The 235,504-nt window shown below is 51.5% G+C and overlaps 1 protein-coding gene across 5 annotated transcripts; it reads right to left on the reverse strand.

Annotated features, from left to right (window-relative positions):
* Positions 1-37,996: 37,996 nt before the first annotated feature.
* On the reverse strand, positions 37,997-180,659 carry KCNN3 (potassium calcium-activated channel subfamily N member 3). Of its 5 annotated transcripts, XM_036015778.1 has the most exons (10): positions 179,444-180,659; positions 138,922-139,017; positions 98,292-98,710; positions 64,611-64,752; positions 57,463-57,573; positions 48,468-48,595; positions 47,848-47,917; positions 42,923-43,168; positions 42,574-42,676; positions 37,997-38,287 (listed from the first exon to the last, which is right to left on the reverse strand). In XM_036015778.1, the coding sequence occupies exons 1-9, from the start codon at positions 180,353-180,355 to the stop codon at positions 42,644-42,646; spliced, it is 2,157 nt and encodes a 718-aa protein (XP_035871671.1). In that variant the 5' UTR covers positions 180,356-180,659; the 3' UTR covers positions 37,997-38,287; positions 42,574-42,643. The 5 variants fall into 5 exon arrangements, with proteins under 5 accessions (XP_035871671.1, XP_035871672.1, XP_028359048.1 ...); XM_036015779.1 differs by lacking the exon at positions 42,574-42,676; XM_028503247.2 differs by lacking the exons at positions 37,997-38,287; positions 42,574-42,676 and having other exon boundaries at positions 42,845-43,168; positions 179,444-180,355.
* Positions 180,660-235,504: the final 54,845 nt, after the last annotated feature.

A 235,504-nucleotide genomic window follows, 5' to 3' on the forward strand; every position in this document is an offset into this window, starting at 1 on the left:
TGAAGCAACAAATGAAAGCTACATGAAGTGAAATAAGGCAAAATATTAGGGACCCAACAGTGATGGGAAGGAAACCCAGTATCAAATCAATGATTTGGAACAAAAGGAAGAAATAAATATCTAACCAGAACAGAATGAAGAAACAAGAATTCAAAAAAAAAAAAAAATAAAATGAGGAGAGTCTTAGGAACCTCTGGAATAACTTTAAATGTTGCAACATCTGAATCATAGGGGTGGCAAAAGGAGAAAAAGAAGAGCAAGAAATTGAAAACTTATTTGAAAAAATAATGAAGGAAAACTTCCCCAATCTGGCAAAGGAAATAGACTTCCAGAAAGTCGAGGAAGCCCAGCATGTCCCAAAGAAGTTGGACCCAAGGAGGAACACACCAAGGTACATCATTATTACATTACTCAAGATTAAAGATAAGGAGAGAATCTTAAAAGCAGCAAGAGAAAAGGAGAGAGTTACTGACAAAGGAGTTCCCATAAGACCATCAGCTGATTTCTCAAAAGAAACCTTGCAGCAAGATGGGGCTGGAAAGAAGTATTTGAAGTCACGAAAGGGAAGGAGCTACATCCAAGATTGCTCTACCCAACAAAACTTTCATTTAAAATGGAAGGGCAGATAAAGTGCTTCCCAGATAAGGTCAGGTTAAAGGAGTTCATCATCACCAAGCCCTTATTATATGAAATATTAAAGAGACTTATCAAAGAAATTGAAGAAGATAAAAAATATGAACAGTAAAATGACAACAAACCCACAACTATCAACTGAACTTAAAAAACAAAAACAAACTAAGCAAACAACTGGAGCAGGAACAGAATCAGAGAAATGGAGATCATGTGAAGGGTTACCAGTGGGACAGCCGGGGGCAGGGTAAGAATAAGCAGGGAAGGTACAGGGAATAAGAAGCATAATTGGTAGGTACAAAAGGGATGGGGAGAGGTTAAGAATGGTATAGGAAACAGAGAATTCAAAGAACTCATACGTACAACCCATGGACATGAACTAAGGCGGGGGAAATGCTGGAGGGTTGGGGGTGCAGGGTAGAGGGGGGATAAAAGGGGGGAAATGGGAAAACTGTAATAGCATAATTAAAATATACTAAAATTTTTATTTTTAGTAGTTTATTTTTATTTATTTTTCTTTTTAAAAAATTGATTCTAGAGAGAGGGGAAGGAAGGGAGAAGGAGGGGGAGAGAAACATCAATACGAGAGAGAAACATTGATTGGCTGCCTCTAGTAGGCCCCGCCCCTGGCCGGAATAGGCCCTGCAACTCAGGCACATGCCCTGACTGAGAATAAACCTGTGACCTCTGGGTCTGCAGGACAACGTCCGATCACTGGACCAACTGAGCCACACCAGCCAGGGCTAATAGTTTGTTTTTTATTGTATTTTTTTCCATTACCATTTACCCCCCTTATACCCTCTTCTGCCTTCAACCCCCATCCCTGTCCCCTCCCCCCACCATAATCACTGCACTGTTGTCCGTGTCCATGGGTTTTTTCTTTTTGCTTGATCCCTCCACCCTCCAAAGCCCACCCCCCAGCTGCTGGCCTGCTCTCCATCTATGAGTCTGTTTCCACTTTGCTTGTTAGTTCAGTTTTCCATTAAATTCCACATACGAATGAGATCATACGGTATTTGTCCTTCTCTGACTGGCTTATCTCACTTAGTATCATGCTCTCAAGGCCCATCTGTGCTGTTGCAAAGGGTAAAGTTTTCTTTTCATTTTTTATGACCAAGTAGTACTCCATTGTGTAAATGTCCCATAGTTGTTCTATCCACTCATCCACTGACGGCACTTGGGCTGCTTCCAAATCCTGGCTGTTGTAAATAACGCTGCAATGAAAAAAAATACATATATTCTTTTGAATTAGTGTTTTGGGTTTCTTCAGATAAATTCCCAGCAGTGGAATCACTGGGTGTATGGCAGTTCCATTTTGAATTTTTTGAGGTAACTCTATTCTGCTTTCCACAGTGGCTGCAACATCTGCATTCCCACCAAGGATGCAGAAGCACTCACCTTTCTACAGGTCCTCGCCGGCACTTTTTTGTTGATTTATTGATGACAGCCATTCTGGCAGGTGTGAGGCGATAACTCATTGTGGTTTTAATTTGCATTTCTCTGATGATTAGTGATGTTGAGCATCTTTTAATATGTCTGTTGGCCATCTGTATGTCCTCTTTGGACATACAGATTCTTCAGATCCTTTGCCCATATTTTAATTGGATTGTTTGTTTTTTTAGTGTTGAGGTTTTAAAAAATATTTTATTTATTTATTTATTTTTAGAGAGGAAGGAGAGAGAAAGAGATCAAGAGAAACATCAGTTGGCTGCCTCTCGCATGCCCCCATCTGGGGACCTGGCCCAAAATCCAGGCAGGTGCCCTGATTGGGAGTCGAACTGGTAACCTTTTGGTCCACAGGCCACCACTCAGTCCACTGAGCCACACCAGCCAGGGCTGGTGTTCAGTGTCATAAGTTCTTTATAAATTTTGAATATTAACCCCTTATCAGATATATTGGCAAAGACATTCGCCCATTCAATGTGTTGTCTTTTCATTTTGTTGGTGTTTTCCTTTACTTTAGTGAATGCATTTATCAGTTCTACTATTTTGTTGGTGGAATCTTTAGGGTTCTCTCTGTACAGCATCATGTCATCTACAGACAATGAGTTTTACTTCTCCCTATCCAATTTGCATGCCTTTTATTCTTCCTCTTACCTGATTGCTAGGACTTCCAGTACTATGTTGAATGTGGACATCCCTGTCTTGTTCCTGATCTTAATGGGAACGCTTGTAGTTTTTCTGAACTTTTAATGCCAGCAAAAAACAGCCCGTATTTCTGCATCCCGCCCTAAAGCACTTAGTCGCAATACAATAGTCACTGCATAAAACCAAAGTGAAGGCAGAGACTGTCAGTAGCTTCATTCTGAGACGGAGTGGGGGACGTAGCTGTAGTCTTGGCAGGAGTGGGCCAGAGTGTACTGATCTGACCCAGAACTGTGACAGACGGACTTGGGAGACGGACTTCCTTCAGGACAGACATTGGCCTTCCATTTTTGCTTCTTTTCTGAACACATCTGATTTGGCCATTTTGGAGTGGCATGGTATCTGCTAAAGAAATCCCAAAGGACACCCGAGGAATCTGCCCGATGGTGTGTCTGTGCGTGTGCTCCTGCATGTGTGTGCATTTGTGCGTCTTTCCATCTGCAGCTCCCCTGCCCTGAACCATGGAGCAGCCGGGGGCGGCCCGGTTTCCTGCCTGGATGGTGCCCCCCTGTGCTCCCGACTCTCTCAACGCTGCTCTCCATCCCGGATGACATTCAGGAGCTACTGAAAGGCTGGGAAGCTATAGGACCAGTTTAACATCGACACACTGGTTTTAGGTAGTATTTTCTCCTGAACGCAAACAACGGTGAATCTTCAATTTCTTTGCTTGTCAGTTCCAGGCTGAGGTGGAATGGAGTAGCAAATTAGCTTAATGGAAAACCAATATGTATCTTTTAAAGCAGCTTTTCAGTTAGAATATGCTAAATACAGCCTTTAAAAATATATATACATATATATTGCAAATGTTAAGATGCTTACAGACGGGGCAGTGGGAGACCATACATTTGTGAATTCCCCAATATGATGGATATATCACTACAGTTAACTTGTAACGAAGGAGGAAAACATAAAAAAATAACACAAGACAACTGGATGTGTAAAAATTTGAGTGGTATTGGCAGGCTTTTGGCCACACAGGCCCAGCCTACTGTGAAGAAATGAAGAACCTAGAGGGTGCTGGATGGAGGCCGTCCGTGACCTCTGCCCATTTTTTTAGTGGCTTGGCAAGTTCTTTATACTCTCTGAACATTAAATTTTTGTCATTTAGCTGTGTTGCAAATTTCTCCTATATGTACATAACTTGTCTTTTCACTTTCTATTTTAATAAATGGATGTTCTTAACTTCGAACTGTAAAATTGATTGTTTTTCTTCCTACTCTAATATATATTAACTTACTCTTCTAAAATTATTTAGTTTTGCTTTTGACATTTAAACCTTTTTGTTCTCTCTGGAATTTACTTTTGTCTATGGCGTGAAGTAGGGGTCCAATTTTACCTTTTACATACAAAGGACTTTTTCCGGATTTGTCTGTCGACCAGCCCCCTTCCCAGCTGCTCTGTCCTGCCGCTCGGCCGCACACCAACGCTCCTTCACGTGCGGGTCTGTTTCTGCTGTCTGTTCTGTCCTGCGGGACAATTGGTCTGTCTTGGTGCCAACACCGCACTGTTTGATCACTACAGCTTTATAAAAGTCTGGATTATTTAATAGGGCAAGTTGTTCTTATTTTTCTTCATCTTGTGTCTTGGCTATTCTGGGTCCTTTGTGTTTTCATACATATTTTAGAACAAGCGTCTCAAACTGCAGGCCAGCGTGCACGCGCACACACAACCTGCTGGGATTTTAACTGGCATTGCATGAGTGTGTAGATCAGTTTGAAGAAGATGAACATTTTTATGGTTCTGAGTCTTCCAATTCAGGAACAGGAAACACTCTTTTTCTTAGGTTTTCATTGATGTCTTTAAGTAAAGGTTTATTATTTTCTGTGTTCGAATCTTGCACATCTTTTGCCGGGTTTATCCCTAGATACTTTGTAGTTTTGTTTCCATTGGGAATTACATCCTTTAAAGTTATGCTTTGTAATTATTTGTTGCTATTGAAGAAATAAATTAGACTTTTGTATACTGATATTGTATCCAGTCAACTTGCTGGATACAATCATTTGTCTTTCATTTTAATAACTTGCCTATTGCAAATGACGAATTATCTAAAAATAATACGGGCTTTCACAGGCCTGGCCCCAGGTCTGACCAGCACTGCTGGCAACAGCTCAGCCCTGGAGTTATCAAGATTTTCCCAAAGTGCAAACATCTGAGAGTTACACTTTGGAATTGTGTTTCCTTCTAATTCTTTATTATTGTTTTTTCATTGCCTTGGGAAAGCAGTAACACACAAGATCCTCTTACAGCTTTTGACTCAAAACAGAGAATCCAAGAGGGCTTTGTCTAATGAAGTTCACGAAGGAAAATCTGTAGCTGATCAGTGTTCATCCTACCAGGAAAAGCCCAATTACAGCCAACAAGTTCATTCATTTGAGCTTATAAACTCAAGGAAATGATTTAAAATTATGAAGAAAATGCCTAGATTTTCACCCATTTCAATCTTATAAAGAAATCATGATCACTGTGGAAACTATAATTTCTTTTTCTTTCATTATATAAAGTAGATTTTTATTGTGCAGGGAAGTTTCCCCCTCTCACCCCCTGTATTTACAGTGCACTTTTCAGCTTAATTTCAAACTCTGTCCAAGTTCCAGTGCTAGGAACTACTTTTAAAAGGGCTGATTCTAACATTGGAATCATGCAAAAATAAAAAAATAAATAAAATAACAACAACGCCAGTTTTTCTCTCCCATTCAGCCCTCCTGCTTTCATTTTTCTTCGCACGTCACACTGGTCGGGACCTCCACAACAGTGTTCATAGAGATGTGATATTTTCTCTTGATGTGGACACTCTTGAGCCTGAGTTTTGAAAAGAAATTTAGAATTACTTTTCTGTCTATTTTTGTAAATAAATTTAGAATGAGATTTTGTTAGGCTTTCTGTAAATCCCCTTTGTCAGGTTAAAGAAGGTTTCACTTACTCCTAGTTTACTGAAGATTTAAAAAATCTTGAATGGATATTGAATTTAATCAAAGTGTTTTACAGCCATTTAGATGATCATATATTTTTTTATCTCCCGTTAATATGTTAATATGATAAATAACATTTATAGGTTTCCTAATATTAAATTATCCTTGTGTTCTTAGGTAAACAACCTTGACCATAAAGTACTGTTTGTGTATGCCGTTGGACCCAGCTATATTTTGTGTGGGAGTTTTGCATTTGTTTTAATAGCAACATGGGCTTGTGGTTTTCCTTTCTCATTCCATCTTTATCTATTTGGATTTAAGGCCTCCTAGAAAGATACAAGGCACATTCTCTCTATTTATATATCCTTTGGAAGAATTTGATTTTTTAAAATCTTCACCTGAGTACATGTTTATTTTTTTAATTTTTAAAAGATTTTATTTATTGTTAGAGAGAGGGGAAGGGAGGAGAAAGAGAGGGAGAGAAAGATCGATGTGAGAGAGAAAACATTGATTGGTTGCCTCTTGCACATGCCCAGGGACAGAATTTGCAACCCAGACACATGCCCTGCTGAGGAATTGAACCAGCGACCTTCCTCATTGTGGACCAATGCCCAATCAACTGAGCCACCAGTTGTCAGGGCCTGAGGATATGTTCATCGACTTTAGAGAGAGGGAAGAAGAGAGAGAGAGAAACATCAACGAGAGAAACATCGATTGGTTGCCTCTTGTATGCCCCGAACAAGGATCAAACTGCAGCCTAGGCCCGTGCCCTTAGCAGGGAGCGAACCACAAACCTCTGGTATGCGCTCCGACCGACTGAGCTCCCACTCAGGGCTCTTTCTTCCTTTTGTTTTACAGATTAATTTAGTTCTTATTGAACTCTTTTTCCTATCTATATTTTCCTTTTTAAAGATTTTGGAATTATGCTCTCTTTTTTTGGTGGTTAACCTTGAAATTTATCGTGCATTTTAATTTAATAAGGCCCAACGTTTAAACACAATGTTGGCGTTCTCTTCTGGACAGTACAGGAGCTCTAGAATATTTTAGTTCTTTTCTTACCCTTTTTGACGATTATAGCTACTGCTGTCTAATTTTTTAGTCCTATCTTTTTTTTTAACTCCATAGATTTAGTCATTGTAATTTTATTCCACACAGACACTGTTTATCGGGTTCACATACACGGAAAGAAGGGGAGCCCGTGCGAGAACACACGTGCAGACGAGCTGCGGCTCACTGTGCATGGAGCGGCTCCCGCTTACGGGACTGTCCTCCAAGGAGCCATCTGAAGTGTCTCAGGAAAGTCTGTCTAGGGGAATATTTTAAAGGGATTTTCAATCATTCAATAAACTGTCTTGGGGAAAGAAGGGCAGAACTCCTCTCCCGACCCTTGTTTCCCTTTATCACGAGGGTCAGCTTCCCTGTCCTTCTCCCAGGGCGCACGTGGCCCCTGGTGTCTGAGCACCAGCTGAGTCGTAACCCCGGGCAGGAAGGAGGACAGGGTATGCGGTGCTGTGCTGTGCAGGGGTGGGGCGTGTCGGGGCCTGCCCGAAGGTGGCTGGAGTCTGCAGAGTTAGTCTCTACGGTGGTGGCTATGGCTGAAATGAAAGGTCCTGGAGACAGGGAAGGCCGCGAGAAGCTGAAGTGGAGCATGGGATGAGAAATAAAGATGGAAAATGTTCTCAAAAGAACGAACAGCATTTTAGAGGCACAGGTATGGAAGAAAGCACTCTTCCTCCAGGGAGACGCAAGCCCAGCACTTTTTCTCAAACTGAAGATTCTCTTCCTGCGAAGTCTTGTACGAGTAAATGTATTTTTACTGCTGTGAGTGTTTTCTGTAATCTCAAGGAATTCAGGTTGGACATACATGCATTTGATTTTCTAACATTGAGAGTAATTAAAAATAGGGGAAACAGGCTACTGGGAGGACGAGTAGGAGGTTTGTGGGTGTAGATGTTTTCTGCGACACCGTGAGAGAAGTAAAGAAAGCCAAAGCAAAGAAGAACCTTTGGACTGGGCCAGCCCAGCAGCCCTGCCAGGAACAGAGCCGCATGTGGGGGGCTGTCCCGGAGACCCAATCAGAATATCCTGTTATGTTCAGATCGGTTCTGGAAGTTATTACTGGCAGGATTTCACACTTGACAAAAAGTTTGAGCAATACTTCTGGGTGCTATTCAGGGCTTCCCTTTTCAGACTGAACTAGGTAGAATAAATAATATCATCCAAAGACATTTCAAACAAGATTGTGTCAGCCCAAACCTCCCATCAAGAATACTTCGAAAAGCTAGATGAAATATTTAAAACCCGTCTGAAAGCTTTGGAGAACAACTGAGACAGGAAAGGACTTGGTGGTCCAGATGCTGGAGGAAAAGGGGTCTCACTGGGGTGAGACCAATGCTCGGCCCTGCCTCAGGCGCTCGCCAGTTCTGAAGTGGATTGTGAGTAGGTGAGGAACCTGAGCAGGGCTTTTTGAAGCTTCTCAGGGGACACGACACCGGAAATCCAGGGCTCACCAATGAGGAGGGTCCTGGTAAGCACCCCAGGCTCACAGCTGGGGCCCCAGAAGGGCTGCATCCTAGAGCAAAGATGAAACTAAACCCCTTAGGTCTCACCACGATGGCAATCCAGCTTCAATCAACTCTATGTTATATGTATTACAGGTGGTCTACCCTTCTGCTGGCCTGCCTGATGAGCAAGAACAAATCTTCTCTGGTGAAGACAGTATTTTCCAGTACTTTTAATTATCTGTATAATTTTTCATGCACAATGTTTAGAATTTAATGAAAAATAGGCATGCAAAAAAGATAAGACTGCCAAAAATTCAGAGACAAGGTAGATAGTAGAAGTGACTTATAGGAGATCCAGATGTTAGAGTTATCATACACAGACTTTAAGATACTGTGATTAGCCCTGGCTGGTGTGGCTCAGTGGATTGAGTACAGGCCTGTGAACCAAAGAGTCACCAGTTCGATTCCCAGTCAGGGCACATGCCTGGGTTGCAAGCCAGGTCCCCAGCTGGGGGCACGTGATAGGCAACCACACATTGGTGTTTCTTGCCCTCTCTTTCTCCTTCTCTTCCCCTCTCTCTAAATTAAATAAATAAAATCTAAAAAAAAAAGATACTGTGATTAACGTGTTCTATGACAAGATGGACAGTTTCAGGAGAGAACAGGAGACTATAAAAAAGGAACCAACTGGAAATTCTAGAACTGAGAAATGCCATGACTAATATTAATAACTCAGTAGATGGGTCAAACAGCTAATTAGCAAATCCAAAGCAAAAGAACAGATATAGTAATACTAACATTACACAAAAAAGACTTTAATGTAAGAAGCAAGATAGAGGAATATTTCATAATGACAATGGAGAAAGTTCACCAAGAAGATATAATAATAAGATAACAGAACGTCAGACTATAAAGAGCAAAAAGTGACATAACTAGAATAATAGAAAAATGCTCAATTATAGTATCATAGATTTCAACATACCACTCTCATTAATTAGTAGACTATGCAGACAAAAAAAATTCAGTAGAGATGTAAAATATTTGAATAATGAAATAAAATTTAACATTAGGTAAATGTTTTTCTACAATAATTGTGGAATATATATTTTTCAAGTGTACATGGAACATTTATCAACATTAACTACATATTAGGCCATTAAGCAACTTGACAATTTCCACAGGAGTGAAATCAAACACAGCAGGTTCTCCAGCCACAGTGGAAGTATTTGGAAATCAGTACAAAAAAGATAACTATAATATTGCCCAAATATTTGAAAATGAAACACCTAATGGAGCCTAAACACCTAATGGATTAATGAAAAGATATTTTGAACAAAATATATTGAAAATATCTAAGCTTATAGAATGCGGAAAAAGCCATGCTTAGGAGAAAATTTACAACCTTAAAATTGATAATATATTAACTAGAATAAAAAATATAGAGAGAAATAACAAATACAATATAGAAAAAAAGAAAGGCTGAAAATCAGCGATGTAAACATCTATCTCAAGAAGTTAGAACAAGACCAGCAAATTGAACACAGAGAAAGTAGAAGAAAGGAAAGAGTACAGATATGAGTGGAGACGAACAAAATAGACTGCAAGTTTGCAAGAGAGACTCAATAAAGGCACAAGCTGGTTCTTTGATGATTGATAAAATAGAAAAAAAATAAAAAATAAAACAAAACCTTGGTAAGACGTCAAGAATAAAATAAAGGCAGCACAAACAGCCAGGACAGGATCCCCTCATCCCTAACTCCTGGCAACCACTCATCTCTATTTCTGTAGTTTTGTTATTTAAAGAGAGTTAGATAAATGAAATAATATAGTAGGTAGCCTTTTGAGAGTGGCTTCCCCCACCCCATTTAGTATAATTCCCTTGAGATCCATCCAGGTTGTTGTATCTATCAATAGTCCCATCCTTTTTATTGCTGAGATTTTTTTTTTATTCTCACCTGAGGATGGAGATAAATATTTCATTTTAGAAAGAGGGGAAGCGAGAAAGGAAGAGAGAGAGAGAGACACTGATGCGAGAGAGAAGCATCGATTGGTTGCTTCCCGTCATGCCCCTACCAGGAATGGAGCTGAAACTGGAAAGGACACTGGAGTTCAGGCTGCTTGTCACTACCAAACCCAATAAGCAGAGTCAGGGATTGAATCTTTACCGGCGCTTTATTCAGATGGCTGGCGATCTGAGAAGATGGCCTATTCATACCCTAACAGACCATCTTGTGTTCTCTTTCCAGACCAAGGTTTTTATAGGAGGGAATAAACAAGGTGTGGTGAGGGGTTTTGAAATTCAGGGAAAAGTTAATTGGGTTAAAAAAAAAACAACAACTTCAGCATTCTTGTCCTGGGCGGTGGTCTTAAGCTGTGCTCCAGGCAGCAGCTCTTTAGCTGTGTCCTGGGCGGTGGTCACCTCACCCTGGAGTACCAGGGCTCAGATATCAGCTTGAGTTGCTTGCAGTCCTCCTGAGGCACAAAGGTGGAACTGCTTATGGTCTCCTGGGGTCAGGGTGGGTCATACCTTCAGTTCCCGGAACAAAAGCTTTTACATTCATTGATTACTAAGCTTATTAGCTATCACTTAAACTAAAATTTTCCAACTCTTAACCCCCTATCAGAACCCACAATTTTTTGGTGCACAGGATAACACACCACCCAACTGAATCACCTGGCCAGGGCTCATTGCTGTAGTTCTTAATGAGATCTTTTTGGAAGTCCATTTTCTAGCCATTTATTAATTACATGTAACAAGGCAACAGACTTTTGTGTATTTATTTTACATTCAGCCTCTTTTTAATTCTAATAATTTGTTTATTGAGTCTTTTGTGATTTCCATTAAATAATCCGTCCTGTGAGTAATAACAGATTTGACTTTTCCTCTGTAATCTGTACACATTTTATTTATTTATTTATTTATTTTGTCCTACTCTTCTGGGTAGAAACTGTAACATAGCAAGCAGTAGTTTTAAACATGTCTGAAAATTCTTTGACACTCCTCCTGCAAAGACAGAATACGGGTTGCCTTAGTAACTTGCTCCTAATGAGTAAAATTTGGTAGAACTGATGCTGTGGGACTTCCCGTGTCATGACATGCAAGGCACTGTTGCTCTGCCCCTCCCCCTCCCTTCCCCTCCCTCCCCCTCCCTGAGATTTCTTTCTCCTCTCTTCTTCCCCTCCGCCCTAATCTACATCTATCTCTGTTCATCTTAAACTTAATCAATTTTGCCAGAGGTTTGCTAATTTTCAATCAACTTTAGCTTTGTCGATCCTGTTTTCCATTTCATTATTTTCCCTACTTATCATTATTTTCTTCCTTTTATTTTCTCATGTTTATTCTGTTATTTTCCCCCTAATTTCTCTGAAGCAGAAGGCCCAGTTAAGCCACACCTAAATTCCTGACCCATAGAAACTGTGAGATAATAAACGTGTTGTTTTTAGCCACCAAGTGAAAGACAGTTTGCTATAGCAACAGATAACTAATATGCCAACATGTACTGATTATTCCTTTACACTCAAAGTATTTATTGTCCATACTGTTGTTTTTTTACTATAAAAGATGTACATATGTGTGATGAAAAAACTCAGACAGTACAAACGGTATAAAGTGAAAAGGAGAAGGCTTCCCCGAGCGATTCCTGCGACCCTTCAGTGGAGATGGGACCGTCCATCTGCAGCTCCTTTGGAACTCCGTGTCCACCCAGACCGGGTCGGACGGGAGACACTGTCCCACGACTTCTCTCTTCTCACTGGCAATCCATCTTTCCGTAGAGATCCGTAACACTTTTAGAAATATACAGTACATTCATTGCTTTCTTCTGTTTATGAAAACAAACATGGTCTTAGTTGAAAGTCGCATATACATAAAGAAAAACAAGAAGATTAATTTGCCTCTACCCATTATCAACCAGATAATCTTCAGAAGTGTAGAACACAACATCTGCTTTTGGTTTGTCCCGTGTCCTCTTCTTGTGGCGGAACACTTTTTTTCTTGTTAAGAAACTATCTGATTGGTCAGTCTGGGCTGACCCTCCCCTCTCCAGGGGTGGTTTCATGACCTAGTTCTAGCCAATCAGAATTCTCCTCCACTCTTCTGCCACTCAGATTAGTCGATGGCTGGGCATACAGCTCAACATGCAGGGGGGCAATCAGAGGCTTTCCTAGCCTTTGCAGGGGGAGCCAATGAGAAAGATGGCTTTTTCATCTAGTGGTTAAACAGGATGTGTAAGAGGAGGCCGTCCTGAGGCCATCTCTGCACCACCTGGGGAGTGGATGTCTGGAGAATGAAATCAAGGAGGGATGAATAAACCTGAAAGATGAAGTGAGCGGAACCCTGAGGACATCTCCAACCCACACCTAGGATCCAAAGGTACCCTTGGCCTTCTCGATTTGGGGAGTCAGCAAACTCCTTTTTTAATGCTCATGTTTCTGTCATCTGTGTCTAAAAGACACTCATCTAATATCAACCGCTATATTGACCTTTATTTGAATTGAATAGAAACAAAGCGAAATTGAAATGAAGATGGAAGAAATGCTGAATTTGAGATAAAGCTTTTTTGGGAAACATGAAGTAATTTCTAAAAGGTCTTTTAAAGTTAAATGAAACATGAAAACATTTCAAGGTTGAGATAATTGTGTTTCATAGTTTAACTTGAGGTTTCTTAATAAACATAAGTTTAAATTCCCAGAACAACTCAGTCAATTGTCTCATAAACTAAAAGCCACCTCTGATGTCTAACCAGTCAACCAACCAACCAACCAAATATAACTTCTTAACTGTTTTTTAGGCAGAACAAACATCTTTTAAAATGTAAGGTCATTTTTTAAATTAGTAGGGGAAGGAATTCATATGGAAGTAACTGGTCTATAAACAAAATATTCTTTTATGTAAAAAAAAAAACACTTCAGGAAAAATAGAAACAACCAAAAGAGGACAGCTATTGCCTCTAACAGGTTTGAGGTGAACTCACTTAATCCAAATTGTTCCAGTGCATCATTCGGATGGCTCCCTCCTCACTCTCTTGCATTCAGCCCGCGTGGATTAAAGCCTGTTGTTATCATGTTCATAGCATCCAATTTCTCTTAATGTCCCAAGAAGTAAGGAGTAAAACACAGTTCTTCTTAGAGAAGCTTCAGAATTTTTTGGAAAAGATTTAAGCTAATTTGGCTGTTGGCACCAAATATTCTCCTGTGCATTTTATTCCAGCAAGAGCCATGCAGTCACACGGAAGTACGTGGTTGTCACAAGGAAGAACCTCTGTGGTGTAATGGAATATTTAATAAAACTAAAACAGACTTTGTATAGCTGTCTTCTCATCTGGGAGCAAAGGACAATCTGCAGGGGAAGTGTCATCCATTCGTGGTTCCACCGGCTCAGAGGAGACTGACCCAAACCCAGGCAGTTGTGTGTGGCTTCAGGGGGCCAGCTGAGAGTCCAGCTCAGGGAGGGCTCTTGGTCAACGATGATCAACAGTGAGGGAAGATCTCTCGTGTAGATGTCTCTTGTAGAGGTCAGCTATTTCTGAGAATCTCTTTTACCATAAGCTTTCCCATGACTTCATAATAAATGGGGTAAAACACCTTACTAGCTTAGTGTAAAAATTGTATTGCCAGCCCTGGCTGGCATAGCTCAGTGGATTGAGCGCGGACTGGGAACCAAAGTGTCCCAGGTTCGATTCCCAGCCAGGGTACATTCCTGGGTTGCAGGCCATAATCCCCAGCAACCGCACATTGATGTTTCTCTCTCTCTCTCTCTCTCTCTCTCTCTCCCCCTCTCCCCCAGGTGGCCCCCCTCCCTTCTCTCCCTAAAAATAAATAAAATCTTTGAGAAAAAAAAATTTAAAAAAAAATTGTATTGCCTTTTAGTTTATTCCTGTCCTGTACCTCAGAAAGTACTCATGTTTTCAGGCTGGCTAATAGGGTTCCATACAACAGGCAAAGCTAAAAGGTTACATGGTGCTGCCAAGCTGAAGGTCAGATCTTTGAGTCCCGGCTCTCCTGGGTGCCAGCGCTGTGACCCTCCTTGGCCAAGTCCTGAAATGGCCAGAGCCTCTGCCTTTACATCTATGAAACTTGGACGGTAGGCCCTGGCTGGTGTGGCTCAGTGGATTGAGTGCCACCCTGTGAAGCAAGGGGTTGTTGGTTCAAGTCCTAGTCAGGGCACATCCCTGGGTTGCCGGCCAGGTCCCTGGCAGAGAGTGTGCGAGAGGCAACCACACATTGATGTTTCTCTCCCTCTTCTTCTCCCTTCCCCTCTAAAAATAAATAAAATAAAATCTTTTTAAAAAGTAACTTGGATAATAATATAATAATGGGTAGAAAAGGGCTTTGGAAATGATAAGGGGCTAGATAAAAATGTTGCTTATTACCCACATAGCATTCTGAACTGTTCCTGAAAAACTCCTTCATTTGTTAGAATTTATATACCTAATTACCAAAATACCATTTGTACAAGGCTATCACTTCTATGCAACTTTAATACAGCAGCTTCCTTACTTAGTTCCTAAGAAAACCACCACTAGAACAGACCTGGTCAGTGGACTGTAGAAACCTGGTCTAAGACATCCATGGGTAATGCATTTCCCTTATGCATTTGGAACCAGGTGTAAGCCAAAGGCCTTCCTATTGCCTACTGCTAATAAGCTACATGTTAACAAATAGCCCTCCGTTTCCTGGAAAGAAATCTTTCAAGGATCTGTCTTTTCCGAGCGCGGGCAGTTTTTCTCACCCACCCTGAATTGTGATCGGGGCTCCCCCTGCAGGTGGTGACAGCCCTGGCACCCGTGAGAGGGCTGGGGCTGCGGACCTGCGGCCTCAGCACGGGAGCCAAGGGGACCGCTCCGTTTGCTGTTTGGCCTCCAGGCTGCCTCCCCCGATGGTGTGGTTCTTTCAATGCTGGCGTCCCAAAGTGGCTGGGCATTTGGCCCAGCGATAAAACAGGCCATTTTGCTAATAGCTGCCTTTTAGCCCATCAGCTTGGGAAGAATTGAGGCTTTAAGATACCATTTTAAATAACAGGACAATATTAGTTATACACAGGAATAAACAAAAGAAATGTAAGCCCTCTTTGAAGAAAATTGTAAAACATTACTGAATGGCAATTAAAAAGGAAAAAATATAACATTCATGGGCAGGATGACTCACTCTCATGTCGGCTGAAATTCCAATGAATTAATTGCTTGGCTCCCTCCGCTTGGCTGCTCAAAACACCTAGTCCTATTGGTTCTGCTTCCTTCTCTTCCCTCTGCCCACTCCTCTCTCCCACCGACTCTACTTTATTCCAGGCCCCCTTGTTTCTCTCCTGAATTACTGAAACAGCCTCTTAACTGTTGCTACCTTCCAAAACATCTTTCCACAATTGCAGCTAAGTTTAGCTTTACAGAACTTGTCTAAGCATGCCATTCCTGCTCACCACCCTCCAATGACTCGGCATCACCTCGGGGCAGACCCGGATCTGGACAGCCAGGCATCCCAGGGCTCCTCCCTCCTCCCACTCCGGCTTCGCTGGCAGAACTAGTGGGTCTCCAGGTGGGCACACTTCTTCCTGCCCTGCCCCCATCTCATCCTCCCTCCCCTTTGTCTCCTAATGAGCTCCTGCTAATTATTCTGAGCTGAACCTGACTCCAATCTCCTCAGAAAGTTTTCCTTGGTTTTCAAGGCTCAAGGAGCTGCCCTTCCTAATGTGCACGATGCTGTACTTTAGATCTCCAGAATTTACTCATCCTGCATAACTGAAATGTCACGCCCTTTGATCGTCTCATTTCCCCCACCCCTGCCCCTGGCAACTCTCTGCTTCTGTGAGTCCTGCTTTTAGATTCTACGTATAAGCGAGATTATGAAGTATTTGTCCTTCTATGTCTGGCTTATTTCATTCAGCATTATGTCCTCCATGTTCATCTCTATTGTCATAAACAGCAGGATTTCCTTCTTCCTTTTCCTTAACACTAATTAACATTCCAGTGTGTGTGCATGTGTGTGTGAGTGTGTGTGCGTCGCTTTTTCTTTATGCGTTCATTTGTCAACAGACAACTTAGGTAATTTCCATAGCCTGGCTATTATAAATCATGCTGCAATAAACACATGAGTACAGATATTTCTTCAAGATATTGGTCTCATTTCCTTTGGATATAAAGGAAGTGTGGTGGCTGGATGGTAGTTCTGTTTAATTATTTTAGGAACCTCCGTATACAGGGCGGGGGGGGGGCAAAAGTGGGCTTACAGTTGTTCATATGGGAAATATTATAGTAATTCATTAAGTAATAATCCAAGACTAAACTCTGTGTTTCGTGTACTCACAACCGTACATCTACTTTGGCCCCACCCTGTATTTTCTGTAATGCTTTTACCAATTAACATTCTCTGTGGCGATAATTTAAAATTATGTAGAAAAACAGTATGGATGTTCCTCAGAAAATTAAAAATAGAACTACCATGTGACCTAGCAATTTTACTTCTGGGTATTTAACCAGAGAAAATGAAAACACTAACTTGAAAAGATAGATGCAGCTCCAAGTTCATTGCAGCATTATCTACAACAGCGAAGATATAGAAACAACCTAAGTGCTCACAGACTGGTGAGCGAGTGAAGAAAATGTGGTTTGTACATATTGGAATATTATTCAGCCACAAGAATGAAATCTTGGTGTTTGCGACAACATGGATGAACCTTGAGGGCACTATGGCTAAGTGAAATACATTATAGAAAGAAAAATACCATATAATTTCTCTTATGCGGAATCTTAAAAAACAACAAGAGCCCCCCCCAAAACAAACTCAAAGGTACAAAGAACAGACTGGTGATGGCCAGAGACGGGGTGGGGGGGTTAGGAAGGACAAAGTGTGTGAGGGGGTGCTCCTCCAGCAGCAGGTGCACTAACACTGGGAGGATACAGAGGAGGTTAGCATGGCCCTGCACAAACTGGGCGGAAGGAGTCAGGAGGTACAAACTCGCAGTTACAAAATAAACAAGTCGGGGGGACGTGATGCACAGTGTGGCACCTGCAGCTAACAATACTGTGTTGCATATTTGACAGTTGCTAAGAGAGTTAATCTTAAAGGTTCTCATCACAAGAAAAAATTCTATAATTATGTATGAAGACAGACGTTAACTAGACCTAGGGTAGTGATCATTTTGTAGTAGCTACAAATATTGAATCATAATGTTGTACACCTGAAACTGATATAATGTATTTTGATTATAGCTCAATAAAAAATTAATTAAAACTATCCTATTCTTCATCAAACTTTCTATTTATTTAATTTGATCAGTATATAGACTCACATTCCTATTTTATTCAATGAGTTATAATCCTTATTTGGATGCCTTAATTTTTTTAGGTTTGGCCATTGGGAGTGTCTTCAAGCTGCCTTCCAGACCTTTCTGACATGCTCCACCATTCTTTTCACCATTTTTTTTTGTTCTGGTGGATAGATAAGTATTTCTGATTTTTCTGAGAGACTGAATTAAGTATACATAAAATTTAAGTTAGTTACCTTTGTTCAAAGGCAGCATTATGTGCTAAAATAAAATATCCTCCCAGAACTTTAAATCATGCGGGGGGGAACAGATGTAAATGAGGCCCCAGTTCATCAATGAGAGCTCACAGCGCTTCCGCTGTAGGAGGAGAAATGAATCCATTCCACATTTTCTCCATTAGGAGACTATAATTAGAAACAGCCTTTGAATAGCACTCTTTTAGTCACTCTTAATTTTCAGTTTCTCATTAAAAACTCTGTATATTTATTGTTCTGTGAAAAGTTATTAATATTTCTACAAATTCCCTGCTGCCCTTCGGGAACAGATTGTGTGTTAAAATAGTCTCTTCAGGCACTTGAGAGTGAGGACCTCCTTCCTCGGGCCGTGCGCTGGGTCCTGCCGGTCTGTGTACCAGCTCCTCAGGCCGGGGTGAGGAGCTTCAGGGCTACACCTCCGGACGGGCCTGGACCCAGACTGGGGCCCAGCGTTGCTGGTTGGATGGCCAGGTGGCCAGGCACTGTGTCTTGCTTCTGCCCACTGGATGGCAGCATTTAGTCAAGGCTTCAGCCCCACCAGTGGCCCGCTGTTTGGGAACTGGAAATTACCTGGCTTCTTCCTGAAAGGAAGAAACCTCCTGCTATGAGGGAACCACGCACCATGTTATCTGCCCACCCCCTTTTCAACGTGCTCCCCGGAAGGTGACTTCTTTGAGGTGATTTACAGGACTAGGGGCGTCCACCCTGGCAGGACTGTCTAGGGTAGAGTTTGTGTTAGCTGCAACCGACAAGGAGGCTGAGATCTAGCTCATTCCATGTACCACTCCTTAAGTGCAAAGAATTGTTGTTGCTATTTACAGAGAAAGGAGGAAAACAAGTTTTTTTTTGTTTGTTTTCAAGCATCTGCTGCATGTCACGCTCTTCAAACCAGGCACTCTCACGTGTGAGTGGACCTCAGAATCTCCCGGAGGACCGGTTTAGACAGACTGCTGGGCCCCACCCCCAGAGCTTCCATTCAGCAGGTCTGCGGCGGGTCCTGAGGTTTGGCGTCTAATAAGTTCCCAAGTGCTCCCGGTGCTGACCCAGGGAATCACTGCTGTCAAACAATTACATCGAATCCTCAGCAACCCTTTCACATAAGGATTATTGTCTTCATTTTGCAGATGAGAAAACCAAGATTCAGAAGCTTAAATAAATTGCCTAATGATGACATACCCAGTGCGTAGAGGACTGGCAGGGGAGCCCTGGCCAGCCTGACTCCAAGCCCCGGCTCCGTCCACGGCATCATTCTGTAAGAAAGATGAGTGAATCTGTCCTAGTGGGGGTTCTGTAAATCAAATGACTCTGAAAAACATGAAACAATGCCCGATGCCAGTGTGGTGCTTTTAACTTCTAAGAGTATAGAAAATAACAATTTGTCTTTGCAGTTCTTCTGGTATGAAAATAATGAAGAAAACTGCCAAACTGGAATAAACAGATGCGCTTGTGTATGAAGGGACACGATGCTTTGCACCACTCGTTTAGAATTAAAATGCCAAAATAAAATAAAATAAAAATGTCTTTGGAAATAAAATATTGATGTTAGAGGTATTTTAATGTCCAAACTCTAGCTTTGAAACTAGAATAGGATGTGAAAATAAGGCAGAAGTAATTAATTATAAAATCCATTAACTTGCTCTGTGGAGAGGAAGGACCCAGTTTGTCTATGGAAGTAAACGAGGAAATCAAAGCCGGTGGGCTCATTCTGGGAGTGAACCAGCAGACTAATGAGTCGGCTGCGGGTTCCAGCAATCGCCGAGTCCCTGACGCGCAGGCCCCTGATGTACTGAGACTCTGTTCTGCATTTATGACTCAGGTACGATTTGCCTCCAACTTTCTTCCCCCACTTTTATATAAAAAAATCAAACCTGATCTTTCAGACACAGACATGGGTTTTATTCCAAATGTCTGTGGAGAAGGGGTGGGACGTGGAGAACAGGATATGAAGGGGGAGACGACCTCGGCTGAAACCGAGGTTTCCAGTCTGGCAGAGTGGACAGGCCTCTCTGTTTAATGGCCCCTGTTCGTCCTTTGCAAGTCAGGTCTCACCGGTCTGGTCTGAACTGAACAGGTATGTTCATGCTGGGCTTTTAAATGCAGCAAAGCCCTGACTGGTGTGGCTCAGTTGGTTGGGCATCATCTCCCAAATCAGAGGGTTGCCGGTTCGATTCCTGGTCAAGGCACATGCCTGGGTTGTGTGTTTTGTCCTTGGTAGGGGTGCATGTGAGAGGCAACCATCGATGATTCTCTCCCTCTCTTTCTCCCTCCCTTCCCCTCTCTCTAAAAAATAAATAAACAAAATTTTAAAAATAAGAAAATGCAGCCAAAGAGGACTTAGTAGTAGTTCGTGGAGGGGCAGAGGTGGGCAAACAGGAGGCCCCTGTACTTAGGGAGAATACTTACCACCACGCTGCCTACCTCCAGTCACCTCCAGGTGAGTCTCACCTGCTGCCTGAAGTAGCTTCTTTGTTATGACCTGAACTTCCAGAGCCTGCCCCAGACCTGAATATTTCCTCCTACTTCCTCCCCCCAAATGGGTTATAAACAAACACCTGGAAGAAAGAAGTGCTTCTGCTTGGGGACCCAGTGGTTCTCTGAGAAGCGGGGTCACCTGGTAGGGCGCTGGGAACAGGGAGTGTGGAGACAGCCTGTACGCCCCGCGGAGCATCGCTTACCCTCCCGGCCTGGCCCAGCTGCCCCAGCAGGGTCCCACGTCAAGGGCCGGGCTTCTGTCCCTTCCCCTGACACAATGCCCTTATCTGAGAGTGTTGCTCACAGGGCAAAACAGAAGCTTTTGAGGAACAGAATGCTATAAAATAAACACTATAAACTGAAAAGCTTATACCACACAAAGCAAAAGGAATACTTGAAGATATTCCTTGGTGGCCTGCTGGTTGGGAACCGCAGCTTTCCCTGGCTCTGACTCCCCCATCTTGCCCCCTGGTCCTCATTCTTTCCCCTCCGCTGAGCTCTCACGCGGGTCCCCGAGGCAACGGATGGATGCCCTGCGCTGCCGGGCTAGGCTCTGTTTCCAGGTTCGATATGGGCTACTGCCTCTCGTCCAGCCCTAGCGAGCTGCAGCCACCTAACTTCTGCCCACCAGAGTATGGTTCCTCGTCACTGAATCCAGTTTTCACTGCTGCTGCCTTGACCAGTTGCTCCTTGAGGCCCCCTGGGTGAGTGAGGTCCCCACAACTCACCCACACGCCTCCTCCACTTGGCACATGTGCTTAAAAAAAGTCAGACAGATGTTCTCCAAGCCTCCCAACAAATAGGCCCCATGGCCGATGCAGCGCAGATATTTGCATTTCTTTTTCAAATATTTGCATTTCTACTAACTTGAGAACATTGGCAAATAGGAACGTCAGCTTCCTACCCCTTACCTTAAGGAGGTAAATCTGGGTAAAAATAACATCAACAAAACTTTGTTAATTGATTTATATACGATCTGTGAAAATACACAGAAAACAACGGTGAGATATCGTTTCACACCTGTTAGAGTGACTAACAGCAAAAGCACGAGAGATAACAAGTGCTGGTGAGGATCTGGAGAGAAGGCAACCCTCGTGTCTGTTGGTGGGACTGTAAACCGGTGCAACCATTGCAGAGAACAGTATGGAGGTTTCGCAAAAAGTTAAAAATAAAACTATTGTAGGATCCAGCAACTCTACTTCTGTGCATTTAATACAAAGAAAAGAAAAACATTACCTCAAACAAATTTATGTACCCCAAAGCCTATCGCAGCATTATTTATAATAGCCAAAACATGGAAACAACCTAAGTATCCATTGAGGGCTAAGTGGATAATAAGAATGTGGTACATCCAGAAAATGGAATATCGTTCAACAGTAAAGAAGGAGGCCCTGTCATTTGCGACAATACAAAAGAACCTAAAGGGCATGGTACTGAGTAAAGTAAGTCAGATGGAGAAAGACAAACACTGAATGATCTCACTTATATACGGAACCTAAAACAAACACACAAACGAAAACCACGCCACAGACACAGAACAGACTGGCGGCTGCCAGAGGCGGGCGGTGGGGTGCAGACTGAGTGGAGGGATCAGAAGGGACACACTTCCAGTCAGAAAGCCAGTCAGTCTGGGGATGTAATGTGCAGCATGGTGGCTGCAGTTAATAATATTTAATGTATTAAATATTATTTCTAGGTATCAAATCTTATTATTTAATGTATTAAATTTAATGCACTGAAGTTAATGTATTGCATATCTGGAAGGTGGTAAGAGAGTAGATCTTTCAAGTTCTCATCACAAGAAAAAAATGTTGTCACTGTGTGGTGACGAAACTTAGCTAGACTTCCCGAGGTGACCATCCCACAGCGTGTGCAGACATCGAATCACGACGTAGCACACCTGGAACTAACACAGCATGGCATGTCAATTATACCGTAACAAAAAATAAAAATAAAAAATACATACAGAATAGAGTATATAAAATAAAGATAAGAAATCAAGTGATTCAGGAACCAGAGCTGTTCCCTGCTCCCATTTTCTTATCTTTCCCACAGGGGTGATGACATCCTGGTCTTGGGGTCCCGCCGGGGTGCGCAGGGATGGCATCTGTGAAGGCCTCCTCCGAAGGGCAGCGCGTGGCGCCAGTCCAGCCTCCGGGCCGCTCAAAGGCTCGCACCACTGCTGCTTGACTGATTCTCTCCCTCCTCCTTTCCTTCTTTTCTTTACTAGTTCGTACTTCAGTCTCTAGTTACTGAGGCCTATTATACGGCATTTACTGTGCCAGGTGTTGGGGATACAAAGATGCCCAAGGCATGGGTCCGACTTAAAAGGAACTTGACATCATTGTCACATGGCCCACCCAAAGGCAAGGCCCTGTCAACGTGGCACCTGTCACGAACATAAAGCGTAATGTGGTTAACTGGACCAGACATGTGCTTTCTCTCTGAGCCTCAGACCCCTCGTTGTAAACTATGATTAATAACAATTATCTTTCAGGGTTATTGTGAAGATGGCCTGAAATGTGTGCCAGAGAGACACGGCAGTAGTTAACACTTTCTCTGTGCTGGGCATTTTCTTAAAAACTCACAGCAATCTTATGAGGTAGATACTATTATCGTTGTCAGGCCTATTTGGTTGACTCACGTGCCCAAGGTCGGGCCGCCAGTGAGCCGCAGAGGTAGGTTTCAAACCCAGAGTCTTTGTTTTTTGGGGCCCTTGGCTGATGTAGCTGAGCAGCACACCTCCTCGGCCGTGGCCGTGCATCAGAATCGCGGGGGGACGCTGGGAACAGACGAGTGCTTTGCTCCCACCCTGAGAGATGCCCACGCAGTAGGTCTGGGATGAGGCCCAGGAATATGTACTGTTAGAGGGTTCTCAGGTGATCCTGGTGTGCGGGCTGGGAACCAATGGCGCTTAGATAAATGGCAGCTGTTATCATCAGAGTGAGGAAGACGGAGAGGGCTTCAGAGAAGTGGGTCTTGAACAGTGGGGTAGAGTTTTCTCGGCAAAATGAAGGTGAGGGCTCTCTAGGCAGGAGGAAGAGCACGTGCAAACCCATAGGGAATACAAGTTTATGAAGCCTGTTATGTGTGTAAGTGTGAGCCAGGGTAACTGAAGAGGGAGGGAGGGAGGATCACGGTTGGTGGGGAGGAGGTTAGGAAGGTGGGTCGGGGCCACCCTGAGACAGGACTAGCAATCTGGCTGAGGGACGTGGACGTTATCTTACAGACAGGGAGACAGCCCGAATGCTCATGCAGGGCTGGCCATTTGATCTCTAGATGATCTTTATTTCAAAGCTCCTCTTTTTGATTCCAGGAATTTCGATGTATTGAAGGAAATGAACCTATGCAGGAAAGGGAAGATCGATTTTTGTAATTCATTTAGCCAGAAGCATCATAGCGCTTTTGGCGAGAGAAGGGAGTAGATTGTTGGAAATTGAATGCACTGTGAAGTGGCTATTATTTCACTGACTTACCTCATTTTGGAAGAAAAGGGAGGAAGAAGGAGTATTTTCACAGCACAGGATGTGGAGACACAATTGCGGGGAAATCAATCTCTGCCAGGCCTTACCCTGCAGAAGGCAGCAAAGGGACCCTAACTAAGGGGGTGACCCACGGGCGGAGCTGGGAGCCGCAGGGAGGAGCTCAGCGCCTGCTGCTGGCTGGGAACAGGAGTGCGTGGTGGCTCTGCTGGGTGACAGGGAATGAGATGCAGCAGCAACAGTTCCCTGGCGTTCTCTGCAGGAATGAGGGGCTGCTGCCTCCCCAGGCCCCCTGGTTTTCCTGAATGTTCTGTGCCTCCCTTGGAATGCTCATAAGAAATGCATACTTTTGTAAAACTAGATTGGAAGGAGATATTTGTCAATTCTCATCTCTTGATGATTGGGAGGATTGTCACGATTGTGCTTTTGAGGCAGTAAAGCCTCTTTGTAATCATGCTGCCTGATGTGCTTTAGACCAGGGTGTGAGAGGAGCTGTGTGAGCTGCATTCTTGATTTGCAGCCCGAGGGGATGGCGTGTTGGGATTCCAGCCTCTTTATTTTATGCGGAGAGAGTCCGTTGAAACTCGGCATGGCAGAGACTAGAAAGCACCATCCTTACATGAAAAGAAGCAACGGTTGAGTGAATCAGCTCCCTCTGTAAACACAAAGCTTGGAAATAAGCCACTGTATCAGCAGCAGAGCCCCCAGCCCTGGCTCTGTGGGAGGTGACCTCATGTGTGACTGCATTTTGTCTTCACAGCAACCCTCCAGCAGCAGGGCTGTATTTCCATCTCACAGATGGGGAAGCTGAGGCTCAGGAGTTCTTCTTTCTCGGAGAAGGTAGCTAGCTGGTAAGCACCTATGACAGCAAGGGAACCCTGGTGCTAGCTGATTAAACCCAGGCACTGGGTACTTAAGTTGGTTTTGACTAAAGGACATCCTTGGCAGGGCTCTTCCTGTTCCCTTCTCAGTGGTCGGGAGGTTCTGCCATGTACTCAAGGTGAAAGGCTCTGCTCCTAACTGAAGATGTATGGATGCCATTCATGGGCATCTCTGCTGTTTTCCGAAGTCCACAGCAGCATGGTAAGCTTCTGGAGGTGCACCTATAGCTGTGCTCTGCTTTCCAGGATGTTGGGGCATTCCCCCTACTTGCCTTGGATGCTACTGTTACATTTTATGCCAACCAGCTGGCCTGGAGCAGAGGAAAAACCTTGTACATTTTGGGTGCTGCTTTATTAACAATGTTTTAAAAACTATAAAGTATAAAGCAGGCATACAAAAGAGTGTTTAAATACATCCTTCTGCAGGTTAAAGAACAAGAATAAAGAAATGTCTGTGTCTTATCTACCCAGATGGAAATCTAGAAAATGTGCAGGAGCTTAGAAATCCTGACACACCTCCTCAGTCACATCCCCCCTTCTTCCCCACAACACGCTAATGTCTGTGTCTTTAAGCAGGATACTGTTCAGTTCTGCCTGCTTCTGAACATCATACTGTGGGCACGTACGACGTGTATTCTTCCTCGGCTTGCTTCTCCCCTCAGCGTTATACGACGGAGAGTCACTCCTGCTGATGCACCTGGCTGTACTTCATGGGTTTCATTTTCATCGCTGCATGATATTCTGTTGCATACCTATCCATAATGTGTCCACTCATTCTGTTCTTAATTTGGGTTGATCGTAGTGGTATTTTGTTTGTTTCTTTGTTTCACAAATAATACCGGGTTGTTGGATATGTACCTGCTCAACTTTCCTAAATAATGCCAAATTGCTTTCCAAAGTGGCCGTACCAAATCACACACCCACTAGCAGTGGCTGACAGTTTAAGCAGCACCACTTTAAGCAGTGCCGCATACTCACGACACTTGGTATTACCTGATTTTTAAGGGTTTTCTGTCACTCTAATGAGTGTGAAGCAGTAACATGTGATTTGTTTGCATTTCCTTGATCACTAATGAAGCTGACCACCTCATGTTTATGGACATTTGGGCTTCCTTTTCTGTGAAATTCCTGTTTCTGTCTTTTGCCTGCTTCCTGCCATCTCACCCCTGACCCCCAATTGTCAAATGGCGTGCTTGACTTTGTAAGTATAGGAGTTGTAACTCACTCTCCACTTTTTAAAAATACAGAATAAAAGGTCTTAATCTTAATATACTCAAATTTGTCAATCATTCTCCCAGGGTTTAAGCATTTGCAGTCTCATTTAAGAAATGTTTTCTATTGTCTTCTGAAAGTGTCACAATTTTCCTGTCTTTTTAAAAAAAAGAGTTTATTTATTTATTTTCAGAGAGGGGAAGGGAAGGAGAAAGAGAGGGAGAGAAACATCAATGTGTGGTCACCTCTTGTGCTACCCCTACTGAGGACCTGGCCCATAACCCAGGCACATGTCCTCACTGGGGATCGAACCTGTGACCCTTTGGTTCGCAGGCCAGCACTCAATTCACCGAGCCACACCAGCCAGGGTAGCAATTTTTCTTTACATTTATGTTTTGAACCCAATCAGAATTAATTTTGTATATGAATTTAGGTAATCAGTAAATAGTCCATTTTTTTTTCCAACTGATTTGTAAGGCCAGCTGTATAGCAAATCAAGTTTCCATAAACATGTGAGTCTGTCAGCTCTTGGTGGTATTCCATTGTCTGGTTGTCTACCCCTCCCTGCACAAGAGGGCATTGTCTTAGTTACTAGAGCTTTCTGGGGGAAAAAAAAAGACTCATGGAAGGGTAGGTCCTTCTCCCTTTTTCTGCTTCAGGGATGTCAAGGCCTCTTTGGTTTTCGTGCACTTTATAGTCAGCGTGTCGTGTTCCACAAAATACCTATTTGGGTTCTGATTGGCATTGATTAAATTTAAAGATTAATTTGAAGGAGAATAAACCATTTAAAATCCTGAATGTGACTATTTTCCCATTTATTTATGTTTTATTTATTTTCCTTTAATAATATTTTATAATTTTCTCTGTAAAACTTTAACACCTCCTCTTAGTTTATTGCTTGATTTTAATATTTTGCATGCTATTATAAGTGGTTTCATATTTAAAATTTCATTTTCTAGCTTCTTATCAATAGGGTAGAGAAATATAATTAATTTTTATCTATTGAATTTGTATTCAGCAACTATAGTCTCATTAATTCTAATGATTTATCTTTAGATGCTTTTGGGTAAACAAGTGGACATCATATCAGTTGCAAATAATAACAAAATTTTCTTCCTTTCTGATGCTTTTTTTCCTGTTTTTCTACCCATATTTCACTGCAGAGACCTCCACTGCAAGGTGGTAACAGCAAGCATTTTGATTTCACCGGTAAGTATGATGTATGCTTTAGGAAGGGATCGTTTTGTAAATACCATTTACTGGGTTAAGGAAGTTCCGTTTTGCACTAATTTTCTATTACTGCCCAACAGATTACCACAAATTTAATGGCTCAAGATGGCACACATCTATTATCTCGATTTCCATGGGTCAGGAGCATGGGCACAGCTTCGCCGGGTCGCTCGCTCAGCCTGACAAGGATGCGATCAGATCACAGTGCTGGCCAGGCTGAGGTCTCGTGCAGAGGCTCGACCAGGGAAGGATCTTTTTCCCAAGCTCGTTCAACTGTTGACAGAACTCATTTCCTGGCAGCTGCGAGTGAGGGCCCTGACCTCTTGCTGGCTACTGGCTGCCCTCAGCTCCCAAAGGCCACCCACCACTCTCTGCCCCAGGACTCCCTGCCCCAGGACCCCCTGCATGGGGGTTCACAATGCATCTATTTGCTTCTTCAGAGTCAGCACAGGACACTCTCTGGTCCACTAGATAGAATCTTCCATAACAGAACCTAGTGGTGGCAATGACATCCTGTCACCTTTGCCACGTTCGGTTGGCCCGCAGCACGACGCAGGCTCCGCACACACTCGAGGGAGAAGAGCGCATCCCACGCTGCGGCGCCGGGTGACTCCGGCCGCCGGCTCTGCCTTCGCTCACTACTTTTTCAAGTTAACCAATATGAATTAATTAATCTTTTAAAGGCTCCATTACTATTAAATGATGTTTCCCCCTTGATCTGTTAGCATGATGAATTTCATTATTTTCCTGTTATTAGACAACTGTGTCTTGGGGTTCAACCACGCTGAATCACCATGTATTTCCCCATCTGTTTCTAGATGCGGCTCAGTAACAGTGCACTCGGGGTGTTCGCAGCTACAGCCGTAAGTGAGCCGGTCTGCGGTTCTCCTGTCCTGCACTGCCCTTGTCAGGTTCGCTACCAGCTCCGTGCTGCCCTGTGGCGGGGGCAGGGGAGTGGCCCCCTTCCTTCTTGTGCTGTGGGCGAAGTGTGTAGACTGGCACTGCTCTGCTCCTTGAACATTCAGTACAATTTGCTGGTAAAATCTTCTCAGCCAGGTGTTTCTGTGTGGAAAAACATTTGTCTATTTATTTATTTACTTATTTATTTTTTAATGATTTTTATGATTGGTACATTTTTTAAAATTTTTGAGTCATTCTTGGTAAGTATTCTTTTTCTAGAAATCTGTCTTTTTCTTTTATTTCCTCATATTCTCCTATTTTTTTAGTGATTGTAGCATCATTCCTAATATTATTTTGTGTTTTCTCTGTCTCTCCTTTTCCCACTTTCCCTTCGTCTGCCTCCTTTCATTTAATCCGGCCAGGAGCTTATCAATTTTATTAGTATTTTCAGAGTCTCAACTTCTGGCTTTTCATAAAATCTTATCTAGTGTGTGTTTGTTTTCTATTTAATTAATTTCTGTTCTTATCTCTAGTTGTCCATTCTGCTTTCTTTAAAGTTACAGTCAACTCATTTATTCAAGTTCTGTTTTATATATTAAAATTTTCCTTTATTATTTATTCATGAATTATTTACATTTTTTGATTTCCGAAGGGATTGTTATAATTTTTTGTTTTACTGATATTTAGTACACATTGCACTGCAGCTGGAGAATGTTGCGTGGGTGGTACCAGTCCTCTAAAGTTCCTTGAACTGGCTTTATGGCCCCGTAAGTGGTCAATTTTCATTCATGTTCTGTGTACTTAGAAAAAGTGTGTACTATAGATTTTCTGATTATTAATTATGTCATTCAAATATTCTGTTTTTTGGTATTTTTTGTGTTTGAATCAGAGGGATGTGTTAAAATTTCCTACTACGATTGTGGGTTTGTCTGTGTTTCGTTGTGGTTTCATAAACGTTTGCTTCATGGATTTTGAGGCTAAATGATGAAATGTATTATGTGGACTTGTTTTATTTTCTTGGTAAACTCAGTGTTTTTTTACCTTAAAGTCTGTTTCCCCCTGATATTTACATAGCTACACTCACTTTTTTATTTCCATTTTTCTTCACTTTTATGACGTAGATGTCTCTTATAATTAGCATTTATTTGGCTAATTTAAAGCACTTGGTCTGACAGTCGTTTTCTGTTGCTTGGAGCATTTAGTGCCTTGTTGTCATTGCAATTACAAAAACATTTCCTTTGGATATAATTATTCTATTTTGTTTTGTTCTTTCACTTCATTCCATCTTTTCTGTGTTTTTTTTCTCCTTTGGATGGGTTTTTTTCCTTCAGTTTTTCAACTTCTACTGGTTTGGAAGTTATGGACTCTTCCAACTGTGTTATTGATTACTTTGCAATTATAATGATAAAACTCTAACATTATCAGTGTTTACCTTCCTCCCGAACAATAGCTGGATCACTCTTACTCCGCTCACCACTCCCACCTGACTGGTAGGTGATTGCCTCTTTAATCTCTTTTTAAAATTTTTATATTTTTATTTTCTTAAAGTTTTTAAAATGTATTTACTTTTAGAGATAGGGGAAGGGAGGGAGAAAAAGGGGGAGAGAAACATCAGTGTGCGAGAGATACATGGGCTGCCTCTTGAACGCCCCCAACGAGGGACCTGGCCTGCAACCCGGGCATGTGCACTGACTGGGAACTGAACTGGGAACTTTTGGTTCACAAACCAGTGCTTAATCTACTGAGCCCTACCAGCCAGGGCTCATTTTTATTTTTGATTTTGGAGAGAGGGAGAAAGACAGGGAGAGAAACATCGATGTGAGAGAAAAGCATTGACTGGTTGCCTTCCGTGTGTGCTGGTACACGCCTCCACCTAGGACCTGTGCCGCAGCCCAGGCTTGTGTCTCAGCTGGGAATCAAACCAGCGATCTTTCCCTTTGTGGGACGATGCCCAGCCAACTGAGCCACACTGGCCTGGGCACCTTTTTATTTTCTTCTTGTAAGAACTGTTTGGTTCATTTAATAGAACCTCATTCTGTAGCTCTCCCTGCCTCCATCACCCTCCCACCCCGGTGATCAAGATGTGCTCTAGAGTTGATTTCGGCATTCCCTATTTTCTTGTTATTCTATTTATTTTTTTGCATTTTAAACCTTTAATATCAGAACTACTGAAGAAGCATGTCCCTTTAATTTTCATGCTGGCTACTCCTCTAGGAAATCAGACACAGGTACAGAAGTTTGGTTCTTCTCCATCAGAACTCGGTGCTGAATGTGGCAGAAAATCCACCGCCAAATGGCTTCACTATAAAGCAAAGTTACTGGCTTAGGTAATCAGAAAATTCACTGGCTCAAAGGGTGTCACCAAGGTCCTCGCTTCTCTCTCCTTTCCCCCTCCGTTTTCTGTGGTCTTGGCTTCATCCTCATGTTCTGCATGGTGGCCCCCTGTCAACTCTACCCTCTCCTCTCACGAAACTTCACAGTCACATCGGTTCCTGACAAATCCTTATACCACACCTTCCTCGGGAAGACCATCTTTTCCGGTAGCCGCTGCCCACGCTCTGGACTCCAGGGGTCGTTTGCCCATGTTGGCCTGAACTGGGCCATGTGTCCACTGTGTGGCGAGGGTTAACAAGTTTCTCTAACTGGCTTAAGCCTGTCAGGGCCCACCGTGGGTCTGCAAGAAGGGTGGATCCCACCCAAATGCATGGTGGAGATGCCGGGAGGGGAACCACCAACTGCTGGCTGGGAGCTGGAGGAGAGGACGCTGTGGAGGTGACAAGCCAACATCCTCTGTGGCTCTCTCTCACCGTCTTCCCGAAGCAAGACCGAGGATGTCAGTTCCTCTTGTTGATGTTCAGACAAGGCTGGGTGATCATTTTCTCACGTAAGCCCAAACTAAACAGGGCCCTAGGTCCCCAAATTCGCATTGTCATTCCTAGAAAAAATCCTCTAGGAAATCCCAAGTATTAATCAGAATCCCTAAATTCCGCAGCTCTGACTGCGCCATGCATCTACCCTCTCCTTCCAAGAGGTGGGAGGGGAGAGGGTGTTCAGAGAAAGGGCAACTGAGTCACAGGCGTGCAGGCGCTCGCAGGAGGCCTGACATCTCCCCGATGAGTGACTGGGGTGTGGGTGCCCCACTGCGGCACGTATTCTTTCTCGAGAAACACTTGATTGCTTTAAGTGATGCCCCACTGTTGGAAGTAGGAGGCAGAACAGATTTGGAAAGAAGCTTTACCTAAGCGGAGAGGAAATTGCCTGTAGGCAGCAGGAACACACTGCATTTGTGTGTTCCACCTTTGGTTTTCCAGGGGACGGGACTGCATCTTCAGAGACGCTATTAGGTGTGACTTGTCCCCAGAAAAAATAAAGTGAAAATTTCAAATTCATGCTACAAAAAATAGATTAAGCTAATTTTGGCTAATCTTCATGTCCTATTTGCAGTAGTGACTGAAATAAAGATTAATAACCTTGACCAGCATTAGCATAATCCTCTTTAATGCTGGATATAAAATTATGTTATTTTAATAATTTAATTTAATGTTTCCTAACCAGTGGGGGGTGCTGGTAGATTTGCAAGTGTTAGCTCTAAATTCTTAAACTAAAGGCAGATACATCTGAAAACGATCAGTGCGTCTGGAATATAAAGTACCTGAATTAGCTTAGCCCGTCACCACATGCGCACCTCTGTTTCCAGTGAGAGACCGATCATGCGGCACGCGGGTGGGGGTGGGGTGTGTGCGGTGTATGTGTCTCTGTGTGTAGGTGAACGTGCGTGTGTTGGGGGGAGGCAGCGACCTTTTATTTTTATCTAACATTTGCAAAATTGATGAATCTAGGAAGAACAGGGCAAGACTGTGGACAGGCCTCCGCTTTCCACACGGCACAGAAGGCCTCTCAACACGGCGCGACAACGCTCCGTCCAGTTTCTGCCCTGATTCTCCGCTTGGTTTCGGGCCGATCACTCTCCTTGGCCCTCCATCTGCTCTGTGTAAGGTGAGGGTCACGGCGTACAAAAGGGCTTTCCCCCAGGCGCTGGAGGAGTTTCCGAGTTTGCTGAGTGGCTGCATTTCCGTCTGAACTGCAGGCAGTGGACTTCATCAGAGGCCCTGAATTGAGAACTGAATTCGGTTCAGAGACCCGGACCCGCCTGAGTCCTAACGTCCTGTTTTTGCAGCTTTCACAGCCAGAGATAATGTAATAATGGGTCAAGTTTCCTTTAAGACAGAAGGCAACATTTTATTCAATGGTTAAATATAGTTAGGAAAAGACCAATGTGCGTAGCCTGGCAGGTTACCTAACTATTTTAGTGTTAGGTTTAGTCAGACACCTGCTAGCAAAGACATTTTCAATCTCAACGTTTTTAGTCTAATGGAAAATGTCGGGATGGCCTTCCCCATCCTTGCCCAGAGCAGAGGCCAAAGAAAGACATTAAGCCCGGGCGGACTGCATGCCGGGTGAAAGCAGAAGGCTGCAGCAGCGAGGCGGAGAAGTCCTGAATGAATAATGATCTGGCAGCACTGTTTGCCAATACCTGTGGAGCCTGAATGCAAATTAGCACAGGTTCACGTATCCAGAACTAGAGCTGCAAGCAAATCGCCATCTTTATACAAATCTTGCCCCCCTCACCTTTAGTTCCCCTCCCCCACCACTACTCGCCAACTCAGGGGAGGGTAGACATTTTGGGGAGCACTTGCCGGGCTGGGAGCTGGAGGGGCGAGGGCAATGCCCAGCAGCCAGGCAGACTCCGCCTCCTGAACTTCCGGGGGCTGAGGGCTGGGGCTGAGGGCTGGGGCTGGGGTGTTTTCAAAAGCTTCCGAGATGGTTCTGGTGTGAAGCAAAGGCTCAGCACCTCTACTCAGATACATGCAATGACTGTGGTGTTTAACCACCTGATCCTTTATGCGAACATAGCTGCAAGCCTGCCTTATCACACACCGGCGTGTAGGCGGCCAGCGGCTCACCTGAGGTGCGGTTCTCACTTTCTCTCTAGGTTGTTAGAGCGGAGTTAGGTATCAAAGCTGTTCGTATGTCTGCATGTTGACAGGGCCAGGCTCCTGACCCAACTGCCATCGACACCAGGGTGATCCGGCCTTGCTAAAGAGGGGACTGGTTCCAGGGGCCCTGTTTCCAGCCCCAGCGAAGATTTCCTCCTTAAAAGTTCCCGTTTTCACAACTGAAGATATAGGGAAGGAAGACGATCAAAGTAAGGGAGATTAGCTGTTTGCATTTTTGGGTTTTGGTTTGAGTCAGTTCCCTTCTTTTCTTTATTTAACGCCATCACATTGCATCAGCATTTGCTAGAACACGTTTTAAGTGCCCTTTCTCTCCACTGCAGTTCGAGGGACTCGGCCCGCCCTCGAGGGCGTCCTCCCGCCCTTTGCACAGAGAAGATGCAGCTTCCCACCCCACCCGCCACCCACACTCCAGACACCCCAGGCCTGGGTCTCGACCCCCAGGGGCAACACACAGCCTCGTTCTGACTCACCCAAAGGTGGCCAGCAATAGCACTTGAGCCACCAAGTTTCTGTTCACTCCCAAAATGTGTTGAGAACATAGATTGAATTTTCTGCTCAGTTTCCTCCAGCTCAATTCTCCCATTTGAATAACTGGGATAATGTTGTCGTCCACCTTACAGGGTGACAACTAACTTTTTGATAGTTGAAGTCCTTGGATGAAAAGTATTATTTATAAGTACAAAGTATTATTATTTAGTAATCACTGAGTTGGTAGATGTATCCATCATAAGGAATTTTTGGAAGAGGGCTTTAAGGAATGAATAGCAGCAGAAATGTAGCTACATGTATTTTTGAAAATATTTTTGGGTCTACTAACTTAGAAAAAATCCCAAATATTAGATATTGTTTCTAAAGGCACCTAAATTGCATCATCATCATCATCATTATTATTATCATTATTATTTTGGCTTAGAGCTACAGAAAAATTCTTGGGAAAAGTGAGGGTGTGGGGCTTTATTTGTGTGGTGGGGGGGCTTGATTTCCCTTCTCCTGGCCCGGAGTGTGGCTGCAGCTGTGGAGACAGCTGGAGAGACCTGTTGTCTTTCTAGTCCCCTCCCACGTGTTGAAGTGGGAGCGGGTGTGGTCACCGCTTGGGCAGGGAGCTAGAAAGATTTAGTTGGCTCAAAAGAAAAATTGCCTCCTTGCACTCATGAGCAGGGCAATGAAAACCTTGTGACTCCTCTGGAGTTCTGGGGAGCTTCTAACCAGAGAGGATGGTCCCTTGCGAGCTGTCACACCATAGAAAGAGAAGATCTTTGGCTAACACAGAGCCTGACTGATACAGGGCATTGTGTGATCATAGAAAGGCAGGGTGCAGGAGCCCTAGAAAGTTCACTAGGGTGCCCCTGCCAAAAGGAAGGAACTTCTGCTTGTCTTTCTGTGTGCGCTGCTGGAGAGAAGCTATACGGAGAGCTGGTCCAATCCCTGCTCTTGTGACTTTAGTCTCCCTCGTGTTGGCAAAACCACACACAGCATGTAAGGGCAAAGCCCTTCTGATGCTGATGCATGAAAAGACGTGGCCACTCGACTGAACAAAATCTCTCCTGTTGCATTATGAGGACCACAAAAATGGATTATAATGAAATTACCAAATCACTTTAACCACTCTTGTTTATGCAATCCCGCCAAGGGAAAACAAAGTTGCTGAAACAGAAAAATGTTTCCCAAAGGAAAAACAATTTCCTCTTTTGTGACCTGAGAAAGTTTACCACAGCTCCACTCAAAGCCTTCAGGCATGCCCTGACCCATGTGGCTCAGTGGGTTCAGCGTCGTCCTGCAAACTGAAAGGTCGCCAGTTTGATTCTCGGTCAGGACACATGCCTGGGTTGCAGGGGGCCCAGTGCCTGGTTGGGGCACGTGTGAGAGGCAACCGATCAATGTTTCTCTCCCTCTCTTTCTCCCTCCCTTCCCTCCTCTCTAAAAATAAACAAATAAAATCTTTAAAAAAAACCTTCAGGCACTTGACTTTTTTTTAATTATCCTTTACCTTTTTAATAAAAAGTAAAAAACAAACAAAAAAAATACATCGATGTCCTGAATAGAACCTCTCTATGTAAAGATCTCACTGAACAAATAAACATAGGACCAGACAAAAGAAATGGAGCTGCAAATAGCAATATATTATGAAGCGTCTATATATGTATGTATATATTATATATGAATGTGCGGGTATATGTGTGTGCACCTATGTATGTATACATATGTAAATATTTGCCTACATACGTCACACACACACATATATTTATACTGACCTCTTTAGATTGAAGTCCAAGGCACTTTTTACAATGAACAGGTTAAAGCCATTAATTTAGAACATAACTGTTTCTGGGTACATATCAATTTTGGTGCTAATATCACAGTTCCTATCCTTCCTTGCTCACCTTGGAGTGTCTCTGGTTGCTGTAATGAATGAGGGAATTGGTTTAAGAGGAGATCAGGAATGTTTCTGGGTGGTTAGACTAACTCCCCTTGCTAGTTTCCTCCAGGGAGGCGAGTTCCCGCTGCTGGGAGGAGGGTTTCCCAAGGAAGGGGCCCCGAATGTGCACTGGGCTGAGCAGACCTTCCCGGGCACCTGGCCCAAGGGGCCACCTCACACTGATGGCCCTGCCAGCACTGGCCACAATGAAAACCCTAACTGGGGGCTTTGAAGTGGCTCAAAGCTATGAACTGAGCTTTATAAAATCAGACTGGAGAAAGACGCTCTCTTTTTGCATGCCACCCAAGCTATATGGCCTCAAGTAGAATTTTAAGGTGTGTTTGTTTTTATCCTTATGACCACACAGGACAATTTACTTCATCAAATAATTCTGCAAAAGGAAGAAATGGTTCAATTTTCTGATTACTGAGGAGGTTGAATGCCACTGCTGTGTGGGAAGGCCAGTGCTTCTCAGTATTTAGTGTGGGCACAGACCACCGGAGACCCTGTTAAAGTGCTGCACTCGACTATGTTGGTCTGGTGTGCGGCCGGAGGCTCTGCATTTCTAACAAGCAGAGCCAGGTGGTGCGGATGCGGCTGGCCCATGGGCCAGTCCTCGAGTAGCAATGGCCAGCGTGCAGCCGCACACCTGAATCATTGGCAAGAGGTCTGCTTTCCTCAAGTCAGGAATGTCCATTGGTTTTCTCGACCTAGACTGAATAATAACCTTGAGGGGAAAATCAGAATACATTCCCTTTCTAGAAACGTAAGAGCTTTAGTCCAAGAAGCACTTGAAGGAAAAGCAAAAAGGACAGTTCAGTTCTATTTAGTAGCAGAAAAATATAAAGAGACAAATAAATCACCACCAGTACATTCATCAGTCAGTTATAAAACTGAAAATAAACTAATTTCCATTGCCCAGGGAGCGAGAACCCTGCTAGAAGCAGGTGCCCTGGAGTTCTCATGGCTTTGGTAGAGCTCAGCCTACGTGCAGCTGAGGAGCAGTGCAGACCCCAAGAGAATGCGGTTCAGTCAGAGTGAGTCTGGGCCACGTGCGTGCAAGGCAGGTCTCAGCTGCACGTGCAGGTTGAAGCTGGGCACTTCGATATTTGTCCTTTGGATGACATGAATAACTAATATCATCGAGGCCCAAGCCTTGTCTACATTTCGGCTCAAATAGATGGAAGTTTAAGAGGATTCCAGCCTTTTCCCCAGGAGAAAACCTGTTGTTTTGCACTGTCAGTACACCTGTGTGAGTTTTCAGGGTTTGTGAAAGGAAGAGATAAGCACGCTCAGTTAACTCTACTCTGATGCTGCGTGGTTTGCACCTGTGTACCGTTACCCCAAAGTGATGACAATGAGCGAGGGCCCTCCTCGGGAGGAGGCCCAAAGCTTCTAGGAAATCTTTGCTCCATAATAACCTCCACATCTGGTTTTCATCTAGCCCCTCCGTCACTCAAAGGAAGGAAGTGAGAAATTCTGTGTGTGTCTCGAATGACCAGAGAAGAAGGGTAATGAACTTCATAGTTGCCTAAGTAGAGAATTTCCCCCCAATTTTGCCAATAAAGGAAAACATCTAGATTGAGCTCTTTCTTCCCTCCTAGCTAGAGTAAACTAGTAGAAAAGGAAGCCTTTGTTGGATCTTGGTGTGCTGTCCTGCCCCCTCCTTCATTCCCTCAGGAGCCGTGCTCCACGCTGTGGGCGAAGAGCGCAACCCTCGCTCCCTCCGCGGTGCTGCCATTCAGAAAAGCGCACGCGCACAGGGGCTCCCGCTGGGCCCAGTGCCACGGAATGCCAGTGCAGCGTCTACTCTGACACAAAGAAAATCTGTGATGATGCCTAGAATTGTGAGCCTTTAGTGTCACCGGAGAACAAGACTCTTCCTCATGCCCAAACCTGACACTGCCAAAGGAAAGACCGGTCGGCTGAGTTCGAGACATATAATTCATGCAACGAGGGCCTTGGCCTCACATAGAAGGAGCCTGCACTTTGATTACACTGGCTTTGCACGGCTACTACAGGAGTGATGGCTTTTAAAACTCCCTTCTGGAATGGCTTGATAGAATTTAGGATAGAATTATCCTTCTAAGCTCGGGATAATGTTCTTTTGTCTCTAATAGTCAGGTCTCGGGGAGTTAGGATATGGCAGTTCTGCAGGCTGAGGACCCTGTTCTGGGGTCGGGCGCCCCTAGCGGTGATGTGTACTCAGAAACAGTCGTTGGGGGAGCAGGCGCACACTTGGCCCGCCAAAGACTAGTTTGATACAAAACGTTAATTGAAAGTTACAATATATTTTGTAATATAGCAATATATTTCATATTTAAAATAAACTGATATGCTTTCTCCTATCATTAAAAAATAGCAAGCGGTACAGAGGCAAGATGCAAATTCATGTTGAAGCTCATCTGGTTCTGAATATAAACACTTCAGTTTCTGAGTTTGCCATGAAAACATTTCCTCTGTCAACACCCCGGCATTCCCTTCCGTTGTTCGCGCTTGCCCAGTGCAGAGAGGGAGTCGGGGGCCAAGACCAAGCTGCTGGGCCATTGCCAATGGTGTCCGTGAAGGTGAACTGGTCCTGATTGAGATTCAAAAACCGAAATAATGTGACACAGCTAGAGAATGTCATTTATTCCCTGTCCTTCTTCCGTGGATCTGGATGTCAGCTGTTCTAATTGGGCTCGTATTTGATTTGTCGTTGATTTTTTTTTTTTTTGCTATAAATTCAGCATCTCTTTGGGATCCTAACTTCAGGTTGATGTTGAATTTGTGCTTTTGCTCCATCAGCTCGGTTGGTCACAATGTCCCTTTTGTTTGTTTCATGGTTCAGGTCCAAGATTACAGCTTCCACAATGCATTTCTCGGGTGTGTAAGTAAGTAAGTGTCACAGAGCGCTTGGCACCTAGATTAGAGGTCATACGTTGAAGATTTGATAATGGTTTTGTTCAGAGGGAACTCCAGTTCATGTTTGGGTGCTTCCAGTAATGGTGTAAAAAAAAAAAAGATCACAGTTATTTTTTCTCTAGTCTGTATATATTTATCTACCATTGCACTGAATACGTTTTAATAAGCTTCAGTCTATTTCAGTAAAAATCTACATATTACTTGTCCACAGGAGTTTAATGTTAATTTCTACTCATGCAACCTGGCATTAGCTTTCAGGATGAAGAGCACTCACCTACTAATATATTCTATACCAGAGGCAGACAGTTCATATTGCTATCCCCGGGACACGCCTTTCTCAGTGGTATCAATAATCCCACTGTTGTAATGATTACTTTGGCTGCAGTAGAGAAGGAAGGGATGTTGTCTAGGGCATCATCGAGCTGCAGGGCAAGGGGAGGGGCTGCTCTGTGCCTACTAGGAGACCACCCGATAGCTACGGTATGGGAACCGAACACTGTGGAGTCCATAGAGACAGCAGAATGACCGCTAACGGGTCCCTAATCTGCTGGTCAGCCACTTCCAGGGAAGTAGAATGACCGTATAGAACTAGGGATGTGTTTTAGGATTTGAAAGCAGTAACTTTAAAAGAGTAGTAACCTACTGGTAGTGCAATGCTTTCACGGTGTCCCAGTTGTGGTGCTGTGATGGAGTAACACCCCTGATCTGGGTTGAAACACTGATTCTTAATTTGGGGTGCACTGTTTGTCAAGGTACATTCTGAAGAGGGGAGAGGTCCTGGAGCTCTCCCATACTTCTCCCTGTTCATCCCATTACCTAGTTGATATATAATAATTACTTTTTGGTAACTACTGATTGCCTTCAGACGTAACATCAAAGTGTGGACGAGATACAGTCAGTCCAGTTTGCTGCTGATGACAACAGCGATTCCACTTTTTAAAATCTATTGAATATTTTGTACTTAAGAATATTCACTATTATCTTCTTTTTAAGTACAAATAAATGGAGGTATGAGGTGGTAATATTTACCAGCCAAAGATGTGGATGCGATGTTAGGATGTTATTTATTATGATTCTGACTAATTTTCTTCTTTTCCATCATTTACAAGGAAATTACTGCCAATCTAAGGGGGAAGTCCTTGAGTATATGAAGGCATTGCTTCTCCCATGCTGTCCCTTCTCGCCCTTACATGAACGGCAGTGGCTGGCACCTGCTCAGCACTTCAGCACTGGCTTGCACACGCACTCCCTGCACCTCCAGTTACAAGACTGCACCGCTGGTGCCTGCTGCCGCCACTAGGTAGTGATGACTCAGGGCCTCACCCCTCTTGCTCTTTTGGATTGTATTAAGCATTTCTGGAGACGTGAATTCATGAAGTTATATTATAAGGATGGCAAGAGCAGTTTGTAGATACTTTGTGACAATTTATTCATGATGGTTCATATATAGGTGGCCTTTGAGCCAAAGGTGACTTTTATTTGGACTTCAATCTAAGGAGGAGCGAGCCCCTAGTCTGGTATGATTTACCAACTGATGCTATGTCCTGAAATTCCACTGAGATTAGTGGTCTTAAAGTATCACAGTACATCCCTGACTTTACAGTACGTGGAGCTATAATATGGCTTAAGCAATGAGGGGGTGGCCCTGTATTTTTAATTCAAGTATCTTGATATTTTAGGGGACATTAGGGTACTTTGACCTGTAACTAAGTTATCAGAAAGGTCATAGTAGGGGCCCTGACACTGGGTCAGCTTTCCAGGAGTGGGCAGAACTCAACCGGTTCAGTATTGGAGTGAGGTTATTATAACGCACAGTTTTTACACATAGCCAATTCTTCAGTAGGTAATGAAACCTCCGCCGCCATCAAACTTGGAAATAAGGAACAAGAAGGCATGGTATGAGATCCACCCGGCCCCTCTTCCCATCTGACTGCGATGCTGAAGCACAGTGGAATCAGCCAAAAGACTGGCTGTGGGAGGAACACCTGGGTGAGCTATGCCCTGGATAATCGATAGCTAAGTCGCCAAGGGTTGATTGTACTTGCAGGAGAGTGGGTGGCTTCCCGCATAAAGCTGAATTACTAGTGCAGAGAAGCAGCCTTCTTCCATTTACCACTTCAGGATCAACATGCAAACTCGACCACGTTTTGGGGAAACAGTAAGTATCCTTTTGCCAACAATACATAGCTATTGCACTACCAATAGGTCAAGTCATGCCCCAAATGCCCGTGTGTTTCTAGGATGCCAGTGGCTACCGGTACTGGAAATGAATCCAGCCACGCCCTTTACTAGTGTTGCTAGCTCGGTCTTTGGGGGTTAACTAAGTGTACGGCATTCATGATGGATCAAAGCATCATCCCCAGATTGGGGTGGGTCAGTGACAGTCTGCGCACACTTTTGGGGAGGGGAGTGGCAGTGGGATCTTGCGTGGAACTCATGGGAAATGCGGACTGAATCGCCGTGTGTGTGTGCATGCGCAGCCGACTGGAAAGCGCAAAGGGAAACTGACGTTTAAACTACAGCCCCTGTAGCTTAAACGACCAGAACCGGCACTCCCAGCCTGACCTGTCAGTGGTCTTCACCTTGTGAAATGAAACACATGCCACAAAGAAACTGCATGGTTATTTCATCTGTTTACACATCTGCTGATCTGATCAGCTGAGCTGTCGCTGAAAACAGGGGCACCGTTCTTGGGACATAAAAGAGGGGGATCTTTCAGGTAGTCAATAGTTAAAAGAACAAGTGAAAAAAATAAAAAGCCAACAGCAAGTGTGGCATCTGCGGTAGGCAAAACAACCAATGAAAATGTTCAAAGGGATTATCAAAATAAACATGAGACCATTAACGGAACAGCAACAGCAATAAAAATAGATAAAAGTTTAGCGAGAGCCCCGATCTTCTAGAAAGAGTGGCCTTAGTCCTGGGGTCATCTACCTTTGCCTGATTCCCTGTTCTTTGAAGACCAGGCCCAGCCTGCCGGACAGGCTGCACAGCCGGACACGGCCTTCAGAATGGTGACGGCGTCCCTGCACAAAGTGAAACCCGGCAGGGAACCGCACACACACAGCAGTCTTGTTTTGCCCCAAACAGATAAAATATTCCATGCAGTCCATGTAACTCCCCACAAACAGAAGTTGAAGACCTTGGAATGAAAAAGCAACGAACGACACGCTGGCTTTCACACCACACGCACGATGTGCAGGCAGGTTCGGGAGCAATGCAACTCCTTTGCTTCCACAGGCCCCTCCCTGCACGGCCTGTCCCTACACTGGGTCTTAATGCTTCTTAAGTCTCTCGGAGTTTGAGAGACGTTAGAAGAGTTCACACCAAGGTTAACACGGCACAGCAGGGACAGGCCGCTGACAAATCCACGCGTCTGTGTCAACCTGCCTGACCCACAGGTCCCTACGGGCTCCCAATTCTCAGAGCCTCTCACTCTGAGGTGATTTCAAGTCAGGTGGAAGGGACCACATGAGGCGCCGACCCCCCGCACTCTTAACATCTGGATCTGGAAACCTGTCGCTAGGTAAACCTAGCTGAGCAAACCCCCAGGCAGTGCTCAGGTGTCACTGGGCTGCACTTGTCAGCGCGTGGCAGGCACACGCATGCACAGGTCCTGTCCGTCCCTCACACGCACACACCTGGCTGTGTGCTCCACAGGAACACAGCTTGTTGGGCTATAAGAAGAAAGCTCTGCAAAGCTGCTGTTTTTAGAAGGCCGCTTATCCGTCCAGAATGCCAACAGCCTTAGCTCAGCATCACCTCAAACCGAGCAAACACAGCGCACGCCCAGGACGGAGCGGCCTGCATTGTGTTTGAAGGACCTGCGCCTTCCACGAAGCTCAGAACGCGGCCAGCACCAGCACACAACCTGAACCGAAAGCTCTCACATTCGGATTCAAACCAACTCAGCACACATTTAGGGAGTGCCTTGACCCAAACCAGTCCTACTGTGTGCAAGGTAAGGTGCCAGGTCCCTTTTCATTTGGGTCAAGTTCAAACAAGAGTAGACCTGGGTTGACTGTGGGGCATGTGTGTGTGTGCACACACTCGCAAACACACAGGTTTATGTGGGTATTGATATTGGATGGAAAACCTGACTCTTTATTTTTCTGTCTAAATTGAGATTTACGATTGTATAAGATATGGAAGGAAAGAATGCCTGTTTGGGCAACATGTGGGCAGCTTTCTTTTCCTTTTGTCATCTAGCAGTTTCCTCAGACAAAAGAAAAAGAGAGAGGTGTGCTGGAGGACCCCAGTGGCGAGGAGCCCACTCCCCACGCCTGACGTGCCCCTCTTCCGGGCGGTTCACTGTCGGCCGCGTCAGTGCATCTGACCCCCGCCCCCGTGTGAACACCTGAGATTGAGCGTGGATTTCTGTTCTCCACCAACTGCAGCAAGGGCCCTGCCAGAGGCGTCGCTTCCTGTCATCTCAGCTTCCTGCTCCCAAGTAGAGGCACCTAAACAGAGATTAGATTTCTGGTTTCAAGGCATATCGAACCAAGCACGCCGAATGAACACGAGTTAGTTAATGAGCTCAGTCTCTCTTCCTTACATCCCCTGGTCTCAGTGTTCCTTGATGGCAAAGTGACCAGGAGAGAGTTGATTTGCATCTTAAGACCTATGGGTAATGCTTCTGGAATGGGGAGGTTTATTTAGCAACTGCTCGAACTTGTGTACGGGGTTGGGAAGGAGGTGGAGCTGACCCCGATCGGGCTGTCGGAGAGCGGGGTGTGAGTGGTGCCCACCGCCACGCTGACACCCCGGGCCTCGATGATGGCAGACAGCAGCTGCTGCTGCTGTTGGCGCAGTGTGTCCGCGATGAGCAAGGGCAGGGAGTTGAAGCTGGTGGTGAGATGCTCCAGCTTGGACTCCAGGCTCCCAATCTGCTTCTCCAGGTCTTCGCTCCGATCATTGAGCTCTGTGATTAAGTCATACATGACATTCTGCATCTGTACAGAGAGGCAGAGAGGCCAGACAGGAGATGACAGGTCATCACAGGGAAATTTGCAATGGGGAAAGTGAAAAACTCCTCCAGATTATGACAGGAGCAACTTCCATGCCAGCCATACCTCATGCGGCCAAGGAGGAGGCAGCAGCTTACTATCCTGGAGACACGGAGGCTCAAGGAGAAAAATGGCTTTTTTCCCCCTCATTACAAAAGTCATGCATATTAATTATAACAAAATATTAGAGAATGCGTAACATGGAAAAGAAGCAGCACTTTTTTTCTTAAATGGAGTGAGTCTCTAAACTGTTCTCATGTTCTCATTGTACCCAACCTCTCAGCTCATATGGTACTGGCGCTGCTGATGAGAGACAGGCACTGTGGTGGAAAGCGGATAAGGCAACAGACTTACAGCTGGTAGGTCAGGGTTCAGGGTTCAAGGCCAAGTCTGCACTTCACTAATGGTGTGCCCTCCCTTAGGCCCCTTAACCTCTCTGGACCTTGGTTTCTCCTGCCACATCCCACGTCTGACAGCCTTACCCTAATAGGCACCCCTTAAAAATCACCTTCTCAGTGACACCCCCCTGACATGCTGCTCAGTGCCACACCTTGTCCCGCCCCACTGCTGGTCCCACTGACACTGTGCAACTCTCTCTGTCTTCCACACCACCTTCTGGTGCGCGAACGGATTCGCTGTTTCTTCGGGTTATTGCTGCTGTCCTCCAGGCAGGGACGTTTGCCTGCTGGGCCCACTGGTGTGTCCCAGGGAACCAACAGTGTCTGGTACACAGGAGATGCTCCACTAACAATGGACAAATATGTATAAGGCAGGGGGGTCTGGTGCACACAGTTGTCACTGAAAGTTGTTGGAGGAGCCAGTGAATGAATGGAGTACTGGCTCAAGTAAAATATCACCGCCCCCACCACCCTGTAGCAAGGCAGCAGTGTCACTGATGGGGAGACACCCTTTGTACCCCAATTATTTCCATACACCAAGGAGGTTTCTCAGAGTTTCCCACCAAGACCTGTATGTGAAGGAGAGCAGGCGCCCAGGGCCCAGCTCTGCAGCAGGTGCTCAGCGAGCGTCTGTGAGTGGGTGGGAGAGGGGTCATGCGGGCAGGAGAGCAAGGCTGGGGTGCCCCAGGGAACCGAAAATAAAACAAAATTTAAAAGTAATAAAATAAACTGGACTTCAAGAGTTGAGTCCTAAAAGCAGGTCAGAGCAGAGCTAAACAAAGGGAGCTCACGCCAAGGGTGCCATGCTCCCCCCCAAACCTGCCCTTTGCTGGAGCTCCGTCTCCTTGGGGGGGGGGAGGGGGCTGTCCATCAAGGTGTCCCAACCAGAGACCTGGGTGTCACCCTCTGCCCCACCCTTCACATCCCACCAGGCCGAAGTACCACCCACCCCTCCCATAAATATTCCTCCATTTCAATTCCTTCAACTGAACCAAACCACTGTAGTCCAGCTAGGACCACCCCGCATTCTGCGACGCACTCAGTCGAGCTCTGACTCCGCTCTTATCTGGCAACTTTCTGATTATAACTTGGCTTCCCGGGTTGGTGTGTAGAGCCTTCCTCTATGTGACAGCCACATCTCCCCCTGAAAGTAACACGTGATACCAGACTTGGGAGCAAAGTTCACGGGCATCCCCACACTCCCGGGTGCTCCTCTGGCTGCAGTGGCAGAGGGCCAAGTTGCCATTGCTTTGTGCCCCGCCCCTCCCCCCAGGCTCTTGCGGCTTCTGGTCATCTGCCAGTGATACTCTAATCCTATTTCATCTGAAGTTTCAAATTATTCTAGAAGATGGGAAACACTGGTGCCCTCAGGGGCCCAGGGAGTAGGGAATGAGGTGAGAGAGGAAGAAGAGGAGAAAAGGAAGGCGCCAAACATGAGGAACCAGAGAGAAGATGGGGAAGCGGGATTGAAGATGGGGCAACGCCTTCCCGGCTGAGACTTGGCCCACAGGAAACTGCCTCGGGCCCAAAAGCGGCCACCGCAGAGTGGAACCAAGGCAGGACTGCCCTCGGGGGAGCAGAACACCCGTATGGACGCCTTTAGAGGAGAGGGTGGCTCTGGAAGCGAGAGTGCTTCCTTCATTAACATTCAAGAACCTCCTCAAGGGGCCCAGTTCTTCCTAGAATACACAAAACCACCAGTACACCTGACACAGCGGCACCCTGAGGAGCACCAGACTGAGGGGGGTGGGGGGCCTGGGTCTCTGGCCCCAGTGCTGACACCCGCCAACTGCTTGACTTGGGACAGTCATTTTGTTCCTTGTGATCTTGGTTTCCTCACCTATGTTCATAATCAGAACTATCATCTGCAAACCCTTTGTGAGTTACAACGCATTTTCACACAGAGCATCTCATTGGCTCACTTAAGCCTCAGATGTTAGGAATTGTTCTTGCCTTTCAGTTTCGGGAACTGAAGGTAGCAGATAAGGAGCCCAAGCGAGCCCAAGCCCTCCCAGCCCTGCCACCATGCATTCAATACAGCAATGAGCACTTCGAGGCCACGTGATGTTTTCTTCATCGAGAGGGGACCAAAGGGCAGGGCTGGGAAGGTGGGGAGCTGGGAGGACGGAGCACAGAAAGAGAGAGCACGGCACTATCGGCTCCCCCGTTCTGTTGCTTGGTGACAGGAGGCCAGGGGACTGTGGATCAATGGGAAGCACGCTAAGCTGCTGCCAGAGCCTGGGAGGAAGAGACAAAGCCTAGATGGACGGAGGGACTGGGCTTCATCTCCTCGCCCGCCCGGTCTCACAGCACACTGCCCTGCAGTCTGGCGTTAACCCTCTCCCTTCCTCACCCTTGCTTTCCAGGGAGCTGGCTCCCAGATTACTGATGTTCGCTTCCCCCACCCCATTCACAGGAGCCTCTTTCCCGCTCCCTGCGGTTTTTGCCTCACCCAGTCCGACCTGCGCTGAGCCCCACCTCTGTGAAAGGCTGCGGGTGGCACTGAAGAGACGCAGGCTTGAAAGTCTGGTTTGCCTGATCGTCCCGGGAGAACTCCCTGCCAGCTGAGAGGTGAGGCAGGAAACGTTGCTCCTTGTAGAAGAAAAATCTTGAGGCATGTTGTTGGGCCGTTGCCGCATCTTACAGGGTGTGAGCCCTACCTGACCCTCTTCCTGGCCATGGCCGATTGGTCTAAGGGTGGACACACGATCCAAAGCGGCCCGTCATCTCACCTGTTCTGAGATTCAGAGTGAAGAGCAACAGGCAGCCCATCGCCTCTGCCTGCGGCCGGCACCAGAACACTTACTCTCTGACAGGGGCCTGCTGCGGCCCGCTGTGGGGACAGGGGCACAGAAGGCTGTCCAAGGTGAGGGGAGGGTGAGAGAGAGAGAGAGAACTGAAGCAGGCACTTGAACAGAAGGAGAGAGTTGAGAGAATATTTCCTGGGTGCGAGGGCTCCCTCAGGCCCGGGTCTAGTTAGTTCCTTCCTGAAGTCTGACCGGGAAGCCTGCTGTGAGGTTCTGCCTGGAAGGAGACTTCCTGGCATCCTTACAACAAATGCCTCCACTTTAACACTGAGTCCCAGTGGGCTTCTGATACAGAACACACCCAAGACTCCGGGGGTTCCCTCCTCCAGGCTCTCCGGAGCCCGCACTCCACCTCAGCACCCCCTCCAAAGGCACACAGGCCCGTGGCTCCTCCCCTGTACAAGCCATGCATTCCCTGGTGGGAGTCCCCACACCCCTGGGGATTGGGAGGCTCCCTTTCTGGCTTCCTCCCTTCCCTGAAAGTGTGCCTGCACGTGGCCCAACAACCAGCAATTTCTCTGATTGCACCCTCTTTTCAAAGGGTGTTTAATTTGCCTGAGGGAGTTTCTCTTGCTTACCAGGGAACGAACGTGTGCCACTGTGATAATTGGCATCTGCCAGAATGTTCTGCCTGCCTGGCCCTGGGCTGTACACTTGATACACAATTTCTATCAGGAGTCAATGAGGAGAAGGGGCTGGGTGGGAGGCCTCACTTCAGTGGCTCCTACACTCCGCTCCACCAGCAGGGCAGCCTTAGGTCCCCTCACTTCAGTGATTTGCAAAGAAGAACAAGCTTCTTTACAGTATTTACAGCAGCTCAGTGCCAGAAACGCAGAATGAGAGTGTGATATCCAACCCTGGGGCCCTCAAAGGAGGACTCTCATTTTTGGCATCTCTATATTCATCATGGGCCATTTGCCTCTTGAGAAGTAAAGAAATGCACCCCACCCCCAATGTGGGGCCGTAACAGCTGGGTTATAAAGACTGAAGGATGCTAGAGCATGAATGTCCGATTATAACAGCAAGGTAGAAGGGTTTTCCCGGGTATGACCTCAGCAGCATCGTGGCCATCATCACCAGGCAGTTCTCTCCAGTGTGCTTTGCTCTGTGCAAACTCGAGCTCATCCTAATGCAGCCTGCTGAAATGCTTTGGGAGGGCAGCTAATTAATTCCATGCAAAGACAAACCCGAACAATTGAATTTAAGAAACAAATGCCAGACTTTAAAAGGCAAGACACATGAGTAGACTGCAAATGTTAATAACTTGAACCTAGATAGTTTTTTAACTGAAGAGGAATTGTTCTTTGCTGTCCCCGTCCTGGCCCGTGCGGGTTGGACATGGCCCGTCTTCACAGGCACGCCCGAGCAGCAGGCCAGCATCTGAGACCTCTTCAGCACGTCCTCAGACTTGGCCACTCACCTTGGAGAGGTCCACCAGGGTGTTGGCTTGGTCACTCAGCTTCCTCTGCTCCATCTTGACACTCCGCAGTCTGTGGGAGAGAGTTGCAACAGCCACAGCCTTCGAGTGCCTATTAGGGTCAGTCCCACAAGCAGTCTCCACATTCACGTCACTTTGTCTGGTTGTGGAACCCAGTGTGGGGACCTCGAACATGGGTGACGCCTGACCAGCACCAAGGGCTTGTCAGGTCCCCCAGAGAGCAGGCTCTTGTCTCCATGCACGCTTGCCTCCCGTCACTCCGGTTTCCTCCCAGGCCATTTGCTGGCTTCTCTGTCTCTAAGCTGTGCCTTCCACCTTGGACGCTGTACTCTTGGCCTTTCAGGGTTTTCCCAAACCCTCCAGGTCAGAACAACTGTTTTCGTCCTCTACTTTATCCCTACACTTCTTCCTCAGCAGCCTGCCCAGGGCGTGGCAGGGGCAGGCGCGCCAGGTGGACAGACAGACCAACCTGTGTTCCGTTCACTGTGCCCCGTGCTCACTGAGTGGGAGAGGATGCACCTCTCCCGTGCCTCGGAGTGTACGAGGAGACGCTGTGGGGTCCCAGCCCCCCTCTTTGGGGCCCGGCTTCCCCGAATACTCACTGGTGGATGGCCTGCAGGAACTTCCTCTGGTGCTTCCTGACCTTGGCGTGGTCGATCTTCTTGAGCAGCTTCGTGTGCTTGTAGATGAGCCACGTCTCCCGCAGGACATTGGCCGCGGCATTCTTGATCTAAGGGAAAGTGCGCGAAGCAGGTGCTCTCAGGCTGGTTTCCCCAGTTTCACATGTTTTTCTGTTTGCTGATACAGTCTACTTTATCAGGAAACAATTCTGCAGTGATCTAATTCCTTAATCAAATCATGAACTCTTAGAATGGATAATTAAAATTCATCTCCTACTAATCCGGTATTAGACGCAGTACACCGGAGCCTGAAGTTCAGGGGTGTTTCCTGTTCCTTTTTAATTATTTCAGGACTGCCTCCCGACTGCTGCTGCTGCTGCTATATTTAGACAAGCCGCGTTAACAAGACCTGGGGGCCCCAGGCTCCCTTTGAACAGATAAATATATACCACTGCTGCCCTCGCATGCAGAGTTCCGGCTCTACCTGAGACTTCCACTTCATGCACACAGCACTTTCTCGCACTCAGAGAGTAAACAGATTTCCTATCAGCTGGAGATCTTTCCAGCCCTCTTTGAGGAAAAGCCTTTTCCACCAAACGGAACTATAGGTGTCAATGAGACTGTTGTTTCTTTCCCCAAATGGCCAAAAACACTTACACTGCAGTTTTACATGGAACTGTGCATAGCACTGAATGGGAATAATGTAAACCAGTATCTGAGAATCAGTGCAGATATCTGGTGTGAAAAGAGAGCTGCCTCTCGCCCAAGGCCGGCTCCTTCGCTGTGCGCTGCAATCACACGTCTCGACATATGACGCTGTCATCTGTTGGCATGGAAACCGCTGATATCACCCGGCCCGAGACTGAGATGAGACATATCAGTGGCATCCAGATGGCTGGGGACAAAGTTTCAGTCCAAACACAGACATCTTCAGCAATTAGTAACAAGAGCAAAAGGAAACATTTCTTATTAAGCACAAGCTAAACAGATTTTTGGTTAACCATCCCCACTTCCGTCAGCCACACACACTGGCACAGGCCCACAGGCCCGGGGCCTGGAAGTAAGTAGGCCAGCCTCGCAGAAATCAAGTTACTAGCCAGCAAGGATTTTTAATAAAACTGGGGAGCACAGGCCTGCTTCTTCAGACTGACAGCAACAGATGGGACGTCATTAAAACACTGAGACATGTGGGGAGGCCTAGGAAACATCGTTTTGCAGACTGATGACTTTTGTGTGTGTATGTTTTAAAAATTTATTACTAAGGTTGGATTACATTTTTTACTGGCGCAGAAGTGATGTTTTTAAAAGAACAGCTAAGTCTTCTCAGAAACGTCTAAGTGACATGAATATATTGCTTTTTTTGTTCAGTAAAAATCCACTGTGAAAATGGTTTTAAGGACTTAATTGCCCATCCCTATTAATTTCTTGCTCAAAGGGAAGCAGGTAACGGTGAGTATAAGCTAGAAATAGTAAGTGTGCAGGTGAGAAGTGGGGAGGTGGAGGAAGGGGTGGTCTGGGGTTCTTCCCAGGGCCCAGAGTGGACAGCGGCCAAGCCACACAGAGGGGAATCCCTTCTCTCTGCATAGCATGTACCCCTGTCTTTGGGGGGGGCAGTTGGACATGTGACCTCTTCAGTCCCCTGGGTGCTTAGCCTCCCAGGGAAGCCTCACAGAGAAGCAGCAGGGAACATCCGCCCCGCATTTAGGGCAGCCAGCAGGGCCCCAGCTCCAGGTCTCCTCTGCGGACGGACAGAAGGACGGATGGATGGGGAAGGAGTGTGGGCGCTGATGGGCCTTTGACGATTGTCTCTGTGTGGTGTGGGACAAGCATTTGCAATTGAAAAGCCTGCAAGTGAGTTCCTGCTCCAGCAGTTATTAAGCAGTTGAGGACTAAATGCTTAATTATCTGTAAGATGGGAGAAATGAATCCCGACTTCAAGGGTTGTTATGAGGCCCACGTGAGGCAGTGACAATGGTGCCAATGGTGAGGCCAACAGCTAGCGTTGCCAGGTGCAGGCCTGCGGACCTCACGTGCGCGAACTCAGGTGGTCTGCACAAGCCTGTCGGGCAGGTGCTGACATTATCCCCATTTTAGAGATGAAGAAACCGAGACACAGACCGAGACCGTCAAGTTCAAAATGACAAACTGAGTCGACATGGACTAAAGAGTTACAACCTGTAAACATACTGACATTGGTTACTATCATCTGGCCTAAACCCGCTTTAAAAGGAAATAGCTTCAGAGACGGGACATGAGGGCCAGACTCACACAGCCAGCCAACAGCAAGGTCAAAACAGAACCAGGTCCAAGAAGAGCAGAAGGTTTTCGTGAGGTCTGAAGAAAGACCTGGCTAGGTTTCATCTCTACACAAACAAAATTATTTCCTGTTTTCCAGGATCAAGGCATTGGAAAGGACATTAGAAACTTTTGCATCGTCTTGGCCTCCACTCCCCGACGACAGGACAGGGCGTCTACGTCCCGCACGTAGCGTCAGCCCAGAGGCGAGTTGCTGAGGCCCCAGCACAGCCCGGGTGGCTCACAGAGGCAGCCACATCCTCTTTATCGGCGTGAACAGGACACCCCTGAGTATTCGGGGAAAGTGATGTTAAATGCGATCCTTGGTGCTGACGCTGAAATTAATTGCCAGCGAACAGCCTGGCACAAAGCTAAGCGGATCAATATCTGCTAGAGGAGAAGAAACAGGCTTTTAACAGCGCTGGGCCTTCCCAGGATGACAGTAACCACTGCTGTGACCAGGGTCTCCCTTCAGTTCACCTGGCTGACGAGCATCGCTAGGATGGGGAGCAGCTGAGGTTGTGTGCCTTCCCTGGGATTCGCTGAGCCCTGGATGGGAGCCTGGAGACCCTCTGAGCTCTCCTGGCGGGAGGGACCACCAGGGCTTAAAGGCGGTCCTGGGGGTGGGGTGGGTCAGGGCACGGGGCAAACCTGAGCGAGGCTGGCCACCAGCAGATGGGTTCAGGGGTGGTTAGAAGAGGGCCTTTGTGCGTGGAAGCTGGCCATCCAGTTCCTCAAGCCCATAAGCCCAAGAGCTGATTGTTTCCTCTCCATATGTTCTCTACCAAAAAAAAAAAAAAAAAAAATGTATGTTTCCGTCCCGGTGAAGGCCAGGGACGGGGCTCAGTGACCTACGTAATTTAGGAGGGGCTCTAAGATGAAAGGGGTTGAGTAAGGGAGCCATCCAAATGCGGTCTTGCAAATAATAGCGAGAGCTGACATTTACTGAGCACTTACTGTGTGCCAGGCTCTGCAAAACACTTGGTGTTTATGGTGTTTTATCAGCTCTCGGAAAACCCTCACAAGTAGATGCAATTATTATCTCCTCCTTGGACTTGTTACGAAACCTCTCTGAGACTCAATTTTCTTACTAATGAATGAGAAAAACTTTTCCTGATCCCCTACAACGGGGCAGACACTGTTCTGGGCAGTGAGGATACCAGGATGTACAAACCAGTAACGTTCAAGCCCTCGTGGAGTGTACCAGCTTGTGGAGACCACATGCAGTTTATAACACTGCATCAGGCAATAAATGCTTCAAGAGAAGGTTTCAGCAGGAAGGTGTCTGGAGATGATGCAAGTGCTACAGGTCTGTAAAATGGGATTGTAGAGTCGATTAAATAAGAATACACTTCAGACACAGCAGTCTGGCCACAGTGGTTTTCAACACATGGTACCTTCATTAATATTCTCCCCCACACCAAATAAACGTCAGCCTCTTTCTCTTCCTTCCTTGCTAACGAGAGAGAACATTAAACAGAACACACGAGCCTGCTCCTTGAGCCCGTGGCCACCTCGCCCACGTGAGGGCTTGCTCTGGCCCCTCTGCCAGGGTAACGTGCCACTGGGCACCAGAAGGGACTGAGAGCTGCAGGCGGAACACAGGACGGGATGACACAGGCACCCGTGCTGGACTCCCCATGCCTCCAGAAGCCACGGGGAGACCTGGGGAATAATCGCAGGAGCCCCACTGGAAGACATCGCCAGTACACCCACTGCACTGCCAGGAGTCCTGCCCGGGGAAAGGGTGTTCCCGGGGAGGCTAGAGAAGGGGGCGGGAGGGAACGTGAGACTGCAGGTTAAGTGTGACTTGACTTGAAGGACTTCCACAGCCTGCATTTAGGTTAACTGAGAGCTTGTGGGCATCACAACCTGAGAACCTAAAGCCAGCTCCGTCTGTCTGCAGACTCCTGACGGAAGGTGTCCGTCGGACACACAGCTGGGAAGCAAGGCTGGCCCGCCTTCCCCTCTGCCAGCCCCGCCCCACCTCACCCTCACCGCCCCACCTTACCCTCACCGCCTCACCCTCACCGCCCCAACTCCCTGCAGCTGCCATCTCTTCCATCTCCCTTCTGACACCCTCTCCCCTTCCTGTCCCATCCTTTCCACACTCCCTCCCCAGGCTTCTCTGCCCACGTCACCTAGTAGCCAGCCCTGAAGGGAGGCTCCAGCCCCGTGATCAGTGGGAAATTAGGGCAGGGAGCGAGAAGAGATGAATTTCCATGGTCCAAAATTGGAGTCTGAAGCTCTTTCCCCACCGCAGCATGGTAATGCACAGTGGCTGATTCTATAATGGTATTTACACGATCTCAGTGAGGTTGGAGCTAAACTGGCTCCTCTCTGCAGCAGGCCTGGGAGCCTAACCCCATGCCGTTTCAGGGAACTGACTGCTCTGGAGAACTCACTGGGTGGCGGCCGGAGAGCTGCCTGCAGGCCTGAGACCAAACTGCTGCCCCGGCCAGGACCTCGCTGGCTGGGCACGGCCACCCCCACTCCTCACTGGGCCGGCAGGCACAGCCCTAAGGGTCCTCCCAGCTCAAAAGCTCAGTTTCTCTGACGACTGCCCCGACCTGTGTGGGACAAAGCCCTCATCAGTAACAGAATTTCCAATCCCCCTCTGAGGAGAATTAGCATTCCCGGTACCTGCTCCATCGACTATCTGGTGAACTGTAAAGACGTTCAGACCTATTCTGGGAATCCACTCTGGGGACCAACCAGCGTCAGCCCTGAGTCCAGTGTCCCTTCGCCAGCCCTTCTGCACTGGGTGCAACCACGCGCCTGTCTTTTCCTATACAATGTCCTGCCGTGAGCAGGCCTTTGAGTTGGTCTGCTGGACAAAAATTTCTGCTTTTCCAGCAGGATTGTGATAAAACTCTGACATGTGCTCATAATTAAAAAGAAGTTTTCTCTAGCACTGTCCAGTGGGTGCAGAGGGGTTACTGAAGGCTTCTGAACAGAGTGCTGATTCGTTCAGAGCTAAGCCTTAGAGTCTAAGGAGGTCCTCAGGGAGGCGAAGGGGAGGACAACTGGGGGGAGGAGGCCCAGCAGGGGCAGAAGAGACAGCAAGCAGCCGCGATGGGGCAAGACTGGGTGGGGCTGAGGGCCTGGGGAGCCCCACGTCCGAGGATGGCCGCGGCCTCGGCAAGGTCGAATCAGGCCCATAAACCACTTGTGCCCCCGTGGGTCCAGATGGTGCTAAGTTTCCAGGCCCGAGGAACACACTGCCGATGTCTTTAGCTGAAGTCAGGAGAAGGAACTAATTTAGGAAGGATATGGGTTTGGTTTTGGTCTCCCTCATTGATTTCACAGGGAGATGTGCTTGGATGAAGTATTTGGAGCAAGAGCCCCTGTGACAAGGATAAAGAGACGCATCGGCAGCCAGTGGCACACACCAGCTGCTGCTGGGAAACAGCGCCTCCTGACCATGGCGCCTCTCAGGCCCCGGGCGTCCCTGGGCAGCCCGTCCTGCCTTTAGAAAAGGGAGGTGCTCTCTGAGGGCAGGCGGTAAGGATGAGGGGAGGAACCACCCCTTACCCATCTTGATGTCCCGAGTGGGTGACCCTGTGACTGATGTGTTTAGTTACATAAAACAGAGAGATGGGGACATGTAGTGTCAAGCGGGAGAAAAGATGGGGAACTAACATCTTTTTTACAGTCTCTCTGCGTGTCATTTATATACATATTATCTAACGGCCCAGAGGTTACCAATAAATTATAATTATAGAGTAACAATGGTAGTAAAACCACAAAGTCAGTGCGAGAAAGTCTAATGGCATTAAATACAGACATGATGTTGTCACCAGGGTTGACAAGTTAAACAAGTGAAAGGAGAAAAGCTTTGGGGTTCAAGAAAACCAGAAACTGAGTTCTTACCCTGTGCCCCCAGAGCCCCCGTCCTCCCCCAGCAAACACAGAAACACCGTGTGACTCTCGTAGTAAAGGCTGGGCCGAAGCTGTCACAGCAAGACAGACAGGATGATTATACACGAGAACAATTTGAATATTTTTATGATGAGTAGGTTTCAGTTCCCCGTGGTGTTTTTGCTTAGCTGTCTGAAGGACGAAGTTTGCACACCCTGGTGAGAGACTGCTTCTAACTGTGCAAATGGACTGTCCGCTAGTGAGAGGGCGGGAACCACATCACGACCAGCCCCTCCCACAACCAGACCCTTCTCTGCAACCACACGATCAGACTGAGCCTGGCCGCACTTGGACCCATGAGCCACCTCAGGTGGACGCGCCGGGCCACATGGAAAGCACAGGGGGTGGATAAGGCATCCCTGGGGAAGGAAGGTGGGATTCTCCGAGCAGACCATGTTTGCAGCCAGTTTCCTTCAATCAAGATTATGTCACAGGCCCTGGCTGGTGTAGCTTAGTGGATTGAGCATGGGCTGCAAACCAGGCATTGCAGGTTCGATTCCCAGTCAGGGAACATGCCTGGGTTGCAGGCCATGGCCCCCAGCAACCGCACATTGATATTTCTCTCTCTTTCTCTCTCCCTTGCCTCTCTAAAAATAAATAACTAAAATCTAAAAATGAACAAAATATTTTTTAAAAAAGATTATGTCACAGAACCTTTGGGTGTCCCGGTCCCACCAGCCTTGAAGCCCCCCACCGCCAGAACCATCCCCTTCACGTTATTTGGTTCTCTGGGAAAAGGCAGTAGACATTAAAGGGACATTTCGACAGATTTACATGTTCTCAGGAAAGTGAGATGTGATTTGATTTAAAGGGAGCCGTGCACCCATGAGTGGGAAACAAATATTTGTTGATTTGATTTTCAGTTCTGCTTTGGAAGGAGTTAAGTGGACTGAGTTGAGGAGGATTTGAGAGAATTATTCCTGAAAGACCGAAATTAGCAACCACAATCTCATCTCCTTTGCAATTGTGTTGCAGAAAAATTGATTATTTTCCTGTCATTGGAGGGAGCTGGCTTCCCTCGGCTTATTCCCCTTTGCAGTCTGATTTACACAGTGAAACACAGGGAGGACAAAACAAACAGCATGAAATACAAGTACATCCTTGGTTTCCAAAAGCAAACCAGAACAGAGAAACCGTGGACGTCTCTGCTCTAAACAAACAGCTTCTGAGAAGGTTTTGGAGGCAGAACTCTGTTGCCCTTCGCTCCTGCACTAAATCATTTCAGGAGAGCAGATACAAGTATATTTGCATTTAGGCGTTGCAACCACTTCTGTGATTCTCTCAGTACCGGCCATAACTTCCGCTCGCGTCTTGCGGGCCCGAACGAGGGCAGCGGGGTCACAGGGTTGCGGGCAGAAGCCTGCTGGCCTGCTGCTGGGGGCAGGTCTGCCATAGCCGATAGCACAGGCTGTTCGCTTTTGCCGGTGGACAGCTCGGGTCTACTATGTACTGCACACAGTGGGTCTTCACTTAACATTGTCAACAGGTTCTCAGACCTGAGACGAAAAGATGTGTAAGGAGACCAGTGTTGCCGCAGGCTACCACAAACAGAACCGAGTTCCGGTGGCATTGCTTGAACGTGGTAATACAGCATCGCCGTTTGAGGAGCTGCTGTGCAAACACCCGCGTGCCAACAGCGTAAGAAGGGCTGCCTGTGCTCTCGCCCTGTGACACCTGTGGAGGCTCTTCAGAGAATCCAATACAGGTCATCAAAGACCAAACAATCACGTACCATGAATAATTCTGCTGAGACACTGGAGAGGCCTTGGCAACCACACGCTCTCCCCTGCCTTCTCCGAGAGCTCGCGCGCCCTCTGCCATTGTCCTCTCTCTTTCCGCTCTCCCTTCTGCCTTTGTCTCTAACACGCTCTTCACTGCGCTGCAACATCGATCACTGAATATGCGCTCTAGCTTTCAAAAACCCAAATCAAAACTGAGTCACTACAGGCCTTCTACCCACTCCAGTCCTGCACGAGAAGCACTTGCTGGGGCGGCCACGACCCCAGCACAGGGTTTGGACCCTCGCCCATCTCAGAAAGGGGGGTTTTCCCAGGAAATCCTGTGAGGACCTTCGTTCAGCCTGCACCTCTAAAAGAATGGTCCACCATTCCTTTCGCTGCCATGAAACAGTCACTCTGCCTGCTGGTCTCTGCCTCTGCTAGACGGGCCCTTCTCCCCGGGCAGCCCGGTGGGGTGCCAGACTCTCTGCTCTGAGTGCCCTCTCCACCCCTGCCTGCGTTCAGTGTGCGTCCTTCTCAGCCACTTTCATTAAGGGGGCACGTGAGGACCATTAACTGGAAAACCCAAAAGGGAAAGTTGGAAAATGACATTGTTTGGGAATGCGGGCCCCACAGCAATGGTTGTCTGTAATGATTCTTTAAAGGCCTGGATTTGGGTATATTTCCAGTACTATTCTTAAGAGTCTCCACTGCCCTTCCTCTTGAGAATCGTGAAAATATTTGAGCATAAACAAAACCATTGCTTTGTGCGGGGTGATATATTCAATCACCATTAGGCAAGGGGGCAGGTTACACCACCGTATGCTTTAGACTAGACTATCAGGAAAACGATTCGGTTGCCTGAACTGGCACGGACGTGTGAGAGAAGACAGGACCCGGAACGCCGAGGCGTGTGCCTGTTTTGTGGAGGCAGGTGGCCAGTGTCCGGGGTCCCCAGCCTGCACCACATGACTACGGCCTTTCTGATTGGCTCCCACGCCGGTCTGAAGTCCCCCATTAAGATGTGAACGGCGGTGCTTTACCCGTTTGGTGAGCTGAGTGTCCATCATGAAGTTGTGAACATGCTTCTCTGCTTTGGTGAGCTCCAGCTTCCGGGCCACCACGGCCACCACGAGGGCAGTGCAGCCCGCACCCTGCGGGAGGACAGCAAGAGGATGGAGAGAAAGCACATCATTCACGGCAAGATTTGGGCAGAAGACTCAGCGTGCCCCGTGACCACTGCGAGGGTCCTGGGGCTGCAGTGGGAGCCTGAGCTCTCTGGCTGGCCAAAGCCACAAAACCTGTCCGGGCCCCGATTCCTGTACCCGGGGAGGGGTCTGCAATGCTCTTGGCCTAGCGGCGGAGCTGACTTCTGGGAGGCTGAGTCTTCACAGGACTTGCCAGTTCCTAATAGAGCTGGACACTGAACGTGGCTGAAGCTTTGGGGAATTTACAACAACAAACAATCATCTGGTCACCTGCCAGGCTGTGCGGGGATTACAGAGGGGCTGGCGCACACTCAGGCCCACTCTCCTACGGGTACCTCTCACCCCTGCTGCCAGCTCCAGACTGGGGGGCCCAGGAGGAAAGAAGGCCACACGTACACTGGAGTATCGGCCAGAACACCTGCTGGTGGGGAAGAGTTTTCCTGAAAATAATCTAATAAAGAAGCAACACATTCTCCCCCAGATCGCTTGCCAGGGGAACGAACACTGGTGGCAGGAGTCTGTTTGCTGGACTCTGTTCGCTGCTCAGCTGAGCCTCTCTACCTGGAGATCTGGCTGTGACTCAGCACAGGAAGTGATCCTGCCTTGCTTCACCGGGAGGCTCATGAATTCACCGGCATGCAGAGATTTTACAGATGGCAACAATCTTGCCTCAAACAGGGACTCTAAGAGAACCCGCAGGGGGCCTCGGTATTTTCCAGAGCAGCGTTCCTATTCTGCTGGGGTAGGTCCATTCCAGGGGGGCACGGGGGAGGCGGGCGGTAAAAGAAGCAGGGTTCCCCAGGGCTCTCTCTCTCTGAATCCTCTGGGCACATGCTTCGCCGTGTGGGAATGAGCAGCAAAGGAAAAGTGGCTCATTCCAACACTCTCCCGACGGATTTTCAAGTCCCCTCCACTGTGCTTCTTCACTGGCCTGCGAGCACTGGGGAGTGAGAGAACCACTCCTCCCCTGCTTCTTCCGTCTCAGCAGAAGCCAGACCCGCCCTTGCCGGGTTCTTGGAAGAGAGCACACTCTCCTCGGGGCCATCACCCTCTTCTGCCCCCGCGGCCTGGACCATCCTGACCCGCCACTCAAGGAAAGAGGCGATAAGATCAGCAGCGTCAACAGTCATCCTGAGCTGCCACAGCAATTAGAGTGGCTGCAGAGCCTCACGCAGCAGTTGAGGTTCCAGGACCAAAGGACTCAACCAGTAACAGCTTGGCCCATCGGGTCTAAAAGCGTGTGTTAGGGGTGGTAAAGAACGGTCTCAAAGGTACGCCGCCTACACCAAGTGGGCAGATCAGTGCCCTCCTACCTCCTCCATAGTCTCTCTTTCCTTCTCCCCAGGCTGGCAAAGGCTAGTCCGTGTACGGTTTAGCATGGCTGAAGTTGGCTTTCACAAGGGTTCTCATTCAAATAATCTCATGTTTCTTGGTACACTTGGTCATTTGGTCAGCTGCCGATGGGCCACCCATTTCTAGCCCAACAAAATGGAAGGAACTTAGTCTCTGTGCATCTCCCTTTCCCGACCTCATTTTCCTTTCTTGTTCAGGGATGGCTGCATTTTCTCGCCGTCTGTGACTTGCAGGAGACGCAGTGCCCAGTTTTCAAAAGGTAAGTATGGGAGGCCGGGCAGCCTGGTCTGTAGCTGTAATCAATTTAGCCAGGCCTCCAACGGCAAAAAATAACTTAAAAGAAGCTGTCCTAGAGGGCAGATGTGTGCTCAATTCTGCTCAGCCAGACCAAGTATAACCACTCTCCTTTGAATGGCATTCCAAAGGTGCTTTGGGCCGAAAGCCCAAGAAGAGGGATATATCACAGCGGTGAAAACGGAACGTCAGTGGAGAGGGTTCTCCTCAGGCTCCATGTTCGCCCACCTCCAGGGGTCCAGGCAGAACCCCACTTATATCACCCCGGAAAGCTGGGGGCATAACCAGCCTGAAGAGGGAGCCGCCCTGCTCACCATACACGCCACTCAGGGAATTTCATCAAAACAGTCTCTCATCCACCTTCCCAAATGTCCAGAGTCAGGAAGAGTGCTCCGTGGCCTCCCCACAGCTCACAGCACAGCAACTTGAATGCAGGAGGCTTCTGATCAGAAGCTAGAGTGTTTTAACCAAGGAGCCATCTATCTTCTACGATCAAGACAAGTGTCTGCATGGGGGCAGCGGGGTGGACTAGATGACCTTTCCCAGTTCCTTTCTACTCAAACACAGCAAGACTCTCTGGAGGATGCTGGGCTCTTAATCCCTAATTCTAACTTGAATAGAAACCAATGGATACTCCCACCTTTACTTTTCTTTTAGAAAATCCATCATATGGATGTAGTTAGGGAAGTTGCCAATAAGTAAGCCTAACTCCATCATTTCCATTAAGAAGTGACCTTACAAAGATGGGAGTCTGATCTCGCAACCTTCAGAAAGTGGTGGGCAGGGTGCTGAAATCCAGACTGTGGTCCTCTCCAGGGTGTGTGTGTGTGTGTGTGTGAGAGGGAGACAGAGAGAGAGAGAGAGAGAGAGAGAGAGGGAAAGGAGAGGGGAGGGGAGGGGAAGGGAAGGGAAGGGAAAGGATGAAGGGAAGAGAGAGAGGACACAGAGAGGGAGCTGGAGTGGAGACCGAGACAGGGAATGCTGTGCTCCATCCTCAACAGCATGGAACAGAACAGGGAAAGAGGAAGAGAAGAAGCCGAGGCCTAAGAAAAAAAGATGGGTCAATGGGATTGAGAGAGGAATGCAGGAAGAACAAGGAGCCCAAGTCAAAAAGTTAACAGTCAACTTTCGCTCTTGAGAGGAAATGAAGGCAGTGTTACAGGATCCCTCACCCTCCCGTTGTGTTCACCTCTAAGTGATGTGATGATCACCTGTGTTCCTTTCGGGATCATGAGCCTTCTACTTTACCATTTACAGTCTGGTGTTCCCAGGGTGGCAGCCTGGGAAAACCTGTGGGATGTGGCAGAGATGCAGGCTGGTTTTTTTGTTTGTTTGTTTGTTTTTTAAAAGATTTTATTTACTTATTTTTAGAGAGGGAAGGGAGGGAGAGAGAGAGAGAGAGAGAAACATCAATGTGTGGTTGCTGGGGGTTATGGCCTGCAACCCAGGCATGTACCCTGGCTGGGAATCGAACCTGGGACACTTTGGTTCCCAGCCCACGCTCAATCCACTGAGCTACGCCAGCCAGGGCAAGCAGGCTGGTTTTAAGAGACAAATTGCTGAGGACTTGGCGGATTTTGGGGTGTGAGAGTGCACGCTGTCCTGGCGTGGGATCTGAGAAGTGGCTGGTGGGCAGAGAGGGCATGTGAGGAGAGGAGGGGTGGGGCATACCAGGGTCAGCAGCTGCTGGCACGGCTTCCCTGGGTCCGACTCTGGAAATAATCCGTGACTCAGACTTTTGCCTTCAGATGCACCAAGCCCTGAATCCCAGCTGACACCACCTGGGTTCCCTGGACCTTCTCCGCTCAACCCCCATTTCCACAGGAGGGTGGCAGGAGGAGGCAGGGTCCACCTCTCATGAGCTCCTACCATCCAAGGTGCATGGTGAGCAGGAGCAGCAGTGAGCAGCAGGAGAGTGGCTGCCATGGGGCGGCGGGGAGTGGACACACGCCTAACTCCTCTGAGGATTCAGACCCAAACCAGACACCCAGGCTCCTCCACACTGCTCCTTCCTCTTCTTATTTCTGAAACACATTTCCAGCTGGAAAACCTTAGACTCTGGAAAAACAAGTATCCCAAGGGGAAAAGTATGAGGTGTTCTTAACCAAAGGAGCACAAAATAAAATAAAACATAAATGAAAGTGACAAATGGAGGAGAAAAGCCTGGAGGATTTACAGTTGGATTCTGTTTCTGCAACAGATTCCATGTAACAACTAAAATAACATCAATTGGTTTGAAACCAAGGTGTTCTAGGGAGAGGCTCATCCTCCAAAACTGACAGTAGGCAGACCTCTTGCTGAGACTTCCCTTCCCTCCTCCCGAAATGACTCAGTCTGTGCTGCCTTCCACTTCATCATCACTTTCCTTTTGCAGTTCAAAGAAGCATCGCTCATGGAGCCTTGGGGAAAAGCTCAGTGTCCCCAGCAGACAACCTGGAAGCTTTTGTCTATTTGTCTGTAATTTGTCCACAAGTGAGTCTGGTTTAGAAAATGGCTCTTTTGAAAAGGGTTGTCACGGGGGTCCCAAAGGCCCCCCGTGTGCCTGCAGAACCAAAAAAGCTCCGAAGGCATCTCTGTAGGCTTCGCTGTCATTTCCAATTCTGGACTAAGTATCGAGAGCTTTCTCTCTGCATTGTACTTGTTATCATAAAATTCTTTGTGGAGATACGCCGGACTTTGATATACCAGCTTTTGCAGGTGAAATCTCACACACGCCAGGTCTGCGCCAACAATGTCAAGTTGTTCAGGCAATTATATACCCTGTTTAATGGTTGGTAATTACACCGTTACTGCGATTGCCAAGAGAAAACAATGATTAAGACTATTTACAGCCCGCACATACAAATCTTTCCTTTCCCTCCCCAGCAGGCCTTGTCTTGGCCTGCATGGTGTCCATGGTAACCAAAGAGGAAGCTGTACCTTTAGTTCAGGCACTTGCAGTAATATTCAAGAGATGAATGCAGTGCCGGAAAGCTGGGGGAGGGGACCAGAGGATTTTCAGCAACCCAAAACCCTGGAAAGGAGTGACTCAGCTACAAAAGTCACACTTGTTAGAGAAATGCCACTGGTATTCCTCACTGTGGCTGACCCGGGAGGGAGGCAACCGACTTTAATTTGCATAAAAACACTGAGATGAATGGAGGAAACCTCCCTCTCCTGTGTTGGGGGGGGGGGGGGGGCGTGCAGGTTTGTGCAACAGGGTTCATGCAAAAGGAGAAGACGGAAGTTGTGTTTTCACTGTGGGAGGTGCCTCGGCTCCTCCTCATCCACTTGTTCTTCCCCCTTTGACCACAACTCTCTCTTCAAGGAACGAACACTCCCTTCCAAGAAGCTGCTACAGAACAGGGGCAAAAAGGGTGCTGAGGACCACACTCCAAGAAGGCCAAGAGGCCAGGGGCCCTGCCTGCCCCACTCACTTCCTCCGAGAAGCCAGGAGGTGCTCGCCAGGGAGAAGGCATCAGGGAAATCGTGGCCAGGAGGCTGCTCCCTGGTTGGGGCACAGCTCCTTACTGAGAGGGTGAACGGCTGATACTTAAAAATAACAGGCTCCCAGCGGGCTCCTCCACCTAGTGCCCCCCCAACCCTGCCACTGCCTGCCCACGGGCTCTGTGGCACGAAGCCCACCACCCAGGAGCTGCTCTAAGACAGGAAAGCGCTGGCCTTCAGGCGGGTGGCATTTCGTTCCTTTCTGGAAGGAAGACTCATCCCCTGGTTTCCTGGTGACAGCTGGAGCTGTGCCAGACGGACTCCTACTAACCAACGGGAGATGTTTGTTCTGAGGCCTTACACTCACCCAATATTTATCCCAACCCCGGGCGCTAAACCTTTTGTCACTAACTGCTGTGCGGGAGGACCTGCCTGCTAGTGTGCCCCTGCCTGGACTTCAGTGGAGAAGGACAGAGGACTGTGCTCCATGGTGCAATGACAGTGCTGGCCCCTCCTGTGGGCAGGGCCCCTGGCCCCAGGCCCCTGTTCTGAGCCCCGAGGCCTGGTCACCGAGACCAGTCCTCGTAGGCCACCCAGGAGGCCACCAGGCTGTGGTAGGATGGGAGTGGGCAGCAGCCCCCATCCCTGGTGAGGAGTTAATCCCCTTTCTGCTGCAGAAAGAAATCCCTCTCGTTTCTAAAGGCAGCCTTTCTTCCTCCCGGGAGAATGAGTGAAAGCCGAGGGGCCCTTGAGAGGAAGGGTCTCCATGGGTTGAGTGCGATGAGGGTGTAGAGAAGCCCCCTGGGGAGGCCTGGGACAAGCTGCAGACACCCTGTGCACCCTCACACCCCGCCGTGACCGCAGTGGTGCCCGGGCTGCGATGGGGCTTTCCTCTCCGCAGCCTGTGTTCCAGGATTCTAGGAAGGAGGGCAGAGAGCAGTGGCCGCCTGTCCTGGACCTAAAGCTCAAGAGGCCAAGGCACCTCATCACCTGGCCAGGGAAGGAGGGGCGGAGGTCGGGGACGCTGAGGACTGCCCCAACCCTGATGGCGTGTGCAGTTCCTGCTGCTGGAGAAGCACGTGAACACCAAGTGTCGCCATGCATCCCCCTCACCGGCCAGTGGGTGCCCTGCCCAGCGTCCACAGGGCGGCCGGCAGTGGGAATTCCAACTCTAGTTCTGAGCCCCCACCCAGGCCCCTCCCATACACAGTGCGGTGACAGCCAGGGGACGGGCAGCAGTGTGTGTCAGCTCAAGTGGCAGGACAACGGGCAGGAAAGACACGCCTGGAGAGGACGCAGCCCGGCTGGGGAAGGAGGGGCGGGAGTCACAGCCTAGCCGACGCCAGAGCTGGGCAGGGCCTGGTGCTTGGAGCCCAGCACCCCAACACGCAGATGTGAATGCCAAAGTCTAGGGGGCTTAAGGGCTGGTGCAGAGCCAAGGAACCAAACCAGGGGCCCGCCCAGTGCGGGACACAGCTTGGGGCTGCTGCCCCAGTCCCTGCCTCCGTGAGCTCACAGGTGTGGTGCCGAGGTCCGTGCGGCCCAGGGGCAGGAAGGGTGGCAAGCCCAGATGCTCGCTGGGGGCGAGCACACTGGGCAGTGGGGAGGTGTGGGCGGGGGGAGGGTCGGACCCACAACCGGCTTTGCCCAGCCCGTTTCTGGCAGGGCTGTGAAGAGACCATTCACTGTCAGGAACCAGGGCCTATTCCTATCTTGGAAAAAGAAATGAAAAAGTAAGAAACCATTGCAGATTTCACATCTGCCTTTCTGTGTACAGAGACATGCATGCTGGCCTGCAAACTGACTACTGGCCCCGGCCCCTGACCAGGAAGGCCCCCTGAGCTCACTCCACAAGAAAGAGCTCTCATTCGGAGGGCGGTGAGGAGTCGTGCGCAGCGGCAGGTACTCACCATGATGCCGGTGAGAAGACAGACACCTTTCCCACAGTACGTGTGGGGCACCATGTCCCCGTAACCAATGGAAAGGAATGTGATGGAGATGAGCCACATGGCACCCAGAAAGTTACTGGTTACGTCCTGCTGGTCGTGGTACCTGCCAAGGGGAGGACAGGAGTTAGTCCGCGGAACTGCCGTCCCGAGAGCAAGGCCGGGGCAAATCTGGGCGGGGAAGGACATGAGACCGTTTGCTGGGGCGCAGAGACCTCTCTGGGAGACAGGAGGCGCCACGGCTCTGCCCCCGCGGCTCCCGCCCGCAGCCTCCCCGGCCCCGCGTGCTTGGTCCCAGAGGTCAAATGCTGTGTCATTTGCACCATGTGGTAGATGTCTCTCTGGGGCTGGTAAAATAGCTTTGGATGAAATCATGCGGTAATAAAATTTAGATCTTCCTTTCAAGCTGACAGTCTAAATGTATGTAGATGTGATTAATCTGAAATCACAAGCTCCCGAACAGGGAAAATGTCAAAAAAAAAGAAATCACCGAATGCGTTTAGCAATTTCCTCAAGGTTGATGGATCCCCAAGACTGGCACCTCCCAGCGTCTGGAGCGGGGCCAGGCAGGTTCTCGTGGAGCTGTTTCCAGGGGCGGTTCCAGGCTCTCCACAGAGGGGCCGTCTACACCTCTGAGGCCTTGTGGCTGCCACGCCCCGGGAGGAGCCCAGTGAAAACGTACCACCACCGTTCTCTCTGCCGATGCCCATTCCACCCCATCCTTTCCCCGCCCCCCTCCATCCCCGAACACCAAGGCCCTCCAGGTGCTGTGTGCCGGGCTCCGTGCTGGTACTGAGAGACGCCCTGCTTCAGGGTGCTCAGCCCAGGTGCCCATGGAGGCCCAGGCCCATGGAGGAGGCAGACATTTGCAGAAAGGCCAGTTAATGAATTGATGAGGCACCTTGGGAACAGTAAGAAAAGGACAGTGACCTTTGTCCCAAACATAGGAGGGTCAGCCAGAGGGGGCTGTTGTGCAGGCAGGCCCAGGAAGGGTGCTCCGGGCCGAGGCAACGCCCGATGAAAGCCCGGACCCTGCCTGAGCGCAGCAGCGGCTGCTGGCTGCAGGGGGCGGCAGGGCAGAGGGCATTTCCTGGAATGTTCTCTAACCGGATCAGCCTGGATGACGTGAAAGGGACTTGGCGTTTTATCCTGCATTAACATCACCCCTTGATAAAGTCTCCCCGTCAGCCTCTGGGAATCATGGGTGGGAAAGTCACCGGGGGTCTGGGAGACCAAACCACCCTGGCTGGACAGAGCAGAAAGCCCCTGGGGAACCCTCACCTGCAGACCCAGTCACTAAGAAGCTTCCACGACTCAGTGCGGGTGAAGTGCCGGGGGTGGGGTGGGCCCCCAGAGAGTGTTGGCTACTATCATCAGTGCTCTCCCCGCCCCCACAGGGTCTGGGGCCCAGTGGGCAGCTGACAGATGTTGCTTTTCCTCCCCTCTCCCCTAGTCAGGTGCGTGGGGACAGCTGCAGGTACGGGGGCCTCTGCAGATGGGCCCGGAGGCGACAGAAGCTCTCCTGCTCGGGAAGAAGACGGCGGGCACAAGGGCGCAGAGTGACGGACACCCTTTATCGATTCCCACTGTCCTAGTGGGGGTCACACGGCACAGCTCGCCGTGAGGCTGGCACGCTGTACACAGAAATTCTAATTCCCCCAGCGTTCTGTGAAGTGTTTCCACGGGCAGCTGGAGGCACAGGGACACCTGCCCAAGAGCACACAGGAAGTGCTCCACTCAACATCAGAGAGGCGGACGCCACTGCTGTGTGCCTTGGGGAATGATGAGCAAGTATAGCAAGAGGAGGGCACCTGGGCTCCAGTATCAGGTAATGAAGTGGCTTCGGAGACCGGGGGCCGAATTTGGAAGGCCTGGAATTCCAGGATGAGAGGTTTGGATTTGGTCTTAGAGCTTTGGTCCTGAGCAGGTGAATGACAAAATGACATGGCCTGCTGGAAGCCTGGTCTGCAGCTGGTGAGCAGGATGTTTAAAAATGTGGAACACACAGGTGGGGCAGCCAGATGGAAAGCAGGTGTGCAACACCAGGAGGGAGGTGCAGGTGCAGCCTTCATTGCCCTCGTGAGCCCGGCCCGGAGGATGCCAGTGAGCATGTCTTCGGCGGGCTGTCCAGCCCCAACCTGAGTCCACTACCAGCAACCAGAGGGGGTGGCATTAGCCTTACCATAGGACTCGCATGCCAGGGCTCGCTGGCTAGACACCTTACCTGCCCTCTCCTACCTGCTGCTCTCACTCCCCATCCGTGCTCTACTGCTGCCCTGCGGGCACCCCGGCTGGCTGCTCTTGCCTGTTGCCTCACTTCCCTGGGGCCAGGGCTGGGCCCATGTCTCCTCGTGCAGTCGCATTGGAGCAATGTAGACAGGTGGTGCCCAACTTTGACTCGCAAGATAAAGTGCACCCTTCCCCTGACCCAGTGCGCCAGCCCCACCCCAGCTTTGGCATAGTTTTGGAGGGGCAGCTGCCATTCCCCACGGCCCAGGACTCTGCCAGGTCCTCTGGCCACCTTACCTCCCCCTATTCCCGGCATGCTCTTGGCTGGGAGGGAGGGCAGCTGACGCTGGCTCCCAAGGCCGGTGCTGAGGGGGTGATAGAGAATCCTTCCCCAGGGGGATGGACTTTGGAGCCTGTGAAACAACAAGACTCAGTACAGCTGAGTGTGTGGGCCCCGAAGGGGGAGATTTAAAGAAAGCTCCATGCTACAAGTCAGCACCATGGAAACACACGTTATAGAGTCAGGGTCAGACATGGGTCCATCGGAACGCATTTCTTGGAGGACATCTTAGTAGAGGGTGGTGAGGTTGGGGCAGCGGGCAGGGAACAAGTGAGCCGGTGGTCTAGGGCTTGGCTCGCCTGGCTTCAAGCCCGGCTCCACCTTAAGGCTGTGGGCATGGGACTTAACCTCTCTGTGACCCACTTTCCTTATCTGCTGATGCGAGATAAAGAAAAATAATGCACAGTGCTCGGCCCAGAGTAGATGCACCAAATGTCAGCAGTGCCGTGTTGAGAGGGGCAGGCGCTCTCGGCCTGAGAAATAGTCTACAGAAAAACACAGGGTGGGGATTTACAGTGCAGTGGGGAGGGGGTCCCCACAGGAGGTGATGAAGGTGTCTCGAAGTTCAGGCTGGAGAACTACTCTATATAGGGGTGAGAGGAACCTATTCTAAGTTGGTGGACAAAGAAGGGACACAAGACACTTGGTATCTGAGATGATTCTTCCAGCAGGCGCATGCAAGACTGAATAGAGAGAGCATGCCCCAGAGGGTGAGAACTGCTAGAGAGCTTGCAGGTGCCCAAGGAGAAGCAATGGCGAGCCTTGAATGCCGAACCGTGGGGTTTGGATATAGTTTGCAGCCTCTCTTCCGTGGACCTCATTGACTGTGCCCTGCCCATGTGTTCCACAGTCCTCCCCTTGCAAACCCCGAGGCTTAAGCGATTGTTTCCTGGCTGCTTGGCTGCCTGCAGGACTGTGGGCCACTCTATTCATACATGGAGGTTAGAGCTCAAAGCGGAACTAAGCATGCAGCCGCAAGTAATCGGTCTCCTTTTAAAGTTGATGTTTAACTTACTGCTGTATTTTTCTCTAAATTCCCTTCATGTTCTTTTGGGTTTCTTTTTTCATATAAAATCCTGAACTGGTGCTAACTCTGCGTGCCGAGGAGAGGACAAGCAGATCTTCAGGATGTCACTCATTCATCATTTGTCAAACTCCAACAATCTGTCCTCTGGCAGGGGCTCTAGAAGATGCCAGGATGAATCGGACAGACGCCCTACACTCCTGTGGCTCGGGGCATCGTCATAGAGATGAGACACGCATGCAGCTCCCCACGCAGGAAGTGATGAGCGCGAGAGCGGGCCTGGTGACTCACACTGGGAGTGGGGGGAGGTGGAAATTACATCCAAACCTATTCACAATTTTTTTAGAGTGGTTTATACTTGTCACAAACTCACATATGAATTGCATGCTATTTTTTACAATTGAGAATTTTGGAAAAGAAATAGTTCCCTCCTTTTCTTTAAGGGCTAAGAAGAAAAAGATGTAGTTTTGGGATTGGTTATTAAACTTATTCATTTTTCATTAGGGTGTGGATTTATACCATAGTGCTTTTTTAATTTTTTAATATTATGAAATAAATGCATAGCTGGGTGAAGGTGGCGGGTTAAACACACGCGGGGCTTTTGCTCCCTTCTCAAATCCCTCTACAACTAAGAGTTTTAGTCGCCTGCTTTTAAAAATAAGCAGGCAGCCAGAAGTCCCCAGATAGCTGAGGAACGTCTCTAGCATTCAAGACACCGACCAAATCAGTCAATCAACAAAGAAACAGAACTCTGGATCAAATACAGACCATTTGTAGAGAAAAACTCTTGAAAAAACATCCTATAATTAACACCATAAGAGAGATAAAACAAGATATTGGACCCACGAGACAGGAATGGCGTGCTGCACCAAAAACGTCTCCCTGCAGGGCTGGGAGGCAAACTGAGGAAGGTTCCCAACAGGCAGGAAAAGGCAGAGAGAGAAACAGAAATAGGAGAGAAAGTAGAAAATCAGTCTACCAATTCAAATAATAATCGTTTCAGAAAGAGAGAACTAAAGAAAAAAGAAGGAGGAGGAAAGGGAGACAGAAAGTGAAGGAAAAGAAGTTATCATTAAGAAATCAGTTAAAAAATTCCCCACAACTGACGGACACAAGTTTCTAGATCATGGGCCCACTGTCCCTAGCGAAGTGGCTGAAAACAGACTTGCGGCCAGGCGCGTTACGGTGAAATTTCAGAACACCCCGGGCAGGAGGTGATTCTGTGGAGCTTCCAGAGAGTGAGAAAGAGGTCAAATACAAAACAATCAGAAATCTGAGTGACTTTGGACTTTTTCACAGAAACATTGGAAGCTAGAGGGCCATGGAATAGACTTCAAAATTCTAAAGAAAAATGATCTCCGGATGAGAATTCTAAAGCAGAGAGACCAGAATCCCACACCAGACAGAGTATCAGTTAAGTCTGAGAATGAAACGAAGACATTTTTGGTTATGCAAGGCTCTCGGAAACGTGCCCCCTCTGTGCCCCTTCTCAGGAAGCCACTGGAAGGTGTGCGGCACCAAAACACAGGAGTCAACCGAACAGAAGGAACCCCGGGGTGGATGGCAGCAGAGACAGGCGGAGGAGAGAGGCCCAGGGTGGAGGCCATGCACTAGGCCCAGAGGGCCGCCAGTCCAGACTGGAGCAGGTCAGAGGCTCAGGGAGACATTTCTCCGAGAAGATAAAATTGATAGAAAACCGGATGGGCCTGAACATCTAGAGAAGAGACTTACACAACCGCCAGAATCTGGAGTTGCATTAGTGGTAAATACATACAAAACTAAGCAAATGAACAAGCATGATAATTAACCAGAAAAAAAAACAAACAAAACTTCTGCAGGAAAGAAGTTATTGTCCTTTACTACAAAGACAAAACTATGATTAGAGTCAAATCAGTGATGAGTGAGTAATGCAAACACTGATTCCTTATCTAACCAAAATTATAATACAATTACAATAAAAGGAGGATGAGGGACAGGAAGAGCTCAAGGGGTGGAAAGGGAGCTAACTGCCCATCTTCCGGGAAGGGAGGGAATAGATAATGGTGAAGCCCTCACATCAAGGAGTAGCAACGCAAGCCTGTTGTTTACAGACTTGGAGGTAAACACTAAAATCAATGAGCAAAAGGAGGTCAAAGTATCAGTTCCCTGTTGCTGCATAACCAGCTGCCCCATGACTCGGCAGCTTAGAACAACACTAGCTGTCTCACCAACGCTGTGGGACAGGGAGTCGGGCAGCTTCCCTGGGCGCCTCCGGCTCAGGGTCTCTCATGAGATGGCGGTCCCTGCCATACAGAATGTACGTGGAAGTGATGCTATTTCTGGGTCCTCTGTTCTGCTCCACTGGCCCATTTGTCTAATGCTAGAGTTACATTACAGTCCCAAGTACCATCTCAGAGCCTAACGCATAAAAGTTGCTCAGTAAACTGTGCAGTGAGTGCAGCTCGCTCATCGCTTTTCCTACTGTCCTGTGAAAGTAACTCAGTGGAGCACATTAGGTGACTGCAGCTGTTCTCTCTGGCAGATAAACTTTGGTCAAAGCAGCCGCCAAACAGCTTGGACTTGGAGTCAGTTCGCACTATTAATAAGAACTCAGCTTCTTGACAGTAGCCGTGACCTAACTCTTTTCACATGAATCTTAGTGATTTGATGTCTCCAGCTGTTTGTTCTGGGTCTGGTTTGTTTGTTGGAAACTTGCAGGAATCAAGCCAGGACCCTTCTCTTTTGCAGAACTCCAGCCAAGTGGATTGCTTGTCTTCACCATCCAGCCATTCCCCAGCTTCACACGGTCAAACCCTGGCCCTCAAAGAGCTGTGGGCCCTGTGCTTGCCATGTTCTCCAGGGAAACACCCGACAACACACACTTGACCTGGCCCGCGGTGGCCTCGGTGGCCTCTGACTGTGTTGGTGCCTCCCTCCTCAGAACACCGCCGTCCTTCGGCATCTTCAGTCGCTTGCTGGTCTCCTGGTTCCTTCCTGCTCTCAGTGGCCTTGGCTTCTTCCTCCGGCCTCCTCTTCAGTGTGGCTGTGCTCCAAGCTTCCCTTGCACATACATCTTTCTTGCTCCTGTCATGCCGGCCATTGTCCTTGCGGATCCCTTCTAACCGGTCCCTTCAAGACCCAGCTCAACTCCGACCCTGACCTGCCCGGCCAAAGTGAGCTCTTCGCAGGTCTCAACTCCCGCAGGTCTCAGCCTCCACTGTCTTGGGTGGAGGCCGCCAGGCTGTTTGGCGTCACAGGTGAACGCACACAGGCTCTAGGGCCAGGCTACCGATGTTCGAGTCCAGGTTCTGCCCCTTAGTATCTACATGACTTTGTTACAGTTTTCCCACCTGTAACAGGGGGTAAGACTTGTACCAGCTCACATGGAGTCGAGGGTTAAATAAGCGGATGTTTCTAAAACAGAACAGTGCCTAACACATTAGTCACACTAAAAAATGTTGGCTATCGTGTTGTGTGTGTGTGTGTGTGTGTGTGGCCTTGGCATAGCAGAAAGACTGGCTTTCATGCCCATAATGGCTTTGTGACCTTGAACAAATTCACTGTCAGGGTCTGTTTTCTCTTCAGGGAGTCATGGTGTAATAACATCCCCTCCCTATCTCAGGAGGCTTTGGCAGGGGTGAATGTGGAAAGGCTCAGTCAACCTTGAACTTGCAACACAGAGAGAGGCTTGTGACTGTCTCTCCGAGAGCCTCCCACCTGGGCCGCCTCCCATCTGAGACTCCCTCCTAGTGACAGAGCCACCACACGGGACACGGAGGAGGAGCAGACAGCAGACATCGCCATGCAAGGAAATGGTGATTTGTGCCAGGCTCTCCTTCTGCTGGTCCTTGTCCCACGTTCTGGGTTGGCCACAGCCCCTCTCCTGTGCAGGATTTGTGGTGTGAACCTCTTCTATCAAATCCCGTCTGTTTCACCTTCAGAGTCTGTCCAGAGTCTGGCCGCTCCCCGCACCTTGGCTGCTACCACCTGGGCCACTGCTTCCGCTTGTACAGCCCCATCTACTGCCCACTAACAGCTGCCAAGTGGTCCTGTCAAAAAGTCAGACAGACGACATCACCTCTCTGCTCAAAACTTCCTGTATCCCTGAGAACAAAAGCCAAAGTCCTCACGGGGGCATACAAGGGCCTAAAGAATGCCCCCCAACCCCAGTGGCTTCTCTGGCCCCATCTTCCCAGAGCTGCCTGCTCACCAGCTGCAGTCCTGCCACCCAGGGTCTGCACAGCTCCCTCCACAGCCAGCCGGACCCGGTGGAGTGTGGGCACGTACTACTCCTTCTCCCGGAAGGCCCTCAGCCCTGTGATTTCCGGCCTTTGCTCAAACGCCAGCTCCCCAGGAAGACACTCCAAGACCACCCTGCTGGCCACTGCCCCGGGCCCCACCCCACTGGGCCCCCTCTGCCCCTGGGTCGCTCTCCTCCATGAGCACGTCACTGCCGGACATAATACACGTGTGGCTGCTTTTTGCGTTATTGACTGTCCACTCCCATTAGAATATAAACTTCATGAAGAAAGGACTTTTCTTCCTTGTTTACTGCTGTATCTCTAGTGATCAATAAACATTTGTCAAATGAATGGATGATTCCGCTTGTCTTTATCACAAGCTAGCAGGACCAGGTCAGCAGATAAGGGCTGTTACTGTGAAGCAATGAGAAGCTCAAGAGAGTTATTAACGAACTTCTCACAGCAAGTAAATGAAAAAGCTGGGACCGCATCCCCTGATTTTGCATATTCTTGGTGCCGTAGCAGCAGCGCACAGGGTGTGGGGTGGGGGTTGGGGGCAGTACCTGCGTGCTGGGCGGGGGCCAGCCCGGCCCAGCTCAGCAGAGCTCCTGCTCAGGCCTAGCCGGAAGGACGATGGCCAGGAGTGCGGCTGGCCAGTGCTGGCCTGTGCAGGCAGCCCGAGACGCCCTCAGCAAAGCGGGACATTGCCAGGGAGCCCTGGGTTTGACTCCCGCTCCTACCTCTGCCTTCGCACCTTTAATACGATCAGCTCCTAGTTATCAGGTGCCCTCAGCATGCTAGCTGGGGTGTGTGAGTCCAGCTCGGGGAGGAAATGGCCTTTTCGGAAGGGTTATGAACCTCAGTTTAGGAGGATTTCAGCAACACACGAGGTCTGTGAAAGAACCACCGGAATGCAAAGTTGGCTGAGGAATAACTGACCTGTGGTGACTTCGGAGCCACTGCTGCTCATTCCAGCGACAGCAAGACAAACAAAAAGTACTTTTTTCCCTTAAAGGCAGTTTTCTTTATAGACATTTTAAAATGTGAAATAATCGACTTTGAAGACTCAGGGCTGACTGCAAGCCTGCTGGCCCCCAGGCCGGCGCTGACACATGCATCCAGAAAGTCGCTCCTTGTCACTTCATCCCCACGGCTAGCGTCCTATTTTTTGAGATGGCTTTGTTCGAATTTAGAAAATAAGGACATTTCCCTCCCCAGGTAATTCAAGGCAACAGCCCTGGATCTTTCCAACGCAAATCTAAATCTAGTCTTTTATTTCTAGCCCAAGAGCTAACAGCACAGGTACAAGGCCTCCGCCAGTTTCAAATGCCGAGAAAACCTCCACCACCAAAACACGCGAGTTCCGACGAACAGGCTGCCACGCGCCAGGGACAGACACAGCCGCTGCTCGCGGTGTGAGCGCGGACGCCGCGGCTCTTCCTCACCGAGGCGGTGGCGTGTGTGCGTCGTCCCGCGGGGAAGAGCCAGGGCGTCTGCCTGGTGTCACGCATCCGGATGCAGTGTCTCTCCAGTCCTTGGTGGCGAGTCTACACCAGGGCACCAGCCTGGCTTTCCTTCGCATGTGCTTCTCTTCTCTGATTCAGCCAAGATGTTTCCTTCGAAGTCTCCGCCCCACCAATGGACACGCCCTTGGAGGGAAGCCAGCTGCCATTCCCGCCACAGTCCATTCTTCATAAAGGGGGCGCTGTCGACCTCTTCGAGTGGTGGTGAAGCCAGAGACCAGATGGCTCACCTGGCAAATCCTTCCGAGTCAGTTTCTCTATTTGCAATATTTCTTTTTCCTTATTAAAAATATCTCCATGTTTCCGGATTTGGGAGCAATTAATATAAATGCATGGAAATGGAGAAAAACAGTATGTTTGGAAGAAACACTGCTCCCAGGGGAGGCGAGACTTCCACGGTGCTGGAGGAGGTGCGGTGGCAGCGCGGTGGGCGCTCGGGTGGGCGTGGCTTCAGTCAGGACTTACCTCTCCACAGCCGCGGGCTTTCCTCCTGTAAAACGAAGCTGGAGAAACCTGCCTCATGATATCCTGTTGACGGTTCACTGAGATGACAAACAGAAGACCAGGCATGGCACCAGGCACGGATTTGGGGCTTAACACATGAGTCCCTACTATGCGCCAGACTTCACAGACCTCACGGGGCCATGAAGAGGGTCAGCACTGAGCATCACAGAAGCGAAACCAAAAAAAGGCCAAGTTACAGTTGAGGTGAGTGCCTGGGGGCCTTCTCTGAGGGTGCGACATTCACATGACCCAGGACAAATGGGGGGGTTGGGGTTGGGGGCGCTCCAGCTGGAGCACTAGCTCTGACCACGGAGGGGAAGGAACCACCAAGGGAAAGGGGTGTCCTCAAAGTCCCCGGCGCTGGGCTTCGATGATTGGGGCTGCCCGAACACACTGGCACCCCCAGGCCCTCCCTCCCCTCCTTTCCTCCGCTACTGTCCCGTCTGCAGCCTCTCTGTTCTTCTCTGCCATCCTTCTCTCTGTCTTTCCCTCCCTCAGAGCCCTGCCCTCGCCTCTCCTGACCTCTCTCTCTCCTCGTTTCCCTTTCTCTGGCTCAGCGCCTTTCTCATTTCCTCCTGCGAGGACCCACACTGGGAGCCCACCGGAAGGGGGTTGGCAGTCTCTGCGGAGACTCGGCCTTTGCTGCTGGTTGGCTCTGCGAATGCGAGAAGCCTGCACGCCGCACCCGCCGGGGTCAGGCATCAACGGCAAGGACAGGGCCCGGGTGGAGGCAGATCCTCGGCGTGAAGCTGGAGGGCGGCGTGGAGAAGGAACACGAGTCCCTGTCTTCCCAGGGCCACACGGCGCCCTGTGCTCCTGGTGACCACGGGTGCCTCGTGGATTCATGTCCCGCCCAGACCTGCCCTCTGAGCCTCAGAGCCAGGAGTCCGTCTGCCCACGGGGAGCACCCCTGGGGGAGAGCAGGTCGGTTGGGCTCAGCTTATCCTGAACTCTGCTCATTACCTGCCCCTGCCCCAACGTTCAGGTCCCCTCCACACCCACCCCTCTTCCTCCTGCATCTCTGTTCTGGGGACAATACCACCACCTAGCCATGCCAGGACGCTGGGCATTGTTCTCGAACTTCCTCCACCTCCACCCCCCACCCAGTGAGGCAGTCCCGAGAGTCTGGCCTCTACTAGTTCTTTCAAACCTGCCCCTGGCTCTCCGTCCCAGCTGCCTCCTCCCCGGGGGAAATGGCATCCTGTACCATGTATATCGCTACAGCAGTGTCCCCAGCTGGCCTCCTTGTCTTGTGGTCATCCTAGTGTCCCCCTCAAACCTCTCTTCTCACTGCAGCCGGGGAAATCTTTCCCCCAAAAAGACCCTCCCCTGGTCGAAACTGGCCAATGGCTCCCACTGGCCTAGGGTAGGGGTGGGGACAGGGGCGCTCTCAGCTTCAGTGTGGAGACACAGTGAGGCTCACAAGCCCCCCATCTAGGACAAACAGTAGTGGGAAAATTGATGATGGTGACCAATCTGCTATTTCGTGTCACGGTGGCTCAAGGCTGCCCTGGGATAGCATCACCCTGCTCTCTCGTATTCGGATTTGCTTTCCCCAGTGGCAAGGAAGGGGTGGCAATCCAGCTACCCTGGTGGAACTGACTCATAACTGGGGCAAACCCACAGCACACGGCAGGTGTCTGAGTATCATCTCTCCTGCATCACTGCATTAAAAGAAACAAGTAAATAAATAAGGTTAGGGACCATTGGCTTGATAGAGGATTACGCTACAACTCTTTAAACTGGTAAAGGAGGCCTGGCGGCTGCCTGCCTCTCTCACGCTGACTGCAGCTGACCCCGTGGCCAATACCTGCTGATTCTCTCTCCCACCCCATTCTTCCCCCGCCTCTGAGCTCCGCTCCTGCTGGTCCCTCTGCCTGGAGTCCCCTCGGGCCCTCAAAATCACCTCTTCCAGAAAGCCTTCCCAGATCAGGTGTCCTCTGCAGAGCTCTGTTAGCCCCCTTCCCCCCGCGACCCCCTCTGTCCCCTCCCACCGCAGGACCTACAGGGGCTTCTTCCTGGGGCTCTCACTCCTCCTGCACGGCGGGGCAGCCCAGGCGGCCAGGCACTCAGAGGAAGCTCCGCAGATGTGCTGAAGGAGACAGTGAGTGAGGGACGGCTCCGAGGGGGAGACATTTAAGCCTGGTCTCATCTCAGGCCCCTCTGTGGGCCTCGCTCTCATGGCTGCTGTCTTCGGTTTGCCTCCAGCCCCACCTGACAGGGGCCCGAGTCTGCCGCCCGTGAGCTTTTCTCTCCTGGTTGAGCTTTCTCCATCATCTGTTGTCAGTCACAGAGCGTGACTCAGAAGCACAGGGGCATCACAGTTCTTAGTTTTTCATATACAGGGAGAAGGATGGCAGTGGTTGGAGCTCTTGCAAACTATTTCCTCAGAGACCTTAGAGAGATCTCTTTCTCATCTCATTTTATTTCGGGGCCCATCTCTGTGCGGTGGCTGGGACTAGGCGTTCAGCCCTCTTGTAGGAGAGAATAATCATTGTCATTTGTCAAGCATCAGCCACACGCCACATGGGCCATGTTCTTGAGCTGAAAACTCAGGCTCAGCCAGACTAGGGAGCTTGCACGGAATAAAACATCCACCGAGTGTGAGAGCCTGCGTGTGAGCTTGGGCTTGGCTGACGGCACGGCCCCGTCTTTGATCATCTTGTGCCACTGAGGGAGTGGAGGCCCACGCAGGCTGAGTGCAGAGGTTACTGGGGCTTCTCCCTTTCTCAGGCATCTGGTCTGGGGCCCTGGGTCTGTATGCAGTGAGCCGGCCTCACAGGGGCCTTAGCCAGAGCCAGGGATGCCCCGCTCAGCAGCTCAGCAGCTCAGCAGCTCAGCAGCGTAGGTTGTGCGCTGGGCAGCCCCAGGAGTGCCATTCACTGAGACTTCAATGTGAATGGCACTCCCTGGAGGTCAGTGCTGCGGAGGCAGTGGTCCTGGTGGAGCCTCAAAGGAAAGGAGGGTGTTGTCCTCCTCTCAGTGGTGCCTTCCCAGGAGAATTAAAGGCAGGCAGTCCCCGGGTGAGCAAATGTTACGGAGGGCATGGAACCGCAGTCTCACCTGGGTAGTGTTAGCGTGGGAGAGGGGGCGGTGGGGACCGTCCTGTGACCAGGAACAAAGAGAAACTGGTTGGGAGAAACTCCCTGGGAAGGAGTTTTCTTGTTACTGCTTCGAAGAGCAGCAGGGCCTCCAGGGTGGGACATGGGAGCCCTGGTTGGATGGCTTCCCCTGCCGCCGAGAAGAGGGGTTGCTGGAGAGGGGTCCAGCCCGACACAGGGTGGGTGGGCAGGATTCGGAATGGGCGGAGGCCACCCCCCGATCTGGGGACATGGCTGCAGGGCTCTGGGGGGAGCCGCAGGATGCTCCTAGTCACACGCAGCCTGCACGTGGAGTGTGCTTGCCTCTAACTTCTAGCCTCTCTCCACAGGCTGAGCATCCAGGCAGCACATGACCTTGGCTCTGTGGGGTGGGCCTTGGCCATGTGAAGGGTGACAAAGTCTGAGGTGGGCAGGGTCTCAGGGGCTGGTCCAGGCTCGCCAGCCACACAGCCAAGCCACCCAGACCTTGGTTTATGTGATTAACCGGAAAGTGTCGTACACATCAGAAATAATGCAATTTCTAAAGCTAAGTACTAGAAGGAGACAAGAATGGAGACAGCCAGCACACATCCAGCTGTCCTCCCAGGGGGCTTTTCGCCAAAGGAACTTCTAAACCTCCGGAGCTGGCATGCCCCAAGATCTCTGAGAGCGGCAGCTGGGAGGAAAGGCTCATGTACGGGGGTTCAGGCCAGGAGCCCCCGCACCCCTCCTGCTCACCTCCACAGCCCCGGAGCAGAAGGAAGGGATACAGCTGCAGCCAGACTGCCTCCAGCATCTGCATTGCTTTTTTTCTGCCTCTTGAAATGAGAGAGTCTTGCTGGGGGAGAAGAAGGAGCAAGACAAAGAGATGACCCATCTGGAGATTCCTCCTCCTGCTCGCCTGAGAAATGAGGAGACCTGGGCCACGGAACTTCCGGGCCCTCTAGCTCTGAGCAGCTGGAAGTCTCCGAGCACTTTTTCTCACCCATTGTCCACACAGGGCGGAGACTGGTGAGGTCGGGGGCAGGAGGCTGCAGGTCCCATCTTGAGGCTTTGAAGGGCCATGTTTGGAAAGACACATATATCCAAAAGGCTTGCCCCATGCTGAGAGTCTCTTCCTGCACAATGGGGTTCTTCTAGGGAACATCAGCCCAGAGACCCAGGAGCCGCCCCCTCCCCCCTGCAACTTCTGGGACTTTCTGGGGGAGGAAGAGAACAGCATGCACATGTGGTCAAAGACCCGGGCAGGAGGTGCGTTGCCTGTTGGGTCAGCTTGGTCTCTGGGAGTTGCTGAGTCTTGGGCCACCCCTACACTGACAAACCTTATTCTTTCAGGTAAGGAAATGGAAACCAGAGCAGAACTTGGCTGGGCCCAGGTTCACTGTGCTTCTCACTTCTGTGTATCTCTTTACACCCCAGGAGGCACCAGCCATGCCAGTCCGGGATGCTCGGCCCCAGGAGAAAGACCCTCGACTAGGGGCTCAGACTCTCTCCAACTTGCTGTGTGACCCCAGACAAGTTGCTTCCCTTCTCTGGGCCTCAGTTTCCTTATCCGTAAAATGTGAGGATTTGGTTAAATAAGCTCTACAGCCCCTTCCAGTTCTCAGGGCAGCGTTTCTTTGCTCGCGCTCTCCCACCTGCCGCCACTGCTGCCCCTGCACCCGGCCTCTGGGGAGCCTGCGGCCAGGCTGACTGCCAGGCAGGCGTCTCAGGCTGCAGGCCTCCGGCACCCCAGGGGAAGAAGATAAAGGGGAGTTCAGCTTAGCAGCTGTCACCCAAGGCCAGCCACGCCTTGGGGAGCCACTGCAGGTGACCACCAAGTTACACTGAACCTCGGATGGACCCTAACCAAGACTTCTGACCCAGAACCCCTGTGATCCCTGAATCAGGACAGGAAAGGGTGAGCCGGTGCCTCGGCCACGGTGAAACGACCAACACAGCTACTCTCAGAGTCACCGTACCAGCCAATCTGTCTGCCGGTCCGCCTCTCTCCTCCCTTCTTCCTGCCACGGCCCCAGAGAAGCCCCTGGAGGCTTCTCCATCCCCGCGTCCCCAGCCCTGGCTCTGTTTTACAGGAAGCAGCCATCACAGAAGACACTTGTTATATGTTGCCAGGCAACAAAATGCTGCCTGAAAACTGCAACCCACCTCTGACACTTCATAGGCCTGGAACCCGCAGATGAGAGGAGGCTGCCAGAACAAAGGAGAAGCATCGGGGTGCTGGGGGGGAGACGTCGGAAAGCAGAATGAAAGAGCCCAGACAGTTGCATTGAGTGCCAAAAAGCAAACAGATGGGAGAAAAACTGACTCACTGAAATGAGGGAGACAGGGAAGGAGACATGGAGGAAAGTCTTAGGGTGTCAAGTCCTCAAAAGGCCTTGTTGTTTTTTTGGTTTTTTTGGTCAAACCTGTCATGATTAGAGTGGAGTTGTTGATAAGATGATGGTCAGGAGAATGATGATGATAGTTCCTTAGCTAAACACTTGTCTGTGGGCTTCTGCTTCTATCCAATGAGTGATTTTATTGTAAACATCCTCAAGCAATGGCACAATTCTCCACAGACTTTCCAGGAAACACAATTATTCTCAAAACAAAGATCGCCACTGCCATCGTCATCATTCATTCAGCCAAGCACAGGGTCATTCATTCTCGTGTTAGCTCAAGTGACCTCGGGCTCTGGAATTTGCAAGCACTGAGCGGATCAGAGGGAGCCAGAGCCAGTCCCCAGGGAAGCTCAGGCTAGCCGACACCCCAGCTGCCAAGGGGACCTCGGCAGGAGGTTTGGGGACAGCAGGGGAGTGCCGCCAGTGGAGGACTCTCCCTCTCCGGGCGGGAGCCCTGGGTCAGCAGTGAGGTTCTGCCTCACTTACCTCTCAAAGCCTCCATTCCCTGATTTCTAAAACGGGAAAATTACTCCTGCCCTGTCTGCTTCAGAGTGCTGGGCCACGGACGAGAAGCTGCTGCACAGATCGTCAAGCTGTGGACTACAAGGTAGCGCTCCTCACTTATTAAAAAATCATCACGAACCCCCTGCAGGTGCTAGGCACGCCAGAAGACATTCCCTTACAGACCCACCCCCTGCAGGGGCACAGGCCAGTAAACAGCAACCTCGCACAACGGCGGGCGCACCACCCCACTGTCCTCGGCCTCAGCTCTTCCACCAGTGAATGGAGATGGTGCTGCCAAAGCTTCTTGCAAGGGTTCACTGGGACAAGGTGTGCAAGGAGCACTGAAATGCACTCATTAAATGATGGCTCTCGTTCCTCTGGCTTGAGGTCATCGTCACCAGGCTCCCGAGCCCAGGCTCGGTCTCCCCAGCGCTCAGGCTTTGCCAGATGTGGCCGCAGTGACAGCCTGGCAACCCTCAGGAGAGCACAGTCTAATTTCTAAATTAATGAAAAGCCTCAAGACACATTTATTCCCTAACTAAAATGCACAGTTTAAATGATACATAAGAACAAAACAAATTAAGAATGCTGGTAACTAAGTGGGAGCAATTTCATGTGTTAAACTTGACAAAATAATTATAAAGCTATTGCCCAGTTAACTACATTCACATTTACTTAACTCTGAAAGATGGAAAATATAGCTGATTACTTTATTAATTTTGACATATACTTTCTCAGAACACGTCCAGCCAGTCTCCAACCCCGTCTACCCCCCAAAAACCGATATGGCGTTCAAGGACACTGGGCTGCTGCTACCTGGACCCACTACAGGAAGTGGCCCCCCATTACAAGTTACTGGCTTTCTACACCGCCGATCACGGTTTCTGTCTAGGTACCAGGCAGCATGCCCTCAAACAACTTATAAAATGGCATCTGCCCTGGCTGGTGTGGCTCTGGGGATTGAGCGCTCGCCTGGAAACCAAAGGGTTCAACCCCCAATCAGGGCACGTGCCTGGGTCTCAGGTCAGGTCCCCAGTAGGGGGTGTGTGAGAGACAACCACACACTGATGTTTTTCTCCGTCTCTTTCTCCCTCCCTTCCCCTCTAAAAATAAATAAAATCTTTTAAAAAAATGACATCATAGCCCAAAACTAAAGAAAAACTTATTTTACTTTGTACATTATGCTTTCTCCTTTGACCCCTACACAAGTCAAATAAGACAGCCCCCTGGTTTAACAAACGCCCCAAGGACCTGGTGGCAGGTTTGGGTTCCCGGGGGGCCCAGGCCTCCACCGCCTGTGAGGCAGGGGCAGAGCAGCTCACCGAGCCTCTTGCTGACTCCGGACTCCATCCTGCCTGCTCGCTGCCAGAGGAGCATGGTCTTGTATTTTATGGCTTCCCTGCCTTTCCTTTCTTTCTTTTAAATTATATCTTATTGATTATGCTATTACAGTTGTCCCATTTTTTCTCCTCTTTATCCCCCTCCACTCTGCACCTCCCCACTGACAAGCATTCCCACGCCCCCCCCCCCCCCCCCGCCCAGTCCCTGTCCATGGGTTGTACATATAAGGTATTTGGCTTCTACATTTCCTATACTATTCTTACCTCCCCCCCCCATCTATTTTGTACCTACCATTTATGCTTCTTATTCTCTGTACCTTTTCCCCCATTCTCCCCCCTCCCACTCCCTGCCCCTCCATGTGATCTCCATTTCTGTGATTCTGTTCCTGTTCTGGTTGTTTGCTTAATTTGTTTTTGTTTTTTTTTTAGGTTGATAGTTGTGAATCTGTTGTCATTTCACTGTCCATAGTTTTGATCTTCTTTTTCTAACTCCCTTTAACATTTCATATAATAAGGGCTTGGTAATGATGAACTCCTTTAACTTGACTGTATCTGGGAAGCACTTTATCTGCCCTTCCATTCTAAATTATAGCTTTGCAGAATAGAGTAATCTTGGATGTAGGTCCTTGCCTTTCATGACTTTGAATACTTCTTTCCAGCCTCTTCTTGCCTGCAAGGTTTCTTATGAGAAATCAGCTTATAGTCTTATGGGAACTCCTTTGTAGGTGACTGTCTCCTTTTCTCTTGCTGCTTTTAAGATTCTCTCCTTATCTTTAATCTTGGGTGATGTAGTTATGATATATCTTGGTGTGTTTCTCCTTGGGTCCAATTTCTTTGGGACTCTGAGCTTCCTGGACTTCCTGGAAGTCTATCTCCTTTGCCAGATTGGGGAAGTTTTTCAAATGTTTTCAATTTCTTACTCTTCTTATTCTCCCCCTGGTACCCCTATGATTCCGATGCTGGAATGTTTAAAGTTGTCTCAGAAGTCCCTCAGCCTCTCCTAATTTTTTTGAATTCTTGTTTCTTCACTCTGTTCTAGTCGAATGTTTATCTCTTCCTTCTGTTCCAAATAGTTGATTTGAGTCCGGGTTTCCTTCCCTTCACTGTTGGTTCTCTGTATATTTTTCTTTACTTCACTTTTCATGGCCTTCACTTCCTCCTGTATTTTGCAACCATACTCAGCCATTTCCATGAGCATCCCGACTACCAGTGTTTTGAACTCTGCATCTCATAGGTTGGCAACTTCTTCATCCTCCTTAGTTCTTTTTCTGGAGTTTTGATCTGTTCTTTCACTTGGGCCATACTTCTTTGTCTCAGCACACCTGTTACATTGTAAGGTATGGGCCTTATGTATTCACCAGGGCAGGGCAACCAACTTTACTGCTAGTGGTGCTGTATGTGGGGGAGGGGTCAGGGAGGGAACAATTCCACTTGCTCAGCTTTTGCCCTGCTTTCGCTCACTTTCCCCGCTACCCACAAGTGAATTGGGCCCTTCTGGACGGATTCCCAGGTGGGGGGGGGGGGCAGGTTGTGTAGGTTCTAGGACCCTGTGGGTCTCTCCAATGGACTCTCCTGTGAGGTTGGAAGTTTCTCCCATTGTCACAACCCCCACAGGTTTTTATAGCCAGAGGTTTTGAGGCTTTAGTTTCTGCACTGAAACCCTGGGTTGTACGGTGTGTCTCGCTCCCCAGTTGTTCCTCCCAGCTTATCAGCATGAGAATGTGGGACCCACCAACCTGGTCCTCCATCCACTGCCTTGCTACGTATCCTCTCCACCCTGGCTGCTTGTCTCTGTCCCTCCTACCAATCTGGATGAACACTTCTTCTTTAACTCCCTGGTTGCTGGACTTCCATACAGTCTGATTTTCTGGCAATTCTGATTGTTTTTGTTTCTAAATTTGTTGTCCTTTTGGTTGTGAGAGGAAGCAAAACGTATTTACCTATGTCTCCATGTTGGCCAGAAGTCAAGTTTTCCCTGGGTTTTCAGCCTTCTCTTGTCTGAACTTTATACCCACCTAGGAAGCATGTAAGACAGGCTTTACTGCCAACCTACAGACCAAAAGAATGAGGCCCAGGGAAGGAAAAGATCCAGTGTTCATCAAGAACTAGCTATAGTTACATAGCCTAACCACATAAGGCAGCTGTCTTATCTAACACAGGGTAAGTGACTTGCCAAGGTCATGTGGCTAGTCCACTAAGCTAGACAGTTAGCGTGGGCTTTCTGACTTCAGGTTCCACTGCTTTCAATTTTGTAGGCAATAAAATCTTACGTTTATAAATTTGAAGTGTTATTATTACTGTGGGGGGTTCAGAACAGGCCTCCCCAAGAACTACCACTTGGGCATGTGAATTATTTTGAGCTGAAGGCAATCGAGACCCTGTGGGCTCATGAGAAAATTTTACGTCTCCCTTAAAGGATTTAAATGAATAAGTTATCACCAGAAATAACTTTTTGACCTACCTGTATAGCAGTGAAAACATGTAATTACCGAACATCTGCTCTTCTCACTGGCCAGTGACGGGCCCGCCTCCCCACTGAAGCCCCAGGCTCCCGACCGCAGCCTTAGCCCAGAAAGTCACGTAGCTCATTCTAACTTTCTGACTCTGAACGGTTCATGCATGTGTGGTTCGCATATGTACATATGTAATTAAACTTGGCCATTTTATCTTGTTCATTTTTTTCATATATATCTAATTACTAGACCTTAGGCCACAGAACTTGGAAGTGTAGAGGACAGTGTCTTCCTCCCCCACGTTACCATCACTGCCGAAGTTACTGAAACCGAACCGACAGGGTTTATCGTGGGCTGGCTGGGGTCGGACTGCAGAGCAGCTCGGACACGAAAGCAAGGAACGTGGACCTCATCTTCCGAAGGAGGATACCGAAGGTGTCTAGGGGTGATGGCGTGTGTGCCGTGGGAGTGTAATTTGAAGCCAGAGAGTGACTTCTGCAGTAAGACGACAGGACTCTGTACCTTGTGAAGGGAGCAGGAAGGGATGACTCTGACAGACTTTACAGGATAAGAATCGCAGGGCTTGCTGCCTGAGTGGAAGGCTGAATGGAGCTGGGTGAGGGTACAGGAAGGTGAATGGTTTTGAGCCTAAGAGATATCTGTGGCCCTATGGCCCTCCGCCCTTTCTTCGCTGGTAAAAGAACCCAGGAATGAGCAATGGTCACCGATTTAAAAAGACTACATGTCTCCAGGCAGGTGAATGACCAACGGATGTGAATGAAAACGACATGTGCCACTTTCAGAAAATGTCGTTAAAGAGAAAGAGCACATCTTATTTTGTCCCTACCTCCCTCCTTCTGGCTAGAAGGTAGATGGAATGACCGGGACTCCAGCAGCCTTCTTTAACCATGAAGGAGAAGCCATGTGCCACGGCTGGCAGGGCCACGAGGGAGAAGGAACCTGGGTCCCTGAAGCTGTCAGGGCCCCACAGCAGCTTTGCACTGACCCCTTTCCAGTCCTCTTTTGCATAACAAAGAAACTTCTGTTTTGTTTAAGCAACTGCTGACTGCTATTTCAGGTTTCCTGCCACTTGCAACCAACAACTAATACTAACTGATAAAATTCCTGCGAAAAAGAAGACAAAAACAGAGAAGCAGAGAGAAATTAGGGCAGCATGACCAGTATGAACACAGACTCGGCGCCCGGGATACTTGGTGCGTGAGAACACGCATGTAAGACTTAGCCTGGTACGGGGGATGCACTGGAGAACCCGACACTGCCACCACCACCTTCTGAGTCACCTCTGTCTCTTGCTGGGCCTGCTGTGATGGCATCCACTCGCCCTCCTCGTAGGTTTCTTACTCCTAACTCACTCCCCACAAAGGTCCAGCTCTTCTGTAGCTCAGGTCCGGCCACACCCACATGCCTGTCCATCCTTGGTGACCCCACACCCCGTGCTCTCCGCCAGCTCAGGGCCTTCGGACATGCTGGTCCCTCTCCCTGGACGGCCCTCCCTCTCTTTCTCTGAAAGGCTCAGCTCTTCTTGTCCTTCGGGTCTCGGCTGGAACATAACCTCCGAAGAGACCTTCCGAGCAGGTCCCAGCTGAGTAGAATTCCTCTCCGACCCCACTACTTTTTTAAAAAAATCATTGCAACCTTGCTTTTTAATTCCTTCACAGATTTTAAATTACATGCTGATTTGTTTCTTGACTTGTTTCTTCCCTGGTGGACGATAAGCCCCATGAGGGAAAAAATCATAGGTAGTTTATTCTCTAAGGCATATTTAATTTCTAATGATACTGCCTGGCAAATCGTAGGGATCAACAGCTATCGATAACAGTATTATTCTTCTTTAGCAAGCTATTCATAATTGAGCATTACAGCCCAGGGAGGAGACTTGGCTCAACATTTTGCCTGTGGGGGGTGGGCATCCTTGGGAGAGTGGATGCATTCTCTGAGAGCAGGTATGACGGAGGGAAATGGCAGAGAACTTCCAGCTGAAGAAGGCAGATTCCCTCGGAGCAGAAGGTGATGGGGAGGGACCAGCCGGAGAGGGGTCCTGAGGAGCAGGGCAGGCCCCCTCGACACCCGGTGCTCTGGCGATCCTATTGAAGATCCTCGAGGGGCTGATAACCGCTGCTTTCAGCAGCAGGAAAACCAAGGCAGAGAAATGGACCCTCCAGGCCAGAACCCCCCCCACCCCCACCACAGCCCCTTCCTCTCACAAAAGCTGGAAGCAGGACATGAATCTCTTGGCAGTTAGAGTCCCATCTGTTCCCCACATTGCCTACTACCCTTCTGTCCTTGACTCAGCGGCGCTCCTGTCGGGCAGTGGGCCATGTGGGGTGGGGGTGCCGGTCACCCCCACAGGGCTCAGGCCACGCAGGGCCTTCGCACTTGTATAGGGGAAAAGTTAACGACAGAGTTCGCGGCTAGAGGCTCAGGGTTGTCAAAAGTGCCCCGGTCTCCCCAGCGCCCAGTGCCTCTTCTGGGGGCCCAGACCCTTCCTGTGGGCTGCCCTCAAGCTACATTAAAAGGAGAACAACGCAGAGAAAATGGGCAGTTGGCTCACACTTGGGCACTGTGTGCACTTTGTGGGGACACTGATGACCAGGGGGGCGGGTGGGCAGGACTTGTTGAAGGACCAGAGACCATTCATTTGGAGGAGATAAAACATGTTCTCGTGTATGTGAGGGACGTCCAGTGGAAGAGGGAGTGCCAGCCCACTTCGCTGGCACTAAATGCTAAATGCTTTCCCCTGTACTAAGGGCTTTTTATGAATTACCCTATCTCCTGACGTCCTAAGGATAGCTTGCCCAAGGTCACCAACTAGTATGAGCATGAGCAAGACCCCACGTCCTCCTGTTGCTTGATTTTTTTGTGTGTGGATACAGAAAACAAAGGTAGGCCCCAAGACAGAAACCACACGAGTTACATTTTAACCAATACTAGAAAGATATTTCTAAGTCAAAGTTGTCCGCACATGGATTGAATGGCTTTTTAAAGAGATGAGTTCCCTGTCTCAGAGGGTAGTTGATAGAAAAGTAACATGACTCTGGTCAGGTTAAGTACACTTACCTGTGTGCAAGGTAAATGGTGGAACCAGAAGCCAAACTGTGCTTTTACCCTGAGCTCAGGCTGTATGCATCACGGGGCTCAGCCTCTGGTGCATGACGCGGCTGCTCGCATGCACTGGCTCAGTTGAAACATACTTACATTTGTCGAAAGGAGTTTTACTAACTAGACATTGTGACCCCCTCTGTGCTGGGAGTGGCAGAGCCCATCCGATCTGTCTCAGCATGTCTGCCCAGCCTGCAGGGACTTTCATAGTGGGCTGTTCCCAAGAGCCTCTTGGGAGGACAAAGAGACCAGGTGTGTTAGGGTTGGTAGGTTTGCGGGGCCACTACTCCCAAGCCACCAAGAGACTATGGTTGTGCCTAAAATCCTGGGCAGTGCAGCAAGGGGGGCAGTAGGCATCCAGGTAGATGAGAGTGTGGGGGGTACTCAGGGAGGTGCCATTTGTGGTAGAGCATGCTCTCACCCATACTCCCAGCTCAGGCTCTGGGGGACTGGGACAAGTTTTGAAATGAGGGAATCTGTAGTAAACAGAGGGGGGAAACTTGTGAAAAAATCTCTCAGTGGCTGGGCTGTGAGAAGTGGAAAGGCGGGGGCCCCACACCAGCCGGAGCGGCGGAAAGAACAGGGTGGCAAAGAGAGCCCACTGAGACCGTCTCGGCCACCACTGAACACGGAGAAGGCCTGTGGGTGGGTGAGGGGCCGGCCCCTCGCTGCAGATGCCCACATGGGACATGCAGGGCACAACAGGATGACCGGGGCAAACAAAACAACCCAGACTTGACATAGTTTGGATTTCCTGTCTTGACTAATGCCAGCCTGTAAATAGATGTGGCTGGCAAGGCGACAGGAACCCCTCCCTTTTCCTTACCTTCACTCTCTCCAAGGACTCCCACCCTTATAGGATTTGCGGCACTGTCTCCTGCCAGTGGTGCAGCCCTTTATTCTGGCCCTAGGGATGAGGACTCCACCCAGATCCTCAGGCATCCACTGTGAGAGAGAAGCAACTTCCCTGCAGTACATCTAGCATGGTACTTGGCTGTGCACTGTCCTTGGCAGAATGGGAAGATGGTCATCCCAGCCCATTTTTGTAGGGCTTCATTCTCTCTCGGATCCCTGGTGGGGAAAGGCTGGGTAATCCTTCCCGCCTGGAGAAAGGACCAGCACTCAGAACCTAGTGCTAAGCTGCATCTACCTAAGGCAAAGATCTGGGAAGCAGAAAGCTGTCATCGATCACTTCCCAGCACAGAGTGGAGCGAAACCCCGACTGGAGCGTGGTACAGGCTGGAGCAGGTTGGGGATTGACCCGATTGGAAAATGAAAGAGTTTCACAGTGTGATATGGAGTTCACTTTGTACCCACACTGTCCTTAGTGCTTTAGAATGGTAACTGGATGGTAATTTCCCTCATTTCTCCAGTTCTTGATTCTCCTAAGAGGTGTCATTCATTAATTAAAATATAATATATAAGTAATATGTTATTCTTTAATATAAATAAAAGTACAGAAAAACTTGTCACAAATTGACTGTTTCCATGTTTAAGTGTCAAAGAGCACAAAATTACTGCAAATGAGAAAGGAGAGAACTGTTGAGTCAGAAACAGCAGAGAGTGTGGGCTGTGAAGGAGCAGGGACGGGAAGAAACGCGAAGCCTGCACAGGAAATGAGAACGGCAGTGCTACTGGAGAATGGCATGAGAAGCTGCCCTGGAGCAGAGCACCCAACCCCGCAGCCCCTCCCGGCTGCACGCAGGCGCCCGCACCACAGTAGGATTGAACGTGAACCCCCGCGCTGCCTGCCCCTGCCGGTGGAGACCCTGCCCATCCGCCTGCGGCCGGCGTTGGTGCTTCGCCCCCCACCCCCCCGCCCCCGCCCGGCGCGGCGCCCCCTGGCGGAGCGAGCCTCGCTCCAGCCCCTCACCAGCCGTCTCTGGGCCTTGGCGGTGCGGGAACCACCTGCTGACACGGGGTTTATTCCGACCCCCGAACCCCCAGAGCCTGGCCGGCCCAGACGGTGCTGAAGAGCTAATGCAGCCGTGCCTCGGATCACCTTTCGCCAGCAGAATTCCACCTGCCTGGACACTGGTCCTCCCATGAACGTCCTGCCGCCACAGAGGGCTCTAAGTGACACACGGCCCCGCCGTGGGGGTGGGGGGAACTCCGCGCCCCGCTCTTCCAAGGCCGCGCTAGCTGCTAGGTCAGAAGCGGACCCCTCAGCAGGGAGCTTTCTTTCACTGCGTTTTTCTGAGAGGATTGTTGGTGAAAACTGAGCCACTGAACATCACCTGCCAAGCCCCGTTGAAGCAAACACTGGGTTTCCGTGGAAGCTGAAAAGAGGGGTTGTGTGGAGGAAGAAAACCACCAATGCTACCCCTTTCCGTAAAACAAACGGGCGTATACTGACATGCGTTCTCACTGTAGAAAACACAATACAGTGTAACGAAAAACCCCATGTACCAGCCACAGAGAAACAACCTACTATAATAATATTTACACACATGTTCCAAGAGTTTTCTATGCATATTATAAATATCTATATATTTTAAATGGATAACATCCCATATAAGACTAATTTGTACGCTCCTTTTTCAAATATCGCATCACTATATTCCTACCTTCCGATTTTTTAAACTGTTGCCTAACGACCCATCATAAGGACGCGCTACAATAAATCACAATAAATTATAGCACGCTGAACCATTTTACAGCCTGGGCAGCTGCTTGGTTTCCGATTCTCCGCTGCTGGAGACATTTTATGCTTACCGGTTCTTTACCATCTCAGAATTGATTAAATATTCACCTCGTTTTCTAGAGCTTGTTCATAGCCCTTCTTCTCCACCTGCTTTTACACAGTTCTCTACCTGTAATTTCTTTTGGTGGCTGGTGAGAGATGGGGTTCTAATTTGACTTGTCATCCAAATAGCCAATCTCCCCATTAACATTTATTAAATAATCTATTTCTTCCTAATTGGTTTTCTTTCTCATATGCTGTGCTCTTACATATCAGGGTTTACTTCAGGGTTTTCCGTTAGGTTGCATTGATCCGCCAGTACTGATTTTTCAGTGGCGCTACAGGGGCTTCATTACTTGAATTTTATTCGACATTTTAGTATCGAGTAGAGTTATGTTTCCCTCAATGACCTTCTCTGTATTTTTTTTAACTTAAGCTAGTCTCATTAATTAAAACATCCTCAGAATCAGTAGTTATCCCCATTAAAGTTTCTAATTTTGTGAGTTTCCTAACTTTTTTCTTAATTAGACTGATTAGGCAACGATAACTTTTTGATTTATAAATTCTGTTTTTTTAAATCCATTAATTCCTGTCTTTGTTATAAACTGAATCTGTTCTCCAGAAGGTTTTTTTTTTGTTCTTTTAATGAATTCAATTTATTTTCATGCTTCATTTTTTAATGGAAAAACACTCGGGAGGGATACTTTTCATCTGAGTACAACTTTGGTCCTACCCTGAGTTTTGACATATAGAGCCGTCATTGTAATCTTTTAAATAGTAGTTGGAGTAATTCTCTTTTGACCACATTGCAATGAAGATTGCCTTAAAAAAAACCCAAAACGTGGCTTTTTTGTTGAAGATTTATGGGATTATGGCCTTGTAGTTAGAGCATATATCTGAACTTTATTTTTCAGATGTTTTGAAATGTGTGGCTAAGAAGTCATCTGACTTTCGTAAATGTTCTGTGAATACTTAAAATAGAGATGTATTATTTGTTTATAGGCTACAAAGTTCAATATGTATCAGTTAATTAAAACATTTTATAATTCAGATTCTCAACCACCTCATTTACGTATTTTTGCATAAAAGTTCACAGTTTTACTATGGTTAGGCTTTTTATTTCTATTAAAATGCTTTCTTTGAACCATTTAATAGTTTTGGCTTTGAATTCAACTTGGTTGAAGATAGTGGTTCCTATTCAGCCACCCTTTTGTTCACACTCACCTAATAAATCTCTGTTTTCATCTAGTTTTCTTCCTGTTTAGGGTACCTCTTTTGTAAACTGCATGAATTAAATTTTGCTTTTAAATCCTCGCTACATAAGACACATTGTCTTCTAACAGGGGAGGTAAACTCAGTTTTGTTGGTTGCTGTAAATTAGAAGCCTGGTTTTCTCCCACCTTGTTTCATGCATTCTGTTTTTAAATTCTTCCTTCCCACTTCCTTTATTTTTCTGTCTGAGGTACAAACACCCAGTGAGTGGAAAGTACAAAGTCTCGGGGTGGGGGGAGTGAGACTTTCAGGGAGGGTGTCAGGGCCTCGGGTCTGCTGTACCCTGTGTGACCCGAAGCACGTTGCTTGACCTCTCTGTGCCTCAATTTCCTCGCATGTGGGATGGAGATAATAATAACCCCGTACCTCAGAGAGCTGTGGTACGGATTAAGTGAAATGGTACCTGGCTGATGGTATTGCTATACTTTAAAAAGCCTACCTGTGGTTATCTTTAGGTTTAAAATGATTTAAACTCTTTCTCTAATTACTAAAATCGAGTGATAAGAATTTTAAATTCTCTTCTACCTAAAACAATGAGTTTAGCATGCTTTAACTGATCCTTTCTAGCCTTCTCTCTCAACTTTTTAATCTGAGGATTTGCAGCCCTCTAATTATTATGGGACTATTGTTTTTATTTCATACAGTTACTCTTTCCAGAATCTACTTGTTCTAGAGTTTGGTTTTACAACCATGCTTAAATGTCATCCAGATTTCTTGTTACCTGATTTCGATGCTGCTCACCTGTCTTTCCCTCACATTGTCCCGCTGTGGAGACCCGAACTGTGGTTCATCCCTTCGTCAACTGGCAGGCACGCTCCCCCAAAAGTGTAGGTTGTTCCCTTCCGGGTCTGCAAAACTCCAGGAATGACTTCTGTTTTTCTTGTTTCCTCATGCAAATGGCAGTAATGCCCAACATCTCCTGGGATTTGGGATTTCTGAGGAAAAATCTGCACTGCGTTGCCTGCGTACTTCTGGGATTACTTAACCTTATGATTCAGTAAATTTTCCAGAAAAAAAAAATTTCCTCCCAGTTCTAACAGGAAAACAGAAAGCCTTATGAGCTGCCTAATCTTAACCTCCCCAGGATCCCTCAACTGGCCAATTCTGGAGAAGTTTTCTTCACGCATGTTCTTGATTATGCTTTTATCCAAGTCATTCTGGTTCCTCCCTCTAAAAGTAACTCTCACTTTTGGAGTTGGTTCTGATTCCATAGACTGAAGTTTGTTCCCGTTTGCCCTCTTCTCTCAGGTCTTTGTTCCCGTTCCTGCTGTCTACATTCAGAGAGAACTTCTAAGTTTGTTCTGTGCATTCCACACTTTCAAAAAACTCAGTGCCCCCAGTGTGGCGGGGGGTTTTGTGTGTTTGTTTTGCTACAACAATTTTAGTTCCTGGAACTCTATGCTTACGTGAAACATACACTTTCATTTCACACCTGGCAGCTCCTGCCCATCACAGAGACCACAGCTTCCTGCACCCTGGGAGGGATGCCCAAGGATCTTCTGAGGCTGCTTATGGTTCCTTATAATCAAACATTCTTCTGTGTCTCCAAGATTATCTTCCTCTTTCTTAATGCTGCAGATTTGTTTCAAAGGCCTCAGGTAGGATCCCCTTCCCTCCCCTCATATCTGGTCTCCCACCCTACCACCCCCCACCCCCACCCTGACCCAGACCTGGCACCAGGTCGCCTGAGGCAGTTCCTCCACCCCGCCCATGAGGCACTAAGCTAACTTCTTTCTCTAACCAGAGGGCGGGATTCCTGGGTCTAGCAGGCTTCATCTAATGTGGCAGGATACGATCCCCACTGACTAGTCCTCTGATACTGTAAACCCATGGCTTACAAACCTTTAGAATCGTGAGCTCATACTAGGAAAAAACTTTTGAGCAGGCACTCTCTCCCCGCTACATGTATGCTCATCATACATTCTGTCCACATATTATTGTCTACCTACATACCAAAATATTAGCACAGCTAAGTTTTTAGATAAAAATAACTATGCCTAGAAGTTCTGACCATTTCTTCCCATTGCTCTGTGGATCCCCACATGTGGTCCATCCACACTGGAGGTTGTGCCTCAGACCCAAGGGGCCATCAGAGACCACAGTCCTCAGCCATGGTTCTCAAGGCTCTTCCTAGCTGAGCCCACCACACAAGCCCTACTTGGGGGCTCGCATCCATAATGCAGTGCGCCTCATCTCGTAGACGGCCTCCCTACTGTGGTTGAAGGCCCTGGCAGGGGTGGGCAGGACCTGTGGGGGGAGGGAGGTTCTTACTCCCTGGCTGCTGGCTGGTTCAGAGCTGTGTGTCTGAGGTGGAGACAGAAGAGAGTGGAGGAAGGAAGCCTCTTGTTATGTCCCTTACGATGGGGATGGCTCTGTTTCAATGAGAGAAAGAATGAGTGGGTTGTCTTTTTTCTTCATTTCCAGGGGCCAGGTGTCCAGAATAAAATTTCTCATTTTGAGACAATAGCCAGAAAAAGATGAAACTTTGTAACAACATCACCAGAGCACCTGTTGGCAGGCTAGAGATACAGAACCAGCCGGTGTGTACGACCGCAAGCCTCACGACGGAAGAGCCCAAAGGGAATCCATTCAAGAGGCCATGAGGTCATTTACAGAACCTGGCCCGCTCACAAGACTCAGCCCACTGTATCGGTGTTATAGGAGGCCCTGTACCCCTCCAGTGGAGACAGACACACGGGTGAGCTGGCGGACTGCTCAGGGTGCGCCGGGAAGGCCCGCTTCCCCCACCTGCCACCCCAGCACTGGGGCTGTGAAGGCCCCTCCGCCGGCGCCGGCAAGGCTGCTCGGCCTGTGACGTGTTTCATGAGGAGCTTCCCCAGATGAGCTCTGGGCGGCCTGTGGGAGGCAGGCAAGAGGCCAGGAGAATCCCAGAGAGTGCCGCGTGCTGCAGCTGCCAGGCCTCGGGCCCCCGGAGATGCAATCAATGCCTCACTGGGGTCCTCGGAAAACAAGCCCGCTGCTGTCAGCACCATCCCAGCGACCTGCGGCTGCCTGCCCCACAGCGGGCTGTTCTGAGTGATTACCGACCCCTCCCTGCTTGGAAGGAGGAAATGGGAAAAACCTTTAGCGTCACATAAAAGCCAGCCCAAGACATGAGAAATGTCTTTCAAACTGCGTCTTGCTGAAGCAGGATTTCCATGGCAACTTCAGAAGACTGTGTGCACCACTGGAGATACGTCCAGGCTGACGGAAGCCGCCTGGAATGTGACCAGCCCTGCTCCAGGCGGCGGCCCGCAGGCCTTTTCCCAGAACCCGTGCTGCTGCTACATGACCTTGGGCAAGTCGTTTACTCTCTCTGCTCCTTTACTCTCTCTGCTGAGATGGCAGGGTCGTTAGCAGATCAGGCTGAGAGGGATCAAGGTCATCTTGCCCACACCACCCTCCCAGCCTGGTCTGCTGCGTCAGTCCCCCAAAGCAGCCCCTCTTCCAGTCTCAGGTTGATAAATTCCTGCCTCAAGGTCTCTGCCAATCTTGCTTAATGGCAATTTAAGCTTGATTCTGAAAGAAATTGCTTAGTCTTTTTAAAGATGAGTGTGTTGCCTGATTAAGAAAAAAGTATACTTATACATACACGTGTCCACAGTTCTATAGGTCAGGTTCCTGGGAAAGAGTCTCCAAGATGCTGAGATTGAGGTGCAAGACGTTTGCTGGGGCCGAGCTGAGGGCTCCCACCAGTGGGGGTGAGGGAACTAGGACCGGGTGGAGGGAGAAGAGGAAGGGCTGTGAACACACAACGGGGGCCTCCAGAGACCCCCTCCGGGAGCCTGGAGCTGGGTGGCCCTGCTGGGGGTGACAGGACTGAGGCTTTGAAGCCCTGTACTGATAAGTCACCAGATGCTTGCTGCCCTGGGCAGAGGCCTTGCCCTTGGCTGAGGCCACTCCGTTCAGGACAGGACAGTCACATTCAGGACAGTTCCGGGAGAGGGCTGGGCCACGGCCAACAGCCCCGGTGGAGGGCATGAGAGCCTGGGCCTGGAGGAGGCAAGTGGGTGGTGCACCACGGTAGCCACCATACTCGGACCCGTTTGAATTGAACATGAAGTCAGCCCTGAAGCCAGTGCAAGGAAACGGGAGAGCGTACAGAAGACATCGAGGCAGACAAAACGGCAAGACTGGGATTTAAGTGCAGTGTCTGTGGCCGGGAGACTTTCGGAGGGGGAGTCGCCAGGAGAGTCTAGGCCCCGGTTTCCCTGTAAGTGCAGGATTCCGCCTTGGGTAGTGGGATGAATACAAAGTTCAGAATCAGAATCAAGGTCAAGTCTTGGCTTTGCGTTACTGGCTGTGACCTTGGGTTGGTGCCTTTCCATCCATTTCCTCGACTCTACAATGCGGACGGTCACGCTACCTGCAGCACAGGCCTATTGAGGGGCAGACGGAGATAACATAGGAGGCAACTCACACAGAACAGGCGCGGGCTGAATCCCCGACAAACGGGGCAATGAGAATGCCCACCGTGGTGTTCACACGCTCGAGTTCGAGCCCAGTGGAAGAAGGCTGTTGGTCGCAGGGCCTTTTCATGGGAGAAAGGGAAAGTTGGGGCGACCGTCTGAATTGTGCATTGTTTCTCTGTGCCTTCGCCTCGGACTTCAGCTGGGGCCTGCAGGTCACATCTGGGGACAGAGGCCTTACAGGGCCACTCAAGGCCAAATAGAGTGCAACAGAGGACTTCTCAAACTATGCACTTTGAAACATGCTTATTCTCCAGTAAAAAATAGTCACTCGTGTCTGTTTCACGTTCAATGAACAGGAAACTCTCACTTGCAGGGACCGTGCCCAGGCTCACCCACTGGCTCGTCTGATGCTCCAGACACCCTGACGGGCCGCGCAGACGCAGTGATTGCTCCCGTCACTTGGAAAGGAAAGCGGGGAGAGACTAGGCCTCCATGCGGTAGGAACTGGCTCGTTCTAACCTTAAAAAGGCCCCCCAAAATTCCCAAGTTAGCGAAGTATCTCCGTTATCATGATTAATTTTCATTATATTGCATTTCAGTGTTTGGTTCACACCCACTGTCCTGTTTAACTCTGACAGCGCATTCTGTAGAGCAGGTGTTATCAGCCCCAGCGTGCAGGTGAGAGGACCGAGGACCAGCCAGGTAATGTGACGGGCGCAATGCCGCTCGGCTGAGCACACAATGAGGACTGGGGGCGGAGCCTGAGCACACGCATTCCCCGTTGCAGGAAGAGTGTCTGCTCACCGGAGAAGGTCTGTGCAGCTTTGAAGCACCTCGAAGTGCGGCCTTGAGCAGTGCAGATGTCGCCAGGTCAGCCACCAAGTGATGGCGGAGGGTGCCGTGTGTCTCTGGGGATCTGTGTGTGAGAAATGTCTCCCAACTCTGCACTGGCTCTCAAAGGCTTAAGGGCCCTGGTCCTGCTGCAGAAAAATGCCCTCAGCCTGACTGTGTGTCTGCTGGCCAAAGGCCTAAAAGAAACGTCTGTGAACAGAGCCTCTCAAACTGGCCGGGAGACCCAGCTCAGCTACCCGCTCTGGATGTTTGCAGGCTGACTCTGCTCCAGGTTCCCTTTGCCATCTCTGCTGGGACAGACTCCGGCGCAAGGAAGACTCAGCGATACAAGTGCACGTGTGAATGAGTTAAGGGTGCCTACCAGGATGCGTGTGAATCGAAGCTCCCACCCCCGGGCCGTGGACCAGCACCAGCTGATGTGGCCTGTCAGGACCCGGGCCGCACAGCATAAGGTGAGCGGCCGGCAAGCGAGCAAGCGAATCTTCTCTGGCATCGCTGCCTGGGCTACACCTCCTATCCCACCCCACACACCCCCAGCCCCCGTCCGTGGAAAAGCTGTCTTCCAGGAAATTAGTCTCTGGTGCCAAAAGGGTTGGGGGCTGCTGATGCAAATTACACAAGGTGCCTGGCCAAGCCTCCAGATGTAATAAAAGTAACCTCTCAGGTGGACATACATTCCTTTGATCTCAAGAGATCCTTATTTTAAGATGAGGACACTGAGGCCAGAGAGGTTAAGTGACTTTTCCAAGGTCTTGTGGCTACTCAGGAACAGAATCCCGGTTTCTAACCTGGGTGTTCAGACTCTACATGTGACATCAAATTAAAGTGCATATCCGGGATTGGCCAGAAAGGGAGAGGAGTCACCAAGGGCAGCTTGAGGGTGGCGGTGGAGGGAGAGAGTCCTACCCTTGAGCTCGGTGGTGGCAGTTCCAAGGGCTGGCAGTTCTGTTAGAGCCCCGGGTCTACTGGGCTCTATCGCCGACTCACCCACCAGCTGCCCTCGGAGACACCACCAACCACCAGCCTCCTAAAACAGTGTCTCCCGAAGGGTGTTTGGTCAGCAGTGCTTCTCCAGCTTTAGAGAGCACGCAGATCACCTGGTGAGCTTGTTAGAACTCGAATTCCATTCGGGAGTCCTGGGGAGGCCTGAGGTCCTGCATTTCTACCCAGCGCCTAGGGATGCTGACGCAGCTGGTCCGGGGCCAGACTGAGCAGAGAGGCCTCAGAAATGTTATGCATTGAAAGGGTCCATGGGTGGAGTTTTTGAGAACATCTGGACTAAATGAAACCAAACCAGTTTCATCACTGCAGGACTTCTCAGAGCCTTTACGCTGTTGGTGAGCACAGTCGGTCTCCAACGGGAACAGACAATGCAAACGTGTGGTGTTATAACCAGAGAAAGGCTACCGACGTAACTAGGGTGCATTGTTACACTTTGGTTTACAAAGAGGGAACAAACCATGAGTAATATTATACATGCATTCCCCCAGCTTACCGTGGTTGCAGTGTTCCCACGTGGCAGTGCATGCTCAGCCTGACTGGGCCCTCCCCTTTCCCACATTCTCCCGTGAGCTGTGTGGGCACCGCCTGTCTCCTCCAACAGGCGTGCACCTCTGGGCACCCCGCTCCTCTGCCCTCCCCTGCTCTGCGCGGCTCCGTGCTCAGAAGACAAGGGCTGGGTGGAGGACGCGACCCGCAGGAATACCTTTCGCAGACGCGGACAGTCCAGGCAGCGATGATCCACAGCGAGATGCTGAACACCAGCAGCACGGTGCCGGGGCAGATGGTCATGAGGGTCTTCATGACGAAGCGGGTGTTGAAGTTGATCTTGTTGAGCGCCCCGATGCTGCGGGACGAGGCGTCCGTGAAGAGCTTGCTGTGCAGCAGCATGACACGCGCGATCAGGTACAGACGCAGGAACATGGGGATGGACAGGATGATGTCCACGTCGGCCTCCGCCCGTGAGGGTGTGTAGGAGAAGGCCAGGCGAGCCGTCCAGAAGAACTTGTACTCGCCGGGGATGGGGTGGATGGCGCACACCAACATCTCCAGACTGATGTAGAGGATGCGCTCATAGGTCATTGCTATCCGCCAGTCATCCGCACCATTGTCGATCACGAAGAGCTAGTGAGAGCAGAGAGCCCATTAGTGTGGCCAAGGTGGAGCCCACGCTGCAGGAGGCGGGACAGGGCAGCTGGCCCACCTCAGGGCCCTCTCTGGGGCCCTGCTTGTACGGTGAGCACCCTGGAAGGGGAGCAGGGAGGCCTGGCTGAGACAGTCACTCTGGGGGCTTCCATTTCTGCACATTGCTTCCCAAGGTCCCTTGCTGCTGCAAGGTGCCCTCAAACTGGCTGTTTCATGAGGGGGAGGGAGAACAGCTCACTCATATTAAAAGCAGTTTCCTGAGCTCCTACCAGGCCCTGAGCTAAGCCCTGGAGGGGAACCCAGAGATAAAAAGTCACACTCTTTTGTGAGTGAGCTGACACGGGCTGGCACAGACTCTCCCCATTTGGAGAAGGGAACCACTGTGTTCGCTGTCAGCACCCTGCTCTCAGAGCAGCGTGGCGCTCGTGGTGTGGGCCCTGGGGAGGAGCTGCCTGGGTCTGGACGGGATCCTAACACTAACTAGCTCTGTGAACCTCTCTGCACCTTGGTTTGCTTCCCTGGGGACAGTGAGAACACCCGCAGCGCACGGCGGTCACAGTGAGCCGGCAGGGGGCCAGTGTGCACAGAGTGCGGAGGGCCCTGCCCAGCACCCGGTGATGTTCCGTAAGTATTAGCTATTATTGTCTTTAGCATTATTAATGCACGGGGTCTCTGACTGTTATAAAATAAGGGCTGGACCCCGTGATGTCTAATTCCCCTTCCAGCTCTAACTTCTGTGAAGCTGAGACTCCTGCTGTCACGCCAGGAGGAAGGGCAATGCTACTGAAACCAGCACCAACTGAGCACCTGCTGTATCCCTGACCCAGACTTGGGGTGTTGAGGTTCACGTGCAGAGAAGGTCCCAGGCTTTGCTCTCAAGGAGGTTCCACCCGAGGACTCAGGGTTGAACCAAACAGGTCTGAGCATGAGGCACAGGGAGGGGAACCACAGGGGGCACTACAGGAGCAGCTGGCTGAGGGGCCGACCTCGGCCCGGGTGGCTCTCATTAGGAACGTGCGATCTCTAAGCGATCTCTAACAGGAGAGGGCACCCAGCGCGGCACCCGGCCCAGACTTCCCCAGTGTCCCCAAGCCCGGCCGTGTCTAGACACAGTGTCCACCATCTGTGGAAACAGGAAAGACCTAATGGCTGCTCAAGTGTTCCCTCGTCTCCTAAGAGTCACCAACAGGCCAAGCCTTGGCAACATGACTGGCTAGCCAAACTCTTCAAATACAAAATGAAAACCATCCACCCTATCCATAAGAAAGACCTGCATCAGGTTACTATAGTAACTGGGTTCACTCTGGGCAGGCACTGAAGCCACAAGTCACAGATCCCTTTGAGTCCTTGGTGGGGAACAAGATGGCACGTCAGCCCAGGTAAAGAGAGGGCGCATTGTACTGCCCACCCTGACTCAGGGGGCGGGTCCGGACAGGGCAGTACCGCCACTGCCTCTCTGGCGCCTGGCTTCTGTTCCGGTTTCCTGGTGCAGTGTGGGTGGGGCAACCTGCAGAGCAGAACTGGAGGCCCGTGAGCCAGGCTGAAGTCTCACACATCCGTTTACTAGCTGTGTGACCTCAGGTGGGTCACACCACCTCTCTGAGCCTGTTTCCACATCTCTATGACGGGATTATTAACCTTGACCCTGCCCCCTCATGGGATTAGTGTCAGGATCCAATATTATAGATAATGAGACAGAATGTGCTTTACTAACTACTATAATAATGTGAGGGATTATTAAGCCACAGCCCCGGGGAGCATTCATAGTGTCGGGGCAGAGGGGGGTGTTGAGTGCGGGCTGGGGGTGTATGAATGGCGGCAGCCACTTCATGCTGTGGACTGAGACGCTCTGCTCCTTAGGGCTCCGAGGCAGGGATCTGTGGACATGCAGGGTGAGCAGCGTGGCCCAGAAAATTCCATTGCTCTTCCTCATGAGAACACCCTGTGCCTGCTCCCATCTGACCCTGAGAAGCACAGCTCTCTAAGCGTATCAGATATCAGACACCCACCCTGCTGTGTCCTCACTCAGCATCCTGCTCATTCCTCACAGATCGCAAATCTCTGCTGTGAACGTATCCGTGTTTACTCGGTTTTTGTCTGTCTTCCCCTAGGGCAGTGGTTCTCAGCCCGGCTGCATATTAGCATAGCTTGGAGACCTTGCTTGAAATACCCATGCCTGGGCCACCCAGACCAAGCAAACCTAGATGTCTAAACTCCCTCTCTGGGGCTCAGTTTCCTCCTTTGAGGAAGGAGGGCTGGAACAGACGAGTGTCTTCTGCCCTGAGGGGCCGTAATTCTGTTGTCGCATGCGGCCGCTCTGGCTTGGTGCTTCCTGCCTTGTGTTCTCAGGGCACATGAGCTCTCTGGACACAGGACCCGTGCCTGGCTCATCTGGCCTCTTGCCAATGCCTGAGACTGCGCCTGGCCGTCAGTAGAACTATAGTGAAGAAAGTAGGTGGATGGCTATGTCATACAAAGAAAAGGGGATTGCCAGTGGTCCTTGCTAACCACTCAGAATGGAGATTCCTGTAGAAAACTCATTCCTAAGCCTGCAACTAGTGGAGTCCCTGACCATTCAGCTTCTGCTGTGGGAAAGACACCTGCCTATTCCCAAATAGCGGTCCCATCTGGAATAAATTGTCCCAGGTGATCTTCAAGCCTCAGGAAGTTCTGGAGTCAACCTAGAACCAGGATTGTGAGTAGCACTGGACCAGGGGAGTGAGGGGGGCTATGCAAGCAACTCTAAAAAGGGGCTGTCCTCCCGCACACTTGGTCTCAGCCAGCCACCCAGCCCTGGCTCTAGAGCAGCCCGGCTGTCTGCCCCTATGAATTCTGAAAGAGCACCAGGGTGATGTGGTCAGAACCTGGCATGGTCGCCTCGGGCCTGCCACGAAGCAGAAGCCTCAGAAGCCTGGGGCTGACAGACGAGTTTCCTCCTGGCCTAGCCTGGGTTTGCCCCTTGCGTGCTGGCTCCCCTGGGTGGGGAGGAAAGCCACATCCTCCAAGTTGCCGAGTCTTTCTGCCTCCTAAGCCTAAAATGGAGGTTTCACTCATGTGGGGCATGGCCAGCCTGAAGATGCTTCCGTGCCAAGGCTGTGGTCTCCTGCAAGTCCCACACTCCCCCAGATAGCGGCCTGAACGGAGCTGGCTCCAGACCTAATCCTTCCGCCACTTCACCGAGAGCCTGTGGGATCTCAGCCTGTGGTATCTATCATTCTGAGAGCTTTGAGAGCTTTGGGAAGATGTTATGTAACAGGGCAATCCCAAACTTGCCTTCAAGGAGCTTGCACTTACAAAGGAAAACCATCTCAGTGTGATTCAACTCAACTCAATTCAATAAAAACAATGAGTAGGAACCAAATGCTACTTGAAATTTGCTAAGAGAGTGCATCTCGAGTGTCCTCACACACACAAAGAGGTAATGACGTGAGGTCACGGATGTGCTCGCTAGCTGGATCGTGGTGACCATTTCACAATGTATATGTGTATGACATGATCACATTGTACACTTTAAATATACACAATCTTATCTGTCAATCGTACCTCATTAAAAAGAATCAACTAGGTGAGGACCCTGTGGAGATATAAATATGAATTGCACTCATATCCCACAGATCAGCTCACAATCTCATGTGGCTCTGCCAAGGGAGGCACCATTAGGCTCACTGTAAAAAGCTTCCGGGACAGGATGGGGTTTAGCGGTGCCTGGCAGGCCTGTGTCGGACGGACCTCCTGTGGCAGCTCATCCAAATGGCCACAGGCTCCTCCCATCCCATTCACTTGCTTCTTCACATGTGACTTTGCCTCTCCTAGCAAGACGTGCAGTGTATTTCTCAACCCCTTGAATCTGAACTTGGCCATGTGCCTACTATGGCCAATGAGACATGAGAAAATGTAATGCAGCAGAGATTTGAAAAATGTCACTGACGTGGAGCTTGCTTTTGGCAGCCAGGCATACGAGTGAGGCCGTCGTCAACCAGCTGCATGACGGGGGCACCCCCAGTGAGGCCAGCAGAAGGACAGCTGCACTGAGCCCAGCCTGGGTTGCTGACACACACAACCATGAGCTAAATGATTATTGTTTTAAGCCATTAATTTGGGGGGTACTTTGTTGTGCAACAAATCTAGTAAATGATAAAACTAGCTCATGCACTTACTTAGCACATGTATTAGAAGAGGTGAGTAATTTGTCCAACGTTTCCGTTTTAGCTTGTCATGCCTCTGCCCCAGAAGGAACTCCGCCCCCACACAGCTGAGCTGTCAGGGCTGGCCAGTCTTTTCAAGTCACTGGGTAACTGGGCGGAGAGGGCTCATGATCAAGGGGCACGGCCGCTTCTCCACCCACTGGCCGCATCATTTACTCTATCAGAGAACAACTCAAAGTATTCTAAAAGTTGTTTTGCCAGACATTAATGATTTTGCATACAAAGTGTTTCTCACGTGTGAAGAAGTCAGCTGGCAAACTGAACCAAGACGTAAAGGCAAACAGAACTTCCTGGGTGTGAGGGAGAGAAAACTGCAGGGAGTCTGGGAACCGTGAGTCTGGTCAGGAAAGTTTGGTGGTAAAATGGTTTTCCTGGCAGCTAGCAAAGAGGTCCATGTGGGTATTCAACCTTTGAATCAAAGGTATCAGAGAAAACAGTTCTGTTATGTATGGATTCTTCAGAAACTGTGGCATTTTAGCCGTGGCACACGGGTGCATAACAGGCTCTCTCTCTCTCTCTCTCTCTCTCTCTCTCTCTCTCAAGTCCTCTGAGCTCTTCTGTCTGCACCACCACCTCAGCCAGACCAGGTCTGCCTGCTTCCCTTTTAGAGTTTCTCAGTTCCCCACGGAGGTGTCAATTCTGACAGGCCATCTGGTCACCTCCAGACAAGCCGGTTCAAGTGGAATTTCTGGAGCTTCAGGGCCCGGGACAGGCTCTCTCGACAGGGAGACAATGACCCTAGAGCCTCCAGCGTCAGCCTACGGGGCTCGGTTCCAGGCCCGAAGCGCCCGGCCTCTGCCCTGGGAGCACACGGGAAGCCTGCCTTTTTCTTTCCCGGTAAATAAGTTTGAAGTTGATTCATTGGATTCACTAGTTTCCCTGTTCTATTTTGAAAGCCCGAGGCCTTTCAGGTTCTTTATTTAAGGAGCATCTTTCATTCAAATGTTCTCAGCTGTTAGGGGAGATCCTGCTTAGACATTCTGACCAATTTGAAAAACTTTCATTCTTGTGCAGCTACGAATTTCCTTAAATTACAGGAGAGAAAATGGAAAAGGCCTTTTGTGTCTCTATTGTTCGCTCTCTGTGAAAGAAGAACTCCAGGGAAAATTCCCGTCATTAAAAATATATATAGATATGCAGGAAAAAAAGTAAAAGGAAAAAATGAAAGATTTTCTTAAAATCCAGTAATAATATATTTATTTTTTCCAACTCCCTGGAGCATGTATTCGGCATGTACACCATTACTATGGGGGTTTCCATGGAAACGACATCAAAAGTCCTGTAATACCTAATTAGGTTTCCCCGAGGACAAGAGCTGATTGCCAGTGATGAAACGAACTCCTAGATTTTGCAGTAATGGTTATCATAAAATTTCCAGTCAGCAAATGCACCACGGAACTAGCTGAAGAACAGGAGGAAGGGAAAAAAAGAAAAGAAAAGGTGGGAAGAGGAACCTCTACAAGAGGCCAGCAAGTAGGTGAGCTGTCAGAAAAACATCTCTGGTTGGACCACGAAGACTCTCAGAGGGCTGGGGTCCGAGCTAGGCAGCGCTGTCTTTCTAAGAAGGAATCCTCCCCCTCTGAAACTGAGGGGATTTGCTGGGCCAGATGGCACTCGGCCACGTGTGCTCTCCCGCGGTGGCTCTCCAGCCGGCCGGGCCGGGCTCTCCTGAGTGCCCCTGAGGAGCTCACCCTCGGCCTCCTGCAGTGTGCGTGAGGACCGATGAGGACTCTCGAGCCTGAAGTTCTTTGGGACAGCCAGAGCCCAGGGAGGACCACAGATCCTTTCCTGTCCCCAGTCCTTAGAGAGTGAAAGCCAAGTCACAACATTTGAGGAAGCCAGAGTTTTTCTCTCCCATAACAAGGGAGTTTCTTGATCCCTGACCACGGCACTCCTGGGGACACCGCATTCTGCCACTGATTCATGGGCAGGTCCCTTTCCCCGTCTGGTCCTCTGATTGGTCATCTGTAACGTGAAGGGTTGGATCCAGACTGTGGTTTTCCACTTTCTCTGAGCTGTGGAGCCACTTCTCCTAATGAGGTTTTTCATGTAAGCCCGATATGGAAACGGAGGAACGCAGAGCAGTGCTCACTGAAAGGGCAGAGACAGCATGTGAAGGCCAACTCGCTCTCCGCCTCCGCCAGCCCAGCTCTCTGTGCTGGCCCCACACCTCTCCCCAGAACCGTTGGACGGCCCAGCTAGCCTCTCGCTGGAATGAGGGATAAGGTGTGGTGCTGGAAATAAAGGTGCTCTGGGTCTAGTTCAAGAAATGCTGGATACACAGGCATGCAGCTTACCTAGATCGGTCGGTTCATTCATTCACTCACTCATTCATTCACTTATTGTCTCATTCATGCAGCATAGACTGAGTCCATATCATGTGAGCATCACTGTGCTAAGCTCTAGGGATATAACAGGAACAAGCAGACAAGCTTCTGTCCTCATGGAGCTTAGATTCTAGTGAAAAAAAAACAGATAATAAATGGGTAAACCATTTAATGTCATCGAGCGATGCCTGCCAGGAAGACTCAGACAGGGCAAGGAAACGAGAGCAGTCGGGGCAGAGGGAGCGCTGTCCGAGGCAGGCACCCCAGGCAGGCTCTCCGAGGAGCAAATCTCCGAGGGAAAGGGAAGGCCTACATAGGCATGTGTCACGAGCAGCAGGACAGCACGTACCCAGGCCCCAGGCAGGACGGAACTCGGAGAGTCTGAAAGGTGGAAGAAAGAAGGCTGATGTAGTCAATAAATGAGGGTGGCACCAGACAAGGCCAGGAAGGCAGCAGGGCCCAGCTCACTGGGGCCGTGGGGGCCATGAAAGGAGCCACATGGAGGGACAGGGAGACCACGGGCCCACGCCCACCGGGGGATGTGCACTTTGTCACCACTTTCTGAACACAGACGGTCGCAGGTTAAAGATAGGACTGCACCAGCCTGCTTGGTCTGCCATAACCAAGCACCACACAGATTGAGTGGCTTAAACAACAGAACTCTGTTTTCTCACAGTTCTGGAGGCTGAAGTGTGAGGTGCAGGCGCCATTAAGGTCGGGCCGGGGTCCTGGCTTGCACACAGCTGCCTTCTCACCACGTCCTCGCGTGGCAGAGACCTCACTCTCTCTCTCTCTCTCTCTCCCTGTAAGTCCGCAGTCCTAACAGGCCACTCTTGGGGTGTCACTGCATCTTAATTACCTCTTGGAGACCCCTTCTCCAAACATGTCACATGGGGGTCAGGCCTTCCATGTATGAATCTGGGGGGGAACGATTCAGTCCATAGTAGTGTCCTTATATGTCAGAATTACCCTGCAGCCCAGCTGCAGGCCAAGCCAGGTGACTTTGCACATGCTGTTTCACCAAAACCGTAAGACCTTCCTGCCAGGAAGTGATATTAGGCCCATTGTGCAAATGAAGAAACTAAAACTCGGGGAGGCTGAGTCAATTTCCCAGGGCCCCATGGCCCCCTGTGCGCCCCGGACCCCAGGCCCTTCCATTGCCGAGCAGGACCATCTGTTGGGGATGGGCCAGTGTGGGCTTTACTTGGTTTTACTCTAAAAAAACCAAAACACACACAAAACTCAAGCTCACTCTTCAAAATGTTCATTTCTCAAAAAAGTCTTCAGTGGCCACAGAATCAATATCCAATTAGAAGAGGCCTGGTCTGCACCCACACTTGATTAGCGACCCAGATCGGTCTGTTCGTGAAACTAAGGCAGCTGCTTTCATTTCCACAGACAGACTATCCACGTATCTACGTTCCCGTCCTCCTCGGGGGAGATCTGTGGTGGAGTTCCCACTGGCGGAGGGCCCCATCTTTGCTTAGGAGCCACCTACATACCCAAGCATATTTGCTAATGAAAAAGATTTCTTTTGGGCAAAGTTGGGGTGGGGTCGGAGGAGACCAACACAGGGCTTCATTTATCTGCCCTAGAAATGAACAGGAACATCAGAGGTTGGGGATTGTGGGGCGAGGGCCCAGGAGGAGAGGGGAAATGGCTGAGGAGCACCTGGGGCCACTCAGGAGCAGGGACGGAGCCCACTCAGGAGCAGCAGGAACAGTTATGAGACTTTCAAGAACAAGAATATGCCAAGTTCAATGCCATGTTATTTGTTGTGCCACCAGCAACATCACCCCTTCCGGTTGCTCTCAACCCACAGGAAAGTCAGCTAACACCAAGGCCTCGATCAGGGATCCTTTAGGTATGAAGGGACCAGGAGGGGAGCCAGTGCCTGCAGAGGTCGCCTTGTGCAGAACAGAGCTGGAGAATTCAGCAGAAGCCACATCAGAGGAGCTGCCGAAAGAGAAATGGAAGTTCCCAAAAATGCCCAGAGACCGTGAGGAGACACAGGTCCCCACCTTGTGTGGGGGTGAGAGTTCAAGCCCAATTCTATTTGAGGCAGTAAGAGCAAGGTGACACTGTCCAATGCTTGGTGACAGTGGCCACACCCAGGTATCACAATGTACTCCACCCCATCCATCTCCCACCCTGCTGCAAGAACACAAATGTTCTAAAATACAAACCAAACTGTTACTTCCCTTCTGAGAGCCTTTCATGACTCCCCAGACCTTTTAGAACCAAGTCCCATCTCTTAATTGTACTTCTCTAAACAGCCCCCGCCCCAACTTGGCATCTCATTCCAGCCAAACCAAGTTACTCATGATTCCTGCATGTGTGTCCATTGGAGTTCGTACAGGCTGTTCCTCCTTCTCAATTTCTTCACCAGGGAGCTCCTTCTCTCTCTGGAAGATCCAGATTAAGCATCTCCTTTGCACACATCTTGGCGGGCCTCTTCCCAACCCCAGACCGGGTTAAGTGTCATCCCTAGAGGTTCCCCGGTCCCTGTGCCATCACAGAGAAAACCCCCAAATAGCAGCTGGATAGCCTGAGGGTATGGAGTGCTAGCCCCAATTTCAGGGGAGGAGGGGAGGGAGCAGGACAACCTCCCTGTCATCCCATCACCCACCTTGGACTGCAGTCTCGCAGGGCCCTGGGCCCTGTGCTGCACGCTTTGCAGCATCGTCTCATTTAGCCCTAACCAGGGCTGAGAGAGAGGTGTTCTTATTCCCATTATACAGATAGGGAAACTGGGGCTCAGAGAAACTAAGTAAAGACCATACAGTTAATAAGGGGCAGGCCTAGGCTCTAAGGCCAGGGGGACATGTTCCAAAGCCCACAGTCCTGACCACTGTGCTCTGGTCTCACGGTGCAAGGTGGGCTTGTCCCCCTGGGTGTTTTCCCACCTCAGGCCAGGCCAGTGGGTGTTTCTGGGTCTCCATGTACCTTGGCAGATCAGGGAGTTACACAGTTTCTGAGCACCTGCTAAGTCTGGGGTGAGAAGAATCGTTTTTCTCAACACAGGAAGTTTTTGGTAAGTTTCTATTTCGTTTTGACACATGAAGGATCCTGCTGAATGTTTGTGGAATAACAGTGTGACCACTGGGGCTGCTGGAACCCCTGATCCACCGCAACTCGAACCTATGGCCGCTGCGGGGGGCGGGGGGGGTGCTTCTGAACCCTGGCTCAGAGGGTGTTTTTGCAACTAAAAACAAGGAGGTTTCAGGATCGTACAACAACTCGGGGTGCTGAAGAACCCGGTCAGGCCAGGTGGCAGTGGTGGGTGGCAACTGTTTGCCTTTCCCCAGCTGGCTAATGCCCTTCAGTTCATGCTCAGTGACTAGCTGACACCGCTCACACGAGTTTCCTGAACCCCAGGGGAGGGGGCCCTGCAAACAGCAGCCCAGCATCCATTCTGACTTGCTAGCCTGGTCCCAAGTGACTTTCTTTACATTAACCCTCCCAGTTCTCACAACAACCCGAGAAAAGTGCTGTGATTATCGCGGCTTTATAGATGAGCCCACGTCCCCAAGACTGCACAGCAAGTGAGTGGTGGTGACGGGACTTGAATCCAGAGTCCGCACTCTCAGCTACTAAGCCTCTTGCACTCCCGGCTGACGCAGGCGGGTGCCTGTTCGTGGGTGCCCGGTGCCCTCGCTCCCACAGGGCTCCTTCCACGGAGACAGAGCTTCCGCTGGGCACTGTGTTCCAGAAACACGGGCTGCCCAAATGAACGGGCAAATGGTGGCAAACGGTCTGAAACTCGAACAGGTTAAGGCGACAAAACTGTGTCCGTGTGACTATAAAAAAAAACACATTTTAATTGTTCGCCATTTCTATAATTCTCCCCAGGCAAAATAGCCTTTTGTAGCATATGCACAAGATACAGAAGGAAGCCAAAGAATATTTAAAAGAGAACTGCTAATAATAAAACAAAACACGGCACACCAAACCGGGAACAATCCGAACGCACCTCAGCAGGGAAACAGCTGGATCAGCAATGGCGGGACCTACTGTACAGACTCAGAAGACGCTCATGACGAGTAGTAAAGACAAAGAGAAAACTGCAGCATCATGGGCATAGTATGATTCCTCTTTTCAAAAAAAAAACACAAAAAAAATCCCTACATAGGTTGATACATTTTTTATGTGGACACCCACACACAAAATGTGGTAAAGCATCTGTTTAATCACCAAATGGTTAATGCCAGTCCCTCTGGGGAGGTGGGCGTTGGGAATCTGGGAAAGTATTGATTGTTTTCTTTAATAATTTGAACATACCTCTATGTTAAAACAAGCCCATGTTGCTTTTGTAATTTTGAAAACCCAATAAAGTATTTCTTAAAATAATTGCCCTGGGGAAAGCCTCTAGTTGAGCTTAATGGGGATGTTGTAAGCACGGCCGTTCTTGGAGGGATGATGGTCTCTGCGTCCTTTCCCTGCGCTGTAATTTTCTGGGCAGAGCTTCAAAGCCCCCAGGAGGCCCCACCCCAGGATTCTGTGAGCAAAGCCAGGCTGGAAGGCGTTAATAGCTGGGCTCATCTCACAAGGCTCCGTCCCCCACCCTACCAAGGCCAATTTCATTGCCTGTTCCTTAGCCCTTCTGACTAAAACACCCTGTGAATATAGCTCGAATGTACAGAAATTGAACAAAGACCCACCTTGAACCCTGTTCAAGGCCCACCTCTCATGCACATTTGCACTGCAGGTGCTGAAAGCTGCATTCATCAGCAGAGGCTCACCGGGGCTTGGCCACAGTCTGCCATGTACCGTGCCAGGCTCTGTGCTCTCAGCAGAGATTAGGATGCAAGTTTCTGCCCGACTGAGAGCTCAGAAGTCAACAGAAGTAAACAAAGATAAGGCCGTGAAAGTGACCGGCTTGGCTTGGCGATGAGGGGCAAAGGAAAGATGGTCACTATTTGCAATTCGGGGTCCTGTGACTGCATTGTTGGTGCCCACACCTGGTGCTGCCCTGGACCCAGGCACGGGGACTCCTGTACTGCCCCCGCCCCACTAGAGGGCCATGCTCCATCTCTCTGAGAGGGGATAGTGAGAAGCTAGGAAATCCCTTGGCATGTAGAATAGGGAAACTGAGACACAGAGGGGAACACAATGGCTGAGCAATTTACAGCCAGGTGCAGATGGCCGTGTGATTGCCTGGCAGGGGGCAAAACTGGGAAAACAAGAATCTTGCCCCCAGGGTAATCTTTCCTCCTCTGGCCTTTCCTCCCTGGAAATAACATCTAGGCCTCAGCTGTGTTTCAGCCCCAGGCCCAGAAAAGCAGCAAACCCAGGTGGGCCACACCAGAACCAACTGCAGTGGCTGAAGGCCCCCCCCCGCCCCGCCCTGCTGAGACCGTGACCCTGAGAGGGCATGTCTGGGGAACTGAGGAACATTCTACTGAAACCTCCCCTGAGACCTCCCCTCAGATGCCTGCAGGAGAGAGAGAGAGAGAGAGAGAGAGAGAGAGAGAGAGAGAGATAAAAGCCTCAAGGCAAAGGCCCCAGGGGTGCTGTGTGCTCTCCCTCTGGGGAGTGTCATTGCCCTTTGCTTCTCCCGCCCCCACTTCTCTCTTCACAGGCAGGAGTCCCCTAAACTCCAAGGCAATGGGCATCCGGCAGCTTGTCCCAGGCTAATCCTGTGAACCTGTCCCCAAAGCCCCTCCTCTCTGACCTCCCAGGGGGCTAAGGCAGGCCAGGCAAGGCTCTCCTGTTGCTTCTTCTGTGTGCAGCCCTTCCTCGTCTCACTGTCCCCAGCTTCAGTGAACATACCCTCACAGTCACCTGGACTCGTGTTGTCAAACCTTTCCTACATAAAGTCAAGAACACACACACTACTGACTGGCCCTAGGCAGACCACGTAGGGCCAGACTCCTGTCCGGTAACACCTCCTCCGGCCACGCCTCTCCCCAGGAGCTAGCTGATGGGGGACTCAAGAGTGGGAAAATTTAGCTTAAGGTATGGTTAATAAGCCTAGTAGTTAATGCATATTAGAAAGCTATTGTTTCAGGAACTGCAGTGCAGCCCACCCTGACTCCAGGGAGACCACCAGTAATTGACCTTCGTGCTCCTGAAGGGACCACAGCAATCAGGGTGGCATCCGAGCCGCTGTGTTCCAGGGAGAGACAGTCCGCTGCCCAAGACAAAGGACATAGGACACAGATAACGAAAATGACCAGACAGCGGATGAAAGGATGTTAGGGAAACTGCCGGACTGCAGCTTTATCTGATTTACCTCTTTCCTGGATTCCAAATCCCTTGCCTACACTTTTGCTCCCTTATAAAAAGGCAGGCTTGAAAGGAAAGGAAAGACGGTCTGTTAGGGTGCAAACCCTCTGTCTTCTCAGATTCGCTGACCATGTGAATAAAGCACCATAAAGATTCAATCCCTGTCTCTGCTTATTGGGTCTGGTAGCATGAACACCAACTTTTCTGGATTCAGAGCGCAGAGCCCATAGTCAAGGAGCCCTTGCAACCCACGCTTTGAATATCCAGGGACTGTCCAAGTTCACTGCCTGAGCCTGCTTCCAGGGCTCTGCATCCAGGACTCATGCCGCCTCTTCGCCCACCTGTCCTGCAGGCAGACCGTGGTGGCTGGCAGGTGTCACCTTAAGCCTGAAGGCGGCCAAAGGGCAGCTGGGCCGGGGATGGGGGCCCGGAAGGCATTGGATAGACCTTGGGCCTGAGGGCTGATCAGTCCACAAGAATCCTCGGGGTATAGGATGAGCCAGAACAAAAGAGCAAGGGCACACGAGGGGCTGAGAGCTGGAGGCTTGGGTACACCCCTCTGAGGCTGCCCCCAGGGCCCTGGAGATACCAGAGGTGCATCTGTCTGTAGCCCTTTCTTGCTGTCTGGGGTATGTATGTATTGCAGCAGCAGCTGTATTTTCTAGACGGCCCCAAGGTCAGACAAACAGGACCGTGGCATTCCCTCTCAGATAGCCTCCTCTCCCTCCTTCCTCCCTCCTGTGCAGACCTGGGCTTCCAGACTCGCTCTGAAGTGGGTTCTGCAGAACTCCTGTCTTGCAGGAAGTGCCAAAAAAAGGGGATCCAGTGGTCAGCATTTGGGAAATGTCTCTGGGAGGTGCACAAGGTTCATTTACATATTAAAGCCTTGAGAAATCGTCAAGAAAAAAGAAAATGGGTCAGCTTTGAAACGCAGTCTCTCAAACCTATCTGACCATGACGCTTATTTTGGAATAACAGCTACTAATGTTTCCGGGGAAACTCGAGAGCAGTGAGTGTGGGGCACTCGCTGTACCAGATAGTGAAGTTCATACTTTGGTCATCTGGGCTTCATTAGAACCACGCGGTCTTCCTGAAAGGCACCAGCTACTCCCCTGCTGAGCAGCCCAAAGCCACCAAACCAGTCGGTGTCAACCAGCGCTCTCCACGGCCTCCCATGGCCAGGCACATCCACGTGCCTGGTAGGCGTTTCCTGTAACAAGGATATTAAACCTTCCCAGGTTCCAGTCACTGTTCTCAGTGCTTCACAAATGTTACCTCTTAACAACGCTGTGTGGTGGGCCTTACTCTATTCCCCCACTCAAAGAGGAGGAACCGAGGCATGCTGAGGGTAAGTGACTTGCCCAAGGTCACGCAGCTGGTATGTGGTAAAGCCTGGATCAAACCCAGACAGTCCGGCTCCGGGGTCTGTGTGTATTAGTTTCCTGTTGTTGCTACAACAAATCAGCACTAGATCAGTGACCCGAGAAAATACAGACTCATTCTCCTCCAGCTCTGGGGGCCGGAAGTCTGAAATCAGTCTCATGGGACCATGTCCAGGCTGTCAAGGGGTTCTGGCTCTTTCGGAGGTTCTGGGGGGCATTTGTTCCCCTGTCCTTCCCAGCTGCCGGAGGCTGGCCACCTTCCTTGTCCCCAGCCCTTCCTCCCATCGCTCCAGCCTCTGGCTTTACCTGCCGCATCTCCGACTTCCTCTTCTGTAGTCCAATCTCTCTTTGCCCCACTTTTATAAGGACACCTGTGGTTACATTTAGAGCCCACCCAGAAAATCCAGGGTTGTCTCTCCATCTCCAGATGCTGAATTTGACCACATCTGCAAAGTTCCTTTTGCCATATAAGGTAGAAGTCACAGAGTTCAGGGATTGGGACCTGGATATTTGGGGGCCATTATTCACCCTATTACACTCTGCTTTTAACCACTGTGCTATGTAAATTTAATTTTCCCAACAATTCTGGGAGGACATTGTCATTATCCCTATCTTAGAAATTAGAAGAATAAGACTCCAAAAAGTCACATGAGCTACAAGGGCCACCCTGGTGATAAGCAGCTCAGCCAAGATAGATGGGGGCGACTTTCTCCTGTCCCTCTGCATCTGCTGCTGGAGAGGACACAGGACAGGGGGGGCCTAGGGGGCTTCTTGCGCAGGTGCTGCTCTTGTTACCCTCCAGAGGAAACACGCTGTTCCGTGCGAATCCTGCTCCCACTGGAAGCCTCACGAGAGCCATGGATTTGCTTTCCTGGGAACAAGGTACACGAACACACCACATTTTACAGATGGTTTCTGGGAGGTAACAGACCCCAGGTTACAAATGCTTGCTCTAGAAAGAAGGATCTTAAAGCGGTATTTGCACACCTGTGTTCACAGCAGTGTTATTCATAATCGCCAAAAGGTGGAAGCAACCCAAGTGTCCACCAATGAATGAATGAATAAGCAAAAAGTGGTATACACATACAATGGAATATTATTCAGCCTTTAAAAAAGGGAGAATCTTACATAGGCCACAACATGGATGAGCCTCAGGGACATTGCGCTAAGTAAAACAAACCAGTCACGGAAGATGAACACTGCAGGACCCCCTTAGGTGAGGTGCCCAGGGCAGGCAGACGCACAGTGACAGGAGGCAGAGGGGATTGCCAGGGGCTGAGAGGAGGGTGTGGGCGGAGTTTCAGCTGTGCAAGGTGACGGGAGTTCCGGAGACCGGCGGCACCGCGACACGAATGTGCCCAGCACTGCTGAGCTGTAACACTTGAACATGGTTACGATGGTACATTTTATGTTATGTGTATTTTACCACAATTTTTACAAGACAACACTGGCTTTAAACTCAGAGCCCTCACAGGGCAGAGGTCAGTCTCGTCCCTTCTTATGGCGGCTGCCAAGCCGGGCCCCAGCAGACACCTGCCTGGGACAGGTGAGGGGTTCCCCTGCTGCCCCAGCCGAGGGCCAGCACCTCCAGAAGCCCTGCACACTCGCAGTTAAAGAGCTGCCTCGGGCTTCGTTCTAAACAAAAACAACGAAAGCACGGAGAGCTGAGAGCAGGTGAGACGACGGGGTGAGAGTGAGTGCGGGCACCGCCGTGGTGAACAGGCGGCTGTCACCCGGTCTGGAAAGGGATTCGAAAGGGAACAAGGGGCCCTGACGCAAGGGTTACGCGCAACTTGAGGCCCTCCAACTTGAGATCGACTCCATGCCTCTCCTGTGGCTACAGGTGGACAGGAGAGGAAGAAGCGGGGAAATTCCTTGGCAAGTGGAATGGGGAAACTGAGACATGGAGCTGAACACAGTGGCCGAGCAATTCACAGCCCGTACGAAAGGCTCCACCTCCCGTGTAATAACATCCGGGCCTCAGTCGTGTTTCGGCTCCAGGCCCAAGGAGCAGCGAGACCAGGTGGGCCACACCAGAACCAAGGACAATGGCTGAAGGCCCCTGCCCTGCCGCCGACCAATCGGGGGACCGTGACCCTGAGAGGGCACACCTGGGGAACTGATGAACAGCCCACCGAAACCCTCCCGGGCGACCTCCCCTCCGATGCCCACCTGCAAGAGACAGATGAAAGCCTCAGGACAAAGGACTCCTCCGGGGAGCAGCCCCCCTTTCCCGTTCTCTTCATCTCCCCCCACTTCTTCCCCACAGGCAGGCGCCTCCCAGACTCCCAGGCAATGGGCGTCCTGCAGCTTGTCCTAGGCTGATCCCCGAAGCCGCCCCAAGGCCCCTCTTCCCTGACCTCCCAGTGGGCTAAGGCAGCCCCCCCACCGCCCGCCCCCCCGGCCCGGGCCCTCCTGTTGCTTCCTCCGCACTGAGCCCCTCCTTGTGTCACTGTCCCCAGCATCAGCGAATGGTCCTGTGTGAAGTCAAGACGCACACACTGCAGCTGGCCCCAGGCAGACCCGCTCAGGGCCAGGCCCCTGTCCCATACCAAAGTGACAGTTGTGCCCCTCAGTTGCTAAATGAGTGAAGTTATAGGACTTTTTAAAACTTCTCTGCTGTTTGCATGAGCTCGGGAGGAAGAACCAAACCTCATCGGAGAGCTGACCTGCGCTCCTTCCGGAGTCGTGCCAGCCCCTCGGCCATCACCTGGCCTGCCAGCCTGGCTGCAGTGCCCCGCCTAGAGGAGCGCCCTTCCTCTGAGCCGGAGGGAGGGCGAGGGAAACAACGTACTGCAATACAGTCCTGGCCACGGCGGCGGCACCTGCGTCGTAACCAATGGAGAGTGACGCCATTGAGGGTTCTGAATTGAGAGCGGGTGGAGGCAGACAGCCAGAGAGTAAATGCCGTGGTAAACGGGGTGCCGCTCAGTGCGGGAGTCCCGACGGGAACAGAGGGCCCTTGTGTTGCTGACGGGTGTCCCTTTGCAAATGCAGCACCCGGGGTGGGTCACTCCCTCCGTGTCCCTCTCTCTGCCACGTTTCTGCAGCCATGCTGTCCTCCTCCTTTAACCAGGGCTGTGTTACACCGCCTTTCGACCAACAGCCAGAGGAGGTGGGCTCTCAGTGGGGCCCAGTCTGCAAATACAGGGTAGCAACAGGACCCAGAATGTTCTTCAGGAAGCTGCTGGGATTCGTCCTCCCGTACGGAGAACGGGAGATTTTCCCAGGATTCCTGTGACAGTTGTCACCCCGGTTGTCACCCCAGAATGGCAATAACAAACTGAGGAGTTTATTCATGTAATAGCACAAGACACAATTGTCTTTAAAAGGAGAGGGAATTTGCATGTTTTGTTATCTTCGCCCTTAATTCCAGTTTAGGGACCAACTGGTCCCTAAGAGGCTTTAACTGTAGCAAGAGGGATTCTGGTTACAGAGAGTATCAGACCTTGGAGGGAAAGGGGGTGGGCGGGGAGAGAGAGAGAGATTGGAGAAATACCCCAGAGGGAAGTCTGGACCCATTCATCTGGGAAAATCTGTATAGTGGATCCTGAAGGCCTGTTTGGATGAACTACCTTCCCTTGCCTGTGACCCAGGTGGAAACCCACGTTTTTCTGCCCCCGAAGGTAATGGCAGAACTAGAAGGAGGTTTCTCTGCACACACTCCCTGGCTCCTATGACTTCCGGTGAGTTCCTCCCATCACTTACTGACAGCAGGAAGCCCCTCATTCCAAACCATTACACTGAGGACCCTTCTTACCACAAACACCTACAAGCCGACCTCCCCATTCTAAATGGACTGGGACAGTCAATCCAGAAAGAACAGGTTATTTAAAAGCTGCAATAAATCATGTGCCAAGTGAGGTGTCAGACATGCAAGCCAGCGAAGGAACAGTCACGGATTTGCAAATAAAGCAGTATGTTGAACAGCTCACAGCTGTCAGGCTCTTTCCGCCTGCACAGCGCCGGCCCTGCCCCTCGGCCAGGGGTGCAGGGTACCCAAATGTCTGCTCCTTGGCAAGAGGCGGACACTGAAAACTTCACACCTAGGCCCTGACAGGGCAGCTCAGTTGGCGGGAGCACCAAGGTTGTGGGTTCGGCTGCTTGGTGGGTGCACCAAGACTCACCTTTTAGCCTTGAGCTTGGTTTGAAAATCAGGAAGGGAGGGAGGGGCAGAGGAAGGAAGGAAGGGGGACTGGGGGGCACGGGCATGTGCCAGGCCCCATGCAGGTGCTCTGGTGGGTACTAGCTTCTCTGGACCCCACAGCCTGGGTGACACCATCCTCCTCACCCGCGGGCCAGGAGGATGAGCCAGCAATGCCCACGGAAGCACCAAGTGACGAAGCAGGAACAGAAGCAGAGCCTTTGACCCAAAGTCTCCCACTCTGAAGAAGCTGGGGTTCAGACTTGGGGCGTCTCATCCACGGCTGTTAATCAGGATACACCCCAGTGGAATTCAGAGCGAGAAGACACTGTGAATTCAGGGGCAGCCTCTACAGGTAGCACTGCTCACGCGAAGGGGATGAGATGACAGGAGCCGTGAGAAGTGCTAACACTTCCGGCGTGTCTCCCAGGGGTGATGTCGGCACAGCGCCAAGCCCTTCGGAAGGAGCACTCTCCGCTTCCACCCGCCCCACCGGGAGCAGGCACTGGTGCCCGCCGCTCTGCAGATGAGGAGCCTGGCACTCAGGCAAAGTAACTTAAGTGGCTGAGGCCATGCAGCTAGGACGTGACGGAGCCCAAACCAAACCCCGGTCTCTCTGACTCTGGTGGCCAGCCCCACAGCCTCACCACGCCCTGGGCAGACTGCCGAGACTGTCAGGATGGACTTAATTATAAGAAACTAACAATGACTGTACTTGTGTTATATTAATATAATATTTGCCACGTACACACACGCAAAGCATACTATGTATAATGAATTATACCAGTACAGTACTTAAACTGCGATCAAATCAAGATGCGAAGAGGTGAGTGCTCTCCAAGTCAGTTAGCACTGACACCAGATGGATTAGGTCACTCACTCTCTGGGGTTAGGTCAAAGGCTCAAGGCCACTGTCACTCACTGGCAACTGCACAGTGGTGTAGGTATCTGCACGTGCCAGCCAGGGAGCCTGCAAAGGCTGCCCGTGCGAACTGTCCAGCATGGCCAGAGTCTCCAAGGAGCGTGAGCAGGTTGACCTGCTTCCGGAGCGCAGGCACGACAAGCCCACAAAGCGAAGGTGCCAGGGGTCACGCCCCCTCCCCACAGAGGGTTTTGCAAGGATTCAGCTGTACGTGCCCTGAAGGGTGGCAAGTGAAAGGGCTTCGCCCCTGAAGGAAGAGCACCTCCACCGCCTTCCCGGGGACACACAAGTGCCCTGGGCACGGGGAGACTCGTGGCTGATGTCTCGGCCACAGCTGCCTGGTCAGCGGGTGGCCTCACCCCTACAGGGATCGGGCGGCACAACCCAGGACCTGGGAAAGGTCCCCGAGATTACTTCTACAGCTGGACTGGAAACAGCTCTGAGTGCTTGGGCATCTGGGGCTCTGCACCCCAGACTGGAGACAGCCACCCCACCTTGCTGTCTGGACAATTCTGGTCACGTCCCCTCACCTGTCAGCCCCTCGACTGCCTCGTCCGTGAACAGAGGCTAACTACCCGTGTAGTCGCGTGAGAAACAGCCGCGCAGCACCAGGCAGGGGCCTGCGCAGAGGGAAGGGACTTCGACTTATTAGTTTGCCCCAAATCATTACTGTCACTGCGCTGTTTCGGGTGGTTTATTGGCTGTGTCCTCACATAATGGGCCCTATCAGTGGCTCAGTGAAAAGGAGGGCCTCTCCCTCCCTGTCCCCTGCCCAGCCCGTGGGAGACCACAGCCGCACCCACACCCCGTGGAGGAAGGTGCTGCGGAGCCTCCCCGTGTCCACCCGTTCCACAGCCGGTGGGTGTTTCCCGAGGCCCCTGCTGGTGTTGACACCTCCCTCTGTCCTCACAGAGCTGCCGCACTACCTGCCACAGGGGGCGGAGTCAGCTCAGGGGGCATTCTGACTCACCGTCACCCAGGACGTGAGTGCTCGGGGCTGGGGTGAGTGCTCGGGGGCTGGGGTTCGCCGTGAGGCCCAGGGCAGAGCTCTGTGCTGGGCACCAGTGGGACGACAGCCAGTCTAGGGATTGCGTCCCCAGACTCTCGGCTTCACCAGGAGGTATCTGCCCGTCAGGAGGAGACAGGTTAGGACTCTACCCACAAAGCTGTCCAGGGCCCCAGCTGGCCAGTGGAGTCCAGCCTCCAGCCTCCTTTCTCTGCGACTCTGGGGAAGACCAGGAGGAGGGAGACGGGAAGACCGGGGCCCCACACAGGGGAGGCCCTTCAGTTTCACACGGAAAGCCCTGCTTCTTTGCTGAGTCCCTCTGACTACAGAGAACCATTTACCTCAGCAAAATGAGAAAAGGCCCTTTACCTTCCAAAAGGAAGTGTCAGCGAGCAGTGACAGTGAAGGCTCCAAGTCGCCCCCAGAGTCACTTTTCATTCCTTTCCATCCACGACCATTAGGAGAAAATCTCAGCCGCCTCTGCGGCTCCCATTCCCTCAAAGGAAACAGATCAAGGAGGAAGCCCAGTCCGGAGAGGCTGTGCTGACGGCTCTGCAACGAGCACGTTCTTTTTCCCCGGCGGAGCCCAGGCCCAGAGGACGCACACTCCCCTCCTGAAAGCAGAGCTGGCCAGAAATGTTCTTTAACTAGAGATCTCGTTCTTATCTGTTATACAGTAAGAACAAAATCTCTTTCTGAGAGTTACATCTCTTACACTTCAAACAAGTGCAACTTTTGCAGCTTATTTTTAAGTGCACTTGCCTGCCAAAGTGACAGCGAAAAATCCAGGAGGGAAAGGCAAGATGGCGGCGTCTCCGGCCGCAGCTGCAGGGCCTGGAGACGGTTCCGAGAAGAGCCTGGAGAGCTGACACCCAAGAGGATGTGCAATCCAAGCGCGAAAAATTCCACCTCCAGTGCTCTGTTGGTCACATCGGCTCCCGGGGCTCTGGGAATGCTCCCGGCGGCTGCGGGAGAGGGGTGCGCAGGGGGCCCCAAAAGAGGAAGGGGTCACCTCCATAAATGGGGGATAAGACCACAGTGTTTGTCGACTCTGCAGTCACTAGCACGTGCTGTGTGCCAGGCATGGGCAGCGAGGGTGGGTTGAAATAAAAACAGCGACAAACAGGTAACGGCCACTGTGCCGAACTCACACCCTGGCGCTGTCACTCTGCCAAGAGCCTTCTGTGCGTTCTTTCATCTGACGGCCACAGCAACCCCTGAAGGCAGGCACTAACACGATTCTGCTTTACAGATGAGGAAACTGAGGCTGACACATTCAAGCCAGTAGCCCAAGGTCATATGGCTAAATGAGAGGCCAAGCTGGGGCCGTACAAGGTCCTCTTGACGGCCAGCTGGAGACAGGCACGCTGCCCCCATGCGCCTTCCGCGCTGGCGGGCAGGGCAGGCACTGTGTTTACGTGCCGGAGAGAAGGGCACGCGCCTTCCTGCATCCAGCACTCGTTCTGCAGCTGGGAGGGAGAGTTCACATAAATGCAGGGAGGGGGCGGGTAAGATCTGGTCCGTGTTCAGTGACCACAGGGCAGCTGGCCTGGGCCAGCCCTGGACAGCGTGGAGCCCAGTCCTGGGCTCAGGGGTTCGGTTTTATCCAGAGGTCACCGACAGGGGAGAGTGTGTGAAGAGAGGATGGCCTATTCGAAGCCATGTTCCTGGAGGACTACCAGCTGCAGATGAATATTTATGACCTTACGAGGCAAAGCATAGCATCTAGAATGCAACAGGAAAAAAAATAGGATCCATTTGCCAAAACCCTGCAGCCAGACTCAACCCCAGGACTTGGGTTTGCCCGAGGCCCCACCTGCTGATGCAGGCGTGCAGGGCCCTGGCATAGGGGCCTGAGGGTGCCAGTCTCCCCTGCAGGGTCCCCGTGGCTGCGCCTCGGAGTTCCCTCCTTGGCCTCCTTCTCCAGAAGCACTCACAGAGTCTCCTGCCCCGTGGGAAGGGAGAGCCTGCCCTCCCTGGGAGCGCCCTTGGTGTGCCTCCCTCACGGCTCGCCAAGGCCAGAAAGCGCCTCTTGTTGGAGACAAAGCTCTTCTGACAAATGACATCCGCTCCCACTGTGAAACAGCTCAGAAATTCCCTGCCCCACGTGTCGGGAAGGCTGAGGCTCACCTTCCTTGCTCAGATTCCTAGGGACTCCAGTGGTTTAGGGACAAGAAGGGACGTTTGTGAGCACCAGCAAGGCGCACAGAGGGATTACCAGGGCATCCACGCAGGCCCCAGGTGACAGTACACATTTTGCCATAATCGTCTGGGGGCTGTGGCTGAAGGTCAGGCCGCTCCTGCAGAGGCGGGGCCTGAACCAGGCTCCCAACAGCAAACCCTGAGCCGTAGGTCAGAATTGACGCCTGTCGTTTTGGTGACCATCAGTATCATTACTGGCTCACAGTGGGACCCTTATAAACTTACTCATCAACATCTGTCCGCCCTGACACAGGTGAATTTTGTCAAAACAAGAAAACCTGAGGCTATCAAGCGCTCACCCCACAGCCGTCCGCAGGCAGACAGCAGCGAGTTTTTGTCCTCTGAGTGTAAATTGTACGTTTCGAACCCAAGGAGTGTCGAGTCCAGTTTTGCAGTGTGCTCAACCGAGCGGGGCCCAGGAAACGAGATGGGGGTAACACGCCCAGAGGCAGAGCACAGCTGTTCCCACAGCTGGCAGATTGGCCACAGCTGCCAGCAACGAGCAAGGGATCTGCTGAGCCAAGGGGGAGGCCTGGGGGTGGGGCCGCCAGCCATCTGGCTGGAGGGGGTGGGCAGACACACTCTGCCAGGGCTCAAACCAAGGACGGCCCCTCCCCTTCCCCTCCGCCCCCTTGGCTACTTTCCCATCGGGCGTGTCTGGCCCTGTCCTTGGGGGTCCCGAGCAACTGCACATGAGTTGCTCCACCGTCCCCTCTTGTGCGGGACAGGTTCTCCTCCATCCCACTCCCAGTGGACTCCCGCCGCTGTCTGGGGTGTGTCTGCAGGGGACTGTGAGCCTGTCCCTGCAGGGACCCAACCCTTCTTCAGTGGCAGGCCTTCCCGGCCAGGGGCAGTGTCGGCAGGAACGGGTACCACTCACGCCTTGCAGAGAGACACGTGGCTCAGGCACCAACAAACGTTTTTCCAGTCGGAGTTTCAGAGGTGTACACGGTAGGGACAAACCCATTAAGACTTTGGTAGAGGTTAGAATGAGCAACACACTTGCACATCCCTGGCCCCAGCGAGTCCGTGCGTCACGGATGTGCCCGTGTTTATCACCCCGGCCAATCTGGCTCCAACTCTTAGCACTTCAAATCAGCTGCCCACCTGTCTGACTCACCCAGTCTTGCTCGTTCAGATCCCTTTCTGTAGATAAAACCATGAATACCCACACTGGCCCTAGGTAAGTACTAGTATTACCCCCATTTCACAGATGAGGAAACTGAGCACAGAGAGCAGGACAACCTGCCCCGAGCTCAGTCGGGAACTGGCAGGGCTGGGATCAGAACCCAGGCAGCCTCGCTCCACAGCCTGGCCTCCAGTCCTCTCGGGCTGAACTGATACGAACTCCCTAAAAAACAGATCACTAGATTTTTTAGAACAGACCCTTTTATAGAAATATAACGTGTACAAGGGATAAATTAATAAAATTCAATTCTATAGACACGCAAAAGGGGAATATTCCCCGATCGCAAAGGGGAGGGTCCTCTGTGCACATCGGATGCTGCTGTGCACACAGCCGGGCTCGAGGGAGCCGGTGAGGACGAGACAAGGGAGGCAGCCCCGAGGGGCAGGGCCTGAGCATACGGTCCCAGGGGTGGGGGAGCCGTGTCCTGGCTCGGTCAGAGGGTCAGAGGAGACTGCACACACCGTGGGGGCAGGGGGTGGTGCGGGGAGCATGGCTGGGGCCGGGCAGTAGCTCAGAGCTGACTCCCACACTCTCCTGTGCTTCAGAGCCCCAGGGGGCTCGGCAGAACCCCTGCGCCCAGTGCCTCCCACAGTGACTGCACCGCGGGCTCCAGGGGAGGAACTCCAACATGGGCACTATGATAATGCTCCCTCAGTGCACAGCCAAATCTGAGGTCCACGGGTTCAGCATCTTGCACTGTTATTCACCAGAGAAGTCTGCTCTTTCGCTGTGGAGTAAGATGGTATGTGGGGAGCCAGCCTGGGGGAGCCCCTTCCGTCTTCCCTTCCCCCACTGTGGTGGGCTGTTTGGGGGCCATTCCAGGGGGATGTGTTTTCTCTGGTTTTCTAGGGAGCCCCATAGAGCGGTGGTGGCTTTAGATCATGCGACTCTAATTCAAGTTCCAGCCTTGCCACTTGCCAGCTGCACAGCCTCGGGCATGCTACCTAATACCCAAACCTCACTTTCCTCATCTGCAAATGTGGGACTGCGCAGGCTGAACAATGGCCCCTCAAAATGTCCACATCTGACTCCTCAGAGCCTGCAGATATGTCGTCTGATATGGCAACGAGGACTTAAGGATGCAGGTGGGATTACGGTGTCTAATAAACTGGCTTCAACACAGGGAGGTTATTCTGGGTTATTCAGGGGCAGAGCGCACTCACAGCGGTTCTTTAAGGTGGAAGGAAGAGGCAGAAGAGCCAGTGTTAGAGGGATGAGGAGGGACCGGGGCTTGACCGTCTGGCTGTTGCCAGCTTTGAAGACGGAAGGGCAGGCAGCTTCTGGAAGCGAAATGGCAAGGACCTGTATTCTCCCCTCGAGCCTCCAGAAAGGAATGCAGCTCTGCTAATACTTTGATTTTAGCTTCGTAAGACTAATTTTAGACTTCTGATCTCTGGATGGAAAGAAAATGCATTTGTGTCGTTTGAAGCCACCAAGTTTGTGGCACTTTGTTACAGCAGCGGTAGGCAACAAACACAGGATGCAAGGGAATAAATCGGGGGTGGTGTGAAGGTTAAACGGGATACATTTTGTAAAGCATGTAGCACTCCTCTTAGTACTTGGTTGCTATTATTATTTGTACTATCACCCTCCTGTCAGGGCAGGGAACTGCCATGTCCCATGGCTCGCACCCCAGCCCACTCTCTGCCCACCCTCCCCAGATCCACTCCGGGCTCCTGCGGTGGCTGAGTGGTCCCAGACCCCAAGCATCAGCAATAAGCCTCCTTTTGTGACCAGGGCCTGAGCTGGTAGGAACCAGTCAGCCTTTCCTGAACACGCCAACCGGCTCCCTGGAGCCCCGCGATGCCAATTAGCATGGCACGCACCAGAGTTCCTGCTTCCTGACTCTGTTCATGAGAAACAACAGGAAGTGGGGCTATGGGTGGGCGGAGGGGAGGGGGCTGGGAAGGGTGGCCCCCGGGGAGTGTTCCTGACCACCAGCTAAGAAAGGGCGGAGGGAATGATCCGCAAGGGCCTCAGAAACCTCATCTAAAGGGGCTACAGGCGGCCAATAATTGCCTCCAGCAGCCAAGAGCCGGAGCGCTGCACCAGGAACAGAGGGCTCGGGTTTGCAAGAGTGATTGGCCTGGCAAGGAGGGTCCCTGGTTAAATCCTGTGAAGCCCCTAGTGTGCCGGGCTCCCCCGGGCCCGTTGCCCAGCCCCTGCAGCCGACGCACACAGCACTCCTGTGTAGCCGTGGGACCCGCCACAGGGAGCGGGAGACAGAACCTGGGACATGCAGTGGTTTGCCTGAGTCACCTGTCAGCAGCAGAGCTGAATTCAAACTCTTGATTCTGAATCTAAAATGCTGCAGTCTGTACCATATTTCATTTTCTTCTCAGAAAGCCCCAATTAATATTTTAATCCTCATTGATTTAATCCTAAGAACATGAGAACACAGCTGGTACAGCCATTCATCTGGGTTTCCACCTTGAAATGTGCCAGCCATGGAAATGTAGACGCCTTGAGAGCTACAAACTGGAAAGGGGCGTCCAGGGAATTCGGTGCCAGAAGAATAAATCTCGTGTCAGATCAGGGTTGCCGAAATTGCACTTCAGCATAACAGTCATAAACCTTGGGCTCTCTGCGGCCTGGGCCAGTGAGGGAAGACGTGTCCACTCCCCGCCATGGGTGCCCAAGGGCTCCCACCAAATTAGAATACTGCACCAGCTCTGGGAACTAAATTTATCCCGCAGGCTCACCCAGATCAGAATGTTCCCTGCTACTGGAGATCCTGTCCCTCATTGTCCTCCTCTTTCTCTTTTTCCAGAGCCACGCAGTATTGGCTGTAAAATTCAGCCCTGTCAGTTCAGCTTGAAAGCCACACACACACACACACACACACACACACACACAGGGCAGCAGGCACCGGCGGTTTAGATAGGAGGGACGGGAAAGATTGAGGAGAGCTGGGAAGGAGAGCCGGGTGGGACAGGGCAGGTCTAGACGATGCTCATGAGAGCGCTGCAAAGACACCGAGGGGAGGAAGGCCCGTCTCCGGGTGGCTGCTGGCGAGCTCTCCCGCCAGAGCCAACAACAGCATGAGCCACAGACGGACAGACGCTGCTGTGCGAGGTCAGCTGCTCCTTTATGAGCCACAGGCAGCTCATCACCTGCCCCTCCCCTGCATGTGCACCTGTCAACCCACTACAAACCAAGGAGCCCCCCAGCCCCGGGCTCCGGGATAGTGCTGCTGCCTCAGGCAACAGTCAGGCCGGGAGCCCATCCTACCAGCAGGCCCCCCCACCCACACACGTGCAGGCAGTGTGCTGCCGGCAAAGGGAGGACCAAACTCCCTGCTCGAGGGGCTCAGTCTCCCTGACCACTTGGGAGCGGAGTATTTTTAGGTGGAGGCTGGATCTGGGAACAATAAGAAAAGAGCAAAATTGTAAAATCCTGAGGTTCTTGTAAAATCTCAGGGCAGTTCCTTGCTAAACATCTAGAAACATCCAACAGAGCAAGACAAACGTGGCTCCTTGTGGCCCTGGTCCCGGTGGCTCACGTTCTGCCCACGAGACCACCGGGCCTGGGTTCCGGGGCGAGGATGGGGGTCTTCCATTACTCTCACTCTTGGACAATGCACCAGGTGGCCGCCATCTTCAGTACTAAAGATCCTCCAAGGACGGAGATCTCCTTCCCCATCTCCTGCAGCTCGCACAGTCCTGGGCTCCGAAGTCAATGCAGAGGCCAGGACTGGGGAGGGGGCCGGGCCCCCGCCATCATCCCCACCAGCCTCCCACCCCAGCCCACCCCTCGGTCTTACTGCTGACCAGTGATGCGTCCTCAGTCCTACATAAAATGCTTTACTAACACAGCTTGGGGATCAGTCTCCTGACATCCCTGTCCCCCATCTGATCACCACCCGAGCCCCTCGTAACTGCCAGTGTGGCTGCTACCACTGTGCCCACGGGCCCCTCGCTATCTGGCTCCGACTGGCCGGGACCCGACTCCAGCCTTCCTCTTCCCTCGCACTCCTCACCGCTGCCTTCGTGGCCAACTGCCCCCTTCCCACCACCCCGAAGCCCTGAGCTTTCCCTCCCTCTCCCCATTTGCTCCAGCAGGTCCCTTCCCCGAAGCACCTGTGCCTGCGAGAGCTCTGCCCAGCCACCAGGGCCCACCCCGAACCCCTGGGCGGGAGCCTCGTTCCCCTCCGAGCCGAGCTCCCCTGTGCCCACCGCACCTGCCCCACAGCTCGGCACTCCCCACTTGGCGGCCGAGGCGGGAACACGGGCGCTTATCTCCTTGTCAGATCGAAAGCCCGTTTGGGGCAGGGACCTTGCCGTCCCCGAGGTGCCCAGCTCAGAACAGGCCTCCGATGGCTCTGTGTCAAATGCATTAATCATCCTTTGTCCAGTCCTCGGGGGAGGGCACACAGCTGCTATTTCTAACAGCAGCAGGAAGACAAATATTGCCCTGCCCGCCCTCCCAGACCCGATTCCACACACACACACCCAGCGGCGGTCACTTCTCTTTGCTCTGAAATCAGTACGGTTTCTAGCGCTCCGTAGCAGGGGCCCCAGAGGGAGCCTTGGAGGGCGCTCAGCCCCCAGCCCAGGCTGCACGAACGAGGGAACCGACAGCGGCAGGGGCCCCGCGTGCCTGCCGCGTGGCGCTGAGTTCAGAGGCTGCTCTGCACCTGGCGGGTGGCTCCACTGTGGCTGGTTACTCATCTCTGGTGTGTGGCAGTGGCCAGTGGTGCCACAAGCCAGCAGTCGCAGCCAGACCCAGCAGCGTCTGGGAGCAGCTTTGGGAAGTTTGCTGGCGCCACAGGGACACGTGGCCGTGCAGGGACACCCTCCTGAGATAGCCTGTGGGGCCACGCTGCGTCGACCCAGTCCTGCCAGGCGGCCAGCGCCCTCTACCCCCTGCACTTCCCAGACGGGAGAGGCACAGAGACAGGGTCCGCTCCGCTCCCTGTCCTGCACCGGAGCTCGGGAGGAAGGGAGCGGCCGCAGCATGTTTAGAATGAGAAAGATTTGCAAATCCTTCACTGTCTTCCTCCATTCTCCTGTCTCTAATCCAGCAAAAGGAAGTCACCTTCCCCAGATTCCATTTCTGGTTCCACATTTGTAGCAAATACGGGTGAACCTGCCGCAGCCAGGCTCCCCCAGCATGGGAGGGTGGGAAGCTGGGGGCCCAGCCACGTGTTGCTGAATGAGAGGCTGACAGACCCCGTCAGGCCGGAGCGAACGAAGGGCTGACATGAATGCTCGGGACCAACAGGGACACACAGGTGGGGCAGCTCCTGCCCCCAAAAGCCAACTGTACCAGCCAGGGTGGGAGAGGCTGGGGGAGCCTGTGGTTTAGCAGCTCTGTGAAGAATGCAGAGGGTTTTAGTAAACATCTGACTCAAAGTGAACTCGCAGGCTGCTATGCAAGTCAAACAGCACCGCTGCCTTCCGCTGCAGCGAGGGAATGAAAACGCAGGCAGGTGGCCCTCCGCAGTGGCTGGCTCACACCCCCGGGGGGAGCAGCAGGGCCAGGCAGAGGCAGGGCTCCTCATTATGCCAGGCAAGTTGCAGTGTTTCATCTGGGGAGGGACCTTGGGAAATCCTGTGTCCGACCCACGGGGACTTGAGTGTGCGGTTGCTGGTCTCTGACCACAGGGATAGTCAGAACAGGGAGGAAATGAGGGCGGGGAAGCGGAGGGAGCTGCTGAAGCCTGGCTCGCCCAGGCCACCTGCAGCCCAAGGCTCAAGGTCTAAGGGGAAGGGCGGGAGCAGCCCAGGCAGCCATGGCTTGCAGGTGGAGTCAGGTGTGGTCCCGAGGGCCACGTGGCCGGCAGGGACACAATGGCCCTGGGTGAGCAGTGAGTGGGCACAGGATGCAGAAGCCAACCCCTCAGAGAGCGGGGGAAGAAGGAACAGGACAGCGTGAGGCCAGCCAGGCAGCCAGGGCTCACAGGATCGGGGTGAAGGAGGGAAACCAGAGCCGCGCCCCAGTGCTGCTGCCCGAGAGTGGTACCTGTGGCGGGGCCCTCCAATCCCTGCAGTGCTGGACCCCATTTTGGGGGCTGGCCTGGGCCCCATGGGGTGGACAGTGGGCAACCAGGATAAGAAAGGGCTTTGGAATAGGCAGACGGGTCTGGAGGCGTGGCTGGGGCAGGTGCACAGGTGCTGCTTGGCAAGAGACCCGCAGCGTCTGGCCGGCTCTTCAGCCCTCGTTTTGTCACAGTCACGTTTCTCGCCTGTTTTGGAGAGGAGTCCCCGAGGCTCAGCCCAGCTTTCGGGCATGCCCAGGATCCGCAGGAACCGGGGTGGGGAGAGAGCGCACCCGCCCAAGCAGCAAAGCCTGATAGCCTGGAGACCGTCGGCCTGGCTAGAGCCAGCCCTGCCTCCTGCCGGCCGCGAGACCTTGGACACGTTACACAGAATCACGGGGCTGTTGTGACCGTCCACGGAGGGAGGTCATAGAGTCAAGAGACCAACAAATGGAGACCGTCGTTCACACCGTTTGTGGGGTTCCAAGCCGTCTTCCAAACCGGAGCTTGGGATCAGAACCCAGGCCTGTGGTGTGTGGGCGTGAGGCAAAGGCACAGGTGAGTTCACAGGCTGAGCCGTGGGGCTGCTGGCAGGACGTCAGTGTGTGCAGAAGGTGCACCGTGGCCTCGGCAGGGCCCCCACACCCAGGAGCTACCAGAGGACAGTTCACATAAAGAATGACAGAGTCCGTCTGGACACGGGCAGTGGTGACGATCCCACAGCAGCGTGGGTGCGCTCCCTGCCACTGAAAAGATGGTCAAAATGGTAAACAGAATGTTACGTGTATTTTACCACAATTTTTAAAAAATCGCTAATGACAAAGTCGCAGCACGGCCCACGCGCCCCCCGCCCCCGACAGGTCCGTAGCAGTGATGTGGTCAGAGGAAAGGAAACTCCGTTTGAACCGCAATGAATTCTCCACGTCCAAGATAAACTGAGCACCGTTCACATCTTTCCCAATTACTGGGTTTTGGAGATGTTGAGCAGTGGCGAGTTTGCTGCCTTTCATCTTAAAAACAGGAAAATGTGTGTTAACCAGATTCCAGGTGAACACACTAGAGCCATCAAACTTTTCCTGGTGGCACAATGCAACGAGGGTTGTCAAGAAGCCTCCGAACACTGAATGCCCTGCAACGCCTTCCAGCCTCCAGAATCCTCAGGGAGCCCTCATCTTCAGGCCAGATGCAGAATCGCCGAGCTCCTACCACGTACGAGACCCTTTACAGGCATGGAGGCCGTGGCCACAGCGGAGAGAGCTGGGGGAGGAGGGGGCCCTCACTGAGTGCATGAGGGAGCTCGATGCTTCCTCAGCGGGTGTGCGCACCGGGGTGTCCCCAATCGGTGAGCTTCCGGCCTGCGCCGACCCACACAGGGACGCGAGGCCCGTCCCTGATTGAGAACTGCTGCCATGGAAGGCGAGATCACCATTTAAAAACAGTGACAACAACGATACAAAACAGAACAAATTCACTGAAAAAGCCGTGGGCGGCCCACAGCGGCTCTCGCGGGCAGAGGGAGTGCTCTGCTGGGCTGGCACTTGTCCCCCCCGCGACTCGGGAGGGGCGGAGCCCGGATTCATGGAAGGAGGCTGGAACCCGGCACTGAGGAGGGGAACGCGGTCGCTGACTTTAATTATCCTAAAAGCTTTAAGATGTCTGGCCAGTTACATTTGCAAGAGTCTTAAAAGGAGTCACCTTTAAACATTAAGATGTTGGAGCCTAAGAACTCTCTTTTCAATTATTTACTGTTTCAAGTTCAAGGTTATATTAAGGGGACAGTCCACTCTTACTGGGCAGAGAGGCCAGGCCGTCAGGGAAGGGACGAGGTTACTGGGACAGGCCCCCACAAGGGCCTCCTGAATACGAACTACATTGGTCACCGTTAGCAAGAAACATTCACAGCTACTCTCCCTGCATTTTCTCTCCTTACAACTGAGCATCCTTCAGGCACGGAATCCCGGACACAGCCAGAGACCCCAGAGAGCGCCCGGTCCAAACTGCCCTCATTACTGATGGCAAAACTGAGGCTGGGAGAGAAGTAACGCATCCACGCTCCCACAGTGATTGGTATCCCAGACAGACAGGCCGCAGGCCCCTTGGACCAGGTGAAGGTGGCAGAGGCCCCAGGGGCGGGACAGGCACTGGGCTGTTTCTTCGCAGAGCCCTCTCACTCACCTACCTGCGCGTGCTGGGAGGGTGATTTCCTGTGTCTGAATCACAGAGAAGCTTCCTGAGATGTGTGCCAGCCCCCTCATTTCACAGGGCTCTGGGTGAGGCCACCAGTGTGGTTTCCAAGGCAACACACAGATGCGTGCATTCGGCATCTCAGCACCACTTCGGAGCCAGCAGGGAGGAGAGTGGGAAGTGAGGTAACACCAACTTCCCATTCACAAACACTGACTCTGAAACCGCGTCCCCTCTGCCCCCGGCCAGGGCTCAGGGGTGGAGGGCACTCTAACACCCTGGACTTCTGGAGCCAAGGAAGCTTCTGGAGCACTTGGCAAGAGGCATTCATGTGCCTGGAAGTCAGTAACACCCAGCGGGCTGACCGCAGAGTTCCCGGACTGTCCCTCCTGGCTGGGGCAAGTCTGGACCTGCCCGGGGTGGTGGCCTTCACTCCTGATAACAGACGCCACACACGCCCCACAGAGAAGCATGACACAGGGTGACATTTCCAAGTGACAAAACAGAAAGCCAGTGTGAGCGGCCGAGGAGCCTGGCACTGCTACAGCACCTGGCTCCGGGGCCCAGCAGCCCGGGGGACCTGGGGCAGGGGGCGATGCCAAGTGATAGCAGCAGGAGGTTGTCACATCTACACCAGGGGCAGGAGGCAGCACGCCCTCTTTGACGAGGAAAGGGCTGGGTTAAACCCACATGTCTAAGTATTTAGCAAATAAATCCCAAATGTCACACTGAGATCACCAGGGCTGGTGTGGTCACCATGGCAAACCACGGCCAGCAGCCCACCCACAAGCGAAGAGGTGCTGGGACAGAGGCTGGTGGACAAGAGGGGACAGGGGGCTGTGGGGAGGGCCGCCAATGGCATGGCCGGCCTGCAGGGGCCGCCCGCAGAGGCCAGAGACCCCCGATGAGGCAGAAGCGCAGGCCGGAAGCCAGGCCTCCTCAGACCACCTCTCAGCCGTCAGGGACTCAGTTTCTGCTCTGCAGGCGAGGGGAGAATCAGCCGGGCATGCTCCGCCCCTCCGTCCCCGCCCCACGCACACACGCACGCATAGCCAGGGAGCGGGCATGCGCAAGACACGGAGCCTGCGCTTCCACCCGAGACACGCGACGTCGGGGGCCAGCGCCGGCACTAGGGCCGCCCCTAGCAGGGGGCTCCGGGAAGAGAAGTACCTGTGCCGAAGCCTGGAAGTCTGGGAGGTGATGTCAGGCAGGCAAAAGGTCTGACACTACGTGCGAGAACACTCCGAAAACCACGAAGCACCAGACAAGATGAGGTGACATCGTCATCACTGACGCAGCTGCGAATGTGCCAGCCTCTCGGCTTCCTGCCTCCGAAGGCCCCCAGAACACCCTCCCCGTCTCCAGTCTCCCCTGTGCGCAGAGATCGACCCAGGGAGCATTCGTCAGAGGGGAGCAGGAGGCAAGCGGGAGCTTGCAGAGGAGACCGCCATCCGGAATTCTCCTGTGGAGCTCCACACCCCTCTGCCCTGGGGCCACCCAGGGTGCTCGGAGCCCCCTCCTCACCTCTGGGCAGCAGGCCTCAGGGGAGGAGCCCATGTCCTTACACCAAGCAGACCGAGAGGGCCGTCTGCCCGAGGCCTTGAGATCTCAGGGGTCCCGGATCTGTCAGCTCAAAAGGAGTGCCTCGGCCACTGGGCCATCTCTGAGCCCTGTGAGGGCAGTTCAAATGCGTCAGCCAGCTAGCCAGAGACACCGTCAGGAAGTGTCTTCCAGGGGCCTGCCGGGATGGAGACCCCTGCCCCACGGGGATCAGGCAGCAGCCATCTCCCCTGGAGGACAAACACAGCTTCCTTCTGTCCTCTCTCCGCCCCCCTAAACTACTACAGGCCAGCCTCACCCCAAACACGCACACCTTACATCACGGACTTCTTAGCCTGGGTTGCAGTGGGTCAAGGTCTAGGACAAGCAGTTTCCAAAGGCAGGGACTAGGTCTGAGTGACTCCTGAATCCTCAGGGCCTGACACAAAGTAGTCCTCACGCTCCAGGCGCGCTGGGAGTGTGTCTCAAGCCCACTTCCTTCCCGGGGAGGAGGGGGGCAGCGACGCAGAGTGAGACCGGCTGGAACCGCCCTGCCCACTCCCAGCTCATTCAGCCGTGAAACCCCCCCGAGTGTCTGAGAAAGGGGCACCTCCTGCATCCCCAATGCCCACGCCCCTGTGACGGTGGGTTGTGTGTGCCCAGGAGGGCGCTCAGCCCGTGGGGCATCAGGCCACAGGCGAGCCTTTCTGCAGCGTGAGCTGTCTCTTGAATATAATTTATGTCCTATAATTTGAAGTAATTTCACTGTCAGCTGAGAACACTATTAGTATTTAATAAAAATATCCACTTTTACATACCCAATAAATTAAAAGCATCCCCTTCTACTGGTCCCCTGTGTTTCCGGCCGATGAGGCTGAGAGCCCACATCTCGTCACTATCACGGTTCCCTGGCGCTGGAGGTGGACTGACGGGCGCCAGCGGCCCGTGCCAGATCTTGAGGGGATTGATGCGTCCAGACAAGAGTGGACACCCACCTTTTGATCTGATTGCTACTTCTGCTTTGGATGTGGCCCATAACCACAAACTGAGATTATCTTTAAATTTCCCATCCACGCACGGAACACGTGGAATTTCCCACTGAACCACGTCCTGTCCTGGGCTCACAGCAGCCCCCAGTGTGACTCCACAAACACTGGCCAAGCCCCTGCGGTGCTCCGGGGGCTGAACTGCCACTCCCTGCCCCAGGGCTTCATCGGGAACAGCCAGGCTCCTCTCCCAGCTCCTCTCCAGAGGTGGGTCTGGCTGGGCCGCCCACCTTGTCCCTTCCCCCACCCGTCCTCAGGCTCCGAGGAGGAGCACTTCCTGCCTGGGGCACTTGGTCCCTTCTCCTCCTGCGTGCTCCTGGAGCAGAACCTGGTTACTGCTTCTCCCTCTTGGCCGGCCCCTTTCCAACAGCCGAGGGACCCACGCGGTCTCTCCAGGCTGCACAAACCGACCACGCGTCCCTCCCTCACACTGCGTCCTCGCCGGCTCCCACTCTGGTGTCCCTCCGTCCACAGCCACCCCTCTTAGCAGACTGGCAGGGGTTCACCGTCTCCACCCTCTCATCCACTGCCCACTTAGGTCCCCTTCCCCACCACGGCCCGGTGACGGCCACTCCCAGGGACTGTGCTAAGAAGGGGCACAACGACCTCCCCAGGGCCTAATGCAACTCCTCGACCTCCCCGTGGCACACCCTACATCCCTTCTCTGCCCTTGGCTCTGTGACTCACGCCTCCTGAGCCTCCTCTGACCCCCCCACTGCTCCTTTTCCAGACCCTCTGTGGACCCCTCTTCCTCCTCCCACTTCCCACCTCACCAGCACCCCTCCAGGGATCCGTCCTGGGCCTTCCTACACCCCACTGCCCCTGCTGATGCGGCCCTGGCCTCTGTGTCACTGCCCAGGAGGCAACTGCATGCCCACCCGCCCGCCCCCCCAAACCTCAAACTCAACATGCCTAAAACTGACCTGCTTATCATTCCCCACCCGACTTCCTTCTGTGGTTTCAATTTTAATAAATGGTGCTCCCAGCGGCTGCATTACCCAAGCAACTCCAGCTGCCTCCTCTTCCTACAGACAGAACCTCCATCCTAACTGGTGACCAGGTCTGGTCAATTCCACCTGCTCAACGTTTCTCAAGTCCAGCTCTTGTCTTGCCTGGTTCAAAACATGACCATCCCCCACCTGGACAATGGTAACATGCTTCCAACTCACCTTTCTCCCTCAGAAATTGGCCCTTTCAACATTTGACATGCTGCAGCTAAAATGCAAATCTGATCATCACTCCCCCCAGCTTGAACCCCTTCCATGGTGTCTACTGCTGCCTGCAGGACATTTCTAAAACCCTTCCATGAGACAGACCAGGACCTCCTGGTCCTGCCCACACCCCACAGCGGATCTGCCCACTGCTCAGGCCCTCGTCCCAGAGGCGTTCCAAGGGCGTGCTGCAGTTTCCCAGCTCGGGGCCTTTGTTTATTTGGAGACCTCTGCATGGTGTGTTCTTTTCACCCTGTTTGCCAGGCAAACACGTCCTCATTTAAGCGAAGGTGTTTTGCATATATTATCTAATTCAATCTGCACAACAACCCTTTGTGGTGGGTACTATTATTAGTCCCATTTTGCAGGAAGGAAATAGACTAAGAGGGATTAAGTAACTTCCTAAAGGTCACCATACACACTACAATGTGTCAAAAGGCAGGATTTGAACCCACGCCAAGCTACTCTAAAGTCCATGTTCTCAGCCACCTGCCACCCTCCCCTCCAGGGTGGCACTGGAGACAGGGGTCAGACATAGATTTCCTGAAGGTTGACAACCCCTTGGAGAAGCAAAGGTTCTTGCAGGGTTTCGAGCACCGAGAACCGGACTCCAGCCCCAGCTCTGCACAGAGGAGATCTTGTACATAAATGCTGAATGAATGAGCCAAATGGGTGGTCAAGAGTAGGGGAGGGAGGAGGCCGGGGCCGGAGAGAGTCCCATGTCTTGCGTGTGGAGCCAGGGACGTGCCAGTGGCATCGAAAACGAGAGCCCGCAGCCTGGGAAGCTGCTGCTGCCTGTCTGGGAGCGGGCGATCCCCAAACCACAAGGGCGAGAGGACTCTCCAAGGGAGAGGAAGGCTTTCAGTGTGTTGGTGAGTAAACATAATGCTGGTTTTCTGTGTTTTCATTTCTTTCCAGGACACACTGGCCTGAGGACTACAGACGCCTGAGCCTTTGAAAGCTGTGCGCTCCACACCAGCGAGACAGGCAGGACGAGCAGAGCCGGAGGCCATCTCCCAGCTCCAGCGGCCGCCTGGCGGGTAACCTCTTCCTCCCTGCTCCCGAGCCAGGCGGAGTGGAGGTGCCGGGGAAGCCCGCTTCCTCCCAGCGGGAGGGCAGATCCTCTGAAACCTTGTGCTGCCCATTGAGGGACACCCTCCCTCAAGGAGCAGAGACCCCCAGGCCTGGGCAGGCCCACAGAGGTAGAAGGGGTTCACGCCCTGGGGAGGGAGGGGTGCACCAGCCACCTCTGAGAACCCTTCCAGCCAGAGGCTCTCTGACTTAAAGCCCGAGTTTGACTGAGAGTTACCCAATAATGTTCCAGAATTCTTCTTCCTCAAAACACAAGTTGTCCAAACTGACAGACAGGAACACTAGTGTAGAAGGTGCCCCAGCAGCATGTATGGGCGGGGCCGGGGCCTGGAGCCTGGAGGTGAGTGTCGGCGGCAGGGCTGGGGGACGTGGAGGCCGGGTCATCTGGCCCCTGCTAAAACTTAGCCAAGTGACCAGCAACTGGTATGCATGACAGAAGTGACAAGCAGATCCTGACCACAGCCCCTGACATCACCCTGTGGAGCAATGAGCCACACATTGCGTGTCACTTGACCCTGGCCAACTTCACGACAGGTGAGCAGCAGCTGGCCATTCTGACCGACGGTGCTGTCCAAGAGCTCTGCTCTGGACAAGTGCTGGCAGTCCGCACCCCTCAGGAAGCAGGTCCCCCGCTGGCTGCCCACCACACCTCGATAGGAGAATCACAGAATTGGGGGGCTTGCCCTGGCCAGCACGGCTCAGTTGGTCGGGTGTCATCGACCATTGGTTGGTTGGTCACGAAGCAACAGGTCACCAGTCCGATTCCCGGTCAGGGCACGTGCCCGGCTTGCGGGTTGGGGCGTGTGCAAGAGGCAACTGATCGATGTTTCTCTCCCTCTCTTTCTCCCTACCTCACCCTTTCTCTAAATAAGAAATAAATAAAATCTTTAAAAAAATTGCAGGCTTAGGATCCCCAATTAACAGATGAGGAAACTGAAGTGAAATCCACAGAGCTAAGCAATGGTCCAAATTACTTTTGAAACCAGATACACCGAATCCAGCACCCTTTCCCCTTTCATTCAAAACATGCACGACAAACACCTCTTTGTTGACACTTCGAGTCCCTGAAATGCAAAGATTAATGACATCGTTGTCCCTGACGACGTAGGGATGTAGGATGGAACAAAAAATTACAGTGTGATCCATACGAGGGGTGTAGGCATAGGAACAAGCCCTCCCCATCCCCCCACCCCCCCACCCCCCACGACAATCTGGGCCCAAACCACCCCTATTCCCCTCTGGCAGGAGAAGGCCCATCTACGTGCAGAAAGAACTTTGCTGGAAAGGTAAGAGGCACAGAGGGAGCCAGACACCAGTGACTCCTCGGGTCAAGTAGGATAAAGGGCTGGGCGATGAGCTGAGCATGCAGGCAGGGCCGGGCCAGAGTGGAGAGGACGCCCAGGCACCTGCCAGTACCAGGCGGCCGTGACAGTGGCCATCTGGTGGGCCCAGCTTGTACACGAACGAGGCCCAGCTGGAAACAGTGGGACAGTAAAGGGACTGAAGTTTTCATTTTGCGAAAGCCGACTCGGCACTCTCTGCTGTTATCACCTCTCAAGAGCTCAACGAGGTGGTCGTGCGACAGCCACACTTCAGACGGGAAACTGTGGCCCAGAGACCTGTCACTGGCCCGAGGTCACATAGGCTGAAGTGTCCGAACCAGGATTCCAACCACTGACTCCACTTCCTTTCTCTAAACTGTGAGGCCAGGCCAAGAGAAGTGACTGGAACAGCATCTTCTACGGCCCACAATTAGGACAAAGCAAAGATTAGCCATGAGCTGAGGATGAGACAAAAGGTGCCTATCTAGGCGCTGGCCTGTCAGCAACATGGCCCTGCCACCAGGCCAGAGCCAAGGTCACAGCTGCAGCCAGGCCAGGCCACACGTGAGAGCGAAGGCTGCAGGCCCTGAGCTGGGGATGAGCCCCGGGAGAGTCAGAGGGAGGGCAGCGCCAGTCCCAGCCTGGGGGAGGGGGGGGAGAGGAAGCCGTGAGGCCGAGAGGGCCCCCGTGCGGGCCGTGGCTGGGAACTGCTCTTCTGTCCCTCCCCCCAAAGCCTGCATCGTGGCTGGACTTGGTGATTCTGCCATCTTCTCTGCCCACGGGTCAGGGTGATCTGCAGCAACACGGACACCCGACAGGCGAGGACACGGGGGCTGAGAGGGGCTGAGGGGCTCCCTTGTGTGTGACTGGTTTGGGAAGCTGAAGCCTGGCCTGAGGCTCAGAGTGGCTCCAGGCCCCATCTTGGTTCCTGCCCCTCTGCCCACACTCCTGCCCCTTTCCTGGGCTGACTGGACAGTGGTCTAGGTTGGAAGCCACACACTTTGTCCAGTCCGAGCTCCGTGATGGCATCTGGGACCGTCAACCCTTGGAGCACATCTCTCTGAGCATCCACAACTCCAGAGACTCAACAGTCCCAGCCAGATGGACTAGTGTCATCTGGTCGTCGGCAGACTGGGGCCCTGCCAAGGGGGCCCGAGGCCAGAGCCGCGCCCTGACACTCAGCAGGAAAGCCGGCCCGCTCTCTCGCGGGAGCTGCGCACACCACGTCTGTCTGTGCGGCCAATCCGCCCCAAAAACGGTGAGTAACAAGGGATGACTCGGTTCGCCAAGCATTCTCTCACACGCCCCTCACTCCACCCTCACAACGACCGGTGAAGTGTGGAATCAAACTGTCATATTCCAGATGAAAAAGGTTTGCATGTTCCAGGCCAGAAAGGTCACAGGACTGGCCAGACACACTGTGGGAAGAGGTCATGGCTGAGGCATGACCCGCGAGGTCCCGACTCTGAGTTCTGGTCTTTGTCACTCTCTCGCCACTGCCCAGATGGGAATCTATCTGTGCTCCTCCAGCCAAAGGACTAGGAGTACATCCAGATTCACAAGTGTGAGAAAGAACACCTGGACACCCAGGTCCCTGGCACGGCAGGGCAGCTGGGAGGGCCAGTGATGGCGGAAACCCACCGCCAGGAGAAGACGCCACAGGCCTGCTCACTCCCACCTGCCCTCTCCAGGCCAGGCCTGGCATCTCCCCTCCGCCAGCCATCCAGAAGCGCCCCCCAAGCACCCGCCAGTATTTCCCGGGATGGTGTCCAGAGGCAGTAGAGCCCACACCACACGGAAACACAGACTCCTGGTGGTGTTCGGTGCAGTGCGTGTGCATGGGAGCACGCGCACACACAGGAGGACACGCACGGGTCTATGTCACTGGGGGTATTTGTGGCTCCAGTTCAGAAAGGATCCAGTGAGGGAGAAAAGTCAAAGCAACTCGTGGGGGCTCCCACAGTACCCCTAAACCATTCACCTCTGTATTCCCCCAGTAAAAATAACGTCACAGTTGTTCCTAGGCCACAGGGCGGCTTCACAGTGCCTCTCCCTCGAGGGTCCAGACCCTGAGAAGGGCCACAGTCTTTGGATGCCATCTTATGAAATCAACGGAGTAGCTGCTTAGAAGGTGATTTTGGGGGTCGGGACGGGCTCAGCCTGGCGAGAGAAAACGGCCACTGCACAAGAGGTCAGGGCCAGGACACCTACCTGGACTTCACGTGTGTGATAGGCGATGATCAAGCCCAAGAGGATGATGGTGGACAAACTGATAAGGCATTTCAGGGCCAACGAAAACATGGAATCCTGCAGGAGAAATGGAGAGAGAATTAGGGAGGGCCGGGAACGGGGCGTCTCATTTTGCTCTGAGGCCACGTAAAGGTGGAGGCCTGGGGGCAAAGGAGGGACTGTCACCAGCAAGTGCCTCAGCCCAGGCCCTGGGCTGGTGCCAGCCCAGCAGCGGCCCCCCACCCCAGCCTCTGTGCTCTCTCTCGGGCTAAAGCACGACCGCCTTTCTGGGATGAGCTCTACTTGGGCGTGATACATTAGGTTTGTTCTCCATGGCCAGATCCAGTTTGCTGATGCGGTTGTTTAGGATTTTTGCCTCTCTGCTCATAAGTCACCCAAACACAATTCTTTCTTCGTGCTGCTATTAAATGGTTTGGGCATCAATCTGTGCGAGCACAGGCCTTTCTTTTCTCTTCACAATCCTAACCCAGAGGATTCCTGAGGTCCTTCCATCCTTGACCACGCAGAACTGTTTCAGGAATGAATTAGAATGTCCTGGCAGCTGCTCTCATTTCCTGTTTTAGGTCAAGGGCAGGGAGGGAAGCGAGGGTGACAGCGGAGCTACCGGAGAGAGAAAGGGGCTGAGCACAGGAGCCAAGAGGGGTCCTGGGCGGGAGACAGCCCCTGAGGGACCCTCCGTGGAGAGGGGGAGGGGATGCAGGTGGGCTACCTGGCCTACGCTGCAGGCTTCCAGCCCCGGGGCAGCTTGAAGACCCACACGTTGGGGAGCTCGAGCTTGGAGGCCAACCCAGGGGTCCACACCCTCCTGATATGGCCACTGGCTGCGTGACCTCGGGCTGCTCACTCCTCATCTCCGTGCTTTGCTGCCTCCGGGGTCACGTGGGGATAACCTACCTCATGGGTCTGCTGCGGAAAAGAAAGGAAATTGGTGCACGTGAGCGCACGGCCCAGTGCCTGGCCACGGAAGGGTCAGCTACCACCGGCATCTGCTTTGCCTCCTCTACAAACTCAGGGTGACTGTGCCTTCCTGGGCGTTCGAAAGCCAACGAGTAGAGATGGCTCCCAACCCCTCAGGAAGGCAGGAACCCAGCTTTCAGCAAAGGTAGCAGATGAAAGGCCGGTGACCTGGATGTCCTGAGAGATGGATGTCGCGTAAGAAACAGCCCCTGGGCTCCCAGAGCTGGGGTCATAATGGCACCCCATTTCAGTAAAGCACCTTGCAGTTTACGAGGTGCTTTCACACACCGGGTCTCATCCCCCCTCACAGCAGCCCTTGGCCTCGCTCCCAGCTTTATAGCATCACAGGCAAGGGCTCAGAGAGGTAAGTGGCTTGTGAAAGAGTTCAAAGCTAAGGCCTCCGACTCCCAGATTACAGCACTGCCCACAAGCCCTCAGGCCCACTCTCCAATGGGAAACAGAGTAGAAAAGTGAGAAGAGTCCATTAACCAGACCCAAATGACAGCTTAGGACAATAATGGAAGGTATTTCAGAGGTAGGATATGATTAACAGCCTGCCGAAATCTATAATAAAGCTGGGACAGGGGTCGGGGGAATCAAGAGAGAAGACAATCACTGTCGAGAAAGCTTTGAGCCCTGGCCAGGTGGCTCAGCCGGTCGGGCCCTTGCCCCACACACTGAAAGGCTGCGGGTTTGATCCCCGGCCAGGGCATGCGCGAGCAGGAGGCAGCTCACCAGCGTCTCTCTCATGTCAGTGTCTCTCTCATGTCAGTGTCTCTCTCTCTCTCTCTCTCTCTCTCCTCCTCCTCCTCTCCCCCCTCCCTTCCTCTCTCTCGCAAATCAATAAAACATATCCTAGGGTAAAGATTAAATAGAAAAGAGAGAGTTTTCAGAGACAGAGTGTGCCCAACCACTCTCTGCAGGCTGAGAGGGGACAGAGCGGCTCTCCCTGGTGTCTGCTGACCCACTGTGTATTCGCTGGACACAGTTCCTGGGCCCGCTTTATGCTGGGCATGAGCTAGCACCGGGGTCCAAGAACAAACTAAGGAAGTAGCTCGTTCATTCGTTGTTCTGTTCGTTCATGACAATTCCAACCACTTCTCATGTCTCGAGCGCCTACTACATGCCTGACAGTGACTGGGTGCCCTGAGATGTCTGCAGAGAGCCCCTGCCCAACGGGAGCTGCCCAAGGGCTCACACAGCAACTCCGACTTCCTGCACTGCGGGGTCGTCCCCGTGGGGGAAGCTCTCCGCTCTGTGCTGCCCGGACGGTGATCTGCACGCAAGCGACTTTCCTCTGGCCTCTGCCACAGTCTGCAGTTCGCTGGCGAGCAGCCTGCGTTCGTTCACTCGCACGGACACACGGGGACTGGTGGCGTGCTGCTCCAGTTATGGGCACAGCGAGAAGCAGATCACAGTTCCAGGCCTCGAGAAGGTTCTGGTCTGCAAAAGCACTACTCGACGCCTGAAACGTGACCCAAATCACGGGCCTAGATGGGGCTGCGAGAGCAGGCAGTGAGTCCAGGGACACTCAGGCTGTCTCAGGACGAGACAAACCTCCCCACAGGAGCCAACTGAAAACAGCCCACACTGTTTGGGGGCCAGAAATGACCATAACTTTCTCCTCGAAGGGGTCTGCGGGCATCTGGGGAGCATCACGCCTCCCCTGGGAAGGAGGGGCTGCACATTTCGACCTCTAATTTATTGCTTTTGGCAGAAATTAACTGAAATCACTAGCCAAGTCTATTTCCATCATTTTTAGAGGAAGAGGTGAAGGGACGGGGGCCAGGGGCTGTCTCCTCTCCTTTCAGCCTCTTCCTTTGTTCTAGAACCCAGAGCCTTGACATAAGAGGCGACTCCCGCCGGCTCCATGGTTCGGGCTGGTGCGCGCCCTGGCGAGCTCCGGCCCCGCGGGGAGATGAGTGGCGCCTGGGACCAGCAGGAACACTCGCTGCTTCACAGATCTCCTCGCTTCTCTCTCACACGTCAATAAAAAATGAACTATCAACTATCAACCATTTTTAATAGCTGGAAAACATGTCAACAGATTCTGGCTGGACTAGAAATGTTGTCTATCTGGTAAAATGGTTAATTATCATCTTTTCTTTGCTGCCTGGACTCCAATGAAGCTTGAAATCGATACAGTTCTTGGGTGATGACAGCGACTCAGAGCTGGCTAATTAGCTGCCACACACCATGGGCTGGGGCGCCTGCCACACCTGCTCTCCCTACTCACGCCACCCGAGGGCCCATGGGATCCCCCGGGCTCGAAGGGAGTCCTGTGGTCATCTGGTCAATCCTTCTCCCCTGCAACTCAGAACTTTTCAACAACAGAGTAATAATCCTTAACACACAGGAATGCTTAGGAATTACGTCCCAACAGATAGGAGTTGTTTTTAGCCTTGATTGGTGTGGCTCAGTGGACTGAGTGCCAGCCTGTGAACCAAAGGGTCGCCGGTTCAATTCCCAGTCAGGGTACATGCCTGGGCTGCGGGCCAGGTCCCCAGTAGCAGGCACACGAGAGGCAACCAACCACACATAGATGTTTCTCTCCCTTCCTTTCCCCTCTCTCTAAAAATAAATAAAATCTTTTAAAAAATGAGTTGTTTGAAAACCATTTATTCATCAATGCCCCAAAATATTGGGGTGGCCAAGTGAACCTGAGAACAGCCAGAAGTGGAACACTGTGTAGTCACTTCAGACCCTTGCCATGCAGAATATTTGACGACGTGAGGAAAGATTCAGGATGTACCGTGTTTTTCGGACCATAAGACACACCTAGGTTTTAGAGGAAAATAGAAAAAAAAATTTTGAAGCAAAAAATGTGGTAAAATATTTAATAACATAAATAACATAATATTTCACCAGTGTAAGTGTAAACAGAACCCAACAGCAGCATTAACAACTATTGTTCCTCCCAAACTGGGAGGAGGCGGTGCATCTTATAGTCCAAAAAACACGGTAATATCAAGTGAAAAACCCAGCCTCCAAAACTGTGCATATGGTACATTTCCAATTATGTTTAGATCTGTTGCTTTTTAATGTAAAAAAAGACTGAAAATACAGAATCGTGCGGTGAAGCGGCAGGCAGGGCGCTCCACTCACAGCCACACGCCCCTCGCAGGGAGAGACTGCGGCAGACTCGGGACACGCTGCACTGACACCGACCGTCTCGGGTGCTCGGAGCACAATGGGTGCTTAATAAGTACTTCCTGGAACTACTTAGCGATGGTACTTTTACTTTTACCCGACATTTATTGAGGCTGACTGTGTACCAGGTCTCAGACTGGGCCTGTACACAACTTAACTCACACCCTTAGCCTGCGGACGAGGTACTAATGTCTCCATTTCACTAGCAAAGAAACTCAGGGTCGGAGAGGTGAAGCAGCTTTCCCAGGGCCACACACTAGCCCAGGTTTTAGTTGTTTGCCAGATCTGTTTACGTACCACATTCCCCCCTTCCTGCACGCAAACCCGGCTTCCGTGTGAGATGGGGTGCCTCTCTTTCTAGCGGAGGCTGGCTACAGCCATGCGGTGCCACGGAGTCGAAGGGTGACTCACAGGACACCCGCACCCATGTGGTCTCCGCTCTGCTCCGGGCCCCCAGCCCGCCCTCCACAGGCCTGTGGTTTCTCGGGGAGGACGACACCTGTAGGAAAGCGCTGCAGTAGGGCCTGCAGGCAAGGTGGGCATCGCCAGCTCACTTTCACAGGGGAGGAAACACAGGCCCCGAGAGATTACTTAATTTGTCCAGGGATGTGCCAACAAATGGCGAAGTCAGGACTGAAGAAGTGGGGATTTACTCCTGACCTGCCCGCCTCCAGGTCGAGTGCTGCCCACCGACTCCCCTGCCTGCCCCAGGGGGGCCGGCCCGAGCCTCTGGTGTCCGCAGGGAGGCTCTCAGACCCCTCCAGGCCCTCCTCCCCGAAGCTCCGCAGTGTGGTGGGGAGCGCTCCCAGTTTCTGAGCCGGCCAAGGAAATTGCTCTCTGCCTGACTTGTGGCTTCCAAAGACAGGCCGGAACTGTGATGATCGCACTGGATCTTCCCAGGGACACTGAAGCTCTAAGTGTGTTTTGGTGTTTGGGACGTTTGAAAGGAACAGAAAACCATGCTTGCAGGCAGAGTCCTGGAGGCACTCGGGCAGAAGTGAAATACCAGCTTCACCGAGGTGAACGTGTGCAGGTGCCTTCCCCAGCCAAGCTGATGCCCAGAGTCATGTGTGTGCATGCATGTGCGTGTGCGTGTGCAGACATGTGGTCCATTCATGATTTTTGTCACTGACTGGAACCCCGAAAGGGAAGAGGTGATACCATCTAAAGTCTGTATTTGCTGAATTAAGATCTATGTTTTGTGCTTTCAATTTGGGAAATAATTGATTTAAAAGTCTTTTATGTTTAATAAGGTCAACTTTTCCTTCAATTTCATGGAGAGGCTCCAAAACTGATTGAGATTCAGCATCAGCTTAATACTGTGACTCCGTCATGGTTGTCCTAATTCGACACTCTGGCTAATTAATGCTATGCAAATTAAAACCTCACCCACGGGCAGGTAAGACCGCAGTCCTGGTCGCTGCTGTCCGCAGAGGTGAGGCTTCGGTCCTCAGCCTTCGGCTCCACAGCGACCTTAGGCCCTGCCTTTGTCTGTCCCCTGCTCGCACGCTGCCCCTCCCCCAACCGCTTCTCCTCACACCCTCTCTGCGTCTTCCACCTTCACGCTCACGTCTCAGCGCAGCCTCTCCCTCCCAGGCTGAGCTGCCTGATTAAAGTATAATCACGGCACCTCCTGGCAACCTCAGAGGGACAGCCCAGCCTGGCTCCCACCGGAAGTCAGCCACCAGAACCGTGTTAGGGCCACTCGTGGTCCAGAGTGGAATCGCTCCAACCCTCTGCATCCTTTGGAATGTCCACCTGGAGCACACGGCGAACAGATCTCTTACATGCTAGGAAGGGACACACTTCAAGCACCTGGGATGCTTCATAACCAACCGAGAGGGCTCCGGAGCTGGGCCCTGGGCATGGATCTGAGGGCCCTCCTCGGAGAATGCCTGGCTCTGGATAAGGCGCTCCACCCTTTTGGCCTCGGGTCCCCAGGAAAACTCAACTCTGGGACAAATGGTCCCTGAAGTTCGGCTAAGCTGAACGGCCAGGAGCACCAAAGCACACTGGCCACGACACACACCCAGCTCACAGGGACACCCCAAACCTTCCCTTTCTCTTCCCAAGTGTTTCTGTACACAACGAAACTGTGAGTGTGAACTCACTCGCGCCACCTTCTCCTCGGACAGGACGAGGCAGCCCACAGAGAAGATCATCGTTGTCTCTCTCTCTCTCTGAATGACATGGGATTTTCAATCAAATCACCAAAACCGAAGTCATATCTTCGCTGTCCACTGACTGTGTGACACTGGACCTGACCCTTAACCTCTCTGGGCCTCTGCTCCTTCCCCTGCGAGCCAGGTCTAACAGGCCTCCGCTCACCTTCCCCGCGGTGCCGGAGGATGAAACAAAACAATGCACATGAAGAAACGGATTCTCTTCTCACACAGAGAAAAACTCGCATTCTGCTGTCAGTGCAGACGGACTCAGTCGGGGACGCTGACCGCCCCTCCAGCACCAGCACTTCGGGGTTGCGACAGCTGACAAAGGTGCTCCCCGTGTTTCAGAGACACCTTTGGCGACTGCAGGGGACCAGACGCCCGTTCCTGCGTCCATTCGCACGTACACACTTACTGAGCACTCGCTCCGCCCAGGCTCTTTGCTGAGCACTCGCAAAATGTCAGGGGTTCCTCCCCACCCTACGCCGCCCGAATCCCACCAGGCAGACGAAGGGGCAGGTGAGCAGGGCCTGGGATAGTCAGACATGGACGGGAAGCCCAGGTGGACAGAGAAGACCTGCAAGTGGCTCCTGAATGGCCAGCACATGACCAGAGGAGGTGACCACAGAGAGGCAGCTGAAGCTGAACTTCACTCTCTGTCCTGAGTGTGAGGTGAGAGTGCAGACGAACCCAAGATGCTGCCCACTGAGGGCACGGGCTCTCTGCACGTGCTGTGCAGGTGAGGGGTCACATCTCCTGCACAGCACCTGCCAGAGCTGAGCGCCGAGTCTGGATACTCCAAGCCCCCTGGGTGGGCGGGGGCATGTCTTTACCAGGCCCCAGGGGCTGGATGTGGGGCTGAATATCCCTGTGGCCTTTCCTGCCTCTGAGTTACCTTGCAGGGAGCTTCTGCTCCGGCTTGCTTCCCCTGCCCCCAACGCCTGGGGAATGCCTGAGGCAGATTCCCGGTGAGGAAAAGCCAAGGTGAAATCACTCACACTGTCCACTCTGTCCAACACCTGGGCTGGGACATTCTGAGCCAGCTGACCAGGACAAGGAGGGGGTGGCCTGCCCTGTGCCCATGGGAAGAGGGCCTTTTGGAACCCCGTGCTCAGTCCTTGGGTCCGTAGACCCACCGTCGAACGTGGCAGTCTATTCCTGGACTAGATGCCATGCAGGGTAACCTCTGCACCAAGAACCCACTGTCCCGGCCTGGGCCTCGCAACTTTCCGGAACAGACCCCACCTGGTGCCACCCTGTCAGCCGCGCTCTCTGCTGCGGCGACCAGAGCCCCTGTCACCGTCAAGCCCCATCTACCTGCTGATGTTCGCTGTCTCCACCTACCGGCGTGGAGGCCCCAGAAGGGCAGGAATTTTAGCCTTCATTTGTCTGCCTCTATGCCTCTGGGCCTAAAACATTGTCCAGCACACAGTAGGTCAAAAAATATTGGATATTGACTATTTGAATGAAGGCAGCAAAATGCTAAGATGTGTCAAGCATATAGGCACTTCTATCCTGAAACTCCAAATGTTTGAAAACCAAAGGGACACGATAAAAATAGCAGCTAACATTTAACATGTGCTTCCAGGGGCCAGGTGCTGGTGTGCTTGTTTCAGGTCCTCAGAACAACCCCATCAGAGGCCCGGGAGCTTCGGTCACTTGCCCACTGTCCCCGAGCAAGAACGAAGTGACAGCCAGATTCGAACCCAGGAGAGTCAGACCCGAAGCGTGAGTCTCACGACAGGTGGGGCAGCGGTCATCGGAACGTCTCCCTCCCAGGTCCAGCTTCCCAGGCTTGGCTAACCCCCCACTGCACCTGCGCTCCGAGGGGTCCCAGCTGTGTCACCGCTAAGCCCGAGGTCAGCCTGGGGGTCCGCATCATCCCTGCAACTGCGGCCGGACCAGCGCCCTGAGGGGGAAAGGCAGGAAGTGCTTGTAGAGTGAAGGAGGCCAATGGTCTCAAAATAAAACTCAGCAAGTCAAGCTGGCCTGGGGCACTTCTCTGTGGCCCTCCACTGTCACTCCCGGGAGGAGATGGAACCTGATGTCTGGGGGACATCGTGCAGTTAATAACAAGGGCGCCCGGGTCTGAGCAGAGGGTGGCCTGGTAATGTTCAGTGCAGTCAGCACGGTGACTAGGGCACCAATGAAGAGAAAACGATCCTCCCCAGGCCCTGGCTCTCCCACTGTGTGATGCCCCGAGGAAGGAGAAAAGGTCATTTGGGAGATCATGCCACCAAAATATCAAGTCAGACAGGTCACCCCTATGGCCACAAACATGACTCCAATTAAGGAGAGGGTTTCCTTTCCAAGGTCTGAGCGGAGGGGAACTGGCACATCGAGGATCCCCTGCTGCATGCTTGCGTGTGATGGATTTTTCTGCCTCGCTTACGACATGGGCAAAGACCCCATGCAATTCGATTGAATTAAATTTTGCATTATATGCTTGCCACGTGCCAGGCACTGTGCTCCGTGTGGCACAGAGAAATCAACACAGCGAGGTCTTTCTAAGGGCAGTGTGGTGCTCGCTGCAGCGGAGGCAGCCAAGCCGGCCTCCGAAGGCTCTTCCAGACCCAGAGTATGTGCTCGCAAATGTCAGCTGGGTGAATGAACGAGGGAGGGTAAACGCAGCCTCAGACCCTTGAGCCCTATGCCAGGACAGAACGACACCAGAAGGGGCTGTCTCTCTTCCCCAGCAGGGGGTCCGGGGGAGAGCAGAAGCCGGCCAGGCCCCAGCAGCCCAGGCCACCCCAGAACCGAGGGGCGTTGGCTCCATCCCGGAGCAATTAAATCAGAATCCCTGCAGGTGAGGCCTGGACACTGACATTTAAAACAATATTTCAGCCCTGACCGCTGTGACTCCATTGGCTGGCTGTTGTCCCACAGATCAAAAGGTCGCTGGTTCAACTCTCAGGGTGCGCGCCTGGGGTGTGGGTTCAGGCTCCACTGGGGTGCGAACAAGAGGCAACCAATCCAAGTCTCTCACATCAGTGTCTCTCTCCCTTTCTCTCTTCTCCTCTCTCTAAAAACCAGATAAATACAATCTTTTAAAATTTCTTTAAAAAACTAAAATAAAAAAATATTTCAGTGATCCTAATATGCAGGCCAGGCATGAGAATTGCTGCTTCATGGGCACAGTGCAGGCGCCCGGAAGGCCAGGGCCGCCGTCCACCATCACGGCCTGGACGAGGTACCCCGAACAGGCCGTCGTACACGTCGGTGGTGACGCCCCAGAACCTTGGAGGTAAGAGGAAACTAAAGCCATCTAGTTACATGGCCCACGACTCGCCTCTCTAAGATTCCCGGCATGTGGTCACCCAGTCTCTGCCTGATTACCTGCAGGGACAGAGAACTCCCTTCCCTCGAGGCAGTCCATCTCTACTTTGGAAGGCTCTTTTTCAAAGATCTGGCTTCAGCTTTCTTAGGTGTTGGGCCCCTACTTAAAGCTAAACAAACCGATGCCTCTGTGAAGCTTCAGTCGGATGTCCTCGGATAGAGAGCTCCTCCCGGCACAAACACCCATAAATACACAGAATGCCAGGCCTGAATGTGCCCTTGGAGCTCAGCTAGTCCCTCGCCCTTTGTTCTGCACAAGGATGCTGAGGCCCAGTGTGGCTGGCTCGACCCCTCGCATACAGCAGTCTATGCTGAAGCAAAGCTTGGAACCCAAATATTGGGGCCCCCAGGAGTATGCTCACAGGGTCAGCAGCCCTGTTTATGCAAATAACAGCCCTACATTTACCTGTTTTCCAAAAGCCTACATCCCATGCTGGAAGTCCCCTCCAAATGCCCTGCCTGGCTCTCTAGTTCCTTCGCCAATAAGCAGTCTGCTCCCGGCTGCCTTTCATCCTCTCCTCCTCGTAGAGTGAGTGCCCCTGGCCAGTCAGCAGCTCCGTTCCTCTGCAGTGTCAGAAAGCCCCCGCCGCCCTCCCCAGCTGGGATGAGTGCCCCCGCCACACCGTGCATCTCATTCCAAAGGCCCGACTCACACCCGCCTCCAGGAGAAGCACACTGGAGGCCTCCGCCCCAGCCCCAGTCACCATCCTGGCCGCCGGCCCCCAAGTCACAGGGAGCCACAGAGGCCTGTCATCACCATGAGGGGTGCTCCTTACACACAGCCATTGCTTCCCTCGCCACGACCATGGCCCCCATAGTTCCTGCAGCTGACAGAAGCCTCCATTCTCTCCAATGTTCTAGAATGAAACGAGTACGTGTGCTTTCTGGATGGCTTGCTCTGAAGTCATTTTATTTCCTCTTATTGAAACCTACCTGGCCCCCAAACCAATAAAATAGCAAGAAATCACTTCGCTCTGCAAAAAACTGTGGTGCTCACTGGGCTTCTGGCTAGAGCTGAACCAGCCCAGTCCTGAGCTCCTCTCTCCCTGTCCCGGCCATGACATACACCAGACCCTGGCTTCCCTGCAGGAGCTGTGGCCAAGCAACCGCAGTGGACGGGGTAAATTCACCTTCAGATGGATGTAACTTGAAATAAGAGTGCTGACTCGAATCGCCTGACAGGGAAGCGTGTGTAGGTTTTAAAGACACAAAGCCAGGCCGACAGACCACCCCGCCACACCCGCATCTCAGCCGCATCATGCCTCCAGTTCGGCTTCCCCCTCTCCTCCCTGCAGCCCCTGCCTCTGGCTGCACAGGAGGCCGCACTGCGGCCTCACCTGTACCTTCCAGCCTCATCAGAGAATTCCACAGTGGACCCCTCAGTCTGCTGGCCAGAGGCAAACCCACCTTCACCCCCACAATGGGCAAAACCACCCCCTGAGCCTGTCAGTGTTTGGGTCCAGTGAAAATTTTAAGTTGTCCAGAATACCATATGGTGAGACAAACAGTCGCTGGGGCAGCCCCACAGACACCTCTGAAGGCTGCTCGGGAGCCTCCCAGATAGAGAACAGCCCGTCTGTGTTTCCCCTGCCACATTCTGCGGGCAGCCTCCCTTCCTTCCACTTCCACGCCCACGCTCTCGCCAGTAAACGTGAGACAGCGAGCGCTGCACCCAGCACTCAGGCTGCGCTGGAAGGGGTCTTCTAGTCCGACTCCCCCATTCCGCAGGCAGGGAAACTCGGGGCCAGAGGGAGAGGCTCTGCCTTACCCAAGGCTGTCTGCCAGGGGCAGAGAGGGCCGACCTTACCCTAGGTCAGCAGAGGGCGGGGCCGGCGTCTTCCCCATGTCCCCATTCTGCCTGTTCATCGGCCCAGAGGTCAGGAAGGGGCAGGACTCTGTCTGACTGCTCCCCCACCCCTTTGCAAATGCTCACTTCAGGTTTGGAGAACGAATATTTCTTGAACAGCTCATTCAAGGGCAAATCAGAAATGATAGTTACCTGCTCTAGGTTCTCCATCTGCTTTTAGCTTAAAACTATAAAAGCTGAAACATAAATAAAAGGAAATGGTCTGGAAAAATAACCAGTTGTCGCAAAACAACTGGCATTCCAGAGCTGCAAGAGAAGTAGAAATACGGTTTTTCAGAAACTCGGCCCAGCCTGAGTTGTTAACTCCGAGCCGCTTGGCACTGGCTGTTCAATTGTTTGGATGTGATGGATGGTGTTGACAGAGGTGGTAGAGCCCAAACACAGCTATTAATAGGGTGGACGTGGCACTTTTATAAGTCTCTCCTTTCCTCACCAGCTCTCTGGCATCAAACCATTGCCAATCTACCTGCCTTTTGCTCTGAGGTGCCGTCAGTCCAGCAGGGGGGCACCGCGCAAGCCCTGTCTCCTGCCCACGTCCAGGCAAGCTCACCCCAGAGCCCGGAAGGAGGCCGAGGCCCCAGGCCGGCTCAGGCTGCCTGCCTATGCGGAGCTTCGAGGAGTCTCAGGGCCTGGAGGTGCCTCGCACAGTGCCTGCAGTCGCTTGTCCACGGCCTTGGGGGGTCGGGGACCTCTCATTGTCTCCAAGTATTGGTTTTATCCGTGTCCTTCCTCCGAGAAGCCGAGGCAGTCCTGATCTAAGGCAGGAGCTCAAGTCAGAACTATTTTAGGACACAAGGACACTAGCGGTTCCCTGCAGGGGACACTTCTGGGAATTCTCTCCCGATTCAAAGTCTACCAGCATTTACTGAGGACCTGGCATGTCGCACCCTGAGCCTACCCGTTTTCACCTGGGATCTCACTTGATCCCCACAGCAAGGGATTCTGGTCACCAGCGGACGAATGAGGAAACGGAGGCAGGGAGCGATGGAAGGGTTTGCTGAGATCGCATGGCCAGTGTGTGCGGGAGGCTTCCGATTCCAAGCCCAGGGCCGAGGCTGCTCGGGCCAGTCCCTGCTGGACCTACGCCCCGTGCCCCCTGCGGCTGTGGTCCCTCTGCTTCCACTGAAGCTGCAGGTCCTCCCCCTCGGAGTCCCCCTTCTCTCCCTAGACACAGAGCTTCCTGACCCCGGCCAGCTGTCCTCTGCCCGCATGGGGTCAGCCACCGGGCAAGCCAGGCCAAAGACCACAGCTGGACTGGTTTGGCTCCATTAGATGAGAATAAAAATCCTTCCTTCCTTCCTTCCAGAGTTATCAGGAGGAGGACCAGATAATGAATGTGGAGATGCTCTACTGCCAAGGGTTCCCATGAGCTTAAAACAGTCTCTGCGTGGGGTGGCCATATACCCTGGTTCACCCGGGGGAGTCCACTGACGCTTGTTGTCTGGTGTAATTCTGGACTTGAGCAGTAATTATTAACGTTATACTCTCAAAAGTATCCCAGTTTAGGCAATAAATCATATGATCACCCTGTATACACAGCATTTGCTGCCACAGGGTGAGAGAATTAGGGCCCTTCCCTGACCTTCTGTCCCCAGGTCTCCCAGCTGCCACACCCACTGTGTACAGCTGTGTACAGGTTCCATGCAGCCACAAGCAGACCCTTTGCCAGGTGCCTGCCCCCAGACTCACGGACGGGCATCGTTTTGCTAGATCAAAGCAATTATTAGTAGACACTATTTTTAGCAGGGCAGTGTCACAGTGCCTGGATTAATTACAATTATACTTCACTCCTCTAAGGTTTATTCCATCAATTACAGACGATCTCCGTCGCCTGCCTAGCCCGCCTTAACCCTTTGTGGCTTCAGTTTCTCAGCACAGAGGAGGCTGTAACTGTGGAGAGAACTGCATGTCAGAATATTTTGATACTGAATCCTTGTGTCCTGCATGTCAGTTTCAGGCCTCCCTGTTTAGGAAGCATTTTCTCATGTAGTTTCCTATTGGATCCCTGGGAGATCAGGAGAGCCACTCCCATTTGGCAGATGAGAAAACTGAGGCTCAACATATTTAAGCAATTACCTGAAGTCACAGTTAGGAACCCCAATTCTTCTAACATTGTGTTGACAAAATACTGCCTTCTTTATAGATCGGTAAGTATGAGTTGCCTGGGAGCCCTTTGGGACGTGAGCCTCGGCTCCAGCGGTCGGACACAGCCGCGCCAGGCCTGGGGGGCGGCGCCTGAGGGGAGGGACGCAGGCCTGCCAGTGCGGCCCGACGCCCCAGGGGTGCAAGTGTGCCAGTCCTGCACCTCAACATTTCAAGTGGTCTTACTGATAGAAAGAAAAAGAAAAGAAACTTCCACAAGGGTGTGCCCCCATCCGAAAGTATGGCCACAAACATGGCGACCCTGAACTTTCCTTCCCTGTTCAGCTGGGAGAGCTGCGGAAGGCACCTCTCACTAGTGAGGAGATGGTGAGACCCCCACAGGCCTCACCTGGGTGTCTCCTCGTTGCAATGGGAGGAGCCAGAGGAAGTGTGTCTTCCACCTGCAGGGCCTTTGTTTGGGCTCCTGCCCCGCACCTGCTGTGCCCCGCACTGGCCACAGAATGCTCGTTCAACGCAGATCTCTGAGATCCCCCCTGTCCGAAGCCTCATTTTACAGATGTGGAAACTGAGGCACAAGAGGGAGTAGCCAGTCTATGACCCAGCTTGCCAGGGCAGAGCTGAGAGGGAAAAGGGCCTTCCCTCCACGGGGCCTCGCTAGGTAGCTGCGGGCGGCAGCACAGACCTGGGGGGCTGTCTGGAGGGCCCCCCTCCCGGGAAAGTTTGCTGCTTCCTTTCTCCCATTGTTCCTCCTCTCCTCCACCCTCTCTCACTCTTTTTGCACACATTCCTTCCCCCTTACGCTGTTTCTACTTCCCTGTTTTCTGGAAACAGGGGTTAGGATTATTAGCTAAAGCTTCTGGGTCTAAATGAAACTCACCGTGTGGGAGCCCCTGAGATCACACAGCACCTGGGGGGTCACCCCGACTCTGGGCTGCTTGGTGGCAGGGGCTCATCCTGTTCGTCTCTGTCCTGCTACCTCACACAGGGCCTGGCGCAGAGTAGCAGGTACTCAACAAATACTTGGTGGACGAATGAGTGGGTGAATGAATGAATGAATGAATGAAATACCATACCACATTCTCAAGGAGAGGAGAATCAACCAAAGTTACTCCTGTTCAGGTCTGATCACTCAGGTAGTAAACAGCACTTAGAATAAGAGGGGAAATCTGAGTCACTTTTAATTTCCTCATTTCACTGACTAAATAGATACTTATTTGTTTAGAATCCATTGTTTGAGTATTTAAATATACCAGCTGTTTTCCTCAAAGACAAGGAAAACAGAAACCCCAGACCACCCCTCCTCCCGGCCCCTCAGCCTGGAGCAGCCTCTAGGACCTCGGGCCAGCGCTGAAAAGGGAGCAGAATGAACCTGCTTCCACCCACCGCCACCTTCGAGGGCTCCTGCAGAAGTGGCTTCCAGGGTCCCTGGGCAGGAAGAGCGAATGCCAGGCGTCCCAGGCCACCACTGCAGATGACGACACACCAAGCCCTTAAAACCCAGGTCAGAGCTAAGGAAAAAGACTGCTCAGGCCAAAGACACTGACATCTCTCCACACAGATGCCCCTGGCTTCCAGGCAGCGATTCCAAATCAGCTGCCCCCTTTCACTTGGGCCCAGGGCAACGAACCGTTTCACTGAAGAAACCCAGCCGGGCCAGGGCCACAAGCTGTGGGGAGCCAGGTGAGCTGGGGCCAGGGGAAAGGTATTCCCGCAGGGCCGGAAAAGGCCAAACAGTCCGTGAGCTACAGGGAGCTAGGAGTGCACATTCTTCCTGGAGGACTCACCCCTCTCCCTCCAGCTGCCACCAGCTGCTGAGTGTGGCGGGACGGCCAGGAGACAGGGGCCAGGCAGCCAGAGGTGGGTGGACAAGTGCAGAACGAAGGGCGTGGGGGCCCAAAAGAGAGGCAGCTGTGGGTGTGGAGAATGTCAGAGCCGAAACAGGCCTGAGAGTCTTCACAGGCCAGGACACTGAGGCCTAGACTTGGCCAAGGTCACCCAGCTGCTAGGGCCAGACTTAGAATGTAGAGCTGGAGCTGAGTACCCGCAACCCCTGCTCCAGTGCCTTCTGCCGTCCCGCGTAGATGCCACAGCGGTAAATACAGAGCACGGACTGTGCCGCCCCTCGGCCTGAAGGCTCTGCATGGCTTCTGCGGCCTCTAGGAGGAGGTGGACCCCTAAGCAAGGCACCTGCATGATCTGACCCCTGCCCACCTCTCCGGCGCCCCTCACACCACACACTCCACACAATGAGTGACATCCACGTGCCTCCAAAATGCACTGCACTCTGACATCTCTGGGAAGGAGTGGCCTTCCTCTCTGGGCATGTCACATTCAAGACCCAAATGTGCTCTCGCTGTTCCCACCCCCGTTGCCTCCTCTGTGCCTCCTCCGCCAGGGACACCTGGTGTCTCTGGAAGACACTCCAACGGCATTAAGTGTCCGTTCGCCAGCCCGTGAGCTCTTTCAGGGTGGGAACCAGCTCTTTTTCATCTTTAGTTTTTCGCCCACCCCCACACCCAACATAGTGCAAAAAAGCCATTAATGTTCATGGAATTAATTATCAAATTAAAAAGTGAGTGGGCCCCTGGGCAGCACTGACAGCGCCTGCTTATGTTCCTGGCAGTGCTGCTGAGCCTGAGGAAGGCGAGCCGCGCCGGGATGCGCTCCGACCTTTGTTTTCCCTCCCGTCTCTGCCCCCATGTGGGAGCGTGGTGGGTCTCAAGCCACCACCACGAGTCCTGTGAGGTGCGAGTCACGTCTCTGGTGGGAGGACAGCAGCTGAGACCCAGGGGACCTGAGTACCACCTCCGGGGGACGTGAACGCAGGTCACTGAGTGTTGATGGCGAAGCAGCCGGGCTGGTAACTGAGCTCACTTACCCATGAAGTGAGCCTGTTGATGTGTGGCCACTGCCATCTAGTAAATCGCAGTTAACAGGCTCCAGGAAGCAGGCACCAGCCCCTCACTGCTCCTAGTCTCCGGGGCCTGCCCTGAACGGGAAGCAGCGAGTCCCCAGAAGACCCCTCAGGGACTCTAAGTCATATGATTGTACAGACCACTTGCCTTCCAGATTGTTTTTCCTACACAAAGTATGAACAGCCTGTCGCACCTGGTTGATATCCCCTGCACAGCACCAACTAGTAGGGAGGGAAGGTGCCTAATGCAGCGAGACTTCTGAGGGGACGTGACCTGGCTGGGGTGAGAGTGGTAACCGAGGGCTGGCCCAGACACGAAGAACACTCCCCAGGGAGGGGCCCTGGGCTCGAGCCCCAGTGTGGCCGGGGACTCCCTGTCTCTGCCAGCAGAGCATCTGGGCCTGGCCAAAGCAGCCCCAGACACCCCCAAGGGCAATCCGGTGGCTCTGGCCACTAGCAGGAGTGTTTTGAACAATGAAGTGCAGAGACAAACACAGATAGGACAAGGTGCCAGAAGCCACATACCAGAGCTGCCTCTCCCAGCTGCGAGTGGCTCTCGGAAGGCACCCGGGCTACCAACTCCTGCAGGCAGGGAACCAGGGGGTCCTTCGGGGCGGGGCGGTTGCAGGGCTGGGGCGGTCGCAGGGCTGGGGAGGGGCAGACGGGGAGACGGGATTTCAAAGACTCAGCCTGAGAACCGAGCAGGAAAGGCGTTGAAAATTAGACTTCTCAGTTTGGTTTGTCTATTTGTCTCTTGCAATTTATCTAGTATTTCCCGAAAGGTCACTGGGTGGTGATTTCAATATTGTAAAATTTGTAGAGATGCTCTAAAAGAAATGTACAAATTTCACAGGTTTACGCTGGCTTAAAGATAATATATTTTATTTAAAGCATCTATTCTGAGTGCACTTTGGAGAGGATTTGGCAACTGATTGATTAGAGATCCGAAAGGCCTTGTGCTATTAAAAGATTCATTCTGTTTGGGGCCAGGAAAAGAAGCAGAAATCAAAGGCACTCACGAAGGTGTGGTCTGGCGGTGGAGGAGAAAGCAGCGCCTGAGACCACAGAAAGCGTGGTCGCCTTCCATTCCCCCAAAGCTGGCAGCGGGGTAAGGAAGACGCTGATGGAAAGCAGAAGGCTTCCCACCTCCTGAAATCTCACAGGACCCTCTCGCCTCCCTCTCACTGCTCCTCATTAGTAAAATTCGATCTTTGTCATTCCAAGGAAAACAAACAGGGAGCAGCCGCCTGAGGGGAGCAGGAGTCCCGTGTGGACAAGCGGCCTCTGCAAGCAAATGCCTCTCCCCTCCACACAGTGTTGGTCTCTCCAAAAGGCAGAGCTGCTTCCTTCCTGTCGGCCCAGTGATGCACAGCTTCCTGTCAGGACGGCCAGGGGATCTGAGGACACGTGTCTTCCCTCACAGCCTCCACCCCAGGTTTGCCTCCACCCGTGCCAAAGAAGGAGCCCCTCCCTACTCTGTCCCGCCAGCACCCTCCCGAGCCCCCCAAAATCAGACCACCAAACCCAGGCTGGGCGCAGCACGGGCCAGCAGCACGGGCCTCTGACTCCCCAAGGCCTTTGTAGAGACCAGCCCTTCGGTCCCCAAAGCCGCCAAGAGGAGACTCGGAGGTCTGGTCATGGGCTCCCCTCTCGGGAACCCCACCTAATCATGCATCTCTGGGGCCTGCCAGGGACACTGAGGCTGTCCTGGGCTGCAGAGGCAGTGAGAGCATCGGGAAGAGGCTTTTCTATAAAGATGGGCACTGACCACCTCTTCAGGGGCAGAGCCCAGAGCGAACCGACCGTGGAGTCATGGGAATGCCCCACTGCTACCCTCCCCCACAGGAAGCGGGGGGAGAGACAGGGAGACGGATAAAATGCCATCACCTCCATGCGCTGAGTCCTCCCAGGTGTCTGCACGGCCCCTGTACTGCCCCTCGGGCCCCATGCCAGTGGGTCCTGCCTCTGCTTCTCATTAGTATCACCTGGGGAGTTTTTAAAGCTCCTAATACCCAGGTTGCCTCCCAGGCCAGTGAGATAGAAGGTCACAAGCTAGAAGCCAGTAGTCAGCATTTTTTTAAAGATCCCAGGTATTTCTAAAATGTAGCAAAGTTTGGGAACCACTGAGGTAGGTATTATTATTATCCCCATTTTATTCATGAGGAAATTGGCACTCAGCGAAGTTAAGTCATTTGCTTAAAATCACACAGCTTAGAAGCAATAGAGGCAGGATTTCGGTTCACACCTCTGTGGCTCTACCATGGAGCCCCCTCTCTCCAAACGGCCTGCACAAGGACGGTCTGCCGCATACGGCTCTCCTGCTCCACCCCGCTCCCCAGTCTCCAGAAAGCAGCCTGGGCCTCATCTTAGGCTAATCTTCCCAGATAGCCTGCGAGGTTGGCCAGGTGTGAGGAAAACACAGCAAGAGTGTGCCTGTGATGAGAACCTAAGAGACACCAGCGGGGTCAGGTGAGGGGTTCTCTCCGCCCGCTGACAGTTCACCCTCACTTCCCATCAGCCAGGCAGCACTTAACGAAGTCCACTGTCTCGGTGAGACGGACATTTAGAGCAATAATGGCCTGGGGGACTTCTCAGGGGAAGCTGCCTGTACACAGAGGGGCAGCTGGAGCTTTAATGAAGCCAGTTCCACCTGAGAGTGCTGACGGAGGGTGCTGGGGGAAGCGAGCAGGTGTGACTTGGGGCAAGTCCTTCCCTTCTCTGAACCTCTGACCCCTCCCCTTCCAGCCCTGTGGTCCACGATGCAAAGAATTCCCAGGGCTGCTCCAATGGCGGTCCCATTCCCGGGTCTGGAAGGGTGTGAGTGTGGGAACGGCTGTGGTCTCACTCAGGCGTCAGAGTCCACACGCAGTTCAGGCACCCACAGCCCCCTTCTCTCAGGGCTGCCTGGCTGGGCCAGGGCGGCCAGTGCACCTGCCGGACACATGGGCCAAGGAGAGCTGCCCCTGGAGCAGCACCCCAGCCTGCCCTGCCTGCCTGTCCCTGCCAGGATCTCCTGAGCGGGGCTGGAGCTGAATCCCGTCAGCTCCGCCTCACCCAATCCCCACCCCCACGGTGAACTGGGCAGGAATTACCCTGCTCACCTGAAAGTCCCCACCCGCTGACCTGCAGCCGCACTGGCCTTTTGCCTGAGTGCCAGACAGAACCCGGCTGCCCTTCTGTGCGTTATTGAGGGCCACCCCCTCTGCAAACCGTCCCCGGCCCTCCCTGACATAAGTAAATGCTCCGTGCTACTTCGGATCCCGGTTCAAACTCTCCTTGCAGGCATCACACTGAGCCACACCCCCCTCTGCTTACTCCTCTGACCTGGAGACACTCAAGAGAAGGGTCTGGCTGGAGTCAACAGCGACGCACTGGGGGTGGGAAAATGCGCTCTGGAGCTAGAAGACCTGGCATATGCCCTGCTTTGTGACCACCGTCAACTTACCCATCTACAGAAGAGAGAAACAGTGACTTCATAAAGTTGCCGTAAACATGGAGGTGACTCGTTTAAACAAGCGGCACAGGGCAGGCCTGACACCGGGGGTGGGACCTCAGCAAACGGGAGCTCTGAGGGCTTCTTCATCCCCGTGGTCCCAGCACCTGGAACGAGCTGCGGCCCACAGAGCTAAGCGCTTAGAAAGTGCATCGAACTGAGCTGAACCGCAGACTGTCAAGGCCGCACACAGGCTATGCAGAAGCTAGACATCCCTCTCCACGCTCCACCAGGGCCGGTCCCTGCATCCGCCAGGCAGAATGCCCCCCCCACCAGAACAAGAGTTTGCTGGGGAAGCCAGCTGCTGCGCCCCCACACATGCCGGGGACCAGCCACCTCCACGGCTGCACCCCTTCAGTCGGAGCCTCACCTGCCCAGGCTTCCAGGCAGCACCCACCGGGTCAGGCCTCAGTCGCCCTCTTCGAATTCAGTCCTAAGGTTAGCAAGGGCCCTGGGAGACAGGGAGGGACAGGCAGAGGTGGAGCCCACTTGGTGGCCTGAATCAAAGCAACGATGGAAACTGACAGAGAGACAGCGGCAAGGTCAGGTAGGGAGCTCCCTCCTCCCCGCCATCTTCTCACCCTCCTTCCCTTAAGCCAGAGAAAAAGGCACTTGGCAATAGTTACAACTCCAGACGGCACTTAACGAAGTCCACCATCTCAGCGAGACAGACGTTTGGAAAAATAATGACCCAGGGGACTTCTCAGGAGAGGCTGCCTGTGCACAGAGGCGCGGCTGGGAGACTTAATGAAGCCAGTTCCACATGAGAGGTGAGCACAGGGTGGTGAGCCCCCACCTCGGTGACCACCCCTGGCAGGGGGTGGGGGGGAGGGGGGGACACAGAGAGAAACCAGGTGGCAGAGAGACAGACACGGGGCCAGCAGGGAGGGCTGAGGGGTGGGCCACCTTCAAGACCAGGAGGGGTGGGGAAGGAGAAGAGAATGGTGTCCCCCATCACGCCGATCTGGGCAGACATCCTCACCCCCACTCTTTCCCCTCCCCAACTCTGCTCCAGCCCCTTCATTATGCAAATTAAGTGACTATACAGATTTCCATAATTCATGCATTATTAGCATGTGCTCTTGTCAGGCTTTCAGACTTTATAAAGTAATTTTGCTACCTCTAATAGAGAGTAAGAGTCAGTGGGAGAGGTTTTCTGTCCCTTTCTCATTAAACACAAAAACAGTCTCTAAATCTTAAGCTGGGGAGAGGGTCATGAGAGAAGCAAAGTGACTCTGGGCTGGCCACGCTGGCCACGGGCCTCCGAAGGGCCTGGGCGCCTGGCCCTGCAGGCGCCACGCCGTGTCAGCCGTGCCTTTGGGCACACAGACCGTGGGGTGGTCTGGTCCTCGGTGAGGCAGAGGACGTAGAGACTACAGACGTCATTTTTCGGTCATTTTGGGTTCCCGAGTGATTCAACAACAAAGAGCCCCACTGTGCACCTGTGTTGCTTTTCGGACTCACGAAGTGCCTTCATTCCACTCTCTCAGGCCCCACCTAAGCCTGTCAGGCTGGAAAAGCAACACTTTTGCCCCCATTTTAGAGCAGGAAGTCAGGTCCCAGAGAGGTACAGGCTACTCACCCGAGATCAAACACAGGCTCTAGCCCTGGCTGGCGTAGCTCAGTGGATTGAGCACGGGCTGGGAACCAAAGTGTTCCAGGTTCGATTCCCAGCCAGGGTACATTCCTGGGTTGCAGGCCATAACCCCCAGCAACCGCACATTGATATTTCTCTCCCTCTCTCTCTCTCTCTCTCTCTCTCCCCCCTCCCTCCCTTCCCTCTCTAAAAATAAATAAAATCTTAAAAAAAAAAAAAAAAAAAAAAAACACAGGCTCTCCTAATTCTTTTCACTACACCAAGGATGGCCCTAGCCACTCCTCCACCCTGCCTTGCCCAAAAGAGACATCACAAGCCAGGCACAGCACTCTCCCCAGCAAGCTCAGACCAGGCCTCAGAATCCTGCTCAACACAGCCCTCCCAGAAGCTCCTGCCAGTTGTTCAGAACTGACACCCAGATAAAACCTGTCTGCTGTCCCTGCGCTGCACCCTGCCAGCTCCTCACAGCCTGCCAGCACTGCGACGACGCCACCGGTTTCTGGGAAGAGCTGGAGGGCGAAGCGCAGCCCGCTGCTCGGCCCTGGAGCCCCAGGCAGCCACGCGGCTCCCACTCCCCGGCTCCCAGGGGGCTCCAAACAGAACCAGGCGCACCTGCTTCTGGGAGCAGATCCAGAGGAGTCCTCCATCCCCCCAAGTCCCAAAGGTCTCTGCTCTCCCCACAGTCGGGGCCCCGCCACTGAGGCCTGTCCTCACTAAACCCCGTCTGCCCCAGAGACAGCAGGCGTCCAGGTGTCTGACTCCAGAAGAGATCCAGGCTGGCTGCTCCCTGGCAAGGAACGCTCCAAGGGGTTCAGGCAGAAAAGGGGCCAAACACCACCGGATGCCCACCCCACATGGTCCCAGCGCCCAGCGCCCCAGCCAGTCCCAGGGACACACCCTCCTCCCCTGCACCCGCTCAGCCTCTCCAGCCCAGAGAGGCTCCCCCACAGCCCGTCCACATGCGCCCGTCCCGCCGCCCTGCAAGGAAACCTCTCTAAGTCACGGGGGATCAGCGTGGCTTGATCCCCACGCACATCCTAGTCACCGGGGTGGAGCAGTGTCTGCTGCCACAGACCCCCGGCCTTCCCCGCCCACCAGCTCTGGGGCCCCAGGGCAGCCTGGCTCCTTTCCCCAGGCTGGGGGAGCAGGGCAGCCCAGCACCCACACCAGCTGGCACCAGCACCCTGCCCGGGGGGCTTTCATTCTGGAACCCACAGGGCTCAGCACTGGCCTCCTGCCAAGCCCAAGGAAATGGAATACACCCTCCTCCTGCCCATGTCCAGAGAGTCTGGGCAGCGCCCCCCAGCCTTAGCTTGCAGCCCTCACCCCCGCTGCCTGCAGCAGCTCCACCCACACCGCCTGGGGGTCTCTGGGGCCCCAGACTCACGCTCCCACTGCAGCCATAAATGGCTCACTCTCCACATCACCTCTCGTCCTCGGCAGGGCCCAGCGAGTGTCCCTCCGGGGCCCCTTCCTGGACGGCTGTGAGGCAGGGCGACACCAAGGGCCAGGAGCAGCATGTCTGTCCCCAGAGGAGGAGGTCCTACCACTGGCCTTGTTTCTACGAGGCGGCGAACAGTGATAAGAAAAAGCAGACCGACTGTTCGTCAGTTTTACTTATTTTTTTTTTCACTTTCCAGACAGTGTGCCCTTACTGTCCACACAGGAGCAGCCTGCCCCCTGGCCCGAGGGGCACCCTGTCCTGAGGTCACCGCAACCATTTCCGAAGGGAAGGGTTGCATCTCCAGGGAGGAGAGGGCAAAGGGGTGCGGAATGGGCAGCCAGGGCAGAGGGAAGGTGTGGCCTTAGAAGCACCACCTCCCCGCATGCCCGCAGTTGGGAAGCCCAGCTGCCCACTGCACTTGCTGAGGCAGGGTGCACGTGTGTTAAGTGCTCGGCGTGGCCCGGATGCTGCTCGGCCCCAACACCGTGCTGTGAGAGCCCACACGTCTGGGGGGGGAAGAGGCCAAGCCCATGCGAGGTCAAGTCCCTGATCCAGGACCCTTTGTCCTCTGGAGCCTGAGTGGCACCAGCCAGAGCCCAGGGCAGAGGCCATCCGGGCTCCAGGATGGAGGCACTGCGGACCAAGGCTGGGCCGGCCAGGAGAACCAGCTCCCGGGCACCGCCCTGGGGTCGCCGGCAGTGAGGCTGGTGTTGTGAAAAGTTCGTTCCCAGGTGGCTAGGAAGGGTTGTTCATGGAGCCGGGTGCCCAGGAGAACCCAGCGCTGCCCGACACCTCGGATATCCTCCTGGGACGCCCCAGGCCCCTCAAACCTGGGCCAGAACTTGCCACCTCACCGGTCCCCAGGCCTCCACCCCCTTCGAAGACAGCACAGTCCTGTCTCTCCCCACCCTGGCAGGGCCAGTCTGTGCCCATGTCTTGTCAATTAAACGTAGCGGCCACTGGTTGAACCAAGAACATCACACTGTGTTCTTATTTAATCCTCTCTCACAACCACCCCGTGGGCTCGGCATCATTACCCCATGTTAAGTACACAGACACTGAGGCCCGGGGGGCCAGGCGGCCTGCCCGACCGCACAGCCCGCCGGCACCGGAGCTAGGATGCGAGCCCAAGCGCGGCTGGCTCCAACCCTCAGCTGCCACTCCCCCCATATCTTTGAAAACGAGCAGGAAGAGGGTGTATTCCATCTCCTCAGGCCTGGCAGGGGGCCAGAACTGAGCCCTGTGGGTTCCAGAAGGAAAGCCCTCCAGCCGGGGTGGCTGGCGTGGGCGCTGTGCCACCCGCCCCCTGGGACCAGCAAGCTGGTAAGTGCTCACAGCCCCCCATCCTCCCAGCAAGGCTGTGTTTGTTTGTTTGTTTGTTTGTTTGTCGGGCAGTGCGGGGTTCAGTCCATAGCGCTCACTCCCACCTTCACACACAACCCAGTTATCCAGCTGGGGAGGCGTGAGGCCTGGCACATCACCTGCCTTCCCAAAGCCCCCACCTGCTCCCACATCTTCCCTCCCCTCTGCCTCTAGCCTGGTTCGAGCCTTGACTTCTTCTCTAGAACTATTGCAACAACCTCCTGACCGGCCTCCCCAGGTGGAGCTTCCGCCTGTTACGGCCCCTCTTCTGCTGGGCCCACCGCCGTCTCCAGCCTCTCCTTCCCCACACTTCCAGGAAAACTTAGCTCCTTTGCCCCTTCCGGAGAACACTTGGCACTCTCCAACTTTGGGCGTCTGCCCAGACTGTGCCTTCAGCTTGGAATCCTCCTTCCCTCTCGCCTCATGAAGCCCCACCGTCCTTCAAGGCCCAGCCCAGTTCCTCTCAGAAGGCTCTAGACACGAAAGGTCACAGACGTGCCCTGAGCATGGTGCTGCACCACATCAGCACACTTGTCACGGCCCGCCTCCCCACTGAGTAGTGGCAGCCAGGTGACCCTCTCAACACGTTCTGTCCATCTCTGGGCCCCCCAACATTGCCGAGGCCAGTGCCTGGCACAGAATGGGTGTCCGTGACGGCCTGCCTGCAGAGTGTCCTTGGCACTCCAGCACATGGGTGCAGACCCTTCCCCTCCGGCAAGTCCTGGCTTTCCCTGAGGCTAGTCTTGAGCTCAGAACGAATATTTACTCTTCCTGAGGTGGCCACTGGGGAACCCTGGACCACTCGCCCTGAAAGGATGCTAGCAATGCCCAGGCTGGCACGCTCAGCCCTCCCTCCCCTGCCAGGAAATCTGCCACTCTGCCGCTTTGTCTCCCACTCACACAGCACAGAAATAATAGCCCTGCATTCTCCTGCCTGTTCCATCTCCCCCAAATGGAGACTCATCTCCACCTGATCGAGGAAACACAAAACCAGAAGCAGGATGGAGCAGGCCTGGGAACAGCCACACGGCCCCAGGCAAGCAGAGGACCCCGGGCTCCCCCACTCCGACAGCTGTCCCTCAGTGTCGGGCAGAACGTCCACCACCCCAGCCACCTCCTGTGCACCAGCAAATCGCAGCTGATGAAGCGCCCTCTCCGCACAGGCTCCCGCTTGGTCCCACCGCGGCCCCTTTCCCGAGGAGACCTGCCAGGGTGAGAGACTCGGAGACCAGAGCGAGGAGACCCTCCCCTGAGCAGACCTGCACTCAGGCCTTCTGACTCCTGCCCAGAGCCCTGGGTGACCCAGGGCTGCCCCTGAGCAATGGGTGGGGAAGGAAGGGGTTAGAACACACAGGGAGGCTGATAACCAGTGATAACCAGCCTCATCTGCACTCGCTTTCGTCCTCGCAACCAGCCTGCGAGAGTGAGTCATCTCCAGCAGGGTTTCCCAACCTCGGTGCTAACGGCATTTGGGGACGGTTAATTCTTTGTTGTGGGGACTGTCCCGTGAGTTGTAAAATGTTAAACAGCACCCCTGGAAACTACCCTCACTAGCTACCTGGGAACGAACTTTTCAAAACGGCAGCCTCACTGCAGGTGGGCTCAGCATGGCCCTTCAGCCTTGGTCCTCCGTTCCTCCCACCCGGGGCTGGCCGACCTCTGCCCAGCATCTATCCACTTGATGCCGGCAACATCCTTCCCCCAGCCACAACCACCAAAAATGTCTGCAGACACTGCTACGTGTCCCCCTGGGGGTCAGCATGGCCCCAGGTGAGGCCCTGGTCAAAAGCACCGTTAGACCCCAGGCACCCTGAAAGGCGGGAGGGACCTCCCACTGTTCTCCCTCTCCCCCAGTCAGGGGGAGCTTCTTCCTCTTCTCTTCCTCTTCTACTCCCGCTACGCACTGGGCACCCTCACCCAACACAGCTTAGATGCTGCCTTCTGCACCGTCTCCTCCGCTCTGGGCAGAACCGCCCACCCACGGGCATTCCCTGCTTTCGCCCCGGGAGGCAGAAGGGAAGCAGCATTTGCTAAGTGTTGTGTCACGGTGCTGAGGTTGACACTGGCTTCGCTTCACAAACCTCCTGCAAGGCAGGCACCATCACCCCCACCCCCTTCGGCAGATGGGCAAATGGACTCAGAGATTAGATCACCGAGCCCCACAGCCAGGCAGGGTCAGGGTTCAGATCTGGACCCAAGCCAGAAGGCCCAGGCTGCCAAAGCAGGGTGGCCTTGGTCGACAGGTCCCACCCTCCAGGCCCAGGACCCAGCACCGGACACTGGTAGGGTCGGGAGAAGACCTTAAAGGCTGTTCTTGCACCCTTGCCCCACTCCCCTCCCAACCACAAAGAAAACGGGTACGGAGGCTCCCCACATGGTCCCCGAGAGCCCTGGGCTGGGGGACATGAGGCCGGGGATCCCCAGTGGCTGGTCCTCCCCTGCTCCCCACTGTGAGGCCTGGAGGAGGAGGTCACTCCAACCTCTCTGCACTGTGGCATTAACCCCTTCCCCCACACCCCTGGTGAGCTGAAGCGTGGGAAATTCAGAATGCATGTCTTGAGACTTTTGTATTGTTTCGGTAACTTCCCATAAGATCAGGCTCCCCAGCCATGCTTGGGGAGCTTCTGACCACGTCTGACTCTTCCTAGCCATCAGGCTGCTCTGAGGTCAGCCTCCCAGTGACCTCTGGAAAGGGAACACCTTTGGTGCAAGAGACACAAAGAACTTATTTGAATGTTTTTTAAGAACACGGCCAGCTATGCTGTGACTGTCCTCTGCAACATGAAGGGAGCCATCCCCCATGGCCCAGGGACCCAGGCAGAAGCTCTCGGTGCCCGAGGCCTGTGACCCCCCCAGGATCTCTGGGGCAGGTGCTACTTGCAGTATGTTAAAACTGACACCCCCACACCTGGCCAGTCCAACCCCAATCTCCCATTTTCTCCCCCAAAACTGCCTTTCCCAGTCTTCTCCATCCCAGTGAACTCCATCCTCGCACTTGCTGGGCCAGAATCTTGGCCTCATCCGTGACTTCCCCTTTCTCTCCTCCCGCCGGCAACGCCACCACAGCCCCACATTCACTTTATCGGGAACACCTTCCTTCCAAACAGCCCAGGGCGCCAGCCGCCTCTCGCCACCTCGCCAGGCCCACCCATCCGTTTCACCAACTCCAGACACAGGCCGGTATTTCCGACGGAGACGTCCTGTATGGTGCATGCCGCGCTGCAGAGGCTCAGTATGAAAGCCAGAATGTGAGCTACCTCCGTAATTTCTTACGCTGATTACATGCCGAAATGGTAATATTTGTATTATTTTAGGTTAAATTAAAGATATTAACATCAATTTCACATTTCGACTTTTACTCTCTTCAATGTGACTGCTGGGCAGCGTAAAACCCCCGCACACAGCTCACCTCTGTCTCTACCGCGTAGGGCTGGGGGGGGGGGGGGGCTTGCTGGGCATGGCCCTGGCTGGCTCCGGCCTCAGCGCCCCACCCTGCCCCACCCTGCCCCCTCTCCCTGGGTGCCGCTCCAGCCCACACAGAGACCTCCCCTCGGCTGTCCCCTCCTCAGCGAGGCCTTCCCTGAACATCATCGGCCTTTTCTCCGAATTCTCTGCCTGTCCAGGCTTCGTTTTCACCACATTTATCACCATCTGACATAATAAATAACTAACGTATATCGCTTACTATCAGCATTACCTACTAAAATGTAAGTTCCCAGAGGCCACAGATTTTTATCTTTTGTGGGTTTTTCTGCTGATCTGTGGTGCTTGGAACAGTCCTCACACAGAAGAGGCGCTCAGTAACCATTTGCTGAATGAACAAAGTCATCCGTTTCCTGCCTGGGCTCCCCAAGTGGTAAACACTTCCTCAAGGGCAGTGCCAGGCACACAGTAGGTGCTCGCTGCATGGCTGTGGAGTGGCAGCATGACCTGTCACCAGGATCGCTGGGGAAACAGAGGCAGCTAAGTCGTCCCGTGGAAGGCCAAGGCAATTGCCAGGGCCCCTGAGTTGTCACTGGGCCCCCTCCCCACCATGCTGTCTCCTCTGCCCCCACCCCCAGGAAGGCCACCCGCAGCCCCACAGCCGAGAGTGCTTCAGGGGAAGGTACATTTTCTTTCCTTCCCATCAGTTTTTATTCTCCCAGTGAGAAGACAAATGTTCCCCCTCTGCCAGAAGGCCCTGAGCCACGCTCCTTACATTATAGTAATTAAATCCCCGCTGATAGGAGGGTTCAGGAGCGGACAGGCCTCATGCCAAGGGCTGGCCTGCAGGGAGGAGGCCGTGGGCGGGGAGGCCGGCCAGAAGGGCTGTCTCCGGCGTCTCCTGATAGTGAGAAAATCCCCTTAGCTATGATGCTCGTGCAGGCCGGTTCCACTCACCTGCCCCAGCCCACCCCTCGGAAACACACCCCGAACAGCAAAGCCGCTTCGGCCCACGCATCACAGCTCCCTTTCTTGTCACTCCTGAGCTCCGCTGATGCCCACCGCCCTCCCATGCGACGGCCAGCGGAGGAATTACCATCACCCCACCTTCACTTTTCCGATTTTCCAGATGACAAAGCAGAGGCCCAGAAACCACATCTCCCACCCCCACTCCACGGCCTTGCTCTTCACCATGGTCTTCACTGGTGCCCAGCAGGGGCCCAAAACTACGCTGAGGCTTTACATACGTGGTGTTTCATTTAACCCCCACAGCTGCCCTCAAAAGAGGGTGGTGATTACCTCCCAAGAAAATGGAATCCAAACGTGGAAGCAACTCGCCCAAAGCCTCACAGGCAGCAAACCCAGACGTGTTGTGTTAAAGTCTCTTCTCCTAACGCCAGACTATGTTGCACGTATATAGGGGGCAGAGGGCAGTTGGGAGAGATTCAAGAGATATGAAAAGAAGTGAAGGCGAGGTGGACCTGCCGGGAGCCAAGGGCAGGGGACAGGCAGAAGAAACGGGAGACCGTCTCAGGTTTGTGGGTTGAATCCAGGCCCCGTGCAGGCGGTTCTGTCTGCCATTCAGTACAGCATGCCTGTCATTACTTGTTCAACGCCTGCCTCCCCACCAGCCCGTGAGCTCCATGTCTTGCATGTCTTGCTCAGTGTTGAACCCCAGAGCCAACCAGAACACCTGGCACCTGCTGGGAAACACAGGTGAGCTGAGGTGGGGGGGGTCCAGGGATGGACATGGAAAGGGACCAACAGAGCAGAGGGGACAGTGAGGCACTGGAGTTTGCATGAAACCAGACGAGGGGCAGGCGTGCGGGCCCTGTGCCCAGGGAGACGCCTGCTGGCCAGGTCAGCAAACAGATGGTCGGAGAGCTCAATCTAGCCTTGTGGGTACGGAGTTTACGGAGTCGGACAACGAGAAAATGAACGATAAAAACAGCCAGCATTAACCAAGCCTTTCACCATGAGCACGGGTCTGGAGACCGAGGCTCATGGACCCAGTTTTCTCGTCAAGGCTGCAAGGATCCCGGAAGCCACAGAGCTGGACGAGAACACCGAAGCGCAAGCCCCTGACTGCTCAGCCGACCCCTGCAGAGCCCACGGGAGCTGTCCTCAGCCCCAGGGCCCGTCCTCTCTGAAAACATACTCAGGGCTCCGGGAGGGTCAACAACCCCCTGCGCCTAAACTGACGTCCTGCCCCTCCTGCCCTCCAGAGCTCCGGAGGCTCTGGGTGAGGCTGGCGGCCCAGTGAGGGCAGCACAGTCAAGTGGGTGGGGCAGCCAAGGTGCAGAGCTCCCAGAGAGCTAGAGCAGCCTTTTGGCTCAGAAGAGCCCGGGTCAGGAGATGATCTGCAAACGCATGTCTGTCACCCGGGGCTCAGGGCTTTGAGGATGCTCCTGGGTCCTACTCCCAGCTCTGCTGTGTCCTGGCTGTGAGACCGGGGCCAGGGAAAGGCAGCCTGCTGTGAGAATTCAAATGAGACGAGGAGTGTGAAAGCACAGAGCAGGCCCTTAGTGAATGTCCACGTTCTTCTCTTCCCCTGCGTATCCCTCTTTTCAGTCCTGAATGAGAGACTTGGTGTTGCCTTGGAGTCACTTTTATGGAAAGGGAAAGAAGTTTCCATTTTATGAGAGCGGCACGTTCTGCCAAGCTGCTGGGGACAGAAGCGTCACACACGATCCCAGCCACCCGCAAGGAAACCCTCGTGAATCAACCTCCAACCCGGACTTATTCTTGGCTCAAATTAACTTCACTGCACCCCTGGGAGACCTTCCCATTGCCGGCACACAGCGGGGACCCCATCTGGCATCTCGTGCCAAAATGCCCTCCCACCCAGCCCAGCACCGTCGCTCCCCGGGAGCGGGGGAGCGCCAGGTCCAGCCTGCAGCAGGAGAGGCAGGGAATCATGGGTCCAACTACGGGGCATCTCCTGTGATCCCACGACTGCCAAGCTCTCAGAAGAAGCCACCAAGGCAAAGCCTGCTACAGGCAGCCCGGACCCAAGAGCCCGAGAGCCCTGTCAGTGCCATGATGAACCCTTGAAACCCCACTTGCCTGCTAAAAAGGCCACTGTCAAGGCCACACAGCTAAGCCGTGTACAGCCAGGATTTGAGCCCAGGCCCATGTTGGAAGCCCGGGCTCTCTGAGGAAGCGTGGGTGGAGAGCAACACATTTCACTGGGGACAGACCCCCTACAGATGACTTGAGTCCTCAAAGGCTCAGGCCTTTGCGTTGCTGTGACACAGGGTGGGGCCACCACCGGTGTTCAGGGGACTGACACCTGGAATGCCTGGATTCCAGCTGCTCCTCATCACTTACAATGCTGAGTGGCCTCAGACAAGCCACATAACTTCTCTGGGCCTTGGGGTCCCATAAAGAGGAGAATGGTTCCTGCCCTGTCTTCCTCCAGGGAAGGGAGGCATATACAGGGGCCCTGCCCACCCGAGCTGGCACACCTGATGGGCCTTTCGAGTCTGGCCATTCAGAGAGGTACGGCACCACACCTGGCCAGATAGGCTACCAGCTTCCCAGAGGAGGCCTCCTCTGGGTCATCCCACCAAGGCCATCCAGCGCTGAGCCCCTCCAAAGGCAGTGTAAGAAGCCAGCACACTCGCCCCGAGCCCTCATCCTGGAGGAAGTGCCATCACCTGTCGGGCGGCTGTGTGCGCTCCCACATGTGGGAGCTGTTCAGGGACTGGCTGAGCAAGCCAGCATCCTTCCCAGTGGAAGCCAGAAGAGAGAAAATGGCCAAGCCCCAATCTGAGGAAGCAGACATCTTCTGAAAAAGAAGAAAAGGGTCTGCAAAAATCCTCGCTGGAGGAAACTTGCGAGGGTGCAGACAGATGCAAACTCAGCAAAGGTGCGAGGAAGAGCTGCCATTTATTGGCAGTCTGGGATATGCCAGACACTGGGCTGGCCCCTCGCCCAACCATTAGCACGTCTAATTCTCACCAGACTGGTGAATGCCGCCATCTCCATTTACAAATGGGGGAAACTGAGGCTCGGAGAGTTTGAGACACTGACCTTACGGTCACCTGGCATCAAGAGGCCGGGCCAGGATTACCCAAGTGCAGTCTCTTCCTCCAGCAGATCACCTGCCTCGAGCTAAACACCAAACAACAGCTCCTGCAGAGGCCCCAGGACGGTGCCCTGGCTCCCAGCAGCGGGTGCAGCCCACTCAGCCCCTGTGGGAGTGTCCTTTAGGGCAGCTTTCCCATTCATTTGACACTGAGCACCCTGCCTGTCCCTTAAGAAAAACGCCAAACAAGCTGACTCTAAAATAACAGATGCCAATTTGCATCTTATTTCACACATCATTTGCATGTTGTTCACTTAGTGTCACCAAGGCTCTGCTCAGAATACGACTCCGGTTACCTTGCCATCAGGCTTTGTGAAAAAAACACGGCCTCCACGCAGGCCAGCCCTAATCCCCTGGCACGTGCCTCCCCTGCCCACGGCCCTTTGTGCCCCTTAGCACCAGATGGGAAGTTGCCACCTGTCACAGCAGGAAGGGTACAAAGAAGCTGGATTCACAAGCCCCCACAACCCTTTGAGTTCAAGGAGGTGCCCTTCTGCAAGCCTTGAAGGCGGGAGAAAGTCCTAGCATTGCTTTTCCTCCCTGGTCTGTCCTGGGACCGCCTCTGGTGGCCCTTTCCCATTGTCCCATGCTCCCAGCCCCTCTGCCTGGTCGTCATTTGTCCCCTGACCGTCCTCAAGGTCTCACTGCCTCTGGACTGGCTTCATGGGCTCATTTCTGTTCCCCGCCCACCTGTCCTGTTCTCACATCCACACCTGATAAGCAGTGCCGAGGCCGCAGAGCGCTGACTTTGAGTGTAGAATAACTGGGTCTCCGGAGGTAAGAAGGCTCCAGAAGCCCAGGCCAGACACCCACCCCCCTTCCAGGGCACACCCTGCCTCTCTCTCAGTGTGCTGACTCACCCCCAGGGACCCATCCAGAAACATGGCGGGGCGCCTCGCCACCACCCAAGGTGAGGCCATTTGCTTTTGTGAGAAAGGGGGCACACTCCTCATGTGCTCGCCTCTTCCAGAGCTGCTCCCACGCCACCTGTGTGGGGCGGTGGCCCGTGCGTCTGTGCCCCTCTCTGGTCCTCAGGGTGGCTGTGGGTTAGCCGGTGCATCTTCTAAGCACTGGCTTCATAAAAGCAAAAACTGGCAGACATCAAGGGTCACCGTGTGTCCAGCTTTGTGGTAGGTGCTACGCCATAGGCAGGGGCTATGATTCTCCCTGGGAAACAGGCTTCAAATTCAGTAACCCCCTCAGGACCCACCACTGGCATGTCACCATATATGAGGCCAGAGCCCAAGCCCTCAGCCACCACCACAGGCCACCGGCTGTGCCAACTAACATCACGTGTTAGAGGAAAACAGCATCAGGCCTGCAGGGCCCAAGGGTGCAGAACTCCGAGCCCCTGGCAATTACAGGTATCAGTTAGCTATTAAATCACCCCCGTGCCCTCACCTGGGCGTAAGTGTTTCGTTCTCCACTCAGACCCCCCCGGGACAAGACCAGCCCCAGCAACTACCCAGGTGCCTCCTCCCTCCCACCCTGCCCTGCACACGCCACATGCCCAGAAAACCCAGCCCCACTCCCTGCCCACTCCGCCCCCTGCCCAGGCTGCCCGCAGTCCCACAGTCAGTAAGGCCCCCAGCCCATGACCCTCTCGTCTCGGTCTGGCTGATCCTTCAGGGGCCACCTGCCGCCTACAGGGAGCCTTCCCAATGTTTTGAATCATGGACTCCTTCCTCAGTGCTCCCAACACTCTCACCAGAAACCGCAGCCCAGCCTGGGTGGATGGGTCCCAGCTGCAGGCCTGACTCCCCTCAAGAACATGAGTTTGAGGACGACGCTCCTGTCTCCGCAACGGAGCAGGACACATGCACGCTGAGGGGAGTCAGAAGCTTTGGGGCAGGAAGGGAGTTCAGCATCTGAGCCTGGCCTCCCTGTTCAGCTAGAGGAACAGAGGCCCAGTGAGGTGAAGGGACTCGAGAAAGGCCCGCAACAAGTTGGAAGCAAGAGGTAGAAGCACCTCCTCAGGGCTCCTTCAAAGCAGAGACAGGCTTTCCTTTAACACTGATGCTGGTGACAGAGCTAAACAAGCCTCATACCAGGGAAGTGGGAAACTGGGGCTCAAGGACAAGGAGAAAATTCTAGAACGAGGATGGAGAAGCCCTTGGAGATTCCCGTACTCAAACCCTAGCAGAAAGACAAGCCCTGTACTGGAGACTGGGGCTCTGGTTCCAGAACCATCTCTCCTAAGATGGACACCGGGAGCAAGCGACTCAACTCCCCTGTGGCTCAGTTTCCTCATCGGTGAGATACTGCTGCCTGTACCAGCTCCTGGGGCCGTGGCGGGTCCTGAGGGACAACAGCATGGAAATCCCTGGTGGGATGTCAATGCTGGGCTGGAGAAAGAGAGGACCCCGGAGCTGTGTGCGAAAGCATCCCCTCGATCTGGGGCCTGCTGGCTCGCCAGGGCTGGGGCTGTGGGGCACCCCACGCTAGTCCTCTGAAGGACGGACTCTCACGCTCCCTGTGATGCCGACACCTGCCCCCTTGCAGCTGTGCCAGCACCGCCCGGGGCAGGCAGCCTCCCCAGACCTCCTGAGCTCTGACTGTGGGCCTGTCCACCGTCTCACCCTGGACCCCAGCTGTCCCCAGAGCCCCCTTGCCTTGACCACCCCCTCGGGACATTGTCTTTTCTGGGGGCCTGCACTGGCCTCTCCCAGCCTCCATCAAGCCCTATCTCTCGGTCAAGTTCCCTGTGTCCCAACGTCTCACGTCACTGGTCTCCAGCCCATGAACCCTGAGCGTCTCTTTGAAGGATGGTGAGCGACCTGTGCAGCAGCAGCAGCAGCAGCAGCAGGGAGGCAAAGGCCTGCACTGGGCGTCAAGCGAGCCTGGGCTCTCAGCCCCGGCCGTCACCCACCAGCAGTATCAGCGGGACCCAGCGACTTCATCTGCAAGGGAGGGTTACCTCCTTCCAGAACCCTCTGGTGCAGAGCTGCTCCAGGCTTCACCAACGGCCCCTGCCTCCCCTCTCCTGCAGCCTTTACAGGCCCAACGCGAGCGGTCCCTGCCCCCACCCCTCCTCCCCTCCTTCCTCCGAGGAGCTCCTGGGGGTGGAGTGACAGGGTGGCAGAGGGGCACCTGAAAACCCATTAGCCTCCTCCGGACTTTCCTCACCAGAAAAAAGGTACAAGAATTTCCCTCCCCACGGCTCCTGAGAACAGCATGGTCTCAGAATTCTCCACCCTCATTATTTAAAGAGAAATAGGTGGCTTTCTTCTTTTGCTCTCTCTCCCTTTGGGGTTTTGAAAGAAAGAAGAAAAACAGCTACCAATGAGCACGTCGGTCTGCCTGCCACCGAGCTGAGTGCGCCAGGGCTCCTCGGGTGCAGCCGCCCCCCACAGCCCCTTCTCCCACTGCCTCTCACCCGCTCTCACACACTCATTTTCTCCTCCCAACGCGCCTCACGGGTAACTGCAACCAGACCGAAGCTTTCTGTTCTGATTTCACATTTCCCTCTGGGCCTCAGCTTCACTACAGAGGTTACTCAAATCTCCATTCATTTTATCTTTCTTTACCTCATGCGATCTAGAGCAGGTCTCTGGACCACGGCCTCACAAGAAGGCGCACTGAGGGACCTAGAAGGCCATGGCCAGCTTCCTCATTAGCCTGCACAGCAGATAAATGCCCCGATGATGATGCCAGAGCCCAAGCAGGCGGGCGACACTGCCTGTGGGGAAGGGAAGTCCGGGCGCGCTGTGCGGTCTTTCCCGGGGACAGTTATAAATAGTGTGATGACCCTCAAAGGGGAAGCATATATAAAAGTTAGCTGTCCCCTCTGTGGGTTACAAACGGTTGACTCATGGCAGACTGTCCACAAGGTTATAAATAAAGTTGCCACCACCCCGGGTAGGAGAAGGGCCTCGTTTTCACTGCCCCAGAGCCACACTTGCCCTCCCTGGGCCAAGACCCCCAGTGTGACCTGTGAAGATCAAACGTACACCTGGGGGCCCTTGGCACCCGGCTCGCAGGCCCCTGCCTATAGCCACTGGCTTGTGAAGAGTCTCCTGCCTTCTGCCACCCTGTCCTGCAGGCCACCCCACAGGGAGGGCCCACGAATAGGGGTCTGCCCTCTCCCTGCTTTCCCTACATGCCCGCAAGTACCTTGAGGCATCTCCTCCCAAATGTCGGAACGTTCCCGACAGCCTCCCACTTACCCTGCGCTGGCTCCTGGGCTAGCAGGAGGCGAGACCATTCGCCCGGCCAAGCCCCGCTGCTGCCCTGCCTTTCTGCGGCCAAGACGTCTCTGAGCAGCAGGGCAGGAGTCAAAGGAGCTGGGACCGGGCCGGAGGCTGGGATGGACTCACTGACCTCTGTGAGCTGGCCCTAAGGGAGCCCATTCCTCTTTGCAGAGTGAATGGCTGGGGGGCCACGCTCCCTGGGCATGCAGAGAAGCCAGCCCTCTCCAGGGCAGCTTCCCGTAAGGTGGTCTGAAAACAGAAGAGGAACTAGAGATGGGAAAGGAAGCCATGCATGGGATAGAGAGGACAGCCAGGTAAGACTGTCACCCCAGCTCCTCTGCCCACGGCCTGGGTGACCCCAGCACCAAGGCCAGGCAGGAGGAGCGGGCGGAGCAGAGGGGCAAGAAGGTGGTGGGGCAGGCAGGGGAGGGCACAGGGCAGGGCAGAGGACCCGCTCTGCCTGGGAAGTGAAGCTCGGATGGACTGTGAGAACAGGGATGGGAGAGTGGTTCGAGGTTGTGCAAAACTGGAAACAGAGAGCTGCCTGCTGGCCCAGCACCCCAGCCTCCTCTGAGATGACTCCACGCCCTGGCCTCTGAGAAACAAGGTCCACCCTTGACTGGCCACCTGGACAGACTGAAGAGAGGTACCAGCTCAGCAGCCAGCGGGGGAGCAGGGTGGGGTCCAGGAGTCCACGCCCGGGGAGGACAAGGAGGACCCACAGGGCCCTGCCCAGCCCCAGCTCTCTCCCCATCCGCTGGAGAGAACACAGCAGGCAGGGTAAGGCAACGGAGCAGGTGTGCCTCAAACCGGCTCTCGGAGAAAATAAAGAATGCCAAGAAGGACCCTAAGTCCCCACTGCCCCACTCCCGACTAGCACCAACGCAGCAGAGACAATGTCACCAGGATTTCTTAGCAGGCTCTCTCGACCTGGCCACGTCAGGATGTCTTAGCCCTCAGAGTAAACTCAGCTATTGGAAACACACGGACAAATCTGGAGTCCTCATTCAGTCCAGGGTCAGTCCTGAACCTCCAGGAGCCCGCTGGGGCCATCTCTGGCACCTCCGTGCAGCGCAGCCTCACGGGCCTGGGTACGAAAGAGAACAGCTCTCCTGCTACCTGAGCCCCCCTTGGCCCATCTTCCTGCCCCTGTCACCACCTACAGCTCGTGAAGGGGAAGCCAGGACGGCTCTGTCCCAATTTCTTACCTCCCCTCGCTGGCTTCTGTTTGCATTAACTTTGGATGCACTCAGGGACATGCTATATTCCTCTCAAGAGAGCCAGCCAGGCCTCGTGGTGAATCCCTTCCCCAGCAACAGACGCCAGTCAATGGCAGGCAAACGGGCAGGCCACAGCTCCGTGGGAAACGGCAGAGAGCTTCAGAAAGCAGCAGCTCAGGCACAAGGTTAGCCGTCTTCCATCGTGGCAGGGGGGTGGAGGGAAGTGTGTCCCTGTTCCCACAGGCCTTTGAGTGGGAGCTGCCACCAGAATCTGACTGGGGGGCCCGCGGCCACCCTGTCCATCTTCCGCTTCCAGACACAGAAAGTTCTCCAGCGAAAGAAACTGTCACCCATCCCACCCCCGGGCCTGCTAGTGACTCCAAGTGCTCCCAGTTGGTGGTTCTTCGTCCTCACCCCAACCCTCCTGTTTCCTCCACAAAGCTGGGAACAGACGCTCGCCCTCACCACCACGGACCCTGTGGAAGGACGGCTGCCTGCGAGAACACTGGCCCCTTCTCAGAGCTTGTCCCTCCATCAGCAAATCTGAGTTCCCAGTCTGTTCAGGCCCCAACCAATGCGGGAGCCAGAGTCAGATAACAGGGAAAAGACATTTCTTTTTCTCTCGCCAACATCATCATTACTAATAACAATATCAAGAGTCCCGTTTACTAGTCCAGCTCCCTTCTCCCCACTTGCCGGCCGGAGACACAGGCTCACAGAAGCTCCATGGCTTGTGCAAGACCACATGGCCGGGAGTGGCAGAGCTGGAACTCAAACTTCAGTCTGATGCTTTGGAATGATCCTGTTTGCCTCCAGAAGAGAGGGCTGGCTGGCTACCTTCCCCCTCCTGGATCCACAGGGCCTGACACAGAAGACACGCAGAGAGGGCTCGTTTCGGAATGCCTCGGTGTGTGGATGGACAGACAGAAGGGGTAGCGAGCGGGAGAGCAGGTGAAAGTGAGTCCTGCTGACCACGACCAGTACCGGCCCCGAGACGCACAGGAAGCAGCCGCCTCACCAGCTGAGGCAAACAGGACCTTCCCAGGTGCTGCCCTGTCCAAGCTGCCATCAGCCAGAGGGTCAGCAATTTAGAAACGGGTGACGCCTGGCCCCTTGGGTCACTTCACCCGTCCTTCACATCAGGGCCTGCTCTCTCCGACTCTCCCCGAATGCTCCCGCAGCACGGCACCTGCTCCGGCCCCTTCCTCCCTGGCAGTAGCACCCCCACCCCCCATTGCAGGAAGACAAATGTGCACAGACCGATGGCACCGGGAGCTGTCTCTAGGAAGAGCTCTGGCCACGGGGATCCCTGGAAGAGGAGGTGCTGTCCCACCCCTTCCCCTCACACCCAGCACTTGGGCCATCAGTGGCTTCCCAGCAAGAGCTTGGTGCTGAGGGCGGCGGCCACGCCTGCCGAGGGGGCAGCCCCTCTCCCTGAGTGCCCGGAGGGGGAGGCGGTTCTGAGAAGGCAGCGAGCAGAAGGACCTGCAGACTCAGAGGCTCATTACTGGGGATGACTAAGTGAGCTGTGCTTCCAGGGGAAACCCCACTCGCTTCTGCACGCTTGAGGGGTTCAAATCCTTGAGCTATTTCGACGAAGGCTGCTTCTAGGAGCTGCTCCCCTGGGCAGCCCCCTCCGAGAGCAACGTGGCTCCTAGCAGAGACCCCCCACCTAGAAGTCCTGGCCCTGGCTAGCAGGTCACCTGACAGGCCCGTCCCAGCCGTTTCCAGAACGACCGAGTTTGCCCATCCCCTGCTAGAACTCGAGGCTGGGAATGGGGGAAATCCGATCAGCACCTCCCAGGTTTTAGCGGCTGGATTTCAACAAGGAATGTGACCGTCTCGCAGCAGCTGTGCCCAGCCTGAAACAAGCTCTATTTGAAACCTCCAACAGCTGAACCCCTCCCAGCTACCGGCGGCCAGCCCAGCCACCCCCTGCCCAAAATGACAAATAAGAGAGAAATGCAAGCAACAAGGAAGCACCCATACACACACACACACGCAATCACACGTGCACACATATACACACCCCAACAAACTGGGGGTGAAAGGTAGACGGGAACAACCTACTTGTCCCAAGACTCCCCCAGTCTCCAAGCCTTAGAGCCCACAGCACGCAGAGCAGGAACAGAAACCCACCTTCCTCAAGCCCCACTGCCCTGGAGGACGCGACTTCCAAGGCCCCTCTGGGAGGGAACCCCGTCCTCCGCCCGGGACCGGACTGAGAGACGGGAGCAGCGGGGCCAGCTCCCCCGCCACAGCGGGCGCTGCCGGTCTCCATTGGCGCGCGCTCACACACTCGCGCACACACTCTCAGCCTTATTTATCCCGAGAGAAGGCGCTGGGGTGGGAGGGGAGAACCGGGCCGAGCTCGGGAGCGGCTCTCGGGAAGCCCGGGAAGCCTTGCCATCCCATCCGAAGGAGAGGCCCTACCCCCGCCCCCCAGGCTGGTGCCAAGGCGGCGCCCATCTGCTCTACCCGGGGAACACCTGTAGCCATTTTTACAGGGGGATGTTTATGAGGCAGCAGCAGCGGGTTTATTCCGAGTCCTCTTTCCCCAGGGAGAGGACCGCTGGTTTCCTCCACCTGTATTTTTACCCCAGGCCCCAGGAGACTCGGGCCATTGGTGCTTTTTTGATTTCACCTTAAGTCTCTCAAAGACAAGGAGGGAAACAGAAACTTGGGAAGAGAGGGAGCAGAGAGAGGAGAGACTGGCATGGAATCCCCACCCCCCACCCAGACATTTATTTCTGTTTTATCCTCGGGAAAATGGAGTGGAGCGAGGAGGGGAGGAGAGGAGGGGAAGTCACAGGAACCGGCAAGCACATCGAGGCGGAGAGAGTGTAATTAATTGGTGCGTTAAGCTCCTGGGTTATGCTTTAGTATGGGTGAGCCAGGAGGAAAAATGATTTCTCAGAAGGGATTCTTGAATCCTCCCTAACACGGAGTCTGCAAATTAGGCACGGTGCATGGGGATGTCCCCCACCAAGAAAGCGAGGAATGAATTCTCCCAGGATTAAGGAGGAAAACCATGGGAAGTTCGAGTGTCCAATATAATTGAGCAACCGCCTCTCCCCTCCACCACCTTTCTCCCCAATCTCTCTCTCCCTCTCTCTCTCTGTACCTGTATATTCCTTTTGTTCAAGGTATAAAGAGAAACCGCAACTCCTACCTTTGAGTACAAACCCCAAGAGAGCTCGGTCTCTATCACCATAACAACAATTCCAAACATCCCAAAAATCAGAGCATAGTCACTCAGTCGCTTTCTCTTTTCAAACAGGGCCCTCCTGTGTCCCAGCTTATAGCCAATGTTTTGGTTTTTCCGCTTGTTGGCTTTGGGGAAGGTGGTGCTGCTGGGGGTGGTGCCGGCGTGCTGGTGGTTGTGGGTGGCATTGGGGTGATGGAGCAGGGTCTGGTGGGCATGGTTGTCCTCCCGGGAAGAGATGACGATCTCTGGGGGGTTGCTGGGGCTGAAGAGCTGAAGGGGTTGGCCCTCAGGCTCAGCCTCGATGAGGTTCCTCCGGGAGGCGCTGAGGCGGCTGAGGGGCTTCATGACCCCACCACTGTACTTGCAGGAGCTCATGGCAATCTCTGTGAAGGGGTTGCTGTCCCGCCGGTGCACCAGGGGGCTGGCCTGCCTGTGCCGGCCGCCTCCACCAGGCCCACTTGTGGCTGTGGAACTTGGAGAGTGGCCAAGCAAGTGGTCATTGAGATTGAGCTGGCTGCCTTGCCTGGAGGAAGGGTGGAGGATCGCGGTGGAGTTGGACAAAGGGGGGGCCCTGAAAGCAGTGGGAGAGGAGTGCAGCAGGCCAGGGTGGACAGGCTGGCTCTGGAGTTGGGCGAGCTGAGACAAGGGATGCGGTGGCTGCTGCTGCTGTTGCTGCTGCTGCTGAGGCTGCTGCTGCTGCTGCTGAGGCTGCAACGGGGGTCCTGGGGGCTGCTGGGGGGCTGCTGGTGGTGCTGGCAGTGGTGGCGGCGGCTGCTGCTGCTGTTGCTGCTCATCCCCGGAGGACGGACAGGGGCACTTGGGGTCTTCATCCAGGTCCCCCACCCCCGAGTCATGGAAGTGCCCAGAAGTGTCCATCTTGGGGCCTGGCTGGATTCCCTGCAGCGCAACCCCCAACCCCAAAGCCACACTTGCTCCAGAGATGTCCTCAAAGAGAGCCAGGCATCCAAGCTCCCCACCAGAGTGTCTTGGCTCCAGTCCTCTCTCTGTGGCTTGCTCCGGCTCTCTGGGGCTGCTTGGAGTCCAGATGCTTCCAGTCAAGAATGCATTGTACTGGGCAGGAAGGGAGGGCAGGAGGGGAGCTTGGAGAAAGAAGAGGGGAGAAAGAACTGTCTCAGGAGGTGGTCCTCTAGGAGCTTGCGAGGCCAGGCTCAGCTTCACTCCTCGCTGGCTCAATAGCTTTGCTCTCCTCCTCCTGCCACTGTTATATTGTAAGCCCAGCCCACTTATTAGCAGCTGGTCTCATTGGCTTGGCTTAACTCTCCCACCACCTCCTAACTCCGCCCTCCCCATAGGCTCCTCCCCGGAGGAGGGGCCTGCCGCCCTCAGCTCCAGCCCCGCGACCGCAGAGGGAGGGCTGGGAACTGTAGTTTCCGCTCCCCACATAGGAGCTGAGCAACTGCCCCCTTCCTCCGACAGGTAGAAACCGGGAGCCCACGACTATAAGCGATGTACGCGGCACGCGAGCAGTAGGGAGGAGGGGTAGAGGGCCTCCTGAGGAGGAAAGCTGTGCGCCCTGATATGAGGGCAGGAAGCGAGGAAGACAGTTACTAATGGCCAAGGTCTACGATAGGCTGTTTCACACATATTATCCAGTTAACATCCTCCAGACACCCAAGGAGGTGGGCATTATGTTCCTGTTCTACAAACTGATGCTCAAAGATGTTGAGCAACAACTACAAGGTAATAGAAGCAGAGGGGATCCACGTCCTCTTGAATCCGGGTGGATAAGCTCACCCACGGAAACCCTGCAACTTGTGTGCAGGCGCCTCCCAGGTACTTCTAACCCTCACATCGACCCTATGAAAATGTCATCATTCGCCTTTTACAGACGAAAACAAGGGAGAGAGGAAGGAAGGAAGGAAATCACTGGAGCACAGGTAAGTAATTTACCAGGTATCACCCAGCTTGTAATTAAGGGTGCTAGGACTTGAATCCAGGTCAGTCTGACCGCACGCTGCCTGTCCCCTCTTCCAGGATGCCTCCCCCTACGGTGTTCAGCACAAAGTAGTTGTTGCTCCGTAAGTGTTGCTGGAATGATGGGGTGGGGGGCGCGGGCCAGAGCCAGGGAGAAGCTGTGGAGGAGGAACCAATCTCCCCAGGACAGGATGTGTGAAGTGGACCATGGCTCCTGCTGGGCACCAGAGGGTCTGACAGGAAGACTGAAGACCCCCGTGGTCACTCCCCACCTGGTCTGCCCTATGGGGCTCTGAGAGTCAGAGTTGGGAACAGCTGCTGGCTTCCCAGGTTCAGAACCATCATCAAGTATTTATTAAGCTTCCACTGTGTGCAAAGGGGTTCGAAAGAGATGGGACCAGAGCTGAATTCCCTTCCATTTCTGTCTGCAGCAGCTCTGCTTCCCCGTCACCCCTTGGCCTCCGTCCAGCTCCTCCCTGGACAGGAAAGGAGAAGCCATGCACACACACACACACACACACACACAGATGCATGCATGTGGGTGTGTACATGTACGCATGTGTGCACACACTGACCCTCAAACATGCATTAGCCCATACACATGCATACACACACACATGCACAGGAAAGCACACACTTCACGAGTTTCTAAAACAGCTCTCCTGAGTGGTGACCGGCAAGTGGCCAGGCCAGGAAGGGGCACAGCTCCCATTGAATCAGCCCTGCTGCTCTCCGTGTGCCAGCTTCACCTCTCAGCCCTGCAGCCCTGGTGACAGCGAGGTAAGCATTACCTGTGATATAAGCACAACCCCAGAAACCTGAATAAACTACAATTAGCCACACATAATAATCTTTTTTTAAGCCTCACCTGAGGATATGTTTATTGATATTAGAGAGAGAGGAAGGGAGACAGAGAAACATCAATGTGAGAGAGAAACGTTGAGCAGCTGCCGCACCTTGCCCAGGGATGAACCCACAGCCTAGGTATGTGCCCCGACCAGGGATCGAACTCACAAATTTTTGGTGTATGGGACAATGCTACAACTAACTGACCAGGGCACAGATAATAATCTTGACTGTTGTTATTATTGTCAGTGATATCGTTTCTTTTCCCCTCTCCCCCACCACTACAAGTCATAGCACTGGGGCTCAGACACAAGCCTGGGGGTCCCATGTGTCTTCCAATGACCACACAGGCCCTCTACTGTCCTTGCATGCACGCACATACACACACACACACACACACACACACACACGCACACCCTCCAGCATGCCCTGCCTTTCCTCCCCTTCCCCTTAGTCTTCTTGGTCTCCCTCCCTCCATTCCCAAACAGCCACCGGTTTGGTTCAGTGTTCCAGATCACATACTCAGACTTCATTATTTCCTAATAAATGATCATTACTATGTGGTTAGTAGCAGACGTGTGCTGTTAGTATTGGTTCTGAGTGCCAGTAAGCATCTGGGCTGTGACAGACTCCAGGCCTGAACATCTCTGTGCCCCCCGCCGCCACCATAACCTGCGTCTGGCTCCACGGGCCTTGCTGGGCCAGCCTCTACCTCCAGTTCTGCTGGCTGTGCCATCTGGATCCCAGTGGGGAATGTGAGAGTAAGCCCTGCTATCATGGATGGGGATGAAAAATAGCTGGGGGCAGGAAGAGAGGAACCAAACTATGCCAGGGCCAAAGGTCAACTGGAGATTCATCTGGAAATAGGCTGGGACTTGACAGCTAATGCCACTAAGCAGCTCATGCTTAGTTAGAGTCCGTCGTGGTGAGGGCTCTAGAGCCGGACTGCCCAACTGGAGCCCCTCTCTTCCACATGGTGGCTGTGTGACCACAGACAGGCAGGATCCTCAGCTTCCCTCTCCATGAAATGGGAGCACTAGGGTCCCAACCTTGAGAGGTCTGGGACGATTAGATGCAAGTCAGTATAAGTGGGCTCCCCCATGGGCCCATCCACGGTGACCTTGAAGCCCTCAGTGGTATGCTGGAGCTGGCTGGTACTGGCTCAGAAAAGCCAACTGTTGTGCTTATCTCTTCCAGATCCCAGATCCAGTGATGTCACATTGAGAGCCTGTCAAATTGATAGCTCATGTAGAGACATGATGGTGGAAGTATTGACACCACAGGAATTGGCAAACACTTCACAGCAGGGTTGACCTTTCTTTTTTTTTTTTAAGATTTTATTTTTAGAGAGAGGGGAAAGGAGGGAGAAAGAGACGGAGAGAAACATCAATGTGTGGCTGCGTCTCATACACCCCCAACTGGGGACGTGGCCTGCAATGCAGGCATGAGCCCTGACCAGGAATTGAACCGGTGACCCTTTAGTTCACAAGCTGACACTCAATCCACTGATCCACACCAGCCAGGGCGGGGTTGACCTTTCTTGGTGAGCCAGTTGTTAAATACTTACTGGCTGTTATACGTTTACCAGCACACTTCTGTCCCTTACCCCAGTATTGTTACGTACAAAATGTGCACTTCACCCTCCTCTAACCACTGTCCGAGCACTCCCCCTCTTCCCTCCCTCTCACCCACACAAGCTTCACCACTCGCTTGCTGTGTGGCCTTGGGCACATTGTTTAACCTCCTTAGCTCCAACGAGGTAGCACAGACCAAGTACTTTGTCATCATAAAGTACCTAATGGATTAGTAAATCATCTGGGGCAGCTGCTCAGCCACAGGGCCTGACCATAGCAGGTTTTCCATCTGCCCTAGAGATGCACTGCTCTCAAGCCTCCGCCCAGCATGGCTGCAGGTTCCAATCCTCACTGTGGGGAAGTCTCTGGTGCTGCCCTAGCCCCCAGCTAAAACCCTGTCTTCCAAACCACCCATGAGTTGAAGCCATCACCCATTTTATAGGTGAGGAAACCGAGACATTAGATAGATTAAAATACTTGCCCACAGAAACTAACTAGTAAGTGGTGGCCTCGTAGGAATCAAACCCAGATCTGTCTGACCTGCAAGCCCAAGCACCTTTCTGAGATGCAGATCAACAGGACTCAGTTTTATTGGGGTTTCTTAAACATTGTCATGTGACTCACATAGCCAGCCCTCAGGAACTTATGGTCTCACATAGAAACTAGCTGTAGTCACATGGGATGGTAACACACACACACACACACACACACACACACACACCCCAGAGCCCTGACTGGTGTGGCTCAGTGGATTGCGCACCAGCCTGCAAACCAAAGGGTTGCTAGTTCAATTCCCAGTCAGGGCACATGCCTGGGTTGTGGGCCAGACGATAGAGTACATTAAAGGCAGTGAAGGCTTCAAGGAGGTGGTGAGATTGGAGCCACACCTTGAAGAATGGGCTCTTCCTTCACACAAATTAGGCCTACTCAGTCTATAAATTCCCCTGTGAGGGGATTTGGTGGAGTTTCATATCTCAGAGAGTACAGCAAAAAGTGAGCAAGGACATGCTCACCAGACCCAGTAAGACAAAGGCAGCCTTTGACCGTACCAGCTCCGTGTCAGCCATGCTTAGCCCCTACCCTCCTTCCCACACTCACTCCTCCCCCTTTAAGCTCCAACAACACCAGCCTCTGAGAGTTCCTCCGGTAAACCATGTGGTCTCACACCTCCATGCCTTCACTCAGGCCGTTCCTCTGCCTGGCACGCCCTTCCCTACACCCTCACCGACACACTTCTTTTTCTCCCATCAGGATAAGGCTGATGGGTTTTCTTTCTTGGGAAGCCTCCCTCAGATTTCCCAAGTCCAAATCAGGGGCGCTCCTCCTGTATTTTCAGGGCCTGGTGCTCACCCCTATTCCTATTAACGAACGGTGCGGCTGCTGCCTCTGTGTGTCCTTTTTCCCCAGACTGTGACCGACTGGAGGGCAGGAGTGATGCTGCTCCATCGCTGTATCTGCAGCTCTTGTAGAGAGCCTGGCATCTGGTAGACTCTTAATAAAAACTACTTGAACTGAAGTGAACTTGAAACCCGGGATAAGTCATTTAGAGGCAAACAAGAGGAAGTAGTAGTAGTTTCTACAACAAATAATAAGCACAATTTCTCTATCAGTAAAATGAATGCAATAGAAGAGGTGATTCTTGGATCACTCAGCTTTAAAATTCCACCATCTATGATCTATGTGATTGGTTTCCCTCGAAGGTAGAACTGACTGAAAACAGGCCTAAGATAAGTGATGACCTGTGGTTTCTATGGCTGTCTTTCCCGCTAGACTATGAAGTCCTTGAGCACAGAGGTCTAATTTTCTTCTATATCCTAAGCACTGTCCAGGGTGCCTGGTCATATAAACACTCACTAAAGGTTTACTGGGTGGGTGGATGGATGGATGGATCAGTAGATGAGTGTGTGGGTGTATAAGTGAGTGGGTGTATGGGTGAGCAGATGGGTAAGTGGGTGGGTGGGTGGATGGATGGATGGGTGGGTGGGTAGATGGATGGATGGATGGACGGACGGATGGGTGGGTGGGTGGGTGGATAGGTGGATAGATGAACTGACAGGCAAATGGGTGGATGAATGGATGGGTGGATAAATAGGTGCTGGGTGATGGAGGGAGGGATGAGTAGATGCGGGAAGTGTGGGTGGATGAGTGGATGGGTGGATGAGTGGGTGGATCAGGGGATGGGTGGGTGAAGAGGTAGGTGGATGGACAGATAGATGGATGGATATGGGGATAGATGACATTTAGATACCATAACAGATAATAGTGGGTTTTTTTAGGAAAACCAGTTGTGTTTAAGGAATACCCTTAACCTTGCAGGATAGTGTCATAAAGATCAGCCATACCCTCCCTCAGACCCTGGGTGGTTGGGTCCGAGCTCTGGGCTGAGGAGCTCACAGCCCATCCAGGTTCAGTCATTACCATGTTCTGACCTGGGAGCTTTGCTACTAGATCAATCAATGCTTTAATAATAAAAACAACTCCCTGTGTTTGTATAGCACTTTATAGTTTTTCAACTATTTTCACATAAAATGCTCCACTTAGACTTCCTGGCAGTCCATGCTTCTTTTGTCTGCATCCCTGAATGTCCAGACCCTGGGCGAGGCCTCCTAACTGGAGTCTGCCCCCCTCTCCCGAACCACGGCGGAAAGAGTAGGGCAGGAGTACAGCACCTTTGACCTGCCCCCAGGCCAACCACCAGCAACCCTTCGCTGCCACCTCTGAGTGCTGAGGCTTCTTTAGCCACCACCAGTAGCCTGCCTGTTGGAGAGAAACTGAGATTCCTGTATGTTATCTGGTCTTTCCATAAAGGGGACACACAGCCCAGTGCCCCGCGCCCTAGCGCCTGCACTGCGGGGCCGCTCTGGGCACGCATCGTTCCAGCAGGCCCGTGGGCTGGGGTCAGTGCCCTCATTCTACAGAGGGGGAAACCGAGTTAGGTTCCAGAGAAGATAACTGGGGTATTTCTGCTGTCAGAGGAGGTAAGAGGCCACGCCAGACAGGTCTGTCCACTCACAGGCCAGTCACCCTCTCCACTCAGCCTCCACCCCTGGGCTTCCTCCCCTTCTAGAGAAAGTACGCTTCTGCCCTCCATCCTGCTCCAGGTGCTCCATAGAACACCCGCCAGCGAAAGGAGTAAGGGAGATTTCATAAGGACAGCTCTACGGAGAAGAAGGGTGGCAATGCTGCCCCTGAAACTCTGAGGCCGCCCAGGCTGGGGAGCGGAGGAGTGGAGCGGCCAGGTGGGGGTGCTGGGTGCCTGGGGTTGGGGGGCTGGCCCAGGCGGTTGAGAGCTGCCATTTCCCTGTCGGCGACCACACGAGCAAGGAGTACCCATCTGAGCCTATAAAGCCGGACCCTCTCATACTGTTTATGAAAATCAAGATATGTTTTGAAATGCTTCTCCTGACCCCTTCTTCATGGCTTCTGTGGGGTGAGAACTTGCTGTTCTAGCCCGCTGAGTCAGTCTGGCTGGGAACGTTCACTCACTGGAGGAGTCAAGGGTTAAACGGAAAGTGCTGACCCCATGACTCAGAAGAAGGCTCGGGAAATGGGCACAAGGTGTCAACACTCTGGGAGCTGCGTAGGTGCGCACACTGTGCAGACTGGAAAGTGCCGTCCGTGTCACCTGGGCAAGCACAACTGGAACCCGGCGGATGAAGGAGAGCCTGCAGACCCCTGCTTGGCCAGAGCTCAGCACCTGAGCCTCGCCCACTGCCCAGGGCTGAGGCGGTGGGTGGAGGCCATCGCCTGGCCGTGTTGGGGCAGGGGTGTGTCCACACAGCAGTGTAGATGATGGCACCATTCCCCCACCAGAGGCTGTGCCTGACACACAGCACACTCTCAATTCAGACTTACTGAATAAATCAGCTTCCTGGCCCCACTCAGAGGAAAAAAAGACCTCTAACAGTTCCTCAAACCCAGAGCCAGCACCTGAGCTGCCCAAGGGAGGGCTTGGAAGTAGGGCAGCCAGGGGGTCTAGCACAGAGGGAAGGAGCAGGCACTCTGTGGCCCCAGAAGACCCACGCTTCAGACAGTGGGGGTAGCACACGACTGACAGAGTCCCAGGGCCTGGCTGGGGACTTGGGCCCAAGCCCTCTGAGCCAGCCAGGCACTGCCAGCCCTTCCCCGGATGCAATTGGCCAATGACAGCTCCAGCAGGGAGCTCCTGGTGGCTCCTGCCCAGCTTGGCATCTGAGATGGAGACCCCAGCTGGCTGAGGCCCACCCACCTGAGGCAGCAATCTGTGGTGGGTTTGTGAGGAGTGTGGCGACCTCTGCTGGTGGCATGTGCACATAGCTCTGCACTCCAGGCAACTTGGGGTGGGCACCGAGGAAGGTCCCAAACAGAGCTTTCACCCAGCCTTAACTTGCCGCCTCCTTCTGTGGAGCCCAGGGACTGCATCTGGGGCCGAGACGCCTTTGTTAACATTTTGCAAGAGTAGCTCCTATTTGGCAGCTTCCTTGAGATTTTTCTCCATTGGGAAGGAAGCTATTATCCCTGTCCTCTGTCCTAGCTTAGGGAGCCTGGAATGAGAGGGCTCAAAGGGACCACAGAGATGCCTAGGGCCCATTCTTATTAGCAAGGGGAGAAGACCTCCCAGAGATGGCGGGTGAACTGCTTAAGCTCACATGCAAGTTAAGAACAAAGCCAGGGGACCCAAACCAGGGTCCCGTTTCAAGGGGCCTGTCACCTCTCATTCGCTGTTGTATAACCAACAGCACAGCTCACCACAGCCTCTCCTGCCTGTCTCCCCAGGTTCATCCCAAACCAAAACTCCCAGCGACATGTGCTCTCCACTTGGCTGCTAAATGAGAACACGCCCCTCCCTCTCGCACACGGCATTCACAGGCAGAGCCAGCGGCGAGGCCCTCACACCCAGCACTTTGATGTCCATAATGTAAAAGGGCAGGCGTCCGCTCACCTCCCTTTCTTTCTTCGCCTTCCTTCTCTCCCGGTAAAGGTGGAAGCCGGAGGGTTGCTATGGACACTGCACTGGGGCTCTCCCTCCTCGGTGATAATCTGTAGCGGCCCTCCCTGCTGGAGTCCCTTCTCTGATTGCCAAGCCTTGGGGGCAGCGGGATGCCGCACAGGAGGCACCAGGCAGCCAGAGAACCTGGGGATTCGATGGGCTAAGGGGAAGGGGAGAGCGACAAGATGGAAATCACACAAAATTGGAAGCAGCCAGCCTGACCTATGTAGGTAGATTGACAAAACCCATGTCGATTTAGCCAGAATTAGAAAAGCAATAGCATCTTCACAGGCTCGCCATCAAATCAGACACTTGAGGGCTGTGGCCGGCACCTCCCCGCAGGCTGCTGGAAGGAGGGCAGGCGGGGTGCCCGCGGCAGTGTGTGGGAGCAGGGCCCGCAGGAAAGACCTGGCAGCCCTTTGCTGTTATGTAAGAACAACCCCAGGGGTCCAGGAACTTTTCTGAGCTGGACTCCTGGCCGCTCCGCTGCCTGTGGGCGGAAGCACCCCAACTCCCCACTGTGACACAGCCCCTCATCCGTCCTCACCAGGAGATTAGGTCACGGTCACCACTACTAGAGCCCCCCACATGAAAACAGCGTGCTCCCCACCCCTTAGGCTCCCACCACATGACCAGAGAACGATCACCTCTAACCCTAACCCTTTCATGGGGACCCAAGCGTATGGCCTCTGCCCACGTGCCCTCCAGGAGACCAGTGAGGCCACAGCTTTTTCTCTGACTCTGGGCTCTCCGCCATGAAGTCAGAACACTGTCACCTCTGGAATGTCCCATAGCTGCCCTCCTACACACCAGACCCGGTCCCCAAGACCATGAGACTCCACACAGCCACGGACTCGGGTCCCTATGACAGGGAGGTCCAGTGTGAGCCTCCTTGCTCTGCTTCCTTTGGGAAGGACACTCCAGAGTCCCCAGTGGCCATGAGGAACCTTTAAAGAGAGGATGCATAGGAAAGCATGTTGGACCTTAGAAGTCACCGAGCCTATGCATGGCGCCTGCCTGAGCACGCCCATGGGGAGGACGGGGCTGGCTTCGCTCTGCCCCGACCACACCACCACCACCCTGCCCACAGGCACTCATCCTGGAGGGAGAGTGTGACTGGACAGGGAGGCTCATCTCCAGCCCAGAAGACCCTTGAGACGGACACAGAGATGTAGATGTAGGTGTGGACACACGCACGTATACACGCCAACGTGCATATACGTGTGTGTGTGTGTGTGTGTGTATTTCTGTGTGTGGGCATGTATTTATGTAAAAAGAGGTTGGGAAAGAGGTAGAGGGAGGTGACCAAATCCCCACATTTACCAGCATCTTTCTCACTTTTAATTTCTACCATGAAATGCAATGAAGCAGAAGGGAAATCGTTCCTGCCCAGGCCCTACTGTGGAAACGCCAAGGCTCACTTTGGGGAGAGGGCCCCAACGTCGGCCCAGGACGTGGGCACAGGGCGGGCAGCTGAGCTCGCTCCCACATCAACTTTACAGCAGGCAGAGCTGCAGCCCACGCCTCAGGGAACCACCATTCACTCCTCGCCCTGGACCACGGGGGCGCTCACGGACAGCCCTCGTCACAGACGTCGTGGTGCAGGCCGAGGGTCTGCCAGACCAGACAGGGGGCTTCCAGGTCACTGCTGGCCTGGTATATGTAGCAGCGAAAAAACCCCTTCAGGCAGAGCCTCACTCCAGGCCAGGCGCCCACCTTCCCACTGCAGAGCCCCTGGCAAGTTCTCCTAATGAAGGAGAGGCACGGAAGAAGCCGGGGGTGGGGGAGGTTCCTCTTCGGACTTGCCACGAGCAGCAGCTCGGAGGACGTGGCACCTCCACAAGACCAGGTGGGGTCGCCACTCCAGGCCTTCCTGGCTTGGCCTCCGCCCTCTCCTGTGGGAACTTCTCTTCCCGTGGGTGAGCTCAGGAGGGAGAGCCTGTGGAGGGTTAAGAGGAGAGAGAACGTTCTGGGTTTCCAGGCTGCCTGTCACTGGTGGGGTGAAGAACGCTGTCCCTGCTGCCCTACCAGCAGCTGGAGCCGGAGCTCAGAATCAGACTCAGCCAGGTTCCAGAGCGCCTGTCAAGCTCCAGGCATCGGGAACTGCTTCCCATTAACCTGTGACACTGGGAGGCGGTTATGTTGTCCCCATTTTACAAAGAGAAACTGGGGCCCAGAGAGGCCTGGAGACTTGCCCCAGATTAACTGAGTGAGTTTCAGACCCAAGGGCCCAGCAGCCTCACCTTGGCTGTTTCCCGTCTGGCGCTCGGAGCCACACGTCAGAGTGGAAAGCAGTGAGGAAGAGAGAACATGTATCCCAGAAAGACGTGTCCCAGACCTCTCAGAAGGAACTCGGCCGAAAGGAAGCCATTATTCTCACCGGGGAGTTGTCCCACAATGTTGGGAACCTTGCCTCCTCTGACTGTCTCTGAAACCGTGTCCCCAGAGTTGACTGCATGACAGATCGTGGCTCCAGCAACCCCTGTGGCCCATTGTGTGAGCTCCTGGGCGGCCTGGTGGGTGCTAATCCTCTTTTCTTAACACAACACATTTTTCCTCCTGCAAACCCAGTGACGTGACGAAGCCTCCTGAAGGCCCCAGGAACTGGCCAGTGTGAGCCCCAGAGAGTAGAAGAGACCAGTGGCTTCCTATTTCCTTCTTGTCACTATTATTACAGAAGCTTCTGAACCAGCTGGGAGGGCCAGAGAATGAACAGCAAAAAGACAAAGAAAAGGGACCAGAGCCTGCCCTGGCCACCCCCAGATCTCGTCACAGCTGCTCCTGGCACCGTGATCCTTTGCCACGGGCACGTCCGCGTCTCCCAACAAAGCCCGAGAGCACTGCCAGCGCCCCCTCGCCCAGCGTCCAGCACTCCCAGCCCATAGAGCTTGGCTGCTGGAGCCTCCAGGGCAGAAAGAAAGGACAGGACAGCAAGACATTCTCAGAGACCCGGACCCTGGGTCTAGGACGGTAGGAAATTAATTCGAGTCATTGGTACCAAGGCAGGAATTTTCCAGAAGAATAGATCGCCAGAGATGAGCAAGCAGCCAGTGTTCTCCTAATTCAGGCCAGGCAGGTTCTAACTAGAAAAATCCAGTCTCTCCCTGAAATAACAGAGGGAGGCGCTCAGCACGGTGCTGGCGTGTGGTGGGTGCTCGGTAAACATCTGTTTCCTTCTCTCCTCGTCTCTCGTCCCTCTCCTGCGACGACGTTCTTCCGCAGACTGAAAGGGGAGCTTTGGCAAATAAGGAGGACCTGTCACCTGCATCAGCAGTCCAGCAGCTCTCAATTCAACGAACACAATTAATTTCAGTCCTCGCTGTTGCTCAGGAGAGGGAAGTGGGTAGACACCCCTGGCCCCAGGCAACGTGTGCCGTTCGGGAAGGAGCAGTGAGCACAGAAGCTAGCTCTGCCCTAGGCCCTGGGCAGGGTCCAGCCGAGGGAAGGCGCTGGTGCTCATCTCCACCTGTGGGATCCTCGTACGTTTTTGCCTTTGACCTCCTAAAGAGCTTGGAGAAGCTGAAGTCCAACTAGCCCAAGGGATAGACAGAGCCCAACTCCAAGGCCAAGTTCAGTCATGCAGCTCCCAGGCTGTTCTTGGCTGGGCGGTGGTGTTAGCCCCCTTGCTTCTCCTCCACGGCCCTGACCTTGGCCGTGTTTTGAAGCATCTCGGCCAAGTGATGCCCCAGAAGAGAGAAGGGAGAGACGTGCGTGCATGTGGCAGTCTGTCAGCTGCGCCCGAAAAGCGATGGTGGGGGAGGCGGTGGAAGCCAGTGACTCAAAGCAGGTTCGGGAATTATCTGCTGTTCCCAATTATCCACGTCCCTCATCACCATGGAGAACTGAGAATTGGGTGCACTCGCCTCCCCCTCAGCGCCGTTGCTGGCATTAGAGATGTGGTTTGTACTTGGAGTGACTGTGGGGAAAGGACTCAGAATGGTCTCTACAGAAAAGTCTCCCCAGCGCTGAAATGCCGCTCACCAACTCTGCACCTGGCCCCTCTTGGCCCCTTTAAAAATAGCTGGCAGAGAAACACGTCTGGGGAGAAGAGAACTGACAACGAAGCATCTGTGTGGTTCTCAGTGTTCCTTCTGAGCCAAGGAAACTTCAGCCCAGAGAAGTTCAGTGACTTGCCGTGACTCGTTACAGCGCAGAACACCAGAGCTGGCGCTCCGGCGAGGGGCGTCTGGTCCCCGCCTCCCCCCCCTCTCGGTGAGCTCACACTCCCCTTACAAAACGTGGTGGCCCAGCTCGGACCTCCCTGTATCTGCCAAGATGCTTTCGGCTGCCAGTAAAGAAAACCCAACTCAAAATAGTTTTTAAAACAAGGACATTTATGACCTGGCCAAGTGGCTCAGTTGGTTGAAGTGTCGTGCCACACACCAAAAGGCTGCAGTTTCGAGTCCCAGTCAGGGCACGTACCTAGGTTGCAGGTTTGATCCCTGGTCAGGCGCACACAGGAGGCGGCCGATCGATGTTTCTCTCTCACATTGACAACGTGATGTCTCTCTCTCTCCCCTCCGCCTCCATCTGCCTCTCCCTCTCCCTCTGCCCCTAAAATCAACAAATATCTTTGGTTAAGATTTTTTTAAAGGACATTTATTATTCCACACACTAAGAACTCAAGAGTTAGGACAGTTTCAGGGGCCATTGATTTGGCGGCACATGTCACCACGAACACAAGTTCTATCAGGCTTTCTACTCTGCCGTCTTCAGCGTGCTGGCCACTCCCTCATAATCACAAGATGGCTGCAACACCTCCAGGCATCCCATCATCACCCTTCAAAGTCCAGAGACAGTAAAGGGGAGCACCCCTATCTTAAATCCCTCTTAATAACAAAGAAAGCCGTCCCCAAAATTCCTAGACTTCCCTCCACATTTTCTGGTCAAAAATGAGTTACATGCTCAGACCTAAGCCAGTCACTGGCAAAGGGTGGGTGGGATTACCCTGTTGGCTAGATTCGGGCGAGTCTTCCTCTGAAGCAGATGTGGACCAGAGAAGTGTGAACGAAGGGGGGGATTCAAGGAAGAAGTGAGGCCAACACTGCATCTGCCGAGCCAGCCAGAGGTGCAGAGGCACCTCAGATAAGGATTCTTCCCCTGGGGCAGCTCCCCGGCGTGGATCCCGAGGACCCGTGTCTGTTCAGTGTCCCTGGAACCCAGATGAGAAGGGGTGAAGCACCGGTTTGCACCAAAATGAGAACCCACTGGCTTTGTTGTGAGCTTGCTTATCTAGAAGACACACAACTGACTTCATTAGGTCTGGGAAAGAAATCTCATTAAAGATGTGCCCTATCACCTGTCAGGGAAGCAAAGCTTTTCACGAAACTTAACAGGCCACACAGGTGACTCGAGCAGCTGCGCAGTGCCAAGGTCTTTAATTTCCTGCAGGAATCCTGATGGCTATCTGTCTGGAAATGTTTCTGCTCAAGTAGGGATCTGTGAGAGCCAGAATGAAAGAGCTCTTTTTATTCTCACGCTATAAAGTCAGTCTCCTTATGACGAGATGTTGGTCAAGGACAGCCAAACAAGTTCAGAGCGTCCCACCACCCCTGCCCCTCCAAATCCCCTCACAGGCAAGCTGGGGCCCCGTTAAATGGAGAAAAGCAAGAGGCTGGCCCGAAGACAGGCAACAGAAATGAGAAAAAGAAAGACAGAGAAGGATGTGAAAAGCAAGAGAGACAGAGAAGCAGCCGGTGAAACAGAAGGAGACAAGAGTGAGACCAAGAGACTAGAGAAAGAGAAAGAAGAAAGAGAAAAGATGGAAGATTGGTGTGGCAAAGAAGAAGAAACAGGGGACAGAGGAGCACTGAGAAAAGGGGGGAAGAAAGAACCAGACCGACAGGAGATGCCCCATGGTCCCCTTTTCAATGCTTGTTAACGCTGACACTTGCCACTGGAATTTCCAGCCTGGATCACCTTCTTGCAGCTGTCACTTGCTTTCCGCATGAGGACAGAAGTCCAGGGGCTGCTCACTGTTTTTCCAGCCCAGCAGGATCCAGATGTTTCCAGTTCCTGGCCCCAGCAACACCAACAGGTCAAGGGGGTCGTTGTTCCAAGAGGCCTTGAACAGGCATGTCTCCTGGCTGAAGGTGGGGAAGAAACAGCCGGGACACAAAGGCGTTATTCTAACTTTGTGAATTCAGACCTTTGACCCCACTTCTTATCCTGACTTCCGTGGCCAGGATGAGGACAACCATCTATAAACAACCCACTATTCCATCTGCCCTCCTAGCACACATAGGCATCTCTGAAAAGAATTCTCAACACATCATAAGCTTAATTTCCCTCTATTTGCTGCCTGGGGAACTCATTTGTCCTTCAAGACCCTGTTCGGATGAGCCGCTTTTATGAGCTGCTTCCCTGCTGCGTGGCCCCCAGCACTTCCTAGGAACTCGCACGGAGGCACTTCTTACATGGAGTTACAATTATGCTCCCCGGCACCTGGAGCAATGCCAGAAACAGAGCAGGAACTCCATCAATATTTGCTGAATTAATGAATGAGTTAAATAAATAAATCTGTTTCCCTGACTAGATCGCGAGCTTCCCAACTTGTATGGCACTAAGTTGAATCACAGAACTTCAGAGCCAGAGGGTCCCGGCCGCACCTGGCTCAGCTGTCCACTCCCAGTGGGACCAGAGTCTGGGGTCACCTCGCTCTGTCCCCCATCCCGGAGACACTCCCCTGATCCACGCCAATCTGTAAACACAGGAGGGGTTCAGTGCTGTAATTTATTCACTTTTCTGACTTCTCATACTAAATACTCACTCATTATAAAGTTAAGAAGGAACAGAAAACAATGAAGAAGCAGAAAAATCATGTATAATTTTATACATGATTGTATTAAATGATGTATACATGATACATCATTTTATACATGAAAAATCATGTATAATTTCACCTCTACCTAATGTTGCTCGTACTTACCATATTTCAGTCTTTTGCTTTGCTTGTGTTTTCCCTACCATTGAGATTATAGTGCGTGTACATAGGTTTCGCAGGCAGTTGTAATTAGTGTGTACCTGATATTTTATGTTCTGCTATTTCATTAAATGAAATCTCATAGGCACATGAAATCCCGTCTTATTAACACAGCAATACGATCCCACCTACAGCTGCATTTTAATCAGAGAACATCATGCGGTTCCATCGCATGTCTGGAGTCTGCCCAGCTGTTCACCGTTTTGGGCACTTGTCAGCTTCTGGCCATTGTAAGCATCACTGCTGTGAACCTGCAGCAAGCAGGAGTGTGTGGCTGGAGCTGACGCTTCCAATAACAGCATCGCCCGTGGGCTCGGGAAGGGCTGCACCTCAGCCAGCTGAGAGGGAGGCGAGGATAATGCATGCTAGCAGACTCTGAAGGTAGCTGTGGTGGCAGTGGCACCACAGGTGTCCGGGTGCACATGAAGTATGTGAGTCCAAGGGGGGCAGAGCCAGGCCTGCCTTGTTGCCATGATGTACCCAGAGCCAAGAACGGGGTCTGACAAACAACAGGTGAATGAATGATGCGGAGCTAGATAGTTGGATGAACTGTGCTCAGATACCTGGGAAGCACCTCGCCTCTGTCTGCGGTATTCCCTGACAGCACATGGAGTCCCGAGCCTCTGGGAAGACCTGTGGTAGTGGTGGGAAAGTGCTGCAAGTCCCTGGACCAAACGCGCTGCCTTGCAGCCAGACCGTGCCCCCATCTGAGCAGTGAATGTTGATGAATGCTAATGACATGCTGTGTACGACACCCCCCCACTCTCTCTCTCATAGCGCCCCCACACACACTCCACCGACGGGTGCCTCTCTGCTGTCATCTGGGGTAACCGCCAGAGCAGTCTGCTTGCGCAGACAACCTGCTGGGTGAGAAAGAACATAACAGGGCTTTCCTCCTTGTCATCCAAGGAACAGCACTGTGTGCTGGCCATTCAACCGACAAAGCAGGTCAGCGAGCCTAAGATCGTCTGTCCAGTTGCTCACAAACAGTTCTTGAGCCCCTGCTGGGCCCGGCACCGGAGAATTAGAGGTGAACAATAGGTTGTTCATCCCTGAGGAGCTCACCCTTATGTCCCAAAGAGCTCTTGGTTTGCTCCCCAAACCACCCCCTTGTCCAGTGTCCCCCCCTGAGCCACAGCCCCATCACCCCCCAGAGGAGAGGAGCCATCCTCAGCACCTGCTTCTCCCCGACCCTGTTGACCCAGCCTCGTGCCCAGCCTGCAACACCGTCCTCCTTTTCTCTCCACTGCTCCAGTCCAAGTCAGAACACCACCACCTCCTGCCCGGGCCGGCTTGCACCCCGCCTGTCCTCAGATCCATCCTCCACGCGGCAGCAAAGAAACCTTCGGGAAACGCAGCTCTGCTCACAGTGCTCCTCTGCTCCAAACTCCATGACAGCTCCCAGACCTCTCTGGGTAAAAGCTGAAGTCCTCCGTGGTGTAGCTCCACGGTCCTCGTGGGCCAGCCTCGCCCTCCTCCCTGGGGTCATCCTGCACCACTCCCCGCCCACTTCTGCACACCAGCCACACCAGCTCCTCGAAGAGCCAGGGGACCTCACCACTCAGGGCCTTCCTTCTGTGGTAGTCCTCTGCCTGAAATGCCACCAGCACCCCCTCCCGCCACCTTCTTTACTTGACCATCAACTCTTCCTCATCCCTAGCATTCCCACGTAGCCATCACTTCCTCAGTAAAGCCATCTCTGACTCCTCAGCCTGAGTCAGGTCCTCTGTTATTTACTCCATTAATACCCTGTACCTTTCTTCCCTGGCACCGTCTCAGATGTAATGCAGTAGTGTGTGTTTAGTGTTGGCACCCTCCACCCTGACTCCCACTGAAACAGAAGCTCCAAAGAGTGGGAAGAGGTTGTCCCAGGGCTTGGAGCACAGAAGGTGCTACAAAACATGGCGAAGTGACAACCTCCGTACAGAGCTAGGAGCTGTGACCGAGGGCAGAAGGGGCAGCTGAACCAACCCTGGAAAGCAGGGGGGAAGGGGGTATTTCCCAGGGATGGGGATGAGCTGAGCCCTGAAGGATGAGGGTTCATGAGCCAACAGGGGGCGAAAGTCAGGAGACTGCACGCAAAGCAGAGAGAGAAAGCCCTGGGGGGTTGCTGTGGAGAAACTGGAAATCATCCTACACGGCTTGAGTTCACACGAGTATAAGAGTACTTTAAGAGATACGGCTAAAGGAGTAAGGAGCAGGTCTTACAACCAAGAAAGGTCATTTGATAAGGAAATGGAGAGCATCAAAGGATTTAAGCAGGAAACTGACTTTAAAAAACACTCTCTGGCTACCCTGTAGCGAAAGGACAGCTACAGTGTGTCTACAGGTTGGAGACAAGAAAACCAGTTTGGAGGCTGCTGCAGGAACCCGGGAAACTAATAAGAGCCTGACTACGGCAATATGGAGAGAAAGGAGGCAAAGAAGGAAATTAAAGAGGCATTTGAAGACAGGATTGGCAGACCTTGGGGCAAAATGGATATGGGGTTAAGAGAAAAGTTCATTTCCAAATTCCTGTCTCAAGCAGCTTACTGAAGGTCCATTTTCTAAGACAAGGAATGCAGACGGGAGAAGAGAGCAGGGCAAGATGATGACACACCACTTACTTGAAATGTGGAGACTCAAGTATCTGTGGAACAACCCAAAAGTACATGTTAAACAGGCCTGGAGTGCAGGAGAGAGGCCAGCGGGGGCTGTAGTTCAGTTCAGAAAAGATTTTTCGAGTACTTGAAATGAAAGCTTGGTGCTCAGGAAGGTCAATGTCACCGAGAGCTGAGAGAGGAATGCACAGGTGCTATAGGGATGCACAGGGATGTTCTTGGATCACCTGCAAGTGCCAGGAAGATTCCTGGGGACAGTGGTGCCAGATCTGGGCACTGAGAGGTAACAGTGTGCTTTGATGCAAGGTGGGGATTAGTGGGAGATGGGGCTGGCTGGAGAGACAAAGGTCAGGTCCCGCAAGCCTGGAGTGCCGAGCTGGGAACTCGGAATTTAGTCAGACGTTGTTGTGAAGCCATTGAAGGGTTTAATCAAAGCACTAACATGGTCAGGTGTCTGACCACACTGGGTGACAGAGCGCGGGAAAGAGACATAGGTGTCTCCCCAACAGTCACTGCCCCCCTTCTCTTTTATAACAGAGCCAAAGACTGTGTCTGGTACTTCACCCCTATTTTGACTCTATGTCTCAGAGAAGAGCCACATCCCCCGTCCCCAAGGTTGAATCATAATCAATCTAATGCTACCATGGCAATCCCATTCCCCTTAACAGTTACTGGTTTAGGCACGGAAAGGTAATGGCCATGAAATGAGAAGGGAAGTCTGTGAGAGGCTTCTGAGAAAGTTTTCCTTGAGGCTGAACATTTTGGGGTCTGTAATGCCTGAACCTATGAGAGCTATCTTGGGACCATGAGGGGAGTTCACTTGAAGAGAATTCAAAGAGGCTGGCAGAGCCAAAAGATGAAAGAAAGCTAGGTGCTTGATGACATCTCTGAGTTGTTGAATCAACCAACTCTGCAGCTCTCCTCTTCCCAGTCTTTTTATTATGCGGCCTTCTTAAATTGTGACCCCTTATGCTGAAGTCAACTTAGGCTGGGTTTTCTATTACTTGCAGCCAAAGTCATCATCACTAACACTTGGGAAAGAATAGAAGCCATGACACCCCGGTCAGAAGAGCCGTAGGAAAGACTGTGGTAGCATAGAGGTTGTGGTTGAAGCTACATGTGTGGATGAGAGGTCCCTGGGAGAGGGCATATGAATCATGCAGCATCAGAAGGCAGGACAAGATCCTGGGGAAACCACAATTGTATGGCAGGGAGCGGAAGTCCACATGGGAGACCTAGAAGGCATAGCTGAAAACAAGAATGAATAAGAGAGTTGAGCATCAAGAGCCAGAGAAAGAAAAGAAGAGATCAACAGCATCCCAGCGAGCAGAGAAGTCTAGATCGAGAGCTGTAAAATGCCCCTGGCCACAAGGAGTCCACATATGACACTAGTAGAACTGAGTTGATGGAGTTGGTGGGGAGTGATAGCAACTCAGTTGACGCAGGGCAGGGACAAAGGTAAGTTAAGAAAGGAGAGATAGTCATGTGTTAATGACTCTTCTTAGAACTTAGTCACAAAAAGGAAAGACTTATACACGAAGAAGCTCGAAAAAAATGCAAACAACATGGATTAGTTACCTATTGCTTCATAGCAAAATACCCCAAAATTTGGTGGTTAAAACAATAAACATTTATTACCTCAAAGTTTCTGTGGGTCTAGAATTGGAGCGCAACATAGCTGGGTGGTTGGGATTCATGATCTCCCAAGAGGTTGCAGTCAAAATGCCAACTGGGTTCATTTTTTTAATCTCCTTTCTCTGTTTCATGCTGGGTATTCTATTTCTCTGTCCTTAAGTTCACTAATATGTTCTTCAACAATGTCTAATTTGCTGTTAAACTCACCCAGTATAATTTTCTCAGGGCATCAGTAAGCTGTGAGACAACTCCAGGTGGCTTAACGTATGTATAATTTTAGTCCCAGAAGAAAAGGTAGGAGGGAGAGAACAGAAAAAAATATTTGAAGACATAATGGCCAAAATTATTTAATATTGTATGAAAATTATAAAGTTACAGAACCAAGAATCCCAATAAACCCCAAGTACAAGAAACATGAAGAAAATTATAGGACAGCACGTGTCTCAAAATGAGTGATAAAAAGAAAATCTTAAAAACAAAAAGAACTGGGGGATGGGGGCATAAGGGGACTAAAAAGTAATTTAAAAATGCAATAAAGATTTAAATTAAAAAAATGCAACCAGACAATTCAAATGAAGACGGCAGCATAAGTAAACATGGCTCGCCTCCTCGCACGACCACATCAAAATTACAACCAAATACATAGAACAACCATCACACAGAATCATCAGAAATCAAGTTGAGTGGCAGTCTGACAACTAAGGAATTAAAGAAACCACACCCAACCAGACTGGTAGTGGGGATGGAGAAGTGGAACAGGCTGGTCCCAAATTCAAATGTAGTGGATAAAAATTTGGGAGGAATATCTCAGGAGTGATAAGTTCCAGCCCCATGCCAGACTCCCCAGCCCAGGGTTTCAGTGCCAGAAAGATAAGTCCCCAAACTTCTGGCTGCATAAACCAGTGGAGATTGAGTTGGTGGAAGAAATTTCTGGAATCCAAAGCAGTTCCCCTTAAACAACCCACACACAGATTTGCTTAGATTTACTCCCTTAGCTCCAACACTGGGGCAGCAGCATGGGCAGAGGGCATTGTACCTTTACTAAGTCCTCCCCATCAAAGCCACAGACCCAGCAGGTGGGTGCCATGTTGGAGTCTCCATCAACCTGGCCAACATTGTTTGCCCCACCCTGGAGATCTCCTGAGACTCCATCCCACCCAACTTACAGACCCACCCAAACTGTGAACCATGACTTTTCCATATGAAGGGCAGGTCTTGGTTTATGCTTCACAATCCTATCAAACTAACAATATCCAGCATCAGTGAGCCCCAGCTCCCATATTTCTTGCTAAGTAGCCTCAGGCATGGCACTAGCAGCAGCCAGCCTAGATTCACAGCTTGTCTTTGCCTAGGAATCTCCAAGCCCAGCACAAGTAACAGCCATCTCAGATGGCTTTATAGCCCATGCATGGTGGTCCTGGGCAGAACACAGGAGGGAGCTGACTTTGGCCCTCATGACCCAGAAAACCCCAGAGCCTGCACACCCAGTGGACAGCTACAGACCACATCGGAGTACCACCACCCTGCCCCTGCATAGCTGATCCTCCACAGAGGGTGGAGGATAGTGGTCAATGGTCACAGAAGTCCATGCAGCTGACTGGCCTGAGTATGTCCCTCGCAATGACCTGCCAACAGCAATCAAGGCTCAACTACAGGAGGAGGGCGCACTCAGCTCACACGGTTGGTGCACCTCGAGTACTCAGGTTGGGTGATAGGGAAGGCTGTGCCACTGGATGCTATAGGACACCTACTACATTACGCCATGCTACCAAGACAGGGAGTCATAGCAGCTCCACCTAATACACAGAAACAAACATAGAGAGGCAGCCAAAATGAAGAGACAAAGAAAAAAGCTCCTAGTGAAAAATGGATCAAAACACCTGAAAAAGAACTAAACAAAAGGGAGATAAGAAATCTATGGGATGCAGAGTTCAAAACACTGCTCAAGTGTTTTGGACACTCAAGGAACTTAGTGAGGACCTCAACAGCATACAAAAGATCCAGTCAGAAACAAAGCATACACTAATTGAAATAAACAACAATTTAGAGGGAAACAACAATAGAGTGGATAAAGATGAGAATCAAATCAGTGATTTGGAGCATAAGGAAGGAAAAAGCATTCAATCAGAACAGCAGGAAGAAAAAAGAATCCAATAAAACAAGGACAGTGAAAGCAGCCTCTGGGACAACTTCCAGCAGTCCAACACTAATATCATAAGGATGCCAAGAAGGAGAAGAGAAAGAGCAAGAAATTAGAAATCTATTTGAAATGATAATGAAAGAAAAACTTCTCTAATTTGGTGAGGGAAATAGACACACAAGCCCAGGAAGCACAGAGTCCCAAACAAGATGGATGCAAAGAGGCCCATTCCAAGATACATCATAATTAAAATGCCAAAGGTTAAACATAAAGAGGGAATCTTAAAAGCAGCAAGAGAAAAGCAGAGAGTTACCTACAAAGGAGTTCCCATCAGACTGTCAGCTGATTTCTCAAAAGAACTTTTGCAGGCTGGAAAGGACTGGCAAGACATGTTCAAAGTGATGAAACACAAAGACCTACAACCTAGGTTACTCTAGCCAGCAAAGCTGTCATTCACAATTGAAGGGCAGAGAAAGTGCTTCCCAGGCAAGGTGAAACTAAAGGACTTCATCATCACCAAGACATTATTATATGAAATGCTGAAGGGAATGATATGAGAAAAAGAAGAAGAAAAAGAAGATGGACATTAAAATGGCAATAAATTCACAACTATCAATAATTGAATCTGAATCACAAACTAAGCATCCAACAAGCAGAACAGGAAGAGATTCATAGATATGGAGATCATTTGGAGAGTTATCAGTTGGGAGGGGAAGGGGAGAACGGTGGAAAAGGCACAGGGATTAAGAGGCACAGATTTGTAGGTACAAAGTAGAAAAAAGGATGTTAAGAACAGTATATGAAATGGAGTAGCCAAAGAACCTATGTTCCTTGGCTAGGTGGGGGATTGCTGGTGGGAATGGGGGTACCAGGTGGAAGGGGTCAAAGGGGAAAAATTGGGACAGCTGTAATAGCATGGTCAATAAAAAGTAATTAAAAAAACAAAAGCATAAAAGCAGCCAGAAACATAATATACAGAGGAAAACAGACAAGCATGAGAGCAAACTTCTTGTTACAAACAATGCAAGCCAGAGAAATATGGAGCAATATCTTTAAAACTCTGAAAGAAAAGCATTGTCAACTTTGAATTCTATACACAAAGAAAATATCTTTTAAAAATGAGGATAAGACAAAGACTTTTTCAGATATACAAAATCTAGAAAATTTCATCACCAGGAAAACTGAACTATAAAAAAAGGTTAAAGGAAGTCCTTCAGGCAGAAGGAAGATGATAACAGATTAACATGTGGATCCACACAAAGAAATGAAGAGCATCAAAACTGGTTACTACTATGTGGACAAGCAAAAAAAAAAAACAGATAAAATTGAATTATTAAAAATATTCATTAGCCCAAAAGTAAGCAGAAGAAAGAGGGAAAAGGAACAAGGAATAAAGGGTACAAACAAAAAATTAGTAAGGACACAGATGCCTTAAGCAGCATGATCAACAAAGTTAACCTAATTAATATTTGTAGAACCCTTCATCGAATAATAGCATAATACACACTACTTTCAAATACACATATAACTTTACCAAAACACAGTATATCCAGAGCCATAAAACAAGTCTCAAAGAATTTAAGCCATATAAAAAATATTCTCTGGCTAAAATGGAATTAATTAGAAATTAATAACACAAATATCTCAGCAAAACCCTCAAACAATTGGAAATGAAATAACCCACTTCGAAGTAATCCATGGGTCAAAGAAGAAATCAAAAGGGACAATAGGAAGTATTTTTAATTAAAAGAAAACAACAAATTGTTACTCACCACAACAGCAGTACCTAAGGGGAGTTTATACCACCAAACACCTACGTTAGAAAAAATTAAAGATCTCCAATAAATGACATCAGCTTTTATATTAAAGAACTTAAAAGAGAACATTAAACTTAAGTAAACACAAGAAATCAATATCAGAGTGAAAATCAATGAAATAGAAAATATAAAAACATTAGAAAAAATATTACCATAAGCCAAAAGCTGAATCTTTGAGAAGATTAACAAAATTGTTGACTCTCTAGTCAGACCAACAAGAAAAAAGAGAAAAGACAAAAATTTATAAATATCAGGAAGGAGGAGGTAACATCCCTAAAGATTCTTAGATATTAACAATATAATAAGGATTATTATAAACAACTCTATGCCAATAAATCTGACAACCTAGATGAAGAAATCCTTTGAAAGGTACAAACTACCAAAGTTCACACAAGAAGAAATAGATAATGTGAATAAACCTATATCTATTAAAGAAATTAAATTTGTAGTTTGAAAATCTTCCCACAAAGAAATCCCACTCCCAGAAGGCTTCACTGGTGAATTCTACCAAGCATTTAAGGAGGAAATAAAACCAGTTCTACACAAACTCTTCCAGAAACATTGAAGAGGCAGAAATATTCCCGACTCATTCCACGTGGCTAACATTACTATTATACCAAAATAAAGACATAAGAAAAGAAAATGTAGACCAAAATTACTCATAAACATTGATATAAAAGTTCTAAACCAAAATTTAGAAAATTGAATCCAACAATATATTTTTAAAAAGGATAAAACACCATGATCAAGTGGGATGTAGCCAAGAAATGCAAGATTAGTTTAACATTTGATAATCAATCAATATAATTCACCATACTACAAGTTTTTTTAAATAAAATGATATTTATAGATATAGGAAAGGAACTTAATGAAAATCCAACACATATTCCTCAGTGTGTTAGAAAATATTTTTGTTGGTTTCTTGTTTATTTATTTATTTTAATATATTTTATTGATCATGCTGTTACAGCTGTCCCTGTTTTTTCCCCTTTGACCCCTTCCACCTGGTACCCCCATTCCCACCAGCAATCCCCCACCTTAGTTCACATTCATGGGTCGTGCACATAAGTTCTTTGGCTACTCCATTTCATATACTGTTCTTAACATCCTTTTTTCTACTTTGTACCTACAAATCTGTGCCTCTTAATCCCTGTGCCTTTTCCACCGTTCTCCCCTTCCCCTCCCAACTGATAACTCTCCAAATGATTTCCATGTCTATGACTCTCTTCCTGTTCTGCTTGTTGGATGCTTAGTTTGTGATTCAGATTCAATTATTGATAGTTGTGAATTTATTGCCATTTTAATGTTCATCTTCTTTTTCTTCTTCTTTTTCTCATATCATTCCCTTCAGCATTTCATATAATAATGTCTTGGTGATGATGAAGTCCTTTAGTTTCACCTTGCCTGGGAAGCACTTTCTCTGCCCTTCAATTGTGAATGACAGCTTTGCTGGCTAGAGTAACCTAGGTTGTAGGTCTTTGTGTTTCATCACTTTGAACATGTCTTGCCAGTCCTTTCCAGCCTGCAAAAGTTCTTTTGAGAAATCAGCTGACAGTCTGATGGGAACTCCTTTGTAGGTAACTCTCTGCTTTTCTCTTGCTGCTTTTAAGATTCCCTCTTTATGTTTAACCTTTGGCATTTTAATTATGATGTATCTTGGAATGGGCCTCTTTGCATCCATCTTGTTTGGGACTCTGTGCTTCCTGGGCTTGTGTGTCTATTTCCCTCACCAAATTAGAGAAGTTTTTCTTTCATTATTATTTCAAATAGGTCTCTAATTTCTTGCTCTTTCTCTTCTCCTTTCTGGCATCCCCATGATTCAAATGTTGGTACATTTAGAGATGTCCCAGAAGCTCTCTATCTTATCCTCAGTTTTTTAATTCTTTTTTCTTCCTGCTGTTCTGATTCAATGTTTTTTTTCTTCCTTATGTTCCAAATTGTTGATCTGGTCTTCGACTTCATCTGCTCCACTGTTGGTTCCCTGTAGATTTTTCTTTATTTCACTTAATGTAACCTTCATCTCTGCCTGAGTCTTTTTTGTGCTGTGAAATACCCAGTGAGTTCCTGGAGCATCCTGATAACCAGTGTTTTGAACTCTGCATCTGATAGGGTGCTTATCTCCATTTCTTTTAGTTCTTTTTCTGGAGTTTTTGATCCATTCTTTCATTTGGGCTATATTTCTTTTCTCCTCATTTTGGCAGCCTCCCTGTGTTTGTTTCTGTGTATTATGTAGAGCTGTTTAACTCACTGCCTTAGCAGTGTGGCCTGTTTTAGAAAAGGGCACCTATAAGATGCATATGGGCAGAGCCTTAGGTAACTACCAGGGCAGGGCAACCTGTGTCACCACTCTGTGTCCCTGTATGCGGGAGGGCTCGGAGAGCAGACAAGGCCACTGCCTGGCCACTGGAGTTTTGCTCGAGAAGAAGCTATCTCCCAGCACTTGCCCTATTGCCAGTCACTTCGCTTTCTCTCTGTATGCCACTGATGCCCTTCCCAAACTTGCCCTGGTGCTGAATGCTGAAGGGGATGGGTCTGTGTGAGTCCTAAGTCTGTTGCAGGCCATTTAAGAGGAGTTTCTTTGAATCCTGCAGCCTCTTCCACTGCCCCAACCCCCAACGATTTTATGTCCAGAAGTTATAGAGACTTATCTTTCTGGTGCTGGAACCCTGGGCTGGCTGGTCTGGTGTAGAGCTGGGATCCCTCGCTCCCAGGGCACCCCTTCCAATTTTTATCCACCACAAGTAGGTGTGGGACTGCCCATTCTGCATCTCTCCACCTGTCCACACCACCCTGCCTCTCTGTGTGTCTTCACATTCCCACATCTCCTCCCCTCCTACCCATCTGGATGAATGTGCTTTCTTTAAATCCTTAGTTGTCCAACTTCCATACAGCTGTATTTTTGGAAAATTCTGGGTGATATTTGTTTTGTAGTCCAATTGTAATTTTTGCTGTAGTTATACGAGAAAGTGAGGTGTGTTTACCTATACTTCCATATTGACTGGAAGTCCAGAAAATTTTTAGTAAACTAGGAATAGAGCAAACCTCCTTAACCTGATAAAGGGCGTTTACAAAAAAAAAACAAAACCCTACAGTTAACAACATACTTAATGGTTAAATACTAAGAGCTTCCCCTAGGATTGGGAATAAGTCATGTCACCCTCACTACCTACTAAACATTACATGGAGGTGCAACAAGACAAGAAAAAGAAATAAAAGGCATCTATAATAGAAAGGAAGAAGTAAAACTGTCTTTATGCAGTCAGTTTTATTATGTCAGAGATGATGTAATCATCTATGGAGAAAATTTGATGAAAATCTCCAAAAAATCTACTATAACTTATGAGTTCAACAAGATTGCAGGATACAAGATCAATATACAAAACTCAGTCACATTTCTACTTTCTAGAAATGAACAATCAAAAATTAAAATAAACAATGTCATTATAATAGTACCAAATATAAAATAGTTAGGGATAGATATGATAAGTGACATGCAATGTCTGTACAGTTAAAAGTACAAAATATTGCTGAGAAAATTAAAGCTTTAAATAAATGGAGAAATCATACCATGGTCATGGGCCAGAGACTCAAGACTGTGAAGATGCCCATTCTCCCCAAATTTGTCTATATATTCAATGCAATCCAACTCAAAACCCCAGCAGGCTTTTTTATATATATTTATGGGTTTATTCTAAAGTTTATGTTAAAATGCAAAGGGCCTAGAAGAACCAAAACAACTTTGAAAAAGTTGGAAGATTTACACTACCAGATTTCAAGACTTATGATGAAGCCACAGTACTGAGGGCAGTGTAGAGTTTGGGCAAAAATAAACAAATAGATCAGTGGAACAAAACAGAGAGGCCAGAAATAGGCCCACACATAGGCAGACTACTGATTTGCAACAAGTGTGCAAGGGCAATTTAGTACAGAACAGAGCCTTTTCAGCACATGATGCAAAAACAAATGGGCAGGTATCTGCGGGGAAAAAAATAACTTTGATCCATATACAAAAACTGACTTGAAACAGATCACAGATGTAAATGTAAAATGTAAATTTATATAACTTCTAGCAAAGGACCTAGGAGAAAATCTTTGTGGTCATGGGTTAGTCTGGGCTGTGTGTTGAGACTGTGCTGGATCTATATCAAAGGCACAATTCATAAAAGGAAAAACAAGAAATCGGACTTCGTTGAAATTAAGAGGAATTTGAGAACTTAAGTACACGTGGTTGTAGTACAGCACAAGAGTACCATGGGAGGATAGTGGGTGTTTATTGGTTGCACACCCACATTCTTTCCCAAAAGCCCTCCAGTTGGGAACCGCTCCATTCATACTTTGTAGCATCAGGTGGGCCTGATCCCACCCCATTTCCAAGGTGGTCTCTGCCTGGAGTAATTACACCTTATCTACCACACACTGGTATTCAGGAAGAACAGGCAATGTCAGCCTGAGTCAATTAATTCATGGACTCTCTTGTCCGGTCCAGGCTAGTCCTACCACAGTGAAGCTTAGGGCTTTAGCTCTCTGGCGGGCGGAGAAGACATTCTTTCCGCTGTAAGTGACCAAGGGTGAATGCAGGCTCCGGGCTGCTGGCCGCCGTCTTGCCTCCTCAGGAGAAGTCAGTCTGAGAACAAAGCCAACACAGAAGAGGAGGGTGGAATCTGGAAAACTAGTGATACACGAGCCAGGGTCCTGATCAAACCACACCGGAGGCTGGTTACTTCTGAAATTCTCAGTCATCGGAGACAAGAAATCCCCTTTATTATTTGAGTCCATTTGAACTGACTTTCCTCTGTCACTTCAACCAAAAGCAGCCTTACTGATAGAGCAGCATGGAAGAGGGCCCTGAACTGTGTCTGACAACAAGGGAGGAAGTCTTCCCCAAGGGGAGATCATTTTGCTTTGATTTATAGGGTGAGCAGGAGTTCACCAGGAAACAAGAGGGGTAAAAACAATGCCGGCTGAATCTGTCAGGTGGCTGGGTCGGTTCCTCCATGACCTCCAGCTGACCCTGAGGGCAGCCTGACTTCCCTCCAGCCCTGCTGCTGAAATCCTTCCACCCAGTTCCCCCTCCCCCACGAATCTGCACATTCTCATCTCCATTCACCAAGCAGCAGCTCATCGCCAGTGAGAGGAGATATTAAAGCCGACTCCTTCTGCCCAGGAAATGGAGAGAACCCAGGAGAATTAGCTGGAGAAAACCTATTAAGCAACAAAGAACATACCCAGCTGTCAAGTCATCTTAAGAATTTTAAATCATGCAAGTTGCCTTCTGAGTGGTTTTCCCAGCCTGTAAGGGCTCTCCACTTCGAGAGGGCCCTGGAGGCAAGCCGGGTCTGGAATGTTCCCAGCCTGGGCGCAGCTCATCCGTCTCCCCTGGGTGCCTGTTCCTCACCAGCCACAAGCCTCTAACGACAAAATCCATATAGTCATAACCCCCCAACTCCCCGAAAAAAAAGTACAATCAATCCTCTTTCCTTCTGAAGAGCAATCCCTTCCCTCTTGGGCAGAGAGGAAAATCCAGCCTTTGATGTGGCGCCTGAGCTTCACATTGATAAGTTTCCTCTTGGGCAAGGCTCTCTAGCACACTATCTCATGGGCGCTTCCCAGCAACCCTGAGAACAGGGCAGTGATCACCGGCCCGGGCAGCAGGTGAGGACCCAGAGGCTCCAGGAAGAGGAAACGGCTTGCTCAGGGTCCTGGGGCGAACCGGAGACTAACCCCTGGTGTGGCTCAGATTTGAACACAGGCCTTTGGGGCCCGTTCCTGGACCCCTGCGCTAAAAAAAATTCTCAGAAAACTAGTTCCACTGTGCCTACCCAGTGCTACACACATAGCAGCAGCCTCACCAGAACAACACAGGCCTTCCAGAAATCTAGGAACCCCCTGGTGGACCGCGACATGGCTCAGACGCCAAAGGGAGGTGTTGGGCAACCATTCGATGTGCGGGGCCTCAAATCCTTCCGCGTGGAGTGGAGGTCAGCTGCCTCACCGGCAGCAGGGAGAACCAGACGGGCTGGCATTCACCCTCATGTAGCCTGAGAGCCGGCTGTGGGCACAGTCCCCTGACACACACACACACTGGCTGGGGCAGGGCTGGAGCAGGCGTGGGAGCTGGGGGTCTGGCTGACCTAACAGCATGCTCAGCAAGGACGATGAAAATGCCACTTGTGGCAGAAAGGGGTCAAGAGAAGGGCAACTTCCTACCTGCTCCGTGGGAACCAGAGCAGAACCTCCCCAGGGCCGAAACCTGCACACCACGCTCAGAGTTTCCATCCTCCTCACACAGCAGCCACGCTTCCTTTCCCACACTGGTAGCAACGCCTGAAACCACCTCCGCGCTCCTGCCCAGCCTCACCCAGAACAATAGAACCAGGAGGCCTCCTAAAATTAGCCAGCTCTGCCTGGGTGGGCCCAGTCTGGTCTCCTGCCACCACACAGGGTCAAGGTGGGACTTCCTGAACTGGGGGTGAGGAGCCAGCTTGACTTTACTCCATTGTGTGTGCCCACCCTCCTTGCCTCCCTCCTCCCTCCATCCCTCTGGTTCAGATGCCGCTGAGGAAATGAATGAGCAAAGCTACGGGCACAGGAAAGCTGGGCCTGGGAAAGAAGCAGGAGGCTCCCCTCTGAGTAAACGGCCGAGACCGTTATAAGTCAATCCCTAACGGGCGCCCACATGCCCAGGGAGCCTGGCACACTTTCCTGAAATGGGCGTTTCCCCCGCGACATGATGAGCTCATCCCTGCTCAGCGTTCCTCGGCCTCCAACGTTCTCCCCACCACACAATCACCGGGCTCCACACTTCCCGGGAAAAAACCTGTGGCAATCGGACCACCTGAACCCCCTCATCGCTCCGCCACCAACTACCTGCTTACCCGTATCAAGACCACCCTCTGCATCCCTCCCGTGAGGAAGAAGAGCATCCGTGCACCATTCACGTGTCCCTGCCATCCTCGTGAAGCACAGGCTCCTGCACACGCCCCCTCCCCTGCACGGTTCAGTTCCCCTTTCCTAAGGAATCCACTCATCTCTGGGTAAACACGCTCTAGTACCTCCTGTCTTCAAAGAGTCTCCCTCGATCTCACACAGTCCCCCAGGGGCTCCCCAGTGCCCTCGCCGCCCCTCCACACTCTCCAGGACAATGGCTGCAGGCCTGGGCTCCACCCGCATCCCTCAGTCCCTCTTCATGGCTTGCCACTGAGACTGCTCCGGCGGGCGGGCACCCACCAGTGCTTTAGACAGATGACCATTTCCCCCAAGTGACATCCATCTCTTCACTTCTCTACTCCGTGTTTTCTTAGTTAGGCTTTCCTCCAGCCTCCAGGACAACTCCTTCTCAGCCTCCTCCTTGGTGAGTCCTCCCTCCTGTTCTTGACCTTTCACGCCTGGTCCCAGGACCCCTTCTCTTCGCTGTCCACACACTCTCCCTAGGGGACCCCTCCCATTCCAAGGTTTTAAACTTCACCTACCATATTTTACTATGTATAATGTGCACTTTTTCTCCAAATTTTTTAGGGAAAAATAAGGATACACATTAGATGTGGGTATAATGATTATATACGATGGGTATAGTAATCCTGTGTACAATACACACAGAAACATGGATGCACATTATACATGGCGAAATACAGTACGTGCTCATGGCTCCCAAATCTACGTGAACAGGAGTGAAGTCTGGACCTCCCTGGGATTCTATGCTCAAACATGCACTGCCTACAAGACATCTCCACGTGAATATTTAATAAGCATCTCAAATTTCGCTTTGGGCAGAAAAGAACACCGGTTTGCTACCCCTAAATTCATTCCTCCCTCAGTTTTCCCCATATCAATAAACACCACCACCACCCTGACCTGTAGCTCAGCACGTGGGGCATCATCCCACAAAGCAAAAGGCGGCCGGTTCAATTCCCAGTCAGGGCACATGCCTGGGGGTGCGAGAGAGGCAACCAATCAGTGTTTCTCTCTCACACTCTGGTGTTTCTCTCCCTCCCTTTCTCCCTCCCTTCCCTTCTCTAAAAATAAGTAAATAAAATCTTTTAACTATATAAATACCACCATCTACCTAGTTAGTCCATCCAAAACCTGTTCGTTCCTCTCCAACTGCACTGCTTTCACTCTTTTTTTTAAAATCCTCCCTCGAGGGTACGTTTTTTACTGATTTTTAAAAAATATTTTTATTGATTATGCTATTACAGTTGTCCCATTACCCCCCTCATTCCCCTACACCCTGCATACCCTCTCCTACCCACATCCCCCCACTTAGTTTATGTCCATGTGTCATGAGTTCTTTAGCTTCTACATTTCCCATACTATTCTTGCCCTCCCCATCTATTTTCTACCTACCATCTATGCTACTTATTCTCTGTACCTTTTCCTCCCTCTGTCCTCCTCCCACTCCCCTGTTGCTAGCCCTCCGTATGATCTCCATTTCTGTGGTTCTGTTCCTGTTCTAGTTGTTTGCTTAGTTTGTTTTTGGTTTAGGTGTGGTTGTTAATAATTGTGAGTTTGCTGTCATTTTTACTATACATGTTTTTTTATCTTCTTTTTCTTAGATAAGTCCCTTTAACATTTCATATAATAAGGGCTTAGTGATGATGAATTCCTCTAACTTGACCTTATCTGAGAAGCACTTTATCTGCCCTTCCATTCTAAATGAAAGCTTTGCTGGATAGAGTAATCTTGGATGTAGGTCCTTGCCTTTTATGACTTGGAATACTTCTTTCCACACCCTTCTTGCCTGTAAGGTCTCTTTTGAGAAATCAGCTGACAGTCTGATGGGAACTCCTTTGTAGGTTACTGTCTCCTTATCTCTTGCTGCTTCTAGGATTGTCTCCTTCATTTTTACCTTGGCTAATGTAATTATGATGTGCCTTAGTGTGTTCCTCCTTGGGTCCAACTTCTTTGGGACTTTCTGAGCTTCCTGGACTTCCTGGAAGTCTATTTCCTTTGCCAGAATGGGGAAGTTCTCCTTTATTATTCGTTCAAATAACTTTTCTACTTGTTGCTCTTCCTCTTCTCCATCTGGTACCCCTATAATTAAGATGTTGGAACATTTAAAGATGTTCTGGAGGTTCCTAAGCCTCTCCTCATTTTTTTAAATTCTTATTTCTTCATTCTTTTCTGATTGTATGCTTTTTTCCTCCTTCTGGTCCACTCCATTGATGTGAGACCCAGCTTTCTTTCCATCACTATTTGTCCCCTGTGCATTTTTCTTCATTTCACTTATTGTAGCCTTCATTTTTTCATCTAATTTGTGAGCAAAATCAACAAATTCTGTGAGCATCCTGATTATCAGTGTTTTGAACTGTGCATCTGATAGGTTAGCTATCTCTCAGTTGCTTAAAAGGATCGGTTCTGGAGCTTTCATTTCTTCTTCTGTTTGAACCATCAATTTTTCGGCGGGGGGGGGGGGGGCCTGGTCCCACCTGTTACATATGAGGGGCAGAGCCTTAGGTGACCTCCAGGGCAGGGCAACCCAGTTGCTGGGTTGTGACACTGTAGGTGGGGGAGGGATCCAAGAGGAAACAATGGCACTTGCTCTGCTCTCCATGGACTTCAGTCCCTTCCACTGCTTCCCCCAAGCAAACTGGACCTTTCTGGTGCTGATTCCTGTGTGGGTGGGCTTGTGCACCCCGTGGGTCTTTCCAACAACCTCTCCTGTGAGGTTGGGAGTTTCTCCCTGTGCCTCAACCACACAGATGTTTTCAATCAGTGCCCTGAGGCTCTATTTCCCAGCGCTGGGATCCTGGGTTGCTTGCAGTGCCTTGCTTCACAATTGCCACCTCTCTGGGCCTGCGGTTGCCACCCCTCGGCTGGGGTTTGCCAGCTGCTGCTTGCGCACCCAGGGTCCACCCACTGCGGTCTTACACACCTGGTCCCAATGCTCTTTGTGCCACTTGACCCCTCTCTGCCCGCCAGCCCGACTCCGCCCCTCCTATCAGTCTGGATGAATGTGTCTATTTTAACTTCTTGGTTGCCCAACTTCCATACAATTCAATTTTCTGTCAGTTCTGGTTGTTATTCTGTTTCTAAATTGTTGTTGTCTCTATCTCGGTTGTGCGAGGAGGCACAGTGTGTCTACCTATGCCTCCATCTTGGCCGGAAGTCCTGGTTTTTATTGATTTTTTAGAGAGACAGGAAGGGAGAGAGTAACATCCCTGTGAGAGGGAAACATCGATCGGTTGCTTCTGGTACTCTCCCCGACCAGAGATCAAACCTGCAACCTCTTGGTACATGGGAAAATGCTCTACGGAGCCACGCGGCCAGGGCACTGCCTTCACGCTCATCCAAGCCACCGAGGTCTCTCCTGATGGGTCTCCTTGCTTCCTCTCCTACCCAGGTACAATCCATCTGCCATTCTGAGTACGAGTGATCTTCTGAAAACATAACTCAGATCAGGTCACTTCCATGAATAAACTCTCACTGGCTTCTCGTCACACTTAAAGTTCAAACTCCTTGCTCTGGTTCACAAAACCGCACCCATCCAGACCCAGGCTAAGCCTCCACTGTCACTGTGCCCCATTCTGCCCAACCCCCTCCCTCCACTCCACTCTAGCCCCGCAGGCATTCTTCATCTCCTTACTGTGCCAAGCTCCTTCTTACTCTCTGGCCTTTGCACATGCTATTCCCTCTGCCTCGCATGCTCTTCCACGGTATTTCCTCTTGTCACGCAGAGCTCAGATTAAGTGTTTTCTCCCAGGAATTCTTTTCTTGACTACCCACTCTCACCCAGCCTCCCAGTAGCCATCGAATCTTCCTGTATTAATTCTCAAGATAACACTTACAACTCTCTGATACTTTTTTGCTTCTTTGTGGTATGTCTCTCACTACAAGAGTTAAACTCCACAATAGCAGAGCCCTTATCAACTTTGTTCAGTGTTATGCTGTAGGCAATGCCGGGTATATAATGAATAAAGGTGTCCTGAATGGACCTGTTTCAGTTTTCTAAAGGGCTTCTTAAGTGGGCATGGTCATAAATAGAATGAGGTATTAGACAGGTTAATATGCAAAAGTAGAGAAGCCGGGCACAGGAGGATCTTTAGGAGGCCAAGCAACAGGAGGGAAAGAGGGCATGCTGCCGAGGCTGGTGAAGACAATGGCAATGCACAGCAGCCAGTGCTAAAGAAAGGATGAGGAAGCCAGCATTCTCATGAGCGGACGAAAGTATAAACTAACTGAATAATGCTTGGGGCGGGGGGCGGGGGGGGTTGGAAATTTGGTAATGTCTATTTAAAATAGTCAATGTTTATACAAAACAAACAAGCAAGCAAGATATAACCAACCAAAGACACTGAAATTGGGAACAAGTTGACAGTAACCAGAAGGGAGAGGGGAGGGGATAATGGGGGGAAAGGGTGAAGGATTTGCAGGAACAATTATAAAGGACACTCCCCTATTGCCTATAAAGGACAACAAGGGGGTGGAAACAGGGGAGGGAGATGAGGAAGGCTGGGGTGGTGGGGAGGGGTGGGAAGAAAAGGCAGAAAACTGTACTTGAACAACAATAAAAATCAAAAGTATTTTAAAAACAAAATTAAATTTAAAAAAATAAAATAAAATAGTCAATGTTTATGTCCTCCAACCAATATTTCTACTTCTGGGAGTTGATCCTAACAGAAAAACTCCCATAAATGCATAAGAAATATGTGCACAGCCCTGAAGGGCAGCTCAGTTGGTTGGAGTGTCGTGCGATTCCCGTTCAGGGCACACGCCTAGGTCTGGGCTGGTGCTGGAGCACTGCGGTGTGTGTGTGGGGGGGGGGGGGGAGGGGCTGACTGATGTTTCTCTCTCACGTCCACGTTTCTCTCTGTCTCCCCGCTCCCCCTCTCTCCCTCCCTCACCCACCTTCCTCTCTTTCTAAAATCAATAAACATGTCCTCCACCGAAGATAAAAAAAAAAGAGAGATGTGTGTACAGAAACACTCATTGCAACATTGTTTATAATGGTAGAAACTTGGAAACAACCCAAAAATGCCCATAAATAGTGGACTGGCTACATAAACTCCTGTAGAGCCACACAGTAGACCACGTGTATCTGTTTAAAAGAAGGAAGCAGAATTATATGTATTTTCATGGAAAGATGTCCAATGCATTTTGATGGGAGGGAAAACAAGTTGTGAGTTAAACAGTATACATAACACTACCTTATTCTGGTTTTTAAAAAGAAATAAAAATTGTTAGTATGTGGATACAAATTTGGAAAAGAACACACTAAACTGTTGATGACAGTCATTCCAGAGGGATTCAATGTGGGGGTCTACCTTCCATACTTTGTATCTCTGCGATGTTTCCGGTTTCTATAGAGGTCATCAGTAATGGGAGGCTACCCTGAGGGCTGGCAGAGGGGTTGGGGGAGGAATGTGAGACCCTAACATGAGACCCGTCAATGATGAGGATTCGAAAGACCTGCGCCATGAAAATTAGGCCTGGATGGTAGGGATAGTGGTGGCCCCATAACGGGTGAGTTAACACCTCCGCAGACTAGACCCACAAAACAAGGTCACACTTCATGTCAATGCCCAAATTACATTGGCCATCTCCCACAGGTGGCAGCCACTATTCCAGCCTTACCCTGTTCTGGCCACTCGGCCCCAGTGTGACAACAGCCTCTTCCTTCAGCCCCCCCTGCACAGTGGAGGCCGGCCCGCCAGCACCGCCCCTAGCTCCAGTGCGCCATGCACCCACACACTGTTAGAGACGAGTGGCCCTGTGGTTCCGCTCCAGGACGTTTCCCCAAGAGACTTGAAAACACATGTCCACACAAAAACTTGTGCCTGAATGTTCACAGCGATATTGTTCATAATACTGCAGTCAGAACACGGAAATAATCCAAATGTGTATTGGTGATGGACACACAAAACGCAGTGCATGCAATCGTTGGAATCTTATGCAGCCATGAAGAGGCAGCAAGTACTGATGCATGCCTCCACCACAGATGAACTCTGAAAACATGATGCTACGTGAAATGAGTTGCAAAAGGCTCAAAATTTATTATTTCATTTATATTAAATGCCTCGAAAAGATAAATCCATAGAGACAGAAAGTAGGTAAGTGGTTTCCAGGGACTTGGAGGAGGGGAGAATGGAAGTGACTGCTATGGGTACAGAATTTCTCCGGCGAGTGACAAAAAACACTCTGAAATTAGTGGTGGTGGTGGCGGCACAGCTCTGTGAATATACTAAAAACCACTGAACTGTTCACCTTAAGTGGGTGAATTGTATGGTATGTGAATTTTGTTACAGTAGAGCTGTTACAATAAAATTCACACACAGGGGCGCCTCCCTCTCCCAGGAGCACAGCCCAGTGCTGGCCCAGCGCAACACGCAGCCCGTACCCTGCTCTCGTGCCACTGATGTTTCTCCATGTCTCTCCCCCTGCAGCTTCCAGACAAAGACAACTAAACTAAATATGTGGGTTGTGGCAGAGCTAACGCTGAGGATGAACCTGCTTTAGAGGGCAGGGGACATTTCGGAGGAACAGTGCTTAGGAAAGGAAAGACAAATGAATTCATTTCTCAAATCCTTCCTTCCAGATACCACAACAAAGTATCTTTTACCAGCAGGCTGAGTGTTCATTTTCTAGATTCCTTCCTGTTTCAGTCACCACTGGGGAAGGATTCATATGTTAATAGAGAATTTACAACTGCTGCACATGATGGTTGAGAAATATTTTCAGTAATAAATCATTCATATTACTCTTAAATTTGTAGATGTGTAAGTCTAGAGGTAAATGTATAATGCTTGATACTTATTCTTTCTTTACATGGGCCACCAGCTGGATGTTGATTACTAAAATTAGAAATAGTTTTATTTTTATAAAAACATGTTATAAGATTTAATTAACTTTTTATAAAATAAAACGTTAAATCATCAACTCTATGCAAAAATTTTACTCTAAATATTTATGTTAATTCATTTAAACTAGTATTTTGCCTTTTATTTTAATAGACTATTAGAAAAAAACTGAAAACCTATGGAAATCAATTTTAATTTTTTAATGTTTTACATTTACTTCAATTTACATCTCATTGAGAAATTCACATTTCTTAATTTACAATTGAATGAGAAATTCAAATTCCATGCTTTTGAAAAGTGTTCGTTGTGCTTTTATCTATCAGATCATTGGTATCAACAGTACACAGCCCTGGCTGGTGTAGCTCAGTGGATTGACCTCGGGCTGTGAACCAAAGCATCACAGGTTCGATTCCCAGTCAGGGCACATGCCTGGCCTGGGTTGCAGGCCAGGCCTGGGTTGCAGGCCACATGAGAGGCAACCACACATTAATGTTTCTCTCTCTCTCTTTCTCCCTCCCTTCCCCTCTCTAAAAAAAAAAAAATAAATAAATCTTTTTTAAAAAACTCGTTTCTTTAACAGTACACAAATTAGGTAAAACTTTGACCAAATCAATATAATTTGTGATTTTGCTAAAATAAAGGCAAAAAATTTGTGGAAAATTTGTATAATAACAAGAATAATATCTGTCTTTATTATTTACCCAATGATCCCGGCCCATTAACAGAACACCCAGACATGACCAACACTGGTTAAATCCAATCAATTCGGATACTTTGCTAACTTTGAGTTACATTATTTTCCAATTTTGTCATTACAAAGGTATCTTTGTCAAAGTAGGAGGTTAAAACATTTATATACATTTGTTAGTTTTGTTTTTAACTTTTAAATATTTAGGCATATGTTATGCAGGCCTCTTGCCCTAGCCCCACAGTCCTGAGAGGCAGGCCCACTGGCTGTTCCTCCAAACCCTCATTGAGGCAAAAGAAGGAAAGCAGAACACAGAGATAAACGACCGACTGCTAGAGGTGGGGTCTCTCCTGGGGCCCACAGGCCCCTCCAGGTCACACTCCCAGTCCACCTGCAGAGGAAAGAAAGGGTTACCAGGTAACCAGGTGGAAACCTGCCTTCACCCTTCCCCCAGAATGATGAACCCTACCAAGAGAGGGCGCTCTCGCTCTATGGCCTCAAGTACAGCAGACTACAGTGTTTATCCATCTGCTAACCTGAGGGACACTGACAGAGGCACCGTCCCTGACCTCCTGCTGACTTCTGTCTAGTGGAGAGGCGACAACGTGACCACACAAATCAGCCACGCAAGCCCAGCCGGCCCAGATGCGTGAGCCGGGTCCAGACTGCTCTGGCTTCAGTATCTCCTCCCAGCGACACCCGTGAGGCTCCCGCCCGTGGTTCTCTTCACTCAGCTCCGGACGTCTGCACGCCGCTGGCCCAGCAAGACGACTCAGCCCACAAGGACAAACGGTCTGCCGCTCAGTGTCCGTACACTCACACAGATTCAAGAGAGACTTCTGGCTCCACTCGACGCAAGCGCTGATATTACCAGACAGAAGGGCTGGACGACAGTGGGTGCGCTCAGGGACCCGCGACTTCACCTCCCCCCACGAGCAGCGGGCAAATGCTTACTTCAGGCGTTCGTAGTGAAAGGGGCCCTTTGGGCAACTCCCTGAATCAAAGGAACTGCCTGCTCCGAACATGAACTGAAGTGACTACCTCTAGAGACAAAAACAGAGACAAAAACAAAAACTTCTGTGACTTTGCAGCGACAGTTTTTCCCTTTTTAATTCAAGTTCTCAGTATCTGAGGGTTCACTCTCAGCCAGGGCTCCCCGTCTCAGTCTGAGCGAACACAGCACCCGATGGACGGGATGGGAGGAGTGGGCGCTGAGGGCCGATGCATGCGTCTGGGAGCACCGCACCGTGTAAAGAAGCGAGAACACTGGGGAGTCACCCACATCCAGATGAGCTCACCAAAGAGAGGAGGGAAGAGAGAGAACAGAAAGCTCGGCCCAGAGGACAGAAGAGAGGAAGAGTCAGGAACACAGAGAGGGCAGGCGCAGAGAGCCGGAGAACAGAAGAAGCGAATTTGAGAAAGAGGGAGTGGGCGGTCACGTGGGCTGCCGCAGGCACGCGTGAATGGGAACGGAAAATTCTGTGTCTGTGGCGGGTAACCCTTAAGAAGCAATGTCAGTGGGGCTGGGAACAGAGGTCAAATCCTGAAGCGTTAAGAGACGAAGGGGAGGAGAGAGCTGAGACAGTACTCGAGGGCTCAGCAGACAGAAGGGAAGCTGTTTCAGGCCAGGGGGAGATGAAGAGAGTGGGAAATTCAAGGGAGAGGGGCTAACTGACGCAGCAAAGTCCGAGCGGGGCGATGGGACAGCAGGGGGATGGCCGTCGGAGAGAACGGGCAGGCTTCCCCCACCACGGCAGGCGGAGCAGCAGCAGAAGGTGGAGTCGAGGAGGGGAGGTGGGCCACCCAGAGCGGGGCTCCGCCGCGCCGGCTGCCGTCACCTGACCAGCCATCCTGACGCCTAAAAATAAGCCATGCCAACATGGCCACCCCACCACGGGGTTTCTGGGGTCCGCGCTGCGGTGCCGCCTGCCCCAGAGCCAGGCACTGTTGCCCTGGCGATCGCGAGTCCCCACTCCCGCTCGCTTGTGCCTCGGTACCCACGGCGCTCTTCTCCGCAGTAGGCCCCGCGCTAAGTGCAGGGACTCTGTGAGAGGCAGGCCCCGACCTCACGGAGCTCCAAAGGGAGCATTTTAAGCCGGCGTTCACAGCGGTGGTAAAGCCAGATAGGGGGTCCTATGGACACCTCATATTGGGGAGGGGCCGCAGGGGGACAGTAAAATAGGAAAAGAAATGACACATAGGCAGAAAACCAAAGCCAGGGCAGGAGCTGGGAGAACAGAAGGGGCAGGGCTGGTCCGGGCAGAGGGCACAGGGCACTCAGAGGTGCCGAGGTGAACCGGAGCTGGGATGCAAAGTCAGGAGCTGGGATGCAAAGTCAGGACGGCTGCAGAGCGGAGCCCAGCACGCTCATCCAAGGGACCGGACTGGAGTCATAGGAACAGCACTTTCTGGGGCTGTGTAGCCAAGAACACAAAATATAATAATTGCCTAATTAGGAGTACAAGCCTCTGTAGGTCACTATATCCTGGAACCAAAACACCTGTGTACGTCGTGTACTGAATAAAACTCGTACCCTTGCACAGGTAGAGTCAGTGTCCATCAGACACATGGGAGGGAGGGAGGGAGGGAGGGAGGAAGGAAGAGAGGAAGGAAGGACCCACCCCGAGCAGGCTTAATGGGAGCTGAACATAACTGAGTGTATTGTTTTTTTGAGCAGGTTAACTTCAGTCCCGCCAGGTGTCCTGGACGGGAGGCCTGTGGAGACGGACTGACAGAAGGAAACCAGCCCTGAAGTGCCCCCAACTCGTGCATCAGCATCCACTACCATCCAAGTGTGGGCCTCCCCGACACACCACGGCCGTCAGTTAAAAACCTGTGTACCGTGGCCCTGGCTGCTGTGGCTCCACGGGCTGAGCGCCGGTCTGCGAACTGAAAGGTCCCGGGTCCGATTCCTGGTCCGGGCACACGCCTGTGGGCGATGTTTCTCTCACACATTGATGTTTCTCTCCCTCCCTTCCTCTCTCCCTTCCCCTCTCTCTGAAAATACATAGATAAAATCTTAAAATAAAAATCTGTACACCATGGAAGCAACTGTTGTGCTGAGAAGCTGCTCTGAGCCACCTAAGGGTGCAGCTGAGCCCACTGCAGGACTGGTTCTTGCTGGCTACACCTTCCCAGCTCATGGTCCTTCAGGCCATCCGTCTGTGAGTCTACTTTAAAGCCCACTCTCAGAGCAAGTAGGAGAAGCTTCTAGCAGGGCCCAAGGGCCCTAAAGGACCTTCCAGGGAGCCTGTGCGAGTCTGGACTGGCCAGGCACGCTGGGAGGGAACAGAGGAGCAGGGCAGGTGAGGGCCAGCCCCGCGCAGGCCAGCGAGACTCGGGGTCGTGCAGACCAGACTTCCGCACTCTGTCCTTCATTCACGTGTGCATTTTCATATTTCTGTGTTTCCCTTTATTTCTTAATAAAAACTCCTTCTCCACAAGTGGTCATTTTCCCTCACACACACCAAAGGGTAAATGTGGGGGGGGACACAAAAAAACGGAATCGAGGCACAATTCCAAGCCCAGCTCCGGGGTCTCAGGGTCTGGGATCACGGCGCTGCTGGAGCGAGTCCGAGCAGTAAGCAGCAAGGTTCCCGCCTATGGGGAGGAGTCAAGGCTCAGAAACTGAACTAACTTGCTCAAGGCCCCACAGGTAATAGTGACGGGCGGGATTCCAGCCTGACTGTGAAGTGTGATGGGCAAAGTCGCTTCACATTTCTGTGTCCCCATCTCTTCAGTTTCCAATGGGAGCAATAATAGAGTTACTGTGGAAATGAAGTGGATATGCGTGAAAACACGTGATAGACGGTAAAGCGTGTTAATGTCTCCCCGTGACCCTTCCTCAGAACCAAGAGCCAGGGCAAGCCCCTCCCTCCCTGGTGCTCACTGCAGTGGGACGGGCGATGAGAAAGACTCTGCCAAACCGAGCCAAGGCCGCAGCTCCCTGTCCTTTCTGGCTCACTTGGCCAATACCCAACAGGGTTTGCCGCATGGTTCCTGGAACATCCCAGATAAACTAGAACAAGGCCAGCCCAGGCCAGCTGTCCCAAGGCCTCTGACTGTCCTGCAGCACAGCCAGCTGCTGCAGCAGGAGACCCACAGTGCCAAAAGCACTAGCTCAGGTCTGGACGTGCCTGGACACTCCCTAGAGCCATCATGACAGGGGACATACCTGGGAAGGCCTCTGCTGAGCAGACACTGTTAAGGCCCAGGCGGGAAGAGCCAAGGCGAGGGCAGGGCCCCCTTGCAGGTACCAGCCCTGCTTCTCAGGAGCAGCAGGTCTGAGTCTGCACCCGTCCTCCCTCTCCGTCTCCCTGCACGCCAGGCGTGTTCCCTTCTGGGAAGTTGCCTCTGTGGCCTCCTCGTCCTGGTACAGCTTGAGTCACCTAAACAGGACATGCCAGGTGGCACAGGCAGGTGGCCTGGCCTCCTCAGGGAAATGTGGAAAAACCCAGAAAGCAGGGAACCAGGCCAAGGTCCCGAGGGCTCCAGCCGGGCCTTCTCTGCCACCCCCCAACAAAGGGAACGAGGCTGATGCTCTCTGAGACTCGAAGGGCAGAGGACGAGCCCCAGGTGGGGAGTCGGGAGCCCAGGGGCCTCGTCCTGGCGCTGCCACCCGCCACTTGCTGCATGACCTTGAGCAACTGCTCCCCCTCAGTTTCCTCCTCTACAGTGCAGGAGCTGGAGCCAGATCACCCAGGCCCGTCACAATACTTGCTTTCTGTGACATTATATATCATGGTCATGGTGACCTCTCAGAAAGCCTCGCACAGTCCCCATCACAGACCTTCCGCAAGCCCTGAAACTGGGCAGCCATTGAAGATAAAACCAAGCAGCCAGCAGGCAGCAGGTCCACCTCTCACCTCCAGGGGAGGCGTCACTGCCCTCAGCGTGGGCTCCCCAGGAGCTCAGCTTCGGCTGGCTGCTCCTTGGCTTTGCCTGAAAGAAAAAGGCTAAACCCCCAAACTGTGGAGAGGAACTCAGCACTGCACTCAGCTGTCAGACCACAAGGCACTGTCCAGATTCTGAATTAGGCCACTAAAGTGGCAGCAGATGATGTCTATATAACAAAAGTTGCTAAACTCTGTCCCTTGTTCATCAGGTCACAAGGGAACATGACAAAGGCCATTCATCACAACTCTCTGCAGCCCAGCAGGGATGCTCGAGGCCAAGTCCAGGGTCTTTGGGTCCTTCCCAGCAGCCTCACGTCAACACCAACGACTAGGAGGCTAGGCAAGCACATGGCTTTCTAGCCACTAGGTCCTGGCAGTGAGCTCCAGTGATGACCCTGGAACAGACAGGAAAGCTTGGCCACCTTGGAGAAGCCCCTTAGTCTCTGAGCCTTATTTTACCTGCTGTAAAATGGGGATAAGAATAATGATTGGATTGATGCAAAGGAGAAAACATACAATACACAGACATGTGCTGTAAAAATGGCCACAGGGCCACCCAAATGAACTGGTAACGGTGGAAAACCAGAAGAGGTATAGATTTTTTGCAGTAGTATAAGGGAGCCAGCTTGCAAGAGCCAATTTTTAGGTGTCCAGTAATTTTGCTAGCCAGCTGACTTCACACTGGTAGCTTAAAATCACCTATAGTGGGAGTATTTACACCAGAGAAATAGTCAAACACTAAAAATCAAGCTCCTCCCCGCCCCCACCCCCACATTATTTAGCACTCACCAGCACACCGTTGCTGGTCATGCAGCCGGAGTCCGTTTGTTGCTGCTTCAAACGCACCGTAACTGTCCACATTCAAGCGGATGTCGACTACTTCAAGACAGTAAACTTGGGAGGTCCTGTCAGTTCCTAACATTTATAAAACTTTTCAATTTCTACATTCGTTGTTACCTACTATGTGTCAGGCACCAGACCAAAAAAAAAAAAAAAAAAACCAACCCATCCTTTCCTGAAATGCTCCCGAGGAGGCAGAGGAATGAGAAAGCACTCACAGCAAGACACTCCAGAGCAGGCAGGCCCACGCCCCAACTGTGGGGTCCCAGTGCAAGCCACTGGGGAGGGCACTTTAGGCAGAGAGAATGGCATACGCAAAAGCACAGAGGCATGGGTGATAAGACAACTTTTTTCCCCCTTTAATCCTCACTCGATATGTTTAAAGCGGGGCGGGGCGGGGGGGATTGATGTGACAGAGAAACATTCATTGGTTGCCTCCTCTATGCACCCCAACCAGGGATCAAACCCATAACCTAGGTATGTGCCCTGACTGGGGATCGAACCCACAATGTTTCCATGTATGAGAGGGTGCTCCAACCAACTGAGCCACCTGGTCATGGCTGATAAGACAGCTTTTTAAATTCCTCACTACAAAGTGGCTTTGAGGACGTTTTAGAGTTTTTACATTACAGGTATCATTTATTCTAGCAAGAAGAAAAGTGCATCCCTCATCCTGTCCTCTTCCCCAGAATTTAGCACCAAATGCCCTTTGACTGTTTCTGAAACCCAAGTCCACATTCAGTGGGTGGAGCTGAGACCAGCTCCTCAGAACAAAGAGGGTCTCCAAAAGCCATGTGACAGCAACACCCTTGAATCGTCTGAGCCGGAACTCCCCAGGGGTCTACCTCAGGCTGCAGTGGGCACGCGTGTGTCTGGGACCGTTCCCATTTCCAGCTCGTTGCTCATTCCCAGAGCATCACTCAGTGACACTGTCAGGGAACGAGGAGCGCCAACTTTTTTCTCTTAAGATATGTCTGCATTCTGCCTTGGAGAATGCCAGAATTTAAATTTCAAAAATGAAGGCCAAAAAACACCTAAAAGCATCCAGGAAGGAAAAAAGTTTACCTTCAAAGGAACCAAAGTCAAGGTGACCGGAGACTGCAGCATTAAACACTGTCAGACAGCAGAACTAGGTCATGAATCCCACGCAAGCCACATCTCTGTCCACGGGCAGAGGTAACAGAATGTCATTCTCTCATTCACAGGAGCTCAGAAAATACACCACCCACACGCTGTTTTTGGAGAAAAATATATTTGAAAGCACATCAATAGTCTGGAAAGGAATTAAAATACAAAGTTCAAAGATGGGGAAATGGTGGTATCATAAGAATTAAAAGTGAGCAGCAAAAATTGGATGTTAACCATTTGTATGAAATTCTAGAACACACAGAACTAATCTATGGTGAAAGAAATCAGAACAGTCACTGGTTCCAGAATGGCAGGGATTCACTGGGAAAGGTTATAAGGAAACTTTTTTTCTTATGGAAACTTTTTGGAGTGATGGAAATGTTATTTATCTTTTTTTAAAGATGTTATTAATTACTTTTAGAGAGAGGGGAAGGGAGGGATAAAGAGAGGGAGAGAAACACCAGTGTACAAGAGATACATTGATCGGTTGCCTCTCACACATGCCCAGCTGGGGGCCTGGCCCACGACCCAGGCATGTGCCCTGACTGGGTATTGAACCAGCAATCCTTTGATTTGCAGGCCGGCGCTCAATCCCCAGAAACACACCAGCCAGGGTGGAAATGTTCTTTATCTTAAAAGGATTTGTGTTACAAAGATGTGCACATTTATCAAAACTTGAATTGTACACTTAAGATCAGTATATTTCACTGTATATCTTTATATCTCAATTAAATAAATATCTTAACATTGAGTCTCCTAATCTATGAATATAGTATAATATCTGTTTCTTCAGAGCCTCTTTAATTTCTTTCAGTAATGTTTTAATTTTCAATATACAGGTCTTGCACATCTTTTATCAGATTTATCACTATTTCATATTTTCATGCTATTGCAATTGGCATTATTTATTTTGATTTTCAATTTTTCATTGCTAATGAATAGAAATACAACTTATTTTTTTTAAAGATTTTGTTTATTTATTTTTAGGGAGGGAAGGGAGGGGGAGAGAGAGAAAGAGAGAGAGAGAGAGAAACATCAATGTGCGGTTGCTGGGGGTTATGGCCTGCAACCCAGGAATGTACCCTGGCTGGGAATCGAACCTGGGACATTTTGGTTCCCAGCCTGCGCTCAATCCACTGAGCTACGCTGGCCAGGGCTACAACTTATTTTTTTATTATGTTTTACTGATTATGCTATTACAGTTGTCCCAAGTTCTCCCCCTTTGCCCCCCTCCACCCAGCACCCCCACTCCCTCAGGCAACCCCCACACCTTTGTTCATGTCCATTGGTCATGCATGTAAGTTCTTTGGCTCCTCTATTTCCCCTACTGTACTTGACATCTTCATGGCTATTCTATGACTACCAATTTGTACTTCTTAACCCCCTCACCTCTTCACCCATCCCCCACACCCCTCCCGTCTGACAACCATCAAAACACTCTCCGTATCCACAATCCTGTCTCTGTTTTTCCTCTTTGCTTAGTTTGTTTTTTTAGATTCAGTTGTTGATAGATATGTATTTATTGCCATTTCATTGTTCATACTTTTGATCTTCTTTTCTTAAATAAATCCCTTTAACATTTCATATAATAATGGTTTGGTGAAATTCCAGCCAAGATGGAGATGTAGGTGAAAATGCTTTGCTTCCTCACACAACCAAAAGAAGGATAACCACAAATATAAAAACAAAAAACAACCAGAACTGCCAGAAAATCAAACTGCATGGAACTCTGACAACCAAGGAGACAAAGAAACATTCATCCAGACCAGCAGGAGGGGTGGAGACAGGCAGTGGGGCTCAGAGGACATAAGGCAAGACTGGAGAGGTGGCTGGTGGATTAGGTGGTCCCACTTCACATGTGGGAAAAATGGGAGAAACACTGGGGGTGCAAGACAAACCTTGAAACCCAGGGTTTCAGCATGGGAAACTAAAGACTCAAAACCTCTGGCTATAAAATCCCAGGGGTGATTCGAAGGTGGTGAAACTCCCAGTCTCACAGGAGAGTCCATTGGAGAGGCTCACAGGGTCCTAGAATGTACACAAACCCTCCCACCCAGGAAATAGCACCTGAAAGGGCTGAATTTGCTTGTGGGTAGCAGGGGAAGTGATGGAAAGTGGGACGAGAGCTGCACAAGTGGCATTATTCCCTCTCTGACACCTCCCCCACATACAGCGCCACAATGCAGCGACCTGGGTTGCCCCACCCTGGTGAATACCTAAGGCTCTGCTCCTTACAACGTAATAGCTGTGAGACAAAGAAATATGGCCCAAATGAAAGAACAGATAAAAGCTCCAAAAATACAACTAAGTGATGAAGAAATAGCTAACCTATCAAATGCAGAATTCACAACACTTATAATCAGAATGCTCACAGAAATGGTTGAGTATGGTTGCAAAATAGAGGGAAAAGTGAAGGTTATGCAAAGTGAAATAAAGAAAAATATACAGAGAACTAACAGTTAAGAGAAGGAAACCGGGACTCAGATCAACAGTTTGGAGCAGAAGGAAGAAATAAACATTCAACCAGAATAGGATGAAGAAACAAGAACTCAAAAAAAAATGAGGAGAAGCTTAGGAACCTCTGGGACAACTTTAAACATTCCAACATCTGAATCATAGGGGTGCCAGAAGGAGAAGAGGAAGAGTAACAAATTGAAAACTTATTTTAAAAAATAATGAAGGAATATTTCCCCAATCTGGAGAAGGAAATAGACTTTCAGGAAGTTCAGGAAGCTCAGAGAGTCCCAAAGAAGTTGGACCCAAGGTAGCACACACCACGGCACATTATAATAACATTAGCCAAGATTAAAAATAAGGAGAGAATCCTAAAAGCAGCAAGAGAAAAGGTGAGAGTTACCTACAAACGAGTTCTCATCAGATTGTCAGCTGATTTCTCAAAAGAAACCTTGTAGGTAAGAAAGAGCTGGGAAGAAGTATTCAAAGTCATGAAAGGCAAGGATCTACATCCAAGATTACTGTATCCAGCAAAGCTATCACTTAAATGGAAGGGCAGATAAAGTGTTTCCCAAATAAAGTAAACTTAAAGTTCATCATCACCAAGCTCTTATTATATGAAATGTTAAAGGGACTTATCTAAGAAATAGAAGATCAAAAACTATGAATAATAAAATGACAACAAACTCACAACTATCAACTACTGAACCTACAAAACAAAAACAAAGACTAAACAAACAACTAGAACAGACATAGAATCACAGAAATGGGGATTATATGAAGGGTTATCAGTGGGGAGCAGGAGAGGGAGAATGGGGGGAAGGGTACAGGGAACAAGAAACATAATTGGTAGGTATAAAAGAGACAGGGGGAGGTTAAGAATAGTATAGGAAATGGAGAAGCCAAAGAACTTAGATATACAACCCCATGGACATGATGGAGGGGGGACACAAGAAGGGGGGGTGTGGGGTGGAGGGAGATAAAAGGGAGAAAAAAAATTGGGGCAACTGTAATAGCATAATTAATAAAATATGCTTAAAATAATAATGGTTTGGTGATGATGAACTCCTTTAGTTTTTTCTTGTCTGGGAAGCTCTTTATCTGCCCTTTGATTCTAAATGATATCTTTGCTGGGTAGAGCAATCTTGGGTATAGGTCTCCACTTTTCATGACTTTGAATATGTCTTGCCAATCCCTTCTGGCTTGCAAAGTTTCTTTTGAGAAATCAGTTGACAGTCTTATGGGGAACTACTCTGTAGATAACTGCTTTTCTGTTGCTGCTTTTAAGATTCTCTATCTTTAACCTTTGGCATTTTACTTATGATGTATCTTGGAATGGACCTCTTTGCATCCATTTTGTTTGAGACTCTCTGAGCTTCCTGGACTTGTGTGTCTATTTTGTTCACCAAATTAGAGAAGTTTTTCTTTTATTATTTCTTCAAATAGATTTCCAATTTCTTGCTCTTTCTCTTCTCCTTCTGGCACCCCTATGATGCAAATGTTAAACTACTTGAAATTGTCCCAGAGGCCACCTACACTACCCTTGTTTTTTTGGATTCTTTATTCTTCTTGTTGATTTGATTGATTGGGGGGGTTCTGTTTGTTTGCTTTTTATTTTGTTTTGTTTTTGCTTCCTCATGTTCCAAATCATTGATTTGACTCTCAGCTTCATTCACTCTACTGTTGTTCCCCTATAAATTGTTCTTCATTTCAGTTAATGTATCCTTTGTTTCTGACTGGATTTTTTTTATGCTATTAAGGTCCTCACTAAATTCCTTGAGTGTCCAAAACACTTGAGCAGTGTTTTGAGCTCTGCATCTCATAGATTTCTTATCTCCCTTTTGTTTAGTTCTTTTTCTGGAGTTTTGGTCTGTTCTTTCCTTTGGGCCACGTTTCTTTGTCTCCTCATTTTGGCAGCCTCTCTATGTTTGTTTCTATGTATTAGGTGGAGCTGCTATGACTCCCTGTCTTTGTAACGTGCCATAATGTAATAGTTGTCCTGCAGGGTCCAGTGGCACAGCCTTCACTATCACCCAAGGTGGGTACTCAAGGTGCACCTTCCATGTGAGTCGAGTATACCCTCCTCTTGTAGTTGAGATTTGATTGCTGTTGGCAGGTAATTGGGTGGATTTACCCAGGCCAGTCAGCTGCATGGACTGGCTGTGACCACTTACCACCCACCTCCACCCACCATGGATGATCAGCTATGTAGGGGCAGGGTGTTGATGCTCTGATGTGATCTGTAGTTTTCCACTGGGTGCACAGGCTCTGGGGTTTCCAGGGTGGTGCAGACTAAGGTCAGCCCCTACCTGTGTTCTACCCTGGGCCACCCTGCATGAACTACGAAGCAATCTACAGATGGCTGCTACTTGTGCTGAGCTTGGTGGCTCCCAGGGGAAGCCAAGCTGTGAAACTAGGCTGGCTGCTGTTAGTGCTGGTCCTGGGGCCACTTAGCAAGAGGTACAGGTGCTGGTGGAGGCTCACTGAGACCAGCTGTTGACTGAGAGAATTTAGGAACTTGTGAAGCATGAGCCAAGACCAGCCATTCATATGGAAAATCTGCCTGCCAGCTCTGTGGTTCTCTGGGGGAAGGCCTCAGAAAAGGTACAATGGCTTTTGCCCACCTTTCTGTCTGGGAGAAAGCTGTCCCCCAGCTCTCACCTTGATGCCAGACACTTCAGTTCCTCCTCATACACCACTGATGCCTTTGAAGCTGCTACCCTGGTGCTAGAGCTTAGAGTCAGAGTAAGTCTATGTGTGGGTTCTTTAAGAGGCACCCCTGCATTTCTTCCACTGACCCAATCCCCGCTGGTTTCTGCAGCCAGAAATTATGGGGACTTATCTTTCTGGCACTGGACCCCTGGGCTGGGGGGCCTGACATAGGACTGGGACTCCTTGCTCCCAAGATATTCCTCCCAAATTTTTATCCACCACACGTGGGTGTGGGACCAGCCCATTCTGTGTCTCCACTTTTCTGCCCTCTCTACCAGTCTGGATGGATGTGGTTTCTTTAATTCCATAGTTGTCAGACTTCCATTCAACTCAGCATCTGACAGTTCTGAGTGATGGTTCTTCTATAATTTAGTTGTAATTTTGATGTGGTTGAGTGAGGAGGCGAGCTGTGTTTACCTATGGCTGCACCTTGACTGGAAGTCCACAACTGATTTTTATATATTGATCTTATATCCTGCAATACTGTTGCATACACTATTAGTTCTAATATATTTTTGGAAAATCCACCAAATTTTTGACATAGATAAATGTCATATATGAATAAGACAATTTTACTTCTTCCCTACCGACTGCCTTTATTTCTTTTTCTTATTACATTGTCTGGAACCTCAGTATAATACTGGATAAGTGATGAAAATGGACACCCAAGCCCTGGCTGGTGTGGCTCACTGGACTGAGCCCTGGCCTGTGAACCAAAGGGTCACTGGTTTGATTCCCAGTCAGAGCACATGCCTGGGTTGCAGGTCAGGTCCCCAGTTTGGGGCACGTGAGAGGCAACCGCACACTGGTGTTTTTCTCCCTCCCTTCTCCTCACTCTAAAAATTAAAATAAAGTCTTCAAATATAAAAAGAAAAAGGAAGCAGACATCCTTGCCTCATAGCCAGTCTCAGTGAAAAAGCATTTCATATTTCACCATTAAGTATGCTATTGGTTGTAGGGTTCTTGTAGATGCTCTTTTTGGGGGCAGATGATATTCTATTCTATTTCTAGTTTGCTGACAGATTTTATCAAAATTGAATGTGGGATTTATGTCAAGTAAATAGTTAGGGAAATGCAATAAAATGCTGATGAGATACCATTGCACACCTACTAGAGCAGCTAAAATATAAAAGACTAACCATACCAAGTATTGGTGAGGATGTGAAGCAATTGGAATTCTTATTCAGTACTGGTGGGCATGTGGTACAACTACTTTGGAAAACAGTTTGACAGTTTCTTTAAAAGTTAAGCACTGGCTGGTATAGCTCAGTGGATTGAGTGCAAGCCTGAAAACCAAAGGGTTGCTGGTTCGATCCCCAGTCGGGGCACATGTCTGGGTTGCAGGCCACGTCCCTAGTAGGGGCTGCACGAGAGGCAACCACATGTTGATATATCTTTCTCCTTCTCCCTCCCTTCTCCTCTCTCTAAAAAACTACATAAAATCTTTTTAAAAAGTGAAAAAGGTATTTAGCCAGAAGAAATGGAAGCACAAGTCCACACAAAAGCTTGTACATGAAGGTTTACAGTTGCTTTATTCAGCATACCCAAACACTGGAAACAACCCGAATGTTCATCAGCAGGTGAATGGGTAAACAACTGAGCAATATTCACACCACACACCACTACTGACACCCGAAATAATGTGAATGGACCTCAAAATAATTATGCTGAGTGAAAGTAGTAAGACAAAAAATAATATATACTGTCTGATTTGTTTATATAAAATTATTGAAAATTCAATCAAGTCTGCACAGACAGAAAGCAGATCAGCAGTTGCCTGTGGGTGAGGGTGGGGTGTCAGGGTGAGGCAAGAGGAGGGGAACATGAAGAAGCTTTTGTGGGTGATGGCTATGTCCATTGTGGTCGTGGTAGTGGTTTCATGGGTGTACAAAAATATCAAAACTTATCAAATTGTACACTTTATGTGCCATTATTGCATGCCAATTATATCTCAATAAAGCTGTTCAGAAATGGAATAAAATAACGTTAGGACAATGTTAGTGTAAATTATTACTAAAAGAACATATTCACAATATTACAAAATAACATAGTAGTGATGCTCTGAGATTAACCACAGACAAAGTTAGCAAACACTAGTGGGGTGCGGGAGAGAGTCTCGAAATAAAAGCAGTTAAAGTTCTCATTATAACATAGGATATCAAAAGTTGGGGTTACTCTTGATTTTGATATTTACAGAATATCAGGGCTTTTTTAAGTAAGGAGGAACTTCCAGTCCAGCAGCAGCAACTCTGGTTGGCTACTGGGGCCTCCCATGTGAAAGGTCATCAGTGCCAACCTATCGAAGACTGGGGGACAGGCTGCTGGCTTCCCGGGTCACATCCTGTGACCCTTCCAAATTCCCAGAGGCAGGAACCAGGTCAGCGACCTCCCCAAGGGTACATGAGACCCACCAGCCCCGCCTCCTCTCTCTGCTTCATCCCTGCCTCCTTGGTGCATTAACAATGCAGTCAGTGATCACCCGGGAATCCCACTGCTGAGCATGCACCTGAAGGAAAGGAAATTGCCCTCTCAAAGACATAGCTGCACCCAGTTTCTCTCCCTCTTTCTCCCTCCCTTCCCCTCTCTAAAAGTAAATAAACAAAATCTTTAAAAAGTATATGGTACATTTTACATATATGTACACATATATACATACAAAATACACTGGAATATTATTCAGCCAAAACAAAGGAGGAAACTGCCTTTTGCTACAACATGGATGGACCTGAGGGCATTTAAGCCCAAGCAGAGTGGAGAGCGCCAGGACCGGGGTGGGGATGAGGGAACGTCAGTCAAAGGCGCAAACTTCCAGCTATGAGATGGCTACGTCCCAGGGTCGAATGTACAGCATGGTCACTATACTTAGCAATACTATAGCATATGGCCAAAAGTTGCCAAGTGAGTAGATCTTAAATGTTTTTACCACCAGTATGTGTGTGTGTGTGTGTGTGTGTGTGTGTATACACCGACATCGTATATGTGTGTGTATGGCAATTACGTGATGTGATGAAGGTGTTAACTAACCTTATTTTGCGGTAATCGTTTTGCAATATATAAACAAATCAAATCGTGTTATACACCTTGAAATTATACACGTTATCTGTCCGTTGTATCTCAGTAAAGGGGGAGGAAAACCAGTCGGTGACCTCTCAGTCTGATACCGCACTGTAGCTTCACATCCGTCCTGAGCATTGAGTCTCTTTGCCAGTGCGGGTGGGGAGAGATGGGCTGCTTTCAAAATCACGGAGGTGGCCCTGCGTCCCCTCACACTGCTGGACTCAGGGCTTCCGGGCACGGGCTTTGGTGGCAGACACTGGGACCCTGGGGCTGGCTCTGCAGTCGCTCCTTGTGCACAGGTGGTCCCACAGGGTCCTCAGATCAGATGGGAATAAACCCCGCCCCCTGTATGAAAGGCTTTTTCATAGAACCTAGCAAATAGCAATCCTGAAAAATACAGTTTTTGTTATTATTAAAATTATCATTAAGGAGATAGCTATTAAACCAGCACCTGAGAGCTTTAAATTTGGTCAATACTTTTTCTTTTATTCTTTCTTTCCCCCATTATTCACACAAGTTCTTTCCGAGGCTGCAGTATTTAAAATACCGAACACGGAGGCTGGTCGGGGTAGGCACTCAGTAGTCATTGCTCATCCCCTGCTGTCACTGCCCTCGCTGGGGGACAGGCACTGGGGACACGAAGACCAACAGGGCTCAGGCCCATTCCCCAAGGAGCTTCCCGTCGAGGGGAGAGGGAGAGGTGCACCCCAAGGTGCCAGGGAACCTGAGGTCGGTGCCGCAGAGAACGTCTGTGGGGCTCTGAGGGAAGGAGGCTGGCATGCCCTGTGAGCACCGTCCTGCGACCTCGGGCACTGCCACTGCTGCCTGGAGATGCCCCTCACAGGCACACTGCAGACGCATTTGAACAACCCCAGTCCCAGAAGTGACAGCTGTGGGGCCCAGCGGGGAGTCGGGAAGCTGCACTCCCTGGGCTACAGACTTGGGATGAATATGAGGTGCTCGGAGGAGTGGGGCCAGCTCACAAACGCTCCTAAGAGGAGCCCCAAGTGGCCGGGGCTCCACCTTGCAAAGGGACCCCCCCCCCACCGCAGCCTTTAGACCAGTCCTGGCCCCAGCGGCAGGGGAGCAGAGGGCCCAGGCCCTGGAGCCGGGACAGAGCCACCTGGTGGGGAGCGAGGAAACAGGCACTGCGCGGAGTGATCCCCTGCTGGCTTCCAGGTGGTTTCTGGAGCCCTGTCTCACGCTGCATTCCGTGCAGCCATTTTCTGAGCGCCCACTGTGGGCCAACGCCGCTCTGGAAGCCAGGGACGCACTGCGAGGGACACATGGCCCCGGCTGTCAGGGAGCTGTTTGTCTGCCAGTGGGAATCCCAGAAGGAGACGCCGGCAGGGCGGGTTAACAGAGCCTGGTGACCAGTCAGCCCCAGCACTCGGCCGGAGGGGAGCCCGCAGTGCCTGCCAAGCTCTCGGGCCTGGCCAACTGAAGCGGCCAGGGAGCTCGTTCCAGGAACAGGTGATCTACAGGGAGGTGTCAAGTTCAGTTTGGGTCACGTTGAGGCTGATGCAATTTCTTTGGTCGGCTTCTCATCGTTGAGAACCAACAGAGTTTGTGGGAGGAAAACAAAACCCGGGCCAGAGTGGCATGTTCCGGCGGGGCCTGAGGGTGGCAGGGAGCCACGGACTCTGCACTGCACCCACAGGCACGGGGCAGAGGGGACCCGGTCAGGGATCGGGAGCCTGCCTGTGTTCCAGTCTGACTCCCCCCACCCCGGGCAAGCTGTTCCACTTTCCGAGCTCTTGGCATCTGCGAAATGCAGATGACAAAACTCTCCTTGCCTATTTCACAGGGTGGCTTTGAAGAATCTGGAAGAAATTTATGAATTGTATAAGGCTCTCTACACTTGGGCCAAGTCCAAGGTCCTCAATGGGAAAGCTGAGGCTTACAGTGATGTTTCCTGCCCGGGGCCCCCGCCCCGTGGTGACTGAGAGCCACTGACGTC

This window comes from Phyllostomus discolor, chromosome 14 (assembly GCF_004126475.2).
Source record: "Phyllostomus discolor isolate MPI-MPIP mPhyDis1 chromosome 14, mPhyDis1.pri.v3, whole genome shotgun sequence".
NCBI lineage: Eukaryota > Metazoa > Chordata > Mammalia > Chiroptera > Phyllostomidae > Phyllostomus > Phyllostomus discolor.

Excerpts from the sequence above, each read along its gene's own strand:
- KCNN3 (XM_028503247.2), bottom strand. The coding sequence starts at position 180,355 with ATGGACACTTCTGGGCACTTCCATGACTCGGGGGTGGGGGACCTGGAT. Across the intron at positions 139,018-179,443 it reads CTTGGGGTTTGTACTCAAAG|GATTCCATGTTTTCGTTGGC; the intron begins GTAGGAGTTGCG and ends TTTCTCCTGCAG. Across the intron at positions 47,918-48,467 it reads TTCCTGCAGGCCATCCACCA|ACTGCGGAGTGTCAAGATGG; the intron begins GTGAGTATTCGG and ends TCTCTCCCACAG.